A 281,518-nucleotide genomic window follows, 5' to 3' on the forward strand; every position below is an offset into this window, starting at 1 on the left:
GTTTCTCTTGAAGTAGGTATCATGGATTATTTTGTAATATATGCGCTCATTACAGCTTGCTCTACCACTACTCGTAAATAATTTGGGAACAAATAGTTTCTACAGAAATTTTATACAGTATTTAATAAATTGGAGAAATTAATTCCACAAATGTGGAGCTAAAACCTGGAATGCCACCAATGCACATACTACACACTGATGAGGTGCACTACGGAAATGAGAAGATTTGCTGTCTCAATGAGCCAGAAGGTCCTCAGTCCATGGATACGTATACACCAAATGATAAGAAAGCAAGCTTGCAATTTAACGGACTGTTGATACTGTTAGCCACATGACATCATGTTTAATATGGAATCTGTACCATATGAATGTCACGTTTCATTTCCAAAATACCACATGCATTGGTCAGATTTGAAATGCAGGGCGTATGAGCAATACTTTCACACTATGTCACAGGGACAGGCTGCAAAAGGAATGATATTGCTAACATCACTCCTACTTTCATATCATCATTGCCCGGGATGGGAACAATACAGTTAAATGAAAGTAGCAAATTTAAACTTGATCATACCAAAAGATATGGGCATTACCTGCTTCCAATCCTGTTTAAAATAGCCACAGTTTCCAAGTCTAGACTGCCTTGCAACTGAATGTAGGTTGATCAGGTGAAAAATACTAAGGGACAGTGACAAGAGAGATTTCTTTAAAATCTTTCTGCACAGATTATTGTAAAATATTCTATAGGAATAGGAAACGAGAGTACATATCTCGAGAAATTCTCGGCGTGTTGCTGATGAAAAACGTCTCACAAGACTCTTTGAGAAGAGTAATCACATGGTAAACTGAGAGAGATAGACATTGTCACAACTGGAAACAATTAGTCTGCCAATCTTACATAATAGCATAGACATATCTGCAAGATGGGGAAAAAAAAAAAAAACCAACTGGCAGGTGCTCTGATTTATCCCAGTCAATCCATGAGGCAGATGGCAGAATATGTCACTTCACTTAAGCTTTCGATTTATGGTGGATGAAAGAGGTCTACATCCTTCTACTAGTAATTTATTGAATGTAATGTCTTTAGTGCACATTTATGGCTGCCAAGAGACCTGGTAGTATAAGTGCAATGCAATAGCTGTTCCTGGAGTATTAGTTTTGAAAACAAAAATACATCAGGTACAATTCACTATTTGAAGAGCTATGAAACATTTATAAGTAGTCAAGCTTCATGTAGTAGCTCTTCAACTGTGCACGCTACATTTGTTCCCATTTTATATTTGTAGCTTAAACTGTGTTTTGAACTTCTTTGTTCCTTTTTATTTTATTTTCAAATAAGTTGTTAATATTTTACAATTGTGTACAAAGGTTTTTATATTTAAAAGAAAAGACAGCATTATTCAAAGGAATAATATTATACTTTTACTAAACTGCAAGTTATATTTCATTTGCTTTTGAAGGGTTCATAAATTGGATTTTTTCTATTTAATTTCAGTTTGCAAATTAGCAGTCTGTTAATATAAACAAACAAGATCCAATCTACAACACTCTCAAAGTATAAAATTCTAAAAAGATGTCATATATGTGTTACGGCAGGTTATGATCCTTTATCCTTTAAAACAGCTCGAGTCCTGTAATTCAAGAGAAACTTCTCCAACATGTAATTTGCATGAGCACGCTGAGAGCGCAACACTATTCACTTTGACTCAAGAAGTGTTACGAGATTCTCCAGATTCTGACTGCTTGCTCTGAAACTCTCAATTCCCATCCCTTCAGTCCTGCTACTTGGCACAAGAAATGACTAAATACAAAACAGACAGTAAATAGATGGAGAAAGAAAGATTAAATTATAAGCTTTGTAATCAGACAAGCCACATAATGATCAAAAGTGTGGATACACAACATATTAATATCGAAGCAAGCTCGTCTCCTACATCACACCACTAAATAGACAAGGAGAATGCACAATATTTGTATACATTTGTGTTATATATGTACTTAGCAATGTAAAATATCTATGTGTGTATGTATATATATTTTGTTGTTCTAAATACAGAGCACAAAAACAGCTTCAGAAAAATTATTTCTGTCCTACCTTTCCTATGTAAACCAGACACCAATATTATGAGGGTTATTCAGTTGAAACAGACTGGTATTTGGAAACTTTCTCTACATGTAATGCACCCCATACCAAAACAACAACATACTGATGATAAAACGTCTACCAATGATCACCCCGTCTGTTACGGCACCTTCTCCAACACTGATCAAGCTTCTCTAAATGCTCCACAATGAAGGATGCTGATTGCTGGTTCAACTACTTTTCTACAACCTCAGCAACTGCTTGGTCTGTGATGAAATGCTTACACTTCATGTCTTTCTTCAGCAGGCCAAAGATGCAACTGTTGCAATGGGGGCGATCTTGGTTCTAAAGGCAAGTGATCCACAAGACCTCAGCAAAAAATGGGCCTCAAGACCATTATACCACTGGCAGTGCTTCACCATTCAGCACAAGCACACTTCATGACAGTTCTCACAGCCAAAGCACCTTCTTTGTACAAGAATATCGCAATGGCAACGAGTGGTAACACTGTGTGCATGCATATGTGAATAGAGAGATATCTTGAGAAGCACCACGTAGCATTGAACACATGGAGTTGAAGAAATTTTGTCTGCTTCAGTCAGTCAGACGTAGTGCATGTGAAGATTCGTGCCATAATACAATGGAGCAATGCATAAACATGGAAGTTTTGTTACAAATTAGGAAAAATGGTGATGAAGACACACGCGATGTTGATGCAAGCATATGGAACAGAAGTCATAAGCAGAAAATGTATTTACGACTAGTTCAAATGCTTTTGGAATGGACTGGAAACCCTTGACGATATGCCAGATCGATTCTCTTTATGGCTTCTGTTCTGTCCCCTTACACCAACATCGCATGTGTCTCTCCATTGTTTTCCATGATCTGTAATAAAACTTTCTGTTCATTTGTTGCTCCATTGCACTATGATACGAGTCTTCACATGCAATACGTTCAACTAGCCGCAGCAGACTAACCTGCTTCAACTCTGGGCGTTTAACATTACTCAGCGCTTCTTCAGATTTCTCTCTATTCAAATGTGCATGCAAGCAGTGTTACCAATTGCAATATTGGTCCATTCACCATACTTTTGAGACACACCTTGTATGCTGTTTTATTTGTTTGGGCATAACCATTAAACATGAATGTCGCTTCAACTTTTCTGTTTTTTTTGTTTTGTTTTGTTTTTTTTTTGTTGTTGTTTTTTTTACAATTTGCTTTACGTCGCATTGACATTGGCAGTCTTATGACGATGATGGGATAGGAAAGGGCTAAGAGTGAGAAGGAAGCAGCCATGGCCTTAATTAAGGTACAGGTGTAAAAATGGGAAACCATGCAAAACCACCTTCAGGGATGCCAACAGTGGGGTTCGGGCATGCTATCTCCCGAATGCAAGCTCACAGATGTGCAATCCTAACTGCACAGCCATCTCGCTCAGTCCTTTTCATTTACTTAGCAGACAATCTCAGACTGACATTTGTTCTAAGCCATTAATACGTAGGTGGATCAAAAGGTTAGTCGCACTAACATGCCGCAGCAGCGCTCTATGTGTCGCAAGCGTGGGCACAGCGGAGAAAGGGACAGACACTGCCCACACGTCTGTTAGGCAGGTCGCTGTGGTGTCTCATCTAGTATTGTGTGAATAGCAGCCAAATGCAATGCCGCGTCAACTGGACATTCACTCCAAATATGAGGTGCGTGCGACAATCCGATTCCTATGGGCCAAAAGGAAGAATTACACGGACATTCATCGTGAAATTAGTGCTGTGTATGTGGAGCGGGCTATTTCCCGGCAAGGTATCGTAAAGTGGTGTCAGCAATTCGAAGCTGGACGCACGGATATCACAGACAACCATCGCAAAGGCAGGCCCGCAACAGTGTGAATGCAATCATTAGAGAGAACTGCTCATTAAACTGAGAGAAATCGTGACGCAGCTGAACATGTCGTATGGCAGTGTGTTCGCCATTGTTCACGAGAACCTTGGATATAGTAAGCTGTGTCAAAGATGGGTCCCATGTCTTCTCATCGATGAGCACAAGGAACAACATTTCCAATCCTCCCTGGCATTTTTTCAACTCTATGCCGCAGATGGCAACGGGTTTCTGTGGCGAATCATCACAGGCGATGAAACGTGGGTCCACCACTTCACCCCTTAAACGAACAGAACATCAATGGAATGGGTGCCCCCGTCATCACCACAACGAAAGAAGGCCAAGGTTCACCCGGTAAGGTTATGGCGACAGTGTTCTTTGACATGGAGGGTTTGCTACACGTGGAATTCATGCCGAAAGGAACGACGATCAACGTGGCGTCGTATTGTCAAACGTTGCACCGGTTGCATAAAGCGATTAAAGAGAAGCGTCGGGGGAAACTGAGAGCCGGTGTAATTTTGTTGCACGGTAACGCAACACTTCACAAGGTCCGCCAAACGAGAGAACTGCTGCAGCGTTTCAAGTGGGAGGTCTGGCAATATCCACCCTACAGTCCCGACCTAGCGCCATGTGACTTTCATCTGTTCGGTAAGCTCAAAACGGAGCTCGGTGGTCAACGTTTCCAGACCGATGAGGAGGTGAAGGCCGCTGTCTCCGAGTGGTTGCAGAACACTGGAGGAAATTTCTATGCATCCGGCATTGACAAGTTGGTTGTGCGTTCACAGAAATGTTTGGAGAAGTTTCTTTGCTCACTGTCGGAGGCAAAACTTCTCATGCCCTGATGAAGGCCAATGCAATTTGGCTGAAAGCTTGGCTTTATTATTAATAAATATATATATATATATATATAGTGGCTTTAATCCAGTTCATTTATTTCTTTATGTTGACAGCTACAAAACCCAAACCGTGCAGCCACTCACTTGGTAAACCTTGATGTTGAAATAGAATCTATTTATCTATTTCCCTAGTCTTTCATCAATTCCTCTACAGACATCCGGCTTTATAGAAAGTTGCTAGATTGGTTCAATCTAAAGCAGCAATTCAAGGAGTATCCTCAAACAATGAAGATACATACCATTACCATAACCAAGGCTTTTGAACACCTAAGGGTACTTGAAACAAACTGCTGCATTCCAGAGAATATCCTCACACATTCTTCTTCTTTTTTCACCCCCATCTTCCCTTATCTGAGGTAGAATGACATGATTGTTCTCTTCCACCTTGTCCTATCTATAGCTCCCTCTTTGGCCAGTCCTTTAGGCAACATATCATTCTGTAGACTGTCTCGTCATCTGATCCTTCCCCTTTCTCTAACCCTGGAATTCTTAAACTATGCCCTCTTGATTGATGCACTCACCTCACATTGCATTACCTCAGTATGTATTGTCCCAGAATCTCTGTTATTTTCTCCCTTCCTGCCATCCTTCCGATATCGTTTCTTCTCCTTTCCTTCAAAGAGATTCCCATTGCCCATCATAATTCTCATTTTCATCTTATCTAATAGCTCTTCTTCCTCTGCCCCAAATACAATTACGTGATGTAATGTGGTCCAATATACTGTAGATTCAAATTTAATACAGTGAAGAGTATGTAGCTCCGAAAGTATAGAGCCTTAATTTACTAGTGAAACTATTGAAAGTCCGCAAAATAAGCCTGTTTAAAAATGGAATACCACAGGACACCATTTTCCAGATTGCCAACATACAGTTACACAACACTTTTTCCCCAAGTCCAGCTATACATACAGTAGTTCCACACAGTGTGTTAACACCCTGAGCTATGGTGCTTAGTAAGAAATCTTGCTTTACCATTTGGTGGATTGGAATTTCACTCTGACAGTCACACTAACACTGTAATTCAGCAATTCTTTCACCCTTTCCAGGCCCCAGCCAACAGGGATACAACACAGTACAATACCTAATACGGTCTTAGCCTTAGGAATGTACAACTGCATTCCTCGCATAGCACAGAAGGAACCTGAAACAAACAGTTCCTGTGCTATCTATGGCATTTACATTTCTAAGTTCTTGCCAAGGCAAGTAGCAGGGTTCTTGGAACCAGCCAACAAAGTCCTTATTCCAACTCCCCTCCAGTCAACAAGTGCAGGCAATAGTACAGTACTGTCACACACAGTGATGAATTCAGAGTTCACTGCATGTGCATGATGTCATAGAAAGAGAAAGCATATTATGGGAGTAATGAACTCAAAATTACTAATCATGTGAAGAATGGGAAGTCAAAGGCAAGTTTATCACATGAGTACGGCATGCCAGAAGGAACTGTTAAGAGTTTGGATTTAAGAAGAAGATTTAGAAGTTTTGTGGGAACAGTTGAAAGTGAAGTGAGGTTTCAAACAAAAAAATACTAAAGTCAGTAAAAAATAGTAAACTAATTGACTGGCTGTACATGTGGTTTTGAATACAATGAAGTAAAGGTGTATTGCTGAAATGAGACATCATTCGAGCTTAAGCTGTGAAATTACATAATAATTTGCAAGCTACCACAGACTTTAATGCACCCGAAGGGTAGTTTTTCACAGTGGAAATCTCACCATAGTATAAGAGAAGTGAAATAGCGTATGGCTTTTAGTGCCGGGAGTGTCCGAGGACACGTTCGGCTTGCCAAGTGCAGATCTTTCGATTTGACACCCGTAGATAACCTGCACGTCGTAAATAGGCTGAAATTATGATGACAACACACACACCCAGCCCCCGTGCCAGCAGAATTAACCAATGATGATTAAAATTCCTAACCCTGTTGGGAATTGAACCCAGGACCCCTGTGACCAAAGGCCAGCACACTAACCATTTAGCCATGGAGCCAGACAATAAGAGAGTAAGGCATCGAAGAGGTGTGGTCATACGATAATGAAGCTGCAGCGCTTTTTCCTGAGGCATTAAACAAAGAAATGATTGATAGCGATTTAAATGACCATCAAGTATATAACTGATGAAACTGATCTGTATTTATGACTGCTTCCTACAAAATCTTTACTTGTGCATAAATAAGTAAATAAATCTGGGTTAAAAATGAATGAGAGATTTACCCTCCTTTTTTGCCACAAATAAATCAGGCAGCCATGAACTTAAACCTCTCCAAAGAGGGAAAAGCAGAAATCCAAGGTGCTTTAAACATGTTACCACGACATCCTTACCTTTCGTATACAGGCATACAAAGAATGATGATGATGATGATGATGATGATGATGATGATGATGATGATGATGATGATGATGATGATGATGTTTGTTGTTTAAAGAGGCTAAAAGCCAGGTCATCAATCCCTAATGTACGAGGTGCAACGAAATGAAATAATAATTTAAACTTCAAAATGTGATCACTGACTAGAATCTAAAACAAATGATGATGAAAAATTACCGTAAATCCAAAATAATCAGTGGATGCAATGCCTTAAATCCAGGTCACCGGCACCTCATAATGGTACTAATCACCAGTAAAGTAGACCCACGGTGTTTCTCACATAGCGGTACTAATCACAGGTAACTCCTGGTGTTCCTCACATAGTGGTAACTATTCATACGTGATGTGGATCCATAGTGTTTCTCATATAATGGTATTACTCGCATGTAACACAGACCCATGGTGTGCCTCATACAGTGGTACTAATCACTGGCACCGCCAAGACCCGTGGTGTTCCTGACATAGTGGTATTAATTGCAGGTATGGCGTTGCTCATACAGTGGTACTAATAACAGGTAATGTAGACCCATGGTGTTGCTCATACAGTGGTACTAATAACAGGTAATGAAGACCCATGGTGTTGCTCATACAGTGGTACTAATAACAGGTAATGTAGACCCATGGTGTTCCTCATACAGTGGTACTAATAACAGGTAATGTAGACCCATGGTGTTGCTCATATAGTGGTACTAATAACAGGTAATGTAGACCCATGGTGTTACTCATACAGTGGTAGTTTTAGGTCTTATGGCGACTATGGGACAGGGAAGGGCTAGGAGTGGGAAGGAAGTGGCCGTGGCCTTAATTAAGGTACAGCCCCAGCATTTGGAAAACCATTTTCAGGGCTGCTGACAGTGGGGTTCGAACCTACTATCTCCTGAATACTGGATACTGGCCGCACTTAAGCGACTGCAGCTATCAAGCTCGGTACAGTGGTACTAATCACAGATAATGTAGACCCATGGTGTTCTCATATAATGGTACTACTCACAGGTAATGCAGACCCATGGTGTTCCTCACATAATGGTACTACGCACAGGTAGAGCAGACCCACGGTGTTCCTCACATACTGGTACTAATCACAGGCAATGCCGAGACCCGTGGAGCTCCTCACATAGAGGTACTAACATAGGTAACGTACACCGATGTTTCTCATATAGTAGTACTGATCACAGGTAATGTAAATCCATAATGCTCCTCCCCGAGTGATACTAATCACAGACCCATGGTGTTCCTCACATAGTGGTACTAATCGCAGGTAATGTCAACCCATGGTGTTCCTCTAACATCAAGGAAAAACCCGTACTAGCTCTTGACCACCACAGTCAAAAGATGGGAAAATCCAAGTCCTATTCTTGCCAACTTAATTTTTTTTTAAACCCTACAGCACTGATCCAGCCATTAACAGAAGGCAGTCAACAGACCTCTGACGAGGGGTGAAGGGGAGGAAGGAGTGAGAAAATCAGATGTAATCCTGTAGTTTTAAAAGTAGGATGTTTGATTCACTTTATTATTTTACAACATAATTGAATACTATGTTTATTAATATTTAATAATAAAACAATACTGGTCAGCAAAAGTTTTGTTACATGACACTCACTGTCATTCAACTGAGAATTGCCAAATCACAGTTTTCAAGAAATTTCTACAGCACATTTGTAATAAGGATTTTATGCAATTTTCTCATTTCATGAATTTCAAGTACTCTCAAGGTAGAGCCTACACAATGCAAGGCCTGCACACTCTGCTATTTGGAGAGCAGAACAAAGTGAATGGATTTCATATTTCTGCATAATCTTCTATGTTTATACTAAGGAGATGCCAAAGAAATAGAATGCAAGAAATAGGAAATGGCAGATTTTCACACTATGTTGCAGACAAAATGACCACTACAGTACTGTTCATTTAAAAATTCCTGTTATTTTCCTGTTTTTAGCAATTTTAATTAGAGCTGTGTATTTATACTGTATCAAGTGAAATGTGATTTTGAAAATCCAGAATTGGTAATACTTGAACAAGCACTAAATCTAAATTGAAGATGCCAAGCTGCTGGAATTTTGTCCCACACAAATTTTCATGTATATTCTCAAAGAGACATCAGCTTACAAAATTTTAAGTGACCACAGGGGTCCTGAAACAACATAATTTTTCACTTGATAAATTAAAATAACTGATTGCTAACCAGTGAAATGCAAGTGATGGTGAAGCATCACTAAGGAGTCCTTCATAATATTTATATCATAACCATTAACAAGATTTTCTTCTGAAGATGTGAACCACAGTTCTCTGAAAAATGTAAAGAGTTTCACCTTGTTTTCTTCACATGGCATAAGCCCAAAAGCCTATATCATGTCTATCATTAACAAAATTGAAAGATATCCCTAAACGTTTTAAGCTATCCCATGTTAGCTTAGGCACTGTTCCTCTGCTTCCGAGAAGTAGCCCTAAGACTGGTTAGTTGACACGAAATTCCTCCGTTCAGCAGTCCTTCGCAGTCATCTTCATAGCTGCTTAGATGTCTGCTCCATTGCTGTTCATGGCTTATTTGATGAAGTTGTATCTCAAACATCAGCTTCTTCATTGAAACTTTCTGTTACTGTCTGTGTGGCAGAGAAACAGATCTCTTTCGGGTGATCTATATCTGAATTTTAAGTTTGTCAGGTAAACTCCACATGTGATTTTATATTCCCTTATTCAATATTTTTGTTATAAGACCTGCTCCACTCAGTGATCCAAAATTCTTCCCCTTCTTTACTTTCAGGACACCTATTTCCTAGCATCTTTCTGGACTAAAACCAACTTCAAAGTAATCTAGCTGTGTAGTGCAGCCAGTAAGTTGCTCACCTCCTTTTGTATTAAAAGCTCAAATTCCAGAGTAACCGGTTGGCATTTCAGACTTCAAATGTGGGAGGATCCATATCTGATTTACTAGTAAGTTACAGATCCTTTAAAAGGAAACAATTCAGTAAATCGGATGCAATCCTGTAGTTTTATATGTACAATGTTTGATTTACTTTATTATCTAGCAACATAACTGAATACTCACATTTAATAACAAAACAATACTCATCAGCAAAATTTTTGTTACTGACTGTCATTCAACTGAGAATTGCCAAATGACAGTTTTCAAGAAATTTCTACATCTGATGTCTAGCACAGCACATTTGTAATAAGGATTTCATGCAATCTCACTCATTTCATGTATATAAAGATACAATAAATAGAGAGCCATTTTCTTATTCCTGTAAGTCCTATAAAGGAAGACAGGAACACGAACAGAAACACATTAAAGGAAAAACACAATGGCAGGTCAAATCTGACGAAAAGAGGAGCTTAGGATGAACATGAACACGCAACAGGACAAGGACAATCTCCACCTCTTCATACACTCCTTTCTTCTAGGAGATAGGCTTTCTCCTCATCAAACGCAGTTCTTCAGCATCAATTATGCCTCCGTCCCTGATGAGCCTGTTTCCAGCTTCATCAAGAGGGCAGGCCTTCTATCCCCTGCAATCATCTTCATCTTTTTTCTTTTTGTCTCTTCCCATTTCCTGTATTTATCTGGCTTTCTTCTTATTCCACTCTTCCACATCAAGAGTGAAGATCCCACAAGATAGCCCCTCAATGAGAGTGAAGCCAGCCTGAACAGTATACAGACAGTACAAGAGTATTGAGTATGTATAGGGCCTCATCCATGAAGATTTCTACTCAAGAGCTGCCCTTCCAATAAAGGGAATAACATAATTTAGGTCACAATTCCTTAATTACTCGGTCTCTAGTTTGTCCAGAGCACAGAGTAGACTGCCTATGCAATGCTAAAGCATCACAATTACACAGAATATGGAAAGATGGATCTTCCATCTGCATCTGACCCATAACAAATACTGTAAAGGCACTATAAAAGTGAGGCCAGTGAGGAAAACAATGGTCACTCTAATACTCTCTCTATTAAGAGAGAGAGAGAGAGACCAATATCTTCTGGTTTAGCCTACTAGACCCGATAATAAACTCACAAGCTTGTCAGTGAAATCCAGTAAGGTTTTTCCAGCATACCGCATGTTGGCTAGCCATCCTATCACACATAGTTAGCCTAACATGCTGAGTTGTTGTGCCTAGTGCTAGTTCTGGATCCTGAAATGATCTTCCACCTTTCATCACCATGAATACCAGCATGTTCAGGTACCTAAACTAGTAAGACCTGTCCATATATTGATAAATCATCCAACGCCCTCTGACACTGCCAGACAAGCCTGAATTTGACTTTAAGTGCATAATTTGCCTTCAAAGCTGAATGGTTATCAGAGCAGAAATAAATCTTGCTCTTTTGCCAAATAGTCTCCCTAACAGTTTCAACACAGGGGAGGGTAGCAAAAACCTCAGCCTGGAATACTGTAGCGTATAACCCGAGACTGAACAACAGCCTTAAATTGGGCCCGTACATTACGGCACCAGAGCCATAACTGGTTTTGGACCCGCCTATGTACCACACTAGACCTACGAGCTCCAAAGAATGGTATTTAGTAGGAACAGACTGAGTGTGAATGGAGCAGGCTATCTAGACTGAAGTTCAATCAAATTGAAGACTGAGTTGAATCAGATACCCCTTCAGAGAATGAGGTAATTTGAGAGGGAAAGGCTCTGAGGGTAGAGTAGATTCTTTTATCCTGCATGGCATTTTCCACATACAAATGACACAACAAAGTTTATACTATTAGAGATATAAATTAATGTCTATGGATTTGTGAAGGGTGCAGAAAAGTCCATTCAGCCCTCCATGTCTTAAAATATCAGATGTCTCATGACAACTTGGTGTTAACTCGATAAAATTAATTAAAACCTCAGATACAGGTTGCCCAATAAAGTTCTCATTTCTCTGTCATGTGATAGAATAAAATGACACAAATGTAAACAGCACAGCATTAAATAAAAATGCTTGGACATTGCAGAAGAGGCCTTTATATTATATTATTTAACTATGGAAATCAAACTCTTGTAACTGAAACTATAACTATCTATTTAATAGCCAGCTGATTATTACCACTGGTTCTCACTAAGCAAAACACAGATCTATAACATAGGCTAAACTGCCAATTATTGACATTTAAGATGTCAATGATGTACTTTCTTTGGTGTACAAGTCCTATGCTAGTTGATGTATAATGGGAAGAATGATAAAACAGAGCCTCATTTTAAGTTCATAAGAAGTTCAAGTTCTTTAGTATTAGAGAACAACCTTCCATCTAACAGCAATATAATAATGATATGATTGTTTTAAGAGACAACACACTGAAGTCATTAGACCCTAATAGCAATATTACTACTTAAAAACAAATTATATGTTAGACTTAGAACAATGATCCATACATTCCTATAAAACAGTTTACAAAATAGTAGATTACTGTACTTCTTAACAATTTTCTGGATTCTTTCTCCCAGCAGAATATTGTAAAAGCAATCAACTAGCATGTAAACACACTGAAACAGGAAATGTATGCCAAGACTTAACATTGACTCCATGATCTTAATCATGAGAAATTAGAACATTGATATTCCTCCAAGTGTGCAGGCCTTTATACCTCACAGGTACAAAACTTCTCTTATATACAATGCACTTTAAAATTTTCACATTAATACTGATAATATTTTACCACCACTTACGACACTATAGTCAAAAGTTTTTCACATTGTTCAGCTGTCAATGGACTATGCTTATGATACGCATCTATGTGCTTAGGATCTATTATTTTCAATATTTCTTAATCCTTATGTTGAGGTCAACATTTTAACACTGAAGTACTTCCTCTATCTGTAAAAACAGACCTTAAAAACTCACATTTCTTAAAAGTCCAAACCAATCTTCCTTTCTTTCATGTAATCATTAAAACTATTAAGTTTTTATTTTAAATGTAATAGTTCATACAGAAGACAAAATTTCCCTATTTACTGCACTACAAGGAATACTGATGCTTAATGAAAATGATCATTTCCTAATCGTCATTTCACCAATGTAATTTCAAATGCACGCAACTTTTCTATCACGCAACAAATTTGGTGCGTAACGTTTAGACATAGTTCATGTTTTCCCTTGCTGTGCCACTGAGAAACTGGCACAACCGAAGGCAATAATGTTACTGGCTTTACGTCCCACTGGCACAACCGAAGGCAATAATGTTACTGGCTTTACGTCCCACTAACTAATTTTTTTAGTTTTCAGAGATGCCGATGTGCTGGAATTTTGCCCCGCAGGAATTCTTTTACGTGTCAGTAAATTTACCGACACGAGGCTGACATATTTGAGCACCTTCAAATACCACTAGACTGGGCCAGGATCAAACCTGCCAAGTTAGGGTCAGAAGGCCAGCGCCTCAATTGTCCAAGCCACTCAGCCTGGCCATGACCAAAAAACCGATGCATTGAGTGTTTACATTAAATGATATAGATGTTGATTCCCATAGGGAACCTGAAATATTTGTTCCGTATGAGTAATTGGTATTATAAATTTATCAACATCTATATCATCTGATGGCCAGGCAGGCAGGCATCAATCAATTTTTGGTAATGAGACAAAGACTCTCATAGTGCACTTGCACTGCCGGTGGCTCCAAATAGCCTACGCAGTGGCCTCCACGGTATGCACTAGCCATGCGTCTTGGTGGGTGTGCTATTTACCAACTGATGAGCCCAACTCAGCACACTGGGGCGAAACGCCGGCAAGCAGGAATGAGTTAGCTGGAAAATTTATAATGTCCAATAAGGGACCATTTATATTGGTATTGTTTACAATAAGTGAGTTATATGGCTCAATTTTATGCACATGAAACATTTCTGATGAGCTGGTGAGTGCAATTTGCAGAGTGATCATGAAGTGCTATCTACAACTTGATTTTTACTCATTTCACTATGTCAAAGAAGAGAAAGACTCAATAGTGTGAAAAGGAAATGCTGGGTAAGAGAACAGATTTTAAGTCATGATCATAATGGAGTTGTCAATAATTTACTAGGACTGCATATGGAAGACCCAAGCTGCCTATAAAAATGTTCTACAAATTGTCGGAAGTGACTCTGATATTTGTTCTACACCTAACATCTCTTTGGCACTCGACAGACCCTAATCAGCTGAACATTTCTTTCAAGTACAATGCAGTCTTAAAAGATAAATATTTAATTTGCACTTCATATAGGCCTAGTATTTATCTTTTTCTGCTCATATGCGATCTTGATATTCTCATTTTGTTCCTTTCATTCGTGAACTGGGACCTTAATTTGTGAATCCTTTGTTTAATTTCATCTACTGACATGATGAGCTGTTCTAATTTCATTTAAAGCATTATGGCTTTTCTTATTTCTATCCCCCACTGTTTCAAATTTCCATAATTATTATTTTGATTCAATGAATTCAATTCCACCTCAGTTTCTATCTCATGTGTTTCTTGCACAACTCGATGTTGCAAGCAATTTATGCTGCATCGTGGATGAGTACCTAAAGATTCTGACATACAAAATTACATGAATCGCAGTTTGCCAGGAAGTGATCCACTACTATGATTTAGGACTGTTAGGTTATTCAGTCTGCCAAAACTAATTTTGAATTTATCTTTTTAATTCTTTTTTGTTTTGTTTTTACAATTCATTTTACATCACACCGACACATATAGGCCTTAAGGCGACAATGGGATAGGAAAGGCCTAGGAGTGGGAAGGAAGTGGCCGTGGCTTTAATTAAGGTACTGGTGTGAAAATGGGAAACCACAGAAAACCATCTTCAGGACTGCGGACAGTGTGGTTCGAATCCACTATCTCACGGATGCGAGCTCACATGACACAGATGTCGATTCCCACATGCAAGCTCACAGCCGCACCCCCTTAAACACATGGCCACCTCGCCTGGTATATGTATTATTTATTCAAAATTAGGAGCCATTCACCATGATCAATGATGATAAATTTATGTGTTTTTGTAGATGGAAAAAAGAACTGTATTTAATTTATAAATAAGCAGCCCCACATGATATAGTAAGATGTTAATAAGCAGTATATTTCTAAAATGGTTAAATGCTGATGGTTCTGGTAGTTGTTTTAAAGAGCACAAGAACATGATAATCAATCTCGAAAATATTTAGATACTTGAAGCATGCTACGCAAAGTGTTTTCGAGTTGCATATTGTCAAGGAAAGCATAGACAGCAACGTTTTGTTTCAAAGCAACAAGGTATTTTTTCATTAATGAGACAAGCCTACATCAGATTTATATGCTGTATAAATCAGCAATAATAAACATGCAACTATGCTGCAAAAGGTGGTAAATAATTATAATTTTGGGTGGCTATTTCTAGCCGGGTGCAGCCTTTGTAAGACAGACCCTCTGGTGAGGGTGGGCGGCATCTGCCATGTGTAGGTAACTGTGTGTTATTGTGATGGAGGATAGTGTCATGTGTGGTGTGAGAGTTGCAGGGATGTTGAAACAGCACAAATACCCAGCTCCTGAGCCATTGGAATTAACCAATGAAGGTTAAAATCCCCGACCCAGCCGGGAAACGAACCTAGGACCCTCTGAACCGAAGGTCAGTATGCTGACCATTTAGCCAACGAGTCGGACGCAAAAATGTGGTGAAATATGCATTTAAGTATGCACTTATTTTCATGCTATGCAGCACTTGTATAAAATGCAAACGTAGCATTCCTTTACTAGACTCACACGATTCACCCTCACGAATATATAAACTCATAATCATCAATAAACAAGTGAATGAAAGAGAAAAAAATCACACATTATTTGAGTTGCGGCTACTCCACTAGTACAAACAATCCATGCATAGCTTGTGAGACGTATCAGTGTTTACTGTTAAAACAATATGCACACGTCTCCCAGATAAGATACAGTGTGTTAATTAGTACACACGATAAATCAATTTGTAAGTTTCTAAGAAAACCGTGTAAATAAAAACGTGAAGAAACACACTTAAATACACATTCTTCTTACATTTCACTCTTCACTTCCCACTTTTCCAGTCCATAATTTGCTTTGCAGTATAGTACAACAATCTTCTTCATCTTTTCTGGAATAGATATGCGGCGTTTGTCTGTTAAAACTAGCTTTAATGTGGAGAATGATCTCTCTACATCTACGTATATGACAGCACTGCAGTACTTGAATTTAGGAGCAAGTGTAGGTGTTAAAACATTGTGGTGGATCCACATTATCAGTACCAGCCAAATATTTGTTTTTAGCTATGATATCAAAGCCTAGTTTTTGTTTAAGGACATCAAAACTAAGGTTAGGCTGAAGGAAGAATACTACCTTCCAATACTTATTTGTTTTTTACTGCTAGTCAATGTAATTATAAAACATATTCCAGTTTAAAATATAGTTACATTATTTAAAATAGTACGCTTTGTTCCTAATGTGGAACATCTTCAGCTAAAAAAAGAATGCACTTAAATTCGTGCTATTACACACTTGTATGAAATACAAACACAACATTCCTCTACTGGACTCACGCGCACCAATACATAAACTCATGATCATAAATAAACAATTGAATGAAAATGAGTGTTCCAGCTCACCATGACGGAAAATTTTATCTCATCATTATCACCACCACCATCATCACAAGCGTTTTTATTTCGTTTGTGCCAATTTGTGTACCCCCTTTCTTTACCTGAAGATGTTCCGCATTAGGAATGAAACGTACTATTTTAAAAAATGTAACTAGATTTTAAGCTGGAACGTGTTTTATAATTACATAGACTAGCAGTAAAAAACAAATAGGTATTGGAAGGTAGTATTCTTCCTTCAGCCTAACCGTAGTTGAGTTGATGCCAATATGAGACAAAAAAATTAGATTTATAAGTTGTAAGGACATCATGATATTTTATTTGCAGAAGGAGTCCGAGGTTTCCTGGGATGCCTTCCAGTTCACACTTCACATTCTCCATAACGTCCAGCAAATCACCAAGATGCAACCTACGTGTTTCTAGCTTCTTGACTGATTCTGGTATGATTTCGAAGTGCGTCTTGGTAAGTGTCAGTTTTCCCTTTGAACAGTCCGGCTCCATAGCTAAGTGGTTAGCATGCTGGCCTTTGGTCACAGGGGTCCCGGGTTGTATTCCCGGCAGCGTCAGGAATTTTAACCGTAATTGGTTCATTTCGCTGGCATGGAGGCTGGGTGTAGGTGCCGTCTTCATCATCATTTCATCCTCATCATGACGTGCAGGTTGCTTACGAGCGTCAAATCAAAAGAACTGCACCTGGTGAACCAAACATGTCCTCGGACACTCCTGGCACTAAAAGCCATGCATCATTTAATTTCCCTTTGAATAGTTTCGTTGCCAAAAGAGCCCTGCTTTAATCACTTTACATTTTCTTGAAGACTGCTTGTAAAACATGTTAATATATCCATAATAAAAGTTGAAAACACGCATAATAAATCCAAAATTTGAAATGTATGCTCTAATCTCAAAAATATATGCAAATATGATTAATAATTTGTCCAGTGTTGAAACGCACCTCCTTGTCGGTTTTGGAGGTCTACATCTCAGCAAACAAAACATGCATTTACACAGAAAACTGATGTCTACTGATCAGCTGATGAGTGAATTTAATAAACATACGATTAACTCTACAGGTACTCATATTGCCCAATTTAGTTGTTGTAACTAGCATGTTTGAACCAAAGAGAACTTTCATGTTACTAAGCTTTGAAGTCAATATTTGGACAGTGATTGCAAATGATGCAGCGACAACTCATCACCAACAATTGCTTTATAGTCTTGAAGAGTTTCTGCCTGATCTATCAAAAATTATTCCCCTTAAACATCACATAAGCAATGCGCCTTCAACATGATGGGGCACCTGCTCACTTTGGTAACTCACTGATAAACTTGAAGACTTCAATGGACATGTTCTTTCAACACCAAATTGTTTGCATATCCTGTCTGTCCATTTCGTAGATCCTACACCAACAAACATAGCATTGTCTTCATCAACTCAGCCTACAGGATTGTCTTCCAAAAACATTGGACCTACTGAAAACCTAGGCCCAAAGAAACAAACACTTCACACTGAAGAAAGCAAAAATCTGCTACCATTATGGACATTCCAGAAAAGAATAAACTTTGAGAAGCTTGGAAGAAACTTGACCTAATGATGAAAATAACTTTCTAACAAAATCCAATTCGATGCAGTATAATTGAAGTTGTTCCACCAATGACATACATATATTATACTGTTATGCCTTCCAGCATTCAGTGTGCGAGCCTCTTATGAATTAAATACACATCTCCACAATCCTCGATTTAAAATAAACTCTGTGACCTCGTTTAGTTCCTATATCATTAAAAAACAGTATAACCATTGTCGCTTTGGTCTCGCTCTACTCCTCTTGCCATTCGTGGCAGAGTTCATTATTCCCCTTGGTAACTTGTCCTATTCCAATCACTTCACCTAACTCCACCACCAAATCCAGTTTATACATAAAGTCTCATAGAGTTCAATCCCAACTTAGCCTTATCACCTCATCTTGAGTACACTTTTGCCATTGTTCCTACCTGCTTTTAGAAACACTCATTCTCGTTACTTTCATGTCTGTTACTTCAAAATTATGAATAAGATATCCCGAGTTCACCCAGCTTTCACTCCTGTAAGGTCGGTCTGGAAAAAGACCGATGTATAGAGAGTTTTGTTTGGGAGCTGACTACCAAGGATTGCAACTGCAAGCACACTCAATTAGCTTTGTTACACATAGATTCAATTTTGCTCGATACAAAATACACATTCTAAATACTTGAAATGATCCACCTACTCCAGTTTCGTATTTCCTACCAGGTATTCGATACTCATAGGTTTCTTTCCTACTGACATCACTTTAGTTTTGGAAATTCTAATTTTCATATCATACTCAATGCACCTCCTTCCAGGCTCCAAGATATTACATTGTAGTCTTTCAGTACAGTCTGCCATTAAGACCAAGTAACAAAGGTGAAAGATTACAGTCAGTGATGGGCAGAGTACATGAAAAACGTAATTGGGAAGTAATTGGGTTAAATTACAGTTACCTGAGTAATATTTTACTTAATTACAAGTGGACAATGTTATGCATCAAACAGCTATGAGTCAAATCTTAGTTTTGAGCAAAACGCATTCAAAGGTTTTCATATTTAAAACCATCTTCGAAGAGATATTTTCGTCAAAATAAATAAATATTTGGTACAGTTACATAATGTGGTGTGTGTAATGTGATTATTCAGAAGAAAACTCATTCAGTTTAATATTTTCCTTGTTTTCCTCAAAATTAACTTAGCTGTATTTGCAGTTTGTGGCCCAAAGATACACATCAGGTGGCTAAACACCAAAATATGGCGTTTAACTTGTTGATGCTCAGGGCGACGGAACATTTAGTTATACAAAAGTGAAGCGCCACTATGTGAGATTTTGTTGTTAATAACCAAGAACCCGCAACAGAATATTCGGTTTTCAATACCTATTACTATTTTATTATATACGAATTTCACATAAACACACAGGAAAAGAAGTGTAGAACTCATAAAACAAATAGCATAAAAAGATGGAAGCAGTAGTTTCATTCCTAAATTCTGACTACCTGACGAATAATCAAACCGTCATCCATCCAGGTACACCTTTTCTACCATTGCTAGCACACCTACTTCAAGGACTTAGTGTAGCACCCCTCAGGATGCATGCACCAGTGCATTGCGCGGTGCATGGTGCAAAAGACGACTTCGCTTGGCTGACGAGAATGCAGACACCCCACTCCTCGATTTGGAGCAATAGCACTGTCTCTCTTTCCCCACACCTGGCTCGCTCACTCCGCCTGTCTCCCTCTTCCTCGCTTGCTCTGTAGCGCTCCAAATCCGAGCCGAGTTAAGCCGATGCACTGTGCAGAGAACCATTGCGCCTCAGTTTGGACGCGTCAGATTTTGGGTGTTTGACAGGCCCTGCCTTAGTGGATGACTTATAATTAATTATTAACTTTATGAAAGCTTGCTGTATTTATTACTAAACTGCTTGGTGAAATTAAGTTACTTAAATCCAAACAGCCAACTCTACACTTATAGTGTGATACAAAAAAAGCATGCACGAATGATAATGCAGTGTAGGCCCAATAGCAAGAACTCGTTCTACATATCTGTGAAATATGGGAGATGTTACAGAACATTAAATATCACCTGGCGAATCAATTGTTTGAATGAGGCTGATAGACGGTCAATGCATAACTTGTAACCCTGCATTATAGTGGCGCTTACGTTTTCCTTCTGTTATAGCTGTTTAAATTTAAGCAGAGCTCCACAAGTATTCAAGCAGTTAAATTGACTCATTAGGCGATAGATGAGACCAGTATTCCTTTTTTTTGAAAATTGTTGCTTAGCCGGTTGATGCACAACACTGCCCAATTACAAATTACTTTTTCAACAAGAAATACGTACCTTTACTATTTAAATTACTTTATTGAATACTAGTCTTAATAAAATCACTGACTTTCTTATATATGGGGCTGAAATAATACAAAAGTATGCTAGAAAAAGATATTACTTCATTTTTAGGTTTTTATTTTAGCACAGAGACATCAAGTAGCTATCAACACTAGGTGAAACCAAACATGACACTGTGGAACTTTCAAAATTATGTTTTCCCACCATTTTTATTTTAGTTAATGTCTTTTAGATGCCTTTGCTGGTAAGACCTAGTGTTTACAGTAAGCTGTCTTTTCTGATGTGGGCTAGAACAATTTTTTTACTTTCATTGTCCAGTCTCATCCTTGGCTTCTGACAACATGAAAGTGACTGAGGTATGAGTGATGCCATTCCCTATGCAGCCAGTCCCTGCTATGAATGGTGTGAAAATTTCACTCATAGGGTCGGGTGGTGCGGTCATTTCAATGGGCTTGGCAGACTGAGATATAATAGCAACTTCTGGCTCAGTGAGGAAAGTAACAGGAAGCTACCTCACTCCTCATTTCCCTAGTACACCTCTTCAGTGATGACTGGGCCACCTATGGTGGCTGACAGCAGAACTGTTGTGGTACAAACCAGCCTCCGGGCTGAGCACTCAAGATACATACACACACATACGACTTTTAGTATTTCAAATTGTACCTAATTAAGGCCATGGCCGATTCCTTCCCACTCCTAGGCCTATCCAATAATCAGCATAAGACCTATCTGTATCGGTGCAACGTAAAGCAAGTTGTAAAAATAAGTAAACCAAATAATTTGTCATTTTACATTAGATCTGCAGCCGTAAAAGCCATTTTTAAAATTTGTCATTTACTTTTCAAATACATTAATGGGTTCTTAAAAGTTTCATCGCTAAGCCTCAACAGCTTTGTGGGAAAATACATCTTCGCATTTACTAAAACAATGCCCTTCAGGGACACTTGACAAAATAACTGTGTTTAATTTTAGGAACATCACTGGGATAAGTGTGATGTCTGTGGAAGTGCTGGAGACGTAGAAAGTACCTCATCCAGAACGAGTGAAGTTAGTGGTTCTGCAGTAACACTGAACTGAAAAAGTTATTTTCATCATTGTTTATTTTTCACCATTTCTGCTTCCGTGCAAAATATATCAATTACTAGAATGTAACAATTACTCAAATGTAATGATTACAATTTTATTTCAAGAAGTAAAAATTACATTTCGTAAAAAGTAATGATTAAAAGTAAGTAGCCTCCGTGACTAAGGCGACAGCACGCCGGCCTGTCAACGCTGGATACCGTGGTTCAAATTCTCGTCACTCCATGTGAGATTTGTGCTGGACAAAGTGGAGGCAGGACAGGTTTTTCTCCGGGTACTCCAGTTTTCCCTGACACCTTTCATTCCAGCAACACTCTCCATTAACATTCCATTAATCATTGCCCCAGAGGAGTGCGACAGGCTTTGGCAGCCGGCACATTTCCTATAGAAGATAGATGGGGGCTTCATTAATTCCATTCCTGACCCGGTCGAATGACTGGAAACAGGCTGAGGATTCTCCTTTGCAATTATTACAAAGAGCCTCCAAGGCTCAGACGGCAGCACGCCAGCCTCTCACCGCTGGGTTCCGTGGTTCAAATCCCGATCACTCCATGTGAGATTTTGTGCTGGACAAAGTGGAGGCGGGACAGGTTTCTCTCCGGGTACTCCGGTTTTCCCCATCATATTTCATTCCAGTAACACAATCCAATATCATTTCATTTCATCTGTCATTCATAAATCATTGCCCCAGAGGAGTGCGACAGGCTTCGGCAGCCGGCGCAACTCCTATCCTCGCCGCTAGATGGGGCCTTCATTCCATTCCGTTCCATTCCTGACCCGGTCGAATGACTGGAAACGGGCTGTGGAATTTCATTTTCAATTATCACAAGTAGAAATTACTAGGAATGTAATAATTACAAGCACAGTAATTTGATTACTTTTACTCAATTACTTCCCAACTCTGATCACAGCCTTGTCTATCCCCTGTCACCAAGAACTCATTACTTCAATTCTCACTGCAGTCCAAACATCAACACAAATGTCTTTGATTAAGAGATAAATGAACTGTTACTCTCTATAATATCATGGCAGATTGGCAATCACTATTGAAATGTTTCTAGTTAAAGTTCTTAAGTTAGAATTTCCTCATTGGTATCAAACAAAAATTTTACCTGAAAGTGTTTTTTCTCCAAAAAATCACTCCAAATTAAGAGCAATTGCCATACACAAATGAATGTGGTAGATGTTCCACAACTAAAATGTGGGTATGAAATCAATTCTTCTGAAACAGAACAGTCCTAATGAATGATGCATGGCTGAATGTTTGTGGTAATGTTGAGAGAGGATCATGGCATCTAATTCCAATTTTACTAGATATAAATTAACAATTAAAAAACTCCATATCAAGCTCTTTATTACATTTTTAAATCCGTTATCAATTTCCTATGCACAAATATGGGTACCATATTATGTAACAGTCCTCCTTAGGAGCGTATACAATCCTTGATGTAATAGTTATAAAAAGGCATGATGACAGCTTTCAACCACAGGTGGTTGAACATTCCTGACACACAATGATACTAGAGACATTCAGCAGGGGGTTACCTTCACAATAAGAAAAACTTCCAAGCTTTGAAGTCATCTGGGTTCATATTAAAGATCACAGTGTTTCTTTGACTCGAGTGTTCTTCATCTTCTGACGTTTAATAGTCAAAAAGAGTTTTAATGTTGTATCTGACAATTTGATCATTATTGTAAATCATAAAAGCTATTTGACAGCCGACTCATTGGCTGAATGGCCAGCATTGAGGTCTTCGATTCAGAGGTTCTCGAATTCGATTCCAGGCCGGGTCGAGGATTTTAATCACATCTGATTAATTCTTCAGCTTGGGGTCTGGGTGTTTGTGTTTGTCCCAACACTTTCCTCTTCATATTCAGACAACACACCACACCACCATCAGCCACAGAAACACGCAATAGTGATTACATCCCTCCGTAAAGGGTTGGCATCAGGAAGGGAATCTAGTCGTAAAACAGGGACAAATCCATGTGCTACACAGTTCGCACCCACAACCCCATAGGTGTGGGAAAAGCAGTGGAAGAAGATAAAAGCTATTTGACAAAGGCCTATAAGCAATCATTGATGACTGGAACTCCATACATTAAATTCTAGGGTATAATTTAAAATACAGAATTATCATAGCATATTTTTGACAAATTCCAGAATGTAAATGTTACGCAACATCTACAACATGAGGAAGCAGGAACTGAAGCTGAAACCATGACAGAAATCAATGTAGCTGAGTTAATTCGGAATCATGGCCTCCAGATCCCTAGATCATGGGTTCGAACCTGGCAGAGGTAGTTAGATTTTTGCAGGCGAAAAATGTCAATTCAGCACTGCAAGTCCAACAAAGTCAACATGTGAAACATCTCTGGCGACAGGTTCAGCATTTATCCAACAAAGTGAATTATAACTCAGCCATAGGTTACCCAATACATATCTGGTTTCTTTGCCACCTGGTAGAGTAAAACAGAACATCAAAATTGACATGTACGCAGCCTAAATTGTATCAAATCAAAATGTCTACAATACTATCCAATCAATCAATCACTATTGATCTGCATTTAGGGCAGTCGCCCAGGTGGCAGATTCCCTATCTATTGATTTCCTAGCCTTTTCTTAAATGATCGCAAAGAAATTGGAAAATTATTGAACATTTCTCTTGGTAAGTTATTCCAATCCCTAACTACCCTTTCTATAAAAGAATATTTGCCATAATTTGTCCTCTTGAATTCCAACTATACCTTCATATTGTGATCTTTCCTACCTTTAAAGACACCACTCAAACTTATTCATCTACTGATGTCCTCCCACGCCACCTCTCCGCTGATAGCTCGGAACATACCACTTACAAGTAACTATTCTCATTTTGGTTCCGTATTGAAGTTGACGTATGTCTCAAATATTATTACAATATTATAAGTCCACCTGTTCAATACAATACAATATGATCCACTATTTCATATGGTCAAAATGTTTTATACATAATACATAAAAGTCAATTATTAGAAAATTTATAAGATTAGAATGACTCCATATGTATTATTTTTAAGATTGATATAGGCTGATGATGCCCGTAAGGAGGGTGAAACATGTACCATTGACTTTTATGTATTATGTATAAAACATTTTGACCATATGAAATAGTGGATCATATTGTATTGTATTGAACAGGTGGACTTATAATATTGTAATAATATTTGAGACATACCACTTAATCGAGCAGCTCGTTTCCTTTCTCCCAAGTCTTCCCAGCCCAAACTGTGCAACATTTTTGTAACGCTACTCTTTTGTCAGAAATCACCCAGAACATATCGAGCTGCTTTTCTTTGGACTTTTTCCGGTTCTTGAATCAAATAATCCTGGTGAGGGTCCCATACACTGGAACCATACTCTAGTTGGGGTCTTACCAGAGACTTATGTAGTTGAAGCCACACAATTTCATTTTTAATTGTGGAATATGCCTGGAAGCATATAAAAACTGGAAACACGTCTGGTATTAATGGGAATAAAATTAAATTAAATAATAAAAATCGCACGGTCTCAACTATCATGTGAAGGCATTTTGTTCGAATGATCTCTAGTAACAGTCCACCTGGTGGCCGTGATCATTAAGGTGTTGAGTCTTCGTCCGACACTGTGGTTAGCCGGTTCGAGCCCCATTGTTGGAGGGAAAAAAATGTCACCATCAGATCGCTGATCAGCAGGGTAGGGGGGGGCATTATGCCCTGAGCGGACCCCTTGGTGTTATTTGACGCAAGCGGGCTATGTCCCGATATGGAGTTTCACCCTCTTCCTGCTGCATTATCTTCACCATCACATAACCAGTTGTGCAGATTGTCCATAAGAACAAGAATAAATTTAGCATTTAATTGTTTCTGTAATTTTCTGACTTGCCTACTATTTCAATCAAGTTTGCATTTCTTCGAAATTCTTTGTGAAAATTCTTTACCAGGTGCACCTTTTCCGGTTTCACTGAGAGATGGTGAAAGCGACACTACGCAGCATATGAATTTGACAAATACATCAGTTTGTTCGTCTGATATTAACCTACCAACATGCACAAATTAAGTCTGCCAAACACTAGCGTCTGTGTTGCATCGTTCAGTGATCATGTCAATGTTTGTGCCTGAAAAAGAACATTTGCGGCACGTATTGCTTTTCTTATTTAATCAAAAGAAAAAGGTCGTGAAAAGTCATTGTTTGCTGGTAGAAACATATGGTGAACATGCTCCATCGATTAGAACATGTGAGACAATTTAAACGGGGTGATTTCAATGTGAAAGACAGTATGCGCTCTGGTAGACCACAAAAGTGTGAAGATGACCAATTGCAGGCGTTACTGATGCACAATGCTATTGCCAACAAATTATTAATTTAAATCACACATTGATCGAAAGACGACCGGAATGGGCCAGAAGACATGGCAAAGTGATTTTGTTACACGACAATGCGCCATCTCACACAGCAAAACAATTGAAAGACACCTTGAAATTGCTTGGATGAGACATCCTTCCGCACTAACACGACCTGGCGTCATCTGACTATCATCTCTTTGCATCAATGGGGCGCGCACTCGCAGAGCAGCACTTCAGCTATTTCAAGGAAGTTGGATAATGGTTCGACGAAGGGTTTGCCGCAAAAAAACAAGCAGTTTTTCTGGCATGGTATTCATAACTTACGTGAAAGATGGGCGAAGTGTGTAGAAGCCGATGGCCAATATTTTGAATAAACAAAAGATGAATTTCCCTTGAAAATTATGTGTTTTATTTACCACAAAAACCAGCAAGTACTTATACATACACCCAGTACACTTCACAACTAGAAAAGATAAAAATAGCTGCCCGCTTACCTCTAAGATGTACTACTGTTAGCTACAATGAATAAATAAATTCCTCAAACATTCTCCACCGTGTCACTTAATAAACTAAGAACAAAAAACAGTGTCATGGAATGAGACCTCGGAAATCATTTGGTGATGATGATCATCTTCAATCAATCCAATCAATCACTACTGATCTGCATTTAGAGAAGTCGCCCAGGTGGCAGATTCCCTATCTATTGATTTCCTAGCCTTTTCTTAAATGATCGCAAAGAAATTGGAAAATTACTGAACACTTCCCTTGGTAAGTTATTCCAATCCCTAACTCCCCTTTCTATAAAAGAATATTTGCCCCAGTTTGTCCTCTTGAATTCCAACTTTACCTTCATATTGTGATCTTTCCTACCTTTAAAGACACCACTCAAACTTATTCGTCTACTGATGTCCTCCCACACCATCTCTCCTCTGACAGCTCAGAACATACCACTTAATCGAGCAGCTCGTCTCCTTTCTCCCAAGTCTTCCCAGCCCAAACTGTGCAACATTTTTGTAACGCTACTCTTTTGTCAGAAATCACCCAGAACAAATCGAGCTGTTTTTCTTTGGACTTTTTCCGGTTCTTGAATCAAGTAATCCTGGTGAGGGTCACATACACTGGAACCATACTCTAGTTGGGATCTTACCAGAGACTTATATGCCCTCTCCTTTACATCCTTACTACAACCCCTAAATACCCTTATAACCTTGTGCAGAGATCTGTACCCTTTATTAACAATCATATTTATGTGATTACCCCAATGAAGGTCTTTTCTTATATTAACACCTAGGTACTTACAATGTTCCCCAAAAGGAACTTTCACCCTATCAATGCAGTAATTAAAACTGAGAGGACTTTTCCTATTTGTGAAACTCACAACCTGACTTTTAACCCCGTTTATCATCTTACAGCCAACGGCCGTAGCCGTGTTGAAACACCGGATCCCGTGAGATCTCCGAAGTTAAGCAACATTGGGCGTGGTCAGGAGTTGGATGGGTTGCCACGCGCTGTTGGTGGGGGGTAAGGGAATGGAGGAGCGGAAAGGAACTGGCCACCCTACCACACGTAAACTCCAGCTCAGGAAAACCTCTGCGGAGGTTCGGACCTGCCTTCGGGCAGAATAACCCTTACCTTACCTATCATCATACCATCGCCCACCGTCCATCTCACAACACTATCAAGGTCACCCTGCAGACGCTCACGATCTTGTGACTTATTTATTACTCTGTAGAGAATAACATCATCTGCAAACAGCCTTATCTCTGATTCCACTTCTTTACACATATCATTGATATATATAAGAAAACATAAAGGTCCAATAATACTGCCTTGAGGAATTCCCCTCTTAATTATTACAGGGTCAGATAAAGCTTCGCCTACTCTAATTCTTTGAGTTCTATTTTCTAGAAATAGAGCCACCCATTCAGTCACTCTGTTTTTCTAGTCCAATACCACTCATTTTTGCCAGTAGTCTTCCATGATCTACCCTATCAAATGCCTTAGATAGGTCAATCACAATACAGTCCATTTGGCCTCCTGAATCCAGGATATCTGCTATATCTTGCTGAAATTCTACAAGCTGAGCTTCAGTGGAATAACCTTTCCTAAACCCAAACTGCCTTCTGTCAAACCAGTTATTAATTTTGCAAACATGTCTAATAAAATCAGAAAGAATGCTTTCCCAAAGCTTACATGCAATGCATGTCAAACTGACTGGCCTGTAATTTTCAGCTTTATGTCTATCACCCTTTCCTTTATACACAAGGGCTACTATAGCAACTCTCCATACATTTGGTATAGCTCCTTCAAACAAACAAACAATAATCAAGTAAGTATCTCAGATATGGTACTATATCCCAACCCATTGCCTTTTGTATATCCCCAGAAATCTTATCAATTCCAGCTGCTTTTCTAGTTTTCAACTTTTGTATCTTACTGTAAATGTCATTGTCATCATAGGTAAATTTTAATACTTCTTTAGTATTACTCATCTCCCCTATCTGGACATTATCCTTGTAACCAACAATCTTTACATACTGCTGACTGAATACTTCTGCCTTTTGAAGATCCTCGCATACACACTCCCCTTGTTCATTAATAATTCCATTTGATCAACTGCTTTGATATTTTAAACTCATGATACCAGAGATCATTTTAAACATTTCAGTGGCATCAACTTCTACATCAATTAAAACAAGCCATCTTTATCCTAGAATGGATTTACAATTATAATTATCCCAAAAAGTGTGTACATTTTAAAATGTAATTTTAATTCAGTACCTCCGCAATTTAGAAAATTCCTTGGACATCCCAAATGTATAAAAACCTAGGATATGTCCAGGAAAATCCAGATGTTTGGTAACCCTAGGTGAGCAGGGTAATAAAATGTATGTATATCCAAGACTGAGAAATGAAGTCAAATTACTGACTTCAGCAAGAGTTTAGTAACGTTGCTGTCGCTCTATTGTCAACACATTTATTTTGGCACTGTACTTACGGAAGGAATATGCTTGAAAAGGAGTGTTTAGATCCGAACAACATACAGTATTTTCTTTGTGGAGTACTATACAAAGTATTTATCTTTCAAAGGATACTGGTTTAAATTTATTCACACCTTTCCAGGCATCTGTCTTTCAAACAGGAATCTTCATCATCATTGTTTTGAGCCCTTCCAGCATGGCAGGTAGGGTGGCTGTTAAAGAGCTCTCCCCAACATTATGTGTCAAGAATGTTTCACAGTCTATGACAAATTCCCAATTCTATCCTTTACTCTCCACATCTTCCCCTCAGCTGGTCATTCCATGGTCTTCCTACCGATCACCTGCCCGTTAGTCTTCTTTCCAAATAGGAATACAGTACATATTATAGTGAAGTTCTGCACCACCGGGTCCATTTTAACAGAAAGAAAAATAGGACATGAATTTGGTTAACAGAAAAAAAGCTCAATGAACTTCAAAAGAAGCCCCTCTAAGTCTTTTTCACCAATTAGATCCCCAGATTCAACTCTTTCGCTGTAGCAGTAGGCCTTAGTTGATTTGACATTTTCTCACCAGCTTTGTTAACAAAGCAGTAGTTAATAATGCATAATATTTATGTGTCTGTCAAATATGAAATGAAAATAAAGCTGCGAGTATCAGGCCTATATTTATTTGTTATTAACCACCTACCTGCCAGTATTGCTCTCTACTCTCTGACTGGCAGTACCACACTAGGCCGGGCTGAGTGGCTCACGACGGTTGAGGCGCTGGCCTTCTGACCCCAACTTGGCAGGTTTGATCCTGGCTCAGTCCAGTGGTATTTGAAGGTGCTCGAATATGTCAGCCTCGTGTCGGTAGATTTACTGGCACGTAAAAGAACTCCTGCGGGACTAAATTCCAGCACCTCACCGTCTCCAAAAACCGTAAAAGTTAGTGGGACATAAAGCCAATAACATTACTATTATTAGTACCACACTAGTGAGCAGCCATGAGTGAGTGAATAACATTAGTAATGACAGTGAAGAAACCTACTGGCTTTTAAAGGCAGATGTGGGTTTAGAATTGTATGTAAATGTGGACAATGAAAGTGGTGAAGATGTGCTAAGCTACAGGTCAGTGGAAAATAACTGAAATGGCAATTGTTAAGTGATAAAATTAGTAATAAAGAACTTACTAAAAACTAAATTTGTGTGATGGTGCTAATCTTGATTTATAATTGAAAAGTGATTTTTTTTTTAATTTTCAGTTTTCATACAAGACATTATTATTTATTACTTCAATTTATACCACTGTCTGTGTTTGAGTACACAACAATAAGAAAAAAATAGATATTCCAAGCAGTGTTTAGGTAAAACTGCTGACTTCTGGTCACATTCAAGGTATTATAAGTAGATTGGGAGCATATTGGAAGATAATCAGGCAATGGTAGCTGGAAGTAGACACTGGGATGGGCTTGTGCTGAACATCACAATAGTAGGCAAATTTTTCAGGAAAAAAAACTTTGGGAATGTTGAAAAAAATATACATGTTCGTCTTTCAATTGGTTGAGCAAAGAGGTTTCTTGAACCAAGGACTACAGGTTGGGCCACAAGGGCAATAAATGGATGGCTTTCGTTAAGTTTTATGTTTATACAGGGTCTTTCACTCGAGGTGGGGCCAGCCGGCAGAGCGCAGTAGGTAGAAGGGCGAGCTAAGAGTCAGGCGAGCACATGGCAACGCGTAGCTGAGACAGTTAAAGTCAAAGAAAAATTAAAGGTTTATTTATTCCACCTATTCAATACATAAAGTGATTTTAAATTATAGGGACATGTTTTGCCCTTTATTTAACCCGCCATCGGTATCGTTGTTAGGTAGCCCCTAACAAAAACATTCCTTATTAAGAAAATTTTTTTGGTTTGAATCATCGCGTAACGAAGGAAAACATGTGACTCATAAACTCATTTGAGAATACCTGGAGTTTGAAAAGTTTGAGTCTTAAACCAAAAAACTTTTCTTAATAAGGAATGTTTTTGTTAGGGGCCACCTAACAACGATACCGATGGCGGGTTAAGGGCATCTTCAACTAAATCTCAATCTGAAAGATTAAAAAAATCAGGATCCTGATTGTTCTTAACTGTGGTTGATTTTTTAAAAATAAATTACAAATGAATGTGAGGATGATGTAGGAAATAGTTAAGATATTCTTAAAAACAAAGTCTTACAAACAAATAGACATTATTTATACACTTTCTTGAATGTCCTTGTCTATAAATGTGGTAACAAGTTGCATATTGGTAGTTCTTCTACATAGAAAGGTTGTCTTGTCAGCTCATAGGTTAGTCTCAAAGGAGCGTTTTTTATCAGGGAGAGAACTTTTTTAACATACATGACCTTCATTTTTTCTAGTGTAGCAAGATTATCCTTCGATAGATGTTCTGAGGTAATCGTAAGCTATAAATTTCATTTTTGTTCCGTACTGAAGTACAGTTGTATTGAAAAGGTGGACCCTCTTGTCAATTTATTTCTTATATTCGTCTGAGATAATGTCTAAGGCGTATGTCATGATGGAGTCTGTTTGTATGTAGACTTTTTTCTTTTACCAGCATGTAAATTTTTAGGAACACTCCACCATCTGTTGAATATGTTAGGAAGCTAGGAAAGGTTAGAGAATCAAGGAGTATTTAGCATGGAATAGTATTCTTCTGTGATCAGAGGAAGTGTATACACTCTGGCTTGACATGTAGTAATCAAACGTGGCTGCATGCAATAACATTACTAAGGAAGAAAATCACATTTATCAGAATATTAATGAAAGTGTTAGTCACTGCTAAGTATAGAATGTATTGCAGGTTAGGACAAGCCATTGCCTGCAATTATTGTACTGATCATTTAATGACTTCATTTTTATGATTACTCAAATTTGGCTGAATGTAGAGACCTATCAATGTCTCATGATTCACCAGCAGGTAATTGCAGAGAGAATAAAACAAAAATGAAGCTAATCGGTCCAGAAGAAAGGACAGACAGATTTGCCAAAACTGCTTTTAGTAAACTCTTAATATATAGATGTAGAATACGGGTTCATATCTTCATATTTTTTTTCTTTTTTTGTGTGTGTGTTTTTTCTTTCTTTTTTTTAGCTCTCTGAGAATTTTAGTGAAAATTTCAGAAAGATACAAACAAGGACACTACACACATTATGTAGATATATTAAGAGGAATTCAATGAATATCTATTTATTCATATATTAGAAGTAATTATACTAAACATTCACTTAAAAGCTTACATTTTAATGCTCAGCTGCAGAATTAAAAGAAAAATACTGTTAATATCTCCAACTTGAACGTAACAAAATTACTTTTAAAAGTAGTATCAAAGTAATGACGACAAATAGCTTCATACTCTCCTTATCAAAATGGTCAGATACAATACTAAAACTCTTTGCATTACTTCAACTGGAAAACATGGTTCTCAAGCAAATACTGAGAAATCTCCATTTTTAATGCAATTTACTTGCCATAATCCCAAATGACTTTTGTCGTTCAGGGCCAGTGAAAACTTCAAACTATCAAGACACTGTTTTGCAATAAGTTAAAACACGTTATTTGCACAGTAATTACTCTTCATGGGATGGATAAGGAGCAGGGACACATTAAAGAGAAATAACAACAGAACACCACACAGTCTTCAGTTTTTAAGTGATGTCTATATCACAGAAAGTATCCCCATTCCAGGCAACACAAATACAGTAATGCTGGAACAGTTGCACCAGTAACTCCTGTTCATCCAGGAACTCTATGCGTTCAATCCTCTGACGATCGGCAGTAGGAAGAGCATCATATATCTGGACCATGTCCCAGGCACGAGCTCCTTCCCAACCTGAGCCCAGAAATCTACAAAGAATTTACCTTATATGAGAAGTCAGCAATCATCAGAACAGCAATTTGTTGGATAATATAAGAAATGGTCAGGATATGATAGGTGCAAAGAATCAAATAAGTATAAAAAGCCACATGAAAACCACATGAATAAGTTTATATCTGTCTTCATAAACATGCCCGCATTCAATTATTCTTATTATAATTCAAAGAGTAACAAATGTTTGTTTGTCTTTGTCTTCTCCTCCTGTTGTTCGCTCTTCCCTCACAGATCTGTCATTGTAAGTAATGGAAGGAAATACACAAGTGACAAATCAAGTCACATATAGAGAGAGATAAGAACATGAGGGGTAAAACTTAAGAGAATAAATATGATGACAAGTCAGCACTGGAAGAAGGAGAAACAGAAAGAGAAGTTACGGAAAAACATGAAAATACCAAAAGGATGAGGGCAAAATCCATGCCACCATTCACCACTGTCTCTATCGCATTATAGGTCAGTCAGCTTGACATGTGTTGCACGTCAGATCCGGAAAAGCATTCTTTCCGATTACATTAGACATGTGTGCAAAATTACTAACTGGTTTAATAGACAGCAGTTTAAGTGAAACTCAACTTGCAGGCTTCCAGCTAGCAGATATTTTAGATTCAGGAGGTCAACTGGACTGTACCACTACTGATGAATCCAACGCTTTTGAAAGGGTATACCAAGGGAGACTACTCACGAAAATGGGGACTACTGAACTAGACAAAAGAGTAACTGAATGGGTAGCTAACTTTCTAGAAAACAGAACTTGGTGAATTTAGGTATAGTTGGGCCCACGAGAGTTGGAATCTGACATTTGAGCGGTAAAAGCAGCAACTACAAAGTACGCTGCGTTGCCATAGTTACCTCTATCTGTGGCATATCACCCTTCCATACAGGCTGATGTTTAATAAAACATGTAGGACTAATGCAATTCAATAAACTTTGTTCCCATTCCTAAGCTCATGCTAATAATTCCAGCATTTAAGACAGAACACGTCGCTGCCGATAAATATGAGATTGCATAATTACCAAATCATCAGTTTCTGACAATAACCTCAACAAATGCACATGTTAAATACAGAACAGAACTGTACAAGTAGAAACTGATTAACTAACAAGAAAAACAAATTAACAACGAAAATAATATTCAGAAAACAAACACGTAAATACATAAAGCAGCAACAACTACCACAACTAACAAAATACCACTCCGAATAATATCACAAAAGTGACAGAGCAAGCCAACCCACATGGCGATAGCTTCCTTAAATGTGGCATTGCTGTTATCGTTGCCATAGCTACAGAACATTTTCCAGCAGCGTTAGTCAACTTTTTATTGCCAATGGCGTTAAACATCAGACTCCAACTCTCGTGGGCTTTAGTAGAGGTGAAGCATTATCTGTAATAATTAAGAGGGGAGGGTTTGCAAGGCAATATTATTGGGCTTGTGTTTTTTTTTCTTATATCTACATATATTAACTTCCCCTACCAATACTGTTTGATGCAAACCGCAGTTTAATATATGTCCTGAAAACATCTGCCATTCTGATATGCACAGTAAATACAGAAAAATAGAGATCATTTTATTTATGGCCTAACAAAAATAGGAAGCTCTTATGCCATAATATTGAATCATAGAAACTATGAGTGGACTCTCCAATAAAGGGTCCGATATGTAAATGAAACGTCTGTAAAACATAAAATGGACAATGCAACCATGTTAAACATAAGCTGTAATTTACACACACTGTGCCACAGTGCAGAATAACGTAGATGGTAAAAGCAAGCTAAACACTTCAGTACACCAGTCTTGCATGTGATAGGATAATCATTCATTTTTGATTTAGTTTTTAGCATCTCTCAATGTATGTGAAATATCCTTTTTTATGCAGATATGTAATCAGGAGCAAAACATGGATGATAACTAGCTCAGAAAGAAAGAGAATAGAAGCTTTTTGGTGTTACAGAAGAATGCTGAAGGTGAGATGGATAGATCGAACCACGAATTAAGAGATACTGAATCGAACTGGTGAGAGGAGATCAATTTGGCTAAATTTGATGAGAAGAAGAGATAGAATGATAGGACACATCTTAAGACACCCAGAACTTTATCAGTTTGTTTTTGAAGGAAGTGTAGACGGCAAGAACGGTGATTACAGACGGCTAATATTCCATGTTGTGGAGCTCCGAGTGGGAGTTCATGGCACTGAAAGTATAGGTATTGTGCACGTATTAAATGGTTGTCAAAGAAAAATAGTCTAGTACATCCTCCAGAAGTGGGAGTTCATGGCAAAGGAGGTGCAGGTAGCATGCAACTGTTGAATTGCCCTCAGAGAAATGCGGTCCAATAAGGTGATCACTCAAGATTCCAAACCATGCACTCACTCCCCATTGCACTTGACAGGCTGCCTGTTACACCCAGTGGGGATTGTCAGCACTCAAATAATGAATATTGTGGTGGATGTCGGTACTATTATTGCAGTCTAAGAACAGGATTTTTGACAGGAATACTGCATCATTTTCCAAATTTTCTAACAGCCACTGACAGCAATACATTTGAGTTTCAAAATCCTGCCCATGGAGCTCCTTGTTATGCTGTAGATTTATACGCATGCAGTATTCATAGTAGAAGCCTGGCTGATATGCACTCATTGTGCAACTGCCCTTGTACTAATGTATGGGTCACTGCAAGTTGTGGCCAGAACAGCCTCCTCATTCTCACAAATGTTACGATCTTCTCTCAGATAAGTGGCAACATCTGATGTACCTCTGTTGTTCGTAAAAGTCTCTCAACAATGCAGAATATCCTTGCAATCAGATATTGCCTGACCGGATACCTTTTCCAAGACAGACACAGTGTCTGAAACAATTTTTATCTTGCTTTCCCATAGATAAGGAGCATGTCAACATATTCGCCTGTGAAATACATGGTGAATTACTGAAGCAACTTCATTACAACCGTACATAGCAGTGCAGTGTGCGCAGTATGCTAAAACAACAACAGCGGCATTCTACTGCTTGCATGTGGCAAACAATGACCTGTGTTAAAACAGTAAAACTTCAAATCGATGTGATAAGTTTTATATGTTGTAGGATTCAAACTATCAATTCTATGTTCTGATGATTGGTAGGATAGTGTTTGACCACATGCGCTATGCCACAGCCGTGAGTGAGACTTGTATTAACAATGCTTCAGAGTATGTTTTCCATCAGCTGTCAATGTTTCACATGCTCTCTATGTCACAGTTTCATAGTTTTAATTCATACTGTGTTTTGCTATACCCAATCACTGGTATGACATTTTAACATAGTTACACGGTAGACTGACGTATGATAAATGATTGAAAGGATGTCATATTTTTGAACGGTCTATGGTCACATGTTGGAAACTACAATAGTGTTCAGAATCATTTTCAGGATGTGCTTACAGTGAGTTAGCACCATACGGGATGCTAGCAAAGAAATATCAACCTCGCAATCTCACACATTTGTTAGGCTGCAAAACAAAATATTGGTAGAGGCAGCTCATTCAGCTGGTATACAGGCTGTAACTAAATATGTAGGTAAACTCCTGGGATTCAATAGAGGACCTGACAACAAGCAGAACATGTCATCAATCAATCAATCAATACTGATCTGCATTTAGGGCAGTCGCCCAGGTGGCAGATTCCCTATCTGTTGCTTTCCTAGCCTTTTCCTAAATGATTTCAAAGAAATTGGAAATTTATTGAACATCTCCCTTGGTAAGTTATTCCAATCCCTAACTCCCCTTCCTATAAATGAATATTTGCCCCAGTTTGTCCTCTTGAATTCCAACTTTAACTTCATATTGTGATCTTTCCTACTTTTATAAACGCCATTCAAACTTATTCGTCTACTAATGTCATTCCACGCCAACTCTCCGCTGACAGCTCGGAACATACCACTTAGTCGAGCAGCTCTTCTTCTTTCTCTTAATTCTTCCCAACCCAAATATTGCAACATTTTTGTAACGCTACTCTTTTGTCGGAAATCACCCAGAACCAATCGAGCTGCTTTTCTTTGGATTTTTTTCAGTTCTTGAATCAGGTAATCCTGGTGAGGGTCCCATACACTGGAACCATACTCTAGTTGGGGTCTTACCAGAGACTTACATGCCCTCTCCTTTACATCCTTACTACAACCCCTAAACACTCTCATAACCATGTGCAGAGATCTGTACCCTTTATTTACAATCCCATTTATGTGATTACCCCAATGAAGATCTTTCCTTATATTAACACCTAGATACTTACAATGATCCCCAAAAGGAACTTTCACCCCATCAACGCAGTAATTAAAACTGAGAGGACTTTTCCTATTTGTGAAACTCAGAACCTGAGTTTTAACCCCGTTTATCATCATACCATTGCCTGCTGTCCATCTCACAACATTTTCTATGTCACGCTGCAGTTGCTCACAATCTTGTAACTTATTTATCACTCTATAGAGAATAACATCATCCGCAAAAAGCCTTACCTCCGATTCCACTCCTTTACTCATATCATTTATATATATATGAGAAAACAAAGGTCCGATAATACTGCCTTGAGGAATTCCCCTCTTAATTATTACAGGGTCAGATAAAGCTTCACCTACTCTAATTCTCTGAGATCTGTTTTCTAGAAATATAGCAACCCATTCAGTCACTCTTTTGTCTAGTCCAATTGCACTCGTTTTTGCCAGTAGTCTCCCATGATCCACCCTATCAAATGTTTTAGACAGGTCAATCGCGATACAGTGCATCTGACCTCCAGAATCCAAGATATCTGCTATATCTTGCTGGAATCCTACAAGTTGAGCTTCAGTGGAATAACCTTTCCTAAAACCGAATTGCCTTCTATCGAACCAGTTATTAATTTTGCAAACATGTCTAATATAATCAGAAAGAATGCCTTCCCAAAGCTTACATACAATGCATGTCAAACTTACTGGCCTGTCTTATAATCATATGGTTTATTTGCTTTCGTTTCCGTGTTACAGGCATTGTTTGCGGTGTACATAACACAGACCACTTCACTATGCAGGTGGGTCATTTGTGTAGGGCACACATTCCACTTGTGCGTTTCGTCCCTATTGAAGTCTGTGTGCATTTGTTTTGCATTCAAAGCCATGTGTTGTCAGTTGCTTAGCAAAGTAAACACTTTCACACAGATTTGTTGGAAACGTTCTACTGGATTCAATTCAGCGCATGTGGTTCATGCATGGTGGAGCACTGCTTCATTTTGCTCTTGCTGCTAGAGCAATTTTACAAAAGCAATTTCCAAACAAATGGATAGGGCGTCAGGGACCGACAACGTGGCCTGCTCGTTCTCTCGATCTCAATCCATTAGACTTCTACTTATGGGCCATTGTGTATGCCACATCTATTCATAATGTGGAAATGTTGCGTCAGCGAATAGAGCAAGGGTGTCAGCCGATACGACAGATGCCTGGAATATGGGAACGAGCGAGACAGTCAATGATGCGGCACATGGACGCCTGCATTACAGCTCGTGGTAGCCATTCTAAGCACCTTGCATAGAGAACTGTAAGTAGTAAGTTACACTTTATCAACATAAATGACCAACCTGCATAGTGAAGTGGTCTGAGTTATGTACACCACAAACAATGCCTGTAACACAGAAACGAAAGCAAATAAACCATATGTTTACAGGACATATTCTGCTTGTCACGACCCCTATCGAATCCGCAGAACTTTCCCGCATATTTAGTTACACACTGTATATACAGAAAAACTAGCTCAAAGCAGAATCGCAAGGGACCAACATTTTTTTCCAAATAGACAAGTGTCTGTATTACATAAAACATTCTTTTTTTTTTTTTGACATGATATGGGCTTTTGGGCTTATACCGTGTAAAGAAAACAAGGTGAAACTCTCACGTTTCGCAGAGAACTTTGCTCTGCATCTTCAGAAGAAAATCTTGATTGTTGCAGAGGAAGTCTTCTACAATAATTAGGGTTTGAATTTAAGATTGTTTTACCGTTGGAACTGTAGTGGCACACTCGTTCGTCACCAGGTGGCTCGCTGTATGCTGGCACAACGCTGAAGCGGAGCTGACGACAACATTAAGCTCCGATTAAGATGTTCATCACACCGTGTCTGTGAGGAGTAACAGAGAGGACATCAAATGAAATGGTAGAAGAAATAAACAGAAACTAATAAAATAAAATGCAACAAAAGACACCAGAATGGAATCGAACAGAGCTGAAGAATGAAAAGAAATACCAATATAGTTGGTCCGTTATTGGACATTATAAATTTCCCAGCTAACTCACTCCTGGTTGCCAGTGTTTCACCCCAGTGTGCTGAGTTGGGCTCATCAGTTGATAAATAGCACACCTACCAAGACGCATGGCTAGTGCATCCTGTGGAGGCCACTGCGTAGACTACTTGGAGCCACTGGCAGTGCCAATGCACTATGAGAGACTTTGTCTCATTTTCAAAAATTGATGCCTGCCTGGACATCAGATGATACAGATGTCGATTCCCATAGGGAACTCGTTCAGGACAAGTATTTCAGGTTCCCTGTGGGAATCGACATCTATACCATCTGATGGCATCAATTTTTGAAAATGTGAGAAAGTCTCTCATAGTGCATTGGCACTGCCGGTGGCTCCAAGTAGCCTACGCAGTGGCCTCCACGGTTTGCACTAGCCATGCATCTTGGTAGGTCTGCTATTTACCAACTGATGAACCCAATTTAGCACACTGGGGCAAAACGCTGGCAACCAGGAATGAGTTAGCTGGAAAATTGATAATGTCCCGTAACGGACCAACTATACTGGTATTATAAATTTACTCATTCGGGACAAATATTCCAGGCTCCCTATAAGAATCAATGTCTATATCAATGAAAAGAAAGTATGTGGAGAAAACCAGAGGATGATGTGAGACAGAGTGTGTGTGTGTGTGTGTGTGTGTGTGTGTGTGTGTGTGTGTGTGTATGTATGTGTGTGTCGGGGGGAGGGAGCATAACCAGTGTACACACGATATGAAAGTATGACATTAATCCATTACACATAGCTTGGAATAAACCAACTGGTGACAAGGAATGTACAAATTTGGAAAACACCAAAATGAAATAACAATATAGAAAGAACAGGGAAGAGAACTACCTATATAAATCCTTGATGGTTGGCAACCACGCATTACTTCATTGATAGCCAGTGCCCCTGTTGAAATTGTTAGAATTTTTACGTATTTCCACAGCTTGATAAAGATGTTGATTCCCATAGGGAACCTGAAATATTTGTTCCAAATGAATAAATTTATAACACCAATGTAGTTGGTCCGTTACTGGACATCATAAATTTTCCAGCTAACTCGTTCCTGGTTGCCAGCGTTTCATCCCAGTATTATAAATTTACTCATTGGGAACAAATATTTCAGGTTCCCTATGGGAATTAACATCTTTATCATCTGATGGCCAGGCAGGCATCAATTTTTGAAAATGAGACAAAGTCTCTCTTAGTGCATTGGCACTGCCGGTGGCTCCAAGTAGCCTACGGCAATGGCCTCCACGGTATGCACTAGCCATGCGTCTTGGTAGGTGTGCTATTTACCAACTGATGAGCCCAACTTAGCACACTGGGGCGAAACGCTGGCAACCAGCAATGAGTTAGCTCGAAAATTTATAATGTCCAATAACGGACCAACTATATTGGTATTTCCACAGCTTCCCATATAATCCTAGACCTGTAGTGTCTAGTGTGGGTAAGAGCTCGAAGATCTTGGAACATGACATCACCCGACGACAGAGCGTGCTCAGCTATTGCTGACTTGTCTGCCTGGTCGAGACGGATATTTCTTTGGTGTTCCTTGATGCAAGTCCCGAGAGTCCAGCTTGTTTGGCCAATGTATACATTGCCGCAAATACAGGGAATTGTGTACACCCCAGGGTGTAATAGTGGGAATAATTTGTCTTTGCTTTCACCTAAACTGTGAGCAATTTCAGTGACTGTGCCAAACACTTTTTATATTATGCATGCAGAGGACCTTGGCAATTCTGTCTGCGGTATTGTGAATGTAAGGCAGGTAGGCAGTTCCTTTCACTTCTTTCTGTAAGCTTTGCTTAGCTGTCCCTCAGGAACGCAGGGCTCTATGAATCTGTACATTGTTGTAACCATTACCCTTGAACGTGACAGTGTGTCCATCTCCTGGATATTTGATGACACACAAATTGTTTTTTGCGCTGGATGATGGTGAGAACCTGCATGGAGGTAGTGATTTGTGTGAGTAGGCTTACGATAGACAGTATGTCCTAAGGAGCCGTCCGGTTTCTTTCTTACTAGAACATCCAAGAAAGGAGGGCATCTGTCCGACTCCATCTCCATAGTGAATTTAATTGAAGGATGTTGCTGATTTAAGTGGTTTAAAAATACACAAAGTTTCTCAGAACCTTTTGTACATACCACAAATATCTCATCAACATACCTCCACCAAATAATAGGTTTGACGGGCGCCGAAGCAATCATTCTCTGGTTTTCTCCACATACTTTCTTTTCATTCTTCAGCTCTATTCTATTCTATCCTGGTGTCTTTCGTTGCATTATATTTTATTTCTTATACAACATTCGTCCCTGATTCATCCGATGTCCCCTCCGTTACTCCTCACGCACACAGTATGATGAACATCTTAATTCGAGCTTAATGTTGTCTCAGGCTCCCGCTTGGAGCCCTGTGCCAGCATACAGCGAGCCACCTGGTAATGAACAAGCATACCACTACAGTTCCAATGGTAAAACAATCTTAAATCCAAACCCTATTCATTGTAGAAGACTTCCTCGGGAATAGTCAAAATTTTCTTCTGAAGAAGCAGAGCAAAATTCTCTGCAAAACGTAAAGAGTTTCACCCTATTTTCTTGACATGCCATAAGCCCAAAATCTGTCTGCAAGAAAAGGCCGAGAAAGCATCAATTTTTTTTAAATTTATTTATATTTTTTTTTGCTAGTTGCTTTACGTCGCAGTGACACAGATAGGTCTTATGGCGACGATGGGACAGGGAAGGGTTGGGAGTGGGAAGGAAGCAGCCGTGGCCTTAATTAAGGTACAGCCCCAACATTTTCCTGGTGTGAAAATGGGAAACCACGGAAAACCATCTTCAAGGCTGCCGACAGTGGGGTTTGAACCTACTATCTCCCGAATACTGGATACTGGCCGCACATAAGCGACTGCAGCTATCGAGCTCGGTAGCATCAATGTTAACAGTGTCTTTTTGCCTTACATCACCAATCACCACCGCCATTACACAGAACATGATACAGTATGTGGTATTTTTAAATATTATTTAGAGCTTACCTGTATCTGCCTACGCTTGACGCTCGGCTATCCAGATTGATGTACGTAGTATTGTAGTACACTGATTTGTTAATTAATATTATTGTGCTTTATTATTACATACAGCCTGATACCAAGAATATCATTTTGGCACTATCACAACACTATATTACACTATTTCAGAACACTGGATATATGCTCTTTAAACTTATTTCCATCATAAAAATCTATACAGTACTTCACAACACTAAGCCTTCTTCCACAGATCAAACGAAGAAATCTGTTTCCTCTTCTTTCTAATCACGTCTTTCTGAATGCAGTCCTGAGCTGAGTACTTTAATTCAAGAAGAGTGGAAGAGTTAGATGTAATGGCAAATTGCTTTACATCACAAAAGCACTCTGAGCATGTTCATGGCTTCGAATCTTGTTTTTATCTTCATCTTCTTGCTCGTCTCCTCTTTCTTGGCCATTCTCACTGCTAGAAGAGCTGTAGCCGATTTGAAAATGTGGTATGTCATAAAATGTTCATCACTTTGAATGCAGTTAAGTGCCTCGCAGGGAATGATTCTTGCTTAACACAAGCTGAATATTGCCAATGCGTTTTTAAGCACTTCACTCCCTCCAAACACGTGTGTCAGTTTATCCAAACAATGACACTGATCATACCAGCACTGGAAATGCACAAATACTGTATACATCAACTGCTAATATTTTCCACATTGTACAAGTAGATTTTATTCTTTCATTTCCGTGTTGAGGAGATTCTGCATTATACAAAAGTAAGAACATTATAACCCCGTAAGCTTCACCAGGAGCGAGAAAATATTCTGTAGTGGACAAGTTCCTGCTTTATTCAAGTTTTGTTTTAAGCACATTTTACTGTATAAGTGATGTGAGTAAAGAACTGAAATCCCAGATAAGGCATTTTGCAGATGATTTTATATATAGAGCAGGGCCTCTCAAGGTGCATGCACTGTGCAAAAGACGACTTCGCTTGGTTGCCCAGAGTGCAGAACCCCACTTCTCGATTTGGAGCAGGCGCTGTCTCTCTCTTTCCCCACGCCTGTCACACTCGCTCCCCCTGTCTCCCTCTTCCTCACCCACTCCGTAGCGCTCCAAATCCGAGCCAAGTTGAGCCGAGCTTAGCCAAGTAGCCCAGAGACGAAGCGTTGGTCCGAACTGAGTGGAACCGATGCACAGTGCACTGAGCTCTTGCGCCTCGATTTGCACGCGTGAGATTTTGGGCGTTTGAGAGGCCCTGATATAGAGTAACAAATAAGTTACAGGAATATGAGCAATTGCAAAAAAGACCTCAACAAAGTTATGAGATGGACAGCAGAGAATGGTATCATAGTAAACAGGGTGAAAAATCAGGTTGAAAGTTTCACCAGGACGAAAAGTCCTCTCAGCTTTAATTACTGTATTGATGGGGTGAAAGTACTCACGGGACTGTAAGTGCTTATAGTGCCACTTTTGAAAGTACGAACCTGACACATTTGGCCGGAACTTGAAACAGCTGAGTGGGTTGCTGTGTGTCACGTCGGCTGATTCGAATGATGTACATTACCGCATAAGTACCGTGGACCTCAAATCAAACAATCAATCTGCACAACGTTAATATTCGTGCATTAGCAAATATATAAATGCATGACTCTTTTCTTTATACATGAAAACTATGCAAGTACATTAGTATTTGTTCATACTACTGATAACATACTTTAAAAAATTAAAAGGCAGAAAACACTATATACACAGATGCTGTAGCTATGTGTTACACTCATACCACGTACCGGCATTAAATATTACACATAACAACTCATAGGCTACACTGTCGAAAAGAACATATTTCACATGGGAATAGCCTTCCCAAAATTTAACCAGACACGAGAAAATATAATCTAATCTCTGAAATCAGTGACGCACTCTGCCATATCTTAAGGTGTATCACATTCTTATTTAATTTCTGAACATAGCATTAAAATTAAGCAATTGTTTACTTCAGCCTTTATTTCTAACGAGTTGGAGGACGTTAGTATTTCTGAAACTGATTATAGCTGTCACCCAGTGGAGATTTTAATAAGAGTTTAATGCACAATTTGTTATTTTCTTTCTTTTCCTTTACATTTGTGCTTCAGTGGATTGTTCTTTGTTTAAGAATAAAATTGTATGCAACCAAATAAATCTTACGTTCATTTTTTAAAATGAGATGCACATCCATTACTGATTAATTCAATTACAATTTTTCCCAACTGTAGTTTGGATGAGATGAGTGTGGAGACAGCGAGGATAGTTGGAGAGGTGGGGAAACAATAGCTATATCGGGTGAAGAAAGTTGTATGCAAGAGACAAAAAGACTGCAAGAAGGGAACAACTTATACCTATCTTCAAGAAAGAAAAGTAGAAGAGAGTGTAAAATCTATTAGGGAATCATTCTAATGTGTTACTATAGGAAGATTTTTGAAAAGGTTGTGAAGAGACGAATTCAGGCTGAAGTTGGAGGAGGTCTGAGAGAACAGTATGGCTTCAGACCAGGAAAGTCCACAATAGATCTCATATTTGCCATAAGAAAGCTATAAGAACTACATTATGAATATGGAAAAGTTCTACTGATGACCTCCTTGGATACCGAAAAGGCAGGAGATAGTGTTTGCAGAAGTAAGACATGGAAGGCCCTGGAAAGAAAAAGGAGTTGAGGAACAGACTCCATGGAGGGTGAAGTGTGAGTTGTGTGAAAGTGAAATTAGAAAGAGAGAGAACAGACTGGCTAGAACAGAAGAATGGTATGAAACAAAGAAATGTACTCTCGCCATTACTTTTCAGTGTAGTAATGGATGACATATCACAAGATCTAAATTTCATATTTCTGTACTGACAGCTTATCACTTTAATAATGATAAATCACACGATAAATATGAATTTTAAGTTTTAAATTTACATTGTATTGTAATGTATTGAACAGGAGGATAGCATTTTAAAAATCATTATTAACTGATTGGAGAAGAAAGACGGGCTCCTAATTGCCGTAATGACAAAAGACGAGCGCTGCCCGTCCCCCATTTAACTCTCTCATTTCTCATTCATAACTATAGATAGTGCTCATTATTGATATCTGTAGCGTGTATTGAAGTGTTTGGAAGTTCCTTGACCACTAAAGATTATTTTACGTAATTTTATCTTCGGTGGATATCTTTTCAGGTACGCGTGTGGTTTGTTTATATTGTGATTATGGCGGTGCCAATGCCTGAACACAATAAAGTCTATCAAATCTGGTGAAGTTTATGAGTGGGTGAACAAAGTTCTCAATGAAAGGGACTGTGATATAAATGATGATGAATTCCGTAAACGTAATTTTGATGACAATTTGAGCGAAAGCAGTGAGGACAGTGAGGAGTGTGTAAACAAAAGCGATGTATGCGTCGCGAGCCAAATAATCCAGTAAAATTACATTTCAGCAGTCAATGCGGAGTCAACTCGACAACTGTTTGAATCTGGAACAGAGATGTATTTAGTAAATTCTTGGGCGATGATTTCTGGAAGATCATAAACAAAACTAGTAAATATGCCCAGAATACATTTCTGGCTGGTAGGGATTGTGGTAATACACAGAAAGATGTATCCGTACATGAAATGAAGACTTATTTCGCCCTCATCAAAATAATGTCGCAGATTACGAAACCTAACCTAAATGATTACTGGAGCACAAAGAAAGCTTTATATTCCAGTGCAAGAAGTGCCTTGTTCCTCTTCATTTGGAAGACTGTTTCAAAACATACCACACAAAGAAAAACTTTGGATGCCCCTGAAATGATGTATTCAGTTGTCAGTTTGGCCATACCAAACCTACACTTAAGAAAATGGAAATTACAACACCAAGTCATTGGTCGTTTGTGTTGATTTTCAAGATATGGAACGATGCCATGTAGGTATATAAACGATCAAAGTTTCAGACCCATTGGATTGTTGCTACAGGTCTCCCCACGTGATTGGTCGCAGAGGAATCAACTCCAGTACACGGACTCTGGTGTAGCGTAGTTGACTTGCAGTCTGTGCAGTGAAGTGTTCCCCGTCAAACATGCCTCAACGACAGAGAAGAGCACGCTATCAACAACTTTTGCCGTTTTTTGAAGGCCCGGATAATTGGGCTGTGTGAGGCTGGATTATCACTAAGGACTGTCTCTGAACGTGTTGGCCGACAGGCATCTACGGTACAACGTGTATGGCAGCAGTGGTCAAATGAAGGTACCCACACTCGTAGACCTGGCACAGGCCCAGCGCGACAGACAACTGTGAGAGAGGACCGCCGCATCATTCGGATGGCCCGGATGGAACCCCATGCAACAGCAGCGCAAATTCAAGCAGTTGTGGCACCCCACGTTACACAACAAACAGTTCGTAATCGCCTGCGTGCAGCTGGCTTACGAGCCTGTGTCCCTGCAGAAGGTGTTCCATTGACCCACAACAGCGACGTGTAAGGCTGGCCTGGTGTCGAGAAAGATCGACGTGGGTCGACGAATTGCATAGGGTCATCTTTAGTGATGAATCGCGCTTCTCTCTTGCCCGCAGTGATCGCCGGAATCGTGTGCACCGACGTACAGGGGAGAGGGGCCGCCCAGATCTTATTGTCGACAGGCACACAGGACCAACACCAAGCATTATGGTCTGGGGAGCTATTGGCTTTAATGTGAAATCACAATTAGTGCTTGTTGAGGGCACTATGACTGCTCGACAGTACGTTGATAGGGTACTCAATCCAGTGGTTGTCCCTATGATGGCAAACATTGCTAATGGGATGTTTCAGCAGGACAATGCCCAGGTTCACACTGCACGCATATCCAGAGAAGCTCTCCACGACATCACAACCTTAGAATGGCCCGCCAGACCCCCGGACCTCAGTTCTGTTGAGCATGTGTGGGACATGATGGGTCGACAACTGGCCAACCGTCCTCAGCCACCCAGCCACAAGTGACCTGTGCAGTGCAGCAATCATGGGCCACAATTCCTCAGGAAGCGATCCAGGGCCTTATTGACTCCATGCCTCAACGAATTCATCAATGTATTGCAGCTCGTGGTGGGCACATCCTGTATTGATTGTTGTCCAAACTTGCGGTCAGAGGGACCTGAAAGTGTAATCATTGAATCACAACCGAACACTCGTCCTGCATGTTCAATTGCAGCAATGCAGCACCACTCCTTCTGGGTGTTGCAATTTCCATTTTCTTCAGTGTATTTGTAAGTTAGGAAATATAATAAAACGGTAAATATTCCAGTGTTCTGATCCTTCAAGACAGTCATCTCTTACATTAGAATTAAGCTAAGAAATATTCAGTTACAGGGGTCACACAAATTCGGAATAAATTCAGATTCAATCGGTTAAAGGGATGATATGACGAGAATGGCAGAGGAAATTGTGGATAAAAAGATTAAAGCAATGGTGTCTTCATACAATCTGATTGTGTGGGAAGTATGGAGGAGGAAGTTCAGGTGCAACTGCATTCATGGAATAAAATAGTACAAAGATATGGCGTGACATTTCGTATAAGGAGGAGTGAGACAGTGCTTACAACCAGAACAACTGAGGAGGGTGGAGAGCTTCAAGTACCTAGGCAGCCCAATGCAGGAAGATGGTAGAAAGGATAAGGAAATATGTGAGGGGAGGATACGAGCAGAAACAATCCTCAAAAATGTAAGAAGCTCGGAGTGGAGTAAAGATGTCACCCAAAATAGCAAAAGAGTGATTTACCAGGGGTATGATGGGAAAAAAAAAAAAAAAAAAGCTGGATCCAGGTTAGCGACAAGAAATGTTTGAGAAGTAGAAAATAAAAATGGATAAGATAAGCAATCAGGTCAGAAACTAATGGAAGAAGAACCATTATGCAATAGTACAGAGAAGTGAAGGCTTAGATATTATGGTCACATGATGAGTAAGGAGAAGAAGGGAATGCCCAGAAGGTGCATGAGATGGCAGGAGACCAAGAGGAAGACAAGGGACAGACAGCTGAAAGAAGTGGAGAAGCAGGTGAAAAAGATAGGAGAAGACTGGATCAAAGTGATGACAGAGATGGTGGGAAGACAGAAAACAATGGAGAGGCTTATGTTCTAAACAGACATGGCCAGTGGGTGGAAAGTTGATGATGACAATGATACATGCTAAAAAGAGTATATATGATAGTTAACACTCCAATGGTGCCACAGATCACAATAGTGTCACTCATCTCTATTGGTATGAGCTGCTATGAACTGTTGAGCCTGAACCTCTGTTCTTTCCTCATGCCCCGTCCTCCCTCTGCTAACCCTTGGCTGATGGCTGTTGCGCTACAAAGCAACCTATTCTTGTGGATCACCACTGTGCTGCATGCACCAACTGGGTTTGTCCTTACCACCCGCGATCTGTATGTGGCACTTGCTGCAAAAAATATGTCGTGTAAAAATTTTCCTGAACACAGACTGCAAGTGAAGTGTAACATTTCCTCTGAATTTCCTGTAACATAAGACTTTTATAATATGATATTCTTGATGCAATAATGGTTATCTCACCGATTGATGCTTAGTTATTATCATTTACGATGAACACTTTCAGACTGTGATGATATAGACATAATGTTAAGATGCCACCAAATGAACATTATGGAGGGAACATATTAGAAAAATCATTTTTCAGCTATTTCATATAAATGTGTATACAGTATTATATAGAGAATTTTTTCAGAATGCATAATTCAAAGAATAAGTGGCTTAGAATAGCCTCAGTCACAAAATAAGTATGGGTCACACACAGCCGGTGTGACATTTTTGCATTTGATCACCGAGTGTTAAGGACACAAACTTACAAGCGGTGATATAACTAGGGCCCCAAAATTTATGGCTTAAGAAGTTAGATAAACACAAACACTTATGACCTCAAATACTGTGGAAATATGACCATAATTATGATCTAAAAAGCAGATTCTGCTAACACATGTCAACTATTTTTTATTTTTTATATATTATATATATATATATTTTATTTTATTATTTGAAATGTGTAGCTTTGTCTACACGTTGCCCCTTGTTTTTTTTTTTTTCAAGTTACTTTACAGCGCACAGACACAGATAGGTCTTATGGTGATCATGAGACAGGAAAGGCTAGGAGTGGGAAGGCGTTAAGGTACAGCACCAGCATTTGCCTGGTGTGAAAATGGGAAAACCAAGGGAAAACCATCTTCAGGGCTGCTGACAGTGTGATTTGAACTCACTATCTCCTCAATACTGGATACTGGCCACACTTAAGTGACTGCAGCTATCAAGCTCGGTGCTTTTAAAGTTAATCTGGACGTTAAATGTTATCTTATCAAACACTCAATCTAAAAGACAGATAATATTTCACTGCACAGATGAAAGAAATGTCACAGAGAATTACAGTGGCAAATTACATAGATTTTAAAGTATGTTATATTCACACTCAGGTTAGCTTTATAACATGATAAGCTTCCTTATAAGCTATAAATTTCATTTTTGTTCCATAATGAAGTACAATTATAAGAAATAAATTCAATACAATATATCAAGTAAATAATATTACATCAGTCTTGGGACTAGGTTCAGCCACTTAGTGGCCATCTTCAGCCAAATAAAAATTAAATAGATCATGTGATAACTAAAACATAAAAAGTATCCGGACACTTGGCTGAACATGACGTACAAGTTCGTTGCGCCCTCCATCGGTAATGCTGGAATTCAATATGGTGTTGGCCTACCCTTAGGCTTGATGTCGGTCGGTGAGGCCTGGCACGAAGTCGGCGTTCCGAAACATCCCAAAGGTGTTCTATAGGATTCAGGTCGGGACTCTGTGCAGCCCAGTCCATGACAGGGATGTTATTATTAATAAGAAAAGCACACAAACACGCAGAGAGTTAAGATTCATTGTTCTTTGCTATATTCCATTAGTGATTTAGTGCGCTTGTGGCACTTGCTGAAGTGGTAGCGTTTACAGGCCTTCCCGCAGAGGCTGCATACACACTCTGGTGAGGGTTTGTGGAAACTGTTTCTTGTGCATAGCTTGTGGTGGAAACCGTGCATCGCGAGCCTAGTTATGGCGCTTCGTAAATTCTTGTTTGGTCCTGTCCTGTTTCGATCTAGCATCGCATCTGTTGCGTAGAATTTGGGCCAGATGTCCGCTCTCTTGTTTTGTCTGTCCCGAAGTAGGTCCGACTCTTGTTTCGTCGCTGGCAGCTGTTATTCACAATGCTAAAAAGAGAGATGTTCCACCTATTAAATACAACAATAAACTGTTGCACAAATTAATGTCACATGTTTAATATGGTTTGGGACCGGTTTCGACACATATCTATGACATCATTAGCCGACATAAAAAACATGGCAAGAAGTTAACACACAAAAAAACATTAAAGGGTAACTGTAACACTTATGACACTTTCTTGAAGAAATTAATAATCAAAGTTCATGTAGCACTTTTCAATGAAGATAATTTTTGTTGAGATCATAAGCAGTGTGATGTTCTTAAGCTCTCTTGCTGTTGATCTTGAGGTTAAAAAAAAGAATGCAGCATAATTTGCAATTGTTGTTCGGCAAGGAATAAACTTGTTGCTAGGTAACGAATGTATTTTGGTACTTCTAAAGGTGGATAGTGGTATATATAAAAACTCCTAGAATACAGTATATTGTAGGATATGAACCTATCAGTACTGATATGGATTTTATGAGATCTAAAAAAAAAAAAAAAGTTAGAAATAAGAAATAAAAACAGTGAAAAAATAAATAAATAATAATAATAATTGTATGGCTCACCTTGTTCAGCTTGCCATGAAGTATAAGAGGAAGTAAGAACAGAAACTGAACATAGGTAGGGGATGGGAGGAGGGTGGGGGGTGAAGTAAGAGAGTAGTTTAAGGTGGATCAGGGGGGTGTTGTGGTAAGGGCAAGTAGTGCGAGAAGGTGTTGTGTATAACATGGAAGATTGATCGCCTACTTGTCAACTTGAAGCTTTCCAAAATTAAGATAAAGAAGTCAAAAAGGATGTTCAGTTTTTCAGACAAATCATTAAGGTTTTGGTTAGGATTAAAATATTGATCAAGGTGTATAAAACAATTTTCAGTGATATCAAGAAGAGGGCCTTTGTTTAGGGTACTGATAATTGCAATGTCTTGGTCTAACGTAGTGAAATGATGTTTTTCGTCCTGCATGTATTGCCCAATTGCTGAAAATCTATTGTATTTTATCGCGTTAATGTGTTCTGAATATCTAATTCTGAAGCTGCGTCCTGTTTGTCCAATGTAAGAAGAATCACAGGTATTGCATTTAAAACGGTATACGCCAGATCTTGAAAACATATTTGTTCTGTTTAACGATTTGGAGTTATAAATCACTTCTATGTTTCTATTGTTAGTTCGAAAGGAAATTTTTGAATTATGTTTTTTGAAGATATTGGCAATGCAGTAGACGTTTTCATTGAAAGTGAAGGTAGAGTAAGCTGCTGGTTTAGGATTGTCATTTGATAGCGTTGTATTGTTTGGTGTTTAAATTTATTGATTATTCGTTCAATAAAAAATCTGCTGTAACCATTAAATTTAGCGATGGAACATATGATATTAAGTTCTTTATTTAAATTATCTTTAGATAAAGGTATTTTGAAAGCGCGGTTAACCATACTGTTGTAGGTGGCACATTTATGTGATTGTGTGTGTGAGGAATCTTGTCTTATGGTAGTAGCTGTTTATGTAGGTCATATTTCATATGGGACATATGATCTCAACAAAAATTATCTTCACTGAAAAGTGCTACATGAACTTTAATTATTAATTTCTTCAAGAAAGTGTCATAAGTGTTACAGTTACCCTTTAATGGTTTTTTTTGTGTGTTAACTTCTTGCCATGTTTTTTCTATCAGCTGATGATGACATAGATATGTGTCGAAACTGGTCCCAAACCATATTAAACATGTGACATTAATTTGTGCAACAGTTTATTGTTGTATTGAATAGGTGGAACATCTCTCTTTTTAGCATTGTGATTCTCAGTTCAATATGGATCAATGATGAAGTTTTTAACTTTAAAAGGGATGTTATTGTCGTGTAACCACTCCGCCACAGGCCGTGCATTATGAACAGGTGCTTGATCGTGTTGAATGATGCAATCGCCATCCCCAAAGTACTCTTCAACAGTGAGAAGCAAGGAGGTGCTTAAAACATCAATGTAGGCCTGTGCTGTGATAGTGCCACGCAAAACAACAAGGGGTGCAAGCCCCCTCCATGAAAAGCACGACAACACCATAACCGAATTTTACTGTTGGCACTACACAAGCTGGCAGATGACGTTCACCGGGCATTCGCCACACCCACACCCCGCCATCGGATCGCCACGTTGTGTACCGTGATTCGTCACTCCACACAATGTTTTTCGACTGTTCAATCGTCCAATGTTTACGCTCCTTACACCAAGCAAGGTGTCGTTTGGCTTATGGGCAGCCGCTCAACCATGAAATCCAAGTTTTCTCACCTCCTGCCGAACTGTCATAGTACTTGGAGTGGATCCTGATGCAGTTTTGAATTCCTGTGAGATGGTCTGGATAGATGCCTGTCTATTACACTTTACGACCCTCTTCAACTGTCGGCAGTCTCCGTCAGTCAACAGACAAGGTCGGCCTGTACGCTTTCATGCTGTACGTGTCCCTTCTTGTTTCCACTTCACTATCACATCATCAGAAACAGTGGAACTAGAGATGTTTAGGAGTGTGCAAATCTCGTATACAGACTTGTGACACTCAATCACCTGACCATGTTCGAAGTCCGCGAGTTCCGCGGAGCGCCCCATTCTACTCTCTCACAATGTCTAATGACTACTGAGGTCGCTGCTATGGAGTACCTGGCAGTAGGTGAAAGCACAATGCACCTAAGATGGCAAACGTATGTTTTTGGGGTGTCCGGATACTTTTGATCACATAGTGTACGTATACCAGACAAAGACAATATTGCAGGAATAATTATAACATTAAAATACATATTGTTACGGGGTTACCCGTGGACCAGCAGAGGTGAAAGAAGGTGCCGGGGTGAATGGGTCTAACAACAATATCAAAGTTAATTTAAAACTTTAACAAAGGTTATATTTTTTAGAATTTCAAAAAAATCAACAAATAACAGTTACAATTAGCAAATTTGGAACAAGTCAAGGAAAATACAATACAGTAAATTCCACAAGTCCTGGGCTTCAAGCCCCTTGCTTCACATTTCCTGAGCTCTCAGCTCAACTTTACAAAGAGCACAATTTTTATGCAAGGGCAGAACTCCCCTAATACATGGAGCACTTGCTCAGTCAATTTCAATGTCAAGCCACCCAGAGGTATTCATTAATCTTACAAAAACTTTGAAAAAGAGCTAACAGTCTCTCAGTTTTCCAAGCCTATTCAAGGCAGCATTAAATTACAAATTCTGGCCTCTGAAGGCACAACTTACAATAGGAAAAATGATTATACAGGGGTATTTACTACCCAACCTATGGGGCCTTCATGTAAATGGAAAAACGGTTAAATAAATGGCCCGAACACAAAATGAATGGAGGCGAAATCTTTCTCTCCTGGATGTGAATTCTTAAAACCTAAGGGGCAGTAGGCTAATGAAATAGGGGCTATTCCCAAACTGTGGAGGTGACTCGTATAAGAATAAATTAAGACATTACGGAAAGGAAAGAGACCAGTTACAAAACATAGTCACCTCAAACCAATATGAAGGGGAGCTTGAGAGGGTACATCACTCTCTATCCCCGATTTACAGTTGAAGATTTTATGAAGTTTTTACATTATCTGGGAGAAAATTACATTTGTAGGAAAACTAGGTTACATAGTTAATGAGTCGGACCTTTCCCTCAGGTTAAACTGCGGAGCTAGCAAGAAATAAAGATGTTATATGGCCATTACCTTGTCGGTGACCTGCTGCCCGATAAAAGAGGCGCCTCCCGCCTCCTGCTTGACACACACACTAGGCTAGATGACGATCAATTGACCAAGAGCCGTGAAAATCCATAGTTTATAAACCCTTGGGGAAAGTTTGAGATCATTCATGAATAATAAAGACACGCCCACAGGATTTTATTGGTTAAGATCAAAAGTGACACTTAGAATCGGAGAAGATGCCTGTGATTGGCAGAAAATTAATTACAGAAATTAGGGATTGGCTCGATTCAAAACTGGCGAAAGAAAAGATAAATACTGCCAACTCAAAAATAAGGAACATTAATTAGTTTTTTTAAAACTTATGAATACACAACTTCTTTAAATCGAAGTCCATCCACTTCGCACCAGGGTGCATGATCATAGTTTTGTAGTGACATCTGTTGAAGAAAGTCCAAACTTCCTGATGAAGTGCAAACAAAACGAGAAGAAATTCACACAGTACTGGAAACTTCACAATAACAAAATTACGTCATATTACTGTAGTGACATCTTCTGAGTAAAGGTTTAAGTAGGTCTAGTTTCAAGTTCACTGTTTCTCCTGTAGAGGAGTTCTTTTAGGCGCAAGTTTAAATGCACGGCGTTGGGGTGTACCCCTCGGTACATATATAATAACAAAATTATGGTTGTGATCTTGCCATAATATGATGCCTATTAAGTTTACTTACAACCTCAGGCAAAGAAGTAAATCTCTATAGTGAAATGTAGGATGAGAGTTTTCCACCTAATCAATACTTTATTGAGTATTATAAAGTATTGATTAGGTGGAAAACTCTCATCCTTCACACTTGTGTGTTTATCTAATGTCTGATGTAAAACAAGCATTGACATGCTGGAGGAAGCAGGCAGGCCATGGAAACAAAGGAGTGGACAGGGAACAAGCACTAACTTGTTGTAGGAAGCAGGCAATGTATTTGGCTGAAGATGGCCACTGAGTGGCCGAAACTAGTCCCAAGACTGATGTAATACTATTTACTTGATATACTGTATTGAAAAGGTGGAACCTCGTGACAATTTATTTCTTATGATAAACTTCCCCTAACACTGCAGGATGTTATTGGGGCATATTTGAAAAAAGTCAAATCATTGCTGTTGAAATCAAGCTCAATCTGACCGAACGTTACTGGCTTTACGCTCAAAATGTCACCAATCTGGCAGCGTGACGAACACACACGGTAAATTCGAATAAGCATATTCACTAACTTTACCACGTACAGTCTCAAACTCACTTTCCACAAGCTGAAGGCTATCACAGTTTAACATCCATTTTTTCTAATTATTTGACTGTAGCTGTTATTATGCTAAAATTTGACTTGATATAAAATAAGTCCCCCAGACACTGTGGCAGATGAAACCTGCACCTTCGCAGTTCTGACCAAGGGAGGTTTGCCATCAATGCAACTACTGTATTAAAAACTTTTCAATTACACTATAGTTGGTGCAGCAGTACTTTGTAGCTTTATATAAGTTACCCCACATGTGAGGATGGAATGAAGAAGCAAAGGTATCATAGGTGCAATTTCTTTAAATTTTTCCACTTATAGTGGAGCTCAGATAAGTTTTTTTTTTTTTTTTTTTTTTTTTTTTTTTTTTTTTTTTTTTTTTTTTTTTTTTTTTTCTAGTTGCTTTACGTCGCACCGACACAGATAGGTCTTATGGCGACGATGGGACAGGAAAGGGCTAGGAGTGGGAAGGAAGCGGCCGTGGCCTTAATGAAGGTACAGCCCCAGCATTTGCCTGGTGTGAAAATGGGAAACCACGGAAAACCATTTTCAGGGCTGCCGACAGTGGGGTTCGAACCTACTATCTCCCGAATACTGGATACTGACCGCACTTAAGCGACTGCAGCTATCGAGCTCGGTGGATAAGTTATTCTTGAATGTTGGAATTAATGTGTCCATGTCAGGATAACATCCTCAAATTTCTTCAGCAACCCTATTTAATGCATGTTTAATTATCATTTGAGGGTACAGAAGTGGCAAGCCTTTGCCTGCTTTCTCTATGTAGGGACCTCCATCGGTCAGCAGAAGAAGAAAGTTTTCTCTCTTCACTCCGTCAGGCCATGAGTGGTTCATACCATTGTTAAATAAAACAGTAATTGTTAAGTGATTCGACTTCCCCAACTATTCACAAGAAAGGATACATTTTGCTCTTGGTGAGTCTTCCCTTAAAACCCTAACATCATTTGCTACGTTCCTTCTTTGAGAGTTGGTGGTTTCATCCCTATAAACCCAGATCTTGTTATCAGTAACATAGGATCTTATTATATTTAAAATAAATGTCTTTGTAGCAGGTAGCAACATAGTGGCGAAGTGTTGTTGCTGTAGGAATGTGCTGGTTGGTGTATGTATGTAGAAAACTGCTCGAGAGAAGTCTGTTAACTTTCTCCAGAGGTATATAAGAGATATCACTATTTTATACGTGTCCTTATAGAAATCACGAGATTTTCCTTGTAATGGCCAATGATAACATTTTCTCAAACAAGAGTTGTTTGTAGTTCTGCGACACAACATTTCAATTTAAACATAGGAATTTCATTTTTGTCCGTATTGAACTGAGAAAGGATGTTAGGAAAAACTTAAAACGGTCCACCTTTTCAATACAAAAATGTTATATTTATTTATAACATGTATTTGCACTTGGAACTAGTTTCGACGCTGTGTTTGCATCATCATCAGCCAAAATGTGGGAAATAGGCAAGATGTAGGCATTTATATTACACAAGGCGTTACATTAAACAATACACATCTTATAAGGAGATAAAAACAGGGACGAATATAGAAACAAATGAATCGTTGAGAAAACAAAAGTTATACATATTAAAAATAACCTTAACCACATATCTTGCAGTGCGAAAGTGTTCTTCTTGAATGATTCCTGAATATAAAAAAAAAAAACACACGCGCACACATTTCTGGAGAGCCAGCAGGCAGGACAAAGTGAAACCTTAAGAGTTCTTCTGAGAAGAGTTCCTCATTTTTTCTATGTTCCGACTAACTAATGAAGTCTCCCTTGAGTTCCTGATAAACATACACAACAGGAAATTCTTCACTCTCAACAATAGCTCTAAAGACCAACGGTAAAATTTTTATTTTAAATATTGTGCAGAGATGTGAAAGCATGATTTTGAACATGATATAACTCCTTCATATAACCCCGTTTTTAATACAAGGTGTTGCATTAAATAATACACATCTTACGAGGAGATAAAAACAGGGACGAATGTAGAAACAAATGCATCGTTGAGAAGGCAAGTTATACATATTAAAAATAAGCTTAACCACATAACTTGCAGTGCGAAAATGTTTTGCCTTGAATGATTCCTGAATACAAAACGTGCGCGCACACACTTCTAAAGAGCCAGCAGGCAGGAAAAAGTAAGGTGAAACCTTAAGAGTTCTTCTGAGAAGAGATCATCATTCTTTCTATGATCTGACTAACTAATGAAGTCTCCCTTGAGTTCCTGATAAACATACACAACAGGAAATGAAACAATACACATCTTACAAGGAGATGAAAACAGGGAAAGTTATACATATTAAAAATAACCTTAACCACACATCTTGTAGTGCGAAAATATTCGTCTTGAATGATTCATGAATACAAAACACACGCGCATACATTTCTGAAGAGCCAGCAGGCAGGAAAAAGTAATGTGAAACCTTAAGAGTTCTTCTGAGAAGAGTTCATCATTTTTTATGTTCCGACTAACTAATGAAGTCTCCCTTGAGTTCTTGATAAACATGCACAACAGGAAATCCTCCTTCACTTCCAACAATAGCTATAAAGACCACGGTAAATTTAATTTTTAAATATTGTGCAGAGATGTGAAAGCATGATCTTGAATATAATATAACTCCTTCATTTAACCCAATTTTTTACACAAGGTGTTACATTAAACAATGCACATCTTACGAGGAGATAAAAGCAGGGACGAATGTAGAAACAAATGCATCGTTGAGAAAGCCAAAATTATACATATTAAAAATAAGTTTAACCACACAACTTGCAGTGCGAAAATATTTGCCTTGAATGATTCCTGGATACAAGACGCATGCACACATATTGTATTGAAAAGGTGGACCGTTTTAAGTTTTTCCTAACAACATTTCAACGTTACAGAAATAGTTTCCCACAGGGAACCTGAAATATTTGTCCCGAATGAGTAAATATATAATACAAATATAATTGGTCCATCACTGGACATTCTCTATGGGAATCGATTTCTGTAACATCTGATGGCCTGGCAAGCATCAATGTTTGAAAAAGAGAGAAAGTCTCTCATAGTGCCAATAAGCTCTAAGTAACCTAAGCAGTGGCCTCCACTGTATGCACTAGCCATGCGTCTTGGTAGATGTGTTAGTTACCAACTGATGAACCCAACTTAACACCTTGGGGCAAACCGCTGGTAACAGGAATGAGTTAGGTGGAAAAATTATATTGGTATTACTACATTTTGAGCTGAGCTATTTCTGTGCTTTTCCGTACTGCAGTGTTGATGTTCATTAAAGAGCTTTTTAGCTTCTTCCGTAACTTCCCATGGTTTACAGCAAAGAAGGTGCCGTCTGTACTAAAATGTTTATCTCTGAACTTGCACGCAAATTCTCGTAAGTTAGCATTTGAACACTTCGTTTTAGACATGATCTGAGAGTAGACCTACTGTGAACCCTAGCAACCTGCTTGCAGGCACTACACAATACAGTGGAACCACAGTCTAATATAACAGTCGTGAAGCTCTGATGATATTTTTCATCTGAGGCAACTACAGCGCTCCAAGCGGCGAGGTAGAGGCAACTTGCTAGCAGACAGCAGCGAATGAATTACCACTACAGTCTAAAATGGTCATAACTTCTGAACCATTCATGCAAATAATGTCCTGACAAGGTTATTGTAATCCTAATGAAATAGTGGAGGAGGTCAAACAATTTATTTCCATGAGGAGTTTGAGAATAATATCGAAATATTTATTTAATCTTAAGGAGTTATTTTTCTTTACCACGGACTATAACATAAAATCGCTTTTAGAGGGCAACCGGTTAGAAATGAGTCTATATCATCACGGACTTTTTTTGTAGAGATTTCTATGCTCTACAATTCGTACGCTTACACTTGGGGTCTATCGTTGACGGTTCATGCAGCGTAACCCAAGAAAGCAAGTGACCGACCGACAGACATCGAACCTGCCAAGTTGGTCTAAGAAGGCCAGCGCTCTACCATGGTGGGTCACTTGCTTTCTTGGCTTACACTGCATGAACCGTCAACGATAGACCCCAAGTGTAAGCGTATGAATTGTAGAGCATAGAAACCTCTACAAAAAAGTACCTATTTCGAACCGGTTGGTCTCTAGAAGTGATTTTATGTTATAGTCTGCGGTGAAAAAACATAACTCCTTAGGACTAAATAAATACTTCGATATCATCCTCGAACTCCTCATCGAAATAAATTGTTTGACCTCCTCCACTATTTCATAAGGATTACAATAACCTTGTCCGGACATTATTTGCATGAATGGTTCATAAGTTATGACCATTTTAGACTGTGGTGGTAATTAGTTCCCTGTTGTCTGCTAGCAAGTTGCCTCTACCTCGCCGCTAGATGTGTTAGTGTCGATCCAGCTGTCAAGTGGATAAACCTTCCTCATATTAGAGCTTCGTGACTGTATATATTAGACTGTGGTGGAACTTCGATTTTCCATTTTTGGAGGGACCATGAAAAAAATGTACAACATGAAAAAACGGAAAACCCGGGAATGAATGGAAATCATAAACAATTTCGTCAAACATACAAAAATGAAATATGTATAATTGTAATCTTACAAACACTCCTAAACCAAACCAAACTACAGCCCAAATGGGCCTTTGCCTGCCAAGCGACCACTGCTTAGCCCGAAGATTACGAGGTTACGCACGATCAGTGTGGCGAATCCTCTCGGCCGTAATTCCCGGCTCTCTAGACTGGGGTCGCCATCTCACCATTAGATAGCTCCTCAATTAAGGGAAATCACGAAGGATGAGTGGACCTGGAACCTGCCCTCATATCCCGGCAAAAATGCCTGACCAGACCGGGAATCGAACCCGGGCCCTCCGGGTGAGGCAGGCGAGTTAAACTATGGGACCAGCTTCAAACATTAATTACTGGTATGCGAGTTAAAAATATATTCAGTTTTACCGGGCAAACTTTGTCAGTTTTCCGTGAAAACTTCTTTCAGTTCAGGAGCTTTGATCAGCCAAACTTTTCAAAAATGCCAAGCCAAACAACAATCGATCACAAGTAGTTTTTAATTCCCTAATCTAATAAAGTAAAGCACATTAGATACAAAAGCGCTCAACATGATGGTGAAATTCCTTCTTTTCTCAATCTTCCATTGTAATTTGGACACCGGTGTAGGCCTACTGTTCGTAGTCAGTTTCTGAAAATCTTGTACCGTGTAAATTAGGCCTACATTGACATTTACAGGTTATGTTGAACTCGAGAATATGGTTTCGAATTAAGATATAGATTCTCAAAAGTTCGCAAATGCATTATATTCAATTCTGTCTGTCACTAATCACAATCAAATTGGAAGGAGAAACAATATCATCAAAAATTCAAAAATTACAGTTATTCGTGACCTTCAGCTCACTGCACAATTCAGTATGAGTGGGAAATGATACAAACTTTTTAAATGAAACGTGCGCAAATAAAACGACTGCGGTTTTTATGAAATTTTAACACTAAAAACTTAAAAATCCCAGTCTTATATTAGGATCAAAACAGTAATAGGCAATCCCAAGACCTCCCACAGCTTTACGTATGTAAGGTGCACCATCTCTTCTGGTCTTGGTAACATAATCGAATACGATAATATTAAAAAACCCTAGATTTGTGTAAAGAAGGAAAAGTTTTGATTCCTGCCTGAAAGCCCAGTGACTATACAGTACCGTGAAGGAAGTGCCGAAAACCTGTTCAGCGACACAATCGAAAAAATTAAAAATGTACATCTAGCCCTGGACATAATGTGGACGTTTTCCAAGTACGAACATTTGATGAAACTCGTTCCGTCTTCAAGTAGAGCCGTCGAAATGTGCTCTGTCTCCTTCCAGTTGTCGTGGCCACTCTCTGCTTTATGATTTCTGAGGATTCTCTAAACAATACCACCTGAATGCGATGTTAAGATGGGCCCTTATGCAAGTTCATCGCCGATCGTTTTTCCTGTACAGCACTTGCTCTAATTGTCACAATGACGGGGCATTAACACCAAGATCTGTAAGTATGCTGTAGAAGTCCTTTTGTGAGATACAGTTTCTTGATAAAACGCTTGATCGTTAGCGTTGATGGGACTGAAATTTCTGGAAAGTTGATCCGGGAAATTGTTTCTTCGAAGAACAGATAATACGGGATTTTTACGACGTGATGTAATTAGGATGCTCGCGGGACCTTGTAATTTGAACGAATAATCCAGGAAAACGTAGTTTCCAGGAAAGGATAATCAAGATTCCACTGTACACCTTCAAGTCACAGTTGCATTAATTCTTCATCCATCTTCCTTTACACTGTGTTAAGCAGGAGCAGTTGACCTAATTAGCATGAGAAGAAATACCCATCCTACCTTTCGATTCTATGTCCTTCATTCAACTCAAGGACTCAAGCTTCCTTAGCGTCTTGTTTCTATGCACTTACCTCATCTCTGCAAGACCAAATTAACTCTTTGATCACAGAAAGAGGAGCATTGTGAGAGAATTTTAAGAATATGAAGAGACTTATTATACCACCTTGAAGCTCCAGAAATCTTGTTAACTTCTTTCATATAAAGGAAAATTCTGAGAAGCTTCAAGCAACAATTCAGGGATGTGTGATAAGCTGATAAAAACTGGTAAGCAAATGCTTCAGAAATGATTAACATATCACCAAAATATGATCTATTCTAAAGTTACAGAAATATGATCAAAGCCTTCAAAAATGGTCAAAACATGCTATCCTATGACCAATTAATACCCCCTTATTCTAACAGAGTTGACTAAACAGCTGTATTTTAATTTTTCAAATGGAATGAAGAAGAAATAAAAAATATGATATGTCATAAACTTTGGGACCCTACTCATAATCAATGACAGATACACTTGAGAGTGACTCAAATATGTCCATCAAAAACAGCCGAACAGTTACAACATAACACAAAGAACCAGAAGCCTTCTAATATGTGTACCTCTCCCGCTGTGTTTCCAGATTCTTGCAGGCAGCGACACCAGCCAAAGGACATCCTCGAGCTCTTAGGTTGCGCAGCATTACCTCACCGAACTTGTCCACCATATTCACCTACAACAAAAAATATTTTAAGAGACATTCGATGAATAACAAAACAACACTAAGAATCAGGAATCATGGACATACCATGGTCTCCATATCATGTGTAATCTCACCTGCAGGATGGAAAAAACCCGACTTCCAAAACAAACTGTTGGATCACTGCCATCATCCTGGTTGGAAAATTATAAACAGTGCTCCGAATAAATGTAGATCAGCGAAGTAGAAGCAGAGGCCAAGCAGAGAATAACTGAAGAAAGTAGTCCTAAACAGACTGAATTGGAGAAAGACCATCAAGAATGTGCTTGCCATTGCTGCCACAGAAATGGTGGAGACTGCCTACCAGCTTAGTCATGATTTCCTACTGGTTTCAGAGCGAATAACTGACTGACTGATGTGTCTATTAGTATGTGTTCGGGGAGGAAATAGGGCAAGGTGATAGTTACTGTTTAATCGAAAACTGCCTGGGGTTCACTGTTGGCCTTGCTCTCCTCTCCTACAATGTTCAAGAAGCCCGACAACGAGTGAAAATACTACAGGAAGTAGAGCAGAATATAGACCTAAGAATATTCTTCAGAAGGACAGAAATCATGTTAACTGACCCACCACTCATAAAGAAAATCACAACAGAAGAACAAGAAATCAATATAATTCATCATCATCATTTCTTTGCTCCAGCAAGCCGGGTGTTGTTGTGTATGAACCTCCTCCAGTTTGTCCTGTCCATCCACATCATCACCACCACCTGGAGCAGTTTTCAACCACAGGCTGGGTCCGCAGGGAACATTAGCCTCTCCATCGTTTTCTGTCTATCCACCACTTTTCTTCTCTCACTGCCGTCCAATTCCCTCCTCTTGCCTTGATGCTCTTCTTCACACCTTACTGCCATCTTTCCCTCGGTCTTCCTCTAGGTCTCCTTCCCTTCAACTCCATTTCTAACATCTTTCTTGGTATCCTCTCTTCTCCCATTCTCTTTACATGTTCATTACACTGCAGCCTTGATTTTTCTATCTTTTCCTGTGGGGTATCTCATTTACCATTTCCCAAACTCTCTCCTTTCATACTCTATCCATTCTTGTTAAATCTACTCAACACCTTTGAAACTTCATTTCCACTGCTTGTATTCTACTTTACCCCTCTCCATCACCCAAGGTTCTGATACATATGTCAAAACTGACACAAAATTTTTTTTTTGCTATTTCATTTACGTCGCACCGACACAGATAGGTCTTATGGCGACGATGGGATAGGAAAGGCCTAGAAATTGGAAGGAAGCGGCCGTGGCCTTAATATAGGTACAGCCCCGGCATTTGCCTAGTGTGAAAATGGGAAACCACGGAAAACCATCTTCAGGGCTGCCGACAGTGGGGCTCGACCCCACTATCTCTCGATTACTGGATACTGGCCACATCTAAGCGACTGCAGCTATCGAGCTCGGTCTGACACAAAATAAGTCTTGTAGATAATTCCTTTACATCTCTGTGGTACATCCCTGTTCCATATCAATCCTCCCATACTCATAAAGAATCCATTTGCATACCAGATGATGTTCATATATGAGACGCCAATTTATGTGTCTAATTTCGAGGTCCTTGAAAATCTGCTTCTCCCAAACATCATGAAGTCTTCCTTGGTCTCTTCCCAGAACACTGTGGTCGAAGTATGCTCGAGAAGTCCTGTGGGGATCCACTCTTTTCATGTGACCATACCACTGCAATCTCTTCAGTTCTAGGGTCTCCAGTAGTCTCCTTTCCAATCCAAGCTGCTGTCCGATATCCACATTCCTTATTTTTCTTTTTTTTTCTTTTTTTGTAGACAAGAACGGAGGAATTTCAATTCCGTTGCCTCAAGACAACTCTTTATTGATCCAGTAAGCGTTCTTGCTTCCAGACCATACGTCAATACAGGTACCATATATTTTGTACAAGCTGATCTTGGAAAATAAAGGAAATGTTTCATCCTAAAATATTTGACATACAGCATGACAGAATTTGGAAGCTTTCTGTATTCTGTTGCTAGTCTCTTGATGTATGGTATAGTCTGAGAACAGAACACTACCTAAGTACTGGAAGTTGTCAACAATAACTATCTCCTCATCTCCGATTCTTAGATGAACAGTTGGAGAGTTTCTACTGTCTTGGTTTTGCTGATTTTAAGACCTAAGGTTAGCTTCATGCCAAAGATCTAGTCTAGCTTGTACTTCCACTTCCGCCTCACCCCGTACCAGTACATCATCAGTAAAAACCATGGAATTACTTGTTGGATCCTTTTTTCGCCTGCTTTTAAAACTTCATCCATTATGATTATGAAGAGGAATTGTGAAAGACAACTTCCTTGCTGGACTCCAATCTTCATTTCGAACCAACCTCACCTTCCATCCTGGACCTGGACACAACTCTTGGTTTCATCATACCTGTGCTATGATGTCATCAGGGATTTTCTTATGTCTCTAACATTCCCATATATGCCTGCGTGGTACATGGTCATATGCTTTCTCAATGTCCAGAAAAACAGTTATAAGTTTAAATATTTAGAAGAGATAATAACATATAACATCAAAAAAAGCTGATGTGGCATAACAATAAATAAACTGGTCAGAGCACAATATATCGCAAAGAACACATACAATTAAAAAGCCATATGAAAAACCACAAAATTAAAACATTATATAACACTTACAACAACCAGAAATAACATATGCAAATGAAACCATTTTCACAACAGATAGAATACTCAAGATTGAAAGAAGAAGAATCAGAACTAGCATAATCATGAATTACCAAGAAAATGGACACTGGAGACTAGCTTCTAATGAAACAGTCTACAAGAAAATTGAACCAATAATGACCGCAATCAGGAAGAAACGAAGGACATTCCAAGGATCATTAATACTATTGGCTTTTACGTCACACCGACACAGATAGGTCTTATGGCGACAATGGGATAGGAAAGGGCTAGGAGTGGGAAGTGGCCGTGGCCTTAATTAAGGTACAGCCTGGTGTGAAAATGGGAAACCACGGACAACCATCTTCAGGGCTGCCGACAATGAAGCTTGGACCCACTATCTCCCAGATGCAAGCTCACAGCTGCGCGCCCCTAACCGCAAGGCCAACTCGCTCGGTGGATCATTAATGAACAAGGGGAGTGACGACTTACAGAAGGCAGAAGTATTCAGTCAACAGTATGTAAAAAGGTTGTTGGATATAAGGATAATATCCAGATAGAGAAAGCGACTAATACTGGTGAATTACTGAGATTTACCTATGACATTATAGACATTTACAAAAAGATGCAAAAGTTGAAAGCTAGAAAAGCAGTTGGGATTTATAAGTTTTCTAGGAATATATTAAAGGCTATATGGATATAGTGCCATATCTGAAACACTTATTTGATTACTGTTTGCATGAACGAGTGATACCAACTGAATGAAGAATTGTAATAGTAGCCCCAAAGCACAACGGAAAGGGTGATAAACATTCAGTGCATAATTTCAGGCCAGTCAGCTTGACGTGTGTTGTTCGTAAACCCTGGGAATGCATCCGTTCTGATTATATCAGACATGTTTGAAAAATTAGTAAATGGTTTGATAAAAGGCAGTTCGGGTTTATGAAAGGTTATTCCAGTGAGGCTCAACTGGTATTTCAGCAAGATATAGCGGATATTTTAGATTCGGGATGTCAAACAGACTGTAATGCTATTGACCTATCCAACGCTTTTGATAGGGTAGATCATGGGAGATTACTGACAAAAATGAGGGCTATAGGACTAGACAAAAGAGTAACTGAATGAGTGGCTAAATTTCTAGAAAACAGAACTCAGAGAATTAGAGTAGGTGAAGTCTTACCTGATGCTGGAATGATTAAGACGGGGGTCTACAGGCCAGTATTATTGGACCTTTATGTTTTCTTTTATATATAAATGATATTAGTAAAGAACTGTAATCACAGATAAAGCCATTGCAGATGATGTTATACTGTATAGTATAGAATAGTAAAGAAGTCGACTGTAAGAGACTACAGAAAGACCTAGACAATGTTGTAAGATGGACAGCAGAATGAAGGTAAACACATTGAAAAGTCAGGTTGTAAGCTTTACCAAGAGGAAAAGTCCACTCAGTTTTAATTACTGTGTTGATGGGGTGATAGTACCTCATGGGGATCGCTTTTTAGTACCTAGGTATTAATATAGCATAAGGAAAGATCTTCATAGGGGTAATCACATTAACGAGGTTGTAAAGAAAGATTACAGATCTCTTCACATGGTTATGAGGGTACTTTGGAGTTGTAGTAATGATGTAATGGAGGGGCATATAAGTCTCTGGGAAAACTCCAATTAGAGTATGGTTTCAGTCTATGACAACCACACCAGGACTACCTGATATAAGAAGTGGAAAATACCAAAGAAAAGCTGCACACCTTGTTCTGAGTGACTCCCAACAAAGGTACTGAAAACTCTGGGCTGGGAAGACTTGGAAGTAAGGAGACAAGATGCTCAACTATGTGGTGCATTCCGAGCTATCACCCAACAGATGGCATCAAATGACATTAATAGCTTGAGTGGAGCTTTTAAAAGTAGGAAAGAATAACCGATAGGGAATCTGCCACCTGGGTGGCAGCCCTAAATGCAGATTATTGATGATTGATACAATGACCGACTGATTGATGGCTGGCCAGCCTGTTATTTCTGTGCAACTCTCAAAGTACTGTTGCTAGGTAACATTGCACCACACATTTTCTTACACAGCACTATTTCCTTACAGAAATTTTCAGATTAGCGCCCCCCCCCCCCCCCCCCCCAAAAAGCTTTAAGCCATATCTGTGTCATTAAATATATAAATATCAACAAAAGACCGTGTTACCTGTTCGTAGTTGATAAAAACGCAGTTCTTGAAATTACTGGCCAGCCACTGAAGGAGGTGCGTAACTTGTGGAATCTCGATGTAGACCAGCACACATTCAGCGATGAACAATGTTGGATAGTCAAACTTTACCTCAGCCTCAGTCAACTTTGCTTGGACCTCATTCAGGTTACGAAGATCTACTCCAACTATATGATAATTTGCTGCATGAAGATCGGTAGGACTCAAACGGACCTCACCATCTGGAAAAACAAGAGATTCATACATGGTCCCACTGTGTAGCTGTCAAACAGTACGAACAGCTTTCCTTTAGCCTCCCGCAGTAAAATTCCAACTTGCCGAACTCTACTGTAATTTCGCAAGTAGCTTAATACAGAGAGATATGTAAACAGATATTTTTATATATTGCTCCAATTAGTGAGAAGTTTGTAGGCAATACCAACTTTCTTCAGCTTATCCCAGGTATTTCTCAAGTTGCTGGAGCCACATTGGTTCATTTTGGTTTTGGTTGGTTGTTTTAATTCCATGCGGTTTTTCAGGTGAACATTCCAACCGAGCATCAACTACAATTTAAACCTCAGCCATCGATGTATACAAATGGAAATTCTAAGTTCCCATGAAGGGAATTAGATTCTTTTCCACCAATAGAGCATATCAAAAATTAGATGGATGGCTTTTCCGGCGTTTGCTCTATTAACCAGCGTTTCGTCCTAGGTCTGACACTAGACTCTTCAGAGTGGGATGTGTCAGACCCTACCCACTGACGCTGGGGTGTATGCAGGTGAACTTATCAGAAGCTCATTTATGAAGCACAGTCTGACAACTGCATACGGGAGATAAAACTCCACAATGAAATTAATGCCCGCCTAGCAATTCCAAATGGAAATTCTAAGTTCCCATGAAGGGAATTAGATTCTTTTCCACCAATAGAGCATATCAAAAATTAGATGGATGGCTTTTCCGGCGTTTGCTCTATTAACCAGCGTTTCGTCCTAGGTCTGACACTAGACTCTTCAGAGTGGGATGTGTCAGACCCTACCCACTGACGCTGGGGTGTATGCAGGTGAACTTATCAGAAGCTCATTTATGAAGCACAGTCTGACAACTGCATACGGGAGATAAAACTCCACAATGGAATTAATGCCCGCCTAGCAATTCCAAATGGAAATTCTAAGTTCCCCAGTGTCAGACCTAGGACGAAACGCTGGTTAATAGAGCAAACGCCGGAAAAGCCATCCATCTAATTTTTGATATGCTCTATTGGTAGAAAAGAATCTAATTCCCTTCATGGGAACTTAGAATTTCCATTTGGAATTGCTAGGCGGGCATTAATTCCATTGTGGAGTTTTATCTCCCGTATGCAGTTGTCAGACTGTGCTTCATAAATGAGCTTCTGATAAGTTCACCTGCATACACCCCAGCGTCAGTGGGTAGGGTCTGACACATCCCACTCTGAAGAGTCTAGTGTCAGACCTAGGACGAAACGCTGGTTAATAGAGCAAACGCCGGAAAAGCCATCCATCTAATTTTTGATATGCTCTATTGGTGGAAAAGAATCTAATTCCCTTCATGGGAACTTAGAATTTCCATTTGGAATTGCTAGGCGGGCATTAATTCCATTGTGGAGTTTTATCTCCCGTATGCAGTTGTCAGACTGTGCTTCATAAATGAGCTTCTGATAAGTTCACCTGCATACACCCCAGCGTCAGTGGGTAGGGTCTGACACATCCCACTCTGAAGAGTCTAGTGTCAGACCTAGGACGAAACGCTGGTTAATAGAGCAAACGCCGGAAAAGCCATCCATCTAATTTTTGATATGCTCTATTGGTGGAAAAGAATCTAATTCCCTTCATGGGAACTTAGAATTTCCATTTGGAATTGCTAGGCGGGCATTAATTCCATTGTGGAGTTTTATCTCCCGTATGCAGTTGTCAGACTGTGCTTCATAAATGAGCTTCTGATAAGTTCACCTGCATACACCCCAGCGTCAGTGGGTAGGGTCTGACACATCCCACTCTGAAGAGTCTAGTGTCAGACCTAGGACGAAACGCTGGTTAATAGAGCAAACGCCGGAAAAGCCATCCACCTAATTTTTGATATGCTCTATTGGTGGAAAAGAATCTAATTCCCTTCATGGGAACTTAGAATTTCCATTTGGAATTGCTAGGCGGGCATTAATTCCATTGTGGAGTTTTATCTCCCGTATGCAGTTGTCAGACTGTGCTTCATAAATGAGCTTCTGATAAGTTCACCTGCATACACCCCAGCGTCAGTGGGTAGGGTCTGACACATCCCACTCTGAAGAGTCTAGTGTCAGACCTAGGACGAAACGCTGGTTAATAGAGCAAACGCCGGAAAAGCCATCCACCTAATTTTTGATATGCTCTATTGGTGGAAAAGAATCTAATTCCCTTCATGGGAACTTAGAATTTCCATTTGGAATTGCTAGGCGGGCATTAATTCCATTGTGGAGTTTTATCTCCCGTATGCAGTTGTCAGACTGTGCTTCATAAATGAGCTTCTGATAAGTTCACCTGCATACACCCCAGCGTCAGTGGGTAGGGTCTGACACATCCCACTCTGAAGAGTCTAGTGTCAGACCTAGGACGAAACGCTGGTTAATAGAGCAAACGCCGGAAAAGCCATCCATCTAATAACTAATAATCGATGTATACAGTCGACAGCTAAGCCAGTGGACTCAAAGACTACCGTCGTATCAATAGTTTTTTTTTTTTTTTTTTTTGTGGAACCTAAAAACGAGAGTATGATAATGCCGATTAACTGATTTATATTTACTAAGCCACTAAGTGTGTGAGCAAAAAGTTGTGTGTGAAGCTAGGAAAGACAGCCACAGAAACCTGGAACTTTATCCAGCAGGTTTATGGACAGCAGTTGTTATCACAAGCACAAATATTTCGGTGGTACACAAGGTTTTTGACTGACACTTCACACAGAATTTTCTGCTCATATGCTGCTTCATTCTCATATCAATACTATATCCCATGTACCCGAACATCAGTGCCATGGGTCACACTTGTACCGCTCACATCTACATGCAGAATGACCGCCGTTTGTTTACTTCTCGCAGAGGACACGGTCGGGACGTCGACAAGATTGGCAACCTGTCTAGTTAGGAACTAAGATAAGCACTAAGAAAAGGTGAATTCAACTTTATTTCTTCCCATGCCAACTCATCATTCAGGCTAGTGACAAAACCATTGGTCTGGATTGGTTAGGTCCGGCTAGTGACAACATTTGATTGTGATCAAGCTTACGCCCCCAGGTTAGAGCTGCAAAGCGGCTTTTAGGTATCTAGGGGCGATTGTTTCCTTTAATGTTCTCTATTTACTCCTGCTTTTATTCTGCTGGGGTTGGTAACGGAATCTAATTATCATCGTTGATGGAAATGACATCACATCCCATCTGATTTTATGTCAGCCAAAAGCAATGCAAGTAGCTACTTCAGCAATGGAAAAAGCTGTGCGCTGTTCTTCATTATGTTATAAAAGTAAATGTACTTCTGGGGGTGGGCTGGTGGGGTCCTGGACATCGCAATGAACACATCTCTCCTCTAATACCAATCCCAAGTAAAATATTCATAATTTCTACTTCCTTATGATGTTATAAACCTTGAAGTACATGGTGTATATTTTTACCCTCATATCCATGCTGGTTCATGTTTTTTGGGTTTCTGTAGTCACGTCCTAGTTCGTGAACCATGGGCAACGGCTGAGTGGCCTAGTAAGTGGTCCTGAGAGTCGGGATACCAGTTGCTATGGAACGGGAGTGAGCATCTCGGACATACTCTGAGTCATGGCCCTCCTTGTGCTCAAGCGGCTAGGACTATACAATTCACCGGTGGTCCATAATCCGTTAGAGGAGAGATCCTCACTTGGACTATGTGCAAGTAGGGTAGCATCCTGCTTCATGAATTTACCGAGCTCAGAACATTTTAAGCAAGCCTCGGACCTATGGGAGTAATGGAGTCCCAATCCCATATGACAGGCGACTCCTTGAAAACAACTGGGCGAACAAAATGGAATTCGATGGGGAGCTATCAATATTAATGGGGCTTATGGAAGAAAGAAAGTAGAACTGGCTGAGTCAGCAAAGAGGATGCATTTGGATGTGCTAGGAGTAAGTGATATTCGGGTAAGGGGAGATAACGAGGAAGAGATAAGAGATTATAAAGTGTACTTGACGGATGTTAGAAAGGGAAGGGCGGAGTCTGGGGTAGGGCTCTTTATCAGGAATACCACTGCACGCAACATAGTTTCTGTTAGGCACTGTAACGGTTCAAATCCCGTTACAAGATAATATTATTATTATTATTATTATTATTATTATTATTATTATTATTATTATTATTATTATTATTATTATTATGATTATTATTATTATCGTATTATTATTATTATGTCTATTATTATTATTTTATCTATGAGATTACTATTATTTTGTTATAATTATTATTTATAATTGAGTGTATGCATATATACGTATATGTAGATTAACATCAAATACCTGTACAGTGAGAATTTCGATATATCAGATGTTGGATGTGACGTTATATTGTGCTATACTGGCGATTCTGCCAAGTCATCGCCACGTCATGGCTACGTCATCGTGAGCTTTTAGCATTTCGCTCAGAGAGTCGGCCGCCCCAGGGGATTTCACCATTACATGCAACAGTTTGAGGCGTTGTGGGAGTATGTCTTTGTTATTTCTGGAGATTGCGTAGCTGTGTCAACCAATGTCTATAAAAGGTGGATGCATATTGTAGCGTCAGTCATTATTTAAACGGAAGCAGTACAGTGAAGAAGTCTACTAGATGAAGAGGCCTCAGTCGGTCAGTCAACGAGTGTGAACGAGAGATGGAGAAGACTCAGTGAGCCATTAATCATTGGTCATTGAGAGAGTGAGGCCAAAGGTTGGTCGGTCACTTAGTTGAAGACACAGACGCAAGGGCTTACCATGGAGTCAGAGAGGGATACCACCTACTATGAGGTAATACCATATTGACTTACAAAAAAGTCAGATGATATGGAGAAGCAGTCACAAGGATGTATCACCAAGTTAGGCGTGACACATCTACAGTAAACACCAGATCAAAGGAATACGTCGTAATTACACTCAAAGTGTTAAAGGTACAGTTAAGTGAATCAGTGAGGGAAATATTTCGTATAAATTGTTAAATGTCCGGTCAAGAAGAATCCAAATTCATGCCTAGTTTCTTTCAGTTGCAATGTCATAATTGCATATTCTCATCTGTTTTATCGCAACAAGACTCACTATTTTTTGATATATTATTTAAAGAATATATATTGTTCTATCAAATGAATTCATAGTTTTATTTCATTGACAGTAAAATATCTTAACCTCAAAATTAATGGGGAAACCGAACGCCAATCTCCTTTTCCCAGAACTTATATGGTATGTTGTCAAAAGTAAGCTTATTACCCCACACCCTAGAGATAGTCAAGAGTCTCATTCTATTATTGCTGCACTGAGTGGTAGCTGGCGCCCTTCAAATAACGTATGTGTAAGTAAGCAGGTAACAAGTAAGTTGGAGTACAAGGTTCGACGAGTGTGTATTTTATTTAATGAATATTAATTTTCAGATTTTCCATTTTAAATGCAGATATTTCATATTTTTGAAGTTAAATGCAGTTTTATAAAATCTGTACAATTAGTCAGCGACTTAGGAAAGTCACAATTTGGCTCCGCAACGTGGTGCACGAAGAAATTCAGAATTTGCTCTGAATGACAGCATATCATAGGTTCATTTTGGGTAAGAGTATGCATATTTAAGCCAACGGAATTATTACCGGTAAATGTCAGGAGTGTAAGTTTATGATATATATTTGTATTTTGGGGATATGTCAAGGGATTTGAAGAGGGAAATTAATTTGAGATCGCGTACTATCACTAGTGAACCAATGATGGACAAGGAAGACAATAACAAGTCATGTGACGACGAGGTCATTGCTTCTGCGGACATCCAAGGTGAAATTCAGAGTAGGGAACAGGTGAATGCGATGGAGGCTTCTGAGGTAATTCAGGAAAGTGCAGAAATTGAGAAGCACACTGAAACTCAAAAGAAAATCGCGGGGGGGAATGAACCAAGATATTCTAAGTTTGCTGCTGGCCAGATTTACAGTGATGGAAGAAAATAAGAAAGAGATGAAACAATTAATAAGTAGTAGTGAAAATATTCAGAAACGAATGGAGGAAAAGATGGATACTAATAGTGAAAATAATAAGAAAGAGATGAAAGAATTTTTTAGTAGTAGTAGTAGTAGTAGTAGTAGTAGTGAAAATAATAAAGAGATAAAAGAATTAATTAGTACTAATAATGAAAATTGTAATAAACAGATTAACTCTCTAAGTAGTAAAATCGAAGAACTGATTAGTGGTAACAGTGCGATTAATGATGAAATAGATGGGCTAAGTGAATCACTAAATTCTAAAATAGATACTAAGATAGTAGAGGTAACTAGTAAAATATCTAAGTTAGAAAATAAGGTAAATAAAGAGTGTGTTGACCTTAGGGAAGAAATGGAGTCGAGTCAGAGCGAGCTTCATACTCAAATTAAGCATGGTAAAGGAACTAGTACAGAGAATATAGTAGAATTAAGTGATAAAAGTTCTAGTAATCAGGAAGAAATTCATGACGTAGTCGAGAAAAGAATGGACAAGAGTTACAATGTAGTTGGGGAAGAGATGGGGGAACAGATTAGTAGAAATGAGCAAATTGAAAGCAAACTTGTGGAGGTCACTGAACTACGGAATGAACAGGAAATGCTATCAAAACAGGTGAGAGAGAGAGAGAGAGAGAGAGAGAGAGAGGGGGGGGGGAAGAATTGCAGGAAGATGTGAGAATAGTGGAAGAGAATTCTGAGAGAGCAGCAGAAGAAGAAGAGGAAGAAGTTGTGAACTGCCAGGGTGTGATACGGCAAGAAATTAGAGGTGAGTCAGCGGGTGAGGTGATAGTAGCAAGTGGTTTGTTCAGTAGGGATCGTGATTTAACTGGGTTTTCTGGAGAACAGTTCAGTTCTATAGAATTTGTAAAAGTAGTTGAGAAAAGATTTGCTAGTAAGTTGAGAAATACTTTCACTGAATGGGAATACATACTGGAAATCTTGTCGAATGTTTTTATCGGTGAAAGTAGAATATGGTTTCGAGTATACTGGAATAATATGTCTAACTTAGGAGAGTTTAAGGTGTTCATTGATAGGCTTTGGAAGGAATGTGTGCAAGGGCGCGCACGAGAGAGAGAGAGAGCGCATGATGGTTGGGGAAAGTAGTATAGTAGAGAGAGGGGGGAAAATGTTAGCCGTGTATCAGAGAAGAGGTAGTGATCATGATCCGCAGAGGATTAATAGTTGTGTTGATGGTGATAGTGGTCGGAAGAGTAATCAGAGAGAATCGGGAGATGGGAGGCGTAGGCCTATGGATTTGAGTTATGAGAGAGAGGGTCAGAAGAGTAACAAGAGAGAATCTGAAGATGGGAGGCGTACGGATTTGAGTTATCAGAGAGACTATGATAGTCTTAATATGAATGTTATCAAGGTGTCGTTATCGAGCCAGAGTATTTCTGATTCACAGGGAATCGGGTAAGTAAAGTAGACAGGCTGAAGGTAGTAGATGAACAGGTATGTAGTATAAGTACTCATGTAGTGAAAGTAGATTTAAGTATAGTGTGATTGTGACCTAAGTAATGTTAAGTGAGATATTTAAGTAATGACGTAGTCATAGGTAATGAAGTAATTAATGGTAGCAGTAAGTTCGACGTAAGAAGTGTTCTGTTAAGTGATGTAAGTACTTATAATACTGAGAATATGATGTAAGTAGTGAGGTAGTCGGTGATGGAAATTGTGACATGAAGAAGGTAAGAGAAGGTACTATTTGATAACAGCTGTTGGGTAAGTCACAGTGTGTAAATAAGATGATAGCGGTACCTATCACGATTGAATATAATTGTAAGTTTCAGCCATGCCTTTTTGTACAAAAAAAATGGTGTATTCAGTTATTTTAGGATGTGACTTGGTTGCAAATCATGGAAGTAGAGTAGACTTTGATTTAGGTAGTGTGTGTTTGTTCTATGAGGAAACTAGCAAAGAAGTACGTGTTAATTATGATGGTCCGAGGTAAGTGTGTTGGTGATGTGTGTTCTTTAAAGATATATGAAGTAAGTGAAGGTGTTCCTAGTGAGAGGAAATGTGTTGAAGTGTGTCAGGTGTCTATAACGAACAGGATCTGAGGGATTGTCGGTATGAGGCAGTGACGTGAGGTAATTTGAGTGAATTACAGGAGGTGTAATTGTGTTCGATGTTAGGTAAGCATCGAGATGTATTTAGTGGTAAGTGAGGAAGAACACGTATATGAACATAAATTTGTAGTACATGACCATTCATCATTTGTGGGAGATAAGTACCCCATTCAACTTAAAAATGCTAGTGACGTCTAAGAACAAATAAACATTATGCTGGATTACAGAATAATTGAACCATCTTGTAGCCATAGTATTGATTCTTTAATTATTGTTGCCAAGTAGGATGTGATTTATTGAGATATGTAAGTTAACAAGGGCAAAATTGATTCAGTTTGAGTTACAGAGTGCTACTCAGATTTCCATTTCATCATCTGCAGAGGCGGGAAATATGTCAAAGTTATTCTTTTGTATCAGGGGTATTTCACTATTGTGAACCGTATCGGGAAGTGTGCATGTTCCTTAAAAGATCAAGAAGGGAAGATTGTCGGTACTTACAACATTAAGAATTTAAAGAAGTACTTCACGTGAGATTTGTTGAGATAAGATTAAGATGATTGATTTTTGTGAGAAACTAGCAAAATAAAATTAACATATATGAATTTGCGTGTGAACCAAGTGTCGTATTGGTGTATTGGAAGAATAAGTGCTACATTGTCATGTTCTGTGTGACAAAACGGAGAACAGGACATTGGACAGTTATCTGCGATAACAATATGCGAGAAAAGTTCTCATATAAGTGAATTTTCACAAAATGTTTTGATAAAAAACAGAAGAATGTAGTATAATCAAGTAAAATTATTTGTATGTATTTAATCAAGTGCTATACTCTTGTGATTTGTATGAGAGAGACAGAATGGGACACTGAACAGTTATCTACGATGGCAATGTGTGAGAAAAATTCTCATATTTGTGATATTTTATAAAATGTATGGATGTTGAAAAAGAAAATTATTGTTGTATACTCATTTAAAGTGTTTATCTGTGTCAGTGTTATATATATATATACAGTATATATAATTTTGTTCATAAATCAATCGATTCTTTGTTCTTCGATTTATTTATGAGGGAGGCGAATTGTAACGGTTCAAATCCTGTTACAAGATAATATGTATATTATTATTACTATTGTATCATTATTATTATTATTATTATTATTATTATTATTATTATTATTATTATTATTATGTCCGTATTATTATTATTATTATTTTATCGATGAGATTACTATTATTTTGTTATAATTATTATTTATAATTGAGTGTATGCATATATATGTATATGTAGATTAATATTAAATACCTATACAGTGAGAGTTTCGATGTATCAGATGTTGGATGTGACGTTGTTATATTGTGCTATACTGGCGATTCTGCCAAGTCATCGCCACGTCATGGCTACGTCATCGTGAGCTTTTAGCATTTCGCTCAGAGAGTCGGCTGCCCCAGGGGATTTCACCATTACATGCAACAGTTTGAGGCGTTGTGGGAGTATGTCATTGTTATTTCTGGAGATTGCGTAGCTGTGTCAACCAACGTCTATAAAAGGTGGATGCATATTGTAGCGTCAGTCATTATTTAAACGGAAGCAGTACAGTGAAGAAGTCTACTGATGAAGAGGCCTCAGTCGGTCAGTGAACGAGTGATGGAGAAGACTCAGTGAGCCATTAATCATTGGTCATTGAGAGAGTGAGGCCAAGGTTGGTCGGTCACTTAGTTGAAGACACGGACGCAAGGGCTTAACATGGAGTCAGAGAGGGATACCACCTACTATGAGGTAATACCATATTGACTAACAAAGAAGTCAGATGATATGGAGAAGCAGTCACAAGGATGTATCACCAAGTTAAGCGTGACACATCTACAGTAAACACCAGATCAAAGGATTACGTTGTAATTACACTAAAAGTGTTGAAGGTACAGTCAAGTGAATCAGTGACGGAAATATTTCGTATAAATTGTTAAATGTCCGGTCAAGAAGAATTCAAATTCATGCCTAGTTTCTTTCAGTTGCAATGTCATAATTGCATATTCTCATCTGTTTTATTGCAACAAGACTCACTATTTTTTTGATATATTATTTAAAGAATATATTTTGTTCTATCAAACGAATTCATAGTTTTATTTCAATGACAGTAAAATATCTTAACCTCAAAATTAATGGGAAAACCGAACGCCAATCTCCTTTTCCCAGAACTTATATGGTATGTTGTCAAAAGTAAGCTTATTACCCCACACCCTAGAGATAGTCAAGAGTCTCATTCTATTATTGCTGCACTGAGTGGCAGCTGGCGCCCTTCAAATAACGTATGTGTAAGTAAGCAGGTAACAAGTAAGTGCGAGTACAAGGTTCGACGAGTGTGTAGTTTATTTAATGAATATTAATTTTCAGATTTTCCATTTTAAATGCAGATATTTCATATTTTTCAAGTTAAATGCAGTTTTATAATATTTGTAAAATTAGTCAGCGACTTAGGAAAGTCTCAGCACGTAAATGAGCGAACGATGTGGGTAGATTTGTCAGTTGGAGGAATTAGGACTAGAATTATGTCCGTGTATTCACCATGTGAGGGTGCAGATGAGGATGAAGTTGACAAGTTTTATGAAGCATTGAGTGACATCGTGGTCAGGGTCAACAGCAAGGATAGAATGGTACTAACGGGCGATATCAATGCGAGAGTTGGGAATAGAACTGAAGGATACGAAAGGGTGATTGGTAAATGTGGGAAAGATATGGAAGCTAATGGGAATGGGAAGCGTTTGCTGGACTTCTGTGCTAGTATGGGTTTAGCTGTTAGGAATACATTCTTCAAGCATAAGGCTATTCACCGCTACACATGGGAGGCTAGGGGTACCAGATCCATAATAGACTATATCTTAACAGACTTCGAATTCAGGAAATCTGTTAGGAATGTACGAGTTTTCCGTGGATTTTTCAATGATACAGACCACTATCTGATCTGTAGTGAACTATGTATCTCTAGGCCTTGGGTAGAGAAAGTGAAATCTGTCTGCAAACGAATAAGGGTAGAAAATCTCCAGGACGAGGAAATTAGACAGAAGTACATGGATATGATTAGTGAGAAGTTTTGAACAGTGGACAGTAAGCAGTTTCGGGATATAGAAAGTGAATGGGTGGCATACAGGGATGCTGTAGTAGAAACAGCAAGGGAATGCCTAGGAACAACTGTGTGTAAAGATGGGAAAAGGCGAACATCATGGTGGAATGATGAAATGAGAGCAGCTTGTAAACGTAAAAAGAAGGCTTATCAGAAATGGCTCCAAAAAGGGCCGAGGCAGACAGGGATTTGTACGTAGAAACAAATAGTAGTTGAATCCAAAAAGAAGTCATGGGAAGATTTTGCTAACAACCTGGAAAGGCTAGGTCAAGCAGCAGGGAAACCTTTCTGGACAGTAATAAAGAATCTTAGGAAGGGAGAGAAAAAAGGAAATGAACAGTGTTTTGAGTAATTCAGGTGAACTCATAATACATCCCAGGGAATCACTGGAGAGGTGGAGGGAATATTTTGAACATCTTCTCAATGTAAAAGGAAATCATCATGGTGGTATTGCAAACAGCCAAGCTCATGGGGAGGAGGAAAATGATGTTGGTGAAATTATGCTTGAGGAAGTGGAAAGGATAGTAAATAAACTCAATTGTCATAAAGCAGCAGGAATAGATGAAATTAGACCTGAAATGGTGAAGCATAGTGGGAAGGCAGGGATGAAATGGCTTCATAGAGTAGTAAAATTAGCATGGAGTGTTGGTAAGGTACCTTCACATTGGACAAAAGCAGTAATTGCACCTATCTATAAGCAAGGGAACAGGAAGGATTGCAACAACTATCAAGGTATCTCATTGATTAGTATACCAAGCAAAGTATTCACTGGCATCTTGGAAGGGAGTGTGCGATCAGTCGTCGTTGAGAGGAAGTTGGATGAAAACCAGTGTGGTTTCAGACCACAGAGAGGCTATCAGGATCAGATTTTCAGTATACACCAGGTAATTGAAAAATGCTACGAGAGGAATGGGCAGTTGTGTTTATGTTTCGTAGATCTAGAGAAAGCATATGACAGGGTACTGAGGGAAAAGTGTTCTCCATACTGGGGGACTATGGAATTAAAGGTAGATTATTAAAATCAATCAAAGGTATTTATGCTAACAATTGGACTTCAGTGAGAATTGATGGTAGAATGAGTTCTTGGTTCAGGGTACTTACAGGGGTTATACAAGGCTGTAATCTTTCACCTTTGCTGTTCGTAGTTTACATGGATCATCTGCTGAAAGGTATAAAATGGCAGAAAGGGATTGAGTTAGGTGGAAAATGTAATAAGCAGTCTGGCCTATGCTGACGACTTGGTCTTAATGGCACACAGTGCCGAAAGCCTGCAGTGTAATATCTTGGAACTTGAAAACCAGTGCAATGAGTATGGTATGAAAATTAGCCTCTCGAAGACTAAACTGATGTCAGAAGGTAAGAAATTCAACAGAATTGAATGTCAGATTGGTGATACAAAGCTAGAACAGGTCGATAATTTCAAGTATTAAGGTTGTGTGTTCTCCCAGGATGGTAATATAGTGAGTTTGAATCAAGGTGTAGTAAAGCTAATTCAGTGAGCTCGCAGTTGCGATCAACAGTATTCTGTAAGAAGGAAGTAAGCTCCCAGATGAAACTATCTTTACATCAGTCTGTTTTCAGACCAATTTTCCTTTACGGTAGCAAAAGCTGGGTGGACTCAGGTTATCTTATTCATAAGTTAGAAGTAACAGACATGAAAGTAGCGAGAATGATTGCTGGTACAAACAGGTGGGATCAATGTCAGGAGGGTACTCGGAATGAGGAGATAAAGGCTAATTTAGGAATGAACTCGATGGATGAAGCTGTACTCATAAACCGGCTTCGGTGGTGGGGTCATGTGAGGCGAATGGAGGAGGATAGGTTACCTAGGTGAATAATGGACTCTGCTATGGAGGGTAAGAGAAGTAGAGGTAGACCAAAACGACGATGGTTAGACTCGGTTTCTAACGATTTTAAGATAAGATGATATGTAGAGAAGAAAATCCAGTAATAATAATAATAGATTGTTGAACTTACACTCTTGAAGGTCTTGTAGGAATACCAGAACATGTTTTACCACATGCCATTACTTACGACCATGAGGCTTGAAGGTAGGCATATTAAATTAATGCAAAATTGTCTGAGAACGAGGATGTATGCAGTAGTACTTAACAAGAAAAAATAAACTTCTGAGGTATTAACCCCGTAGGATTAATGGATCTACCCAGGATCCATGAATTCAGTTGAAGCTACAGCGTGGCGTGGATGCCAAACATAACTGGTCTCCATGCTTGCTGCTAGGACGGCTACAGAAGAGGGCAGCAGTAGACAGAGGCCACAAGCCTCAGATATTCATGTTCAAATGAGTAGAAGTTCATATTCAGCTGTAGATAATATTAATAGTATGTGACTTGGAATCACAAATAAAATAATAGTAGTAAACACCTTGGCAAAAAAATTAAATTTCAACTACCTTCTGGACCGTAAACCTGTGTGTGAGCAATGTGGAGTTTTAAAATCACGTTCGTTATATTCTAGGAACTTGCGTTTTCTGCCTATTTATGCTTATGGGTTTCTAAAGCATAATGTAAATCGGTGTTTCCAAAAGTGCTTGTATTTATTGTGAAGCTAAATTGTTTACTAACTCATGTTCGAGATTGTATTTTTAATACCTTATTATTAGTATTATTAATTTTGGAGTGGCATTTCGCCCCGTTAAGTATGACTTAAACTAGTATTATGGAGGGTTATTAAACTAGGTAGTTTTCACAAGGATTTTGACACGTGGGCTCTTCCCCCCCCCCCCCCCTTATTTTGCTTTCATTTAATTTTCTATTTATCTTAATTTTGAGACTTTGACTACTGATTCTCTTTTGTCCTTATCATGACCTTCTATTGTTGTACTTCAGCCTTGCGATTGGCCCCTCCCCTTAACATATTGGCATGTGTTCTTTGCCATACTGATGCTTATTGTTTTTGGGTGGAGATTGAATTGTTGTTGACTGGAGATCGAAGTAATTGATTTTTCTGACCTAGATTTGATCTTGGTTGTTATTACACGTCTAGTTTCCTTAATCTACACTTAAGAAAATGGAATTTGCAACACCATGAAGTCATTGGTCGTTTGTGTTGATTTTCAAGATATGGAACAATTCCATGTAGGTATATAAACGATCAAAGTTTCAGACCCATTGGATTGTTGCAACAGGTTTTCCCATGTGATTGGTCGCGGAGGAATCAACTCCAGTATACGGACTCTGGTGTAGCGTAGTTGACTTGCAGTCTGTGCAGTGAAGTGTTCCCCGTCAAACATGCCTCGACGACAGAGAAGAGCATGCTATCAACAACTCACCGCTTGAGAGGGCTCGGATAATTGGGCTGTGTGAGGCTGAATTATCGCTGAGGACTGTCGCTGCACGTGTTGGCCGACAGGCATCTACGGTACAATGTGTATGGCAGCAGTGGTCAAATGAAGGTACCCCACACTCGTAGACCTGGCACAGGCCCAGCGCGACAGACAACTGTGAGAGAGGACCGCCGCATCATTCGGATGGCCAGGATGGAACCCCATGCAACAGCAGCGCAAATTCGAGCAGCTGTGGCACCCCACGTTACACAACAAACAGTTGGTAATCGCCTGCGTGCAGCTGGCTTACGAGGCCGTGTCGCTGCAAAAGGTGTTCCATTGACCCCACAACAGCGACGTGTAAAGCTGGCCTGGTGTCGAGAAAGATTGACGTGGGTCGACGAATGGCATAGGGTCATCTTTAGTGATGAATCGCGTTTCTCTCTTGCCCCCAGTGATCGCCGAAATCGTGTAGGCCGACGTACCGGGGAGAGGGGCCGCCCAGATCTTATTGTCGAGAGGCACACAGGGCCAACACCAAGCATTATGGTCTGGGGAGCTATTGGCTTCAATGTGAAATTACAATTAGTGCTTGTTGAGGGCACTATGACTGCTCGACAGTACATTGATAGGGTACTCAATCCAGTGGTTGTCCCTATGATGGCGAACATTGCTAATGGGATGTTTCAGCAAGACAATGCCCCGGGTTCACACTGCATGCATCTCCAGAGAAGCTCTCCACGACATCACAACCTTAGAATGGCCCGCCAGATCCCCGGACCTCAGTTCTATTGAGCATGTTTGGGACATGATGGTTTAGTTTAGTTTATTGCCCTTCTTATATGGCGGGGCTCAGGCTATGAAGCCTGCTATTATGCCAAACCATATTATACAACAGCTTTATACAATTTACAGAATAATGTACATAAAATCGTTTTACATATACTGTATTTCTAAAAATCACTAAAAGTAATTTACTTAACCTCTATAATTTTGTATCCTTATTGATAATTAAGAGCTAATTATTAAATTTTTACGTTGGTGAAATCTACTTTTTACATATTTGAGTACCACATTAAACATTTCCTTTTAAATAGCCTCGGATTGCCTATGCCTCTAATTTCAGCTGGGATTGAGTTCCAGGAACGTATGGTAGCAGGTATGAATGAGTTGTACGAGTTACTGTGGTGAATGGGAATGGACAAGAGGGAACGTGTAGATGACCTTGAGGGAGCTCTATCGGAAGGGGAGAGGTATTTAAAGTCTGTTCTAAGATAGCCTGGTTTGCTTGTTTGCAGAATATTGTGGAGAAGGAAAACAGCGTGGTATTTACGTCGTTCAGTCAATCTTAGCCATGACAGCTGAGAGAGGAAAGGGCTAATATGAGTTTGTATTGGGATATTTAATACGAATCGAGCACAAGCATTGTAGGCTCGCTGTAGTCGACATGAAAGTGTTTTGCTCATACTATTATAAACTACATCTCCGTAGTCAAATATTGGAAATATCAGACTCTGTACTAATAATTTTCTTGTGTTTCTTGGAAGGAAGTCCCTCATCCTTTTTGCAGAATGTAATGAGTAGAATACTCTTTGACAAATTTTTGTGACGTGTTCCGACCAACTTAAATATTTATCGAATACTACTCCAAGGTTCTTTACATGATCGCTAAATGTTACTGGTATTCCACTGAGCATAACACTGGGTATATACGTGTTTTGTATTTTAGCATGAGATTTATATGTGCCAATTATGATGGCCTGTGATTTTGATGGGTTCACTTTCAGGCCATGTCTGCTAGTCCAGTCATTAACATTTGCTAGGTCTTCGTTTAACTTAGTGATTGAATTGTTTAAGTCATTAGGCTTTGTGTGAATATGTAACTAAATATCATCTGCATACAGGTGATATTTACAACTGGTCAGCGTCTCAGATAAGTCGTTCATGTACAATGAGAACAAAAGTGGTGACAATACTCCTCCCTGAGCACGCTCATCTTAGTGGTTTGCCACGAAGATGTATCGTTTCCCACTGATACGTGCTGCTGACGATCACTAAGATAGGAGTGTACCCAGGTTAAAGTGCTGTAAGAAAATTTCAGCGCCTTAAGTTTAGCGAGTAATATGTCTTTATCTACACAATCGAAGGCTTTGCTTAAGTCCAAGAGAACAAGTATAGTCATCTGTCCTTTATCTATCACTAGTTGCATGTTATATGTCACTTTAACTAATGCAGTGGCAGTACTGTGGTTTTGTCTGAATCCCAATTGATATTTGTCAAGTAAGTTGTACTGTATAAGATATTCAGTCATTTGTTTATGTACTATTTTCTCCAACAATTTTCCTAATATAGGAAGGATACTTACAGAACGATAATCTTCGGGACTGTTGGGGTTGTTGTTTTTAGGGAAAAGTCGGATGATTGCATGTTTCCAATTCGAAGGAAATACTCCAGTCATGAGTGAGTTATTAATGATATGCGTGATCGCTGGAAGTATGATGTCTATGATTCTTTTTAAAAGAGACAGGTTGATTCCATCATGGCCAGCGGACCCTGACTTTATTTCACTCAAGACTTCCCTAACGTCACTGGGGGTCACATGAGAAAAGTAGAACTGCTCGCCATTATGTCTTGTTTTTGAGGATATTCTGTTAATTACTGCTGCTTTGGTCTGTTCGTCAATCTGAGAGGATCGTGAGCTAAAGTATGAGTTTAGGTCAGCTAGTGGTACATTACAGTTGTTGTCATTTGTCTTGTTTTTGCATAATCCCATTTCGCGAAGAGATTTCCAAATCTGACTAGAATTTCGAGTGTTCAAAATATCATAAGAGTGACGTATTTTAGCATTTCTAATTAACTGCGTTGTTCTGTTTCGGAGTTTTTTATACTTTCTGAAATTGTCAGATGTAGGATATTTCACGTAATAATTATAGGCTGCGTCTCTTATTTTCATCTGGTCGCATATTTCTTGGGACAGCCATGGGTTTGAAGGTCTCTTTACCCTAACAGTGCGTAGTGGTGCATGTCTGTCATACAGAGTCAGAAGTAGTTCGTTAAAATGATTTACTTTTCTGTCAATGTCATTTATGAATTGAATGTTGTGCCATGGTGTGTTAAGAGCATCTTCAAAAAATGCAACTTCATTAAAGTGTTTAAAATCTCTGTATGTAATTAATTTTGGCTTGAATTTAGAGCACTTCAAGGAATATGCAGCGTAAACCATGTCATGTCGGGAGAGACCGGGAACAGGCATTTGTCCATGAGTTAGGATTCGGTTGGTATTATTAGTAATTATTAGATCGAGGAGCGTATGTGAGTTGGCAACATGGTGTGTAGGGTTTAGGGGTAGTATTGTCAAATTAATGGATGAAAACATCTCAGTCAATTGTTTTGTTTCGGTAGATTTGTTTGTCAAGTCTGTATTAAAATCTCCCATTAAAATCAAATGCTCATACCTGGGTGTTCGATCATGTAGGGCTTCCTCTAGATTTGTGATGTTACCAGTCTTCGGTGGACGATACAAAAAGCACTTCGTACTGCAAACTATGAGCTCAACGAACAAGAATTCAGGGCTACTGGAGAACTCACTGGGGGATTTTAATATCACCTTATACTTCACATCATCCCGTATGTACATACCGACTCCTCCACCGAGCTTACCGCTCCTGTCATTCCTAACTAATGAATAACCATTCATACTAACAAGAGATGAAGGGATAGACTGACGCAACCACGACTCGGAGAATAGTATGGCATGCAGGTTGCAGGTTGAGAATATTTCAGAGAATTCCGGGAAATGCGGGAGAATGCTCTGACTGTTTACATGAGCTATTTGTAAGGAGGTAGGGTAAGGCGAAAGAATGTCTTGAAGGTGATTAGCGGTACTTAGGGTGGGGGCTGGGAGATATAGGTAGTGACTTGCTTGGGACTGTGGGTTGGAGATGCTGAAACTAGAGACATTTGTTTCCTGGTTACTGATGGGTCGACAACTGGCCAACCGTCCTCAGCCACCCACAACTCTGGAACAACTGACCTGTGCAGTGCAGCAAGCATGGGCCACAATTCCTCAGGAAACGATCCGGGGCCTTATTTACTCCATGCCTCGACGAATTCATCAATGTATCGCAGCTCGTGGTGGGCACATCCTGTATTGATTGTTGTTCAAACTTGCGGTCAGAGGGACCTGAAAGTGTAATCATCGAATCACAACCGAACATTCGTCCTACATGTTCAATTGCAGCAATGCAGCACCACTCCTGCTGGGTGTTGCAATTTCCATTTTCTTCAGTGTATTTTGGTGTATTCCTCACCTCTTCTGCATTCTTTTTTTCCTTTTCTTTTGCATGGCCTGGTAACTTAATTTATTCTAACTGGGAAACATGAGTTTATACTTTCCTTGTGGGAACTCCTTGAATAATAATTTCCCCAAACATTTAAGTTGTTTTTTCAGCTGTTTCATAAGTATGAAGATATAATATCTCATTGAATTCCAAGTAAAATGAAATGTCAAGTTAGAAATATCAAAGACTGAATTTAGATGAAAATGTAATACTGAGGTCTATGGAAATTAATTTATTTTTGTAAGAGAAGTTGTAAGCTATTTGTTCTTTATTTATCATTTAAATCTAAGAATTTCATTTTTGTCCGTATTGAACTGAGAATGGAAGATAGGAAACTTAAAAGGGTCCACCTTTTCAATACAAAAATGTTATAGATTATTTACAACATATATTTACAATTGGAACTAGTTTCGACGCTGTTTGGCGTCATCTTCAGCCAAAATGTGGGAAATAGGCTAGCATGTAGACATTTATATTATACAAGGCGTTACATTGAACAATACACATCTTACGAGGAGATAAAAACAGGGACGAATATAGAAACAAATGAAGCGTTGGGAAAGCAAAAGTTATACATATTAAAAATAACCTTAACCACACATCTTGCAGTGCGAAAATATTTCCCTTGAATGATTCCTGAATACATAACGCACGCGCACACATTTCTGAAAAGCCAGCAGGCAGGAAAAAGTAAAGTGAAACCTTAAGAGTTCTTCTGAGAAGAGTTCATAATTTCTTCTATGTTCTGACTAAACTAATGAAGTCTCCCTTGAGTTCCTGATAAACATACACACAGGAAATTCTCCTTCACTCTCAACAATAGCTATAAAGACCAACGGTAAATTGCATTTTAAATATTGTGCAGAGACGTGAAAAAATGATCTTGAACATGATATAACTTCTTCATTTAACCCAATTTTTTACACAAGGTGTTACATTAAACAATACACATCTTACGAGGAGATAAAAACAGGGACGAAACAAATGTATCGTTGAGAAAGCAAAAGTTATACATATTAAAAATAACCTTAGCCATACATCTTGCAGAGCGAAAATATTTGCCTTTAATGATTCCTGAATACAAAACGCACGCGCACACACTTCTGAAGAGCCAGCAGGCAGGAAAAAGTAAGGTGAAATCTTAAGAGTTCTTCTGAGAAGAGTTCATCATTTTTCTATGTTCCGACTAACTAATGAAGTCTCCCTTGAGTTCCTGATAACATACACAACAGGAAATTCTCCTTCACTCTCAATAATAGCTATAAAGACTAACGGTAAATTGTAGTTTAATACTGTGCAGAGATGTGAAAGTATGATTTTGAAAATGATATAACTTTTTCATTTAACCACCTTTGAAAGTCTCTCTATATATTACATAGCTTCATTAACACCACCATTCTGTAGATGCACAAAATAATCTTGTAATCTTCACAGCTTTTCTGAGAGAAAACGTATTCCTTAATACCAATTTTATATTCTTGTCGAGCTGAATACCGAACCTTCACAGGTTTTCTGAGAGAAAACGTATTCCTTAATACCAATTTTATATTCTTGTCGAGCTGAATACCGAACCTGTGAAGATTACAAGATTATTTTGTGCATCTACAGAATGGTGGTGTTAATGAAGCTATGTAATATAGAGAGAGACTTTCAAAGGTGGTTAAATGAAAAAGTTATATCATTTTCAAAATCATACTTTCACGTCTCTGCACAGTATTAAACTACAATTTACCGTTAGTCTTTATAGCTATTGTTGAGAGTGAAGGAGATTTTCCTGTTGTGTATGTTATCAGGAACTCAAGGGAGACTTCATTAGTTAGTCGGAACATAGAAGAAATGATGAACTCTTCTCAGAAGAACTCTTAAGATTTTACCTTACTTTTTCCTGCCTGCTGGCTCTTCAGAAGTGTGTGCGCGTGCGTTTTGTATTCAGGAATCATTCAAGGCAAATATTTTCGCACTGCAAGATGTATGGCTAAGGTTATTTTTAATATGTATAACTTTTGCTTTCTCAACGATACATTTGTTTCGTCCCTGTTTTTATCTCCTCGTAAGATGTGTATTGTTTAATGTAACACCTTGTGTAAAAAATTGGGTTAAATGAAGAAGTTATATCATGTTCAAGATCATGCTTTCACGTCTCTGCACAATATTTAAAATGCAATTTACCGTTGGTCTTTATAGCTATTGTTGAGAGTGAAGGAGAATTTCCTGTGTGTATGTTTATCAGGAACTCAAGGGAGACTTCATTAGTTTAGTCAGAACACAGAAGAAATGATGAACTCTTCTCAGAAGAACTCTTAAAGTTTCACTTTACTTTTTCCTGCCTGCTGGCTCTTCAGAAATGTGTGCGTGAGTGTTATGTATTCAGGAATCATTCAAGGCAAATATTTTCGCACTGCAAGATGTGTGGTTAAGGTTATTTTTAATATGTATAACTTTTGCTTTCCCAACGCTTCATTTGTTTCTATATTCGTCCCTGTTTTTATCTCCTCGTAAGATGTGTATTGTTTAATGTAACGCCTTGTATAATATAAATGTCTACATGCTAGCCTATTTCCCACATTTTGGCTGAAGATGACGCCAAACAGCGTAGAAACTAGTTCCAATTGTAAATATATGTTGTAAATAAACTATAACATTTTTGTATTGAAAAGGTGGACCCTTTTAAGTTTCCTATCTTCCTTTATTTATCAATCGCGATCGGCTGGTCATTTTAAAGGTATTTGTTTACTGATTTCAAATTAGTATAGTTTTCCTTTTCTTAACGAGGATGATCAGTGTTAATTCATTATGCAAATCTTCTTGATTAAAATTACCATATTATTTAAAGAAACACTATGTTGTCTTTCTTGATTTAAGTCTCAAAATTCAATACAGCGACTGGCTTTAAATTTTAATCCACGCGTTTATTGTCTCCTGCACAGCTTGTGGTAAGTAAGTTGTTCCCTTCTCTTAATTTGTTGTGCATTTATGGTGATGTACACTTCCACTGTCTTTTCTTGCACTGCCTTATTGCTCATAAGGTCAGTGTAATTAAGGCTGGCAGTCAGGGCGATATTGGGTAATATTGCGCGGCTGTTGCAACCTGAAGTGTTTGCAGTTTTTTTTTACGTACTAAGTTTATCAGCACTTCTACGACTTCCTTCTTCCTTATGTTATGGATCAATCAGAATTTTTTTTAGCTAATTAAAACTGGGGGTGTGTACAGGCATTCTGCCTAGGTCGAGAGAGTTCGGCAACCTTCCCCCTTAGTTGCTATATAAGCTGGACCCTTTTTGGCCATTTTGTCATCTCTGTTGCTCCAGTCTAAGAGTGTATACAGCATAGTAGGGAGCAGGGGCAGCCTTGCCCATCGTTGGAAGGCTCACCAGCTCAAGGTAATGGCAGACATCTTTTAAATATGTGATAGCTCCAGAAAGTTAACTTGAAGGAAAGGTGTCAAAATTCTTATGTAAATTTCTAAAGTTTAATATCACCTTTTAAATGTAAATTTTCAGGCAAATCTAAGGACTCTCTTCAAATCCCTGCTGGGAAATATGTAACTTAAGGAATAGAATGTTCACCCTCTATTAACCCCCATTCAACTTGGTATGGGGGTGACTATGATTTTCTAAAACTCTAAATTCTTCAAACCATTTTGGAACTTAATATTTCACCATCTAGTCACCCTCTGTAGTATAGGCTAGCCTCTGCAACCTAGGACCATAAGCCCATATAGGATTTTAAGTTGTTTTTCAAAAGGCTTCAAAAGGAGTGCAAGTGTTGTTTCACCTCCTAGCATTTTTTTCATGGCCGATTCTCTTAAACCTGTTCTTTTGTACAATTAGGCCATTTAGCATGGGCATTCATTGGCCCTGTTTAAATTCTAGTTATTTATAGACAAGTATGGATCAGACTGTGGAGTAGAAATGACAGTAAACACTGTTTTCGAAGTTTATCTAGTGTAAAATTTGGGTAAGAAACTTGTGCCTTTGTGAGGTGGTGGTGATTATTGTTTTAAGAGGAAGAATAATCACCACCACCACCTCACAAAAGCACGGGCTAGCCTGTAGAAAAGTTTGGAGCTCAGTCTCCTAAAGTGTAATTGAGTGGAGCAATTATGTTCTTTGAAACAGTGTACCTTTAGAGCTACAAAGCTCATTCCTTGTAAATTGTTGCGCCAATAATTTTCCCTGTTGTACCTAATTTTAGACGTATAGTCCAACCTTGTTATACGAGCTGACAAACTCTTGAACTTAATCAGTTTATCTATCAAATTTTAAAAAGAAAGAAAATTTCAAACTTTAGTGTTTTAAATTATGCTCTCATCTTTTCTCTGTCCACCCATTCACTTACACCTCTGCGTTCCACAAAATCTCCGGAACAGTTATCACAGGCAAATTTTAGTACTTTGCTTGTGATAGTCACCTCCTCTACCTGGACAATATCCTTATATCCAACAACTTTTACATACTGCTTTCAGTAAACCCTCACATATATACCCGCTTGTTCATTAATGATTCCTGGAATGTTCTTCCTGAAACTAGAGTCTGTCTTAAAGTACATATATTCAGTAGGCCTACATACCCTTCCAATTTTTGCTAAAATTTGTCTGAATACCAATTATACTTGTTATCCATAGCCGACTTCAATTCAATTAAATTCAATTTCCTAGTAAGTTCCTTCAATTCCTGCTCGCTTCCACAATCGATAAAACTTTACTAATGGGGACATAAAAGAGAGGTTAGAAAACTAACATGGCACAGCTCACAGGACGTCACAGCATGCTAAGCAAGGCCGCCAAGTGGCTAGTGACGAGACCATTGTCTGCACTCGTTAGGTCTGGCTAGCGACAAGACCATTAGTCTGAATGGGTAAGCTCCAGCTAGTGACAAGACCATTAGGCTGGATTAGTTAGATCCAGCTAGTGACAAAACCATTGGGCCGTGGCCAAGCAAAGGGGGTCTGGAGGCATTAGCCCATACGTTAGAGCTGCATAGCGGCCAACAGGCTAGCGACAAGAACATGAGAGAATATATGTTGGGTACATAATATAGTAACACCGTGAATACACAATTATATTTGGCACACGACATATCACTTTCAAATTCTGCTGTTTCATTATGTTCACGGAATGCGGGACCAGTGGGCCACATCATTGTTAAATCGGGCCAGCATGTCCAGACTGAGGTGGTTTGGGCATGTAATGAGGATGGAACCAACAATGACAGCATATGTTAACTTGGAGAGACAGGTGGCAGGGAAACGGATGGTGGGATGCTCTATCGGAGACAACAGAAATTACTCTCCAGTCAAGAAGAACAAAAGGTCCATATTGACTATAATGATCAAAAGAAGGCTTATCTGTGTGTCCACCTATTCACTACACACAATTTAAGATCAGTAGTGATAGCAATAAACAGAGAGGGACGACCAGCGAATATCATGATAGGAAACCATCAACTAGAAAGCAGTGTAATATCTCGAGATACACTAGCCACAAAGGAGGTGGCAAATAGAGTGCAGAAGAGCTCTCACTTTTACCACCAAGTACGGACACTCCTCTGGGATTCCAAAGTACCAACAAAATCAAAGCTGTTGATGTTCAATCAGTACTTCATACCAATCTTAACCTATGCTATTGAAACCTGCACTCTCACTAAGAAGGTTGCAGACATCCAAAATGAAGTTCCTTAGGTACACAATTCAAAAAAACCAAACTGGACAAGTTAAGGAATGATGTGGCTAGGAAGGAAGCTGGAATTGAGACATCATTGTTAGATCGGGTTAGCACGTCCAGACTAGGATTGCCACTCTTTGATATAAGAAATAAGGGGCATTTACTTAAAAATATGGGACTTTTCACAAAAAATAAGGGACAGTTCATGAATACTTGAAAATCAAACGTTAGATACCAATTTCAATTAGATTATAATTATTTAAAGTTAAAAACTTCATGAGTGTTCCATATTGAATAAAGAAATAAGAAGATGTACAATATTATAGGGAAGGATCCACCTTTCAATACTCCGTAGTAAGTTGAACTAAAAAGTAGTTACAACCTGTTTATTGGGACCGGTTTCAACACATTTCAAGTGTCATCATAAGGCCTAAATAGTTATAGGCTTTAGATTTTGCTTGGTAAACGTTATCATTTAAAGTTAAAAACTTTATGATTGTTCCGTATTGAATAGAGAAATAAGAAGATGTACAATATTATAGGGAAGGACCCACCTTTCAATACTCCGTAGTAAGTTGAACTAAAAAGTAGTTACAACCTGTTTATTGGGACCGGTTTCAATGACAGAATAAGATAATTATAGAAATTCATAACAGAAACTAACTTACACCCTCTTAACAGTAAATACAGTACAATGCATCAGGCATGACAAAACATGCAGAAAAAAACATCATTAGAACTACCTTATTTTCTCCATCTGTACTACACATTTGACTTTGCTGACTTTAAAATTGCAATGTCTAACTGCATCATGCCATGCAACTCTCTACAAGACATGTTCATGTTTACAGTTATTAGTAGTTCACTTTTAATCAGATCTACTGAACACCTGTTGCTACTGTCTGACCACTTGTCAGACGTTAAGGCAAAAATGTGTTCAAAAATGCATTTGGCCCAGGAACACTCATTACAAAAGACACAAATTTTTCTAATTCTATTAGTTTCTATTGTTCTTTATGACCAGTAAACGTTGACAACCACTTGTTTGAAGCACCTTCTGTATTCTCCAAAATACTGTCAGGAATATTACCAATAAGATAAAACTCTTCATACATTTCCTCCATATCAATTATTTGAGTTAAATTGGAGGGATTGACAACTTCACAGTTTACATAGACTTAGACTCAAACAGCATGAAAAATAAAGTTGGATATTGAATGGAAGCCCTATGGAAGTACGCGGTGGAAGACGAGGTAAATAACCCAGAATGCTCAGCTTTACCAACAAATGGAGAGAAATCACAAGTTTTCCTTCTTCTGAGGCTCCAAGGAGAAAAGATAATGAAGCTACTTTGAATCAAATATGGATTTAAAAATATTTAGAGAAAAAAAAAAAAAAAGACAAACGCTCGTTTTTATGGGACAGCAGTTCATAATACGGGACGCAAAAATTTCACCTCAAATACGGGACAGGTGGCAACCCTAGCCCAGACTGAGGTGGTTTGGGCATGTAATAAGGATGGAACCAAAAAGGACAGCATATTTTAACTTGGAGAGACATGTGGCAGGGAAACGGATGGTAGGAAGACCAACAAGCCACTGGATGGACATAATTTTTTCTGGCTAGTTGCTTTACGTTGCACCGACACAGATAGGTCTTATGGCGACGATGGGATAGGAAAGGGCTAGGAATGGGAAGGAAGCAGCCGTGGCCTTAATTAAGGTACAATCCCAGCATTTGCCTGGTGTGAAAATGGGGAAACCACGGAAAACCATCTTCAGGGCTGCCGACAGTAGGGTTCGAACCCACTATCTCCTGGATGCAAGTTCACAGCTGCGCACTCCTAACCGCACGGCCAACTCGCCTAGTGCATGGACATTGTAGATCAGGGAAGGACATTGAAGGACGTCATTAATTAGAGAACGTAACTCAATAAGACAGAATGGAAGAGGCTCGCCAACAGTACCCGGGAAACTGGAACTGTAAAATGATGATGATGATAATCACTTAGATTATTTTACACCGGTGTGGTACGTTTTTGCTCCATGAGGCCCCCACCATCAGCCATGAAATTTGTACAATTAACCAAAACACAAAACAGAATGAAGAATTCGTAGTTCACCTATGTTATCATCATCATCATCATCATCATCATCATCATCATAGACCAACAACAGTTTCCCAGGTGTGGTATACAAGTCCCTTCCATTTTGTTCGGTCCATGAACCATTCTTTGTTCACAATCCACTCCCAGTCCTGACCTCTCTCCTCTACATCCTTCTTCACTAAATCTGTCCATTTTTCTCTAGGTCTACCCACTGGTCTTTTTCCCCTTATTTCTCTTTCATACTCCTTTCTTGCAGACCTACTGGCACTGATTCTTTTCACATGACCACTTCAGTCTTGCCTTTTGGATCTTCTGGAGTAAGTAGTCTTCTAGTCATATGTCTTCTATAATTTTCATTCCTGATTTTATCCCTCCTGGTCTTCTGGATCATTGTGTGTAGGAACTTCATTTCTGCTGCTTGGAGTTTCGAGTCAGATTGTATGTGAGGACAGGGGTGTAGTATGATTTATACAGTGTCATCTTGCTTTTGAGTGGTACTTGTTTATCCCATAGTAGCTGTCTTACTTGGAGGTAAAAATGTATTGCTTTGCTGATTTGACTGTTAACTTCATATTTAGCTAAGTTATCCTTGGACATTATACTACCCAAGTACTTAAAATCTGTGACACTGTCCAGTTTAGCGCCATTTAGCATGACTTCTGGCTGGTTGTCACCCTTCTGTACCTTCAACACCACCGTTTTAGCCTTGTTGATGTTTAATCCACACCTCTCAAACTCCTGAGCGAAGTGAGTGGAGAGGCCAGTAGAGATGCCAAGGAATCGATGGATAGACACAGTGAAATCGGAGGTCAGCAAGAGGAATGTCAAGTGGGAGGACACAGAGGAAAAGAAACTATCCGCTGACACGAAGAAGTGGTGAGTGCTTGTACACCACACCTGGGAAACTGCAGCTGGAAAATGATGATGATAATGATACGACCTCACTCCATAGGAGCACTGCGGAGAGGTGTGGAATTGAATCAAGGCTTTTGAGTAATTATAAATTGTATACCACCACCACTTCCCCTACCCTGCCAGCCAACATTCTGATGGTGAACTCGAACTGGCTAACCACAGTATCAGACTATAAAATTATTATATGAACAATTAAAACACATAATGAGTGGAGACCAATTAAAAGAATGTTGTACAAACTAATGTTCACATTATTAAAATTTCTTCTTCAGGTCCCTTGACTTAACCAATGGTTGAAATAAATTTACAGTGCTGTGCTATGCAAAGATGATATGTGCTCTCCTTTCTGCAGTGGATATTACATAAATACGGAACTTGAATTATGAATACACAAGGTTCTGCAGCATTTGTAGTTTCATATTCAAGAGAATCTGACTAATAAGAAAGAATTTAAAACTACAAATGCATAATACTGCATAATGGTTGGCGCATTGTGCACTTCCTGCCAAGCAAAAGTGGGCATGGTATGCCATGTGCTCTGAACGCATGGTATACTACAGGAAGGTGAGCAAATACTGGAGAATAGTGACTGTGGATGAAGTTTGGGCCAGGACGTATGAAACACAGCTGAAGTGCCAGTTTGCAGAACGCCACCCACCACAAAGACAGAAGTTCCAGCAAAACCCTTCCTCCATGAACCTGGTCATTGTGGTTTACGTCGTCAGAGGCATGATTGCATGTCACTTCATTTCACATGGCACAACAGTGACAGCAATGTACTACAGAACCTTCCTGCAGTTGCATTGTGTCATTAGCGACAAACCCCCACATCTTCTCGACAAATCATCCTTCACTATGACAATGCCAGACTGTGTGCAGCAGAAGCTGCAAGGAGGCAACTTCAGCGCTGGACCTGTCCATGTGATTTTAACCTCATCATCAAAACGATAGAACCCTAGCATGGGAGACGGTTTGAGACACAAGAGGACATTGCCAATGCTGTGTAACATGACACTGCAAACTTCACACACAGTGAGGCAACTGGTATACAATGTCTCCCGCATCATTGGCAACGTGTTGTGGACAATCTAGGGGACTACTTTCGAGTGTTTAACATAAAGGTTACCATACTCTCTGAGAATAAACATTATGCATTACAAGGATTTCGTGGCTGACAGTCTTCTTGCTTTATATCTTACACCTGATAAACCTATTTGGCATTATTCACACATTCCACACCTCCTTACACTCCCCGGTCCCATCTGTATATTTCTAGTTGTCTGGTAGATCCCACATTCATGTGGAAAAGAATAGTTGCCATGACTTATGCTGTAACCTTTGTTTAGGCCTATATAAAATGACATGCAGCCTCCGGACAGGCCCAGTGCAGGTCTTTCGTATTTACGCACTGCAGGTGACCTGTGATGATGTAGCCCCGAGATGAATTATAATGTTGAAAACAGCACAATGCACAGCACAACGCTCAGCACCCAAGCTAGAGAAATTAACTAATTAAAGTTAAAATCCCTAACCCGACTGGGAATCAAACCCAACGACAATGAACCAATGGCCAGCGTGCTAATCATTTAACTACACAGCCAGACAATAGAGAAGTAAATACCTCACTAGCAATCTCACATCAAAACGGCATACAGTGATGAAACAGTATATTGTCTCTGACAAAAAGGAAAGTCCCATGCTTTTAAAACATTTACTATAATCACAAATTCTTAAATAATACTTCCACGAAATTCCGATCTGTGGATCATGTATTTAGAGTAGCCGAGATACTAGACTGCTACATAGATATTTTAATTCCCATCTGTATTACTTCAAGTAACTCTATTCCCGTTTCTTCAATATTATTCCCATTAACAAACATCCAATTAAGATGAATGTTAAGACATGTATAGGAAAGAACTACCAACCTTCTACGTGTATTTTATCGAGTAAAATCTTATTACGCTTAATGAAGTAGCACTTCCTTGATGTAACAGTTGGGAAATCCATTTCCACAAAGTTGGAAACTTCTTGGCCAGCATCCTTAAGGCGCCAGTAGAGGGTGTCAAACCCTGAACCTAAATTTATTATCTGGCAGCGGTTGCCACCTTTCTGAAACACATCATAACCAAAGGCTACATTAAATGAGAAAGCCAACATTTAGTAAAAATATGAAAAGTAATGTTTTCTTCACATTAGCCTACTGGACTTTGTGCTGTTACAATTAGGAAATAATAATATCAAAAGCCACAAAGTTAGTTTAGCAATTGAAGGAAGAATGCATAAATACTATTTTAATTCAATAAATATAATAAATTCACTTAAGAACAGTCATGAGAATCCTGAGGTGCTATGAACCAGAGGGAAATAGGTAGGCCTACAGGTGTTTCATTAGATTTTGTACAGGTAATTATACATTAAAAAGGCAAAAGGCTATTAGTCACTCATTGGGTTTACTCATTTTTCATCTTTACACTACTGGTATGCTTTACCTGCAAGAATTTGTCAATAAATAAACCAACCCCTTTCGTTCTCGCGTAATAACCACGATTAATTTCGGGAGTTTTCCTATCACTTTTTGGGACAAAAAGAGAAATATAATTGTCTGTCCAATAACCTAACTGAACAGCACACCGTTTGCAATGACTCGCGTCATCATTAGTTGCTTGAACAGCTTCGTTACAATCCATTTAATATACTTGATCGAAGTAGTCGGCAGAAAATCACATCTTCTATTTGCATTCTACAAAGTAGTGCTCGTAGTGCTGCTACCTATAAAATTCATTTAGAACAAATGAAGATGACTGACGGCGTATGTCAGGGTCACAAACTGTACGATATGCCACGCTCAACGTAAAAGTTTCCTACACGGGCTAGATTGCAAAACAAGCTGTTCTTTAATGAACTTCATAATAAATTTATCGTATTTATGCGGTATTGACATATACTGTAGAATATTTCACAAACTAATACTAACAAATTCCCGGACGAGAAAGAGTACGGATGTTGGCACAGGACAGCTGAGCACAATGATTAATTTCGGGCATGTGTACGATTAACTTAGAATAGAGGCGGGAATAAATTGTCAAAAAACAAAATGAATGAAGAATTAGAGAAACTTTACCTGCAGAACATAGAAGAATACATCTTTGATGAAGACAAAATAGTATGATATAACTATTGCTATTTTACTTAGCGGTTAATCATGCGTAGTTAGTGTTGTGCATCCTGGAAGATGGTGTTTGCGATTTCTTGTACTTGTTATTTGTGTATTTATTTTGTTCTGTCTAATTTTAGGTAACATATAAATGGCTGAGTAAAACACTAAACGTTCATGTCAATACAGCCAAACAGTAAGTTGAACTCTACTAAATGTTTAATACTCATTTTTAAGGTTAAACATGTTCTCTGTTATGGCTCTTTTCCTGTTGGTTGTGTACAAGGTTATTGTTGATTTTTGATACCGTAACTGTTTCATTGATCTTATTTTTCAGGTTATTATACACGTTTTCCACTGAGATTGAATCCAATAGAAAGCCTGAGCTTCAGTTAACGTACCTTGTTGGTGGCTTATTGCATGATGGTAAAGGCTGCAGATTTCAAGTTGTAAGAGAAGATGATCTGCTAAAAGTTAAGAATCAGTTCAAAGTAGTCACTTCAGAACACATCTATAGTATTCACAAATCAAAGCGACTTTCTGATCTTAATATTCTGTATGGCATCGACTGCATCAGAGAATCAGAAGATGGTGGTACAATGTAAGTTGTTTCCTTATTTTTTTTAATTTCCTCTAAACATGCATGCATGTTATGGACTGTTACATCTTTCAGCGTTCAGTCTGCAAGCCTCTGTGAATTATAATAATTAAGGAGCACTCAAATGACTATTAATTTTGTTGTGTTAATTTACATTTTGCTGTATTCTGTTAGAGTTTTTTTGTTTATTTACGCATTTTAGCAGATGGTAGCAGTCTCACTCTTCCTTACACAGTGTACAAACACATCTGTTGGATTGTGGAATTTTGTCTTTGCGCATATTTTGTGGTGGAAGCCATGAATCACATATCTTGTCTTTGTTCTTGAAGTTGTTTGGGCCAGTTACAATCAATCATGGCATCACTGCCATAGAATTCGGGGTATATTTCCGTGCGTTTCTTAAGAAGTTTTTCTGAAGCTCTTGGAATGGACCGATAGATGGCAATGGTAAATTGAGTCGCAGATCTTCAATGAAGTAGGTTTCCCGTGCCAGTACATAAACAAGTCTGGAGGGTGCCAGTTTACATACTCCTAGGGCCTACTTGAGGAATCTTGCTTCGACTCTTTCTATCCTCTCCAAATCACCGATAGTCAGGTTGTCCCATATTATTTCAATTCCGTATGTGACAATTGGGATTATTGCAGTCTTGAATAAAGTCATCGCTGTGTTAAGGGATATCGTAAATATTGTAAATGGCTCTGATTGCTACTGTCATTCTGTCGATAACGTGGCTATTGAAGGATGTCATGCTTGTTTGGAACATGATGCCTAAGTATTTGAATTTCTTGACTATTTCTAGTGTTTTATTTTTTAATGTTATTTTATGGAGATATCCGTGGAGCAGAAAGAGGTGAAAGAAGGTGTGGGTGTTGAATGGGTCTAACTACAATATCAGAAATTGAATTAAAACTTTAACAAAGGATATAGGCCTATTTCTCTTTAAATCACAAACTTAATAAATCTTTCACTCAGTGAAATAATGAGGTTATGGGTACAAATAAGAATCTTGAAACAATACTTGGAAAATCCAAGATTAGTGAATTTTTACAGATTTGGGGCTTCAAGCCCTTAGTTTACAAATTCTGACATACCGGATCCAGTTTACAAACTTGCGAAATCTCAATGCTTAGACAAGGACGGAAATGTCCCCATTTAAGAGCACTTGCTCCAATATTTACAATACAGTTGAACCTGCTTTATACGTAACTCTGTTCTACGTAATTCGTATTTGTACGTAATTTCCTTTAGGTCCCGGCAAAATATAATTTAAAAGCGTGTTAATTAAACCTTATTTATACGTAATCCGTTTATACCTAATTCGCTTTTATACGTATCGTCAGTGAAATATAACTGAGTTTTGCGTAATTGTAAAGAGAACGTGCTGTTTTTTTTTTTTTTTATATATATATATAAAGAAACTACTGTATTTACGAAGTTTCCTCTTTGCCGGCGTAGGCGGAAGTAGAGCGATCGGGTTTTGGTGCTGAAACAAAACACACAGAGTTTCGCCAAATGACATTGTTGACCCTTACTTACTGGCGGCTTAACAAAGGCAAGTCCTCTTTGCTCCTCCTCTACCTTCGTCGTTTTTGACACGCCACCAAAGATTAAGATACATTATAAACAAAGTGGGCGGTTTTGGTGCGGAAACAAAGAAAATACAGTAAATTTGTTTGAATATGAGAATTTTTTTCATGGGAACAACGGTGAAGTAAAATGTCCACGGCGCCGGTCTCTGGTGTTCACTGTTGAACAGTAGTTTTGTCATTCAGTTGCTTTTGATTAGCCATGGACAACAGAAAAAGGAAAAGTTATACGAGAAGTGGACGCTAATCCACCCGAAACAAAAACGGAAATTGCTTAGACCGCACTATGTACAGTCATCAGTAAAAGAAACGCTATTTTGGATGAGTTTCTAAAACTGGGTTCAAAATCAGCAAAGCGCAGCCATCAGCAAGAAGGATGGTACGCAGATTTTGAGAAATCACTTTTCACATGGTTCCGGCAAAAGCGGGCTGCAGCTCTACCAATTAGTGGCAACATGCTGAAGGCAAAGGCGATAGATTAAGCTAAAATGATGAGTATCACTGATGATTTCAAGGCTTCATCAGGATGGTTGCAAGGATTTAAAGATCATCAAGGAATCACAGGGAGAACAATTTGCGGACGACCTCACTGTGCAACACTGGAAAGAAGAGGTTCTGCCGGGTATCGTAAGCGAGTATCAGCCTCCAAACATCTACAACTGTGATGAGACCGGCCTATTCTACAACCTCTTTCCTAATAAAACAGCTGAAAAAATGACTCATGCCATGGAGGGAAGAAAAAAGTAAAATTCGTGTAACAGTACTTCTCGCCACCAATGCACATGGATCTGACAAACTTCCTCCACTTGTGAAAGGAAAATCGAAGAATCCGAGGCGTTTTAAGGGTGCGAAAACAAAACCTACGGAATATGAATCCAATGGCACAGTGGTTGAAAAAACTGGACATTAAAATGAAAAAGAAACAGTAGAAGATCCTTCTTCTTATGGATCGATGTGCAGCACATCCACCTCAAATCATTCTGGAGAATGTCGGAGTTGAATTTTTCCCTTCTAACTGTACCAGTGTTCTACAACCGCTTGATTTGGGCATCATTGCAAATTTCAAAGTGCATATTAGAAAAATGCTGGTTCAACATTTGATAACACTGAGTGATGCAGGAAATGAACCTCTCTCCATTAATTTGCTACAAGCCATGGACTTTATTTCGGCTGCCTGGAAGCAGGAGTCATCCTCCACAACCTGCAACTGTTTCCGCAAAGCTGGTGTCTTACTAGAAGAGGCTGCCTCTCATGATGATTATGGGGACGAAGTTTTGTCTGGCAATGAGCTAACGCTACCGGAAGGCGTAAAAGTCGATACTTTTGTACATTTCGATGACAATCTGGCTGTATGTGGAGAACTACCGGATGAAGAGATTATTGCTGATGTATGCCAACAACGCGGCGGTGATGGACCAGCTACAAGCGATAGTGACATTGGAGATGGAGATAACAACTTGAATTTTGAAACACCTGAACTGAGTGAAGTGTTAAGGCCAATCGATGTGCGTAGGAGTTACATCAATGCGAAAATTTGTAGTGAAAATGTTTTGAATTCATTACTAAGTTTGCAAAAGGAGGTTTATGCTCTTAATGCAAGAAAAGTGAAACAAGCCAAACTATCTGATTTCTTTAAGGCTGGACTAAGTTCAAAATAATATTTTCTGTCTTAATGTGTTTATTATTTGCAACGATTTACACATGTAGGTCTATTCTATTGGTTTTTGAGTAAATATGTGATGTATTGCGTAAGTCTGATTTCTAAGTAATTCTGAGTTACAAGTAGTTTTTTCTCTTCCCCTTGATATACGTATAAGTCAGGTTCAACTGTATTTAGCCTTCCAGAGGCACTCCTCAATATAACAAGAAAGAAAAGAGCTTACATGATCTTTATTCAAACAGCCTACTCAAGGCAACCTTATATCAAAAGGTTACAATCTCTAGTCTCTCAAAGCACGATTAACAAGGGAAATAGTTTTACACAGGGGTATCTCGTACCCAACCTACTGGGCCATCATGGAAAAAGAACAGGTTAGACTGCTGGCCCAAACACAAAATGAATGGAGGCGTATACTTGCAGTCCTAAATGAAGAATAAAATCCTAATGGGGCTCTCGACCCAGTGATACAGGGGCTAATTCCAAGCTACTGAGGTGACTCGAATGAAAGATACGAGGGAAATGCCCCCCTAATGGGGCCTCGTGATAGTATTTGAAGATCATAGGCACAAGCACAGCTGGAACCACTACTTTCATTTTTTGATCATGCCTCGACGGGCAACACAAAACCCCGTTTCTCAATACATAAGGGACGACATGTTCCCCAGAAGAAAGGGTTGCAATAATATGAGCCAGCACAGGATCTTCATGTTGATATTTTTCAGTATCCCTGAACAACATGGGGGCATCATTTAGAATGGCATTAATGCCCGAAGGTATGGGCGTGGGAAGAGAAGAACTATCTTTCAATTCGGAGGTCTCCACATCATTAGCAAACATGCGGCTTAGTCCATCCGCAACAACATTTTCAGATCCTCGAATATGGCTCACATCAAATTGGAAGGCAAAAATCCGGATGGCCCAGCGGGCTATACGACCAGTACAACGTGGCCTAGCTAATACCCAACTTAAGGCTTGGTTATCTGTTTCTAAGTCGAATTTGACATGTTCCAGATAGAGGCGGAACTTCTCTAGAGCAAACAAAACTTCCTAACCCTCGAGTTCATAGATGGAATATTTGGCCTCTTGAGCCGATAAGGTCCTAGAAGCGTAGGCGACGGGTCGCCTTCCGAGTTCCGTTTCCTGAAGAAGGACAGCAGCGACCGTCGATGACGAGGCGTAAGTTTGGACAATGAATTTCTTTGAAAAATCTGGCATGGCTACTACAGGGGCTTTATAAAGAGCTAATTTCAGATCTTCAAAAGCGGCTTGTTGAGGCGGCCCCCATTCAAATTTGACGCCTTTCCTACGGAGTAAGTTCAAGGGCGCCGCTCTGTTAGCGAAGTTAGTAATAAATTTCCTGAAGAAATTCACCATGCCTATGAACCTGACAATACCTTTGATATCCTTAGGAGGTTTAAAATCACGGATGACCTGTGTTCGGGAATGATCAATGGAAACAGCATCAGGCAACACAATATGCTCTCGGAATGACATGGAAAGCTTAGCAAAAGCTACCTCGGATAATTTGACAGTCAACCCAGCCTTACGAAGGCGATTGAGTACTTCCTTTAGATGGTCTAGGTGTTCTTCAAAGCTCGCAGAAAATACGACATCGAGATAGTGACACAAATATTCGAATTTGATGTCCGAGAAGACCCTATCTAATAATAAGAAGAAATAGCGCACAAATGTGCGTTACATTTTAGAGTAATCCAATAAGGAAGCTGTTCTTTTGCTGCATACACTAAAATGGTATCGTTCACATCGTTTGTTACATAACACGCACACGCACTGCACAGATGGGTCATGAAAACCCGGTCGTACGCACAGTTTGTGATGGAAACCATGTATGGCCAGTCTATTCAGAGCACTCCTCAGTTCGTTGTTCGGCCCAGTCCAGCTTCGATTAATCATTGCGTCCGTCCCGTAGAATTCCAAGTCAATTTCCGCTCGTTTTCTTAGTCTAATATGAAGTAGTTCCTGTTCTTGTCGTGTGGAGGGTAATTGTAGTCTCATTCTTATGTCTTCCATAAGGAAGGTTTCTCTGGCTAGCTCATAAGCAAGCCTTGACTGTGACATTTTGGAAATACCCAAAATTCTTTTCAAGAATCTAGCCTTGACATTCTCAATAACTCTAAGGTCAGATAGAGTTAGATGTTCCCAAATTAGCTCCAAACCGTATGTCAGGGCAGGTAGAACCTTTGCATAGAACAGCGTCATGGCTGTATTTAGAGACAGTTTAGTGGGTTCCTTCAAATCATACATATTTCTTATGGCTGCCAATGACCTTTCTCTTATATGAATTCTGAAAGAAGTAGAAGAGGGCTGGAGCGTAATTCCCAAGTATTTGAATGAATTCACAACTTCCAGGGCTGTTTCACTGCTTGTTATCTTGTCATTTGCTGCTATTCTCCCTCCTTTCCGGAAAACCATTTGCACTGTTTTATTTCTGTTGATTATGAGACTATTCATGTCGGCATACTTATCGAGTTTATCCATTACAGCTTGTAGGTCATCTCTGTTGTTCGATCCTATTGCTATGTCATCTGCATACTGGTACATCACAACCGATGTTTTGTGGATGATATTTGAGATATCTGCTAAGGCTATGTTAAATAGTATCGGACTAAGGGGGTCCCCTTGAAGTACCCCGTTGCTTTGTATAATGGCTGCTGAGGACGCTTTGCCATCTTGTATCGTGACCCTGTTGTAAGCAAGGATGTTGTTTATGGCTATGGTTAGTGGGTTGTCTGCTCCAATCATATTCGCTAGTTTTCTAAGGAGTATTTCTCTGTTTAAGAGGTCAAAAGCCTTTTTAAAGTCTACAAAGATTACATAAAATTTCCCCTTTGACCACCTCATTGATTCACGTATATTGTCCAAGAGATTCTTGACTGCATGTAATGTCCCTCTTCCTTTCATGAAACCAAATTGGAGTTCGGGGATCATAGTTGCTGTTTCTGCAATTAGTCTGTTCTCTAGGATCTTGACATAGGTCTTATAAATGTTGTTTTCGAGGGCAATGCCTCTATACGAATCAGGGTCATCCCTGTCTCCTTTGCCTTTGAAGAGCATTTTGATATGCGACTGTCTCCAACCTTCGGGTATTTTCCCTGTCGTCAAACACGCGTTGAACAGAGTGGTCCATGTCTGAAGCAGAATGTCACAGGTATCTTTCAGATTTTCATTGAAAACTCCATCTGGGCCAACTGCCTTCTTATTTTTCATGGACTGGATAGCAGTTTTGACTTCCTCCTGATCAATAGGTCTTGTTGTACAATGTAGATTTTCTCGAAGTGGGAGGGCTATGTCGAGATTTTGCTGATTAAGGATCTCCGAGAAATGTTTCTCCCATGTAGCTATTGGAAATTCTGGAGAAGGGCACGTAGCTCGTTGTTTGAGAGCAATGTAAGGGTCTTTCATAGCATCTTGAGCTTGCAATTTAGCCTTTTCTTCTAGGTAGTGCGCCTTCTTTTGTTTGAGTAGTTCCTTATATGTTTTCCTTTTCACTGCATACTCAGCATATGTGGATTCCCCACCTGTTTTCCGTGCCTTGAGTAAAAGGTTCAGAGTATCTTGTCTGGCCGTGTAGCACTCCTTGTCGAACCATGGTTTGGCGATCCTCGGAGTCTTCCTGATTTGTGCTTTCTTTATGAGGTTCAGAACACTATCCAGTGCAGCGTCAATCATTCCTTCATTTATCATCTGTGGTACTCTTTTCAAGTCTTCTTTTCCACCCTCTATGACAGGCATACACACTTTCCTTGTAATGCATAGATTAGGACTCTTCTTGGTTACTGGATTTTGATTTCCTAGCTCAACTTTAATGGCGACAGGTATATGCTTCCTAAGAACTGCTGTCGGATGTGAGGCCATGACCTCTCGATCAAGAATTGTTAGGCAACGTCCTTTGACAAAAAAAAGATCAACAGTACTTTTACCATTTGGAGCCATATAGGTTACTTCTTCTGCTTTATTTATCAGTTTATAGCCTTCATCTTGTAAGTAATCAAGAATAATGTTAGTTTTATGATCAGGTTTGTCTAAACGACAGTTAATGTCGCCCCCCAGAATCACATTTCTGTTATCTTTTACCGCTGTTATTGCCTTAACTATATGTTCCATTGCATCGTCTGCTGTTCTAGCTGGGCTAATGTAGATACCGATTATGGTTATTTTGTCCGTCTCAATTATTAGCATATTTTCGTCTTTATGAACTTCCCTTGGTGAGCCGATGCCTTCTCCATACAGTATACTAACTCCTCCTTCGGGCCTTCCTCGCTCCTTTGGTGTGGCAAGAGCGTGTCTGCTGTAAAGCTGTGGAAAACTTATGTCTTCCAGTAGAAAAGTCTCAGTAAGTATGGCTATATCAAACTGTTGCCAGAAATTATCAGGAAGGGAAGAACAAAGAGATTTTAAACCTTCCACATTCCAAAGAACAATGTCCAAATTTAGTGCCTTAGTCTTGTCGTGTGATCTTATTTTACGCGTGCAACTGTACACCGGTTCTTCCTCTTGAGAAACGAAAAGGCCGCACTAAGATTCCCTGAGCCCGAAAGGCAAGCAGTTGTACTCATACAAGTTCCAATCCGTGGCAAAAGCTGTTAGATGTTTCGATTCTTCAGCTAGAGGGATCTGGTTGTACGCCTGATTAAGGTCTAGGATGGTAAAGAACTTGGCCTTCCGAAACCATGAAAAACAAGAATGAAGATCAGGAAACGGCACAGACTGTAACACCACCTTACGATTTAAAGCCCTATAATCAATCACAGGCCTGAAGCCACCTTGGGGTTTCGACACAAGAAAAATGGGCGAAGAATACATCGACTTTGAAGGTAGAATAATACCTTCTTTTAACATTTGATCGATGATTTCTTTAAGAGCCTTCATTTTGGGCGGAGATAGCCTATAAGGTGAAAACCTAACTGGGATCGAATCCGTAACCTCAATCTTGTATTCGTTCGGGTCAGTAACACCAAGAGTATCAGAAAATACATCCGGAAAAGACTGACATAATGCACCCTGGTGGGGGTGTGATAAGCGTCATGCAATTGTAATTATGATGAATTATTGAGGAATATATATTTCATTTTCAGAATAAATAGTATCTTACTGTACATACAGTAAGAACAGGCCAGGCCGAGATGGCAGGTTTCACCATACCACAGACTGTTGTCTCCATTGAGATTAACAAACACAATGAGTGACAGAATTAGGTTTCTCAGAAATTGTGACAACGAGGAAAGAGAGAGGATAACTTGTTGCCAAAGTTTTCATAGCCCCGGGCAGTCTTGGTAGTAGCAACAGCGCAGAGAGCCGAGTGCAAATTTCTGAGAAATGACGTAGGGGTATCTCCATGTAACTAGCGGGAATTGAACGCGGGGTTGGCACTGGAAGAAATAAATATGAGCCTTCCCGGTCACGTGGTTTAGGTGGACCAATGGAAAAATTCACTTGACCAAAGCAAGGCGACAACTTCGTATTGTAAGAAGCACTAGCGAGGCTAACTCCGTGGATTAAACTGATAGAAAGAAGTGAAGTATCGATTCGGAATAAAGTGGAATTTAGGAGCCTTACTATACCATAAAACTCATATAAAGTTAATAATTGCGGGAGATTGCATGGTGTAATTCTGAGAATTCATGGACGCTATTCGTTCATTGGCTGAAGGCAAAGGAAGCCACAAAAGAGCGCGAAACCCCGAGCCGGGATACGGCAGCTAAATTCGCGAATATATCCATAACCAGCGAACGATAATAGTTGAGAATTGGTATAGAGCATTTGAGAACATAATTACATCATTGGATCATATATTAAAGCCACGGGCCAAACCGCAAAGTGTCGTATGAAGATATCGGGACTGTGCGTCCCAAGATGAACTCCGTTGAACTCGGAAGAGAGGGGATACAAGTATAAATATGAGGTCGTAGACAAGGACTGGCAAGTACTTCTGACAAAGTGTTCGGGCGGATACCACGCCAGTGGTGCGTAACTACTTTTGACAGTGTGTTTGGGCGGTCACCATGCCAGTGGTGCGTAACTACTTTTGACAAAGCGTTCGAGCCGTGACTACGCCAGGGGTGCGAGTGTGTACTTACTCGTGGAGTAGGGTTCGAAGTATTATATTGTTACATAGTACAGTGATTCATGACGTGATGTAGCTCATATTACAGTCTTGAGCAGTATATTAGTATGAAGTGTTTCAAATAGACAGGACTCAGTAAAGCATAACTTACGGAGTGTGAGATTCTACCAACCGATTAGGAAGTGCGTTACATGAGAACGGTCACGAGTGTTTATGTCACCTAGTAAACAGTCGATTCTAAACTGATACCTGGTCAGCTACACGAACGTGAGACGGGAAATTCAAGTGCGCGCACGGGCCGTTGTAAAGGGGATCCCGAGGTATCCCATGTTCCTAGTGTCCGGGAAAGGAATGAAGAATGTATATGTACATTAAGTGGGCTAGATACAAGGCCGAGAGTGTAAAATTTGTGAATAGAATTTAGGGTGGAAATTATTCCAAAGTGCAACAGTTAATTTATTTGTTTTTATTCAAAATGTGTAAAGTTGAAAAGGGTCAAGGATTAATTCTTCAAGCAGGCATGAATACCAGTGGAATGCATTGCTAAAAACCGGAGGGGCTATGGCTTCTCGTCCGGTTTTAGCAGACTACAGTGGCAGAGATGAGTAGCCTTTTAACATATTTGTAGATTGCTATCGTTAGGGGGAGGAAATCATATTAATTTATCATGGTAACTTGATTGTGAAACGAGCCGTGATGAATTCAAAGATAGATAGACAAAGGGACAAATTAATATGTAGATTAGATCGAGCACTCATCATAATTTTGATTATTAAATAGAGTATAGTAGGGTTGAGTTGTTCATTCAAGTGCTTGAGTTGTTTATATGATATGGAGCACGTTTCACGTAAAGATAATGTTAATATTCATTTAGAAGTGCTTCCAAAGTGTTTTTCCGATATCGGAACTTTTATAGATATTAAGGCATGTTGTTAAGATAATCCAGAGGTAGGATTGCCAAGTGATTTAAATTGTTGTGGGACGGAATGAAGTCCATTGATTTGTTTGTAAATATCGCGAAGTTCGCCAGTGGACAAAATAATAATAATCCGTACAAGTGTCGAAGTAGTAGGTCTACATTAAAATTTGGTAAAGTGTAAAGGCGTGTTGAATAATAATCTTTGAGAATAAAGGCACGGGCCTAGTTTGATAGAATGATTGCAAATTAAAGTAATTTAAATGTGGAGATCGCATGTGCCGTGAATAATTATAATTTGTGCAGTGAATCCAGTTTTAACACTAATTGTTGATTTAACGTTTTTGGACTCCATAATAATCATAAATATTTGGTAGAAACGAGATAGGCACTTTTATAATATGGTCACGCTATGTTTGAGATCCAGAGGGATTTGAGCCAAAAGTTGAGATTTGGAGTTTTGTGGGACAGAAATCCGGCCCGAAATGAAAGTGAATTGTACTGATGTTGATGAAGAAATAGATGGATCTTAAGGCCCACATAGAGGTTGTATTTATATACCGGTGTATTGAGTGGCAGAATAGAGTCCACACACCGAGGGTTAATTTGTGAAAATGTTTTGAAGAGTTCCAATGGATAAATGGACTTCAAAATGGAAAAGGAAGGAATAATTTAACACTTGCAGAGATTGGAGGTATTTGCCCAACTGCGAGGTGTTAGGGGATTTGAGAATTGTCTTAGGAGCATATGGTCTCCATGAATTGACGACAGTACGAAAATAAGGTTGCGGGTTCGAACACTATTATGTCCCGACCAATGTGAATTCGGATCTTGGTGATTTCTGTTTGGAGAGAACGCATGTGACTAAATTATAAAGATGGGGAATAAAAATAAAGATTCTCGAAAGAATAATAATACTATTAATCATAATAATAATATTCCAAGTAAATCATATCTGGATTGATTAGTGCCAAAATAAATCGGAATTGTAAAAGGGGTTATGCGTTAAACATATTAAGAGTGGACTACCATGTAACAGGCGAAATTAAAAATTTTTAAAATTAATAAAAATAATAAATATTTTAAAAAACTACTTTTTTTGAAGAAGAATTTACTTTTTTTATATTTTGGACATAATAATGATGTTGGGAGTTGAAATGAAAAATTTGATATTTTTAACTAATAATAATAATAATAATAATAATGAGAATATTTGAAGGAGGAGAAGAAGAATAATCAAAGAAGCTACTTTTATTTATTTCAGATGAAAATAAAAACATCGCGAAAAGTTGAAATATTAGTCCGAGGATGATTACGGGTTACGATAATTATGATCTCCACAAAACATTAATAAAATATTTTTTATTTTATTTATTTTTCTTATTATTTCGGATGATGATGATGGATGATACTAGGGAAGTCAGCTGGCGAATTAATGTAATAATGTCAAGTGGTTGTAAATAATAAGTTAAGTTAATATGTGTAAAATGAAGGCAAATTCCTACATCTGGACCATTAGGTTAGAGTCCCTTTGTCGTATTCCTTCAACTAACGATTAGCATATCTTGGTTAGGAACCCGGGGAGAGTTTGTAGTTTCCCGGTTTGGTCTCATCTCAATCAAAGTGGAGGTGATAACATGGTCCATGTGATCGCGCCTACTTAGCCAACAGGTAATTGGTAATTTGCCAAATTACCGGCAAATCAAGGGTCAACAGATTTTGATTGTGTGTAAAATTTCATTTGTTTACTTAAATAAAATGCTCCTTTAGCATTTGCAAGGAAACAGTTCCAGGTTCTTGTTCTTGTAGAATAGTAAACCCTTGGCGACCGTTTAAATATCCGTCCCCATTCCTAGGACGGAGCCTTCATAATTTCCCTTTGATCTGAATATATAAAATTTGTGTGTTTTATGATGAGCCTTAAAGTTAAGGATTAGAGTGTCCCGTTCAACCCTGTAGTACTGATTGGATGGCGTCCTTACATTTAGTTTGAGATCTTATATCTCAAAATATTTTTTTATTGTTTATGAGTTGCGATAGATTCGGACCGTAACACTCCCTGAGATAAATGCTGGTTGGGACTCAGGCTTTGAGCGGGTACAATAATTTATGAATACTTTCAGCCTGCTCCTCAGGTAGATGTCAGGTCTAACAACATCTCATCCTGGGTAGGCGAAACAGATGAACATGATGCAGAATTACACTTTAACAAAGGAATCTTACAATTGTTAGCAAATTTGAAGGTGCACAACTTACTCTGAATGTCGAGCACAAGACCAGTAGAAGACATGAAATCCGCCCCCAAAATTACAGGGCAAGACAAGTGTTTATCCACAAACAATTTTATTTTCCTGGTGCATTTAGAAATACGAATTTTTGCAAAGATGAAACCCAAAATTTCTAATGGAGACGTGTTAGCCAAAATGCATTTGACAGAAGTCGAATAAAGGTCAGGAATCTTACAAACAGTTTTTAATGTAGAATGCTAAAGGGTTTATTGTGTCACGCCTATAGAACTTCATTTGACATTCTTGAAAAAACGGTGGAATATTATACCCAGCCCCCAATGGTTATGAACTGAGGTTAGACCACTCTGCATATTACTGTATAGTGTTAATGCTGCAATCGTCAACCAACGGCTGAAACGAGGCGCACTTGGTGCCAGATATTTTGTATCTTTTCTCCCCAAGCTGCTGTTTTGTAAACATGTATTATAAGCCTGTAATTTCCCATCTGTTCAATGGAATATTGTAAAATTACTGTACAATTACCCCTTCAAACTGTGATCGTTCAACCAACGGCAGTAATTAGTGTTATGAACATTGACGTCAGACCCTTTCTCCCCAAACTGCTTTTGTGTAAATATATATATATAAACTTTATAATTTCCTATGATTAGCGTCAATTATTCTTCGGACCACCACTGCTGGACACTGCTAAAATACCCTGTGATTTTACGCTTTGGTGCTGACTACTGTGTGTATAAACATATATTGTTTATCTTTATCATCACTGAACATTGCTTTGTTTTTTTTCCATTGTAATATGTTTAGTTTGTATCTTAGCATTTACATTTTAATTACTAATCAGGCACCTGATTTATGCCTTGAGGTGGTACTATGACTGACAGTGCCCTCAAAGAAGGACGAAACATGTCTCAAATGGAAATGGTAATAAATTCCTAAATTTAAAAAAAAATTTAAATGTGTGGAATAAGTGACACAATAAATCCTCTAGCATTCTACATACTGTATCTTCAATACGGATAACAATGATATTTATCACTTGCAATGGAATACCATTCAGCCAAAATCATGGAAGTCACACTCCCTGAGTCTAACAGAGCCATGACGGGTTCATTATTCACTTCGATTTTGAGAAATGGCACAAGCGCAGGGGTCTCCGCCGCAATTCTGAGGCATTATTTAGGACCTTCAAACGATAGATTAGAGGAACCTTTACGCTCACCCGAGCTTTCGCTAGGTTCAACCGGGGCTTAGCCTTGGGAAGATGAACATACTGACTGAGCCGATGACACTAGTCACTTCCTATTATTGGTGTTCGCGGAGGTTGCACCAGAAGTTGAGCAGGAGGGGGTGCTATTGGCATTAATGCAATTCTTAGCGAGGTGAGTGAACGAGCCACATTTGAAACATCCTTGAGATGACCCTGCTCCATTCTTTGTCCCACTCGATTTTATCAATGGGCACCTGTTGCGCAAATGTTCCATAGACCCACAAGCATAGCATTGCGGGTCGTGAAGGTTCGGCGAGATGGAGGCAGAAAACTATTAGAAGATGTAGGGGGCTCCTTTGCAACTCATAAGGTGTCAGCATACCTTACTCCTTCTGCTGACACCGCCATAGCCTTTAACTCTGCAAAGGTTTGGGGACGTGACATAAAACATACAAGACCTATAAGGCAGAGAGTTACCTTCCACAATAGTTTGCGTAATTTGGTCTTCCGAAAAGTGGAGTGCGAACACCCTGGTGTAAAATTTAATGTCTTGGATGAAATCGGCAAGATTTTCATCCAATCGCTGTACTCTGAAATAAAACTTATATATTAAAGATGACATTGTCCTAGCCGGAATGAAATTCGCCAGAAGGTGGGCGTGGAAGTCTTCTATGGATGATCTATCGGCTATGGCCTTAACTGTTTTGTCCAAAAGGACGCCTACGGAATATGGGTACATGATTTGAAGAATTTCAGAATAGTGGGAAAACACTAGAGCATGATCTTGAAATTCAACAAGGAACCTGAGAATAATTCGTTGGTGGAATTTACTGAAAATTTAGAAATGCCCTTCAGCAACATAGCCAATGGATGAAGGAGACTACTGAAACCAGGTGACATAATAGGTGACGGCATAGAGGGCTGGGAGGTCTCAAACACAGCATTGTTCAAAATGAAAGGCGGAATTTGTCTAGGATGACCAGACTCAGTTTCCAATGGGGCTGAAGCTTGTTGAGTCGCCCCAGATTTTCTACTTTATACCATTTTGGAAGACTTCTCCTCTCTCGCTATGTTTATCACAGGAACTTGATTGGTTTTGGGAACAGCTGCCCCAGTCAACAACTGACTAACCCTATTTGACATTTCTGAAAGATGTTCAACAAGATTACTAGTCTCCTTAACATGATGATCTTTTAATTTGAGAGACAATAGGTCCCTAGCCCTGTTGTAAAAATGAACCAGTCTACCCTGTACTCTTTTAAGTTGGTTAGCAGATGGATCGCTTACCTGAAAAACACTTGCTACAGATCCTAGTTCAGTGGTGTTGTCAGTGATGGTGGATAGAACCTCATCAATTTCCTTTTCCACAAAGACTGGGATACAAATAGACAACTTCAGGGATTCTTTACGTTTGGCAATATCTGCCACAACCGTGCCTCCAGATTGGACCTTCCTAATGAGTAACTCGTAGATCAGTTCCTCCTTGCACAAGTACCCAGGAGCGAGGACTTCGCGAGGGCCAGATATGATGGTAGAAAACTACAACTTAGGGGAATAAAAATTCCCAGCAACCGAAAAATTCTTAGAGTACGGCGCAGATTCAATGTTTACCCATCAAAAGGGGTGTAATTTAGACCTGTTCAACCATGCTCTGCTACCACTTGTTACGGAGATATCCGTGGAGCAGAAGGAGGTGAAAGAAGGTGCGGGTGTTGAATGGGTCTAACTACGATATCAGAAATTGAATTAAAACTTTAACAAAGGTTATATTTATCTTTAAATCACAAACTTAACAAATCTTTCACTCAGTGAAATAATGAGGTTACAGGTGCAAATAACAATCTTGAAACAAGACTTGGAAAATCCAAGATTAGTGAATTTTTTACAGATTTGGGGCTTCAAGCCCTTAGGTTACAAATTCTAACATACCGGATCCAGTTTACAAACTTGCGAAATCTCAATGCTTAGACAAGGACGGAAATGTCCCCATTTAAGAGCACTTGCCCCAATATTTACAATATTTAGCTTTCCAGAGGCACTCCTCAATATAACAAAAAAAAAAATTAGAAAAGCGCTTACATGCTCTTTATTTCAAACAGCCTACTAAAGGCAACATTACATCAAAAGGTTACAATCTCTAGTCTCTCAAGGCACGATTAACAAGGGAAATAGTTTTACACAGGGGTATCTTGTACCCAACCTACTGGGCCTACATGGAAAAAGAACAGGTTAAATTACTGGCCCGAACACAAAATGAATGAAGGCGTATATTTGCACTCCTAAATGAAGAATAAAATCCTGACGGGGCTCTCGACCCAGTGATACAGGGGCTGATCCTAAGCTACTGAGGTGACGCGAATGAAAGATGCTTTAAGGCATTACAGAAAAGAAGGAAAACAGTCAGATAATCGTAGTCACCTCGAACCAAGTTGTAGGGGAACTCGAGATACAGTTAAAGATTTTATGAAATGTTTATATTAGCTGAACGAAAAGTTACATTTTAGAAAAGGCTGGTTACATAGTTAGAAATTCAGACCTTACCCTCGGATAAATTTGCGGAGACAGCAAGAAAGATAGAATTTATGTGGCCATTACCTGGCTGATGTTCTGCCTGTCGAAGAATGAGGCGTCCCGCCTCCTGCCTTAACACACACACTCAGAAAGATGACGATCAATGAGACGAGATAGCCAGAAAAGCCGCAGCTTATATAGCTGAAGGGGAGGTTCGAGAGGATTCTGGACTAGTCCGGACACACCCTCTCAATTTTATTGGACAATTCAAACAGCGACAGGAAGCCTGTGATAGGCTGAAAAATAATTACAGAAATTTTTAATTGGCCAGATTCAAAACTGGCGGAAAGAAAATGAAGGTTTGCCAACCTGAAAATAAATGAACATTGAGTCAGTTATGAAAACCTAGAAACACAAAACTTATTTAAATTATAAGTTCTTCCACCTTGCACCAGAGTGCATGACCATAGTTTTTGAAATGATATCTATGGAGGAAGGTTTAAACTTCTTGAAATAAACAAACACAAAGCAATAAAATCCAGTCAGTTTAGGCAACTTCACAATAACACAATTACTTAATGCTTCAGTAGTGACATCTTCTGATTAAAGTTCCAACTTCGTGTAGTAGCAGTTTCACGTTTGGTTAGATAGAGTTCTTTAAGGTGCATTTTTGAATGTGTGGATTCGAGGTTTACCTCCCGGTACAGTTATAGCGTCGTCCTTGGCCGTCTTGCCACCTTTTCTGAACACCATCTTTACTGTCTTTTCCTGGGTAATCTCAAATTTATCTGAAGCCCAAGCTTCTAACTTCATCATTGTCACCTGTAGTTCTGCCTTTGAAGTCGATCCCAGTGCCATATCATCAGTGTATATAAAGTGGTCTCAGGAGAGTCGGTCATTATTTGTGTGATATCTGCCGTTGCTACGTTGAATAGTAGCAGACTTACAGGGGGTCTCCTTGAGGTACCCCATTTGTTTGAATTACTTTCCAGGAAAAGGATGCTCCACCTTCAGTTTTGATTAGGTGGTCTCAACAATTCTCACGAGCGAGTTGTCACCAATCATTTGTTTTAATTTTCCTATCAGGATATCTCTGTCGATGAGATCAAAAGCCTTCTTATAGTCAACAAAGACAACATATAACTTTCCCTTTGGGTGCCTCAGTGCCTCTTCTACTTTTTCTTTTAGGTATGCTGCGGCTTGTATCGTGCGTTTTCCTTTGCCGAAGCCTAGTTGGCATTCTGGTATAAATGGGTCTATTTCGTTATTCAGGTGATTCGCTACAATATTTGCAAATGTTTTGTATAGATTGCGTTATAGAGCTATACCTCTATATGAGTCGGGGTCGTCAGTTTCTCCTTTCCCTTTGTAGAGTATCTTCAGCGTTGCCGTTCTCCAAGCTTCCGGTATTTTGCCTAAATTTAGACATTTATTGAATAGTTCTCTCCAAAGCTGTAGTAAATAGTCTTGTGTTCTTTTTAAGTGTTCTATATTTATGTTGGCCTCTAGTTTCGTGTGGAAACACGATTGGTCTAGACTGGTTGTTGCCGTGCGGACGGTTAGGATATGACCTGGACAAGACCATTGGTCTGGACTGGTTCTTGCCATGCGGACGGTTAGGATATGATCTGGACAAGATCATTGGTCTGGACGGTTAGAAGCCGCGAAGCGGCCCTAGGCCTCTTGGTGTTTTTTGTTTGTGCTCTTATTCAGCCGGGGTTGGTAACGCAATGTATTTATCAGCATTGATGGTATTGATGTCACATTCTGTTCATGTTGACCAATGAAAATGCAAGTAGCTACTTTAGCCATGGCTGGTGGCGGGTGCTGCTCTTTATTAAGTTATAAAAGTAAATTTACTTCTAAGGTTGGGATGGTGGGTTCCTAGACATTGCAACGAACAAATCTCTCCTCTAAAAGGAATTCCAAGGAAGATTTGCACTATTTTCTCTTCCTTATAATGTTATAAACTCTGGGCTGTGGAAGGTAAAATTATTACGTTGGAAATGTTTTAGAATAAATGCATGTTCATATATTTGGTCTACTGTGTTTGTACAATAAGAAATCAAGTGAATCTGACAGTTGCATTGGTGGATGGCTGCAACAAAATCTGGTAAAGAGTTCCTTTCACTCAAGTAAATTTTATGCTGTCTTTGTTGACTGTAGGAAAGCTTATGACCTTCTATATAGAGAAATACTCCTTGGTAAACTAGAAAGCATAATTGGATCAGACAGTCCGTTGACTATAACGATAAACAACATCCTGGCACACAACATAGTCACATTTCAAGACGGCAAGACATCTTCGGTCCCCATATTGCAAACAAAAGGAGTGTTGCAAGGTGATCCACTCAGCCCCCTGCTATTCAATATAGCCGTTGCTGATATCATAAACATCACTCACAACACTTCGCGGTTGCACTATATATGTAGGCAGACGACATAGTTATAGATTCAAGTAACGGAGACGAACTCCAAGATGTAATCGTTAAACTTGAAGATTAAAAATAGGAAAGAATTTCCACCAATCAATACTTGTTTATTGCTTATATTAAGCTACAGACCGGTTTCGACCCCATATACAAGGTCATCTTCAGCTGAACCATGAATACATATTTATATGATGAAGCTTTGATTAAATTGCATTGTCAAAGGAATGTCATTTGATGATGTGCATTTAGTCACATACAAATGGGGCATGTCTTAACGTGAATTGGCATATATGTCAGTATGTACAATATTGCAACTGTATGTTTAAAATATTATGTTGAGGTCCTAAAGTTAGTGTATAAAACATATCTTCACTTAAACTAACTTATATATATATACAGCATTTTTTTTTAAATTGGAAAGTGTTTTATCCCACATGAAGACTAAATCTTTTACTCATGCAATTTTACAATCATATCTTTTAAACTCCAAGAACAGCAGCTGAGTGTACAACTGTAAATGGGACTTAAATACGAGAGTTGATGAATTGACCAACAAGCAAGATACGAATGTTCATGTGCACGAAATGTTTTTTATATATTGTATTTCATCCTGTACATATATATATAAGTTAGTTTAAGTGAAGATATGTTTTATACACTAATTTTAGGACCTCAACATAATATTTTAAACATACAGTTGCAATATTGTACATACTGACATATATGCCAATTCACGTTAAGACATGCCCCATTTGTATGTGACTATAAATGCACATCATCATATGACATTCCTTTGACAATGCAATTTAATCAAAGCTTCATCATATAAATATGTATTCATGGTTCAGCTGAAGATGACCTTGTATATGGGGTCGAAACCGGTCCTGTAGCTTAATATAAGCAATAAACAAGTATTGATTGGTGGAAATTCTTTCCTATTTTTAATTGTGTAATTCGTCAATACAGAAATGAAGATTATAGATTACGAAACTTGAAGATTACGCCGCAAACAACAACCTAGTAATCAACACTAGCAAGACGGTGCTGATGGTTTTCCGAAAGGGAGGAAGAATCTCATATAATGACAGAATACAATGCGGCAGGAAAGACATCGTAAAATCATTTAAATACCTTGGAATAACACGTCAACCTTCGGCCACCTCATTTAGAAACCACATAAGAGAGAGATCGATGGCAGCAATAAGAAGTATATATATCAGTGAACCCACTAGATTGTCTATATCCACAGCCATGACTCTGTTCTACACCAAGGTGTTTCCAGTACTAACATGTGGGGTAAGACTAATCTGGAAGAATCTGACGGTAAGCGACTTAAAGACCATAGAAAATATTAAGGCTAGATTCCTTGAAAGGATCCTAAGAATCTCCAAGATGTCGCACTCAAGACTGGCATACGATGTAGCCAAAGAAACATTTCTGATAGAAGATTTTAGAATCAGACTACCACTCCCATCCACACAGCAGGAACTGGAATTGCTTCTAACCAGGCGAAGGAAAAGAGCAGAGATTGACCCAGACTTCTACTCAACAGACGCCATGTTGGATCGAAGTTGGACAGGACCAAGCAACGACCTAAGAAGCGCCTTGAACAGACTAGCGGTACATGGATTTCACCACCAACTTTGTGCGCGCCGAGGTTTTCACGACCCGTTTCCTCAGAGAGAGAGAGAGAGAGTGTGTGTGTGTGTGTGTGTGTGCGTGCGCGTGCGTGCTCGCGCGCCTGCAGCTTCAGGATGTATACGTGAGATGGTTTAGACATATTAAATGCAGTGTTCTCCCTAAGACCTTTTTAATGGGCTGTTTTTACAGACTGCCTGGCTAATATAACCTACATATACACTGACTGACAGTGACAATGCAACACCAAGGAGGAGTGGTTCGAAAGGGATGAAAGTTGGGGAAAAAACAGAGACGGCACGGATGAATAATTGATGTTTATTTCAAACCGATATGCAGGTTACACAATGCGCACGGCATCGACTCAGTAAGATGTAGGACCGCCGCGAGCGGCGATGCACGCAGAAACACGTCGAGGTACAGAGTCAATAAGAGTGCGGATGGTGTCCTGAGGGATGGTTCTCCATTCTCTGTCAACCATTTGCCACAGTTGGTCGTCCGTACGAGGCTGGGGCAGAGTTTACAAACAGCGTCCAATGAGATCCCACACGTGTTCGATTGGTGAGAGATCCGGAGAGTACGCTGGCCACGGAAGCATCTGTACACCTCGTAGAGCCTGTTGGGAGATGCGAGCAGTGTGTGGGCGGGCATTATCCTGCTGAAACAGAGCATTGGGCAGCCCCTGAAGGTACGGGAGTGCCACCGGCCGCAGCACATGCTGCACGTAGCGGTGGGCATTTAACGTGCCTTGAATACGCACTAGAGGTGACGTGGAATCATACGCAATAGCGCCCCAAACCATGATGCTGCGTTGTCTAGCAGTAGGGCGTTCCACAGTTACTGCCGGATTTGACCTTTCTCCACGCCGACGCCACACTCGTCTGCGGTGACTATCACTGACAGAACAGAAGCGTGACTCATCGGAGAACACGACGTTCCGCCATTCCCTCATCCAAGTCGCTCTAGCCCGGCACCATGCCAGGCGTGCACGTCTATGCTGTGGAGTCAATGGTAGTCTTCTGAGCGGACGCCGGGAGTGCAGGCCTCCTTCAGCCAATCGACGGGAAATTGTTCTGGTCGATATTGGAACAGCCAGGGTGTCTTGCACATGCTGAAGAATGGCGGTTGACGTGGCGTGCGGGGCTGCCACCGCTTGGCGGCGGATGCGCTGATCCTCGCGTGCTGACGTCACTCGGGCTGCGCCTGAACCCCTCGCACGTGCCACATGTCCCTGCGCCAACCATCTTCGCCACAGGCGCTGCACCGTGGACACATCCCTATGGGTATCGGCTGCGATTTGACGAAGCGACCAACCTGCCCTTCTCAGCCCGATCACCATACCCCTCGTAAAGTCATCTGTCTGCTGGAAATGCCTCCGTTGACGGCGGCCTGGCATTCTTAGCTATACACGTGTCCTGTGGCACACGACAACACGTTCTACAATGACTGTCGGCTGAGAAATCACGGTACGAAGTGGGCCATTCGCCAACGCCGTGTCCCATTTAGCGTTCGCTACGTGCGCAGCACAGCGGCGCATTTCACATCATGAGCATACCTCAGTGACGTCAGTCTACCCTGCAATTGGCATAAACTTCTGACCACTCCTTCTTGGTGTTGCATTTGCTCTGTCAGTCAGTGTATGTTAGTTACATAATGTTAATACATACAGTATTTGAGTCATTGGGTGCTCCAGATTAACATGTAAATACTGTAAAACTATTAATTTAAATAATAAATCATTATTGTCAGCATAATTGCATCAATTACTTGGGAGATCAAAAGTTTAGCTTCACCACCACTTAGTGTCGAGCATGAGCGGGGTCTGGATTAGCGTGGAATTGCATGCGAGCTCTCTGTTCCGCATGACATCACGAATCCGTATGACAGTCCACATGCCCACAGCAATCGAGTGGTAGGCGTAAGTCCACTGTTACATGATTTGGAACGAGTAATAAATACTCTGTTATGTCTTGTTCGTGATAATAATACTAAAATCTATTTTGCAGTTAATGTTTACCTGTATGAAATTATTGTTCAAGCCCTGAGCGAAGTGAAGTGAACTGATTTTTTTTTCATATTGAAGTTTTACATAGTATTCCCCATCTAGCCACTCATTACTGCCACCCGGCTGACAAAAATTTCTAGGGATGACACTGAAATTGATGGATGAATGTTGAAACAAGCTTTAATTACAGATGAATAGAAATAGCACCATGGAAGACTCGGGCTGTAATGGGTGGTCCTGGTTGACAACACATGACTACAGGACCTGAAGTGGACCACAGTATTGAATGAGATATGAGGGAGAGAAAACATACAGTAGGCCCTACACAGCTGCATATGGATTAGGGATGATGATGATGATTTACTTGTACTTTATTTTCTTACATTAAAAAAATGTTTTTTGTGCAGCGGTGTCTCTGTGTTTGAATGCCTTGATAAAGCTAGGAAATGTATAAAACGAGTCATTTATCTGAATTACGAGCCTTTTATTTCATGAAAGCACACCAGTATTACCATTTCTGAGCACTATTGATCTATGTTCCAGGCAGGGTAGTATCCACTGTAAAAAGTCAGTGCGAAGGTTGGAGGAGCAACTTGCCGAACTGCGACTTCAGTCCCGTGCTGCATCTCTCTGCGGAAATGGGAAGCTCATACCACAGGTCACAAAGAACAATTCTGTTAAGCAGGTACTCTTCACTCTTTTAATGACACTATACATTGATGTACTGTTTACTCTTTCCTGTTATATTTTCACGTGGTTGTATATAACACTGAGTGGATATTTCACAGACTAGAGATGCACCATGTAAAACATTATTGAATTGCTTCAAGAATGAAATTTCAACTACTTCTTTAAATGTTCTATAATTTTCTGGGTAATACATTGAAATGTTATGGATGAGTACACAGATTACATATAGTTTTGCTATTTGTTTTACGTCTCATTGACACAGATAGGTCTTACGGCGACGATAGGATAGGAAAGGCCTAGGAATGAGAAGGAAGCGGCCGTGGCCTTAATTAAGGTACAGCCCCAGCATTTGCCTGGTGTGAAAATGGAAAACCATCTTCAGGGCTGCCGACAGTGGTGTTCGAACCCACTATCTCCCGGATGCAAGCTCACGGCTGCGCGCTCCTAACCGCACGGCCAACTCGCCCGGTATTCCATATAGTGTAAATTCTTTTATATATCACCTGTCCTCTCTCTCATACGCAGATTGTTAAGTTGTGCAGTAAAACTCTGTTAAGAAGTTTTTCAAGGGACAAAAAAAAAAAAAAAAAAAAAAAAAAAAAAACCCTTTTCTTAAGCAGGAAACTTCTTGAAAGGGGTATGTATGTTGGGTAATCAGCCCGAAGGCTGGTTTGATCCTCTACAGTTCCGCCAACAGCTGTCACAGATAGCCTAGGTGTCACTGAAGAGGAATACTAGGGAAGTGAGGAGTGAGGTAGTTTCCCGTTGCTTTCCTCACCGTGCCAGAAGTTGCTACTGCATATCAGTCTGCCAAGCCCACTGAAATGCATGCACCAGCCGACCCTATGAGCAATATTTTCACACCATTCATAACAGGGACTGGCTGCATAAGGAATGGCATTACTGGCATCGCTCATACCTCAGTCACTTTCATATCGTCAAAACCAAGGATGAAACTGAGACAGGTCAATGAAAGTAACAAATTTATTCTAGCCCATACCACAAGACATAGTGCACTGTAAACACTACATCCTGCCCAAAATCTTATTCTGTACTTTGAAATACATGTGAAACAGACAGCCAACAGATTTCTTTTGTGAACAATACCGAAATAGGCCAACATATAAGAGCTGCTAAAAGAAAGCCACAATATAAAAATTTGATTATCATGACGTATTTTTAGAGATAAAGTAAAATAATTGAACATACTGTATTATAAAAGTACTTTATAAGAGAATGGAACATATTATATAAAATCTTGCACAAGAGATAAGAAGAAATACTAAGCACATTAAAAAACTAGATGGTAACTATACATTATGTAAATTCTATACTGCATTAGACATTAAATACATTTCCAAACATGAAAGTCTAGGCTCCTACTTGGAAATGAAATTGTCCAGGCTTGACTCTTTCAGGTTTTTGCTGCTTTCTTGAAGTATAAACCTCTCCATTTCCCACATTGCCTTCCATGTGTTCTGAGGCACACTGGCTGAATCTTCCATAAAGTGCCTCAGTTTTTCAAGGCAGATGCTTGCCTCACTGCAAGATGGTTTTGGGGGATTCTCTTCCTCCACCTCTTCTTCTTCTTCATTCTCCTGCCTGAATTTCCTTGCAGATCTCATCGATGGTCTGCTCCTTGCAAGTGATTACCATATCATCAATCGCAGTGAAGTCGTTGAAACTACTCGTAATCTCCATCTTCTCTTGTATAGCCTACTTTTCTAGCACCCTGGCTCTTCATCACCAACTTCCATAACAATGCGGTTGGTACCACCACCGAAGCCTGTTTCCTTGAAGCAATTTGCTATTATTACAGCTTCCACTGAATCCCATGATGAGGCAATGAAATGCATTTTGTCCAAAAAGATGGTTTGTAGATGGCTTTGCCAGCTTCCGTACGTAGCAACATATGGCTCACAACTGATTTTCGGTACCTCTGCTTCAATACCTTAATGATTCCTTGGTCCATGGGCTGTAGTACCGATGTAGTATTCGGTGGAAAAAATTCTACCTTGATGTCCCTTAACTTCAATACCTTAATGATTCCTTGGTCCATGGGCTGTAGTACCGATGTAGTATTCGGTGGAAAAAATTCTACCTTGATGTCCCTTAAATGGGGCACACTCCTTGGGATGAGCAGGACAATGGTTCATAAACTAAACACCACAATCTTCCTGTTCTCGCTCCCCATTTTGGCATCTAATGCCTGCATGTACTCTTCAAACAGGGAACCTGTCATCCAAGCTGACTTGTTCTGGTGTACTTGCATGATAAAGTCCTGACATTTTTGAAACAATGTGGCTTCCTAGACTTCCTACCATCAGTAGAGGTAGTTTTTCAGTTCCTTCCATATTAGCACCAACCAATACTGTAACTCGCACTTTACTTAATTTTCACCAGTGGCAAGATTCTCCCTTCAAAACTAGAGACTTATCCGTGATAAGATGGTAAAAAGAAGTGCGAATTCATCGATATTGAAAATGTCGCAGGGTTTGCAACTGCTTATTTTAGCAGGCAGAACGGTTTTCCTCCAAGCTCCCCTTTCCTCCACACTTACACTCTCTGCTTCACCACAAATGAGGATGGTTGCCCAGTTGTACTTCCTCTTAAAACAATAATCACCACCACCACATCACCACAAATTGTTTTAGAAACGATGCCGGCTGCATTTTTTTAAGCAGTCCAGCCACCCGTTTGACGCGGTAAAAGGCTCCTTTAATTTGTATGCAATTTCTTTGATTTTCTCCTTCACAATAGTCCTGCTGTAAGGTATGTTTAAACTTCGCTGCTGTTTAAACCATATTAGCAGAGCTTGTTCTACTTCATCGTACTTTCCAGATTTAACTTTCTTGCAATTTTCTGAAGTATTCCCTGCAGAAGCCAAGATCTCTTCTTTCTTTGCTATAATGTCATTCAAAGTAGACTGCGGCATTCCCAGCTCCTTTGCCAAAGCAACACAGGGGAAAGTGTAGATGATTCCACTTTCCTTATAATCTCCAGTTTGTCTTTAATTGCTAGTGCCTTTCGCTTGATCTCTTTCCTCCGAGTTCCGCTCATTTTCACTTAAAATGTTCATACATTGACATTGCAAGTACAGTTAACATCACTAACTCCTATTCACCCTAATTACGATGCTACGCTACACTTGGCAATCCGTAGCTTAGGCTTTCAAGGCGCAAAGACAAGACGTGCGCTACAGTTCATTAACGTGTGCTTTCTATCTTCCTCACACCCGTCGACACCTGCTTCAAGGTTAACGGCAGCAAATGGTAAAGCTGTCAACTTATTCTTAGAGATTCTTAGAACCTAGGCATATATCGCCCATGCATTCCTACTAGTTGTCACGGCAACGGGCGTAGTTTCTGCCTGTTTCGCAAGTACTGCATGGCCAAGCCGGCATTGAGTTTATTTTCCTGCTTTAATCCTCTTCATGCTATAGGTAATGAAGAACAGAAACGCAGGTTCGAAGTTGCAGAAATGAGTGCATGGGCAAGTATCTCTGGTATTACGTGCTAGTGATAAAGGCACAGTAGCAGCACTAGCACATCTAAACGTAAACAGTTTCTTTCCCCTCGAGAATTTTATTTCATGTCTCCTCATCCTTGTGCTACATGCTAATAATGCAATGTGATAATTACGAGTGACACAATAATGCAATGTTAAGCTCGTATAAAGGTAAAAATTTAAAATAACTTTCAATTTTATGCTAACGTGGTATGTGTGTATGTCAGGTCCCCTCCCACCAACACCCTGTTGGTTATCAACATTCGTTCAACTTATACGATCGGGATCTTTCGGCCAGCTGTTTGGCGGCATGTGTATCAAATGGCAAGTTGGCTGTTACCTGCATAGAGTCCGGAAGTTTTTGTTTCGTAATAGTTTATTCACCTCTCTAATAATGGACGTGGAAAATCTTATCAGTTTAGTTCAAAAACATAATTTCCTCTACGACAAGACCCATAAGTATTATTGCAACAACAATGTAAAGAGAGGATGCCTGGAAGGAAATGAGCAAGGGAATGAAAAATCAAACAGGTTAGAATATTCAATTTCGTGGTAGATTAGGCCTATACGCTACTTAGTTTATTTTGCAATTATTGTTGACCTTATTTCAGAATCATATTACAGTATCATGTTGGAGTCCATATACAGTACGGTATGTCAGTACGATAATTGACATTACTTGGAATGTACGATCCTTAAGTGTTTATTATACAGTATTCACCGTGAACAGTTTTATAAGTGGCATTCCCTACATTTGTTGTACATGTATTCCTAACAAACAGTAATGCATAAGAAGCTGCTCTGTTGTGGACAAATACATTTTACGGTTTTTAATTAATGTTGAGGCCACCTCGATTAATGACTTCACCCTGTCGCAGCACGCAACATACTGCATTACAGTTTTATCAGACCGTCCATTGCGTGCTTTGTGTTTCCCACATAGAATCCCGTACAATTCCATTCCACTAGATGTGAATGATGGAGTGGAAATTTCAACTGATTGATTCGATTCGATTCCACAAGGTGAGAGTGAGCATCTGGTGTTCGTGTTGTCACAGCGTGACGTCGTATGGCCTTGGCAAGCCCAGACAGGCTCCGTGACACCAGATACACACCGCAAGCACGCGAACGGTCTAACACAGGGTGCAACTTGCGTGGAGACTAGAGGGTTCTAACCATGAGCTGCTTTGAGCAGACGTTTTCTATCTCAGGGGGTTCTAAAATCTGAACTATTTAACTGGGAAATATATTTACAACAGAACATTTTAGATGGGAAAAATATACATATATCTTAATTCAACCGATCAAGGGACCAAGAATGTCACACTTCTTAGGCGGGAAAACTTCTTATGAGGAAACCTCTTAACTGAGTTTCACTGTATTTTGTTTCAGTATTTAAGATAAAAGTCAATTTTGTATCTGAAGGAATTTTTGTTTGTTTGCAAGAACTATATTTCCAGTTTTTTATATGCTTTACTTATCCTTTATTACATTTTACAGCACTCCTCTTTCATGCTTGAGTTAATGTATCGTTTATAATAGGACTGAGAAGTTGAATCATTTAGGGATCCATTGTTCAAATTCCAGCTGAAAGGGATTTTTCCCCTGTCCCAGAGCACTACTCCAATCCAAGTGTAAATGATTGTGATTATATGAACACAAAAACCACAGCAGCACCGTTTATCTGATGGTGTACACCTGCACATGAGGTTGAGGCATGATATTTGATAAAAGAATGCCTGTGTAAATCAAAGGCATGGTTTATGGATCTGTGATCAGGCCAGCGAAGACATGAGGGCTAGGGAGCTAAAGCATAATCAAAAAGAGCCAAGGACCTAGATCTTAGGCCCCTTTAAACACCAAGTAAGCATAAACAGAAGCTGTGCTTAGCCTAAATGAAGAGTTCTACGTTGGTCAGTGGATGTGACACGGTAAGATCGGATCAAAAATGATCACATTCATGGCTTGATGGGAGTCTCTGTGATAACTGATAAAATGGACAAAGAACTGTTGATGGTTTGGACATGTCGAATGCAGAGATGAAAATCGCCGTCTTCAGAGAGCCCCAATTATTGAAGAACCACCTGCATGAGGAGAAAGACCCAAAGATGCTTGGAGGAAATCCTCTAAAAGGCTTTTGAAAAACAGAAACATACCTCTGGATTTGCTGCAACAAAGAAATGATTATTCCCTTTGTATCCACTGACCCAAAAATCAAAAAGAAAATCACTGCGAGGGTAGCATAGAAATTTATCAGAGTAGGGACTTGAAGAGAAAGCTATATCACCAAAGCATTGGTCTTTCATGACTTTTTTTACAATTTGCTGTAAGATTAGGTCTCATGGTAACGATGGGACTGGAAAGGGCAAGAAGTGAGAAGGAAACGGAAGGTACAAAAATGGAAACCACAGAAAACTATCGACATGGCTGCCAACAGTGGGGTTCGAACCGACGCTCTCCCGCATGCCTTTTATGTCTTAGGCTTTATCTTATTTACATGCTAAAGACCTGTGGTGATACACGCTGCATCCACCTGACTAAGTGAGCAGCAGTAGAATTCTCCTCATTACTTGAATGCAGAATGCAGTGCAGTTACATTATTGAAATTGGTATACAGGCTATCTAAATTGCATCACTGCTTATGGTCTATAACTATATAACAATCATACAGGCCAATGACCTAGATATTAGACCCCTTTAACCAACAGCAATCATCAGAAGTCATACAGTATTGTCTTTTCAGTGTAATGACACAGGAAACAGGCTTGTCAAGAACAGAAACTTTGACAAACCCAGTCGTGTCCTCCTCCTGTAATTAGATTTGACCTGTGTGACCACATGTTACATTGACAAGGAATTAATAAATTACAAGCAGGAACTGCAGGCAAGAAAATTGCACTCAGACACAATGAACATTATTGGTGTCATTTTCACCTTTGCACTAAAGAATATTCACTCTTTATCATTCCCGAAACTGATACCTTAAAGGTTCAACCTCTACCCATCAAACTGAAGAGCTAAGCCATCAAGAAAGGTCTATCATAGCATGTGGATGGCAACTCTGGTTTACAATTCAAACTAAGTGCTCTGAGGTTACTGGACCATATTTTCTACATCAATTTTACAGACTTCTAATTATCTGTTATGTCCAGATATTTCAGGATAGTCTAGCCCACACATGCCCATATGTTGGTGATCTCCTGTGGAGAGATTGGTCCTATTTAGAAATGATAGCTTTTCATGTGTGTTGTTCACAGTTTTGTTCTAGAAAAAAGCAGCACCTCCCTCTTATGTCAAGTCCAGTATGCAGGGCTGACGATGGGAACCTCGAGGAAAAGCTCTGATTTCAAATCTGAACTCAGTATCATAAGAAAATAGACATATCTTTTAGATTTTTTCCCGTATGAAAGAGAGGAAGTGTAGAAAATCTTTGTTTCATGAAGACTTTGCGCCACTTGTCTGATGGCAGGTTGCAGACCTTCTTGTTCGGATGAGTCTTCATGAAATGTACAGATTTCCTACAGTTTACCTCTTTCGCATGGCAAAAGCCCAGAAAATATCATGTCTCTTAATACGGACTGTCATCATCATCTTCATTTCCCGTTTCCAGCTTCCCGGGTCGGGTTGTGAATCAAGGACCTCCATCGCTGCCTGTCTCTCCACCACTCTTCTCCTTTTTTTAAGTACATCTTCTGGTTTTCCTCCCCTCTTCTCTATGCACTCCCACACTGAATCTGTCCACCTCTTTCGGGGTCTTCCTCGTGGTCTCTTTCCTGTTAATTTCTCTGAAAAAGCTTTTTATGGCACTCTTTCTTCTCCCAGTTTCGTCATATGCCCATACCACTTTAGCTTTGTTGTTTCTATCCTGTCCTGAAGTTTCATGATTCCTGTCCTTTTCCTTATCTCTTCATTTCTAATTCTATCCTTTCTAGTCTTGCCCTTGATACCTCTTAGGAATTTCATCTCCGCTGCCTGTATTCTACTGTCCTCTCGTTTTGTTGTAGTTCACGATCCAGGTGCGTAGGTTAATATAGGTTCATAATAGGTTGAATATAATACTTTCTTACATTTCTTCAGGACATCTTGGTTCCACAAAATACACCTTACACTGGTAGAAGATGTTTGCTTGTTTTCTTTTCCCAATTTCCTCGGGTTAACTTTCCATCCTCTGTGATCACACTTCCCAAGTACTTGAAACTTTTAACCACTTCCAGAATTTTACCATTCAGTTTTATCTTTCCTCTTCCTTCCTTCCTTCCTTCCTTCCTTCCTTCCTTCCTTCCTTCCTTCCTTCCTTCCTTCCTTCCTTCCTTCCTTCCTTCCTTCCTTCCCCTTGTCATCACTATTGTTTTACTTCTCTGTGTGCTTACTTTCATCCCAAATTTTTCTATCTCTTGATTCCTTATCTACTTGTTTTTGCACTTCCGTTTCATCCTCACCCCACCGTAGCCTTGCTGAAACACCAGATCCTGTGAGATCTCCAAAATTAAGCAACATTGGGCATGGGGAAGATTTGGATGGGTTGCCACGTGCTGTTGGTTGGACGGTAAGGGAATGGAGGAGCGGAAAGGAGCTGGCCATCCTACCGTACGTAAACTTCAGCTCGGGCGCACCTCTGCGGAGGTTCGAACCTGGCTTCGGGCATTATACACCTTTACCATATCACTATATCATCCGCAAACAGTATGGCTTTTGTTGCCTGTCTTCCCAATCTCTGTTTAATGTTCTTATGAATTTCATCCATGACTATGATGAATAGTATGGGGGATAGTACACTTCCCTGTCGGAGACCAGTTTCATCTAAACCATTTTGTTTTTCCTATACTAGTATTCACACTACTAACACAATTTTTGTACATAGCTTTTATCATTTGCACTTCCATTCTTTTAACTTGTTTTTTCCTTAATGTTTCTCATACCAGCTGTCTGGGCACACTGTCATAAGCTTTCTCAATGTCAATAAATGGCATCATTATGTCTTTTCCAAACTCTTTTTTCCTCCATCATATGTCTTAATGTAAAGATCAGGTCAAACGTTGATCTGTCTTTCCTAAAACCATACTGTTCTTCTATTTCTCCTTCTAGCTTCCCCCTCAGTCGTCCTTCCAATACTTTCTCAAATATCTTAGTTACATGGGCAACAAGGGTGATCCCTCTGTAGTAATTACATTCCTTTTTTATCACCTTTTTTAAATATCAGGATAATTAAATGCTTTCCCCACTCTTCTGGGATCTCTTTCTTCCTCCAGATTATTCTAAACAATCTACACAACCACTGTAGCCCTATTGGTCCTGCAGCTTTTATCATTTCCATAGTTACCTCATCCACTCCTGCTGCTTTACCGCTCTTCATCTTTTGTATGGCTTCCTATATTTCTAACCTTTTCTTGTTTTCTTCTTTCCTCATTATTTCTTCTTGCTCCTTCTCATCTACCAGTTCACTGTATTTAATATTTAGCAATCCTGAGAAGTATTCTTCCCATCTTTTTAGTATGCCATCTCATTGTGTCAATATCTGTCCTGTTTCAGTTTTTACAAATTTTGTATCTTCCCTATTTCATAAACTATTCTTCACCAAACCAAACAAAACCTTTTTACTTCCCTTTATATCTCTTGTAAAGTTTCTGTGAAACTTTCCCAGCTCTTCCATTTCTCTTGTACTATTTTCTTACATATCTTTTTGGCTTCTTTACATTTCTGCCAAGATCAATCATTGTCTTTGTCTTTCTATCTCCCCAACCATATCTAGTTATTTTTTGTGAGTTCTTTTTTCTAAACCATGTATTGCCAACCATTAATCCATTCCTTCTACAAAAATTTATTACCAAATCTCCTTCTTCATCTTGGTTTCCATAACTATAGGGGCCAATTATCTCTTCTTTTCCCTGTCTGTCTGTTCCAACATGTGCATTCATGTCTCCCATTATACAACCTCTTTGTTTTCAATACAACTTTCCAGTTCTTTTAGAAACACTTCTAAACATTCATCTGCATTCCCTGATTGGGGTGCATATAGCTGTATAAAATCCTTGATTCCACTCTCAAGTCCAAGTCTAACTCTAAATATCCTATGTCTGAACGTAGTTTAAAATTATTGTAGTGTATTGTAGTATCTGTACTTAGTCTGAACGTAGTTTAAAATTTTTGTAGTGTATTATAGCATCTTATTAGAAAGTACCGGTAGTGTGTTTATTCTATTACTATGAAATATTTGTATAGTATAGTATCGTTTCTGTGGTACCGGTATCTGTAGTAACTCTCTTACAAAAATTCTGTTGTAATTAGGGTAGACTTAAAAATTGTGTAATTCTTGTGTATTATTCTCTGTTTCCAGTAATTAACAGCAATTTTCATCATGTTAACATGTTGTAGGAATAAAAATAGTACAATTAAGTAGTATTGTAGTGTAGTAGTAGCCTTCTTCTTCTTCTTCTTCTTCTTCTTTTATGACCACATAGGATCACTTTAGTCAGTCCGTCGTTCAAGTCTCTTTGAAGGGATTGTTAGTAGTAGCCTATATTAAATAAAACGTCGTTTGTTCTTTGTGAACTAACCTAGACAATATTTCTTTCCTTTCATTTTTATTTTGCACAGAATAATTTATCTTATTTTTCCTTTTCTTATTTAATAAAAATGGCTAAGCAGTGTGAGTGTAGGAACTGTGGGTGTGACCAGGCATTAAGGAGTTTGAGGGAGGAGTTGGAGAGCTTGAGAGGGATAATTAGGATACTCTCAGAGGACAGGAAGGAAAGTAGACCTCCAAACAATGTACAGGATACAGTAGGTGTAATAGAGGGATTGGAAGGAAATGGGGGAATTGTGGAAGACAGGTGGTCTAATGTTTTAAGGGGAAGGAGATTGCAGGCTAAGGGCTCCATTCAGGATCAAAATTCAGGACAGGTGTCGGTGAGAAATCGGTACATGTCACTGCAGGTAGAACAACCGAGGGAAGATGAGGAACAGGGAACTGTTGCCGAGAAGTTTGGAAGTAGAAGAAAGGGAAGAGGTAGGAAAGGGAAATGTGGAGTAGTGAATAGGAAAAGACAGGTGGAACACGGTCATGGGATGGAGAAAAGGGAGGACCAAGTAGCTTCTGCAGCTGTCAGGAAAGATAGGACTGACCAGGAGGGGAGGGGATCAAATGAGGTGGGTAGGGTTGAGGCTCTGGTCATGGGGGATTCTATGGTTAGACATATCGGGAAAGTGTGTGGAGGAAAGGGTACCAGGGCAGAGTGTTATCCAGGAATTAGGTTAAGGCAGATGTTGAGGAAAGTAGAAGAGAAGGAGGAGGGAAAGGAGAAGTTGGTAGTGTTTCATGTTGGTACTAACAACGTAAGACAAGCAGGTATAAGTACCAACATAGTCGGGGATGTGTGGGATCTGGTAAATGCAGCACAGGTGAAGTTTAAGGAAGCAGACATTGTTATCAGTGGAATACTGTGTAGGAGGGATACTGACTGGAAGGTGATTGGGGATTTAAATGAGGCTATGGAGTGGGTATGTGGGGAAACTGGGAGTGAAATTTCTAGATCCTAATGGGTGGGTAGGAGATAGGGATCTGCGCTCAGATGGCCTTCACTTAAACCGCAGTGGTACATATAAGTTAGGAAATTTGTTTAGAAGGGTTATAGGGAGGTACATTCAGGGAAACAGGGTGAGCTAGGGAGCAGTGTTAAAGGAACAGGGAACTGGAAATCAAGTAGGGATGACATAAAACTGTTAGTGCTCAACTGTAGAAGTATTGTAAAGAAAGGAATAGAATTGAGTAATTTAATAGATATATACTTACCAGATATTGTAATAGGAATTGAATCATGGCTGAGAAATGATATAATGGATGCAGAAATTTTCTCACGGAACTGGAGGGTGTATTGTAGAGATAGGATAGGAATGGTAGGAGGGGGAGTATTCATTCTCGTGAATGAAGAATTTGTAAGCTACGAAAAAGTTAAAGACGACAAGCACGAAATTCTAGGGGTAAGGCTCATTTCTAAAGATAATAGGTAACTAGATGTCTTTGGGGTGTACAGACCAGGAAAGGGTAGCGCAGATGCTGATTCAGAATGATTTGATAAGATAATCAGCTATATTGGAAACGATAAGGAAAGGAGCGTTATCGTAGCGGGTGATATCAATTTACCAAATGTCAATTGGGAAGGTAATGAGAATGACAGGAAGCATGACCAACAAATGGCAAATAAGTTAATATGGGAAGGGCACCTGATTCAGAAAGTGATCGAACCATCTAGAGGGTAGAATATTCTGGATGTGGTGCTGGTAAAACCCAGTGAGCTCTATAGAGAAACCGAAGTAATAGATGGTATTAGTGATCACGAAGCTGTTTTTGTGGTAATTAAAAATAAATGTGAAAGAAAGGGATTAAAATTAGGACTGTTAGGCAGTACCATATGGCTGATAAAGCAGGCATGAGAGAGTTTTTAATAAGTAACTATGATCGGTGGAAAACGGTAAATAAAAATGTAAACAGACATGAGATGGGTTTATAGCAGTTGTTGAGGAATGTGAAAATAGGTTTGTACCTACAAAGGTGGTACGGAATGGTAAAGATCCACTATATTAAAACAGGGAAATAAAGAGACTAAGAAGGAGGTGCAGGTTGGAAAGAAATAGAGTTAGAAATGGCTGTGGAAGTAAGGAGAAATTGAAGGAACTTACTAGGAAATTGAATCTAGCATAGAAGTCAGCTAAGGATAACATGATGGCAAGCATAATTGGTGGCCACACTAATTTTAGTGAAAAATGGAAGAGTATGTATAGGTACTTTAAGGCAGAAACAGGTTCCAAGAAGGACATTCCAGGAATAATTAATGAACAAGGAGAGTGTGTATGCGAGGATCTTCAAAAGGCAGAAGTATTCAGTCAGCAGTATGTAAAGATTGTTGGTTACAAGGATAATGTCCAGATAGAGGAGGTGACTAATACTAAAGAAGTATTAAAATTTACCTATGACAGCAATGACATTTACAGTAAGATGCAAAAGTTGAAAACTAGAAAAGCAGCTGGAATTGATAAGGTTTCGGGGGATATACTAAAGACAATGGGTTGGAATATAGTACCATATCTGAAGTACTTGTTTGATTTTAGTTTACATGAAGGAACTTTACAAAATGAATGGAGAGTTGCAATAGTAGCCCCTGTATATAAAGGAAAGGGTGATAAACAGAAAGCTGAAAATTACAGGCCACTCAGTCTGACATGCGTTGTATGTAAGCTTTGGGAAAGCATTCTTTCTGATTATATAAGACATGTTTGCAAAATTAATAAATGGTTTGATAGAAGGCAGTTTGGGTTTAGGAAAGGTTATTCCACTGAAGCCCAGCTTGTAGGATCCCAGCAAGATATAGCAGATATCCTTGATTTAGGAGGTCAGTTGGACTGTATTGCGATTGACTTATCTAAGGCATTTGATAGGGTAGATCATGGGAGACTACTGGCAAAAATGAGTGCAATTGGACTTGACAAAAGAGTGACTGAATGGGTGGCTCTGTTTCTAGAAAATAGAACTCAGAGAATTAGAGTAGGTGAGGCTTTATCTGTCCCTGTAAAAATTAAGAGGGGAATTCCTCAAGGCAGTATTATTGGACCTTCATGTTTTCTTATATATATCAATGATATGTGTAAAGAAGTAGAATCAGAGATAAGGCTTTTCGCAGATGATGTTATTCTGTACAGAGTAATAAATAAGTTACAAGATTGTGAGCAACTGCAAAATGACCTCGATAATGTTGTAAGATGGACCGTAGGCAATGGTATGATGATAAACGTGGATAAAACTCAGGTTGTTTCACAAATAGGAAAAGTCCTCTCAGTTTTAATTACTGCGTTGATGGGGTGAAAGTTCCCTTTAGGGATCATTGTAAATACCTAGGTATTAATATAAGGAAAGATCTTCATTGGGGTAATCTCATAAATGGGATTGTAAATAAAGGGTACAGATCTCTGCACATGGTTATGAGAGTATTTAGGGGTTGTAGTAAGGATGTAAAGGAGAGAGCATATTTGTCTCTGGTGAGACCCCAACTACAGTATGGTTCCAGTGTATGGGACCCTTACCAGGATTACTTGATTCAGGAACTGGAAAAAATCCAAAGAAAAGCAGCTTGATTTGTTCTGGGCGATTTCCGACAAAAGAGTAGCATTACAAAAATGTTGCAAAGTTTGGGCTGGGAAGACTTAGGAGAAAGGAGACGAACTGCTCAACTAAGTGGTATGTTCCGAGCTGTCAGTGGAGAGATGGCGTGGGAGGACATCAGCAGACGAATAAGTTTGAATGGTGTCTTTAAAAGTAGGAAAGATCACAATATGAAGATAAAGTTGGAATTCAAGAGGACAAATTGGGGCAAATATTCGTTTTTAGGAAGGGGAGTTAGGGATTGGAAAAACTTACCGAGGGAGATGTTCAATAAATTTCCAATTTCTTTGCAATCATTTTAGAAAAGGCTAGGAAAACAATAGATAGGGAATCTGCCACCTGAGCGACTGCCGTAATTGCAGATCAGTATTCATTGATTGAATCCTGTCACTGATCTGGTCAATTTTGTCCACATAATACGCTAGGTCTTCTCTCAATATAAAACCACCATTTGTTGCCAACTTTCCTCTATTCCAATATAATCTATACCCTTTCTTCAATTCTTTTTGACCTTTCCCATTCCATTTTGTCTCAGTTATTCCCATCATTGCTTTGTCTTTCTTCTCCTTATACTCAATCAGTTCTTCTACCTTGCCATTTAAAGTCATGACATTGATGATACCGATTCTTGTGATGTCTGGTAGCCCACTTCTCACAGTTCCCCCAGAGCACCGGGAACTGTGCCTCACTTCAGCGTGACACCCTAGCATTTTCCAAGGCCTCGATTCACTCGCACTCATTTTATAGACTGTTTGTACGATGGGTTCGCCACTCCCAAAGGCATTTTATTACCTTCTGCTGGACCATGCAAGTGTTAATCTAAATACCCTAGGATCATGTGGATTGGTGGTGAAGTACTTATGGGCGCACAGCTTTGAGCTTGCATTCGGGAAATAGTGGGTTCGAACCCCAATGTCGGCAACCCTGAAGATGGTTTTCCGTGATATCCCACTTTCACACCAGGCAAATGCTGGGGCTGTACCTTAAATAAGGCCATGTCCATTTCTTTCCAACTCCTAGACCTTTCCTATACCGTCATTGCCATAAGACCTACAGTATCTGTATCAGTGCGACATAAAGCCAATTGAAAAATATGGTGGAGTGCCTCCAGATCGTAAGATCCGATTTTGAAGGGTGAAAGAGTGTCCATTCAGCGCTCATATCTCTTGAACCGAGCTTGATAGCTGCAGTCGCTTAATTGCGGCCAGTATCCAGTAATCAGGAGATAGTGGGTTCGAGCCCCACTGTCGGCAGCCCTGAAGATGGTTTTCCATGGTTTCCCATTTTCACACCAGGCAAATGCCGGGGCTGTATCTTAATTAAGGCCACGGCCGCTTCCAATTCCTAGGCCTTTCCTATCCCATCGTCACCGTAAGACATATCTGTGTCGGTGCGACGTGAACCAAATAGCAATATAACAACTTATCTCTTGATGTTAATGAACATTACCTCCAAAGAGTCCTTCCTAAAACTTGCAACTCATGACGACGTAAAAAGTGAAAAATTTTGTGAGTGATGAAAATGAAAATCCACAGCCTGTTTCCAGTCACTCGAATGGGTCAGGAATGGAATTATGTGTAGACATTATTCATTCTTACAATAATAAAATTGTATTGATAAGGTGAAACCTTTTCTTGTCTATACATAAGTAAACTATCAATACGGAAATGAAACTAGTAAATCAAGACAGGAATGGAATGAATGAAGCCCCCATCTTGCGGCTAGGATAGCAATTGTGCCGGCTGTCGAAGCCTGCTGCACTCCTCTGGGGCAATGATTAATCACTGAAAGATGAAATGAAATGTTGCTGAATGAAAGATGATGAGAAAACCAGAGTACCCAGAGAAAATCCTGTCCCATCTCTGCTTTGTCCAGCACAAATCTCGCACGGAGTGACCAGGATTTGAACCATGGAACCCAGTGGTGAGAGGCCGGCGTGCTGCTGCCTGAGCCACGAAGCATTATGATACGTTATGGTAAAAAATTCCACCTCTTCAAAACACTTCTTTGTATTTGTTTCAGAATAACAATTTCCTAATAAAATGGAACAAGTGTTTCATCCTCTTGAGGACATCTTCAGCCATAATTATAAGACAAAATGTACAACAAATAGAACAAGGATACGTTAAAAGAAACTAATTGGTTCTAATGAGTGTTCTGTCCAGTGCTGATTAAATATTAACTGTTGTCTACTCGCTATGCATATGATTAGAGTTTAAACTATGTAGAAATGGTCGCGAAGCATTCATTTTTCTTGCAACTTTATTTTGGAAAATTTAGACCTACAAATAAATATACTGGTAAAGTTGGATTGTAGAAATGTTTTAGCTTAATAGTGATTAAAATCTTGATGTAATGGTTGCCAATGTCTTTTAAAGTGTTTTTTTTTTTAACGTATCCTTGTTTTATTTATTGTATATTTTGTCTTATGATTATGGCTGAAGATGTTCCCATTGGGATTAAATATGCCCCATTTTATTAGGAAATTGTTATTCTGAAAAAATAAAAAGAAGTGTATTATAAGGTGGAATTTTTCACCATAAAGTACCATAATGCTGTTCCGATGACAGTATGAGCTTAAATATGAAATGTATTTCTTGCAATGAGCCACTGAGATTGTGAGTAATAATGATGTATAATTTTTAAATGCATTTTATTTTACTAAGAAGGAAGCCATTCTTTTCATTGTCAGCTCAGGTATTCTAACCTTTAATTAATGTATTCTCTTACAGATGTGTCATAGTGTTGAAAAAAAATTGTATATCATACTTCGATAGACTGAAAAGCTTTAATATCTCAGTAATTAAAAGTGTAAATTAATTTGGATTGTGTGGTTTTGTTTTGATCTTTTAGTGTGATAAGAAACCAAAATCTGAGGAGACAGCGCAGAAGAAGGAAAAACCATCACTCTTCACCACGGTGAGCAGCAAGCCGTCTAAACCAGACAAGGATGTTGGCAACAAGGTATTGTAAAATAATTTAATGTTTTTGTTTTTAGGAAAAATTTGTTTGAAACAAAGAAAACCATTATCACAGTTCTGTTTGAATTAACTTCAGGGAGCAGCTCAGACTTAAAGAATCTATTTTACATGTGTTTTGCTAATAAGCACGAAATGGAGTAGGTTTGGTACTCCACAAAAATATCACACCTGTCACAGATGTTACCTTTGTAAATGATAGAATACCGGGTGAGGTGGCTGTGCGGTTAGGGATGCACAGCTGTGAGCTTGCATCTGGAAAAGAATGGGTTCGAACCCCACTGTATGCAATCCTGAAGATGGTTTTCCATGGTTTCCCATTTTCACACCAGGCAAATGCTGGGCCTGTATGTTAATTAACACCATGGCCACATCCTTCCCACTCCTAGGCCTTTCCTATCCCGTTGTCGCCATAAGACCTATCTGTATCGGTGCGTACAGCAGATTGTAAATAAAAAGAACAAATTGATAGAATAATGAAAGCCAGAGTAAACTTAGGGAAAAATGGTTTTACAATAGTCCAAGTGTATGCCCCTCAGCAAGGATGCAGTGATGGTGAAAAAACAGAGTTCCTGGATGATTTGTAGGATCAAATATAAGAAGACAATGCTATGATAATAGGGGATCTGAATGCTTATAGATCTGGGTACGAGGGAGAACATATTCTAAATTTGTGTGTAAGAGAGAATCTTTTAATCATTTCTTCAAAAAAATAGAATAGCCGATTACTAGACATGGCTGGGATGGAAAATCAAAGACAGTTATTGATTATGTTTTAACTGATAAGTTAATTGGAGAAAAAGTGATGGATACAAAAGTTATCCCAAATGAAAGCTTGGATAGCGACCACAGACTTCTAGTTGTGGATAGAAATTGCGTAGTTAAAGCTACACCTGCAGTAAAAGGATTGCCAAGGATTAAAGAATGGAAACTGAAAAATGAAGAAATCAAGAAGGATTTTCAAAATTTTATAGCAACAAATTGCTGAAAAATGAGACGTAGTGTTGATCAAGAGTGGAATGCATTTGGAACAATAGTTAATTCTGCTATAGAGGTATGTAGTAAAATGAAAGGTAAAGTCAAGGAAAAAGAAACAAGTTGCTGGAATAGTAGACATACAGTTAAAAAAAGAAACAAGGCAAAGAAAAACAAAGATGTTGGAAAACATAATCAGGCTTAGGGATTTGTACCAAAGGTCGATAAAAAAAATAGCAAGACTGGAACAGGAATAAGAAACTCCAGGCAACAAGAGTAGTGCGGGAAGAAAAGGGGAAGAGCTGAGAACTGTTCACCCAAAGAATTGAGGAAGATAGTAAAGGAAATAAGAAAATGGTATGCAGGTTGATAAGTAAAAAATCACATAGGGAAGAAATTAAAACTGTTGAAACAGGGGACAGGATCATTATCAAAGAAGAGATGAAGAGTTATTTTGAAAAATTATTGAATGGGGAGTGTGAACAAGAACTGGTTACCAAAGTTACTAATTAATTACAGGGGGAACAATCTCTAGTTACTTGGAAAGAGACAGAAAATGACCTGAAGAAAATGGAATGTGAAAAATCAGCGGGAGCAGATGAACTAACAGCAGACATGATTAAGGCAGCTGGAATCCCTGGATTACAGTGGCTACATCATACACTGGGAGTTATATGGAAAGAGAACAAGTTGCCAGATGACTGGAAAAAAAGAATTATAATACTTTTTTTTTTTTTAAACATAGAAGGAAGTGCACCAATTACAGAGACATCACCATTTTGTCACATTGCCTTAAGATAATGAAGATTATAGAAAAGAAATTGAGATAAATAATAGAAGACCAATTTGAAGAGGAACAACATGGATTTAGAAGAAATAGAGGAACCACAGACCTAATTTTATCACTCAGATAGTTCTTGGAAAAGTTTTGAGAAAAGGGGAAGGACTTGATAATAGTGTTTTTGGATTTGGAAAAAACTTATGACAGGGTAGAGAGAGAAAAAATATGGGAATGTTTAGAGAAAACATAACATCCCAGAACCACTAATTTAAAAAGTTCAGTGTTGTATGATGGGTGTGAAGGTAGTGTGCAAGTAGGAGATGGAAGATCTCAGTGGTTTAAAACAAGGGAATTCTCTTTTCCCATTGCTCTCCATTTCGTTCATGGAGTTCTCAAGAATAGCTAAAGAAGATCTTAATGTGTTTGTTTTTGCTGATGATGTTGCCATTTGGGAAGAAACTGAGAGGAACGTTCAGAGGAGATTGTATCTTTGGAACAAAGTTAACTGTGAACAAGAGCAAAACAGTGGTAATGAATGTTAGCAGTATAAATACACCTTGTAACCTCACCCTCGAGGGAGAGAAGATTGAATGTGCGAATACCCGTAAACATGTGAGGAGTACAATATCAAATGATAGAAGTGCCTAGAACATAGTGTTGAACAGGGTGCAAAAAGGATCCAACTTCTTCAATCAAATTCAGAACATAGCATGGGACAAAGGAGTTCTTCAGACTGCTAAACAGACCATGTTTAAGACTTATCTCCTGCCCATCATGACATATAGTCTGGAGAGTTGTGCCACACATACAGTAAAGTAGAAGTAAGTCAATTGCAAGCTTGTGAAATGAAGTTCCTTAGGTCAGCTGTACAGAAAACAAGGAAGACAGAAATAGGAATGATCAGATACGAAGAGACCAGCAGGTCAGCCTGACCATGGAAGAAAGGCTGAGTATTGCATAGTTGAAGTGGCTAGAACTCGTTAAGCAAATGCAGGCGACTCGAACTCCAGGGTAGTATTTTGAAAAGATCGTTTCAGAACGAAGCCCGATTGGATGCCCTAGAAAAGGGTGATTAGATTGGTTAAGAGAAGACCTAGAGAAGAGGGGAGAAACATGGGATGCAATAGAGAGAGAAGAAGCAGACTAAGACTGTAGCAAATGGTGGCACATTGTTCTAAAACATCCAGCCTGGCTCGCTCTAAGGAATTCATGATGATGATGATGAAGCCTAATAATGAAAGTGTATACATCCTATTTTTCTGAACTTGTTTATAAATTATTTCTTGAAATTGTTTGCATTTTGTATCATAATTCAAAATTCATGTACCATTGTTATGAAAATTTGAAATACAGTAATAGTTATACTTCATAGAGTTGTATGAATTAGTGATGGGTCGAACTAGCTCTTTTGAGGGAGCTAGCTCATTCGCTCCCGCTCCTAACTGAGAGTCGTTCAAAAGAGTCGACTCTTGGGAGCGGAAAGGTAGGAGCGAGCCAGGAAGTCAGAGGCCGCTCTCCGCTCCAGGTTCGTTCGTTCATTCGTTCATCCGGTTTAGGGCAGACGGCTCTTTATGACTTCCGGTCGCTCTTCATGACTTCCGGTCGCTCTGTATGACTTCCGGGAACGAACGATATAGCGCAAATAGTTTATATTTTCCACAACAGATGGCAGCACAACGTCTAGTTCAGAAAGCTTCTCTTGAAATAAAACAAATAAACAAATGCACTCCTGGCAACATTGGCAAATAATCTAACTATAAAGCTTTATATACAGTAACGAAGAAATGATTAACAAATATGCAGTATTAATGGATAACATCTAATATTTCTTTGCCCATGTTCCTTTCTTCTTAAAATGATGCTTTTCAAGACTGAATGCACCGTGACGAGACGTATGTTCATGATATTGGCAATACTTACACGTTAATAAATAATTGTTTAAGAATGTAATGGGATGTAAGTTACTATAGTATACACTAAGCCATGAGTTTTTTATTCAGAAACGCCCAAAATAGCGTGATTTTACATCTTCTAGATTAATCATGACTCCCGTTTTTATTTGAAGGAGCGAGATGGTGCGAGATAGTTCACCTTTTACACAACAGATGGCAACACAATGTACAGTTTGGTACGCTACTCTTGGAATAAAACAAATGTACATCGCTGCCAACATTCGCAATTAATCCAATGATAAAGTTTTATACACAGTAACGGAGAAACGTGTCGCAAATATACAGTGTTGATTGATAACATCTAATATTACTTTGCCTAAGTTCCATTCTCCTTAAAATGATGTCTTTCAAGATTGAATGCACCGTACGGGACGTATGTTCGAGATATTGGCAATACTTCCGTTCGACCCCGGCAATCCAGATAAGCATAAGAAGAATATTCCTGTGCACGTAGTTTACATTTCACTCAAAAGATGTCATCAGAATATCCTCTTTCGACTGGAGCTGCAGAAAGTTTCTCACTTAAAACACTCCGCGTTGGGACAACAGATTCTTTCATTCATTCATGCAGCGTAGGAAACATAACTAATTAAACGCGATCTTTAACGAAAATAATGGAAACTACTATCAGCACAAATGTACATATAATCAAGTATACTACAGTACGCATAGCATTTTGCCTATTTTTCGTGTACAGTATGGTCACACTCTCTTCTATTTTTTTTTTTTTTTTTCAAGAACGATTAAACCGTATGACTCGTATATGTTCGATATATTGGCATTCCTTACACTATCTAAACTTACTTCTTCTTCTTCTTCTTCTTCCGCTTCGACCACTTTTCCCACACTTGTGGGTTCGCGGGTGCGAACTGTTCCGCAAATGTGGATTTGGCCCTGTTTTTTAATAAGTAATAATGTTACTGGCTTTACGTCCCACCAACTACATTTACGGTTTTCGGAGACGCCGAGGTGCCAGAATTTAGCCCCGCAGGGGTTCTTTTACGTGACAGTAAATCTACCGACACAAGGCTGACGTATTGGAGCACCTTCAAATACCACCGGACTGAGCCAGGATCGAACCTGCCAAGTTGGTGTCAGTAGGCCAGCGCCTCAACCGTTTGAGTCACTCAGCCCGGCTGGCCCTGTTTTATGACCGGATGTCCTTCCTGACGCTAACCTTATGCGGGGGGATGTAATCAATATTGCGTGTTTCTATGGTGGTTGGTATTGTGGTGTGTTGTCTGAATATGAAGAGGAAAGTGTTGGGACAAACACAAACACCCAGTTCCCGAGCCAGAAGAATTACATTCCCGACTTGGCCGAGAATCGAATCCGGGACCCTCTGCAGCGAGGGTCTCAATGCTGACCATCCAGCTAAGGAGTCGGACTTCTTACACGTCAATAAATAATTATTTGAAAATGTACTGCGGTATACACGTTGGTATGAGTTATTTAGCCTATATTTTAAAGCCAAAACTAGTGTTATTTTCTATTTGCCTTAATTCGATTTAAAACTACGGTATATTATTTTATCCACTGTACCGTAAAACCGAAAGATTTTGGCAATTAATTCATAACTACGAACTCATTTAAGAAACAGATGAGGATTTGTCAGCGTATTTCTTAATTATTTCAGACAGAATAAAACTAATAAAACTACGCCGTTTCCACTTGTCGAGTGGTATATTCAGTATTCTGGATAGCGACTGTTTGTTCGTGCTTAGTTGAGGTTAGTTAACCCGAACTTCGTGTCGTTTATTTGCTCCTAACCTACTGGATCTATACTAGGCCCTACATCCTTCATAGATTATGAGTGCATACAGGAAGTGAACAGGTAAGTATTGCTCAATAACATGTTGTTTATTTCATTTCATTGTTTCGTTACGTTGCAAGTTGCCAGAACTATGGCACAAAAACGTACCTAACAAACAGACCAGAACCACTGCACTCAGAGCACTGACTGAATGCGGGAAGAGGCTAGACTGGGCAGCCTATAAAAAAGAAAGCGGCTTCAGTACGTCACGTGATTATCTGAGGCATGGCATTGGCTAGAAATGAACGAGAGTCGATGTGACGAGCTAGCTCTTTCTTGGAGTCGCTGCTGATAAAAGAGTCGGCTCGTGCTAGCTCTCAGGGAGCAAGGAGGGAGCTAGCTCATGCAAGAGCCGACTCGTAATTGAACGACTAGCTGTTGATAAAAGAGTCGGCTCGTGCTAGCTCTCAAGGAGCAAGGAGGGAGCTAGCTCTTACAAGAGTCGACTCTCATTGAGAGAGCTAGCTCTCTCCAATGAGTCGTTCAAAAGAGTCAGTTCGTTCATGAACGACCCATCACTAGTATGAATATTACTTATTTTCTTTACGTAATGTAGAATTTTTATTTCACCCAGTTTATTTTGTAACATTCGTACAAAAAATTAATGCCTCACAAATCTAGCAGATAATCCAATTTCATGGGACCAGTAGGTCTGGAACTGTAAATGCAAAATATAAGGAATTAACTGAATAAAATTTATTGATCCTTTTTATTTGATTTTCAAGAGTGCAGATCCTGTGGAATCCACTTCAAATAATAAGAAAACTAAGCCATCTGGAACGATAGCATCAATGTTTTCAGCCCAGAGTAGCAAACCTAAGAAGACAGATAGTTCAGTCCAAAAGGTAAGATCTCATTGTGTCCCTTTTAATGATACTTTAGTGATTCTTCTCAGAATTTTATTTAGAGAAAAACAGGAGAGTAATACAGTAGAACCTCAATAATTCGAAATCGATTAATTCAAAATCCCACCTAATTCGAAGAAGCTCTCGTTTCCGGAAACATGAGGTATGGTTTTGCGTGTTATTTAAATTGTTTAATTTGAAAATACGGGTTATTCGTAATTCAAAGAACAATGTCGCTCCCATTACTAAAATTGACTTTTTATTCAAAACTGCCTTTACATTTTAAAACAATAGTATTTTACAGAGTAATTTACATTCAAAATTTATCCGCGTCATGATGCGTCTTCTGGCGTGTGCAGGAGTAGCATTCCGCACTTTCACTCGCTTCGGTGTGTATGCAGTGTGCTTTGTAATTGCTAAGTTCGAGTAAAATCGTAATTCTTTTGTATTCAACGATTTAAGGAACGCCGCAATATCACATAGCAGACAGTGCAGAGAAGCATAATCCGCAAACATTGGCAATGCCGACAGTTGGCGGAAAAGCGAGACTCATAATCAGTTCGTACGCACCTATTGTTAATGCCAATGAAACTGCGTTTTTTTTTTTTTTTTATGCCAAGCCCAAACAGTCTTACGGTTTTAAAGGAGAGAAATGCCAGCTGGGAAATCATACAAGGGTAGAGGTCATTGTACTGTGTTGCACTGCACACGGAAGCAACTGGCTTCTTCCCTTCGTCATAGCAAAGTTCGATAGGCCAGGATGTTTTAAGGGCGTCGGGCACTTTCCATGCAAGTACAAGACATCTAAAAAATGCAAACAGTACAGTTATCCAAGAAAATAAAGCATTTGCACAGGGGAGCCAGCCTAATGTGTCCTCGTCTTTGAATCTTGTGTTTTTCCTTTCGTTTCATGAGGTTGTGTTTGTCAGTATTTTATCCAGGTGCATATAACTAGCATGGACACGGTGAGGTCAACTAAAAGCTATAAATAAAGTAAGGTGAAGCATGATGTCAGTTTTGGAGGAAAAATCTGTTTATTAAAATAAACAAGAAAAATATGAAAAATAGCAAAAAGTGTCAAATGCTCTAAATTTTTACATGACTCAGAATTTTTCTTCCAGCTTGATAAAGTCCATCTTGAGAATCAAGAAATATATTTCAAATATACAATGTATGCCAACACACACACTTAACATATCAAATCAAATCTTGGAGTTTCATTAATTTTACACCTTGAGCTTGTGTGCTCGCACTGCGTTCCTAGCTTTACTTTTTGTCAACGCTTTGAACAGTAGATAAGTACATTATCCTTTCCTGCACACTTGACATTGCAGTAGGGGACCCTAACCTTATGAAAAGACGTGATTTAATGCGCAAAGGGAAGACGAAAAACTAATCTAACTGTACAATATAAACACGCTGAGTAGTTAAAGATCCTACGCACAAATATATACACCCTGAATCATGAGCAATCTCGTGATCGCAACAAAATACAGTGGATCGGACCCACACACTACAAAATCACATAAATGGCAAATATACACAATCAAAGACACAAAAACATGATGTCATATTTTCCAGGGCTCACCAAGAAAGCATGCAGCATTCATGCAACTCTCATTCACTCAAAGCATCGATGGAAAAAATATGGAAACATAATTTTACACTTTAACCAACACATCCTATTCAATGTAGGGGTAAGTAAGTAAATTCGTGTCCTCATCCCGAGGTGGTGCAGCTCTTTTTAGGCACACCCCCAATGGAGGTGAGCTGCATGTACCATTTCAGCCACATACCAGCCCTCCTGCCAATCTTAAATTTCTCGCAGTACTGGGAATCGAACCCGGGCCTCCGAGGATGGCAGCTAATAACACTAACTGTTAACGCTACGGAGGCGAGCAGTCAACGTAGGTGCCTGAAATAAATTACATGACACAAAATCAATCAACTGGTGGATTTTATAACAACACGCACAAATCAACGTGGATTCCTGAAATAAATTACGACACAAATTCATGAAAATAACAAAGTAGGCTTTAACTTTCAACACATAATCAACGTTGGTTCCTGAAATAGATTACAGTAGAACCTCGATAATTCGAAATCGGTTAATTCAAAATCCCGCCTAATTCGAAGAAGCTCTCGTTCCCGGAAATATGAGATGTAGTTTTGCATGTTATTTCAATTGTTTAATTCGAAATACGGATAATTCGTAATTCGAAGTACAATGTCGGCCCCATTACCGAAATTCAGACTTTTAATTCGAAACTTCCTTTACATTTAAAAACAATAGTATGTTAGAGTAATTTCAACTCGAAATTTATCCGTTCCGCGTCAAAATAGAACGCACGTTCCGGAACGTGGAGGGGTAGCTTTCCGCACTTACACTCACTTCGGTGGGTCTACAGTGCGCTTCATGATTGCTAAGTTGAATGAAATCGGAATTCTTTTGTATTCAACCTTTTAAGGAACGCCGTAATATCACACAACAGGCAGTGTGCGGGAAAACAGAATCCGCGAACACTGGCGATGCCGACAGTTGACGAAAAAACGTGGCTCATATAATAAATTCGTAGGCACCAAACAATATTGTCATTGCCGGTGAAACTGCATTGCTTTATTTTTATGCGAGCGCAAACGGTCTTATGGTTTTCAAGGAGAAATTGCCAGCCGGGAAATCGTACAAGGGTGAGGGATGGGGGTCATAGTAGTGCGTTGCAATGCACATGAAAGCGAAATACTTTATCCCCTCGTCATAGGAAAGTTCGATAAGCTACAATGTTTTAAGGGCGTCGGGCACTTTCCATGCCAGTACAAAGCATCTAAAAATGCAAACAGTACAGAAATACAAAAAATAATGCATTTGCACAGGGGAACCGGAATAATTTATCCTCGTCTTTGAATTGTGCTATTTTTTTTTTCTTTCGTTGCGTGAGGTTATGTTTGTCAGTGATTCATCGAAGTGCATTATTTGAACATTGTAAATGCACTTTGTTGGATACGGTACATTTCGGAAATAGTTTTTTCCATGGCATGTATTAATGGGTCTTAGAATACTTTGTGACGCGGCAAGTGTTTACATTTCTGAAGTACGAGAGAAGTGCCATGGCGGGAAATCGTACAAGGATAGAGTCATAGGAAAGTTCAATTTTAAGGGTATCAGGTACTTTCTGTGTAAATACAAGGCATCTAAAATGCATACAGTATAGTAATCCAATTAATAAAGCACTTGCACATGGGAGCCAGCATAGATTTCTCCTTGTCTTCGAATCGTGCTTTTTTTTCTTTCTTTCGTTGCGTGAGGTTATGTTTACCAGTGAGATATCCGAGTGGATTATTTGAATACTGTAAATGCACCTTCTTGGATACATTTTGGAAATAGTTCTTTTTTTCATGGCATTCGAAAGGCATAAACTGTGAAGCAAGGTTAACTGCATGCAGTAACGGGCCTTAGAATATTTTGTAACGCAGCAAGGGTTGGTACTTCTGAATTGCGAATTGGCGGTTAAGTCGAAATCACGTAATTCGAAGTCCGAGTTTTGAGTCCCAACGACTTCGAATTAATGAGGTTTTACTGTACATGACACAAAAATATTCCTCAGCGCAGTTATATTTTAAAAAATCTAAACTAAACATCACGATATAAAAATCTTGTCTACTGCAACAACCGTACTGACATGGTTTTTTACCAATAGAATCATCATGAAGCATTGGCCGCTCAAATAAAACTCTCCCCAGTAGACAAACATATCACCCTCACCAACACACGGCGGAATGACTCAAAGTGGAGATTCAGTCTCCTAAAATAAAGCAGCAAATATCAAACACACATAGGGTCCAACCCTTAACACACGCTGCTCAACAGTCTACCCGAGGCAAGTCGCACAAACAAGAAAATGCAGACCTTTCCAAATAAGGAATGCGTCCTCTTACACAAAATCACATGTCCTAAAGTTGCCGAAACTGAATCTTAAAGTTAAACCTGAATAATACAGAGGCCAACTCTTTTATAATATCATAATCTGAAACTAAGAAATTGCCACATAGACAATCGATCATGTTTGAACATCTGAAAGTTACTGAAATATCTTATCCTTGCAACATAAGAAACTCGCATGAATAATAATAATATTTTACAGAAAAATTGATTCTAATATTTGAAACTTGGAATACAAAACTGCTTTCAAGGAACTCATGAATCAAACACTAATGTACACTCATCTTGATATTCAAATAGTTATGAGGATGACGCTATCAAAGTTTATGGATCCAAACTCCACCATCTCACACATGCTCATTCACACATCTTGCAAGAAATCCCAGAAAACGTGACGGCATGTTCTCACTAATAATACTTTAATCTAGTCCTTCCTGACTTTAAATTGAATCCTTATTTACGTTCACATTTAAGCCTCGAGACATTCACTGCGTCTCAAACATCAATGCAAAACAAATCAAAATAAATGAGGCTAAAATAAGAAACAGACTCATAAAAAGATGTTAACCACTCAGCCAATAAATCTGAATAAACGTGTAAGAAAGCAAGCTGCGACCTTATGCAATCGGTCCACATTTACGTTACAATCATATTTACATTAACAAGCTTCCCAACCTGTACTTTAAATAGGACATAGTCCCTCCAAACAAAAGCTAAATGTACTGAAATTAAATATCAAACTAACCTATCTCCTTCTGCAACATTAAAACACGTTCTCACTCACATAATTACACTGAAAATTTTGTACTCATCTATTTCATTGATTTATCGCCGCCAGCCATCGGGACAGCTGGCACCCCATCATTTTAGCCAGCCATATCGAAAATGGTGCTTTCAGTAAAGAACCGGATCAGTCCTTAGTTCTCCATTCTCCTGGCATTGAAGTGGTAATCTTGTAGTCTTCATCGCTGCTCCTGGATGTGATTCTTAAAACATCCCTCAAGATAAAACCAGCCAGTTACTAGAATACTATGGCCGGGTACTTTCCACTGGCCGTGGAAAAAAACCAGTTCCATTCAGGCGGTACAACTCCTCTCTTATCTACCCCGTAACTAGGTCAGTTAATATTTCCCATTTAAATGCAGGACTGGAAGTTACTGAATTTGATATCCTCATGAAATCTGTTTACACCGGCAAGCTACTAAACATTAAATGACTATCTGGAAACTCCGGAAATCGAAAAATAAAAGCCATTCTCAAAAGTTTAACATCTTGAATAAATGAAATGCAGACTGAGCATCTTAAACCGAAGTTCAAGTCCCCACATGATCAAGAAACATAAGTTCTGACCCGCACTCGCGTAAATAATACTTCTCTCGATGTTACCTGCACACAATCTCGCCGAATAATAGGGTAGCTAGCCCACGCTTTTGTTAATTCCTCCTCTCGTACGCTGTTGTATCGCATAGACCAATTCCTAGCCAAAATGACGCTGACGCTATCATATCATTGGTCCAGTACATCGCGCTCATGATGGTTACTTCAAATGTATATTTCCAGCTCCTCTAGCCTCTCACTGGGCCTCCGAAATGTTTTCCGTTGGTCTGGCCATTGGAGTTCCATTGTTTCCTAGTTCTGCTTTGTGTACGTTATGTCGAAATTCCTCTTTCTAAACTTACCTGGTGAGCAAATAGACCTGGGCTCCAAGCTTTCTGTAGAAATTGCGACATGTGCTGGTGAATGTAAATGTTCCCTGCCATAACTGAGACTTAAATAAAATCTTCGTATTGATGACTGACTAATTAAATGAGCACTTCACTAAGGGCTCAGTATGATGAGGGGAGAAAGTCTCTCGCTTCCATCTGCATTACAACACAGTACATTGACTCTGTCCTTGTACGATTTCCCGCCATTGCACTTCCTCTCGTAATTCAGAAATGCCAACACTTGCCTCGACACAAAGTATTCTAAGACCCATGAATGCATGCAGTCACCTTTATTCTCACTTTAAACCTTTCAAATGCCTTGGAAAACACTATTACGGAAATGTATCCAACAAGGTGCATTTACATTATTCAAATAATCACTTGGGTAAAACACTGGCAAACATAACCTCACACAACGAAGGAAAAAAAACATGATTCAAAGACAAATTATGCTGGTTCCCCTGTGCAGATGCTTTTTTTCTCTTGGATTACTGTACTGTTTGCATTTTTAGATGCCTTGTACTTGCACGGAAAGTGCCGGACGCCCTTAAAACATCGTGACTTATCAAACTTTCATATGACGAGGGAAGGAAGTGTCTCACTTCCGTGTGCATTGCAACACAGTACATGGACCCCCACCCTTGTTCGATTTCCCGGCTGGCACTTTCTGCTAAGCCACGCTTTTGCGCCAACTGTCTGCATTGCCAGTGTTTGCGGATTCTGCTTCTCTGCACTTCGCCTACTACATGATATTGTGGCGTTCCTTAAAACTCTGAATACAAAAGAATTATGATTTCACTTGAACTTAGCAAATATGAAGCACACTGTAGACACGTCAAAGTGAGTGAAAGTGCAGGAAGTACCCCTGCACATTCTGGAAGATGTGTTCTTTCATGACGTGGTGAAATTTTGAATTTAATTTTTTTTTTTAATGTAAGGGCAGTTTTGAATTAAAAGTCTGAATTTCGGTAATGGGACCGACATTGTTCTTTGAATTATTAATTATCCATATTTTGAATTAAACAATTTAAATAATATGCAAAACCATACCTCATCTTTTCGGGAACAAGAGCTTCTTTGAATTAGGCAAGATTTTGAATTATCTAGGTTCTACTATATTCTCTCTAAGGTATGGAAAGGAACAACCATCAAAAATCAGGTCGTACATAGAAACACAGAAGCATTGAAAGGAATACTTACATTGACTCATTGTGTTCTTTATCTCCTCTGTTGCTAGTCTTTCACCACTTGTATTCATCTTTTTGCCCCTTCCCTTTGCCTGTGTTCATGCAGCTTTATTCCTGTCTTACATTTCCCACATCAAAGCTGAAGATTTGTCAATATGGCCACTCAGTGAGTGTTGCAGCCCACCTCTTGATGAAGCTGGGAAGCAGAAACAATCTACAGTCAAAACTGATTAGGACGTTTTTGTGGGGACCGAAAAAAATGTCATAAAGAGGGAATGTGCTAAAAAATGAAAAGCAATTTTGCTGTTAAATTTAAGGTTAGATTTGAACGTAAAAATAATTACGATGAAAAAAAAATACATTTTAAGAACACCAGTACAGTAAAACATCAAGAAAAAATGTTCCTAGAAACACAAACTATACATGTCGTGCTTATGTTTACAGTTTACAGTTGTCATGGGAAAGTCTAACATCTGAGCTATTTGCACACGTTTCATGTGTGGATTAGCATCCACTTTCTCAGTAAACTATTAATTTTTCATCATATATAAACTTTCTATGCCTTTGCTGACAGGACCTAGTGTTTACAGTGCACTATGTCTTCTGGTATAGGCTAGAGCAATTTTGTTACTTTCATAGATCTGTCTCTGTCTTATCCTGGGCTTTGACAATATGAAAGTGACTGCAGTATGAGCGATGCTAGTAATGCCAATCCTTATGCAGCCAGTCCCTGCTACGAATGGTGTGAAAATGTTGCTCATAGGGTCGGTTGGTGTATGCATTTCAGTGGGCTTGGCAGACGGATATGTAATAGCAACTCTGGCTCGGTGAGGAAAGCAACGGGAAACTACCTTACTCCTCATTTCCCCAGTATGCCTCTTCAGTGATGCTTAGGCCATTTATTACAGCTGATGACAGAGCTGTTGAGGATCCCACCAGCGTTAGCATTGACAGACTGAATATACATGAACTTTCTAGCTTTCTTCTTCATAACTGAATGACCTGCAAACCACTATGCGTAAGTATGAAAGGCCTAATTTATTATGTTGTTCACTTACGAACGTAAAATTAAGCCCCAACATGTCAGCTGTATACGTAAGTACAGTACGCCTAATTTACGTATGTTGTTACACACGTAAGTACAGTAGGCCTAATTTATGTATATTGTTACACAAGTCACTCAGGCCTCTTTTAGGCGGTGTGGAATTAAACTGCGCCCGTCTGCATGCACGGGTGCACCCGCTTCCACTGACTCTTACACACTCAGCGATTCGAGTGGTGCAAAACTCCCCGCGCTTTCCAGCGGATCCTTTTCAACACTCTTTTCAGTGTAGGTAATAAATATGGAATATCATCGGCTTCGTCTACCTTCTACACTGAAGAAAATATAAAAATAGTTCAAACATGCTGTGTCTTTCACATTTCGTTTCAGAAGGAGGTGGGTACAGTTTTTATGATACTCTCTCAACAACAGGTCTAAAAGATACCACACTTTCCCCAAACACCTGGTGTTTCCGACATTAAAGTTATTAAGTTCTCAATCGGGTTCCATAACACCGCTATAAATTACACAGGAAAAGAAAAATGCACACAAATAACTTTTAAATTGAAAATGAGAAATAAATATGCCAAATGGGTGAGAGCGGGCCTACATTTTTTTTTAAACGTCTAAATCCGTTTCTATTCTTTATACGTACACTATCAGGTTCTGATACAGGTCAGTACAGTACAGTACTGATGTCACGAGCACAATCGACCCGCTCTGTATGATGACATGCATACAAACTAATGACCAATAACAAGTAGGCCTAACTGCGGGCGCAAGACCGCGGCTCACTACAGACTGCCCACTCAAACATTTCTCCCGCACGCGGTTCCTCCCTGCCTCCATGTCATCTGAAAGATTCTGTTTGAACAATCAGTTCTTAGTTTAGGCCTAGGCAGTTAAGCGCGGAAGTGAGTCGAACCCGCGCCATCTGAAAAAGGCCTCACAAACATAAAGTTAAGCACCAACATGTCAGACACAAAGAGAATAAAACTGGCTTGGGACTGACGCTCCCTGCAGCTGTAGGCCGACATTCAACCGCACTCCGGGGCCGTGAAGTTAAGTTCTCTACCAAATCCTTACCCAGACCAGTTGTCGCTGGCCCGTCCTGCGTGCTACGTGGCCGGGAACGCTAATTTAAATTTCTTATGGTGGAAGTTATGAACGTGCTAAAATGACGTAAATGTGCTGTCCAGGTTTCTTTAGCACGTACTTAATAGGACACGTCCTGGGACTTCGGAATAATAACGTAATAACCAGGAAACACGCTAGAGAGGGACGTTTTAACCAGTTTCGGCTGTAGTCAGGTTCTGAGAAGAAATGGATGTATAAGAACTGTGATTGATGAGGAGAGAGCCTATCTGTTTCTACGACAGCAGAGTAAGTTGTGGGGGATTGTCTTTGACCTTTGTTTTCTTTCTGTTTCTCCTTCTTCCCATGCTAATCTCTCATTGTGTTTCCTTTCAATGTTGGTATCATTCTGTATATGACTCCAGTAATTAAAATTACTTTAAATAGGGGTTGTACAGCGAGAGTTATAGTTTATAGTAGTGTTATATTTACTAAATTTAACCCTTTTATGTCCAGAACTTTTTTTTTTTTTTTTAAGTAATATGTTTTATATTATAATTTTAACAGTTCATCCATCTTCATGTTTTCAGTTTTCTTTGATGCCATTATTCCTTCATTTTCTTGCTTACAGTTTCTTTCTTTTCAACCATCCAATGTTGTTTCTTCTTTGTTGCTATTTCTGGTTCTAGGAACCCCTCAAATGTGTGTATCTTGTTTCTGAAAGTGGTTCTGTTATGGATATCTTGATCCATGATGTTCATTTCTTGCAGATCCTTCTTGGTGTTTACAAACCATTTGTTATAAGAGTTGCCTTTCCTATTGGGCTTGTTGAAATGGTTAAAAAATGACAGTGATTCTGTCGTCGGGCATTCTTGAAATATGTCCAAAGACCCTCGTTTGTGTATGGTGTCTGAAATCCTGCTGCATGTTTTATATATTTCTTTGTTGCTTTGTAATCGGTATGTATCAGCACATTTTTCTGGTCCCAGAATTTTTCTTAAAATCTATCTTTCCTTCTTGATTTCTTCAATGTCTTTTCTGGTTGTTAATCCTAGGCTCTCTGAAGCATACAGGCACTCTGGTTGGATTACTGTCTGATGTTGTCTTAGTTTAGTCCTGATAGAAATTGCTTTCTTGTTGTGTGTGTTTTTCATAAGATGGAATGCAAGCTCAATTTGCTGACTCTCTCGCGGTTTCCTTCTTTATCGAGCCCATTAGGCTGAAGTATCTCACCAAGGTACTTGAATTTAACAACTTTATTTATCTTATTCTCCTTTGTTGGCATTACGTATCTCAGGGCTTCTTTAACGTTGGTCATAAAATGGGTCTTTCCAAACGACATCTGCAGGCCGGTTTTCAATGCTATCTCTTCCAGTATGTGAACATGCATTATAGCTGATTCAGTGGTGTCTGACAGCAGCACAAGATCATTAGTGAATGCGAAGCAGTTGATAGGGATGTTTTCTTTCTTGTACCCTTTCCTTACTTGGTCCTTGATGCATTTTTCTGCGAGTACTTATTATGTGAGTATATTTATATTTTTTCTTTGGTTACAGCATTCCTTGTTGTGCAAATCCGTAGTCTGTGAAATAAAAAATTACTTGGTCATAAATGACATTTATTAGTTATCAGTCCTGTACAGATGACATTAAAAATTCTTCAACTGCTTCAGGAGTGACACTGATAAAGTCTTTCCCGTTGTGTTGATAACACCTGATATGAAATTAAAAGGTGATGTGGTGAATAGTCTGCTTACTGTTTCCACAGCCACAGGCAGCTGACTTGTTTCCAGTCCCACAGAACTGTCGAGGGAATACAGCATCCATTGTCCATTCGCATTCAATTTAGACTAGCCCATAATGGTCAGGGTAGATCAAACCCTAGAGGTTTGAATTAATCATGCTTACAAACATCAGGCCTAGAAATTGCCCCATTTCTTCCACAGTCGTAGAAGCCCAAGTTTGATATAATTATGAAATACTCTGTAAAGGGGCATGGTGCTGCATTTATCACCTAATTTGCAGGTGACTGGTAAAGATGTCCAACCAATATACCTAGAGAAATTTGCAGTCAAACATTGTGGATTGCAAAGCTTGTTGGCCCTAAGTCCTCTTTTATACTTCTTGAAATATATGAATTGGTTTTTGTTTACTTTAGAAAACTACTACATCAGAGGAAGCCGCACGTACTGTTGCGAGTAAATCCAAGGAAGCAGGATCGATCAGTACCATGTTTGCCAATCAGACCAGCAAGTCAAAACTGAAAATAGAGACAAAGGTAAAGTTAATGTCTGAATTGTTTAATGTAAGCTATGTTACTGGTTCATTTTATAAGATACCATGCACTTAAACATTCAATTGTACAGTGCATGTTGATGAGTTGACTTACCCCACTGCCATTGCCCTCACCTGTTTGTACCATTGATCATTCTTGCTACCTTCCTATCTCTTCTTCTTCATCCATTCCCTTTTCCAGATTCTCTCTGGGTAGGATAGAGTACCAAAGCCCTTCACCTTACTCGATCTTTCCACCACTCCCCTTCTAGTATTTTATTGCTATCGACTCCTCTATTTGCAATACAGTCCACAACAGAGCTGCTCCATCTCATTCTAGGCTGTCCCCTAGGCCTCTTTCCAGTCTCTATATCCATGAGTGTTCTCTTTGGTATTCTCTCTCCTGGCATTCTCATCATGTGTCCAGACCATTTTAGCTTTGCTATATCAATCTCTTCTTGAAGTTATACACTCCTACGCTTCTCCTAATTTCCTCATTTCGTATTCTGTCTCGTCTTTCCCTTTATGCTCCTCAAGAACCTCATTTCTGCTGCTTGTATCTTACTTTGGTTCCGCTTAGTCAATAGGTCGAGAATAAAACCTTCTTGCACTTCATTGGCACATCTTTGTTCCATACAATGTCTCTCACACACTGGTAGAAACTTGCAGACTGCCGTATTCTTAAATCAATTTCTCCATCCAAATTTCCATCTTGACATCATGCTGCCAAAATATTAAAAAAAATTCACTACATCAAGAGGTTAATTTCCTACTTTTATCACTCCCCTGGATTTTCTGTTACCTTTCGTCATGATCAAAGTCTTGCTTTTCGCAGCACTAATCTTCATTCCAAAATTTCTTATCTCCTCATTCCATAAATCAACTTATGTCTGTACTTCCTCTTCATTAACTCCCCAAACTACAATGTCATCAGCAAAGAGCATAGACTTTACTTGCTCGCCCATCATCTTCTCCTTGATATTATGTAGAATTCTATCCATGATAATAATGAAGAGTAAGGGAGACAATACACTTCCCTGTCTTAAGCCTGTCTCAACTCTGAACATTCAGTTTGACCCCCTATTGTTCTAACACAACTTTTGCAATTTTGATACAATGCTATCACCATCTGCATTGTTTCATTCCCAGTCTGTGCCTCTGTCAATGTTTTCCATACCAAATTCTTTGGGACACTGTCGTATGTCTTTTCAATATCTAGAAATGTTACTACAATGCCCTTTCCATATTCCCAATACCTTTCCATCATTTGATGCAATGTAAATATTGGGTCAAATGTGGACCTGCATCTTCTGAATCCATACTGGTGTTCTGCCAATTTTCCCTCTACTCTGTCTTATATTCGTTTATCTAAGATTATTTCAAGGATCTTAGCTGTATGAGGTATCAGTGTCACTCCTCTGTAATTTTCACATTGCTTCCTGTCTCCTTTCTTGAAAATTTGTATGACCCCTTTCGTTCACTCTTTTGGAACAGTCTTTTCTCTCCATATAACTCTGAAGAGTCTATACAACCACTGTAGACCAACTGCTCCTGCTGCTATTATAATTTCTATGGTGACCTCGTCAATTCCAGCTGCCTTGCCTCATTTCATTATTTTAGTAGTGTAACCCGTTGGGGGTTATATGCATACATAATAGTGCCGAGGGGAGATCTCAATGTATCGATGACACCAAATAGTTTCAAATCAGTATTTTGTAATATTCACGCCGTGAAGTAAATGCCGAATTGAGAATAGAGGCCATGGTAATCAAAATCTCCAATAGGCATTCCAGAGTAACAACACATAGCGCAGTGGAAACAGTGCTTAATAACATTAGAAAATTAAAGGAGAGTGTGAGGAGAAATAAGGGACATGATGGGTAAAAATAGATGAGAAACCATGATAAAATTTGGAAACAGATATATTGAAATAATTAAATCGAAACTCTAGAAATTTATACATGAAAAGAAGAATATACAAATATGGAATTTTCCCAACCACATCTACAAAATACAAATCTATTACACAAAAATAAGATATCCAAGAGAAAGAAAGCAAATGAGAGAGAATAAAGCAGGAATGGAAAGGGACAAACAAGGAAAGGATAAATACGGGTATAAGAAGAGAAACCCAGAATAACAACAAGAATAAAAAAAGATGTTCACAGTTACAAAATCAGAGTCTACCAGCAGGAAATCTTCGAAATAAAGTCCAAAAGTAATATGCAAGTTATAACTACTACAGTTACCGTATCACCCGAATTGACACTAAGTAACGTTGTTATGCATGCGGAAATCACTATATAGTTCAAATGAACCAGTTTCGAGACATTCAGAAACATAAATGGCGAAGCACTGATTAGATTCGAGTGTGTGTGTAGAAGTCGCGGAGTTGCAAATATACCACACGCTCAGTTAGAAACAAAGTAGTCACTAGGTTCGTCAATAGAGGCTTTAAATATTGAAAAGACGAGTGAAATCTCGGCCTGGAAATGCCATGCTCCCTGTCAGAATTTCAAAGGAAAGTAGCTCCCGATGCAACTAGAAGTATTTACAGAAAAGAAATTAACAGTTTGTCATACCTCATCATGAAACAGGTAGTAATGCCCGAAAATGGAGACTCCTGGGCACATGTCCCTAAGGACGGAGACGACGTTAGATGTTCCTCCCTCCACACAAATATCTAGAGAAAGGCCAGGTATTTATACGGTAGAGTAGAGGGGAAATAAGAAATATGTCTGGAAGATTCCAGAGGTTACTGAAGCATGCGCAACAAACCAGGCGATGTCGTATGACATCAGCAGGCGAGAAGGAAGTCAGTTTATAGCTGATCGTAGAGGTGGATAGAGCGGAGTTCATGTAAAGTATGTGATGTCCAAATTCACTGAAGTATGTAAGTCCCAGTTGCAGAAAAAGTACGGTTTATATCACGATGAGGGTAAATTCATATTAATAGTAGGAAAAAAAGGTTATGTGCATGGCGATTTTCATAGCAGTAGGTGCCAGTAAAGTGAGGAGTCCGTTACACTATCCGCCGAGCACCAGAATTTTTTTTTGATGTAGTTGAAGTAGTTGGTGTCATTGAAGAATGAAGACTGCTGGCAGAAGACGAAAAACAGGAAATATGGGGTAAAAGACATAGTTAAACGGAAGAAAACAGCTTGGAAAAGATGGCTGAGAAACAGAACAGAATGCAAAACAGAGTACAGGCACTGCAGGGAGGAGTGCTCCAAGGTGGTTCAAGAAGAGAAAAAGAAATGCTGGCAAAAATTCACTGAATCACTGCAAGAAGATACAACCAGAAGCAAAAAGATCTTACTCCAGTGGGTAAAAAGGAAGAAAAACCCAGGTGAAGGTGCTAACTTCATTAAAAATGAACAGGAGGAAGTGATGACATAGAAGCAGGATATATTGTACAGGTGGGGAAAATACTTTGAACAGCTTTACAACGTGTAAAATACCCTGGTACAAGGAAAAATCGAAGAACCAGATTTATTGCAGATGAAAGATAAGGAAAATGGGGTGTCCATGGCAGAGATTGAGTGGGCTACTCTAACCACCAGGGCATTTCTTGATCTTTCTTTCTTCCTTCCTGATACTCTTCCACAGGTCTTTTCTGCAGATTTCACCATGACTGTTTTAAAGTACGCCCATTCTTCTTCGACCCTTCCGATGTCTTCCTTAGGTATACTTGTTTTAATGAGTGTATGGAACTCTTCATTTATTTCCTTCTGCTATTTTCACTCTCTCAGCTTTCTCTGCCTTATCTCAGTCTTTTGTATCTTTCCTGTCTTTAACTTAGTTAACACAACTCTGTGATCTCCTTCAAAAGATTCACTTGGGAGGGCTGTTACATTTACCAACATTTTCCTGTTACCTTTCTCGACCAAAATGTAATCTATTAGAGTTTTGATTTTGTTATCCCAGCTATATCTTGTTATCTTCCTATCTACTGCTTCCAGACTCCACCCATCCTTCACTCCCATACATTAAACACACACAGTGTAAGCAAAATTTTGTCTGAAAGCTCAATTCTTTCTCACTGAGCACTACTGATTGGAACTGCATTAGCCTTGTTACACTTTAATTTTAATTTGATTTCACTTATGCCATCCTGGGAGAATACACATCCTAAGTACTGTCCTCTCTTTGTGATTATCATGTTCTTATCTTTTTGCACATTGCTGGATTTGTCACTTGTCTGTGCTTTTCCTTATCCAGTCTTATTGACATAAATATGACTTCAAGCTTGCGGTGGTCTACTAATTGTTTTCCTTATCCAGTCTTATTGACATAAATATGACTTCAAGCTTGCGGTCAGTGGCACTGATGACCATGACCGACAGACATGTAAGATATATTTATGATCATTTGATTTTCTGTTACCTATATTTATGCGTCCCAGCGATAATGTTGCATGCGACCGGTCACCTTCGGTATCGTTTTCTCACACTGTCCCCCAATGTTATACCTATTTTCTGTCTTTGATGATCATTATACTTTCTAATTGTTTAGTATAATTACTTACAAGGTCCACTAACCTATATGATAAGAGATAGTTTGCAATGTATAGCAATTGTCATTTCTCTATAAATTGAAAAAAATTGGATTTGTGTGACTACTGTATTTTCTCGCATAATTTACACACTTTTTTTTGGACGAAAAATACTGGTGAAAACTTCAGATGCGTAAATTACTCAGGGAATTCAAATACAGTATATAAAAAGTTATTTACAATTTATTTAGATTTAAATATAATATACACACAATTGGTTCAACTCATTCGCGGTTATCGTCATTTGGCGTAAAATTACAATGTGCGTGTCTTTCTGAAAAGTCAGATGGTGCCGTACATCAGGTAAGTTGGATACACGGGTTTGAAGTACCGACCCTGGAAAATTATCTTCCCGTTACAAGCTGACAACACGACCTGAAGTGAAATAAATATGAACTAATAAAAGTACTATTCACATAAGTACAGTAGAAGTCCGTTATAATGATAATTCATAACGGCGAAAAATTTACTCGCTATAACGGATTGTCATTATATCCGATTTTTTGTAAAAGTCGGGAAAACCCCTATACGCATTAAAATCAGTATGAAACGGCAATCGGTTTGTTCAAAACTTGCATTTTCGCGGATAATATCCACACAAGTGATTATTTTCATTTTGACCGTATTGAAATTCAATTATTAAATGTTAAACAATTAATTTATTGAAACCACCTATTCAATACTAGTTAAGTCTTTATAACTATAACAATGTCATTACATTAAGTTTGAGTATGGTACATGTTTCGCCTGGTGTTGCAGGCATCATCAGCCATGAATTCTAAATTCTAGACCTTCCCAAAAAAAAAAAACCAAAAAAGAAAAAAAAAACATATAAGCTGAACGTGTTTAATTATTATTATTATTATTGATTTAAGCCCACTAAGGAGCGCTGATGACTAGTTCTTCCTCGATGCTCTTCTTCGTTCCCAATATCTCTTGAGCCCTGCTGATAATTTATCCCTTCTCTCCTGTGAAAGGGGCTTCTGACTTCTAGGAACTCTAGGTGATGGGGTCCAAGACTGTACCATAGCACAAAATTTGGAACGATCTTCTATATCAATATCTGAAATCCCAGCCGAATCCAAGTCCCTCTGTACTTCATTAAGCCACAAGCTTCCAGTCTTGTAGCTTTTAACCAAAGAAAAGATCTTCTTGGTAAGCCTGTTGCTGTCCATTCGTTGTAGGTGTCCGTAGAACTTAAGCCTCCTACGTCGCATGCTGGTATTGGCTGATTCTAATTGTCGATACAGCTCAGAGTTCGATTCAAGTCTGTAGGTTCCATCTGGGAGCAATCTCGGTCCATGAATTTTCCTAGGATACGTCTTTCGGCTTTCTCTAGATCATCCATGGTGCCTTTTTTGTTCATCAGGAGGGTCTCTGAGGCGTACAAAAACTGTGGTCTGACAACAGTTTTGTAATGACAGATCTTAGCATTTTTCGAAACGCACCTCTTATTATAATGGTTGTGGGATAGTTGGTACGCTGCATTGAGTTTGTTACACCTTTCTAGGATGGATGTACCATCTCTACCATTGGGGTGGACCCATTCACCAAGATAGCGGAAGCGATTGACTTTCCCAATCGTTCCATGTATGGTCGTCAAAGGGGGGGTTTCCAGGATGCCGAGTCTCAAAGTACTTTGTTTTTTCTTATGATATGTGTAAATCTGCCCTCAACGTTATCTCGTGCAGGGCTTCAATAGCAATGACAGCATCCTTAGAGTTGTTGGTTAGGATTGCAATGTCATCTGCGAATGCTAGGCACCTGATCTCAATCTTTCGGGTCCCGGCTCCAATGGTAACTGGTTTGATTTCTAGATTCCTCAGTGTACATTCCCAGTTCTTGATGACTTTATCAAGCACTAGATTAAACAGAATGGGTGAGAGGCCATCACCCTGTCGTACTCCAGTTTTTATCTTGAAACTCCGAGATAGTTCTCCCCTGAACTTCACCTTAGATGTTGTATCCGTAAGAGTCTGTTGGATGAGGGTGCATGTGTTGTAATCAACACCTCGTTCTTGCAGTACGGAGAAGAGTGTCTGGCGGTCGATGGAATCATAAGCTTTTTTAAAGTGGATGAAAACCACAGCGATGTTCATACTCCTTACTTGTTTTAGTTGGAGAATGGTTTTTAGGTTGAAGATCTGCTCGGTACAGGACCGTCCCCGCCGAAATCCTCCTTGATATTCACCAATCGTTCGATCACATTGGCTTTCTACATTGTCCAGTAAAATCCTCGACAGCACTTTGTATGCTACTGACAGCAGAGATATCCCTCGGTAGTTGTTGACATCACTGCGGTCACCTTTTTTATGTAATGGGTGTATGATAGCTGATTTCCAGTCATCAGGGATCCTGCCAGTCTCCCAGCAGTCGATCAAGATCCGGTGTATGGCCTCTGTGATCGTATTTCTACCTGCTTTTAGAGCTTCCGCAATGATGCCATCTTCCCCGGGTGCCTTGCAGTTCTTAAGATGTCCGATGGCATTAGCAACTTGCTGCTTTGTTGGTGGGTTAGATGGGAGGTGTATCTCTGGAGGGTCTTCAACAGGTAATCTTTCTGTGGGCTCTTCGCAATTGAGCAGCTGCTCAAAGTAGTTTGCCAAAAGTTCCACGTTCCGGCGGTTACAGGTGACCAACTCCCCGTCCATATTCTTAAAGTGAAGACATTGTGGTTTATAACCCGAGAGTTCCTCTTTGAAGGCCCGATAAAAGTTTCTGGTGTTGTACATTTTGAATTCTTCATCTAACTTCTCCAGTCTTGGCTACAATACCATCTCAGTATCAGCATTATCTCCATTCGACAGGTCATGAGTAAGACATCCCATTGAAACTTCAAGACAAGATCGACCAGTTCAGTTCCAAAACGTAACATAAGTTTGTATACATTAGTGTAAATTGTGTAAAAAATTGTTTTTAAGAATAGTTCTAGCACAAGTTAATCTCCAATAAGTTGTAAAAATGTACAGATGGTTTAAACCCATGTATCATGCCGTTCTCATTACTAACTCATGAATGTTGACAGTTAATATTATCTCCATTAAATGTGAACAAGATTTGGACGTCACATTAGTACTTTAAAACATGGATGGCTTGATCACTCCATTGCAGTTGTTATGAAAGTAATATTTACTATGATTTTAATCCTAATATAGCATCCACTCAGAGCTCTGACTTGGAGATAGAATTCATGGCTGATGATACCTGCAATGCCAGGCGAAACATGTACCATACTCAAACTTAATGTAATGACATTCTTATAGTCATAAAGACTTAACTAGTATTGAATAGGTGGTTTCAATAAATTAATTGTTTAACATTTAATAATATCCACACTATGGCTTACTTGTTTGTTATTTTTCTAAATCCGATACTACGTGAGAGTGAATGTATAATTTCATTCTGAAAAACTTATAGTACCATATTACTCCGAATTCAGGACGACCACCACTTTTTCCTTCAAAAAATTTAAATGTCTAAAAAAGTGCTTTGTAAAATCATATGAATTCCTTTCTTATACTTTTTAGACGCCAAACATTGGCTTTAGTTATGGCATATTCCTTTGCGGCTGCACAGTCATTCTTTATTTCAGCGGTTTCAATAACCATTAACTTAAAATTGACATCAAAATATCGAATAGAACCAGTTGAAAATTTGCCGGCAATACCTGTTCCATGCGTCTCTACAATACAACGATCCGTCAGGAAAATATTCTTGCTTACTATAAAAACTGTTACTTTCAATCAGCGTCAGATATAACTGGCTGCGTTTTAAGTGCACATACCTCACAATTTCATCTTTGACTTCTTTAAATCGTCCATGTTGTGGACCACTGAATGCATTTTTTTTGCAGTACGCATTTTTAAGCTATCTTTGTCTTCACGCTAACGCCGAATATTGGCTTTAGTTAGGCCTATATTTCCGAGTGTTTAATAACCACTTACTTAAAATTGGCATCATAATATTGATGAGAACTCGTTGAAAATTTGCCGGCAATACCTTTTACGTATCTTTACAATAGGACGATCCATCGTGAAAATATTCCTGCTATCTATAAAACTTAATTTTACTAAGCGTCAGGTACAGTAGACGCGTTATAACTCTGCTACTGAGTAACCCTGGCCTTTCTAATAATTCAAAGGCTCGCATTGTTCACTCTTCAATATTTCCCGAGATCCAGTGGCGTTACACATAGGCACTGTGACAGCCGGTCACCACGGCTAGCCATGTATAATAGAGAGACGATCATTTACTGTCAACGAGTTTTGTGTGCGTGCGCGCGGGGGTGAAAAGAAGTAGCATGGTTACTGCAGTAGTTGCCAGTGGTGTTCATTACTGTTAGGCCCCGAATGCAAGACGACCCTTGATTTTTCACATGAGATCCTGAGAAAAAAATTGTCATCTTGGATTCAGATAAAATAAGGTATCACTCCAGAGGTGTCTGTGGCAAACATTTCAGTTTTCTTCTTCAAACTGCGTCTCCTAACCTACCCGTATATGTATCATGAAAAACTTTTCAAACGCATGTAGAGGAATGACAACTTCCTCACTAAAATTTACATGGGATTAGCCTTTCCGAAATTTAACTAGACACGAGAAAATATAAACTATCCTCCAAAATCAGTGATGTACTGTGTCCTATCTTGAGGTGTATCCCATTCTTTCTTAATTTCAGTATATAACATTACAATTAAGAGATCGTTTATTTCAGCCTTTATTTTAAACGAGTTAATAACTGCTATTGGCCACATTATTTGCGCATTGATTACGATAACGTGTTATCCTCTTTAATTTTGAATTTTCTTTAGAGAACAGCAGTCGACGGGTATTACTAATTGACTCCAACATTGCCTTCGAATGTCGATGAGAGAGCTCGCAAATGCACATAACGAGAAAACTATACCGTACCGAAGATGATCGATCACATTTTGTGGCGAACATTTCAGTTTTCTTATTCAAACAGTGTCACCTAAAGGCTTGGTTTCTCAGAACTGACGCATGCGAGGTGCGAGGCCGACGTTGCGTACTTTCGTCCCAATGACGCTGCGAGGCTCGTGGTTTCCCAGGCTGCAAAGCGGATCCGTTGCCGAGCACATGTCTTGTTCATTGGATCTCGCAGCCTGTGCGCTACTGTTGGAAGAGGAAGCGGATTATGTGTCAGTACTGGAGGGTTTTCTCCACCTCTATAGCAGTATCAATGAAAACTGTTGATGATCATGTGATGTCAGCCTGTATCGTCCACAACTTTCTCCGGAATGAGCAAATTCCTTGCCCAAATGAACACTTTATTGGCAATTTGGAATTAACAGAAGAAAACATGATTCCTCTGGCAGCTGACAACGGAGGTAATTCTACACATGATGCTTTCATGATAAGAGACAGCTTCAAGAAATATTTTTGTAACAGGGAGAGAGAATCGGTATGACAAAGAGAATATGCTAGCAGGGTGGAGTGAAAGTTTTTTTCTAACGGACAAACATGTATTTGTTTACTTATAGTTTACTTTTTCTGTTCCCAATTAGCATAATAACGGAATGAACACCGTTATTAAAATAAAACACGTGATTTTATTAAATGAACAATACTGAACTCAAATTTTGTAAAATAATATATATTGGCATATTTGATATGAAAGTAATGGATTTATTGGTTGATATATCATTTCTTAGGCCTTTGCTGGCAGGATGTGGTGTTTACAGTGCACTATGTCTTCTGGTATGGGCTAGAATAAAATTGTTACTTTCACTGACCTGTCTCAGTCTTATACTTGGCTTTGACAATATGAAAGTGGCTGAGGTATGAGTGACGCTAGTAATGCCATTCCTTATACAGCCAGTCCCTGCTATGAATGGTGTGAAAATGTCGCTCATAGGGTCGGTTGGTGCACGCATTTCAGTGGGCTTGGCAGACTGATGTGCAATAGCAACTTCTGGTTCAGTGAGGAAAGCAACGGGAAACTACCTCACTCCTCAAATCCCCTAGTACGCCTCTTCAGTGACACCCAGGCCATCTATGACAGCTAATGGTGAACCTGTTGAGGATCCAACCAGCCTTCGGGCTGAATACCCAACAAACATACATACATACATACATACATACATATCATTTCTAAATCTGTTAATTATTTAATCCTTTGAAACTGAACTCATTATATTTGTTATAAGTAACATCAATAATAATAATAATAATAATAATAATAATAATAATAATAATAATAGACACCGTACCACCGATCCACAGAGGCAGCTACCACATAAATGAAAAAACAAAGAATCCCAAGAACGGAGGTTCCAAATGACAGTAAATTAACATTCATCGTCTGGTACCTCCGTTTTTGGAGTTTCTATTTTTACGAACTCTTTACTTCTCAAGACCATCGTATAATACATAAAACTAGCTACATTTATTAGCTGTTCTATCCAACTTCAGTGATATCATTTTCCATAAGTTGTCTTTCACAACGTTGTTTTTGTAGCTCTTGTGTTAACTTACAACACTGGGTGCATTCGAACTTCTTCAATCAGTTCCTCGTCCACTTCGTCCATAAAGCTCATCGTGTTGCTTAAAACAGTAAAAACAAGAACAGAAACAATGTCGCCTCGCACTGCTGTCGCCTCGCACAAATCTGGCCGGACGAATCAGTGCGCGGTGACGCTGCGAGGTTGCGCACACTGCGCACCGCGCAGCTTGAGAAACCACTTGCATAAGCTCGTGTAGTCTGGATTTGTGCGAGGCGGGCCTCGCACCTCGCATGCGTCGGTTCTGAGAAACCAAGCCTTAACCTAACTTAACCATACTATATCATGAATACAAATTTCTAGCACCAGTAGAAAAATACCCTTCTCGCTATAAATTTATATGATAATAGCCTTTATGAAATTTAACAAACGCAAGAAAATATAACTCTCTTTTTTTTCTAGGGGCTTTACGTCGCACCGACACAGATAGGTCTTATGGCGACGATGGGATAGGAAAGGTTTAGGAGTTGGAAGGAAGCGGCTGTGGCCTTAATTAAGGTACAGCCCCAGCATTTGCCTGGTATGAAAATGGGAAACCACGGAAAACCATCTTCAGGGCTGTCGATAGTGGGATTCGAACCTACCATCTCCCGGATGCAAGCTCACAGCTGCGCGCCTCTACGCGCACAGCCAACTTGCCCGGTAATATATAAACTAACATCTGAAATCAATGATGCACACTGCCATATCTTGAGGTGTATTCCACCCTTACGTAATTGCAGTATTTAGCATTAAAATTAAGCAATCGTTTACTCAGCCTTTATTTTTAACGAGTTAACAACTGTTAACCGACACGTTATTTACGCATTTATAACGCAAAACAGTTCTCTTTCATTTTGAATTTTCTTTACGGAACAACAGTTGACGCGTATTACTAATCGCCTTCAAATGTCGATGAGAGAACTCACTAGGGGACAGTGTGAGGAAACGATACCGAGGGTGACCGGTCGCATGCAACATAATTGCTGGGGCGCATAAATATCGGTAACAGAAAAATCGCTCGTAAGAACGGATGAGTCAGTGATAGGGCTCTCGCTGTAACCGAAGGATAATACACAGGAATTTCGAAGGGACAAACAAAACTTGGCGTTATAGCGGGATTCTCGTTATATGCCGTACTCACTATAGCGGACTTCTACTGTACATAATAATGGTATACCGCCAAAAAAAGAAAAGTCTTACCTTTTTATAGGCTACTGTCTTTGAGATGGCTACTAGCACTGGAGGAAGAATTACTGCTACTGCTGTCACTGCTCGCATCTCCATAAGAAGTCATCTTCACTCCCGTCTAACGAATTCGAGATTTCTGTTTTCTTGAAGCTCTTTTGGATCACCTTCAAAGAAATCATGTCCCTAACACACAATAAATATCCACTCACAAAAGAGTTTTGCAGGTGTTGTCCGAATCTTGCCTGTTGGAATAAGTTCATGCACACTTTTGCCGTCCAGCACTGATAAATTTTTCGCACGTTGTCCTTGAATGGTTTATTTATCGAAACATCCAAGGGTTGAAGTACCGATGTCAGTCCACCAGGAATCGCTGCCAAATCGGTTTTCATGGTTTCCAATAATTTTTGAGTGTCTTCCGCCAGGTAGCCACGAAAACTGTCCAACACGAGAAGGGCCGGACATCGACGGAGAGACCCTGCTCGATTTCCCCAAACCGTTTGTATTCAATCTTGTTTGAGTAACGTGTTCATCCACCCTTTTTCTTCGAAACGAAGGTGGGTCCCGTGCAGAAATTTGACTTTAGGCATTGTTGTTCGTTTTAGAGCCGGCCCCATGGTGTAGGTGTAGCATACCTGCCTCTTGCCCGGAGGCCCCGGTTCGATTCCCGGCCAGGTCAGGGATTTTTCTCTTGACCTGAGGGCTGGTTGAAGGTCCACTCAGCCTAGGTGATTAGAATTGAGGAGCTTTCTGGCGGTGAGATGGCGGCCCCAGTCTCGAAAGCCCAGAATAACGGCCGAGAGGATGCGTCGTGCTGACTACACTACCCCTCATAATCTGCAGGACTTCGGGCTGAGCACCGGTCGCTGGGCAGGCCAAGACCCTTTCAAGAGCATTAAGTGCCATGGGGTTTGGTTTTTTTGGTTCATTTTAGAATAACGTAAGGTGCTAGCTTTCTGCCATCAGCTGTTACAGCAAGCATTATATTACATCGTTATTTTTCACCTCCCGTAGTACGTATGATAACATTCGATGTCCTTTTCTTATCAATTGTTCGACTTTGTGGCATGTCGAAACTTATTGACGTCTTATCTGCGTTTCCTATTTGGTAGGCCAAATATTCCTCACTTTACGCTTCTCAATCACAAAGTGGTGGAAATCAATTATATTTTGGTTGAAATCATTCAGAATTCTTTGGCATAATGTTATTCTTCGTCAAAGAGAGAGACCATTTCTCTTCATAAAATTAATCCTCCAACCTCGGCTAACCTTAAAATCTGAGACACTGATTCCATGTGCAGCAGCTATTTTTCGTCTTTTAAAATACAGCATTTCGTGAGAAATAGCATATGCCTTGTTGCATAACGAAATCACATATTTAAGCAGATTCTCCTCTACTTGTGGAAACGTACCACTTTTTGGACCGCAAAATGCTTTGTGAGACTTGTTGGTCGCTTGAAGTGCACTTTTCTGTTTCCTCCAGTAGCGCATGTTGCATTCGGACCTGAATACTTGCAGCGTGCTGGTCTATTCACATGCATTTCTGCGTAACTAATCACTTCGAGTTTATATTATTCATACTTGCATACTTGCTCGGTGTGGATTAACAAACAATTTTGAGAAAACACATATACCGCACCTGGAACACACTTAAAATATGTTTGTACCAGACTAGAATAAAGCATCACTAGCCACTTCTGCGCTGATGTACTCACTGAACTAGTGCAGTGGTACTTCCTACTGGCTGATAACAGCATGTTGTGCAGTATTTGGAATTTGTGGTTTTGCAATATGAAGGCTGCTAGTTGAGTAGTTGACATTTTATTTCGAAACGCATCTGGAACCATGTGATGGATGATCAAAGAAGTGGGTGTGTCAAATACGGGAACATTTCTTTTTTTCTCCACTTTGGACCCAAAAATGTTGGAATGCATTATTTGCAAGGGCATTAATTATGTGAAAAAATATAGTATTTCAGGAAATAGTTTTGTAGGGTTGACTGATCTAGGTACTTTTCTTTCTCAGCAGCAGGCTGAAGAACAGGGATCAGGTATCAGTTCAGATGCAGACTTGAAAGCAGCTGTTGAAGAAAAGGTAAGTCCTTATTCTTAATTGTGGATCCTGTGATAATGTACAGGATGATATAGAAATAAGGCATGGGTTTGAAATTTATAACTTTGCTTGTTTTGAAAGAAATATCATTGTATCTGCTAAAAACATCCCGTACATACTCTGAAAGTATGTGCACACGACTTGTGAAGAATTATGTCTATCAAAGGACCACCATTCACTTCCTCAGAATGACATTATTTATAGAGCATTTTTCATTTCTTCATCAGAGTTGTAGACTGTATTGCATCAATTTCTGATTTATCATTTTTGAGCTATGCCTTCTTTGAGATGTCCCAAAAGACATGTTCAGGGCTACTGAATCTGGGGATAAGTCAGAATAAGGGACTGCTGATTTGTAAAGAACTGTTCAATAGGTTTAATCCGCTGTTGGGTGTTCAACTTCTCTATGGTTACTGTTACTTTACCAAGAGTCTTTAAGAAGTAAAAGAGAATGTCATTGTAAAGACAAAAGTTACGAGTTATTTCAATCCATGCATGACTTCGCACCACTGTGCGATCAGCTTTCTTTGATAAACCTACATTTCCAAGTTTAACCTGCTGCCAATGGGGACCGCAGATAAAGAATACACCTACAGTATCCCCTGCCTGTTGTAAGGGGCAGCTTAGGCACGAAAATTGATTGTGGCTTTAGAACCATGAATTGTACCCTCTGAGGATGGGAGGGTTTGAATACATTCACAGGTAATCCCTGCCTGTCGTAGAATTCTGCTAAAAGGGTCATCGGTCCCCACTCGAGGGTTAGTTGTAGACCAATCAAAGTTTATGTGCGTGCTTGTTGGGGAAGGGCCTCTTGCGTATGCGAGTATGCTTGAAAGCCCAGACAATATCCACAACCCGTCAGGTGGATGTGCCATGTACCCGGCAGTAGTATCCACCTGACAACCCAGTTTCCCACACAGCCAAATGCCAAAGCATATTACTTTATCAATTTATTTGTATTTCCTTTTTTTTTTTTTAATTATTGTGCTCTGTGTATGCTATTTTGGATGATATGAGGAAGGGAGCCCTGGTATTCATTGCCTCAGTCAGCCCATATTAGGTTTTGTTCTCGTCGCCATAAGACCTATCTATGTCGGTGCGATGTAAAGCAAATAGCAAAATATATATATATATATTGTTCAGCATTGGACCCCGGTCAGTACCTGCTGTGACTAGATGGGTGCCTTGGCTGCTTAGTTTAGCTGAAGAGGCCCCTGATCGGAGTGGGTGGCATTCAGGGAGGATATTTTTGGACATGGCCTATAAAGGTTAAGAAGGCTGTCCGTGTTTGGCACCCAAGTCTTTAACCTTTGATTCTCTCAGAGGGACAACCCCCTGGGAACAAGTGCAGCATGAAACCATGGGATCCAGCTTCCGTATGTCATTGGTTGCTACCAGTACCGTTGGACAAGATTTCAAGCTGGTGATTTTATTCAATACACACATAGAAGGCATATACGGTGAACTTGAAGACATAAAGTAAAATACCGAGCTCGATAGCTGCAGTCGCTTAAGTGCGGCCAGTATCCAGTATTCGGGAGATAGTAGGTTCGAACCCCACTGTCGGCAGCCCTGAAAATGGTTTTCCATGGTTTCCCATTTTCACACCAGGCAAATGCTGGGGCTGTACCTTAATTAAGGCCATGGCCGCTTCCTTCCCACTCCTAGCCCTTCCCTGTCCTATTGTCGCCATAAGACCTATCTGTGTCGGTGCGACGTAAAGCAACTAGCATAAAGTAAATGGGCAGCAGTAGTTTGGTGTTGAAGATGCACACTGCAATTCAGGCTGATCAGTTGCTCAGGTGCTAACCCCTTTGGCAGAATCCCCATCAAAGTGGAAGAGCACAAATTCTTGAATCTGGTTCGCAGAGTCTTCTTCCGCCATGACCCTCTTGAACACTGACAACGAGTGGATGGAAAACATGAAAAACCATAGCATGACACACGTCCGGCACATTATGCGCAAACTCAATGTGAAGACATTGCTAACCGTGCCTTCGTTGTCTCCTTCAAGTTGTCATTGTCATCAGAAAAAAGTCCAGGTAATAACCTATTGCTGCGATGTGAGGCCGTACATCCCATCTTCCACGCGGTGATGTCATTGCCAAAGGTTCGGATGGATGGTACCTCATTGTCCTAATCAGTCTGTGTGTGGAAGAAAAGCTCATGGCACAGAACAGTGCTCACCTCTGAACAGGTGTACTAACTGTCCTGGTCTTCATTCTCCTTGCGTTAGAAACTCTTGTGTCTATCTCACTGAGAAGAAGATCCAGGAGATCAAGACACTGGATAGCCTTTCATGCCAGGAAGTGCACCATAAGTTTAGTTCCTTGAATGCACCTGCCAGGCCACTAGCATAATAGCACACAGTCTGCCAGATTCATCATTTATTCCAGCAACGCCTTCCAAGACCACTGTGCCCAAGGCAGCAGTTACTCCTGTGAGCAATGCCGCAAAGACTAAAATCTCGAAGATGGGGACTACACAGCCTTCGACCACAAACCGGCACAGCAGGGGAGGAAGAGAAATTCTCATTCCCTCAAAGAGGTCGGCAAAAACTGCGTCCAAGCCGGCAGGGGCAGCATCGTCGACTGGGGCTGGGATCCCTCCTCCTAGACCATCTAAACAACTAAAAAGGCAGTGAAGAAAGGAGACCTTACCAGGTTCTCGCTCACTTCTATGAAGAGGAAAGCCTGCCCTCCATCAAAAGGGTGTATATCAGCACCACCTGCTGGAAAACCTGTACACTCCCCCGCCACTGAAAAGCATCGACGAAACACTCGGCTCCCTTAACCTATTACAAGTAACTAATCTCATTTTGTTCCGTATTGAAGGTACAATAAGTAAAATTCTTTCTTGAATAATGACATGTTTCGCCCTAGTTTTGGGCATCTTCAGCCTAATACTAATCTTAAGGTCAAGTCTTAAATCTGTTAACATTGGAACTTAATACTAAACTTAAATTAATATCAGATACTAAATACAATGGTCTTATGCTTATTACAAAATTGTGTTTTAGGTGATATTTACATAGTTTACAATATGTACATTAATAAAATGCCAGAATTCGTGAACAAGGAAGCAATAAAATATTTTATTTTACAATGACTAGAAAACGTCTGAAACGTCTGGATGAAAGTTTATGTAAATGTGTACGTATTGACTAGAGATTGATCACAGCGTGAATTGGAGTTTCTCCAACTCTTTGACTAGAGATTGAATTGTATTGAATAGGTGGACACAGTAATTTTATTCAAGAAAGAATTTTACTTATCCCTTAACCTATTCCGGTGACAACATGATGCGGAGGTCGAGGGTTTGTCTCCTTCCTCAGATGGAGATTTTTTGTGTTTAGGTTACTAAGCATCTTGCCGTTTATAACCTAAACAACAGCAATAATCAATTTCCAGGTTATGCACTGGTTATTGCTGCCCCAAAATGCATCCAACAATGTAGTCTGGAGCAAAGGCAAAGAAAATTACTTTGAAATATTTTTCTGTGATTTTCCATTTCTACTCCAGGCAAAAATGGTGCGATGAAACTTTTCACAATGTCATAGCTATTTCCATTCAAAGTGTAGCACTGATTAATTCAAAATACCCATCACAGCATAGATTTACATAAATTGGCTCTCTCTCTCTCTCTCTCTCTCTCTCTCTCTGTCTCTCTTGCTTGTGTGTTTGTGTTCAAGGGATGCTCGACACATTGTGCAAGAGCATAGTTACAAGGATTTGGCAAATAGTCCTTACTTTAGAAAATGTAGAAACCTTTCTTTCGGTTCTTAGGATTAAAATGAATGATAAGGGAGATAGCAAGTACAGACTGTGAGATTTCTGTCCAAGATGCCAGTTACATAGACAGAACAGTAGCATTAACAGGCAGTGTTATAACCAGTATATTGTTTCACCAAAGCCTTGTTTTTTGACTGCTAGTCCACCAGTATTGAGAACCTACTGCTGAGCGATGAATATAATTGTGCTTCTTTCATTGAATGTGCAGGACATTACTGAGAAACCCACCACTGCAAAGCGAAAACATCAAACCAGTGAGAAGGCTAAATCTGCCTCCAAAGCGAAGGGTAAAAAACCGAAGAAATCAAGTAATGATAGCAACTCACAACCAGCAAAGAAAAGAAAACGAATCATGATTGCATCAGATACTGACAGCAGCGATGATGGTGAGTGGATGAATCTTATATGTAATCCATATGATTTTTTCAGATTTTTTAAATAATTGTTATATTGGTGCAATTCAGCCAGTTGCCTGACATAAAAGTAGATGGTTTGTCCATTAATGGCTGCATGTTGGCTGCCACCAGTTGCAGTTTGTTGTTACAAGAACAAGCCAGGAGAATGGTTGATTATGTTGACTTACTCTGAAATCAGAAATATCTTCCTCCTTTTACTAATAGATGACCTTCTGGAAGAAAAAAAAAAAAATATATATATATATACACACCATATTTGTCTGAATCCACAATGACCCTGAATGCAAGACAACCCCCACTTTTCCTTCAAAATTATTGAATCAGGCTTAAAAAATTCTTTATGAAATCATATGACTGCCTTTCTTGTACAGTACGCATTTTTAGACTATCTTTGTCTTCATGCCAACGCCAAACATTGGCTTTAGTTATGCCCTATTTTCTTGCGACTGCACACTTATTCTTTATTTCCGTGAGTTTCATAACCATTAAATTAAAATTGGCATCATAATATCAAAGAGAACCCGTTGAAAATTTGCCGGCAATACCTGTTCCGTGTCTTTACAATACAACAATCCATCAGGAAAATATTCCTGCTGTCTATAACACTGTTACTTTTACTTTTACCTTGTGTTTTTCATGCACGTACCTCACAATTTAATCTACAACTTCTCTAAAGTGTCCTTTTTGCAGGCCACTGAATGCATTTTTGGTACATTATGTATTTTAACCCATTCACATGCTTTTATTTTTACTAAGCGTCTGGTACTACCAGCTGCTGCTAGACGCACGTCTCACTTGCCGGCTTTGGTCGACTTCAGCGGCTAGCGGTGTATAATGAAGGCGCAGACATTGAAGGTCAACGAGTTTATTGCGCCGTGATATGGCCATTCTGCCCTTGTGCTTTTCATGCACGTATCTCACAATTTAATCTACAACTTCTTTAAAGCGTCCTTTTTGCGAGCCACTGAATGCATTTTTGGTACATTACGTATTTTAACCCATTCACATACCATTTAATTGAACTTATTTATGCCTTGGTGTACCATTTATTTTCATTATTTTACATGATATTATCACTGACACTGAAAAAGCATGTTTTGCAGAAACCTAATGAGAGGAAATACTGTCAGTTGTACTTTGTAAAGACTTTATGTGAATGGTAGATCATAAAACAGTCATCTACATGCAGCGTCACCTTGCTGCATCGGTGGCATTCGAATGAAGATTCCTTCCTTAGACCCTGTGTCACACAGGCTTTGCATCTACCCATTTCACAGCCAAAACCCCATTACTGGAAACAAAGGTGAGTTCCCCCTTTTTCAGCTTTATGCTGCCGAGTTCCTTGGATATGAACTTCCTGTTTGGTCCCACTGTACCAACAGCATAAGTCTTATTATTTAGTAGATTTCTGAATAATGTTGGTGAACTGTACCGGTTGTCCATGTACAGCATTCTCCAGCAACCCAAAAGCCCTCCACACATTTCCATAAGTACTCTTGTACTTGAAAATAATCCCACTGTAGGTACTTCGCTGCCATTCTTGTTTCCAGTATAAATTCTGAAGTTTGAACTGAGTCCGGCTCCATGGCTAAATGGTTAGCATGCTGGCCTTTGGTCACAGGGGTCCCGGGTTCGATTCCCGGCAGGGTCGGGAATTTTAACCATTATTGGTTAATTTCGCTGGCACGGGGACTGGGTGTATGTGTCGTCTTCATCATCATTTCATCCTCATCACGACGCGCAAGTCGCCTACGGGAGTCGAATCAAAAGACCTGCACCTGGCAAGCCGAACATGTCCTCGGACACTCCCGGCACTAAAAGCCATACACCATTTCATTTCAGTTCCAGCAGTACCCATTATCAGATGCACACCTCTTGTATATTTTTAAGCCTACCCTTGAACTTCATCAGACTTTCATCTGTAGACACTTTTTCTCCAAGCACACAGACCTTTTGAAATCTTTATAAAAGTAAATCAAGCACAGGCCTTACTTTCCTAAGTTTATCTATCACCAGCAGTTTCAGGGGCATCACTAGATAAGTGGAGGAATTTATTTATAGATTTGAACCTCTTGAAGAGAAGTCCCCATTACCCTGCACTTAGACCAGTTGTCTTGAAGTAAGGGCTTCTTATTTTGTGATGTTGGGATACACAGAGCAAAATGGGCCTTCATTTCATCCACAGATACAGGAAACCAGTGTTCCTTTTCATATGACATTACCCTATTTATATCCTCGGCAGCTGATTCAAGACATTTACTTGCATAAGCATTCGTCTCTTTGGTTAGATGTTCCCAAAAGTCTGCTGTTAGAAATTCATTCACAACTTGCAGTTCGTTAGGGCATTGTCCTAGGCGCCTTTGAACAATACTATTTATTTCACCAGTTGCGATGCATGAATGATACTGTGGTGTATTACGTGCTACCAGTTCCATTCCCTATCGTGAAAAAGATGATTAGAAGCTGTTGGTAGCATCAGATGTAGGCCTAAAATTCAGTAATACATTTGATGGCAAAACAGCACTTTGTTCACCCCTACCAGCGCTGACGTCACTGTCACACAAGCTGCTTTCACTACTTTCACCTCCACTAAATTCTTCATCGCTTATTTCTAGATAAATGTCACTCTCTTCTAAAAATTCCCTTAAAATTGCTTCATCGCTCGACTTGGAGGCAGCCACGATTTCTCTAACGATGAGGTTGCTAAAATACAGGTTATTCTTTCCACAGATTAACTGCACGGAAGTGTTTATCGAATGCATCAATAGAATAAAACAGTGCTTCCATCTGTCAAGATGTTACCTTACTAATATCAAATCCTTTCACAAAGGAAACTGGCTTGGAGTGGGTCAGAAATAAACACTATGCGCGGACAGAAAGATTCGTCTTTGTACCGGAGTGTGGTTGAGAGCCAGGATGGAGAGATCCATCGAAAGTACGTCAAATGGTTAAAGCTATCTTTGTCTTCACGCTAACGTGGAACGTTGGCTTTAATTATGCTGTATATTCTTGCAGCTGCATAATTATTCTTCATTTCCATATGTTATTAACTTAAAATCGGTATCATAACATCCACAAGAACGTGTTGAAAATTTGCTGGCAATACTTGTTCTACGTGTCTTTACAATATGATGATCAATCACAGCGCATGATGGGTGCGTCTGGAGGAGTTGTTGTGTATAAGACTCGACTGAAAGTTAGCAGAATGGAGTCTGATTCTCCGGGCTAATAGCCATTGAAATAGGCCGCTGGCCTTAGTTATAGTGTAATTAAATTTCTACTGTAGTTTCTATTCATCGTTCTTTCATATTTGTGTTGTGGAATGAATATCTGAGTGAGTGTACCTTTGGCAATATGGCCTAGAACGTAAGCTATTGGATTAACGTATATTAAATTGGACATCCAAAAATGTAAGTACAAGTATCATCTTAATTATTTCAAAACGGTTCTACTGCCGGATTATTTGGAGAAGAAGAATGTGTACAACATGCTATCTGTGACATCTATAATATTTAAAAAATTTCGGCAAGATTATTTCGTGTCTTCTCTGCGACCATAATTGAAATTAGGCCTATAGGTTATGGACATGTCGGCCACCGTTTATTCTTTAAATTAGGCTGGAATTTCTCCCGCATCAGACATTTTAATGATATAAATTTTATCTCCAAAAGAAATTAAAATGTAACTTAACGTGACTTTGTAAAGTTCAATATCTAAATTATTATAGTGAAGTAATTCTGGAACATGGTACATGGGCAGATGAGAGGCAAATTATTCCATTCGTTTTATTTAACTGAGATTATCGTTGTGCTGCCTTCTTCTGTTTCTTAAAATTATTATTATTATTATTATTATTATTATTATTATTATTATTATTATTATTATTATTATTATTATTATTATTAATTTAGTTGGTGGATTTCCTTCTACTTTTCTTGGTTCATATTTGTGGTATCCCTTTGCTCTGTTATCAATGTTTTGAAAGACGTTATGTGCTAGTATTGTTTTCGTAATGGGTCAGTGTTTAATTACTTAATGGGATGGTTTATTTCCAGTCTTATTCGGCCATTGCCGTTTTCCAGAGCCTCCTAAAATTAAAATTTTATAACCAGCATTTAAATATTTTATTAATATTAATATTTTGGTTGAAGGAAATGTTAAATTCAAAATATTATAATTATATTGTAATATTGTGGTCCCAGGAAGCTGAAATTTGTTTTAACCATTCCTTAAAGATACTTTTGGTTACCCTCCTCAGATTATCTGCGTCCGTGTTTTCTTTCCTTCTTTCATTATTGCGTATCTTATTTTTATCTTATCTCTGGTACGCTAATTTTGTGTGGGCCTTGCCTATTGTCTTAAGTGGGATGTTGGCTTGGTTTTGTGAAGCTGCATGCTTTGTGTGTACCATTGTTCGTTTTCTGTGAAATTTTAATTGTGTTTTCCTTCGTAATTTGTATATTATTTGAGACATATTTTTATTCGGGTTCGTGCGATTTTCTCTTGTGTTCTCTTAATTATTTACGTGTGGAATATTTGGTCGGCTATCGTTGCCTTTAATATTCTGTGTGATTCCGTGTTTCTGGGATGATTGAAATCCTTGTGTACTGGGTCTGGAAGCAAATTTCAGTTTAATGAGATTAATTGTAGTATACCTACTTACAAGGAATAGTTGGCCAGTTGTGTAAATAATATTTAACGCACGGATCCGTTTTAACATTTGTCATTCATTGATTCTAAGGCAAGCTGTAGTTTGTAATCTGAGTGTGTTTTCACGATTTTAATTATTGTCTCCTATTTTAATGAATTGAATTATTATTTTTAAAAAATTCCATTTACTCTTTTATTACTACATAAAAATTATTTCACGTTGTTATCCGAGTGCGCACTCATAATATATATTGCTTTAAAAATTGATTTTTATCCATAATTCAAAGAGGTTATTTACAAATTTATTATTTGTTCTTTAGTTTTCATTCATCAATTCTGTTTAAATTTTTCCTAATTTTTAAGTAAAGTTCAAGTTATTTAAACATTAATCTTGCTTTCATTTAATAGTTAGTAATGTTGACCTGGCAACAGCTCAAGTAGCTAGTTCAATCCTGCCCTTTTCCCCTTATGTTCTGTGCCCTCCACGCTGGTTTTGTTAATGCTGCTGCTGCTCGATGGTAAGTATTTTGCTTCTTGTGCTCATTTGGTGATATTTATGGGTTTTATTATCATTCCTGTTTTTATCTTCGTCGGGTTGCAGTAGTGTTGTGGTAGCATCACTGTGGTTGTGGTTGTTCTAACAACTTGATAAGTTGCCCAGGTCAACGTTGCTAGCTGCCAAAAGAGACCAACCTTTTAAACTTAAAAATGGCATCACCTCAATGCCCAATTCGGTTACTGTGTCTTGTGTCTTGATTGCCCGATGCGCAGGTGCGTTATCCTGGTGCAGGATCCATCCCGTTTGAGCAAAGTTTGGTCTTTTATCTGCAATTTTTATTTTCAGTGGTCCCTCTAACACATCTCAGTAGTAATCAGCAGGAACAGTTCGTTGATTTTTCACTTTATGATCGTACATAATACCCTGCTTATCAAAAAACACAAGCTGCATGACTTTCCCTGTACTCACCTGAACTTTGACTCTTTTTGGGTCTTTGACTGGAAGGATGTTTCCATTGGGAACTTAGTTGTTTAGTCTCCGGGTCATAATAATGGAACCAGAACGTGTCACATGTTGTAATCCTGTCCAAAAATTCTGGTTCCTGCTGAAGTCTCCCTTTCCATTCTTGACATGCAATCACACGGTGAGCCTTCTGTTCATCAATCATCATACCACTTGACTGGAACATCTCTGTGTCCTAGAACATTGTGTATAATGTCTTCAGCTGATCGTAGGAGATGTTTTATCATTCCAGCAATCTATTCAATGGTTAAATGGCAGTCTTCCCACAATAACGCATCACTTGTGTTCACATTGATGTCGGTTTTCGTAGTTGAGGGTCTTCCAGGGCGTGGAGCCTCCTCAAGATCAGTATTACCCTCCTTACAAGCGTTTGTCCTTCTCAAAAACTTGCGTCTTTCCCATAGCTTCCTCTCTATAAGCTGGCTGCAATATTTCCGCTGTTTGTGTTGAGGAGAACACAAAATCTAAGTGAAGCACGCTGCTGCAATTTGAGATCCGTGTTGGGTATGGCCTCCTTCCTTAGCTGCTCTCCTGCAACTGAGAAGCCTGCACTGTATCACTCAAGCTCAGACTTTCCAGTACTACCACCTGCAAACTCCAGCGCAGGATTATTAAAATACAAAAAAGTCATTCCGGTTATTTTCTGACACCCCTTCATAAGGACATTACAAGTGATTTAATCACAGTGCATGCATTTTGTGTACTAGTGAAGTTGTATGGATATATTTTCCTTTTTAAATGAAATCTAAAAAAAAATTATTAAGTAAATACAGAAACTAGTTATTACGGATGTGTAAAATCAGTATTCTCCTGAGTGTACAAATCATATTCCAAATGAAACCTTATTTGTGGATATATTAAGGCCCTGTTGTTTGTTTTACCTGCAGACATTTTTGGGAAAGAAGAAGACGACGGTGAGGAGGAAGAAGACAGACGAGACCTAGAGCCTGAACCCGATGACAGTGATGTCATACCATCCACACCTCAGCAGGAGCCGAACAGGGGACGCAAGCGTAAGAAGAAAATGGTGGATCGCACCTTCACGGATGAAGAGGGTTATATCAGTAAGTTCTTTTGCCCTGCTTTTGTGAAACAACCACTTGCTTTAACCCTCAAATGTGCAATTTATTATTTCTTTCAAATATTATGGTTTTTCATTCAAAAATAATACATTATTATCAGAAAAAAATAGTTTAAAAATTATTTATGTCAAAATAAATATTTTATTTATTTGAATAAGTCAAAATGTAGGACAGAAAACAATGTAGGGAGATATCCCAATTACATGGACAGAAGTAGAGCAAGCTCTACATAGGATGAGAAGTGGTAAGTCAGCAGGAGCTGATGAAATTACAGCTGACATGATTAAAGCTGCTGTTTCACCAGGAATATAGTGGCTGTATAGAGTTCTCAGAACAATATGGAAGGATAACGAAATACCTGAAGATTGGACAAAAGGTGTGATAGTTCCTATCTTTAAGAAATGGAGTAGAAGGAAAAGTGAAAATTACAGAGGAATTACCCTCTTATCACACAGCCTTAAAATTATGGAGAAGATCATTGAAGCCAGAGTAAGGTATATACTAGAGCCTATCTTAGAAGAGGAACAACATGGCTTTAGGACTGGAAGAAGCACAACAGATCTGATATTTGCTTTGAGGAAGTTGCCAGAGAAACACTGGGAAAGAGGAAAGGACCTAATTATTGTGTTTATGGACCTTGAGAAGGCGTATGATAATGTTCCTAGATCAACTATTTAGAAAAGTCTTAGAAAACTTGGTGTAACGGAGTACCTTATTAGGAAGATCCAAATGCTATATACTAATTTAAAAGCTTTGTCAGAATTGGAGATGGTCACTCTAAATGGTTCAATACAACCAAAGGAGTACAACAGGGAAGTGCCTTATCACCTCTTCTATTCATAGCAGTTATGGATACCATTTTAAAGGAACTAAAAGGAAAAGGTAATAAAGATACTCAGGCTATGGTGTTTGCAGACGATTTGGCAATATGGGATGAAACAGAGAAGGGAGTGCAAAATAATCTAAATGCGTGGTGTAAGAAGTTTGATGATTATGGAATGAAATTGAACCCATCAAAAACAGTAGCATTGAAAGTCAGCAGACATAATACAGAATGCAACATAAAAATACAGGACCACCAAGTTGAAGTAGTACACCAGTTCAGTTATTTAGGAAGCGTAATGGCTAGTAATAACAGAGCTGAGATAGAAATAACAAACAGAGTAACCTAAGGCTCTAACTTTTACAGTATCATTAGACACCTACTATCGGATGAGAAGGTTCCACAAAGAACAAAAATGACCCTGTACAAGTCATATTTCATTCCCATCCTTACATATTCTCTGGAAACCTGTGTACTAACATCAAAGGATTGTAGTAGGATTCAAGCCTGTGAAATGAAATTTCTTAGAACTGCCCTCCAAAAGACCTGACTTGATCCTGTGAAAAATGATGAGATCCGATCTAACCTAGGTCTAAATGAATCGATGGAGGAAAGGTCATCTAGACTTAAATGGTTTGGGCATGTTAAACGAATGAATAGCACAACGTTACCATCTGCTTATTTGGAAAAGAGAATAACAGGTAGAAGATCAGCTGGAAGACCAAGAAGATGATGGATGGACCAACTGAGGGAAGACGTGGAGATAAGAGGATGGAATTGGGAATCTGTCTTGGACAACGAAATGTTTTTGAATAGGCAACTTTGGAAGACACTCGTTTTCAAACACCCTACCTGGCTCGCTGGAAGGGCAAACCAATGATGATGATGAAGTCAAAATGTTAAGAGTTTTGAATGTTTTACATACGTATATGCAAATCTGAACAATTACTGTAGCTACTGCCACATTTCAGTCTTAGGGATGTCCTTGCTCACAATTTTTTTTTTTTTTTTTTTTTTTTTTTTTTTTCCTAGTGGCTTTACGTCACACCACGAATCTCTGAAGTAAACAATGTTATAACTGTTTCACTCCAGCTGATCAGCAAGAAAATTCATAAAGTCAAAGTTTTTTTGCTACACTGGTGACACCTAGTGAGTTTGTCTGCAAGGTACATTTGTAAACTCGTAAGGCAGATATAAGAAGCAAGTATATTCTCCTTTGCACATATGCAGTGCTGTGCATTGAAGGGATAATCCGTGAGGATCACACTTGTGATCATTTTATTGCGTACAGATACAGTAGAACCTTGATTATACATTCTTGGAAACTACGTTTTCCCGTATTATTCGTTCAAATTACGTGGTCCGCGAGCATCCTTATTAAATCACATTGTAAAAATCCTGCATTATCCGTTCCTCGAAGAAACTATTTCCCGGATCAACCGTTCAGAAATTTCAGTCCCATCAACGCTAAATCCTCGATTACGCATTTTTCAAGAAACTGTATCTTACAAAAGGATGGCTACGGCATACTTACGGATCTTGGTGTTGACGTCCCGTCATTGCGATAATTTGAGGAAGTACTGCAGCACTGAAAAAGCGATTGGCGGTGAACTTGCATAAGGGATCATCTTAGCATCGCATCGGTCTAGAGAGCCAGGAATAACTGCCGAGAGGATTCGTCACATTGACCATGCGTCACCGCTCAATCTGCAGGCCTTCGGGCGGTCGATTGGTGGACGGAAGGCCCATTGGGGCTGCAGTCTGGTTTGGTTTTGGGGCGTTTTTAAGATTATAAGTATACATATTTCATTTTTTGTGATGTTTAGCCAAATTGTTGATGGTTCATTCGTTCCCGGATTTTCCGTTTTCCCATGTTGTACATTTTTTTATTCGTGGTCCCTCCAAAAACGGAGAATCGAGGTTTCACTGTACTGATTTTCATGCCAGACTTCTCAATTTTTTCGTTCAGTACATCTAGTTGTTGTTGCCCTTTGCTTTTCTTTCCCCAGATCGCAACATCATCTGCAAATAGCAGTATCTTCATCTCTTTATCTCCATAGGCTTCCTTTGTTTCCTTTACAATTTCCTCCATGACCTTAATAAACAAAAAAAGGTGGCAGCACTCTCCACTGTCTTAGTCCAGTCTTATTCCTAAACCATTCTGTCTTTCCAACTGGGGTCAGTACAGTGGAAGCTGGATTATTCGTTCCGGGAAACTACGTTTTCTCGGATTATGCGTTCAAATTACGTGGTCCCGCAAACATAGTAATTAAATCACATTGTAAAATTCCTGCATTATCTGTTCCTCAAAGAAATGATTTCCCGGATCAACCGTTCAGAAATTTCAGTCCCATCAACGCTGAATCCTCAATCAAGCGTTTTTAAATAAACTGTATCTCACGAAAGGACGGCTATGGCATACTTATGGATCTTGGTGTTGATGCCCCGTTATTGCGATAATTAGCGCAAGTACCGGTACTGTACTGGAAAAGCGATCGGCGGTGAACTTGCATAAGGGACCATCTTAGCATCGCATTCAGGTGATATTGTTCAGAGAAACTCGGAAATCATAAAGCAGAGAGTGGCCACAAAAAGTCATTTTATTTGCGCTCGTTACATTTAGTTGGTCTGTATCATTTCCGACATCTCTACTTGAGTTAAAATTGAAATAATTTATAAATAGATTCAACCTATTCAATACAAAAGAATAAGAAATGTAGTAAATTACATTCCCATTTAATAATAAGTAGAAATGGTACCGGTTTCGACCCTAGTCCAGGTCATTGTCAGCCGATTAAAACATGAAAAACAATGCATAGGAAAAGGAAAAGATTAAGTACACTCCGGATCAGTAGAAGAGGCGATATAAATGAACGGGGGTAAACACTGTAAAACTCAGAAGAAGTAAAATTAAAGTCAGTCAAAAGAAAACAGTGCGCAATTCTCTGAGCGGCACACGCAGCGCTAGGCAAAGTCCCACAATGTTTACAAATAGCGTAGAACAGTTAAAAGAGCAAGTTTTTAAACACTGTCAGGCACAGTTACATCACAATCGAACACATACAAAGATCCAAGATCGTGCAGGAGTTGAAGACGAGTAGATCCATTGAAGCCACTTGCCAGCTCCCGGTAATCAACGCGACACATTCAATATCAGGCACTGTGGTTTCAAATGCCAAAGTAAAATGGAGAATAGCTTGAAGATCCAGTAATTTTCCTCGGTCGCGGGAAAGTAAGTATATAGATAAATATAATACAGTTCAATATAATTGGATAAGTAATTGTGTTCCTATAGAATACTTAGAACAGTTGACGTGAACGTGATTGCCTATTACTGTTTTGGTCCTAATATAAGACTGGCAATTTTACATTTTCGTGTTAAAATGTAAAAAAAACGCAGTCATTTTATTTGCGCTCATTACATTTAGATGGTCTGTATCATTTCCAACTCCTACTGACATGTGCACCGAGCGTGCTTTCCAGCTGAGCTCAAGGTCACAAATAACCGTAATTTCTGAAGTTTTGATGTTTTTTATCTCTTTCCAATTTGACTGGATTAGTCACGGGCAGAATTGAATATAGTTCATTCGAGAACTTTTGAGAATCGATACTTGCATTCAAAACCATGTTCTCGAGTTCAATGTAACCTTTAAAATTCGATGTAGGCCTAATGTACACAGTACAAGATTTTTAGCAGAAACTGGCTACGAACAGTGTACCGGAGACCAAATTGCAATGGAAGATTAAGAAAAGAAGGGATTTTGCCATCATGTTGCACGCTTTTGTATCTAATGTGCTTTATTTTAGTAGATGAGAGAATTAAAAACGACTTGTGTTCATTTGGCTTGGTGTTGTTAGATTTTTCGAAGAGTTTGGCTAATCAAAGTTGCTAAACTGAAAGAAGTTTTCATGGGAAACTGTCAAAGTTTTCCCATGTAAAATTGAATATAAAGTATCAAGATTTTGAACTTGCGTACCGGTAATTAATGTTTGATGCTGGTTTCGCCGTCTAACTTGCCAGCCTCTCATCCAGAGGGCTGAGGTTTGATTCCCGGCCAGGTCATGCATTTTTACCTGGATATAAGGGCTGGTTCCAGGTCCACTGAGCCTACGTGATTACCTTTAACTGAGGAGCTGTCTAATGGTGAGATGGCAACCATGTCTAGAGAGCCAGGAATAACGGCCGAGAGAATTTGTCACACTGACCATGCGTCACCTCGTGATCTGCAGGCCTATGGACTGAGCAGCGGTCGCTTGATAGTCAAAGGCTCATTGCGGCTATAGTTTGGTTTAATTTAGGAGTGTTTGTAAGATTATAATTACTGGTATACATATTTCATTTTTGTAATGTTTAGCCTAATTGTTGATGGTTTTCATTCATTCCCAGATTTTCCATTTTCCCGTGTTGTACATTATATTTTCATCGTCCCTCCAGAAACGGAGAATCGAGGTTCCACTGTACTATGCTAACACAGTTGTTGTACATTGCTTGCACCGTTTCTAACATTTCTCTTCCGAGTGTCTTTTTAACCATGGTTTCCCAAACCTTCTCTCTGGGGACACTATCATATGCCTTTTCTATATCTATGAAAGTCATGACCAGATCCTTTCCATACTCCCAGTTCTTTTCCATCAGCTGTCTCATACTAAAGATTGGGTCCACTGTAGATCTTCCACTCCTGAACCCATATTGTTCCTGTTGTAACTCTCCTTCAGTCTTTCTTCTCATTCTTCTTTCTAATGAACTTTCCAATGCTGTGTAAGTGATAAACACATGGGGCTATTAATTGTTTCCCCGTTCATGATCCTTCTCTTCTCTAATATCCACTTTTTGAGGGGACTGAAGTCAGTCTTATAGAGACAGTGTTTTGATGTTAACCATTTAAGCCCATATATTGGTCATCAGTTTTTAAAGATTACATGCTGTTTTTCTTTCATGTTTTCATTTCCTGATCTATTGATACCAGACATAACATCTCTTTGCATCTTTCCAGTTACTAAGAAGGAGTATGTGTACGAGAGCTGTAGCGGGAGTGAAGCCGAAGAAGAAAAGAAGGAAGACACTAAAGTTCCGCCAAAGGGTGCCAGCGAGACTGTGAAAACTGAAGTGAGTGTGAAACCTTCTAAAGGAGCTCCCAGCAAGAAAAACAGCTCACCTAAAAAGAAGCAATCTCCTCCGCAAAAAGCTAAACAAATGACACTTACAAGCTTCTTCAAGAAAAATTAATTATTTTCGCATTGTGAATGCACTGTTGCATGTAATCTCTTTAAAAAGTATTCCCAGACATTGACTTGGTGGCCTAAAGGAAGTATGAAACTGGATAGGTATACAAGTATCTTTTTAAAGTTGTGAATCCTGAAGGAAAAAAAACAACACATTTCTCTGTTAATGCAGAGAAAAATGTGTGTGGCTCTCTTTGTATTTATTTTGAAAGATTTGCAGCATTGTTATTATTTTTTAATTATTTTGGATAACTTTTGCTGCATTTGCAACATACTGAGATTTTATCTCAGTCTTTTGGAATGTATGTTTTGTGCATGCAATACGGAGGATTTCTTCGAAGTTAGAAAATATTGGTGTGCGTAGCACTGTTGAAAGTTGTCCGAACGTTAAACTAGGGAATAGCTGAACAGAATGTTACTTAGTTAATATTTTCGATATTTTGTTACTTGATTTGATTGATGCTACACGACCGAACTGCATTATGAATTTCATACTTGTTTGTTGATAATAACATGTCAGTATTGCTTTTGTAATATAACTAAATAGAATAAATATTTTTCAGTCAGTGTGTTGGTTTTAATTTTGAATTCAAACACCCTATCACATAATAGTGCTCTTGGACTAATTTAAATGGCCGGGCTGAGAGACTCAGATAGTTGAGGCACTTGCCTTCTGACTCCAACTTTGCAGGTGCGATCCTGGCTCAGTCTGGTGGTATTTAGAGGTGCTTCAATACGTTAGCCTTGTGTCTTTAGATTTACTGGCACGTAAACGAACTCCTGCGGGACTAAATTCTGGCACCTTGGCGTCTCCGAAAACCGTAAATGTAGTTAGTGGGACGTAGAGCCAATAACATTATTATTAAGTTAAATGTTATGCTTGGTTTCATCCCACTCAAAACTCTCATAATTGGTGATATGAGTTTGAATACTGTGTACCTCTAAGCTGACTTTGGCATTGCTTTCACTTGTTCCTAAATCTTCCATCTATCATGTTGTTGTGTTCTTGCCTTTTGACTTAGAATACATCTATCGTTTCATTCCAATACTGGTTCTCTCAGTAAGAATCTGTACGTTTCATAAGCGTGCACACCAAAACTCCGTCAGTAATTTCAGAACTATAAAAGCTAGCAAAAATATAATAATCTACTTTAAGGCAATGCATCTGTGAAAATCCTAAAATCTACAGTTTTCATCCTATCACCTTAGAATTTTGATCATTTAATATTAGTATCAGCATGATACAACAAACAAAGTTTCAAGTTTCTATCAATAACAGTTTTTGAGATATTCATAAATTTATCAATATTTTTAACAATTTTCGATGTATTTATAAAATGCTCCTCATGCCAAACGGCTCAACAGATCTGGCGTAAAATTTAATATTGGTTTTAAAAGACCAATATAAAAGAAGTGATGTGTGGGTTTTGACAAATTTTAATTACACTGAAAGGAACAAATTATTTCACATGGGCTTAACTTTTTATATATATTTTATGATGATCATGATGAGAAAAAACTAGATTGCCACTGAACTACTGCATGTATTTTAAAATTTGCACATCAGTTTGTTATTATGTTGTATCTGAAACTATCCTAAACGTTTCAAGTAGATTGATTGAAAGCTGTGGCATGAGGAGCATTTTGAATCTCGAAAAGTGCTGGAAAATAAATTCTGAGGAAAAAGAGATTGAAATTTTAGAGATGAACAATAGTCCAGTACCTGAATCTAGTTGACTTAAAACTCCCCAGCACCATATGTTGGACCCTCTGCTGCTTTCTTCCTGGCCTCATTAGCAGTTTAGAGAGTTTTAGTTTCCTTCGGGCTGTTTTGAACCCTTGTCGCCCAGACACTCCACTGTGGTCAATTCTACGCTTGTCCCTCATTACACTAATTTTCTGTCCTGAGCTGCTAACGGTACACCCCTAACATTAGCTTTTAGTTTCTCACTTTCTTCACAACCCATGTTGAATTCAGCAATTGCTGATGTTACAGCAATCTCCAGTTCTTTATTTGACATAAACACTTCCTTCGGATACTTAGCCCAAATTACATTATGCATTCCCTGGGCACAATATTTGGTGTGGGGATTTTAACTTCCCCTACTTGATCTTGTAAAATAGTACTTACATTCTTATTCCTGTTAAAAATTTCATTGTTTCACTTTATCCAACACTTTACTAGGTCTTTTCTTCCGGCGACGACAAGTCTCAATTCTTCTGCCCATTATGTACACTGATAATTACACAACTTCACAAATCCCAACCTCAAAAACTAAGCTGCGTGCACTAAGTAGATACTGTTATTGTTTATGGATCATTTATAATACACTTATTACAAATGTAACATTTAAGAAATACAGAAAAGCAGTGTAGGCCTAAAACACGAATGATAAACACAAAATGTGAGATCACAACTCTTTGTTTACATTCAACACATGGACAAGCTCCATCCTTGAAATAAGCGCCAATTCCACTCGATATATCGATAGTCCATCAGAATAGCCAACATAAAGACCCACAGCAACAAAATTTCTTACATCCAACCCGCACGCTCAATTCAAAATCTTCGAAAAACGAAAGATATTCATAAGAATAGTGTCGATGGGCGGCAACGCCCACTTGCACCGGGTCATTTAAATGGCCACTAACGGCTTTAAATGGCTGATATTTAAATAAAACAAAGCTCAAAAATAAAGTACAAGGTATAAACATTATGAGAACGTAAAAAACTAAAAATGGATTTTTTTCACAATTTTAACCAAATTTTACCGATACATTGCCTTAAAAGAGCCTACCCAAATACAGTAGAAGTCCGTTATAGCGAGAATTCATAGCAGTGAAAAATTTACTCGCTATAACGGATTGTCGTTATATCCGATTTTTGCATAAAAGTCGGAAAACCCTTCATGCACTTTAAAATCTGTATGAAACGGCAATCAGTTTGTTCAAAACTTGCGTTTCCGCAGATGATATCCACACTACAGCTTGTTTGTTATTTTTCGTAATCCGATACTACGTAAAAGTGTATGTTTAATTTCATTCTGAAAAAAATATAGTTCCGTATTTCTCCGAATCCAAGATGAACCCCACTTTTTCCTTCAAAAAATTTTAATCAGGCTCAAAAAGAAGTTTGTAAAATCATACAGGCCTACGCATTTTTAGACTATTTTTAGACACCGAACATTTACTTTCGTCACGCCGTATTTCATTTTTTTATGCGGCTGCACAATTATTCTTTATTTCCGCGGGTTAAGGGACCATTACCTTAACATTGGCATCATAATACCGAAGAGAACTCGTTGAAAATTTGCCGGCAATACCTATTCCATGCGTCTCTACAATACAACGATCCATCAGGAAATTATTCTTGCTGTCTATAAAACTGTTATTTTAACGCAGCGTCAGATATAACCGGCTACCGCTACACGCACGTCTCGCTTGTCGGGTGCGATCAAATTCAACAGCTAGCGATGTATAGGCCTAATCGCGAACGTTGAAAGTCAACGAACGAGTTTATTGCGCCACGGTATGGCCAACCACCCTTGCGTTTTTCGTGCACATACCTCACAATTTCATCATCGACTTCTTTAAAGCGTCCTTGTTGCGGACCACTGAATGCATTTTTTTGTACAGTACGCATTCTTTTTAGCTCTTTGTCTTCAAGCTAACGCCAAATATTGGCTTTAGTTAGGCCTATGCCGTATTTTCTTGCGGCTCCACAATTATTCTACATTTCAGAGTGTTTAATAAACATTAACTTAAAATTGGCATCAAAATATCAACTAGAACCCGTTGAAAATTTGCTGGCAATACCTTTTCCTCGTATCTTTACAATACAACTATCCATCACGAAAATATTCCTGCTGTCTATAAACCTTAATTTTGCTAAGCGTCAAGTACAATAGACGCGTTATGACTCTGCCACTGAGTAGCCATGGCTTTTCTAAGAATTCGAAGGGTCGCATGTTTTGATGCCATTCTGCAGATTTGAGAAACACACAGGTACTGTACACTGTACAACCGGTAGCGATGTGTAGTAAAGAGGCGGTCGTTTATTGTCAATGAGTTCTGTGTGCGTGTGAAAAGAAGCAGCGTGGTTACCGCGGTAGTTACCAGTGATATCCATTAACTCACTGTTAGGGCGCGAATGCAACAACCCTTGAGTTTTCGCATTAGATTCTGCGGGGAAAAAAAGTTTTGGATTCGGAGAAATACCGTATCACTCCAGAGATTTCTGTGGCAAACACCTCAGATTTCTTCTTCAAACAGCGTCACCTAACCTAACCGTATATGTAGCCTACCATGAAAACATATTTGAAACGCATGTAGAGAAATAACCTCCTCGCGAAAAATTTACATGTAAATATCCGTAACTAGACGCGAGAAGATATGAAATATCCTCTGAAATCAGTGATGTACTCTGCCATATCTTACGTAATTTCCGTATATAACACTAAAATTAAGATATCGTTTATTCATTCTTTATTTTTACGAGTTAACAACTGCTATCGGCCACGTTATTTACGCATTTATTACGAAAACGTGTTATACTCTTTCATTTCGAATTTTCTTTACGGAACAGCTGTCGACGGATATTATTAATCGACTCCAACATCGCCTTCGAATGCCGACGAGAGAAATCGCTAGTGCACATAGCGAGGAAACGATGCCGAAGGTAATCGATCGCATGCAATATCATCGCTGGGGTGCATAAATATTGGTAACGGAAAAAATCATGCGCGCTTAATCACTCGTAATAACGGATGCGCCAGTGATAGGGTTCTCGCTGTAACCGAAGGACGATACACAGTTTAATATAGGAATTTTGAAGGGACCGGAATAAAGTCGTCGCTATAACGGAGTTCTCGTTATATGCCGTACTCGCTATAGCGGACTTCTACTGTAGTTTTCAAAGTCTGATGACACAATAGTGAGCAGTGTGCATATCTGACATTTTGTGGTGAATTAAAATATCTTTGGTACTGACCCCAGTTTAATGATTGGTAGTTAATTTATGACAGACTAGTGGAATTAAAAGAACTTTAAAAGAAATTAACTGAAGTAGTGCAATAAGATTGTATTAATGAATTGTATCTTTGATATAACAGAACTAGTGACAAAGATTACCCATTGAAGGTACGTATGTTTGGTTATATTTTCCAATTTTTGGGTCTTATTTAGCCATTTTTAAGAGCAAATTTTCCTGCATAGGTGGGTGATTTTTAATTGCTAAACATCCAAAACTTACTCATCAGTATAGAAAAATAAAATGGGGATGGCAGGAAGGAAATCAGAATGGAGGAAAACATATTATTTGGGCACGTTAAGAGGACGGAAGGAAGGATACCAAAGCATACGATGGAGACCCAGATAAAAAGAAAGCGTACAAAAGGGAGACCCAAACTAAGATTGGTGAAAATGTTCAAGTATAGTATAACTAGAAGAAACCTGGACTGGAACTCGGTTAACGAAGGAAAATGATGATTGGGTAGAGGAAGATGGAAAGATCCCATAAAGACCTAAACCTGATGTTTGCTGGGCAAGGGAAATTGAAAATTATGTAGAAAGTTGGAAACATTAAAAGAAACACATAACAGGTTAAACAGTTACAGACCAGTCTGGGAAGAAGGAGAAATAAAAAGAAAGAAAATACCAAAGTACAAGCACAATCTCCAGGGACTGATGAGGAGAGAGCCAATCTACGAAGGTCGATCAAATATAAATGGGATTTTTGTTCCTGAACATCAACAGTTGGTAGGACTGGCCCCACGCTTCTGCTATACTTAGGCGGGACCATTAGGAGTGGGGGGTGCATGCTGTTAAATATTTCCCGCCGTTTCATCAGTAACACTCACGACGTTGGAGCGAAAGGTGCACCCTCGACTGCGCAACGCATAATTATAAAATTTCTTGCTCGTGAAGGAGTTACAGTGGCAAAAATTTGCCAGAGATTGACCGCACAGTTCGGTGATCAAACATAGTCAAGGATGCGTGTGTTTGCCTGGCAATTAAAAGTTCAATGAAAGACAAGAACGTGTGGAAAATGAGCAACATGATTGCCATCTTCGGACCAGCATTACAAACCAAAACATTCATGCAGTTAAAGACATTGTTGATGACGATCGACGGGCTAGTGTATCAGAAATTGTAGAACAAGTCGGAATCAGTTATAGAAGCTATCAAGCAATCATCACAAACGACCTACAATTCCGTAAAGTGTGTTCCAGATGGGTTCCTCGCCTATTGACCGAAAATCTGAAGTTGAGACATTTGGAGGTCTGTCAGGGGCACTGGACTACACTTGATCATCCTCCTTACAACCCGGACTTATCACCCTGCGATTTCCATTTGTTTGGATCACTTAAAGAAGCTCTAGGAGGGCAACGATTTGAAGATGACGAGAGTGTGGAAGACTTTGTGTGCAACTGGCTGGTGACACGACCCTGTTCTTTTTACGATGAGGGCATCAAAGAGCTGCCCATACTCTGGGACAAATGCATTTCTAAACCAGGAAACTATGCGGAAAAATAAATTGTAATTGCCTTGTGTTTTATAAAAAATGAATTTAAATAAAAAATAAAATCCTGTATATATTTGATCATCCCTCGTATTTGAAGATGTTGAAATTGTGTTATTCTTCTCTGCTTTCTTTCTATTTCAATCTCTTTTCACACTCGCCTGTCCTTGTTAAGTGTTCCTTTTAGTGTGATTTCACAACATAGGCTAGATGAGAGCCCACTCAGGGAAAAAACCTCTCTCTGAATCATAACTATTCCTTTTTTTCTAACACCCATGCAACACATTCTGCTCCCAAAAACCTGCAGCCATGGATTTGTAAATTGTCTATTAATTACAGTGTTAGCCGCTTGGAGAAAGAAGTGTCCTAACTCATCGATCCTACCAAGTTTTGATTTGTACATTCTGAAATGTGTTATGATTTCAGATTATTTTAAATGATGAATGCTATAGTAATATTCTATACATTTACCGTATTTACGCAAATAATCCCCGCACCCTAACTTTTGGAAGGTTCATTTAGGAAAAAAAATTGCCAACATTGACGCAAATAAAACCCGCACCCCTATTTCGTGCGTCAAATTTTTAGAAAAATATGCGGGGATTATTCGCGTAAATACGGTATATTCCTTGAATTATCTTATGCTGTTCTACCTGGCATCTTATATCACTATAACCAATATCTGTTGTATACTCCCTGCCACGTAAGCCTATACACTAAATTATAATTACCGTAATACTGAAGGTAGTGATTTGTCGCTTAAGTGCAGCCAGTATCCAGTATTCGGGAGATAGTAGGTCCGAACCCCACTGTCGGCAGCCCTGAGAATGGTTTTCCGTGGTTTCCCATTTTCACACCAGGCAAATGCTGGGGCTGTACCTTAATTAAGGCCACGGCCGCTTCCTTCCCACTCCTAGCCCTTTCCTGTCCCATTGTCGCCATAAGACCTATTTGTGTCGGTGCGATGTAAAGCATATAGCAAAAAAAAAAGAAGGTAGTGATTTTTAGTTATTTTCTAATTGTTGGGTTTGATTCAGTGTCTAACCATACAGTTAGGGTCCCTACTTGACGATACGAGACTTACAGTTGCCGTTAATCTGCCACGTTGGCACTATACAGTCATCGTGATTTGCGAGAATTATGTATTGCCACTGCCATATTGTTAAAATCACTAGTGTTGCATTTGCAGGTATAATTAAAGCATATTTCATTTTTCTGTGGGATGTAAATCTGTTTGGGTAATACCAGGCAAGTAGAATATTGTGACATGTTCGAATAATGCATTTAATAAGATAGTTGGTGTGAAATGACTAATGCAGCATTTTATTAATTATGGTCGTATTTCGTCCAATAATTACGTATAGAATTCAATAAGTTACAAGATTGTGAGCAACTGCAACGTGACCTCGAAAATGTTGTGAGATGGACAGCAGGCAATGGTATGTTGATAAACAGGGTTAAAAGTCAGGTTGTGAGTTTCACAAATAGGAAAAGTCCTCTCAGTTTTAATTACTGCATTGATGGGGTGAAAGTTCCTTTTGGGGATCATTGTAAGTATCTAGGTGTTAATATAAGGAAAGATCTTCATTGGGGTTATCACATAAATATGATTGTAAATAAAGGGTACAGATCTCTGCACATGGTTATGAGGGTGTTTAGGGGTTGTAGTAAGGATGTAAAGGAGAGTGCATATAAGTCTCTGGTAAGACCCCAACTAGAGTATGGTTCCAGTGTATGGGACCCTCACCAGGATTACCTGATTCAAGAACTGGAAAAAATCCAAAGAAAAGCAGCTCGATTTGTTCTGGGTGATTTCCGACAAAAGAGTAGCATTACAAAAATGTTGCAATGTTTGGGTTGGGAAGAATTCAGAGAAAGAAGAAGAGCTGCTCGACTAAGTGGTATGTTACATAAAATCAGCTTCATGGTCCGTATCGCACTTCAATAGATTCACAATGAAGTATTTATTTATTTTCCACCTAGTCGATACACTAGGTGGAAAATAAATAAATACTTCATTGTGAATCTAAGTGGTATGTGTTATACTAACAATTTGTTGGTTATTTTGATCCACCTCTTCAATATACAAATTACAGTTTGTGTTGCTAAGTTGTAATGTTACAACACTAATTTACCGGGACATGTTTCGTTTTTATTCACAAGCATCATCAGCCTATACAATTGCCTCAAGGTTTGTCATATTTGGGTTGTTGTTACAAATTTCATTACATTGAATGTAAATCTAATTTCAGTGATAACAATATTTAAAACAAGAATAATATACACATTAAAAATTATGACAATATGATTTGCAATGTTAAAATGGATAAACTCTTAATTCTGTAACACATTGACATCCAAAACACAGTTTTTACAATTTGAAAATTTGGCTAAAAATTGTTTGCAATGTTAAAATAAAATTGATTCAACTATAATTTAGCATTAAAATTTGAGTCGTAAATATAAATATAAATATAAATATTGGATGTTAATATATAGGAGCCATAGTTTCTGAAGTGCGCTGGTTTCTAGAATACAGTAACATTTCAGTATTGAGAATTTTAGTTAAGAATTGTGCTCTCAAAATAATGTTATTTAAAAAGACTGTAATTTTGCATTATGCGTGATTAGTCATGATGATAATCTAGAATTGAAGTCTTGAGTTCGTTGGAAAATGGCTTCTAGATTTGATGAGGCTTGCTGCTGCAGTTTGGCAATTTGATCAGAGGAAGTAATGACATATTTAATTCTTGTTTGTAGCAACCAGACTCTCTGTTGGAAGTTGATTGTTTTGATGTAAGTTATGGTTAAAAGGGGCTTCAATCCAAATTTTGAGTATCTGATTATGTTTCTTTCGATTTATGGAATGGAAGAAGCATCTGGATCAAATGAAAATGAACTTAAGTAATATATTGTGTGTGTGTGTGTGTGTGTGTGTGTGTGTGTGTGTGTGTGTGTGTGTGTGTGTGTGTGTGTGTGTGTGTGTGTGTGTGTGTGTGTGTGTGTGTGTGTGTGTGTGTGTGTGTGTGTGTGTGTGTGTGTGTGTGTGTGTGTGTGTGTGTGTGTGTGTGTGTGTGTGTGTGTGTGTGTGTGTGTGTGTGTGTGTGTGTGTGTGTGTGTGTGTGTGTGTGTGTGTGTGTGTGTGTGTGTGTGTGTGTGTGTGTGTGTGTGTGTGTGTGTGTGTGTGTGTGTGTGTGTGTGTGTGTGTGTGTGTGTGTGTGTGTTTTTTTTGTGTTGTGTTGTGTTTTTGTGCTTGTAATGTGAGTGTTGATGTTGCATTATCACTAACCCCTTTGTCTGCTGCTACAGAATCTTGTGGGCATTATTGCATTACTGTGACTATTGTCTGTTGTGGCTCTACTCCTTGTGTTGTACGTATGAAAGAGCTGTTGTGAAGGGCGGGTAGGGGGTTGAGGGGAAGAGATGTTGGGCGGGGCGTTTGCTATTGACGTGCTACGTGGTAGGGAATTCTTATCTGTTGTCGAGGTGGGGGTAGAGGACGATCCTGCAGGCGGGGCGTTAAGCTTTGGCGTGTTATGTGGAGGGGGACTTTTTTGCGTTGCCGAAATGGTTTCAGTTGTGAGTGTATTTAGATTGAATATTTTAAAGAATTTGCTTTTATCTGATTTGAGATTTCGTAATAATGTTGGCAACTGCTCTATTAACGGACTTTTTATTTCGACTGCGTCATTCAATATATAAGTAATAATAATGACAACGTAAACGTTTCCACCTTTTCAATACTAAAATATATTCACAAAATTATAAATTACACGGTACTAGTTTCGACCCATCTAGGGGTCATCATCAGCCGTATTGAAGCAAAGATCACTTTTGTTAAAAACCTCTTAGTATGTATATTCCTTGTATTATTAACTATTACCATAATAACATCTCATTTCATCTAGCACATTCACTTGTTATTCTTTAAAATAACATTTTCTTAGGATTTCGCCAAAAGTGATCTTTGCTTCAATACGGCTGATGATGACCCCTAGATGGGTCGAAACTAGTAACGTGTAATTTATAATTTTGTGAATATATTTTAGTATTGAAAAGGTGGAAACGTTTACATTGTTATTATTATTACTTATATATTATTCTCAGTTCAATACGGACCAAAAACATGAAATTCATAACCATTAATGCGTCATTCAAGTTTTTTCCTTTATTAAAGTATTGATCCAAATAAATATATATGTTTTCGAATTCTGTCATTAGCTTCCCCTTTTTGATTCTTTTGATTATTGTAAGGTCTTTGTCTATTGAGGTGTAATGATGGCCGGTTTCTTTCATATGATTACTCATTGCGGAGTATTTATTGTGTTTTAAGGCATTAAAATGTTCCATGTATCTGGTTAGGAAACTGCGTCCAGTTTGGCCAACATATGAAGATTTACACTGTTCGCATGTTAGTCTGTATATTCCGGAGCCTTGAAATTTGTTATTGTAGGCATTTACTGTGTTATGGTTAAAAAATAAGTTTTTGTTAGTGTTATATGTTTTAAAGGCTATTTGCATATCTCGTTTTTTGAGTGGGTTTGCTATTTGGTGAATCTTTGAACTGGTGTAAGTGAAGGTTGCGTATTTGGATTTTTTAGTCTTTTCCGGTGTGAGGTTTGTGGCTATTTTGAGCTTTACTTTGTTGATGATTCGATTTACTATGTCTGCTTTATATCCATTGGCTAGTGCTAGTTCTTTTATAAAATTTATTTCTTTTGTAAAATTTGCGGGTGGTAAGGGTATTTTGTAGGCTCTGTAGACCATACTGAAAAAGGTTGCTTGTTTGTGGGATTTGGGGTGGAGTGAGTCATTTCTTATTGTTATTGGCGTGTGTGTTGGTTTTCTGTATATCTGATAATCAAATTTGGATTTTAAGTGTGTTACAGTAACATCTAGATAATTCAATGAGTTGTTTTTTTCATCTTCTTTGGTAAATTTTACGTATCTATCGATGTTGTTTAAAAATTCAAGGATTTTTTCGCTGTTATTTTTTCGGTTGTCTGTTATTACAAATGTATCATCAACAAATCTCAGCCAAAGACAGATTCCTTCTATGTTTGGTTTTATAATGCTATGTTCTATGTTATCCATATAAATATCTGCTTTTTTTTTTTTTTTTTTGGATGAGGCTTGCTGCTGCAGTTTGGCAATTTGATCAGAGGAAGTATTGACATATTTAATTCTTGTTTGTAGCAACCAGACTCTCCGTTGGAAGTTGATTGTTTTGATGTAAGTTATGGTTAAAAGGGGCTTCAATCCAAATTTTGAGTATCTGATTATGTTTCTTTCGATTTATGGAATGGAAGAAGCATCTGGAACAAATGGAAATGAACTTAAGTAATATTGTGTGTGTGTGTTGTGCTTGTAATGTGAGTGTTGATGTTGCATTATCACTTACCCCTTTGTCTGCTGCTACAGAATCTTGTGGGCCTTATACCATAACTTACATCAAAACAATCAACTTCCAACGGAAAGTCTGGTTGCTACAAACAAGAATTAAATATGTCATTACTTCCTCTGATCAAATTGCCAAACTGTAGCAGCAAGCCTCATCAAATCTAGAAGCCATTTCCCAATGAACTCAAGACTTCAATTCTAGATTATCATCATGACTAATCACGCATAATGCAAAATTACAGTCTTTTTTAAATAACATTATTTTGAGAGCACAATTCTTAACTAAAATTCTCAATACTGAAATGTTACTGTATTCTAGAAACCAACGCACTTCAGAAACTATGGCTCCTATATATTAACATCCAATATTTATATTTATATTTATATTTACGACTCAAATTTTAATGCCAAATTATAGTTGAATCAATTTTATTTTAACATTGCAAACAATTTTTAGCCAAATTTTCAAATTGTAAAAACTGTGTTTTGGATGTCAATGTGTTACAGAATTAAGAGTTTATCCATTTTAACATTGCAAATCATATTGTCATAACTTTTAATGTGTATATTATTCTTGTTTTAAATATTGTTATCACTGAAATTAGATTTACATTCAATGTAATGAAATTTGTAACAACAACCCAAATATGACAAACCTTGAGGCAATTGTATAGGCTGATGATGCTTGTGAATAAAAGCGAAACATGTCCCGGTAAATTAGTGTTGTAACATTACAACTTAGCAACACAAACTGTAATTTGTATTGAAAAGGTGGATCAAAATAACCAACAAATTGTTAGTATATCATAGCATAGTTCAATACGGGTCTATTAATGAGATTAGTTACATGTAATAAGTGGTATGTTCCGAGCTGTCAGCGGAGAGATGGCGTGGAATGACATTAGTAGACGAATAAGTTTGAATGGCGTTTATAAAAGTAGGAAAGATCACAATATGAAGATAAAGTTGGAATTCAAGAGAACAAACTGGGGCAAATATTCATTTATAGGAAGGGGAGTTAGGGATTGGAATAACTTACCAAGGGAGATGTTCAATAAATTTCCAATTTCTTTGAAATCATTTAGGAAAAGGCTAGGAAAACAACAGATAGGGAATCTGCCACCTGGGCGACTGCCCTAAATGCAGAGCAGTATTGATCGATTGATCGATTGATTGATTGATTGATTGATTGATTAATTGATTGATTGAAGAAAAATCTGCAAGAACTCCTCCGAAAAGGCAAGCAACATTACCTCCTCTATAAAGATCAGTTCAGTTCAAACGGAAGGAAATTTCGTTATCAACCTAACTTAACCTGACCTTGTCTTGTCACGACTTTGGTACGGTCTGCAGATTTAGCCTTTGTGTATTCTTTGATTTACGGCATAAGTACTTGCAATATATTTGCTTGTGTGTATTATTACAGTGTGGTTTCTCTTCAATCCAACAAATAATAGCAAATTTCAAGAAAGAAGCAGAATTATTTACACAAGACAAACACCAAAGAATATGGTTATAGTACTTTCGTCACAGGGGTCCTGGGTTCGATTCCTGGCAGGGTTGGGAATTTTAATCATCAGTGGTTAATTTTGCTGACACGGGGGCTGGGGGTGTGTGTTGTCTTCATTTAAATGCAAAACTGTACCTCATGTTACCGGGAACGAGAGCTTCTTCGAATTAGGCAAGATTTTTAATTAACCGATTTTGACGTCCCGAACAAAATCTCGCCTAATTCGAAGAAGCTCTCGTTCCTGGAAACATGAGGTACAGTTTTGCATGTTATTTAAATTGTTCAGTTTGAAATACGGATAATTCATAATTCAGAGAACAATGTCAGTCCCATTACCAAAATTCAGACTTTTAATTCAAAACTGCCTTTACATTTTACCAAAATTGTATTTTACAGAGTATTTTAAATTCAAAATTTCTACGCATCATTGAATGAATGCATCTTCCAGAAACTCTGTAATTTCACTCACTTCGGTGTGTCTACAGTGTGCTTCATATGTGCTAAGTTCAAGTGAAATCGTAGTTCTTTTGTATTCAGCGTTTGAAGGAATGCCACAATATCACGTAGCAGGCAGTGTGCGGAGAAATATAATCCATGAACACTGACAATACTTGTAGGATGCTAATTAATTTAGTATTTAACCTCCTATTCAATACAATAAATTTTTTTATACAATTAGGAATTGACTATTGTTACCTTATGAATGTGAGACATGTTTTGCCTTTCATAGAAGGCATCATCAGTCACTGTACCTCCTCAAGGTTAAATCAGGCACCTGATTTAAAATTAAAGTATAATTACCAACCCCCTCCCCCATGGCGCTACAGCCCTTGAAGGGCCTTGGCCTACTATGCGACCGCTGCTCAACCCGAAGGTCTGCAGATATTACGAGGTGTCGTATGGTCAGCACAACGAATCCTCTCTGCCGTTATTGGCATTCTAGTCTGGGGCCGCTATCTCACCGTTAGATAGCTTCTCAATTCTAATCACGTAGGCTGAGTGGACCTCGAACCAGCCCTCAGTTTCAGGTAAAAATCCCTGACCTGGCCGGGAATCAAACCCGGGGCTTCCGGATAAGAGGCAGGCATGCTACCCCTACAGCACAGAGCCGGCATAATTGCTAAGATCTATTATTAAGATTTTTACAATAGGAGCAGTCTAAGGAAAATAATTCAATTTGGTATTAATGTGTACAACAACAATATCAGCTGTTAGCTGTTGATTACTAGTTGTGTGAGGAACATATACAGTGCTTAGTAGCAGTGGTCTGATTTGAAAATTTAAATATTACGTTATTTGGAATGTTAGGAAATATAATTACTAAGTTTAATTTTAACATACTGTATTTACAATAGGAGCAGTTAAGGAAAAAGAATACAATATTCAGTATTAATGGGTATAACAACAATATCAGCCACTGGCTGTTGATTACTAGTTGTGACAAAGGTACATATACAGTGCTTGGTAGCAGTGGTCTTATTTAAAAATTTAAATATTACATTATTTGGAATGTTAGGAAAAATATTCCAGTAATTTGAGAGAATGTTAAATGAGACCTTATTCAGAAGGAAAGTCATAAAAATTGGAACAAATTATCAGGTTGAAGTCTTAGGTTCGAGAATTTTGGCTTCCAATAAGTAATTGGTTATTTAACTTAGGCTAAAAGGAAAAGGAAATCAATATTCGGTAATAATGAGTATAACAACAATATCAGCCATTGGCTGTTGATTACTAGTTGTGTCAAAGATACATATGCAATGCTTTGTAGCAGTGGTCTGATTTGAAAATTGTGTGAGGTTATGTTTGCCGATGAGTTATCCAAGTGCATTATATGAATACTGTAAATTTACCTTATTACCGGTAGATGAATATATTTTGAATTTTTTTTTTCATGGCATTTGAAAGGTTTAAACTGTGAATCAAGGTTAATTGCATGCAGTAACGGGTCTTAGAATACTTGGTGACGCCGCAGGGGTTGGCATTTCTGAGTTACGATTTGACGGTTAATCCGAAATCACGTAATTCGAAGTTGATTTTTGCATCCCAACGACTTCGAATTAATGAGATTTTTTTGTACTGTGCTCGCTGTCACTGTTTCTCTGCACTGTTATAAAGTGTTAAATTATACATTTGGCACCTTTTGTAATAAACTACTGAGTTATGGAATGATAGCATTCTAACTGAAGTCTTGTTCTCTCTTTTTGCTTTAAAGAATTATCCACTTATAATCTGATACGAGTAAAGAACTGGAATCAGAACGTTATCAGATGATGAGACAGTAGACAATAGTATGATGATGAACGGAATGAAAAGTCAGGTTCTGAGTTTCACCGTGAAGAAAAGTCCTCTCACTTTTAAATAATGCATTGATGGGGTGAAAGTTCCTTATGGGGATCAATGTAAGTACTTAGGTGTTTATATAAGGAAAGATCTTCATTGGAGTAATCCCATAAATGGGATTGTAAATAAAGGATACAGATCTCTGCACATACTTATGAGGGTTTTAGGGGTTGTAGAAAGGATGTAAAGGAGAGGGCATATAAGTCTCTGGTAAGACCACACTTAAAGTATGGTTCCAATGTATGGGACCCTCAGCAAGGTTACTTGATTTAAAGTTAAGAACTTCATTTTGGTCCGTATTGAATTTAGATTTACACTATAAATTGAGGATAGTTATGTCCACCTTTTCAATACAAAAACAATGTGAGGTCATTAGCACATCACATATTTATTACCTTTCAAACATTGGGACCGGTTTCGGCATTATTTGTATGCCATCATCAGCCATAGGAAACTTAGTGACAAGGCCTAAGTACAATATTAACATAACTTACAACATACATATATATATATAATGAACATATTCTTACAATGACTATTAAAATTTTTTTGGTGTACACCATAAAACCTTAGATTAAAATTGGTAGCATATTTTATGCGACATATTATGACTTTATACAATTATTTGACTAAAGTTAAAGCTTTTTGTCAGTTTTTCTAAATATTACAAAATGTTAAAATAGCATCCAGATAACAATTTTCAATCTTTAAAAACTTTTATAACTACTAGGCGTTAAAGATAATAGTGCATTTGTTTGGTCGATAGTACTAAATTGACATGCATTAAAATGAAATCGCCTACTGTCAGATGGGAAACAGTGACCTATTTGTACTAGGTATGGAGATAAATTACATTATAAGTCTGTAGTAATTCTATAACTTGCATTAATATAGTTTGGTTATTTAATAACAAGTCGAATAAAATGATAAATTCGGCTGATATTTTAAACTTTAAAACATTAATTGTCCATTGTAGAGGTCCCTTTTTCAGTGAAGATATATAGTGAGCAAAGCAGTTCCTCTTAGAATCGATTGCAGGTTCACTCTATTTTAGGTGGATTTTGGATTGAATAAATTTCTTATTTCGTAATGTAATGTCGTTGAGCAATGTTCGTAATGTAATATTCCGTCATTTATGTTCATAAAATGTAGATCGACTTGATAGAAGTGGACTGGTGAACCAAAATTTCTTGGACCATTACATTCAAGGTCTTTGAGGTTCTAGAAATATTTCGATCCAAGACGGACCTAAGAAGAAAGAATATATATAATGTATTAGCGTAAGAATAACTAAGTTTAATAGGCATTATTTTCGTTTAAGTAGAAACTCACCCTAAGCACTGTGTTATCGAGAATGAAGCTGATGAGGAACTGACTACCGGAAAGGCAGAAAGCACACTACGAGTATTAGAAGAGGGGCGGAGCATGTTATGTAGGGGAAGGGGGATCGCGATAATGCGAGGTTATTGGTCGGGAGGGCGTGGATTACGGAGGGGATGGTATATGAGCATATTGCGCACCATTTTGTGTACTGGTTGATTTATTGGTCTTTTTAGATTGTTGATCACTGAAATGAGCGTATCAAACAATATCGTGGGTTTTTCGGATACCTCATTCAGATTATAATTCGGGTTAAAATACTGATCTAATGATATGAAACATTGTTTCGTTATGTCAAGTAAGGGCCCTTTTTCCATTATTTCTACGACGTCAATATCATGGTTGATGTCATGAAAACTGTGTTTATAGTCATTGATGTGTTGTCCTATAGCTGAAAATCTCCTGTATTTAATGGCGTTGACGTGCTCATTGTACCTAACCTTAAAGGATCTCCCTGTTTGTCCAATGTATGTACTATTACAGCTGTTACAGTGAAATCTGTATACGCCCGATTTATCATATGGTTTTGGTGCGTTGACTAGTTTAGCGTTATGAAATATGTCAAGATTTCTGTTGTTGGTTTTAAAAGAGATGCTGATCTTATTCTTCAAAATGTTTGTGATTCTATAGACATTAGGGTTAAATGTGAATGTTGAGTAGACTTTTGGTCTAATTATTTCTTTTTGTAGGTTTGATTTCGGTCTGTGCTTGAACTTATAAATTATTCGTTCTATGAAACTACGATTATAGCCGTTATGGGCTGCAATACTACGTATTGTTTTTAGTTCTCTATTTAAGTCTGATTTTGACATGGGAATGCTAAAAGCCCAGTGTATCATACTATTATAGGTTGAAGAATAAGATCAGCATCTCTTTTAAAACCAACAACAGAAATCTTGACATATTTCATAACGCTAAACTAGTCAACGCACCAAACCCATATGATAAATCGGGCGTATACAGATTTCACTGTAACAGCTGTAATAGTACATACATTGGACAAACAGGGAGATCCTTTAAGGTTAGGTACAATGAGCACGTCAACGCCATTAAATACAGGAGATTTTCAGCTATAGGACAACACATCAATGACTATAAACACAGTTTTCATGACATCAACCATGATATTGATGTCGTAGAAATAATGGAAAAAGGGCCCTTACTTGACATAACGGAACAATGTTTCATATCATTAGATCAGTATTTTAACCCGAATTATAATCTGAATGAGGTATCCGAAAAACCCACGATATTGTTTGATACGCTCATTTCAGTGATCAACAATCTAAAAAGACCAATAAATCAACCAGTACACAAAATGGTGCGCAATATGCTCATATACCATCCCCTCCGTAATCCACGCCCTCCCGACCAATAACCTCGCATTATCGCGATCCCCCTTCCCCTACATAACATGCTCCGCCCCTCTTCTAATACTCGTAGTGTGCTTTCTGCCTTTCCGGTAGTCAGTTCCTCATCAGCTTCATTCTCGACAACACAGTGCTTAGGGTGAGTTTCTACTTAAACGAAAATAATGCCTATTAAACTTAGTTATTCTTACGCTAATACATTATATATATTCTTTCTTCTTAGGTCCGTCTTGGATCGAAATATTTCTAGAACCTCAAAGACCTTGAATGTAATGGTCCAAGAAATTTTGGTTCACCAGTCCACTTCTATCAAGTCGATCTACATTTTATGAACATAAATGACGGAATATTACATTACGAACATTGCTCAACGACATTACATTACGAAATAAGAAATTTATTCAATCCAAAATCCACCTAAAATAGAGTGAACCTGCAATCGATTCTAAGAGGAACTGCTTTGCTCACTATATATCTTCACTGAAAAAGGGACCTCTACAATGGACAATTAATGTTTTAAAGTTTAAAATATCAGCCGAATTTATCATTTTATTCGACTTGTTATTAAGTAACCAAACTATATTAACGCAAGTTATAGAATTACTACAGACTTATAATGTAATTTATCTCCATACCTAGTACAAATAGGTCACTGTTTCCCATCTGACAGTAGGCGATTTCATTTTAATGCATGTCAATTTAGTACTATCGACCAAACAAATGCACTATTATCTTTAACGCCTAGTAGTTATAAAAGTTTTTAAAGATTGAAAATTGTTATCTGGATGCTATTTTAACATTTTGTAATATTTAGAAAAACTGACAAAAAGCTTTAACTTTAGTCAAATAATTGTATAAAGTCATAATATGTCGCATAAAATATGCTACCAATTTTAATCTAAGGTTTTATGGTGTACACCAAAAAAAATTTAATAGTCATTGTAAGAATATGTTCATTTTATATATATGTATGTTGTAAGTTATGTTAATATTGTACTTAGGCCTTGTCACTAAGTTTCCTATGGCTGATGATGGCATACAAATAATGCCGAAACCGGTCCCAATGTTTGAAAGGTAATAAATATGTGATGTGCTAATGACCTCACATTGTTTTTGTATTGAAAAGGTGGACATAACTATCCTCAATTTATAGTGTAAAGGTTACTTGATTCGAGAACTGGGAAAAATCGAAGGAAAAGCAGCTTGATTTGTTCTGGATTATCTCCAATAAAAGAATAGCGTTAAGAAAATGTTGCAAAGTGTGGACAGGGAAGACTTGGGAGTAAAGAGGCAAGCTGCTTGACTAAGGGGTACGTTCCAAGCTGTCAATCAATCAATACTGATCTGCATTTAGGGCAGTCGCCCAGGTGGCAGATTCCCTATCTGTTGTTTTCCTAGCCTTTCCCTAAATGATTTCAAAGAAATTGCAAATTTTTTGAACATGTCCCTTGGTAAGTTATTCCAATCCCTAACTCCCCTTAATGAATATTTGCCCCAGTTTGTCCTCTTGAATTCCAACTTTATCTTCATATTGTGATCTTTCCTACTTTTATAAACGCCACTCAAACTTATTCATCTACTAATGTCATTCCACGCCATCTCTCCGCTGACAGCTCGGAACATACCACTTACATGTAAAGTAAGATAAGAACCTAAATGACACTATTGATAAAAAAAAGCCCCTTGTATGAACAGTTTCTTATTCTATTATGAGAATCAACTCCCCTCACCAACATATTCTTAAAAATCTTCAACCTCACATCAATTAGCATTCCCACCTCCTCTACAGCTAATACACTCCCCTCCCTTCCCCTCACCGCTAGTACCTCTAATTCAAATGCAACCAATATACCCATAGCCACACCCACTGTAACATCGCTCCCTCCAATGGCCTTACACCGACACAACACGCGCAGTAATACACTCTCCTCCTTCCCTCCCACTAATAGCAGCCCCCCTTCAAGTACTACAAACAAGCCAATAGTTACGTCACTGCAAACAGATCCCCCTCCAACACAAACCTTCAGCTATAACACATGTAGTAAGAAGTCTACTGTTGCAAATACTTCTAACTCATAACATTACAAGTTATCTTCGTCATCGTCAAATGGTAAGTGTACACGATTCTACTTGAATATTTTTTAAACATCTTTTCACACAATTAACTCTACATTTCTTGTTTCCTTTTACAGATTCCACTATTATATGCCTTTTCAACTAGAATATCAACAAACTCACATCTTTGCAACATTTGAGCATTGCTTCAAATTTGAGACGGTCCATAGTGATCCAATTTAAAACTGTTCTTCAACTTCTGTTCTACAACTTCATATCCTCAATGTGTTCTACAACTTCACCATATGCCTCTGACTTTCATCTTTTATCTTCAAGATTATGATTAACTTCGGATCTCTCGACCAACCTCTACTTTTATTCTCTCTTCTTTATTTTGAATATATACGATTTTTCGCCATCGTCTAATTGTAACCGCCAGACAGTCAACTTTATTTTTATAGCAATCTTACTACTTGTTGTATAACAGTCTGTTGTTTTATCCATTGTACTTATTATAGCAGCCTCCTAACGTTAATTTTGTTAATACTTCCATCATTTTAACGTATCACATTGTATATTTTTAAACCAACATTGTTATTTTTAATGTTACTTTACTTTAAATCTCTTCAAGATTTTTAAAATTCATTTCATTATTACCTGTTAATTAGACACTTATTTTCAATCTAAGGTTAACACAGTGGCTGATAATGCCTTCATACAAGGCAAAACATGTACCACTATTAGTTAACAAATCTATGTAAATCATCCAAGACTAGACTTTGTATTGATTAGGTGGTCTATTTAATAAATAACTTTCTGTTATTATTCCAATCACATACCACTTAGTCGAGCAGCTCTCCTTCTTTCTCTCAATTCTACCCAGCCCAAATTTTGCTACATTTTTGTAACACTACTCTTTTGTTGGAAATCACCCAGAGCAAATCGAGCTGCTTTTCTTTGGATTTTTTCCAGTTCTTGAATCAGGTAATCCTGGTGAGGGTCCCATACACTGGAACCATACTCTAGTTGGGGTCTTACCAGAGACTTATATGCCCTCTCCTTTACATCCTTACTACAACCCCTAAACACCCTCATAACCATGTGCAGAGATCTGTACCCTTTATTTACAATCCCATTTATGTGATTACCCCAATGAAGATCTTTCCTTATTGTTACCGAGTTTTTGCGGTAGTTAGAGGTGAAAGAAGGTGCGGGTGTGAACGGATCTCAAGCTACGAAATTAGAGTTCATGTAAAATTAACAAGGTTATATTTTCTTTTCAAAATAAAGAAATAACAAGCATGGCAGGTACAGAGTAGCAAGTCAACAAAATGTAGTTACAATATTTACCGGATTTGGGCTTCGCGCCCCTACTTCACAATTCTTGGGCAATCAGCCCAACCTTACTTCAAAATAAGTTTTAACAGAGGGGCAGAAAACCCCAATCATGCTCAGGAGCACTTGCTCCAAATTACACAGAAAAGCCTCCTCGAGGCATACAACACTCAATTTTCAAGAAAGAGCCGCTCGCTCTCAAACTTTAAGCCTCTCAAAGGCCACACCAAACTCCACCTTCAAGTTGTCCTCTCTGGACATAGACACAGGGGTAAAATACCCAACCTACTGAGGTCTATTAAGTGAGAAAAAGATTAATTACATGACCTCTAAAATAACAATTTGAGAGGAGGCGAACTTGCGCTCCTAATACGCTTTGTTTAAAACCTACTTGGCACTAGGCCGTTAATACAAGGGCTAATCCCATACTAAAGAGGTGACTTAAGAAAGAAACAATTTACATTACGTTAAAGAAGAATAGGTTGAGAAAAATAAGTTCACCTCAAAACAATATGAGTGGGAGCTCGAGAGGGTTAAGCACTCTCTATGCAGTTTAAAGATAGAATAGATACCAAGGGTCTTTACATTTTAAGGAAGGTTACATTATGGAAAAGCTTCGGACCCGCCCCGAGAGTTAAACTGCTGAGCTAGCAAAGAAAGAAGTTATTAATCGGCCATTACCTTGTTGTTGACCGCTGCCGAAGAAAGAGGCGCTTCCCGCCCCCTGCTATGTACTTTACACACTGAAAGATGGTACAGAAGTGGCCCAGAGACCCAAAAATCAGCAGTTTATATACTCTCGCGGAAAGTTCGAGGCGTTTTAGGGAAGAGAACACCCGCCCACAATCACTTTATTGGCTAGGGTACAGCAACATATTCAAGTTGGGGGAAGATACATCAGATTGGTCAGAAATTAATTAAAGAAATTCGGGATTGGCTAAATACAAAACAAGGGGAAAGAGAGGGGTATACAGCCAACTTAAACAATAACAGAAAGAAATTTAACAAGAAACAAACTTTTGAAATAAAAATTTCTCCAAAAAACAGTTCTTTCACATCGCACTAGGGTGCACCATTGTAGTTTTTCAGTAGTGTCCTCTAGAAGAGAAAGTTCACACTTCTTACTACCGGTAAAACAAAAATACATCAAAAGTGGCACAGTTCAAAAACTCCACACTTTCCAAGTAGTGACATCTTCTGAGAAACTTGAAAATTAATACCGTCGATAAAGTTCAGACTTCCTCCAGCAGAGGAGTTTCAACTGGCGCACATTTTAAATGAGCGGCGTGGAGGTGTACCGCCCGGTACAGACCTCCCCCCCCAAAAGTTCCTCCAAGGGGTAACACAGAAGGACATAAACTTTTGTTTGAAAATAGGGTCCAAGTTTTGATGTTGATATGGAGATTAATTGCAGAAGTATTTATAAGATTTTCTTAATTTGGTTTGATTCAGTTTCAAAATTTTTGTTGTAACTGGTGAAGTAAAGTCTTTATGTTTGTAGAAGTTGAATTCAGAAGGAAAACTTTAGCTTTTAAAGTTGAAGAAAATTTTCTAAGTCCACCAAATATTGCAGTAGAATACCCAAGAAAAGGTAGTAAAGTTGAACTGGAATGTCCATATAGCTGGATATGTACTTCAAACGTTGATGATTTTAACAGCCAGACCAGCCGCCACTGCTTGCGTTCAGAGGAGGCCGCCCGGGCCCCTCAAGTACCCTGAGATACCGCTCGCCCGCACTATGAGGGGAGCAGAGGTGTAGAAGCACGCCGTGCCCGCGGTGAACATATACAGGCTGCGGGCCAGTAGCAGGTCGTGCGCCGCACATCAGCCTTGGCCGGAAGGAGAGCTCCGGCTCGCCGTGCACATGTCGTCCTCGCTGGGGTCGAGGGGGCCCTTCCTCTATCCCAGTCGCCGCACGGCGCCGCGCGGCTGCGGGGGCACTGAAACATTAAAGCTAGGCGGCAGAATTTGTTGGACCATCATCTTTTTTTTGAGGGCACAGGCTTGTGGAGAGGTTGAGGGGCCAGCGGCGTGCAGATATCCATGGCATTAAATAAGCCACTGTGTAGAGTGGAGCAGGAGACGGGAGCATGGTAATGGCCGTGGGAAGGACAGGATGGCAGTTTAACGGTTCGGGGCAGGTTTTACAAAAATGCTTACATATAAAACAAAATATTATAGAAGGGGCAGAGAGCCTTAAAAGAGAAACTCAAAAAAAAAATATAACCTTCATATTCCTTTCAAATTATATGAAGCAAGTTAACACAAAATTTACACTGGTTTCACCTGTGACAGGTGAACCCTAAATATCCTCTCGGTGGCTGGATTACTCAATAACAACGTAACCGGCGTAAGGAAATCGAGAATGACACACGGCCCATGAAATCTGGGGGCAAGCTTGCCCGCGGGAACAAAATTCTTGACCATTACCTGGTCACCTACCTTCAAATGGGTGGGTCTCCGTCCACGATCATACCTTTCCCTAACCTTTTCATGAGACACCTTAAGATTGGCTTTAGCCTTCTTCCAAAGATCTTTAATGTTGTCCGGATCTATTGTCTCAGGTAGAATGTCACTCAGAGACCAGAGGTTAGAGAGCGGCGTGTTGGGAACAAACTTGAACATCAAAGAGGCTGGAGTAAATTTATGTGATTCATGAACCGCCGAATTCAAAGCAAAAGCTAACCAATGCAGGGACGTGTCCCACCTGGAATGATCTTCATGATGATAGGCAATAAGCGCGGACCTGAGATTACGGTTAACCCGTTCAGCCAGAGATGGTTGAGGGTAATAAGCAGAAGTAGTTACATGAGAGATGGACAAGTCAAAACAGAATTTACGAAAAAGATTTGATGTGAACGCCTTAGCATTATCAGACACAATATATTGGCACGGACCAAAAGAAGCGAAAATAGAATTTAGGCAAGTAATGGTGGACTGAGCGGTAGCCAGCTTAGTCGGAAATAACCAGGAAAATCTTGTAAAACCATCTACGCATACAAAGATGAACTTGTTGGCATTTCCCTTTGACTGGGGGAAGGGTCCTACATAATCAATATACAGGCGTTCCATGGGGCGCGACGCTTGATGCGAAGACAAAAGGCCTACCTTGGTGGACATGGTGGGTTTACTGAGCAAACAAGATTTACAAGCTTTTACTAGTTCACGGATTTCACCGTCCATACCCTTCCAGATGAACCTTTCACGAATCTTTTCACGAGTTTTAAAGATTCCAAGATGCCCCCCTAATGGGGTCTCATGATAGTACTTGAAGATCATAGGCACAAGAACAGCTGGAACGACAACCTTCATCATTTTATCATGCCTCGAAGGGCAACATAGAACACCATTCCTCAGAACATAAGGGACAACATGTTCCCCAGAAGAAAGGATTTCCATTATCGGAGCCAGCGTCGGATCTTCACGTTGGTATTTCTCGATATCCCTAAAGAGCATGGGAGCATCAGTTAAGATGGCATTAACACCAGATAGTATGGACTCGGGAGGTGATGAACTGTCGACCGGTTCGTGGGTCTCGACGTCGTTGGAAAACATACGGCTGAGTCCATCAGCAACAACATTTTCGGTACCTCTAATGTGCCTGACATCGAATTGGAAGGCAGAAATTCGGATGGCCCAACGGGCTATACGACCAGCACGACGCGGCCTACCTAAGACCCAGCTTAAGGCTTGATTATCTGTCTCCAGGTTGAATTTGACATGTTCCAGATAGAGACGGAACTTTTCTAAGGCGAATAAGACTGCCAAACCTTCGAGCTCATAGATGGAATACTTGGCTTCTTGAGCCGACAAGGTCCTAGATGCATAGGCGATGGGTCGCCTCCCTAGTTCAGTCTCTTGAAGAAGGACTGCAGCTACTGCTGACGACGACGCGTCGGTTTGGACGATGAATTTCTTCGAGAAATCAGGCATAGCAAGTACATGGGCATTACAGAGAGCTAATTTAAGATCTTCAAAAGCGGCTTGTTGAGAAGGTCCCCACTCGAATTTGATGCCTTTCCTACGAAGAAGGTTCAAGGGCGCCGCTCTATTAGCGAAGTTAGGAATGAACTTCCTGAAGAAATTCACCATACCAATGAACCTGGCGATACCTTTGATGTCCTTGGGAGGTTTAAATTCACGGATGGCCTGTGTTCTAGAATGATCGACTGCAACACCATCAGGTGACACAATATGCCCTAGGAATGACATAGAGGGCTTAGCAAAGGCAACCTTGGACAACTTGACAGTTAACCCAGCCTTACGAAGGCGATTGAGAACTTCTCGCAGATGATCTAGATGTTCTTCAAAGGTCTCCGAAAATACGACGACATCATCCAAGTAGTGATACAAGTACTCAAATTTGATGTCGGAGAAGACCCTATCTAGCAGCCTAGTGAGTACAGCTGCTCCCATGGGGAGCACGAAAGGCACGCGGTTGTATTCGTATAAATTCCAGTCCGTGGCAAACACTGTAAGATGTTTAGACTCTTCCGCAAGGGGAAATTGATTGTAGGCTTGATTAAAATCCAAGATGGTGAAGAACTTGGCCTTACGGAACCATGAAAAACAAGAATGAAGGTCGGGAAGGGGCACAGATTGTAACACCACCTTCCGATTAAGAGCCCTATAATCAATGACAGGCCTGAAGCCCCCTTGGGGTTTAGGGACTAGAAAAATAGGTGACGAATACGCCGACTTAGAGGGCCTAATAATACCATCCTTCAACATCTGATCGATGATTTCTTTCAGAGCCTTCATTTTAGGTGGAGATAGCCTATAAGGTGGAAAACGGACAGGAATTGAATCCGTGACCTCAATTTTGTATTCAATAAGGTCAGTAACACCAAGAGTATCAGAGAACACCTCTGGAAATGACTGACATAATTTACGAATACTATCAGCCTGCTCCTCAGGTAGATGTCTAAGGTCTAACAACATCTCATCCTGGGTAGGCGAAATAGATGAACATGATACAGAATTACACTTTAACAAGGGAATTTTACAATTGGACGCAAATTTGAATGTGCACGACTTACTCTGAAGATCGAGCACAAGACCAGTGTGAGAAATAAAGTCAGCTCCCAATATGATGGGGCAAGACAGGTGCTTAGCCACAAACAATTTGATTTTCCATGTAAATTTAAAAATACGAATTTTGACATTTACAGAACCTAGGATTTCCAATGGAGATGAATTAGCCGAAACATATTGAACAGGAGATGAGACATAGTCAGGTAGTTTACAAACAGATTTCAATTTAGAATACCATTCAGCCGAAATAATCGAACAAACACTGCCTGAATCTAAAAGAGCTGTTACAGGTTCATTATTTAGCTCAAGTTTGAGAAAAGGGACCGGTGCGGGGGTATCCGCCGCAATCCTAAGACACTCTTTGGGGCATTCGAAAGATGAATTTGAAGATAGAACATTCCCTGAATTTTCGACCTGTTTACCAGGGGCTGAGCCTCGGGAAGAGGGATTAGTCGACTCAGCCGAAGCCACTAGTCATTTTTTATTATTGTTGGAAGTTGCACCTGAAGTTGAGCAGGAGGGGGTGCTATTCGAATTGGGACAATTCTTGGCGATATGTGAGAAAGCCCCACATTTAAAACAGCCTTGTGATGAACCAGTTCCATTCCTTGTCCCACTAGACTTGAGCAATGGGCACTTGTTCCGAAGATGGTCGGGTGACCCGCAAGCATAGCATTTACGAGGTGTGACTGGTCGGCGAGGAGGAGGAGGCCGAGGATTACCAAAAGAAGGAGGGGGTTCTTTCGCGACACGCAAAGAATCGGCGTATCTAACTCCTTCCGCTGAGACGGCCAATGCTTCAAGTTCAGAGAAGGTTTGCGGGCACGCCGCGAAACACAAATATGACCTATAGGATGGTGAAATTCCTTCTACAATAGCCTGTACAATCTGATCTTGAGGAAAATGAAGGGCAAACACCCTAGTATAGAATTTAATATCTTGGATGAAGTCTGCTAAGTTTTCATCCAAACGCTGTACACGATAATAGTACTTCTGAATAAGGGAGGACCTGGCCCTAGCCGGGATGAAGTTAGCTAGCAAGTGGGCGTGGAAATCCTCAATAGATGATTGCTCGGCAATGGCTCTTACTATTTTGTCTGAGAGAATACCAATTGCATAGGGATAGATGATTTGCAAAATCTGACATGGGGAAAGAGAAAACACAAGGGCATGATCCTGAAATTCAACTAAAAATCTTAAAAATGAAATTACGTCACTGGTGGTATTAACGGAAAACTTAGAGATACCTCTGAGCAACATTGCCAATGGATGAGGCAAGCTGCTAAACCCGGGTGACATAGTAGGTAAAGGTTTCAATGGCAAGGAAGTTAATTCAGAACGTATATTATTCAACGATGCACGGCGTTCCGACTCGTTGTCCAATGGGGCAGAGATAGTTTGAGCAGCAACGGTTATCCTATTGGCTTCTCCCTTAGGAGGTTCTTCCTCGCTACCTACATTCATCGTGGTGGGTTGATCAATTTTGGGAGGAACCTCCCCAGTTAACAATTGAGTGACCTTGCTAGATAATTCATAGATACTTTCAAGCAACGTACTAGCTTCCTTCCTCTGAACGTCATTCAACTTCAGAGACAACAGATCGTTAACTCTATTTGAAAAATGATATAGCCTGGCTTGCACACGCTTAATTTGATTAGGAGAAGGATCATTTTCGTCAAAGAAACTAACTACCGATGCTAGCCCAGTAGTATTCTCGGTGATCGTGGAAAGAGAGTCGTCAATTTCTTTCTCTCCCAAATTGGGGATGGAAATGGGCAAATCAAGGGACTCTCTAAGCTTGTTGGTGTCTATCGCAACCGTGCCTCCAGATTGCACATTTCTGATAGTTAACTCATAGATCAACTCCTCCTTGCGCAAATAGTTAAGATGGAGAACATCGCGAGGGCCGGGCATGATGACAGAACAATTTTGAAAAAATCAGAAAATTCCAGCAACTGAGAAAATTGTTAGAGTTCGGAACAAACTATGTTTAGCCGTCAAAAGGGGCTAAATTGAGACCCATTCAACCACGCTCTGCTACCACTTGTTACCGAGTTTTTGCGGTAGTTAGAGGTGAAAGAAGGTGCGGATGTGAACGGGTCTCAAGCTACGAAATTAGAGTTCATGTAAAATTAACAAGGTTATATTTTCTTTTCAAAATAAAGAAATAACAAGCATGGCAGGTACAGAGTAGCAAGTCAACAAAATGTAGTTACAATATTTACCGGATTTGGGCTTCGCGCCCCTACTTCACAATTCTTGGGCAATCAGCCCAACCTTACTTCAAAATAAGTTTTAACAGAGGGGCAGAAAACCCCAATCATGCTCAGGAGCACTTGCTCCAAATTACACAGAAAAGCCTCCTCGAGGCATACAACACTCAATTTTCAAGAAAGAGCCGCTCGCTCTCAAACTTTAAGCCTCTCAAAGGCCACACCAAACTCCACCTTCAAGTTGTCCTCTCTGGACATAGACACAGGGGTAAAATACCCAACCTACTGAGGTCTATTAAGTGAGAAAAAGATTAATTACATGACCTCTAAAATAACAATTTGAGAGGAGGCGAACTTGCGCTCCTAATACGCTTTGTTTAAAACCTACTTGGCACTAGGCCGTTAATACAAGGGCTAATCCCATACTAAAGAGGTGACTTAAGAAAGAAACAATTTACATTACGTTAAAGAAGAATAGGTTGAGAAAAATAAGTTCACCTCAAAACAATATGAGTGGGAGCTCGAGAGGGTTAAGCACTCTCTATGCAGTTTAAAGATAGAATAGATACCAAGGGTCTTTACATTTTAAGGAAGGTTACATTATGGAAAAGCTTCGGACCCGCCCCGAGAGTTAAACTGCTGAGCTAGCAAAGAAAGAAGTTATTAATCGGCCATTACCTTGTTGTTGACCGCTGCCGAAGAAAGAGGCGCTTCCCGCCCCCTGCTATGTACTTTACACACTGAAAGATGGTACAGAAGTGGCCCAGAGACCCAAAAATCAGCAGTTTATATACTCTCGCGGAAAGTTCGAGGCGTTTTAGGGAAGAGAACACCCGCCCACAATCACTTTATTGGCTAGGGTACAGCAACATATTCAAGTTGGGGGAAGATACATCAGATTGGTCAGAAATTAATTAAAGAAATTCGGGATTGGCTAAATACAAAACAAGGGGAAAGAGAGGGGTATACAGCCAACTTAAACAATAACAGAAAGAAATTTAACAAGAAACAAACTTTTGAAATAAAAATTTCTCCAAAAAACAGTTCTTTCACATCGCACTAGGGTGCACCATTGTAGTTTTTCAGTAGTGTCCTCTAGAAGAGAAAGTTCACACTTCTTACTACTGGTAAAACAAAAATACATCAAAAGTGGCACAGTTCAAAAACTCCAAACTTTCCAAGTAGTGACATCTTCTGAGAAACTTGAAAATTAATACCGTCGATAAAGTTCAGACTTCCTCCAGCAGAGGAGTTTCAACTGGCGCACTTTTTAAATGAGCGGCGTGGAGGTGTACCGCCCGGTACACTTATATTAACACCTAGGTACTTACAATGATCCCCTAAAGGAACTTTCACCCCAACAATGCAGTAATTAAAATTGAGAGGACTTTTCCTATTTGTGAAACTCACAACCTGGCTTTTAACCCCGTTTATCAACATACCATTGCCTGCTGTCCATCTCACAACATTTTCGAGGTCACGTTGCAGTTGCTCACAATCTTGTAACTTATTTATTACTCTATAGAGAATAACATCATCTGCAAAAAACCTTACCTCTGATTCCACTCCTTTATGCATATCATTTAGATATATAACAAAACATAAAGGTCCAATAATACTGTCTTGAGGAATTCCCCTCTTAATTATTACAGGGTCAGATAAAGCTTCACCTACTCTAATTCTCTGAGATCTATTTTCTAGAAATATAGCAACCCATTCAGTCACTCTTTTGTCTAGGAAGATAGGACTCCCTCAAACAATGTACAGGTTACAGTAGGTGTACAAGAGGGAGGGGAAGGAAAGGGAGGAGTTGTAGAAGACAGGTGGTCTAATGTTCTAAGGGAAAGGAGATTGTAGGCCAAGGGCTCTATTCAGGATCAGAATTCAGGACAGGTGTCTGTGCGAAATCGGTACGAGTCACTCCAGGTAGAACAACAGAGGAAAGATGAGGGACAGGGAACTGTTGCTGAGATGCGTGGAAGTAGGAGGAAGGGAAAAGGTAGGAAAGGGAAATGTAGAGTAGAGGATAGGAAAAGACAGGTGGAACAGGGTCATGGGAAAGAGAAAAGGGAGGAGGAAGTAGCTTCTGCAGCTATCAGGAAAGATAGGGCTGACCAGGAGGGCAGGGGATCAAATGAGGTGGGTAGGGTTGAGGCTCTGGTCATGGGGGATTCCATCGTTAGACTCGTGGGGAAAGTGTGTGGAGGAAAGGGAACCAGGGTAGAATGTTATCCAGGAATTAGGTTGAGGCAGATGTTGAGGAAAGTAGAAGAGAGGGAGGAGGGGAAGGAGAAGGTGGTAGTGTTTCACGTTGGTACCAACAACGTAAGGCAAGCTGATATAAGTACCAACATAGTTGGAGATGTGTGGGATCTGGTAAATGCAGCACGGGTGAAGTTTAAGAAAGCGGAGATCGTTATTAGTGGAATACTGTGTAGGAGGGATACTGACTGGAGGGTGATTGGGGATTTAAATGAGACTATGGAGTGGGTATGTGGGAAACTGGGAGTGAAATTTCTAGATCCTAATGGGTGGGTAGGAGATAGGGATCTGCGCTCGGATGGCCTTCATTTAAACCGCAGTGGTACGTATAAGTTAGAAATTTGTTTAGAAGGGTAATAGGGAGGTACATTCAGGGAAACGGGATGGCCTAGGGAGCGGTGATAAGGGTACAGGGAACTGGAAATCAAGTAGGGATGACATAAAATTGTTAGTGTTGAACTGTAGAAGTATTGTAAATAAAGGAATAGAATTAAGTAATTTAATAGATATATATTTACCAGATATTGTAATAGGAGTTGAATCATGGCTGAGAAATGATATAATGGATGCAGAAATTTTCTCACGGCACTGGAGTGTGTATCGTAGAGATAGGATAGGAAAGGTGGGAGGGGGAGTTTTCATTCTGGTGAAAGAAGAATTTGTAAGCTACGAAAAAGTTAAAGATGAGACACATGAAATTCTAGGTGTAAGGCTCATTTCTAAAGATAATAGGCAACTTGATATATTTGGAGTGCACAGATCGGGAAAGGGTAGCACTGATGCGGATTCAGAATTATTTGATAGGATAGTCAGCTATGTAGGAAACGACATGGAAAGAAATGTGATTGTAGCGGGAGATCTGAATTTGCCAGATGTGAATTGGGAAGGAAATGCGAACGACAGGAAGCATGACCAACAAATGGCAAATAAGTTAATATGGGAAGGACAGCTGATTCAGAAAGTGATGGAACCAACCAGAGGGAAAAATATCCTGGATGTGGTGCTGATAAAACCAGATGAGCTCTATAGGGAAACTGAAGTAATAGATGGTATTAGTGATCATGAAGCTGTTTTTGTGGTAGTTAAAAATAATTGTAATAGAAAGGAAGGTCTTAAAAGTAGGACTGTTAGGCAGTACCATATGGCTGACAAAGCAGGTATGAGGCAGTTTCTAAAAAGTAACTATGATCGGTGGAAAACGGTAAATAAAAATGTAAACAGACTCTGGGATGGGTTTAAAGAAATTGTTGAGGAATGCGAAAACAGGTTTGTACCTTTAAGGGTGGTAAGGAATGGTAAAGACCCACCTTATTATAATAGAGAAATAAAGAGACTAAGAAGGAGGTGCAGACTGGAAAGAAATAGAGTTAGAAATGGCTGTGGAAGTAAGGTGAAATTGAAGGAACTTACTAGAAAATTGAATCTAGCAAAGAAGGCAGCTAAAGATAACATGATGGCAAGCATAATTGGCAGTCATACAAATTTTAGTGAAAAATGGAAGGGTATGTATAGGTATTTTAAGGCAGAAACAGGTTCCAAGAAGGGCATTCCAGGAATAATTAATGAACAAGGGGAGTGTATATGTGAGGATCTTCAAAAGGCAGAAGTATTCAGTCAGCAGTATGTAAAGATTGTTGGTTACAAGGATAATGTCGAGATAGAGGAAGAGACTAAGGCCAAAGAAGTAATAAAATTTACATATGATAACAATGACATTTACAATAAGATACAAAAGTTGAAAACTAGAAAAGCGGCTGGAATTGATAAGATTTCTGGGGATATACTAAAGACAGTGGGTTGGGATATAGTACCATATCTGAAGTACTTATTTGATTATTGTTTGGTCGAAGGAGCTATACCAGATGAATGGAGAGTTGCTATAGTAGCCCCTGTGTATAAAGGAAAGGGTGATAGACATAAAGCTGAAAATTACAGGCCAGTAAGTTTGACATGCATTGTATGTAAGCTTTGGGAAGGTATTCTTTCTGATTATATTAGACATGTTTGTGAAATTAATAACTGGTTCGATAGAAGGCAATTCGGTTTTAGGAAAGGTTATTCCACTGAAGCTTAACTTGTAGGATTCCAGCAAGATATAGCAGATATCTTGGATTCTGGAGGTCAAATGGACTGTATCGCGATTGACATGTCTAAAGCATTTGATAGGGTGGATCATGGGAGACTACTGGCAAAAATGAGTGCAATTGGACTAGACAAAAGAGTGACTGAATGGGTTGCTATATTTCTAGAAAATAGATCTCAGAGAGTTAGAGTAGGTGAAGCTTTGTCTGACCCTGTAACAGTTGAGAGGGGAGTTCCTCAGGGCAGTGTTATCGGACCTTTATGTTTTCTTATATATATAAATGATATGAGTAAAGGAGTGGAATCGGAGGTAAGGCTTTTTGCGGATGATGTTATTCTCTATAGAGTGATAAATAAGTTACAAGATTGTGAGCAACTGCAACGTGACCTCGAAAATGTTGTGAGATGGACAGCAGGCAATGGTATGTTGATAAACGGGGCTAAAAGTCAGGTTGTGAGTTTCACAAATAGGAAAAGTCCTCTCAGTTTTAATTACTGCGTTGATGGGGTGAAAGTTCCTTTTGGGGATCATTGTAAGTATCTAGGTGTTAATATAAGGAAAGATCTTCACTGGGGTAATCACATAAATGGGATTGTAAATAAAGGGTACAGATCTCTGTACATGGTTATGAGGGTGTTTAGGGGTTGTAGTAAGGATGTAAAGGAGAGTGCATATAAGTCTCTGGTAAGACCCCAACTAGATTATGGTTCCAGTGTATGGGACCCTCACCAGGATTACCTGATTCAAGAACTGGAAAAAATCCAAAGAAAAGCAGCTCGATTTGTTCTGGGTGATTTCCGACAAAAGAGTAGCGTTACAAAAATGTTGCAATGTTTGGGTTGGGAAGAATTGAGAGAAAGAAGAAGAGCTGCTCGACTAAGTGTTATGTTCCGAGCTGTCAGCGGAGAGATGTCGTGGAATGACATTAGTAGACGAATAGGTTTGAATGGCGTCTATAAAAGTAGGAAAGATCACAATATGAAGATAAAGTTGGAATTCAAGAGGACAAACTGGGGCAAATATTCATTTATAGGAAGGGGAGCTAGGGATTGGAATAACTTACCAAGGGAGATGTTCAATAAATTTCCAATTTCTTTGAAATCATTTAGGAAAAGGCTAGGGTGCAACAGATAGGGAATCTGCCACCTGGGCGACTGCCCTAAATGCAGATCAGTATGATTGATTGATTGATCAGTATGATTGATATACTCATTTTTGCCAGTAGTCTCCCATGATCCACCCTATCAAATGCTTTAGACAGGTCAATCGCGATACAGTCCATTTGACCTCCCTGAATCCAAGATATCTGCTATATCTTGCTGGAATCCTACAAGTTGAGCTTCAGTGGAATAACCTTTCCTAAAACGGAACTGCCTTCTATCGAACCAGTTATTCATTCCACAAACATGTCTAATATAATCAGAAAGAATGCCTTCCCAAAGCTTACATACAATGCATGTCAAACTTACTGGCCTGTAATTTTCAGCTTTATGTCTATCACCCTTTCCTTTATATACAGGGGCTACTATTGCAACTCTCCATTCATCTGGTATAGCTCCTCCAACCAAACAATAATCAAATAAGTACTTCAGATATGGTACTATATCCCAACCCATTGCCTTTAGTATATCCCCAGAAATCTTATCAATTCCAGCCGCTTTTCTAGTTTTCAACTTTTGTATCTTATTATAAATGTCATTGTTATCATATGTAAATTTTAATACTTGTTTAGCCTTAGTCTCCTCCTCTATCTGGACATTATCCTTGTAACCACCCAGTATGAATAAGACAGAATCTGCTTGCTTCCATCTCCACAACAAGTTGGCTAATACAAAATTCCAAGTACGCTTCAATGGCTCAGTGCTAAAGCACAATCCTAACCCAAAGTACCTCGGGGTAACGCTTGACCGAACCCTATCTTATAGAAAGCATCTTGAAAACCTCGGATCTAAGTTGAGATCACGTAATAATATTCTGTTTAAATTGTGTGGAACTTCATGGGGTGCTTCAGTGGACACATTACGACGTACTGTGCTTGGCCTCGTGTATTCTGCAGCTGAATACTGCTCTTCAGTATGGCTTAACAGTTGCCACGTGAAGAAAGTCGATGTACAACTTAACACCACCATGCGTATCATCTCTGGTACTCTGAAGCCTACTGCAACGCACTGGCTGCCAGTCCTGTCCCACATTGCTCCACCAAGCCTGCGACGTTCAAGAGCCCTTGTTCAAGAATATAATAAGATCATGTCCAATCCAACTCTACCTATCCATAGAGATGTTGCAGATCTCTGGAGACAAAGGCTGAAATCCCGTAAGCCACCGATGAAAACAGCTAAGAATCTAATGGATGCTGGTTTCAATTTAAAAGAGGAATGGAAAGAGCAATGGATTCATACAGCTCCGGAGTGGCCAAGCCTCTTTAATCCAAACCACGCCCCAGCTGGTTTCAGCTTGCCAAGAAGAACGTGGGCATCACTAAACAGGTTCCGCACAAATTGTGGAAGATCTGCATTCTCCCTTCACCAGTGGGGCTTCAGGGACTCTCCAGAATGTGATTGTGGTGCTTTAGTCCAGACCATGCATCATATAATGGACGAATGCCCTCTGCGTGCTTATGGTGGAGACCGAAAAGACTTTGCTGATGTCTCAGTATCCCTAGTGCAGTGGATAAACAATTTAGATATTCATGTGTAATTGTTCCCTACTTACCTTGTATTCTTTGCAGGTTTTTCTTTTGTATAATATTGTATATACTTGTCCATTCTGTAAATTCCATACGCTTAATAATAATAATAACAATCCTTGTAACCAACAATCTTTACATACTGCTGACTGAATACTTCTGCCTTTTGAAGGTCCTCACATACACACTCCCCTTGTTCATTAATTATTCCTGGAATGTCCTTCTTGGAACCTGTTTCTGCCTTAAAATACCTATATATACCCTTCCATTTTTCATTAAATTTATATGACTGCCAATTATGCTTGCCATCATGTTATCCTTAACTGCCTTCTTTGCTAGATTCAATTTTCTAGTAAGTTCCTTCAATTTCTCCTTACTTCCACAGCCATTTCTAAGTCTATTTCTTTCCAGTCTGCACCTCCTGCAGATCAGTGATTGATTGATTGATTGATTCATTCATTCATTCATTGATTCATTCATTCATTCATTCATTCTATAGCAGTATTGATGCATACTCATCATCTGTAGATCCTTCCAGAAGACGAGGTAGGACTTGTGTGAATTATATGCCACCCTCTGTTTCTGTCTTTGTGACTTCTTGTCTCATTACATTCTCCAAAGTCTCTCCCTTTTCTTTTTTTTTTTTTTTTTTTAGGTCTTCTATAATTTGGTCCGACTCCCTCCCTCCCTCCCTCCCTCCCTCCCTCCTTCTGAGACATCTGACTTTTCTTTTTTCAGACACCATCCTCCTCAAGTATTCCACGTCTTCAGCATACCCTTTATTTGGCTATACCATTTCGTCAATGCAGCTGCCAGTCTTTCAAGTGTTGCATTCACCCAAATGTCTATTCTGATGTTATTCCAGATTCTGTCTTCCCATTTTCTGCATAACTGATCTTAGAAATTTAATTTCACATGCTTGTCATAATCAGTCGCTGAAATCAAATCATCGCTGATTTGCATTTAGGGCTGTTGCTCAGGTGGCAGATTCCCTTTTGTTATTTACCTAGACTTTTCTTACATGATTTCAAAGACCTTGGAAATTTATCAAACATATCCCTTGATAAATAATTCTGATCCCTAATTTCTCTTCCTATAAATGAATATTTGCCCCAATTTTTCCTCTTGAATTCCAACTTCATCTTCATAGTATGATGTTTTCATACCTTTAAAAGCTCCACTCAAGCTTATTTGTCTACTAATATCATTCCACTGACAGCGTGGAACATACCGCTTAGTTGAGTAGCTCATCTCCTTCTTTGCAAGTCTTCCCATCTTTATAAATTACTCATAAGGATTCATGTACAGTATTTATGGTAATGTACAAACAATTCTCCAATCTTGTGTGTCATAATTGGCAGACAGTATGATACATTGTCTATTTTGCTCTTTAATTAACTGTCTTCTCTCAGACTGGAACTACACCAAGGAGGATCCTTTGGACATACTATTTTATACTTCTCATTTAACACTCCCATCACTGGAGATGGTACTTCCACGATAGCTAAAGCCTTCCACATACACAATTCTCTCCTCCTCAAGTGAGAGATTTCACTGAGAGAATATGTTACTTATTCTCATGCCATTGTGTTTTGCTTGTTCACAGTTAAATTATATTATCTAAACTTGCTTCTCCAAAAATACAACCTCCTCATTACCTCCTGCTCTGTCTCCCCACATGGCAGCATCATCAGCAGAAACAAATGCATTCAAATCTCCAGCATCCACTGCTTTAATTTGCTTGATAATTATATTCATGAGTGTGATAAAGACTAATGGAGACAGTCAACTGCCTTGTACTCCTCTCTTTGTTTGAAACTTTTCTGATCTGCCATTTTCCACTTGCACACTGCTCTCACAATCTTCAAACAACATTTGGATCTTCTGAACTAGAAATTTTGGAACCTTTAATGTGTCTAGGCTTTTGCATAGTTTACTCCTCGGCACTCTTTCATAAGTTTTTTTTAAATTCAAAATATTTACAGTTATGTCTTTCCCAGTACTTTTCCATTATCTGGTTAATGGCAGACATAAGATGGATTTACATCTGAAACCATGTTCCTCTTCAAATTGGTATTTCGTTATTGCTCTTAGTCTCTCTGTGATTATTTTTTCATTGTCTTAAGGCAATGTGTAGCAGGGTAATCCCTTGCTAGTTGGTACACTTCCTCCTACTTGCTTTGTTAAATAATGGTATAATCAGCCCTTTCTTCCAATCATCTGGTACTTTATTCTGTTTCCATATTGCTCCTAGTATTAGGTGTAGCCACTGTATACCCTGTATTTCTGCTGCTTTTATTATATCTGCTCCTGGAGACTTTCCTCCTAACATCAGTTTCAGGGGACCATTGTAACATTGATCTATGCTATTGACCAAGGGAATGAGGGATGAATCAAAGAATGAACCACAGTCTATAACATTTTATTACATAATATAATCATTTACATGCCCTTGTAGGCCATGAATTTGTGATACAAATTAACAAATAGTAAGTTAACAAAGAAACAAAAACATAAAAATTTGTACTCTCTAATACAAACCATTAATAGTCCTCTGTTACGTTTCTGTGATGTTTAAAAGTGAAGCAAGCTTACCATTTCCATTACTTTAAAACTCATTATCATTTTATTTGAGGGCCGATGACCTTAGATGTTAGACCCCTTTAAACAACAAGCATCATCATTTTATTTGAAATGTGAAGGTTTGGAAAGTGACTTTCCAATTCAGAAATTTATATGCAATTCCTTTGCCTTTTCAGCAGTGTAAATGTGTCTTTGCAGTTACAAGATGCAATAAATTTTGTATATCAGGAATGGAGTGTAGCTGTCTAATGTTAATAATTAGATGTATGGCTCTTCAGGCGTTAGACCTAAGACGAAACGCTGGTTAATAGAGCAAACGCCTGAAGAGCCATACATCTAATTTTTTATATGCTCTATTGGTGGAAAAATATCTAATTCCCTCCATGGGAATTTAGAATTTCCATTTGGAATTGCTAGGCGGGCATTAATTCCATTGTGGAGTTTTATCTCCCGTATGCAGTTATCAGACTGTGCCTCTTAAATAGGCTTCTGATAAGTTCACCTGCATACACCCAGCATCAGTGGGTAGGGTCCGACACATCCCACTCTGAAGAGTCTAGTGTCAGACCTAAGAGGAAACGCTGCTTAATAGAGCAAATGCCTGAAGAGCCATACATCTACTTTTTGATATGCTCTATTGGTGGAAAAATATCTAATTCCCTCCATGGGAATTTAGAATTTCCACTTGTCTAATGTTAATCTAATTACCTTCTGAGTGAAAGACCAGGTTTCATCTGCCAGTTTTCACTTTGACCTCAAGATCCTCAGTTGAACTCAACCTCCTGTCAGATTATGGAGACTGCTAGAGAAGTTTGTTTCCTGAAGTCCAATAGTACTAAAAAGTGTCCACTCTTATTTTCAAAATAAAATAGTTTACCTAATCTAAACTTCTAAATCCCATACAGAGCTATATCAAACTACAGTTCATATGGTTGTGGACTGGTTCTGTTCCATTCCTGGAACTTCATAATCACAAAATCATATAACCACTTTCCATTACTGAGCTAGTTGGCTGTGTGGTTAGGGGCACACAGCCTTCAGCTTGCATTTGTGAGATAGTGGATTTGAACCCCACTGTCATCAACCCTGAAGATGGTTTTCCATCGTTTCCCACTTTCACACCAGGCAAATGCTGGGGCTGTACCTTAATTAAGGCCATGGCCGCTTTCTTCCCACTCCTAGTACTTTCCTATCCCATCATTGCCATAAGACCTATCTGTGTCGGTGCAACATAAAACAATTTGTTAGAAACCTTTCTATTTTGTCCCTGTGTCAAATACAGCTAAGTGATGCCATACATTCTTGTTATTTCTGTTCAAAGTGCTAATCTTCAGGTACAAAGAATGTAAAGCTTGGTTTATTTCCACATTTATTTATAGGTATGGTTCGGCTCCTTTGCTGAATGTTCAGAGTAGTCACCTTCAGTTCAGGGGGCCCTGGGTTTGATTCCTGGCGAGGTTATTTTCCCTGGCTTGGGGACTGGGTGTTTGTACTATCCCCACCATTCTTGGAACTCACACACCACTATCCTCCACCACAAAAGCATGCGGTTAACACACATGGCAGATGTTGCCCATCCCCATTGAAGGGTCTTTCTTACAAGGGCTGCAGCAGGCAAGCTGAACATGTTCTTGGACACTCCCGGCACTAAAAGCCATATGATAAATAAAAATATGGAGAAAAATAGAGGAACATGTCAGTGAAACTCCATTTGGGTAATGTATTTGATCACAAAGGCCAGTTCACTGCATGAGGTTTGCTTCACCTTGTTTGTGGGAGAATACACGTCCTTAATTCTTGAAATGATTTGCCTGTTCTAGTTTTATTTTTCCTACCTGGCATTCAGTTCTCTTAGATTTCTTCCTAACTGACATCTCTTTAGTCTTTGAAATGTTAATTTTCATATTATAATAACTGCAACTCTTTCCAAACTACAAGATATTAGTTTGCAGGCTTTCAGCATAATCTGCCATTAGGACCAAATTGTTGCCTACGCCTAACTGCGTACTATATTTCCTCCCTGCCGTTCATATCTATCAGTAAATGATCTACAAACGGAATAAAATTCCTTCTCCATAGTGTGAATGAGGGGGCATAAAACTCAAACTGGTCATTGTCTGTATGTCTACCCTATAGTACCATTTCCTGACATGGGGTCAGGGATGGGACAAGATGAAATTATATGGCAAGTATTTACAGCCTGACCTCCCGAAGGTATCACCACCTTGACGAAGGCAAAATATATTTTGCCGGGTGTTTATTGGAGGCTTGTGTGGTCAAATGATCCTTAGAGCTATGCTGGCGGGAGCATCTGCTCCTGGTAGGGCCACCCAAGCTGGGCAGGTCTAAGGTGATGATCCAGACTAAGAGTGATACCCTGGTCCTCTAGGTTTGGGGTTGAGCGTAGGGTTAACTCCCCTACCTCTTAAAAAGCAACTGTTATGGATACCTTAAGAATGAATGAAGCAGGACTGGAAAACTTGGTGACGAATCAGCGAGAAAAACGGCTAAAGAGAAGGAAAAAGGATATTATATTAACAACGTGGAATGTTAAGAATGGCAGAAACCTGCACCGTTAAAAAGGTGTTTATAGGAAAACTTGATGGAAGGAGGAGGAGAGGAAGACCCAGGAAAAGATGGATTGATGATGTTGAGGATGACCTTAGAAAGTTAGGAGTTAAACGTTGGTGAAGAAAAGCTGAAGACCGAGATGAATGGAGGCAGATGATAAAGGAGGCCAAGGACCTACAAGGACTGTAGCGCCGACCAGTAAGTAAGTAAGTAAGTAAGTATTTACAGCCTGATGCCCTTGAGAAGCTAATGAAGATCAAATGAATGATGGTGAATGATTTAGGTAAGCAGGTGGAAGGAATCAGCTGAGGCCTATGAATAGGAACTGTTCTGGCATTTGCCTGGGGGTGAAAATGGGAAACCATAGAAAACCATTCTCAGGACAGCAGAAAGTGGGGTTCGAACCCATTCACCTCCAGAATGCAGAGTTTCACTCCATAGCCATAGCATGTTAACACACATAGCCACTCCGCTCATCAAAGTGGTGAATTATCTAATCCTTCCTCTGGTGTGATCCTTGTCAATTTATTTTGCGTTAGAAACAAGTGAATGGGTAGATTTTAGGTTTAGAAAGATTCTTTTTTGCCTGAACTCACCTTTTGTGAACGTTGTCAAATCATATTTCCCATTATAGTTGATTCAATTACATCTTCTTGAGTATCTTTGGGCATATCTGTCTCCATAGGCTACTCGGGAACAGTAGTTGTACTCGGTTGTGACTTGCAGTGCTCGACCTTCTCAGTATTATTACCTTGTATGTAAGCTGTTTATTCTCAGCCAGCTTCATCTGTGGATCAGTGGTAGAGGGTCAGCCTCCGGATCTGAAGATCACAGGTTCCAACCCGGCTGAGGTAGGATTTTTGAAGGGCAGACAAAAGTCCATTCAACACTGCAACTCCATGTCATATGATGTCAGCATGTAAAAGATCTCTGCACATTTGGTTTTCACCCAATACAATTGATTAAAAGTCAGCCATAGACTCCCAAGACAGATTTGGTTTACTGTGCCATGTAGTGGGCTGGAGTAAATTGATGAGCAGGCAGCTGGATGACATCAAATTTAAATGTGCACACACAGTAGCTGGTGCCATATGATTATTAGTATTATTATTCTCAACCTCGAATATTTTTTGCTTGTTGGGTTCCTTTTCACTAATTTTCTCTCTCTTTTTTTTTTGCCTTAAACCTTCCTTAAATTATGATATTGTGGGATACTGAGTCATTTAGGAAATGTTCACAAAAAGTTCATAAATATTTCATAACTTTTCGTGTATGTAATCAAGTTTTCTCACAAACATTTTTACAGATATCAATGTCTTTCACTCTTTTGGTCACCTTCTTACACAAACTGCTGTCTTTCCCTTGATAATAAAACTGTTTTCCAAAAGAGTAGGTGCCCCATGTCTATGGCATCTAGTTTCTCGATCTTGTCCACATAGTAAATCTCATTTTTATGTTTAATTTGGTCCTTGTGTTTAGTCTCAACTATTTGGTTAACAATATCTACCTATATACTGTACTCATCATTGTCACTACACAGTTTGCAGTACCACCTGGCTATTATTATTTTATTATTTTGGCAAATATCCAATGTTACAATTCCATTGTCTAATCTTCACATTTCTGCTCCACATCATAACTTTGCTTTAACTACTATATTAACCCTCTTAGTTCCACGATGAGAATATGCCAAGGAAACCAGACTGATTTTTAGCATTTTGCAAGTCCGTTATTTTAAGAACTACATAATTTACAATTTTGAATATTTTGGCTTTAAACTTGGAGGAAATGTTGATGATGGTATGTACTTTCTACCGATAATAATTACAATACTTTTAAGTTTCAAAATATATTTTTTAACAAATTATTTTCTGCATACTTTGAAAACAAAAAATTCAAATTTGAAAAATAACAATAAAATAATGTGGTAATCCCTCTTTAATGCAGCCATCCAAGTGAAGAAACACAGAAAATTTGAAAAGTATCTGTTCTGTAGTTCAGTAGGTAATTACCGTTAAGTAACTGCTAATCATCACACGACCAGAGAAACACATGAAATTCAGAAATCCAATGAGCGGAAATAAGTGCACAAATGAGCAGCGTAGTGCTAAAATTAGAAAATACCTTCCTTACTCTATGGAAGCAAAATGTAAGATAATGCCATCTGCTATTCATAATCGTGCTAAATGCAGACAGTAAGGTGTGCTGTTTAAACAATGATATATCATTGTCTGGCATTCCAAAGGTTAAATATGTTGCTCTGAACTTGTATTCTATGTGTAACTTATTATCCAATATTTCTTATAGCAGTCAAAACACTTACTCCCCTTACTTTTGCTCTGTTTGTCTGCTCTAACCATTTGCCTTTGATGGTTATTATTGCCACTACATATTCATTTCTTTTTTTTTAACAACTTCTAGCTTTGTCTTTTTTTTTTTCCTTTACATCGCACTGACAAAAATAGGTCTTATGGCGAGGATGGGATAGGAAATGCCTAGGAGAGGGAAGGAAGGAGCCATGTTGTGAAAATGGGAAACCACAAAAAACAACATTCAGGGCTGCCGACAGTGGGGTTCGAACCCACTATTTCCCAGATGCAAGCTCACAGCTGCGTGCCCCTAACCACATGGCCAACTCGCCTGATAGCTTTGTCTTGTTCATGCACCACTGTCCATTCTTTGAAATTTTCTTCACCCATTTGTACACCATAACTACCTTTACTACTATGGATAGTGTTCCTAATTGCAAATCTATGAGCTGTGCATAGATGGTTGAGAATACTGAGGGATATAATTTTGCTGAGTGAACACCTAATGTGCACAATAGGATTCTTTTACGTTCAAATGTATGTGACACGGTGTTCTAAGAATCCACAGGCTTCAGCTGGATCAAGTTTACAAGAAGCCAACTCACCACAGCCATCAACAACAGGAGCAATTGTGGTGGATTGTCCATCGTCCTTTCAGTAAAGGAGAACCCGACATTTTAAGTTGAGTTCTCTTCTTCCAAGGGGAATGTTTATAACATTACCAACATTGTACTAGAGGTACTGTATTTATTATAATGCTTCACTGAATTTGACATACTATTTCAAGTACACAACTTTGGTATGTCCAGTCAGTAACAGAGAACCTCACATTGGTAACACCATTCCATTAGATGAGTGCTATTCCTCTAAATGAAAATGTTAGTAACATAACCTACATTTTATACAAGAGTTATTTGTTTGTAATATATTACTAAGTGTTACATTATTTCAAATAAATTTCTCCCACATTGTCTCATGAGTAACAAAGAATTTCAAATGTTGTGGTATTCCTCTAAAGGGTAATGTTTGGAACAAAACCACATGAGAGTCATTTATGTAACAGCCTATGGACTAAGCAAGTGTTACAACATTTACACATACACACTTCCCCCCACAAAGTCTCATCAGTAACAGAGAGCCTCACATAATACTTTTCCTTGTACTGAATGTTTTTCTTTCAAATGGGAATGTTTGTAACATAACCCACATTGTACATAAGAGTTACTTTTTATAATATCTACTTTTTTTTTTTTTTTGCTGGTTGCTTTACGTCACACCAACACAGATAGGTCTTATGGCGATGATAATACTTATTAAGTGTTATCTCCAAGTCCAGTCATCCCACCATGAGATTGGTCATAGACAGGATTAGACAAAGTCACACATAAAACTATGTTTGGTCAGATAACTATTCATCTTTCACAGTCATGTAGCCTTATGAAGAATAAAAGTAAACAGTAGCATGGCATTAAAATCTTGTAGCTTTACTAATCCTGTCATGGTTCCTGTGTAAACACGAGCATAAGTTCTTTGTAATACATTAAAATATGTTCTTTCTTTCTCTCTTTCTTTCTTTTTTCTTTGTCTGTTTGTAGGTTACCATACCAGTATTTATTTTTCATTATGTACACACATGCATGGAAATGGTATTCCAATATAAACAAAGTATGGCCCCCCACCACCTCCTCACTTAACACACTGCTGCAGGTAGACAGCCCGCTACAAGACTGTTGTGATTGAAATGAGCACAGTGGTGGATGTATAGCAATACACACACTGTGCCTTCAGTACTACCTGTTCACTCGTTTCCCTTCCTTTTTGGTACTGGAGTGGCCTTCAACACTACCCCTTCATTCCTTCCCCTCCTTTTCGGTACTGGAGTAGGGCAGTGTTTATTGTTTATGTTGGGACACCATTTCTGTGCATGTGTGTACATGATATAAATTCCTCAAACACTGACATCGAAGATTCTGAACAAATAAAACCGAACACTTTTTGGCAGGCATTTTCAGCTATCTGCAAGTAAATGCCTAGAAATTTAATGTGTTGGTTAGGCATTGACAAGAGAAGAGTTACTTTGATAAAACTGTTTGTTATTTATTTCCTTGTTGCAGTAAGACCCTGTTCTTTTCTTTTAAGAACATCTGTAAGTCAGACCTCTGGATGACCTGAACGGATGTAGAGGAACAAACAAAAACAAAAAAAGACATGAAGGTTAAGAAGCCATGCATGATAATCAGAGAGCTAAAACTTACAAATAAATATTTCAAAAAATGAAAGCACATTTTGTGCAAGAAGGTAGAGTTATCGCTTTAATTGAATCGCACAATCATGCAATGGCGGAGATTCTCAAGTCATTCAATGTTAAGACTGTTATTTGTATGGTTGCCAAATCTTAGGAACTTGTGACTAGAAGCACCATGATAAAATCATGACTTATAGATCATTCCATGTTAAGAAAACAGCATTACTCTTATGGACCTACTCTATGATAGTCTAGCTAAACATTTAAACTCCGATGTAATTGATGCACTTTGCTGACAATAATGAAGATTATTAAATAACGAGTTTTGCATTTTAATTTTGATCACCCAACGACTCAAATATATATTAATATTATGTGAAATGAAATGGCATATGGCTTTTAGTGCCGCAAGTGTCCGAGGCTCGCCAGGTGCAGGTCTTTCGATTTGACACCCATAGGCGACCTGCACGTTGTGATGATGAAATTATGATGAAGTCGACACATATAGCCAGCCACCGTGCCAGCGAAATTAACCAATGATGGTTAAAATTCCCGACCCTGCCGGGAATCAAACCCGGAATCCCTGTGACCAAAGGCCAGCATGCTAACCACTTAGCCATGGAGCTGGACTTAATATTATGTAACCAGCATATATCTAGGTTATGTTAGCAAGCAGTCTGTAAAAACGGCAGATCCCATTGAAAAGATCCCAGGGAGAACACTGAAGATGTAAATTTGAAAATAAAAATTAATTACAAACATATTTTGAAATAAATTTAAAAAAATAATGAAGCTCAAAAACTTGATAAATATATATTGGGACCCTTTCATATTTCACTGTCAAAAATCAATATGAGTTCAGTGCTTAATCAGATAATTATAATGTCAGATACAATAAGAATAATTTATTTGTATCAAAATGTGTAGAAATTATAAAGCCTCAAAATATGGCTAAAATGCTTAGTATACAGCAGTTAACATGGTACAAATATGCCAGTGTTTAGTGTGTTAATAGCACAACAAAATAACATTCAAACAGATTAATTTTGTAATTGCACATTGTTTTGATTACCAATTCATTTGTCCAATTCACATTCAACTTTGAAAGTCTCTTTTGCATAATTTTATTTTGTTTCTGAATAGAACGTATGCCTATTGTCCATCTGAAGCAACTAATATCCACATTTACTTATTGAACAGATTAAGAAGCACAAAGAAGAGAAAATACAAGCTTCAACAATACAGACAAAGTAAAAAACAGGAAACTGGTAGTGGATTTAGATATCTAAATCAAGCATACAGAAAGAAAGAATACAGCTTTAGCTGCTTCAACTGAAAAAGAAAACAGAGAAAAGCTTTAATTTTTCCTTTTGCCAGTTATGGTGAAAATTTAGGACATTTGCAGGAAATTAAAAATTCAGGCGGGACATCTTCTTTGAAACTAAAATTTAGGACAATCCTACTTCAGTATGTACGCAATCCTAGACCTATGTCGTGGTGGGAAAACTGTACACTGACAGCACGTATTGTTGGAATAGTGCAGTTATTAAAAGATTTTCTCTCAAAATTGTTTTCAAAAGTGACTTAATAATAATAATAATATTACATACAAAATAAATATTAAAACATGTGTAATGACTTTCAAAACTTGAGCATCATTTATAAATTCATTATAAAATTCAGTACATTATTTGCAGCACTTAAGCATTTGTCGAAGTAACATACGATGACTAGAGAACGACTCTGACCTTATCACCCTTCGTGAGAAATAATGACAGGCATATGGACAGAAACTTCTTTCATACCATGCACATCACAGATAAAGTAAGAATAAAGACAATAAATTCTTACTTAACCCTTAATTACAAAACTTATCAAAAGATTGATGTTGTTACCAAACATTCGTCTGAGAGACTGCTCTTGTTGTTAGCTCAATAATTCTTTATTATGCAATCCAATCTTAACATAATATTTACAAGTGAAACAGTTGAACATTTTTCAAGAGATTTTCAGTCAAGTTTGAACACTTTCATGCTTTTTTGCATTCTTGGCAGACTATTTCTTAGTACACAACACCTATCATTCACAAACTGTGACCGGAAAACATTTGAGTTGTGCAATGTTTTCTGGAAGGAGAAAAGGCAAAAATTGAGGCTTTCACGGCAGATGTTCCATGACATACAGTACAGCGACACCAAAGTACCGTCAACTACTGTGTCTTATCACGCCCAGCTACAAAGGGAAGCAATTGAAATGCTGAAGCACACCAACACCTTCAACTGTAAGGAGGAATCTGAAGGGATAAACAAAGCCTTGTTTCCAGTCCTGAAAGTCTTAAATCCTGAAGGGCATGTTAGCGAGGTAGAACAGAAAAAGCAACGGGTGATCAGTTGTCTGTCTCCGCCAAGGCAGATCGATGTACATCGGGCTTCTTAATGCTTCAACCATTGGCCAAAGAACAGCCAATCAGCGACCGCCCCTCCAGCATGGCGGACCAATAGGCGAGCAGCGCTCCGTAGCCTGCACTATATAATGAGGTGGAATTGCAACATCACTTCATTCCACTGGGAGCTTTGCTGCTATCGAAGTCAGTCAGAACCCTCGATAATGCGGAACGCAGTCTTCAAGAAACGTTGGGACCATCAGACAAGCCTACAAGCCTGGAAAATATTGACAAAAATCTTTCTGTGGCCCTCTGGTACAGGGTCCAAAGTTTTTAAGTAGATAGTATCCCATTCAAAACAATGCTTATCACCATTCACAGGGATTGCATCAAGATTGGGGTATTTAGGAATCTTGTGAGCTAGTGTTTCCCTAATTCTTCTGATAACATCTTTGTGAAGTGTCTTCTGGACAATAACTATTCTTTGTTGTAAAGACTGTTGTGCAATGGATGATGAGTGTATTTATCCAGAAGACAATAGAAAATACACATGGGCCAACAAGATGTTTTGCGTCTAGTAGACATGCAATGTAAAACAAAATCTAAAGGTTTCCACTTATTGAATACTATTTATTGTAACCTTAAAAAGTGACATATATTTCATGAAAATAGTTTCAGCCTTGCTAGAGGTCATCATCAGACAAAATCAAGTTAAGGCAAGACATGAATTACAGATAAAATTTATGAAGCAAGTGTGTGTTGTTGAAATTCAGTGCAAGTCAAGATTTGGATGTTAAAACATTCATCACAATCACACATCTCGTGTAAGTTCTCACTTTTATCCAATTTGAAGAATGCACTTCACAGAAGACTAGGTGAAACCCATTAGCTTACCTTTTCATATGGGGTATTGATATATCTAGGTGTATGAAGCATGAAAGTTTTGGATACTTTAGGGAGTAGTTTAAATCTATTAGATATAATGAAGGCAAATAATTACATGATTTACTCTATCACAGTAATCCTTTTTATCAGACATTACATTGTTAAAAACTTGAAGAATCTTCACACTTGTTTTGGCTGAACTGAATTCTGGAAGATTCTTCAAGTGCTAGTATTTTAAGTGTTTCACCTAGTCTTCTGTGAAGTGCATTCTTCTAATTGGGTAAAACTGAGAACTTACACAAGATGTGTGATTTTGATGAGTGTTTTAACATCCAAATCTTTACTTGACTTGCACTGAATTTCAACAACACACACTTGCTTCATAAATTTTATCTGTAATTCATGTCTTGCCTTAACTGGATTTTGATTGATAATGGTCTCCAGCAAGGCTGAAACTATATTCATTAAATATATGTAACTTTTTAAGGTTACAATAAATAGTATTCAATAAGTGGAAACCTTTAGATTTTGTTTTACATTATACTGCTCTTCAATACAGAATAATATGACATTTATTACCTATGATAGTAGACATGCCAATAGGCAGATAAACTGGCCAGGAAAGGGGCAGAAACACATTTCGTAGGCCCAGAACCTGTATGCGGGATTTCCTATAGACAAGCCCGACACTACCTAGGAAAATGGGTACAAAAGAAACAAATGGAGAACTGGAAAAATACTCCAGGATGCAGGCTTGCAAAGGAACTGATAAAAGGACCAAACAAGAAGCATACTAAAGAACTGTTGAAATTCAGCAGAGAAAATATTGGGTAATAGGACTGTTGACAGGACACTGCCATCTGTAAAAACAGCCCCAGGGGCTCTGAACTATGGAGCGTGGGTTGGCGACCACGGGGCCCTCAGCTGAGTCCTGGCATTGCTTCCACTTACTTGTGCCAGGCTCCTCACTTTCAGCTATCCTATCGGACCTCACTTGGTCAACTCTTGTTCTTTTTCCGACCCCGACGCTATTAGGTTTGCGAGGGCTAGGGAGTCTTTCATTTTCACGCCCTTCGTGGCCCTTGTCTTCCTTTGGCCGATATCTTCATTTTTCGAAGTGTCGGATCCCTTCCATTTTTCCCTCTGATTAGTGTTATATAGAGGATGGTTGCCTAGTTGTACTTCCTCTTAAAACAATAATCACCACCACCACCTCTGTAAAAACACCTACATATAATTGGAGTAATAAGATACAATATTTGTAGGAAATGCAATGAAGCAGAGGAATCAGCTGTACACATATTTTTCGAATGTGAGGCGCTGGGTAGAATCAGACTCTCCACTCTAGGACTACCAGGTGAAGAGGGAGAAAAATCCAAGAAGACACAATAAGAACAACCTGAAGCTTTGTACAGGGAGCAGGTATATCTAGGTGAGAATGAAAAAGAAACATGGTAATAAAAGATCTTAGAGGTCAACGGTAATTAGGAACTAATATTTAGAGGCCCCATGAAGAAAATAAGAAGAAGACATGCCACTACTCATTTGATCCAAGGTGTGTATAGTCCGCGCACCTTTTAGCGATATTTCTTTTTACGGGGATGAGGTGTAAGGAGGGAGCTCTCCCGGTTCCGGTAATACTGCCAACTGAGTGGAAATGAAATCTGAATTGAATCGATAATATGATCGATCGATATGAATTTTCTAAACCTTTATTATCTTAAGCCATCAACCGTGTCATACACACATTATATAACATTATATAACATTATATAACATTTGTCGATGCAAATCTTGTTCCTAGCATGAATTTTATAGTTTGGATTTGCTGTGTAAACAACAACAGTACTAGTACGTAAAGTGTACGCCAGATGTCACACAGCGATGCATAAGCGATTCATAGTTTGTGTTTCAAAGGTTGCCAATACGAATCTCAAAAATACCCGAGGTCGACCGATTCAGCTCTAGGGTGTCCATGTGTTGCTAAAAGGTGCGCGTACTATACTGCTCCTTTAGATGAGTTACAGAACACAATCATTGTAGGATTATGACTGGTTTCATCTACAGCTGATTCTTAATGTGTTTTAGAAAAGGAGGAGAACTGTAGTTTAATGTCTTCCTTGTCCAGCTCCTGCCAGGTCGGGGCATTTATGGCACTTCTCCACCTTCATCTCTCTTTCCACCATTCCTCTTCTATCATTTTGTCCCAGTCCAGGTTTCTTCTTTTTTCCATTCTCCTTTATTGAATCGATTGACCTTGTTCTAGGTCTCCCCCCCTCTCTCTCCTTCCCTTGAATTTCATCTCCATCATCTGGTTTGGTGTTCTTTCCTCCTCCATCCTCTTTACATGTACAAAGCATCAGTTCTCTCATTTAGGTTTTCCATTCCAACCTCCTTTCTCACATCTTCGTTTCTCACTCTGTCTTTCTTATCATATTTCATAGGTACAGTATTTCATTTTGCTGGCTTGAATTCTACTCTCCTCCATAATTATCACTGTCCAGGTCACGTTGTTTGCTTGCTTGTTGTTTAAAGGGGCCTAACATCTAAGGTCATCGGCCCTGTCCAAGTCTCAGCAGCATAAGTCAATATGGGCGCATAACATACAAGGGCTGGTTCTTTTTTCAACCTCAGATGGACTATTAAAAAAAATGGCTCATTGACATAACAAAATTATTTTATTACTGAAAGTTTAGTAGTTTCATACTTATTTTTCCACATTATCGCCAAAACGATTTAGGCATTTGTAGCACCGTGACACCAGCTTTCCGATGCCCTCTGCAAAGAAGTCTGCCGCCAGTGAGGTAATGTGTGTCTGGACAGCCTTCTGCTCCATAAAGTCCCACCAACAAGACACCTTCAAGGTCCCAAACAATGGAAGCCATTTTTTTTTCCTATTGTTCAGTGTCAGTTTAAACTTTTTTTAACTTGTTTGGAGAAGAAGGATGCATCCTCAGCTTAGAATATTCTTTGCTTTCTGGAGTGTCATACAGGACCAAAGTTTCATCGCCAGTAACAATAGACTTTAAAAACTCTTCCCCCTCACTATGGTAACACGTGAGAAACATTCGCTGAGTTTTGTAATTGTCAGTCAACATTGTTGGGACCAAACATGAACAAAGTTTCTGGTATCCTGAGTGTTAATTCACAATAGGGAACATGCATGATCCGGGGTTTTAATTAAAAATATGCTAATCTGATTCAAAATTTCATGCAGAATTCAAAAATGTGATCAGAATGTACAAATAATAACTCCAAACATGATAAAAATCTACAAAAATGTCACGTCACGCAAGTACGCGATCTCATTGGTCTGACGTCATCGTACAGGTTGACTGAATTAGCAGACGAAATAACACAGTGTGCTGTGAGAAGCAGGATACACTTCGCATATTTCTACTTTATGTTAGTGTCTGGTATGGTTAAATTCGAGGTCTATACATTGGATAATAATCTGAGTGGTATATTTTAGACTTAAAATGAATCCTGCACAGACAGTGAGGCTGAAAACTTATAAATGGTGTATAGTTGCGATGTGCTATTGCACCATCCCAAACAAATTGTTTATAAATGTTCCAAAGACGCTAAAACTAGGGAGAAATGGATTTTGGCGAGCCGGAGAAATGCTGGTGATATATCGGAAAGGTCTACAGTTTTTTTTTTTTTTTTTTTTTTTTTTTTTTTTTTTTTTTGAAGATTTTAACGTAAGATGAATTTGTTTGAATTTTCAAATCACTTTTCCATGTCAGCTGTTCTAGTGGTAAAACTTTAAATTTTAATGTATGATGCTTTATTTAAATGCTTCAATTACATCTTGGAATATGAAAGTAATAAACAGTGCATTAAATAATGCTGATTATTAAAGTATTCTCCAAACCTAACCTATGTTTTGGGTGATCCATGTCAAGATAATAAATCAAAGGGGTTATGAACCATTTTGACAGCTCTAATTCTACCAATATATCTTGGCATGGGACAGTTATGTATGTCTTTATTGAAGAGCTTAATTGGTAAAGAAATTTAGGCTATATCTAAATACTCTATAATGTAACAAAGAATAGGCGTGTACATCATGAAAGGAAACAACGTGAATTTAACAAATGTATAACTCTACACAAAAGCAATGCTTGTCTGTTGGGGTCTTATAAGTTAACAATGCTCAATTATAATAATTATCATAATATTAATGAAATAAATAACATAATTGCACACAGGTGAAAATAGTGATGTAGGTGTTTAAAATATTATCCAACTTAGCCTAAGTTTTAGGTTATACAAGCCAAGTCAATAAACCGAAGGGTAAAAATACCGCGCGAGTTGGCCGTGCGGTTAGAAGCGCGCAGCTGTGAGCTCGCATCCGGGAGATAGTGGGTTTCGAACCCCACTGCCAGCAGCCCTGAAGATGGTTTTCCGTGGTTTCCCATTTTCACACCAGGCAAATGCTGAGGCTGTACCTAAGGCCACGGCCGCTTTGTTCCCATTCCTAGGCCTTTCCTGTCCCATCGTCGCCATAAGACCTATATGTGACGGTGTAAAAAAAAAAAAAAAAAAAAAAAAAAAAGGAAAAGTCACAGCACCTAAAGACATTCCTGTATTGAGCGACTAAAATGTCCCCAGGACACTTTTCTTTCCTGATATGCTCAGCTTGTTAAAAGCCAAATGTAATTAATGTTATTGGCTTCACGCCCCGCTAACTACTTCTACGATTTTTGGGAGACGCCGATGTGCAGGAATTTAGTCCTGCAGGAGTTCTTTTACGTGCCAGTAAATCTACCGACACGAGGCTGACGTATTTGAGCACCTTCATCTACCACCGGACTGAACCAGGATCGAACCAGCCAAGTTGGGGTCAGAAGGCCAGCACCTCAACCGTCTGAACCACTCAGCCCGACTTGTGAAAACTAGATGAAGTCATATTTATCCATGGGCGCCCGCAAGGGGGGGGGGCAAGGGGGGGCACTTGCCCCCCCCCTGGAATTCTAAAGATGTTGATGTTCAATTGTTTAATATCATACCAGATTATTTCATAAACTGAAATTACTGACAGTCATCTAGCATATGTTATAACTGGAAGTTTCTGTAAACAATTTAATGTTGCTGACGTTATATTGGTTTTTATATTCAAGAAAATTATTAATGTGCCCCCCCCCCCCCGGAAAAGATCCTGCGGGCGCCCATGTATTTATCTTTATCATGTTTAATTTTTTCCCTCCACAAAGATATTTAATTCTCTTTCATGGGCCCCGGAAGTGGGGAGGCCAGTTGTCCCAACCATATATATTTTTTTTTTTTGGGGAATGATAGACTATAGCCCTATAGTACTATGATCTTTCTTTCTTTCTTTCTTAATCAGTTTATCCTTCAGGGTTGGTTTTCTCTCGGACTCAGCGAGGGATTTCACCTCTTCCACTTCAAGGGCAGTGTCCTGGAACGTGAGACTTTGAGTATGGTGATGAAACTGATGAGGAGGGCCATTACCTCGCCCAGGCGGCCTCACCTGTTATGCTCAACAGGGGCCTTGTTGGAGGATGGGAGGATCGGAAGGGATAGACAAGGAAGAGGGAAGGAAACGTCCGTGGCCTTAGGTGCCTGGAGGAGAAGTAGGAAAATACGAAAAACCACTTCGAGGATGGCTGAGGTGGGATTCGAAACCGTTCTACTCAGTTGACCTCCCGAGGCTGAGTAGAGCCTGTTCCAGCCCTCGTACTATTTGTTTTCAACTTTCATGGCAGAGCCTGGAATCGAAACCGGGCCTCCGGGAGTGGCACACATTAACCACTACACCACAGAAGCGGACTAGTACTATAATGCTACCTATATGTTTATGTTAGTGCTGAAATCCGATTTCTTACTTTACTAATGCTGAAAGCCCGAAAATGTAATGTTATTCTTTAATAGGGGAATCTGTCTAGAAGGAAATGTTGAAAGTGATGTGATATCTATCCAGGTTCGTTGTTATCCTAATATTATGGGTTACAGTACATTGCACGTATATAAAAGACGCCACTTACAAACTTGCTTGTTATCCGCGAATTTCTGCGGCCACAAAAGTCACATTTTTCAAGAATGATGACATCTACATATGGTAGATTGTCTGACTGTGCTGTTTTGAACGTTTCTTCTGTCATTTCGAAGTTATTCGCGATCATGAATAATAAACAATCGGCTTTTAGCAACGGCTGATGCACAACGGCTGGTAGAGCTCCATGCGGTACTGGATCGTGACGTCACAGCACACCGCTTACGTCAGAGGCCATTTCACTCGCCTTGCGGAAAGGCACTATTAAATATTTTTTTAATGGTAGAAAACAAGGCAACATACCACAATGTAATACGTTTACGTACTATTTCATTGGTGTACTTTTCAAAAAAAATATTTTTGAAAATGATGCATGTTCCCAATTGTATACAGAGAAGACCTTGAAATAGTTGGGATTGCTTTAGAACGTTCACTGATCGTAAACCTCCACTTGTGGCGGACAAATGAAGAACTTCAGGAGACTGTCCAGATGCACATTACTTCACTGGCAGCAGACTTCTTTGCAGAGGGCATCAGAAAGCTGGTATCACCATACAATAAATGCCTAAATCGTTTTAGCAATTATTTGGAAATATAAGTGTGAAACTACTAAACTTTTAGTAATGAAATAATTTTGTTAAGACAATGTGTTTTTTATAGCCAATCAGAGGTTGAAAAAATCAGCCTTCGTATTTTGTACATTATCTATTTACATTTCCTTGGTACTACCTTATTCCAGACAAGATTTTTTACACTCTGGTAGAATGCATTCCCCTGTTGCACCCTCCTGCTAATCTCCATGTCCAGGCTTGTATTCTACTTAACATTAGTACCTCCCCCGATGGTACCGTACTCCTCTACTAGAAAAACAATCCAAATGAGGAATGCCTCATGCAATATTGTTGTTTTGAAGGTTGATGAGAACACTGAGCATGCAATGAGTATTGTGCTAATGGAAATTAATAAAAATAAAAATGCTGAAAATGTGTGCAGTCTCTCAGATGAATGTTAGTAATTAAGGATTAAATAACAATAAGGTGGTCTCCTCAGGGTAGAGGTCTTTATGGACCTGGATTAGGTTTAGACTTGTGGGGAGACACCTAAAGGAGACAACAAATATTTTTTCATTCTTCCTCATACAGAACAACATCAACACTAAAATATAGCTTTTCTTTGTTTCCTCAAAATGATCAACATTATGACGTACTGCATGATCTGAAACCACAATAGGTATTTACATCGGACAAGTTCTGCTTTAACAAAATTATACTATACCTTAACAAACAATTAACAACAGTACATAAATATGATCACCATGAAGCTGTTATGAGTGAGAAGCTCAATCAAGTGGTACCTTCACATTTTTTTATACACTAAAAGAACTCCAGCTTAACTGTTGGTGAATAGGGAGGTGATAAAAAACAGAAAGTGGATATTTGTTTAGAACAAGTGTAAATTAGAAATGAGATAAACATTTACTATTATGATAGTAAGAATTACTGCATGGCATCAGCTTACAGTTGCTACCTTCTGCCAAACAAAATAAGGGCCGTGTCTCTGAAAATACAGGACATTATATGGAAATAATGGACACTGCTTATTTGCCAAGAGGAGTAAGAGCAGTAACCCTTTCAGACCACGTACGCACAATTGTACGGGTTCGTATTTTATTTATGGCTGAGCTAATTTGACGTTATCTTGGTGCTAGACTGGACTGCAGTGCTTGTGCAGGACACGTAGCATGTACTTCAGTTGTTTTTATTTAGCACTTGACCACCAGGGGGCAGGAAGAAGAGTTTAAAAATACATTCTATTAAGCAAGAAGCTTTAGTGAATATCAGAATATAATCAATGAAGTGTGTATATTGTTTAACAAACGTAACTTGTGAACTTACAACATCGTACATAATGCCATGAGGTTTTGAATGTTGATACGCACAGATGTGTGGGCTAGGTTTACCTACAGGCAATGCATGCGGGAGTGCTGGGTGCTGCCAATCAAAAGGACTGTGAAAACAGAACTCTTACTCTACGTGAGAAATGTAATGTATAAGATTTTAATTGTTTAAAATCGTTCCACACTGTAAAACAGAACATTTGATCATGTACATGTGTATATTCACATGTACTGAGCTGAATTTTTTAATTTTTTGTAAGTAGTGAATTAAGTCCTGACACGCTTGTGTGGGTGCTTTTTTAATATGTTTATTTTTATTTTGTAGAATAAACTAAAAATATATGTATTTAAGAGCACTTTAGTCAGTTTTTGACGTACAAACAAAAATTCACACCGCCAGGTTTTTTTTCAGGTCTGAAAGGGGTAATCACATTAATGAGGTTGTAAATAAAGGCTACAGATCTCTTCATATGGTTATGTGGGTATTTAGGGGTTGTAGTAAAGATGTAAAACAGAAAGAAGGTGAAGAGAGAGGCCGTAAGAAGGAGATGAATATGGTACAAATTAAGAAGAAAATCACCGAGAAGTAGGAACAAGGTATGTTTGTGCCCGATGTTTCATGATTTTACACCAAGTCTAGATCAACTATTTGCACAATATTAAATAAGAAGGAAGAAAAATTCCTTTGTTATACCAGTGGATGTTTCAGTTGTTAGACACCGACTAGGCAGCTCCCCTATTCACTTCCCTATCATCTGCTTTTCGAGAGTCAGAGTCGCTCTTTATATGGCCTGAGTATAGTGACCTGTATGACTAGAGAACGAATGAGAACTGAATGCACAACACTCCTCGTGTTGCTTTAAACTGTACAAAAATTCAGTACTTGGACTATATGATGCAACTTACGTTACCAAAAACTTAATACGAAAAAGTTTGATGACCTAAACTTATTCTATTAAAACTACAGGAGTATGGTCTTCATACAGATGTGAGTTGGATCTCAGATGAAAGGCAAGTCTTTCGATGCTCCACTCTGATCAGGTTAAGGCTGTCTTCAAGACGTTGTACTTTGGTGCTGCAGGTCTCAAGACATCTCTTCTTTAACTTCCTCTCTCGTCGAGTGAACTTGCTCAGGTGTTCTGTAAAGATAGGGACATCCATTACTTAAGTAAACAATGGTCTGGTCCAAATGCTTTGAAAAAAGAAAAAATAAATACCATCATACAATTTGATTCTTGAATGCAAGAGACCTATTTTTGCTATATGATTTACGTCGCACCAACACAGATACTGCTTATGGCGATGATGGGACAGGAAAGGCCTAGGAATGGGAAGGAAGCGGCCGTGGCCTTAATTAAGGTACAGACCCAGCATTTGCATGGTGTGAAAATGGGAAACCATGGAAAACCATCTTCAGGGCTGCCGACAGTGGGGTTGGAACCCACTATCTCCTTAATGTGAGCTCACAGCTGCACGCTCCTAACCGCATGGCCAACTCACCTGGTGCAAGAAGCCTATGAGTGGTACTGGTGGTGATTATTGTTTTAAGAGAAAATACAACTAGGCAACCGTCCTCTATTAACACTAACAATAGGAAGTCTGGCTCCATGGCTAAATGGTTAGCGTACTGGCCTTTGGTCACAGGGGTCCCGGGTTCGATTCCTGGCAGGGGATAAAGAGAGACAAGGGCCTCGAAAGGCGTAAAAATGAAAGACCACGACAGCTAATACCATCAGGGTCAGAAGAGTACAAGAGTTGACCAAGAGTAGTCGCATAGGATAGAGGAAAGTACAAGTAAGTGGAAACAATGCCAGGACTCAGCTAGGCCAACCCACACTCCCAGGTTAAGAGTGTCTGAGACACCTTTTAGTTGCCTCTTAAGGCAGGCGAGAAACACCCCCCACAGGGGGAAGAAGGCTATAATTGCCACCTGAATAAATCAGAGAATATGTGTTAAACACACTCACCTTATGTCAATACCACTAACATCTGTTTCCCTTGATATCTGCAACAGGTACTTGATTGCCAATTACAGTAGCTAGGTTGGGTAGCTCAGATGGTAGAACAATGGCCTTCTGAGCCCCAGCTGACATGTTCAATTCCAGGTCAGTCCAGTTAGGGTTACCAAATGTCACGGATTTCATGGATAATCCACAATTTTACAGAGTAAAAAGCCCCACACCATGTGCAGACTTCTGTAATACAGATTTTTCTCTGAGAGGTGACTCGGAAGTATGCAGCTGTGGATGACTTCATGATATGCTGAGAAGTTGTTAATGGTACCTGGATACATACTCAGCAGTTCTATTTAAACTATGAACACTTAGTAAAGTTATACAAATTTGAAATTAAATAGGTGATCAGTATCAATGATGAGGCATTACATAATGTTCTTGTTACATTTTGCACATAAAAAAGTAGGAGTAAAAGACAGAAATGGAGCAAGAATTGGTTTCTCAGTAGAAGAAACCATTCATACGTTATCTTGCAATTTGAGATATGATTAAAACCCAAAGATTAGAGTAGCATTTTAAGGAATGGATGAGGAAACATACCACGAGTTCCTTCAGATAGTGAAACTGAACATCATGAAGGAAAACTGAGTCAGGATAGAATCAGTACCATACCATGAACAATTATCTGCTACTTTATTCTCACCACAGGCCGAAATTGCAAAAATCTGAAATTCACTATTTCCATATCTGTAGTTTTTCTTTCAATTTCCTAAAGACCTGGAAATGATTTTAACAATTATTATTCTTTATTCTTCCTCAAATAATTGAGGTTGCCAAACCGACAAAGAATAGCATACAGTATAAATTTTGAACCTAATCTAATTAAAATATGGAATAAAAGATGAACAATCATTCTAATGATAATATAGAGAAAACAATCCTTAGTGACAAAGAAGAAGCAGGTATAATACTTCAATTTATTGATTTATTTATGTGGGTGGGGCATATAGGTGATGCCTTAAGATGGATGTTGAGGCTTTCAATGTATGTCCCAGCTTACAATGGTCCCATTCGGCACACCAAAGTGTCATAAGCAGGTGACCAGTTCAGGAATGGTCCCCTTGCACCCAGCATGAGCCCTATGACCTCGATGTCCTCAAGGTTGTACTTATTGAGGTAATATGGAATGGTTAGTGAAGTATCCTCTTTCTTCCTTCCTCGACTTCAGTGGGCTGTTGCGCATGTGATTCAAATCTGATTGTTGGATCGAGAATGAAACCTTTGTTGCTCCCGATCATGTTGATTTGCCCTGTTCCACCATCAACTGCGAGGCCTTGGACCTCTTCATGTACTAGATATGCTTTTCCACATAATGTATAGGCCAAGAAAGACCGGATGTGATGATGTCTGGGTTTTTGTAGGCATTCACAGAATGGGCAAGATCCTAAGACGTGTGCCAAAGTGTCAATCTCACTGGGTCGTCTGCATTGGTTACCGTCTTTGGATCTGCCTGGTATGGCATGAACAGGGCTACATTCCCTGTCATTTTGAGAGCATAGTTCCACTCAGTACTTGTGAGTCCGTATTCTTTTCTTATCTACCATTTACTGTAGCTGGAGTAAACTCTTGATATATGCATAAGGAATTCACGAGAAGAATCCTTCACATCAGTGGAACAAGAAACGTTTGCCTTCATAATTTATTTTTTTTGCTAGGGGCTTTACATTGCACCGACACAGATAGGTCTTATGGCGACGATGGGATAGGAAAGGCTTAGGAGTTGGAAGGAAGCGGCCGTGGCCTTAATTAAGGTACAGCCCCAGCATTTGCCTGGTGTGAAAATGGGAAACCACGGAAAACCATTTTCAGGGCTGCCGATAGTGGGATTCGAACCTACTATCTCCCGGATGCAAGCTCACAGCCGCGCGCCTCTACGCGCACGGCCAACTCGCCCGGTCCTTCATAATTTGATCTGTTAAGACCATAAACAGACAAATCAAATATAATCTCTAAGGCACTGATAGGGAACATCAGAAGGGTGTGTAGATGATGTCTGAAAATTACTGTAAATGATTACATTCATTTTTCATATTTGTGTGTTACATTTTTATTTTTTGCTGCCATTTTGAGAGGGCAGTTTCATCACAATGCCCCTTACTCAATTAAAGCAGTATCCGACTCATTGGCTGAATGGTCAGCGTACTGGCCTTCAGTTCAGAGGGTCCTGGGTTTGATTCCCGGCCGGGTCTGGGATTTTAACCTCCATTGGTTAATTCCAGTGGCCTGGGGGCTGGGTGTTTGTGCTGTCTCCAACATCTCTGCAACTCACACACCACACATAACACTATCCTCCACCACAATAACACGCAGTTACCTACGCATGGCAGATGCCGCCCACCCTCATCGGAGGGTCTGCCTTACAAGGGCTGCACTCGGCTAGAAAGAGCCACACGAAATTAAAATTAAATTAAAGCAGCGCTAGAATGTTGGAGACCTGTTTTCAGACTTCTTGTCAGCAGACTTGATGGCCATACATGCAGAGAAAAGACAGAAGTCTGCGATTGATGTATTATTTTAGTTATTTAGAAGTTCTAAAAATTAAATGAGGGTAATTTAAATTTATTTATTTATATATTTTACACATACAATTTTCTTTATGTTGCACTGACATGGATATGTCTTATGGCAACGATGGAGTAGGAAATGGCTAGGATCAGGAAGGAAGCAACCGTGACCTTAATTAAGTTACAGCCCCAGCATTTGCCTGGTGTGAAAATGGGAAACTACAAGAAAAGATCTTCAGGGCTGCCAACAGTGGGGTTCAAACCCACTGTCTCCTAAATAGAAGCTGACAGCTACGGGAGGTAGAATCCTTCACGTAGAATCCTTTGCCATCACTGAAACTATATTGCAGTGTTTCTAATTCTGCGTAAGTAAGTATTAGTACAAAGTACGTGCTGAAAATAATTTTCCTTTCTTTGGCTTCTTACTTTCCCATAGAAAGTTCCTCACTGAGCTGGATAAATGTCATACTTTTTAGGCCTTACTGAGCATTCCTTTCTGTTAAGTTGTTGTTCTTTCAGATGACACTACCAAGGTATTTGAAACTGTAGTAGCTGTGAAAATAAAATGCTGACTGGAGACCACAAAGTACAATACATAGAATATTTATTCTCTAAAGCCTCCCATGCTAATTTATATTAGAAACAGTAGAAGAATCACCACTAGATCTAAGAGTAGGAACTCACACAACAGTTACTTACTGTTGCCAGAGATGCCCAGCAAGGAGAATCTGAACTTGTGCCTGAGCTGTGTGAAGTCTTCACTCGTGATCTTCTGAATCTGGAATGTCTCTACTGCTCCTTTGCGCATCACCCACGAGTGAAGTTGAACCTCTCCAGGACTCTTCCCAGGCTCCTGAAATGCGTACTGGAAACGTAGATAGAAATTACAATTTTAGCATTAATGTTCTCGTATAAGTTTGTAAAATAAGAGATTAGTTTGTGTATGTGCTGTATGATGAGAATTTCAAAGGGTTCACTGAATATGGTGGCTGACAGTTTGAACAACTTTTGTAAACAACACCCAGTGTCTAGTGCCAAAACTTCAGTGTGTGCACAATTTACTGACTGACAGTTCTATGTTGTTTGGGAGTGTAGAAAATTTTGGAAAAATTAATAAAATAAATCATTCATTACATCATTCCTGACATTTCCAGGCTTAAACTGACATAGATTTTCATGGATGAAAATGGATGATACTGTCACAGATGTTTTTCATTACTGTTATTTTCAAAAAATTGTATAACTAGAAATTATCTCTGAATTATTCTCTGAGATTCAAAGACGCTCACAGACACCGGAAGTACGCCTGCACATGTACAGTGTTATCTTATTGGTCTGTTATTTTCTGTTTCGACATTGGTTGTCCCCCCTCCTCTTCCTTCCCCTCTCCTTCTCAAGTGTAGTCTTGGTGGCTGGTTGTGCTCAGTGGTTGGTTTTTTTGCTTGGTCAGACATTAACTCAGGGATTTCTTTCGAACCCAAGGTTGCTGGGCTACGATCATCAGGGTGTAAGTCTTGAGTGTATGTTGTATGTTGAGTGAAAGATTAATGACTGTGGCAGCGAATAGGCATGTAATTGAGTAAGTGTTGTGCTTCCTGTGTGTGTATGTGCTCATAACTCAGCAACCGAGCTTGATAGCTGCAGTTGCTTAAGTGCGGCCAGTATCCAGTAATCGGGAGATAGTGGGTTCGAGCCCCACTGTCGGCAGCCCTGAAGATGGTTTTCCGTGGGTCCCCATTTTCACACCAGGCAAATGCCGGGGCTGTACCTTAATTAAGGCCACGGCCGCTTCCTTCCACTTCCTATGCTTTTCCTGTCCCATCGTCACCATAAGACATATCTGTGTCGGTGCGACGTGAAGCAAATAGCAAAATAGCATAGCTCAGCAAGCTCCTTGCCTGTATGGCTTTCTTATTTGTTTGCCTTGTAGGCCTTTCCTTGTTTGTATTTCTGTACATTTGACTGAATTCATATGGTACTTACTGTTGGTGAAATACATTCCATTGGGAGAATATCATGGAATATTGTAAATCATGAATCATACGAGGCCAATAGAGGTATATTGGTGTAATTGCTGTAAGGTGTTTGAGTAGTTTTGTTTATTCTGTAAATATGTTGCTACCTTGTTATGTTTTGTTTGTTGAAACGACCAAGGTCCTACACAACCTTCACCAGGTACAACCCTTCCATATTTCAACATCTCCATCCCAGATACTCCACTGGAGTAGGTAGATCACTTTTCGTGCCTGTGTAATATCCTGTCTGTGTGCTGTAACTGTGAGCAAAATGTGGAGAAGAGAATTGGTGCTGCCCATGCAGCATCTGGATGACTATCACAGTGGGTGTTGATGAATTAAGACCGGACCATGAAGACGAAACTCATGGTGTACCACGCTGTTGTCATCACAACATTGCTGTATGGTTATTAAACTTGGAGCCTTTACCGACGTGACTTGAAAAAGCTTGAGTGCTTCCACCAACAAAAACTTCGATCCACCCTTAGGATCAAAAGGGAAGACTATGTCTCCAACATTGTTGCTCTTGAGAAAGCGCATGCCAAGAGCATAGAATTGTCCATCATTTGTCATTAGATTAGATGGATTGGCCATGTTCGTTGGATAAGTGATACCAGATTTCCACGCCAAATCCTTTAAATAATAATAATGTTATTTGCTTTATGTCCCACTAACTACATTTACGGTCTTCAGAGATGCTGAGGTGCCGGAATTTAGTCCCGCAGGAGTTCTTTTACGTGCCAGTAAATCTACCGACACGAGGCTGTCGTATTTGAGCACCTTCAAATATCACCGGACTGAGCCAGGATCAAACCTGCCAAGTTGGGGTTAGAAGGCCAGCGCTTTAACCGTCTGAGCCACTCAGCCTGGTGTCAAATCCTTCATGGTGAACTTTGTTCTGGGACCAGAGCTCATGGAACCCCAATAAGGTGTTACAAGGACCAGCTTAAGCACACTATGAAGATGACAGGTCTCAATCCACAAACCTGGGACACACTTGCTCAAGACCTTTCAGTTTGTTGCCGGACCATCCCTGCTACTGGCAATCTGTTTGAAAGAGAACACAGTTGTGAAGAGGCCAGGAGAGAAGCACAAAAACTCCGTGCAGCACAACCATGCCCTCCTCCACCAATTCTGTGCAGTCTACGTGGATACTTATTTCATGCTAGAATTGGTCCTTTCAACCATCAAAAGTACATCCACAGACAGAAGTGAATTTATTGGAAGAAGTTAATGAGAATAGTCACTTGTAACATAAGAAGTTAATTTCTCGGAAAAGAGTTAAGCCACTGCCGACGACATTTTGTTGATGAGTTAGAATAAATGGCTGATAAATTTACAGATTATAAACTCCCCTAACCATCGATCCATCTTGCTTCCTCTCTGGGTATGTTCCTTTTCCTGGGTCCTAATGCTGATACCTTCTCAGTACAAAGAAAGGAAGGAATCTTCCAGATTTACTTGATTGTTGATCAGTGACAGCACATGGATAAAACATCTGAGGGTTCACTGCTTTGGAAAATAACGTGTTCACATTTATGTTATTTGATGTACATAGATACAAATTGTGACATTGCTTGATTAGCAATGTGACTTTCCTTTTAAGACAGATGGCTGCAACATGAAGAAGTTACCAAAAGAGAGAAAAAATATGAGGTGCAATTACTTTAAGCTGATCCAGTTTCCTCTGATTTTTAAGACTTCACTTGCATAGGAATATTTGCTTCAAGAACATGTTAGGCAGACTACTGCTGTGTGTGTCTTGACTTATTTTGCTGTTTACTCTTCAAAAAACATGTATTACTACTTAAAAGTTTCATTAATTGCATAAACTTATGCTTCATACACCTATTGATGCTCTACAAACTGTAGTTACCAAAATATTCTGGTTCATTGTGGTTAATTACATAAGCCACCTGATGGCCATAATCGTTAAGGCGTTGAAGTGTAAACGGTCTGACACCATGGTTAGCTGGTTCAAGTTCCGTTGGTTGAAAAATTTCACCATCAGAATGTTGGCTGTCAGTGTAAAGGAGGTGGTTGTAGACAATTTCTAATCACTAGATTGCGTGCCAAAAGTCTAAATTAAATTCCAAACCTCTCCACGGTGCTCATATGGGATGAGGGCATATGACGCTGTTAGTAGTGTTTCGTCCATTGGATGGAGACGTTAAGCCTTGAGCAGACCCCTTGGTGCTATTTGATAGTAGTAGGCTATGAGCTGGCAATGGGCTTCACCCTTTCCCTTCCTACTATCATATATCACTCCATTCATTTCATCTCATTAACTCCTCTGATGAGGTTGACATCAGGAAGACCATCTAGTCATAAAAACCTGCCACGACAGGTTCATTTCATCTCACACCCGACTCCATAGAGAAATGGGTCAAGGGATGGACAAACAAACAATATTGTGATTAATTACACCAGGGCTACAAAACCATGAAATTAAAATTCCTTCAAAACCTACCATGTACGGCAAATTTTAACCGCACTCTCTGAGACAGTGCTTCGGCTAATTTCTGGGCTGCTCATGTCTATAGCTGGTCCACTAACCAGTGATACCTGAGCTATGTTCTCCTTGTTCATCATAACCCCTCCCTTTGTACACCCTCCTTACGTCTCACAGCCCAGTGCCATCACTCCTGAAACTGAACATCTTCATTGGTTCCAGAGAGGAACCGAGTGTTGAAGTCAAATTATCACTACGTGTGTAAATATACAGAGCTAACTAAATGAATAGGCTCTCGGTAAACCATTTTACTAAGACTTATCTATTTCTATTATGTTTACTATTACACCCTCGGGTGTACAAAATTATCTGTAATTGCGCCAAGGTATACTGTACATTAGCCAAACATGCTGGCCCATTGGTACTCGTATTAAGGAACACCAATGAAATATACACCTCAAACAGCCAGTCAAGTCGGCTATAGCTGAGCACACCCTATCATTGGTACATGATGTCATGTTCCAAGACGTTCAAGCTCTTACCCACACTGAACACTACAGGTCCAGAATTATATGCGAAGCTGTGGAAATATGTAAAAAATCCTTACAATCTCAACAGGAACACTCGCTAGCAATTAAGTAACATGTGGTTGCCAGCCATTAAGAATTTACATAGGTAGTTCTCTTCCCTGTCCTTTCTATATTGTTATTTTGTTTCAGTGCCTTCCAAAATTCATTCGTTCCTCATCACGAGATCATGCATTCCATGCTACGTGCTCAGTGTCATACTTTCATAATGTATGTACACCCCTCCCAGACTATCTCACATTATTATCATCCTCTGTTTTTCCACACACTTTCTTTCCATCGTTCAGCTCTGTTTTAGTCTATCATGCGTGTGTTTCATTGCACTTTATTTTATTATTTTCTATTTATTTCTTGTACCACATTTGTCCCTATTCATGTGATGTCATGTTACTTCTCACACACACGGTGTAATAGGAACATCTTAATTGGAGCTTATATGGCATCATCAGCTGCTGCTTGGAATGCTAATGCTGTGCCAGCCATCTGGTGACAAATGAGCGTACCACTTAAAGTGACTTAAACCCTTATTATTGAATAAGTCTTAGCCGTGAACAGTCGAGATTTTCTCCTGAAGATGTGGAGCAAAATTCTCTGGGAAACATAGAGAGTTTCACCCTGTTTTCTCGACACAGCATAAGCCCAAAAGCCCATATCATGTCTATTTCTAGGGGCTTCCCTGAATCACTGCCTGTTGTTGATATAATGATCATAGCCATCAGCTTCTATTTTTACATGTGATCCAAACCACATGGACACGACATTTCATTTGAAAAATTCCAAATGGATTGGCTGGGGTATGGACTACAGCTACCTTGACGAAAAGCAAGTGGCGATGTTACTCGGCCATCACACCCTGTCTGGACTGTGTTTATATTCACCTGTATGAACTCAGAGAGGTTCCCCGCACCCTGAGCTCTGTATACGACCAGCTCAGTGTTCTGCGGCACACACTGTAGAGGTCCCATTTCCATCACGCTACTGCTGGGGATGACCGACATCACTGAAACAGTACACTTTACACATATATCTCCTCCTCCTGCTCAGACAAAACAGAATATACAAACTATAAAAAATACATTACAGCGGATGCCCTCTTAACCAGCCTGCTTGTGACCAGACCCTCGGTTGCATATCAAAATGGATCATTAATCCTATAAATAATATTAATATAATATAAATAATCTACAGTTCTATAATTTAAGATGTTTTAAAATATAATTTGCATCATAACACGCTTATAAACTGGTTAAAAATGGCATCTGCTATTGTAAGCAACAAGCAATGTGAAAACCAAAAATCAAACTACAATGGTTAAAGTTAATAAACTAAGCAATGTGAAACACGTTGCATCTTGTCTGTGAGTGATGTGGGGCGGGAGGCAGCGTGGGCATTCTCGACTGTGGAAACCAGAAGCATAAAACAAACCATATAACTTATTTCTTTAGACTTCATTTATATATGTATTTGTTGCATAGAAGATTATGAATTCGAAGGTATAAAACACTTCTAAGATCCATTCTTCAGCTGACTTCCATTTTCAGTATTTAAATCCTTACACCTTCCATCTTTCGTGCAGATTGAATTAAGATTGAGAGGGCCACGGAGTCCATGTACATGCACTACGTGTATCTTTACAAAGTTGTACAATGTGGCATTGGAAGGATCTGGTATTTCTACAGATATTGTTTTATCAATATCAGACATTTCTCGCAATTTGTAACTATTTCAAACTCACTCCAATAAGTGTGTATGAGATACCGAGAAACAAGAATTATCTACAATCTGAACGAAAATCAGTCTGCAGCAATAAAAATCAAGGGCTTTTTAAAAAACAATCAGCAATCCAGAAAGGAGTGAGGCAAGGCTGCAGTTTGTCCCCCATCCTTTCCAATATTTACATAGAACAGTCAGTAAAGGAAATCAAAGAGGACTGTAGAAAGTTAATCACAATCCAAGGAGAGAAAATCAAAACCCTGAGATTTGTCAATGTTATTGTTATTTTATCTGAGTCTGCAGAAGATCTGGAGAAATTGCTGAATATCACAGACACAGTCTTGGAGAAGGAGTACAAGATGAAATTAAGTAAATCCTAAACAAAAGTTATGGAGTGCAGTAGAATGATACAGGAAATATTAGATTAGAAAATGAAGTCTTGAAGGAAGTGGATGAATATTGTTACTTGGGTAGTAAAATAACTAATGGCAGCAAAAGTAAGGAGGACGTAAAATTCAGACTAACACAAGCAAGGAAGGCCTTTCTTAAGAAAAGAAATTTTCACACTTTGAGCATTGATATGAGAATTAGAAAACAGGTTTTTGAAGACTTTTGTCTGGAGCACGGCATTGTATAGCATAGCTCAGAAAGAAAGAAAAAGAATACAGTAGAAGATTTTGAAAGGTGTTGTTACGGAAGTATGCTGAAGGTGAGATGAGCAGATCGAATCATGAATGAAGTGATGCTGAATTAAATTCATGACAGGAGATTGATTGATTTGGCTAAATTTAATGATAAGAAGACATAGAATGATAGAAAACATACTAAGACACCCAGGACTTATTCAGTTGGTTTTTGAGAGAAGTGTAGCTGATTAGAACCAAGGTATGAATATGACAAGCAGATTAGAGCAGATGTAGGATGCAGTAGCTACATAGAACTGAAAAGGTTAACACAGGATAGGGTGGCATGGACAGCTGCATCAAACCTGTCTATGGACTGATGTCTCAAACAACAACAACAATAATGTAAACTTCACTTCTGGAACTCATCTGCATATAAGAAACTTTGTACCTCACCAAAAATTAGTTTTGGATTACTTAAACATAGGAGTCCATTTACATTTGCATCAAAAATGCAAAAGACAATATTATGTTTATTGTTTGAAGTTTTGTAAGGGTGAAGACTAGTAGTAATTCAGGCCATGATGGGTTGCAATTGAAAATAATGAAGAGGTCTGGCTTACCAAACTTTTTCACTGTTGCCATTGCATCCTGACAATTTTGCAACATATTTTGGGGGCTGCCAGTGAAAGTAGAAGGCAAAATAACAATTCAGCTGACTCTTAATCTTTAATTTTCAGCTCTAACTTGTAAAGCATCAGCAAGACCAACATAAGTATCAACATGCAGTTTGAATTTTGAATGCCAATAAATTTCACTCAATCTCCTTCTATATGATGACAATACTCAACTATTATTGTTGATTAAGTTTACCAGCATTAAGTAAAGGGCTGAAATTTCCTGCAGAACAACCTCAAATTGACAGTCTGTACAAAAATATATTAGCATATTGTCATATTTTGAAGGTAAGTTCAAGATGGCGGATGAGTTGGAAAGTCATGTAGATTCAGCTCTCAAAAGTATTGAAAATATTGCAGATTCCAGTAGATATCTCAAGAAGGAATCCAAGGATGACTTATATAAAGCGGTAAGGATTATACGAGAATGTTTTATTGAACTGAAATCTAAACTATGTAGAAATGTGGAACATGTAAATGAGATTGGTTTAAGCAAGGTTATGCAACTTGACAATGACATCGTGCTACAGGAAGACAGTAGATGGTTGGGACAGGTGGTGCCATCTGTTGGCCAAGAGCTGCAAAAGATGGTACTGGTTCCCGTGGCTCAGTCGAGAGAGACAAAACAAAATAAAGGGGAAGCAGGAATCATGATGGCCCAATTACTAGTGTCACCTAGCGCTCACAGGGACAATTCGCTAATGGCAACCAAAGTTCTCGTAGATGAAGCAAGCCATCGAAGAGAAGGCGGTGGAATTGCGCATCGACCTGAGTCTTTTGACATTCATCATAGAGAGTCACCTAGCGCTCATAGTTCTCATAGATGAAGCAAGCCATCGCAGAGAAGTCATCAACAATGGTGGAAAACTCAAATCCGCACCAAGACTATACTGGATGTACATTGGACACCCAGATGAAGAGTCCACGGAAGAAGACATCATCTCTTATATGGCAGAAAAAGGTATTAATAGCGTCAAAGCTTGCTTCACTATTCGAACAAGAGGTAGGAACAAAGCGTTGAAAATAGCACTCCTGGAGAAAGACAAAGAAATAGTTGACAATGAAAATTTCTGGCCTAAGGGGGTTACTTTTCGCCCCTTTGAGTTTTAACTCTGAAATCAGGTTATCATCAATATCTACCGCTACAAGAGGTCAACAACAGCAATATCTCTAAATGCATCAGATTAATGACTTGGAATGTAGAAGGGTTGAAGAATGTATTGGCCTTGACCCCCCGGCTCACACTTCTAGAGAATGACATACTGCTCTTCATAGAAACTTTCAGCATGGAAGAAATAGACATTAATGGCTTTTATGGTATTCACTCTCTAGCCCAGAAAGGCGACAGAGGTTGCCCATCAGGCGGATTAAGCTGCTACATAAAGCCGCACCTACAGCCTATCAGTCAAATTATCTGCACATTCAACACTTTAACAGTAATCGTTGGTAGGATGAACATAATAGGAGTGTACGTCACGCCCAATACAGATCCTGAGGTCATAATAGATGAGCTGAGGAAGACACTGGAGAACACAGACAATAACAAACCAACCCTGTTACTTGGTGATCTGAACTGCCGTGTAGACAAATGGGATACAAAGTCTCAAGCGATCAAATACTTTCTTCTAGACTACCAGCTAAGACTTCTAAACAGGAAGAATGATTACACATATATTGCCCCAAATGGTAGGAGCACAATTAACTTAATCTTCTCAAATGTAGAAGGACACGCGCAGGTGAAGACCGAAAAAGAAGCAATTAGGAAACACCTTCCAGTAACAGCGGAAATACAATTAAGTAATGGAACACTACGTCAGTCAGGAGATCCCCCTAAGCAGAGAGTCTCTAGACATATAGAGGTGGAAAGATGGCAAAAGAGCAAAGAAGTGATTCCGACAATCATGCATATGATAGGGCTAGGGAACCTGGATGGAGCGACAGAAGCATTGAATGACACAATTCGGCATGCTTCCACTATATTACCTTCATTTGATCGCACTGCAAAGCCATGGTTTGATAAGGAATGTTACATCATGAGACAATCAACGTTACATTTACTTCACTCTGCTAGGGTATGTGGTATGGACGCGCTAGCGAAATATGCTGAGGAACGTCGGAAATATAGAACTCTACTAAAGGAAAAGAAAACAAATTATGATTTATATATAGAACAGAAGTTATTATCTGAGGCAGAAGTGAAGCCTTATAAAATCTTAAAGTACTAAAGAAACAGGCATCAACTCCTCTTGTAAACATGTTGCAATGGGAGTCACATTTTCATCATCTTCTTGGAGAATCGAACATAAGAACAAACGGCTTCACTCTGCAACTGACAAACATCCAGGACACGCGCCCAATCACAACAGAGGAGGTCAGCCAACTTATCAGCAATGGGAAAAATAACAAAGCAGCTGGACCAGATGGGATTTACATAGAACATTTAAAAGAGACACTCCATGACCTGCTAGAACTGCTAACATGCCTATTCAATGAATGCCTAAAACGTAAGACAGTTCCAGATCAGTGGAGGAAGACACTCATAACTGTGATCTACAAAGGAAAAGGGAAGAAGGAGGATCCAAACTCTTACAGGGGAATTGCCCTGGAAAATGTTATGTTCAAAATCTTCTCCAAACTCCTTCTAAGACGGATGGAACAAAGTCTACATGCTAACATACCATCGAATCAATACGGCTTTACCCCGGGAAAATCAACTCTCCAGGCTGTGCAGGATCTTGTGCAAGAAATAATAACGACCTTAGCGCAACCTGGTAGACTGCTGTATGCAATCTATATAGACTATTCTAAGGCATTTGACAGTATTAACAGAAGGATACTTATCCATAAGTTGGAAAACATATTAGGCACTTCCAATAGTGAATTAGAAACATTGAAATCCATTTTAAACGTGAATTATGTAACAATCTATGATGGAATCACCACGTTGAGGATTATCACTCAAACAAAGGGTCTTCTACAAGGGGATCCGATGAGTCCAGTTCTCTTCAACGTGATGACCTCAGATATTGAGCAATCTATAGACTCAAGATCAGTCAAACTGCTTATGTATGCGGATGACATGGTCATCCTTTCAAGATACCGTGAAGACCTACAAACAGCCATGGAGAACATTAGGGTATGGGCGAAAGATAATTCTATGGAAATAAATAGTTCCAAAACAAAGGCTATGAAATTTAGAAGGTGAGGAAGGATATCTAATATGGACCAACTAAAATACGGAGAAGAACCTTTAGAATTCGTATCCAACTTCAAATACCTGGGTGTCGTATTACAAACTACTGGAACTGCTTTCTCCCTACATGTACAGGAGCGAGCTACAGAAGCAACGAAAGTCTCATACGACATCCCAAAACTCCAAAACCTATCCCTATCAACAGCAATGAAACTATTCAAAATTAAAGTTATGCCAACTGCCACATATGGTATTCAATTAATTTGGCCTTATTTGTTGGTGAACAACCTTAGGAAGCTAGAAAGTGTCAAAGCGAGATTTATTAAGAGAGCTCTCTCAATATAAAAATTCTCAAGAAATAGCTACACCTATAAAATAGCGCAGGAAACCTTCTTCATGGAAGACATAAAGCACATTTTTGGTCTACCGGAAACGCATGCATAAAGAACTATCATTGAGGAGAGACGGAAAAAAGCTGACGAGATACCCCAAGAAATAATGGAGACTGATGCAATGAAGTCAGAAATTTGGAAGGGACCAAATTTCAAGCTTCGACATCTATATACACGATTTGTTGTCCACGGGTTTCATGGAAGGATCTGCCAGAATGAGGCATTCCATGAACCCAAGGAGGATTGCGTCTGCAAGAAATGTAATAATCCATGCTCTAAATACCATTTAGTGGAATGTGTAAACAGACCTCAATCTCTAATCACAGAAATGACAGAGTGGTAAAAAACTTGATTGTACACATTGTGTTTAATAAATTAATTAAAAGGGCACGAAGATCGGAGCGTCTGAAGAAGTACTGGGAGGACCGCAAAGCCCGAACAATCCCTTCAGAGAGACCTGAACGACGGACTGACTAAAGTGATCCTATGTGGTCATAAAAGAAGAAGAAGAAGAAGAAGAAGAAATTAATTAAAACATATATTTTGCCTAATAATTATCTCGTGATACCCTCCTGCTGGCAGTGAAATATGCCACCCTGTTTCTCCGCAAGATCAGATATGTTTTAAGAGATCATACTGCATACTGTCAATATCAGTTTCTTTTAAAATTCTGTGATTAGAAAATACTGCTATGGTGCCAGAGCACAGTCAATTGTTTAAAAAACAGTGGCAATCTCTGAGGAGATTGGGTTATTGTATTGAATAGGATCTGATTGAGGTTCATGGTAGAAATGCATTAAAAAATATAATGACCTTAGAGAACTGCAAAGATGTAGTAAAACTGAAAAATTAAATAAGGTATGCCAGTTTTTGTGTTATTGTTGCAATGCAGTGAGAAATGTGAGGTTCTTAGAAGTGAAGCATCCATGGTCTGTCGAATTATTTAGTTCTTTGAGGTTGTTTCCTGTACCTTTCCTATTTGAAACATCAGTAAACTGTATGGAAGGTGCAGAAAACACAGCACGGTTCAACCCAGAAGAAGAACTAAATGTAAAGTTGCTCACTTTTGCACAATTGTTCAATACGAGGAAGTATTGCAGACAAACACTTCTGTAATTCTTAATTTACAGACATAAATGTCTTCTGTTCCTTATTTTAATGTTGGTCAGTACCAAAAATTCCTCCTTGCTCAGATACATCACTGAAAACTGTAGGAGAATAGATAGATACATTTCTTGAATGTTGAGGAGGTTTATATTTTTTTTTCTAGGATTCATGATCTATCAAGACTAATATCTAGCATTTGAAATCTTTCTAAAGCTGGTCAGACGTGCTGCAATATTCTACAAGGTAAAATAGAGTGCTGAGAACCAAAAAAGGTTAGAGAACCCCTGCTCCAATGACTGGCAACCTTTTGAAACCAATTTTTGTTCAAATCCAGGCGGTAGGATTCACAGTTGTGGGCCTAGTCTGAGACCTGGACAGGAAGAACATAAAAGTATATAAAGATCTAGGAGTACACTATAAAATAACACTTGTTTTGATAATCTGTCAGATAACAGCAAATATATTTGGATGTTTTGCTAATACCACATATGATAAAACTCTTGAGAAACTATTTCTTAAAAGATAACATTACAGTTCCAGGAGCGAAGGTTGTTAATAAACATATAGTGGAACTGCTCTTGACACTTGTTTGTGGTGAAATTAATTTGTGCCCTAAACTTCTACCTCATTGTTTGTTTGTTTGTTTGTTTGTTTCTGACAGAAACTGTTAGCATACCAGCTGTTCTCTAATCATCTTGTGTACTATCAGACGAAGAATTCAAGAATTCTGATTTTAAGAGACTGTCCACTTGAAAGTGCCTGTGAGTTGCATACAGAGGTTCTGGAAGAATTGCTACATAAATATTACTCTGTGTGTGAAGAAATGAAAGTAGGTAACCATAAGAATGTACTTCTGTACTCCATTCAATCTGTGCTGTGTTGATTTTTAGACTCTGAAAATGGTATATAAGCTGAAGTATTTACTGACATCTAGATTTATTCAAGGCTGACTGGAATATCATGTTTTTCTTGTTAGAGCAATTGGCTGTATTGGTTTATGGCAGTTCTTTATAGATAGAATTCAAGAATTTTTGTGTGTTATGATCATGAACAGAAACTTGCAGATATGTCCTTAATCAGTTCCTTTTCTGAAGCAATAGAAAACTGCATAAGGTTTACATTTTAATGTGGAAGATGATTGAATGGCAGAGATAAGAAAACTTGCTTTGGCAGATTTACCTTCAACGTCTGCAATACCAAAAACTGAATATTCTTTTTCAAGGTCTATGCTACTTGGCTGATTATATTACTTGTAAGTTGTCTATTTTCTCAGCGTAACTACGAGCATCATTTCAAAACATATTAAAAGTACTCAAAGCGAGAATACAACCACTGGTTTTCATCCAACTTACTCTCAACCACTGATAGCTCCCTTCATTTCCAAATGCCAGTGAACACTTTGCATGGTATACAGACTAATGAAATACTGCAACAGTTGTTGCAACCTTTCCTGTTCCCTTACTTATAGATAGGATCGATCGCAATCGACCGACCAACCAATCAATCACCGCTGATCTGCATTTAGGGAAGTCGCTCAGGTGGCAGATTTCCTTTCTGTTGTTTACCTAGACTTTCCTTAAATAATTTTTAAAAAATTTGAAATGTATCGAACATTTCCCTTGTTAATTTATTCCACTCCCTAACTCACCTTCCTATAAATGAATATTTGCCCTAATTTGTCTTCTTGAATTCCAAATTTATCTTCATATTGTGCTCTTTTCTACTTTTAAAGACACCACTCAAACTTATTTGTCTACTAATGTCATCCTACGTCATCTCTCTAAAGACAGCTCGGAACATATCACTTATGATATAGATGTTGATTCCCATAGGGAAACTGAAATATTTGTCCTGAATGAGTAAATTTATAATACCAATAAAAATGGTCCGTTATTGGACATTATAAATTTTCCAGCTAACTCATTCTTGCTTGCCAGCGTTTCGCCCTCGTGTGCTAGGGTGGGCTCATCAGTTGGTACCTAACACACCTACCAATACGCTGGCTAGTGCATAACGTGGAGGCCACTGCGTAGGCTAACTGGAGCCACCGGCAGTGCCAATGCACTAAGAGACCTTGTCTCATTACCAAAAATTGATGCCTGCTTGGCTATCAGATGATATAGATGTTGATTCCCATAGGGAAACTGAAATATTTGTCCTGAATGAGTAAATTTATAATACCAATATAAATGGTCCGTTATTGGACATTATAAATTTTCCAGCTAACTCATTCTTGCTTGCCAGCGTTTCGCCCTCGTGTGCTAGGGTGGGCTCATCAGTTGGTACCTAACACACCTACTAATACGCTGGCTAGTGCATAACGTGGAGGCCACTGCGTAGGCTAACTGGAGCCACCGGCAGTGCCAATGCACTAAGAGACCTTGTCTCATTACCAAAAATTGATGCCTGCTTGGCCATCAGATGATATAGATGTTGATTCCCATAGGGAAACTGAAATATTTGTCCTGAATGAGTAAATTTATAATACCAATATAAATGGTCCGTTATTGGACATTATAAATTTTCCAGCTAACTCATTCTTGCTTGCCAGCGTTTCGCCCTCATGTGCTAGGGTGGGCTCATCAGTTGGTACCTAACACACCTACCAATACGCTGGCTAGTGCATAACGTGGAGGCCACTGCGTAGGCTAACTGGAGCCACCGGCAGTGCCAATGCACTAAGAGACCTTGTCTCATTACCAAAAATTGATGCCTGCTTGGCCATCAGATGATAAGAGACAAGGTCTCTTAGTGCATTGGCACTGCCGGTGGCTCCAGTTAGCCTACGCAGTGGCCTCCACGTTATGCACTAGCCAGCGTATTGGTAGGTGTGTTAGGTACCAACTGATGAGCCCACCCTAGCACACGAGGGCGAAACGCTGGCAAGCAAGAATGAGTTAGCTGGAAAATTTATAATGTCCAATAACGGACCATTTATATTGGTATTATAAATTTACTCATTCAGGACAAATATTTCAGTTTCCCTATGGGAATCAACATCTATATCATCTGATGGCCAAGCAGGCATCAATTTTTGGTAGTGAGACAAGGTCTCTTAGTGCATTGGCAGTGCCGGTGGCTCCAGTTAGCCTACGCAGTGGCCTCCACGTTATGCACTAGCCAGCGTATTGGTAGGTGTGTTAGGTACCAACTGATGAGCCCACCCTAGCACACGAGGGCGAAACGCTGGCAAGCAAGAATGAGTTAGCTGGAAAATTTATAATGTCCAATAACGGACCATTTATATTGGTATTATAAATTTACTCATTCAGGACAAATATTTCAGTTTCCCTATGGGAATCAACATCTATATCATCTGATGGCCAAGCAGGCATCAATTTTTGGTAATGAGACAAGGTCTCTTAGTGCATTGGCACTGCCGGTGGCTCCAGTTAGCCTATGCAGCTGCCTCCACGTTATGCACTAGCCAGCGTATTGGTAGGTGTGTTAGGTACCAACTGATGAGCCCACCCTAGCACACGAGGGCGAAACGCTGGCAAGCAAGAATGAGTTAGCTGGAAAATTTATAATGTCCAATAACGGACCATTACCGGGCGAGTTGGCCGTGTGTGTAGAGGCGCGCGGCTGTGAGCTTGCATCCGGGAGATAGTAGGTTCGAATCCCACTATCGGCAGCCCTGAAGATGGTTTTCCGTGGTTTCCCATTTTCACACCAGGCAAATGCTGGGGATGTACCTTAATTAAGGCCACGGCCCGCTTCCTTCCAACTCCTAGGCCTTTCCTATCCCATCGTCGCCATAAGACCTATCTGTGTCGGTGCGACGTAAAGCCCCTAGCAAAAAAATAATTTAAAAAAAATAACGGACCATTTATATTGGTATTATAAATTTACTCATTCAGGACAAATATTTCAGTTTCCCTATGGGAATCAACATCTATATCATCTGATGGCCAAGCAGGCATCAATTTTTGGTAATGAGACAAGGTCTTTTAGTGCATTGGCACTGCCGGTGGCTCCAGTTAGCCTACGCAGTGGCCTCCACGTTATGCACTAGCCAGCGTATTGGTAGGTGTGTTAGGTACCAACTGATGAGTCCACCCTAGCACACGAGGGCGAAACGCTGGCAAGCAAGAATGAGTTAGCTGGAAAATTTATAATGTCCAATAACGGACCATTTATATTGGTATTACATATCACTTAGTCAAGCAGCTCGTCTCCTTTCTCCCAAGTCTTCCCAGCGCAAACTTTGCAACATTTTCGTAACGGTACTATTTTGTCGGAAATCATCCAGAACAAATCAAGCTGCTTTTCTTTGGGTTTTTTCTAGTTTTCGAATCAAGTAATCCTGATGAGGGTGCCATACAGTGGAACCATACTCTAGTTGAGGTCTTACCAGAGTCTTATATGCCCTCTCTTTCCACCCTTACTACAACCCCTAAATACCCTCATAACCATGTGCAACTGCTTGTCCAGAACAGTGTATTTATTGCTGCAGTCAAGAGCTTTGCATCTGTGATGATGTCATGTGCACAATGTGCTTTCTTCTGCTAGAAAGTGGCTCTGCCCTTTTACGCTTCTACATATGTTGCTAAGACTTATTCATTATTATTATTATTAGAAAAGCGCACGAATGTGCATTACAAAGATTATTGACCGTTTTAGTCTTTGCTATAATTGCATAGAGATTTGTTGTTGTTTTTACATTTTGTGGTGTGATATATTTCACAGAACTGATCACACAGCGAACACTCACATTTTTCATTTGGGTCGTGATAAGACATATTTTTAAATATTTAATGGTGGTAACCATGTACTGCTAGTTTTACTATCACATGTCTTAGCTTCTGGTTGGCATTCGTCCAATTTTGATCCAACATGGCATCTGTGCTGTAGAACTCTAGCGGAATTTCTTCTCTCTTCTTCCGCCTCTCTGCTAGGTGTGCTTCTACATTCTTTGTGGATGGCAGTGGTAGTTTTATCCTCAGTTCTTCAATAAGGAAGGGTTCCCGTGCTAGTTCGTATGTTAGGCGGGAACGCGTGTATTTTGAGATGCCCATTATGGTCTTTAGGAATTTTGCCTTAACTCCTTCTATGGTGGCCAGGTCTCTCTTTGTTAATCTTTCCCATATCAATTGGATTCCATAGGTGAGTATTGGTAGTATCTTTGTTTCAAATAGGCACACAGCTGTTTTTAAGGATAACTGCTGTAGATTGTTCATGTCGTACATGGCTTTCATGGCTGCAACTGCTTTGTCTTTTATGTGTAGTCTGAACGTCCCAGTAGTATGCAAGGTTATTCCCAGGTATTTGAATGAAATTACTATTTCCACTTTGCCGTCTTCGTATCCTGCATTGTCGTTTGCTGCATTTTGTCCGCCTTTCCGAAAGACCATCTGTTGAGTTTTTGTTCAGTTTATTTTCAGACTGTTATTTCCTGCTCATTCAGCTAGTGCTGAGAAGGCGTGTTGGAGCTCTTCCTTCTTTGTTGACCCTAGGACCATGTTGTCTGCATATGTGTAGATCACTGCATCCTTTGCTCTTTCACTGATTGCTGTTGTTACATCCGCGGTGGCAATATTGAATAGTATGGGGCTGAGTGGATCACCTTGCACCACTCCATTAGTTTGGGTGATTTCCTTTGTTTTGTGGGTCGCATCGTCTATGGTGATCTGGTTGTATGCCGGAATATTTCTTATTAGAGCTGTAAGGGGAGTATTTCCAATCATAGTCTGGAGTTTTGACATTAGTTTCTTCCTGTCTATTATGTCAAAGGCTTTTGTATAGTCTATGAAGACTGTATAAAATTTTCCTTTGTGAAGCCGTTGTGCTTCTTCTATGTCATTGAGTAGGTTTTGAATTGCATGCAAGGTTCCTCTTTCTCTACTAAATCCAAATTGCTCCTCTGGTATTTTGGGGTCTACTTCTTCAACTATCCTGTTGGTTAGGATTCTTGTTAACAGCTTGAAGATATTGCTTTCTAGAGCGATTCCTCTGTATGAGTTCAGACCTAATCATTTATAACAGCAAATATACCAAGATTTTAGTATAAACAGTTAAGAAATCACAAGATAATGCACCCAAAAATATTTCAATATAAATGAAATATTACAGATAACAGTGAATAAAAACACGAAAGTAATTGGTAGATGCTTAATAGGTTAAGCAGCTTTAAAATAGTAACTAAGTTCAAAAGAATGCAAGCCAGACAGAAGGTATGCAGGAAGCGGAAGTCAGAAAAGGCAGTGAAAATGAGTGGAAGGTGAGAAAAAGCAAGAATATTGGTTTTTTAACTCACCTGCCAATTTATTCAGATCTCCTACCTACTGGCTGACAGATGTCTTCATTTCAGCACCACTACCCCATACGAGAGATGTGGTGCTGATGCTCATTCAGTCCAACATCTCATCACAGATTGCAATGACTACTTCAGAAGAATGAATCCACAGACATTACGAGTGAAGAAGGTGCGTACTCGTCAGTCAGCCAAAACAAACTGGCAGAAGAAAGTTTTAAATGAAAGGCAAAGAGCATAGCATGTTACTCTTTGAACTGATATGAGGGGATGAATTGCATGCGCTCTTTCTTCAAAACAGGATTGTTTTCTTGCCATTCTTCTTTTGCTGATATAAGATAGGGACTGGTAACCAGTCAATCATGAGAACAGATTTAGTAGAATTTAATGAGAGAAAAAAAGAGTTCCAGAAAAGATTCACTTCCCTCGCTCGAAATTCTCACACAAGAACTAGAAGGAGCTCGTTTTGCATTTTGATTTCACTTGTTCACATTTGAACAGATTCTACAACAGCTGAAAATATTATCTCTCTTGCACGAGTATGATACAGTGAGGCTGGCTGCATCCCAGTTGTCAAATTTATCCATTCTCTGTCTGAAAAATGATAATGATGATTTCAAAACCTGCTTACAGTTAAAAAAGGGAGCCAAACATCGGTCTCGTAATATTTCTACTTTGTCTTTATAGCACGCATTCAGTTCCCATGACCTGTGCTACATTGCAGCACTCCTTTGATATCTGCAACTAAAGTCCTGCCACTAATAATGCCTACTAATGTATCATATTTCTAATTCACCTGTATTTAGGTAACAACAGGAAATTCATACCTCTACAGTAACCATTCCCAAACTGTGGTCTGCAGTAATAATGTAAGTTGTAACGATTTGAAGAGTGAAATTTTATTGTACGCACACAATTCATAGACCATTATACTAAATTTAGGAACTACAGTATGTGTCTTCATACAGTATATAACTTGGCCAATAGATGGAACAAGTCAGCAGCTGAAAAGGAAAAAAATTACTGCGTTTAATGCCTTTCATGTTAAAATACCTGTGTGAGCGTACACACATGAAGACGAAGTACAGAAAGAGAGCTAATGTAGAGGCTGATCATCGGTTTGAGCGACTACGCTTGTAAAACAGCACTATCCATCCCATTCATCCAACAACCTCAACAAGTGAATTTTTTCAAATAAGTTTCCATATCCAGACTGTTGTAATTTTTAGCCAAGTATCACATTGTTTTATAATATCTGTGCATTTATTAAGCATCTTTATGTAAATGAAGTTAAATTAAGCTTTCAAAGAAAATAAATGTTAGTCCTAAATTATGCAAATAAAATCAAACATTGTATCATTACAAAATTCTGCTCTTTTTCTTTCGTTTTGTTTGCTGAATACAGTATTATGTTCTGTGGCTAACAGGTCCTTGGACATGGATGTGATATGCTGAGAGAACCTCAGACACAAAAAGTTTGGGAATCCCTGCTCTACAGTATTAGTTCAACTCTGTTGCATGAAAATCAACTGTCTCGTAATCATTCTATTTTAATTAAATGCCATGTGGTCCCTTCCCATGACCCTCATTACACTACAGCACCCCTCCAAGATCTGTGGCTAAAGGTCTGTCACCAATAATGTCACCTCTAATGTATCATATTTCTAACTCGCCTGTATTCTGATCTGAGAAAATATATATGTCTGCGACATTATTTTAACTTTGTTGTAAACATACAAACTGAATTTCATGAAAATGAATATGTTTAACACTGAATTACATACGAATGAGGTTTAATTAATAAGTTTTTAAAGTGTTTTGTCAGAACCTATAGAAATTTATGTATAACACAGAATTACGCAGAACTGAGTTACATATAAACCAGTTGGTCTCGACAGTAGTAAGAAGTTTAGTTAGAATTTGTGTGACATTTTTCTTGTTATGAGAAGCCAGAGAGACATCAACTATGGTATAATTTCAACAATTTTATTTACATCAATTTACAAGGAGATACAAGATACTGTACAAGGAGAAATCGAAGAACCAGATTTAGTGCAGATGGAAGATAAAGAAAACGAGGTGCCCATGGCAGAGATCGAGTGGACCACTAAAAGAATGAAACGAGGCAAGGCAGCTGGAATTGACGAGGTCACCATAGAAATTATAATAGCAGCAGGAGTAGTTGGTCTACAGTGGTTGTATAGACTCTTCAGAGTGATATGGAGAGAAAAGACAGTTCCAAAAGAGTGGACAAAAGGGGGTCATTATACCAATTTTCAAGAAAGGAGACAGGAAGCAATGTGAAAATTACAGAGGAGTGACACTGATACCTCATACAGTTAATATCCTTGAACGAATCTTAGATAAACGAATATGAGACAGAGTAGAGGGAAAATTGGCAGAACACCAGTATGGATTCAGAAGAGGCAGGTCCACATTTGACCCAATATTTACATTGCATCAAATGATGGAAAAGTATTGGGAATATTGAAAGGACATGGTAGTAACATTTCTAGATATTGAAAAGGCATAGGACAGTGTACCAAGGAATTTGGTATGGAAAACATTGACAGAGGCATAAACTGAGAATGAAACAAAGCAGATGGTAATAGCATTGTATCAAAATTGCAAAAGTTGTGTTAGAACAAAAGGGGGTCAAACTGAATGTTCAGAGTTGAGACAGGCTTAAGACAGGGAAGTGTATTGTCTTCCTTACTCTTCATTATCATCATGGATAGAATTCTACATAATTTCAAGGAGAAGATGATGGGCAAGCAAGTATAGTCTATGCTCTTTGCTGATGACATTGTAGTTTGGGGAAATAATGAAGAGGAAGTACAGGCACAAGTTGATTTATGGAATGAGGAGATAAGTAATTTTGGAATGAAGATTGTCTGTCTGTTAGGTCATCGGCCCAGAGGCTGGTTGGATCCTCAAACAGCACCACCAAAGGCTATGCAGTTATAGGGAAACTGCAAAAACCAACAGCAGCACCAAAATGAGGCATACTAGGCAAGATGAGGAGTGAGGTAGTTTGCCATTCCTTTCCTCACTGGATCAGAAGGTGCTATTGCAGCACGACTGATCCTATGAGCAACACCTTTCATAACACTCAGACACTAGTTGTGCTCCAAATGTCATTACTCAGCACCACCCATACCCCAGCAGTTTCCATACTGTCACAGCTATGGATGAGACTGGGACTTTGGTGGAAGCTACATTTTGCTCTGGCCTGTGCCAAGACATGGATACAGATATATTAGTACTGTGAAAAGTAAGACTTTGATCATGACAAGAGGTAACAGAAAATCCAGGGGAGGGATAAAAATAGGAAATGAACCTCTTTAAGTAGTGAAAATTTTTTAATATTTGGGCAGCGTGATATCACAAGATGGTAATTTGGATGGAGAAATTGATTTAGGAATACAGCAGTCTGCAAGTTTCTACCAGTGTGTGAAAGACATTGTATGGAACAAAGATGTGTCAATAAAGTGCAAGGTTTTATACTCGTCCTATTATAAACCTATACTGACCTATGCTTCAGCAGCCTGGACGTTAACTAAGTGGAACTAAAGTAAGATACAAGCAGCTGAAATGAGGTTCTTGAGGAGCATACGGGGAAAGACAAGACGAGATAGAATACAAAATTAGGAAATAAGGAGAAGCGTGGGAGTGTGTAAACTTCAAGAAGAGATTGGTATAGCAAAGCTAAAATGGTTTGGACACATGATGAGAATGCCAGGAGAGAGAATACCAAAGAGAACATTCATGGATACAAAGACTGCAAAGAGGCCTAGGGGACGTCCTAGAATGAGATGGAGGAGCTCTGTAGTGGACTGTATTGCAAATAGAGGAGTCGATAGCAATAAAGTACTAGAAGAGGAGTGGTGGGAAGTTCGAGTTAGGTGGAGGGCTTTGATACACTACCCTACCCAGAGAGAATCTGGAAAAGGGAATGGGTGAAGAAGAGTAATAAATCATTTTGATTTCTGTCTTTAACTTCTAAATTAATTCAGCTGTCAATCCAATTAGATGTCATAAATGAGGAGGGTCAATGGTTAGCATTTTGTTCTTGAGGGATTTATGGAGGCCAAGTCTTTCTTCTGGTAATACTCAAGAAATGTCTAGTTGTTACCTTTCTGTTAGAATTTTCAGTAATAATTAACCCTGAACAGCGAAGGACAAGGGTAAGTTCTTGGCACCTTAAAATGGGGATATTTTAGAAACTCTAATAGGAAGCTCTCTGGTCCTCCAAGTTGGGTATTAAGCATGTGGCTAGTTCCCTCTCCCCATAAAGTAAGGTGCATTTGGTAGATCTAATAGAGTGCGCCAGAGTTTATTATTCCAGTATGGTGTCTGGGTTGAATGTGGTGGGCGACAGTTCGAACAACTTTTGTAAACAACATTCAGTATCCAGTATCTAACTAAGCGCAAAGGTGTCACTTCAATGATTGTTAGTTCTAAATTGTTTAGGAATATAGAGCATTTGAGAAAATATGCAATCTATTATGTCGTTTGTGACATTCCTAGGAATTCCTTTGAATTCATCTTGAGTATATGCACACCTTTGTCTTCTTCTTCTTCTTCTTCTTCTTCTTCTTCCTCTTCTTCTTCTTCTTCTTCTTCTTCTTCTTCTTCTTCATTTCCCATTTCCAGTCTTCTGAGTCAGGTTTTGAACCAAAGACTTCCACAGTTGTTTATCTCTCCACCACTCCCTTCCTCCAATATTTCTTCTACTTTTACTCCTCTTCTCTATACTCTCCTTCACCACATCCGTCCACCTTTCTCTGGGCCTTTCCTGTTCTCTTCTTCCTATTATTTTCTCCATAAATACTCACTCTAGAACTCTATCCTCTTCCATTTTCATCACGTGTCCATACCATTTCAGTTTACTGGTCTCTATATTGCCTTGCAGTTTAGGGAATCCAATTCTCTCTCTCTCTCATTTCTATGTTTCTGATTTTATCCCTTCATGTCTTCCCAATTATTCCTCTAAGAAATTTCATCTTGTCTGCTTGGATTCTGCTTTCTTCATGTTTTTTAGTTGTCAATGTCCCCACATATGTCAAAATTAGTGTGTAATACATTGAGTACAGAATTTTCTTGCATTTCTCTGGATGTCCCAGTTCCACACTATATCTCTTACACACTGGTAAAACCCATTGGCTTGTTGGATTCTCTTTCCAATTTCTTTGTTTATTTTCCCATCTTCTGAAAGTATATTCCCCAAATTATTTTTATTTAATGTGTGGGGTGTGGTGGGGGGGAGAAGAGCTGGGGCTTGAGAAGAAATGGATGCACAAGAACTGGGATTGATGAGCTGAGATTCTATCTATTTGAAGATCACAGGGAACAAAGATATGAGTCTTTTCCTTGTCTCTTCTCCTTCCGTCCCTCCTTCTTTCCATACTAATCTTTCATTGCATTTATCTTATTATGAGTTCCATTTCATGTTCCCATCTTTCTATTTATAACTTGATTTTTCCTCATGACAGTGACTTATTTTAGTGGATAATTTACTGAATATTAGATCAGAACAATTTTCAAGTATTATGCTATCTATTTTTGTTATATGTATGGCCAATTAGTGTTTTAAGTAGAAGCCTCCATGGCTCAGACAGCAGCGCATCGTCCTCTCACTGCTGGGTTCAGTGATTCCAATCGCAGTCACTCCATGTAAGATTTGTGCTGGGAAAAGCAGAGGCGGGACAGATTTTTCTCCAGGTACTCCGGTTTTCCCTGTCATACTTCATTCCAGCAACACTCTCCAATATCATTTTGTTTCATCCATTAGTCATTAATCATTGCCCCAGAGGAGTGTGAAAGGCTTCGGCAGCTGGGACAATTCCTATCCTCACTGCAAGATAGAGGCTTCATTCATTCCATCCCTGACCCGGTCATTGACTGGAAAACAGGTTGTAGATTTTCAAATTAGTTTTTTAAGTGTTTTAAGACCTTATGGCTGATGATGGCCTAATATCAATAGGCCAAAACTAGTACCATGATTAAAATTGAAGTACTAATTTTATATTGTATTGATTAGGTGGATTACCTCATTTATCTGCAATAATTATTATGTCATCTATACGGTACGTGAAAATAATAAACTTTGACACAGCCCTTTTGTCGGAAATAAACCAGAACAAATCGTGCTGTTTTCCTTTGTATCATTTCCATGCACCCATACAAGTTCCGAGTGTGCTGGATGATTTTCACCTGTTTCTGAATCTGAAAGGGTTGCTTTTGTTGGTTTTTTACAATCTACTTCACGTCGCACCAACACCGATAGGTCTTATGGTGATGATGGGATACGAAAGGGCTAGGAGTGAGAAGGAAGTATCCATGGCATTAATTAAGGTACAGCCGCAGCATTTGCCAAGTGTGAAAACGGGAAACCATGGAAAACCACTTTCAAGGCTGCCGACAGTGGTGTTCAAACCCACTATCCCCTGGATGCAAGCTGATAGCTATGTGACCCAGACCACACAGCCACTTGCTCGGTAAAAATAAAATAAAATAAGGCTTCCTTAGTTCCATAGAAATTATCATAGGTATCAAAGAAGCTAGGCCTATGGTATATATTTTTCCTTTAATTAGTATAATGGAATTTATTCTAGTTCTAGTTTGTACAAACATTTTCCCTGTAATCTTTCTGTTGTGTAAAAAGATTAAAAGTGTTTCTAGGTCAGTAAAATAGATTTTTCCAGGAACACTTCACAGTTTATGATCTCACTAAACTGGCTAAAAATGGTGGTACTTTGTTTAAAAAATTTTTTTCTTTTTGGTTGGGAAAGGAGTTCTGTGTTTGATAAACATCACAAATATTCCAGAAAGGTGTTCTTATGTTCCAGAGAAGAGCAGTCATTGCAAGCACGTTTAATTATTGTTAAGGTGGTCAGATTTTTAAAAGTGGAAAATTCAACTGCACTCCATGTCATAAATGTCAGTACGGTATGTAAAAAGAAGCTTAGCAGCATTTTTAATCAGCATTTAATCTCAGCAACACCTTCTTAAACTTTTACTTGCCCCCAAAGGGTTGGTATTAGTGAAAAACAACAAACATAACTTCAATAACATTTCTCCTTTTATTTTAGGTAACAGGTCTTTAGATTTTACATTTTTAAAGTAGTGTTACAAAATGAAGATATTGTGCTTTACGTACTGAATATTTTTACAGTTTAATCTCAGTAGAAATACCATACAGGTATTTTAAATTCTGCTGTACAAACAAATAATTATACTACAAGGTAAGCAAGGCAGAACTCCAGTTATCTTGAACCATTCTAGCACAATGTCTTCCTAGTTTTACACCTTACACTTATTTATTGTTTGAAATGTTTTTGACCTCACTATACCATAACCTATAACTAGGGTATTCTTTCAGAAACATTTCCAAACCAGATTCAAACTAACGTGCATTAAAAGCTTATTTCTTTAACAGTGTAAATGACATAACCCCTATTGTACAAAATGAACTTACAATTAGCTTACATTATTTAACTCACTGACTTGCTGCCTGGAGATCTAGAGCCAACCCAAGGTCCTCAAATGTTCATATTTGATTATAATCAATAATTATTGTTAAAGTGGTCAGATTTTTAAAAGTGGAAAAAATCAACTGCACTCCATGCCATAAAAAATAAAATAAAAAGAAGCTTAGCAGCATGTTTAATCACCGTTTAATCTCAGCAACACCTTTCTCAATTAGATTTCTCAGCTTCATTGCTATGAGGCAACAAACATAGAGTACAATAGTAACATCTAACTGTGATATGGGAGGTGGAAGACCCTTGTGGTCAACTGTAATACAATCTCTGATTAGAGGGTGGTTGTAGACAGAAAGGCACATACCTTACTGTGCTTGATAAAAGGGTTGTTACAAAGGAAACAGTTTTCAACTATCCAAGAAAGCGTGAATAAGCATTAGAACTGGATGTTGAAGTGCCGATGTGCTCCTGAGGGTGCTCTGCCACTCTCTGTTTATATCTATTACTGCCAGTTGCTGACTATTATGATACTAAATCATTGCTTTCAAGTTACAGCAACCTCCACACACTCTGTGAATTACCAGGATCCATGAAGAACCAACCAGACACCCAGCCCAACAGTGCTTGGAACATGTGCTTTAACACATAAAAGAGTAGTTTTCCTGGAAAACTATTAGTGTTACAAAGAAAATCCAGATGTTATTTTTTGTAGAAAAATGAATTTTAAGAACGTATGCTACACTTTATTTTGCAATAGGACTAGCCGTTTGCCCACCTCCATGGCTCAGGCAGCAGCACACTGGCCTCTCACTGCTGGATTTCCTGGTTCAAATCACGGTCACTCCATGTGAGATTTGTCCTGGACAAAGCGGAGGCGGGACAGGTTTTTCTCCAAATACTCTGGTTTTCCCTATCATCTTTCATTCCAGCGATACTCTCCAATATCATTTCATCTGTCAGCCATTAATCATTGCCTCAAAGGAGTGCGGCAGGCTTCGACAGCCGGCACAATTCCTATCCTCACCTCTAGATGGAGGCTTCATTCATTCCATTCCTGAGTTGGTCGAATGACTGAAAACACGCTGAAGATTTTCACTAGTCATTTACACATTGTTTTGTTTTTTTGGCAATAAAACATTTATAAGTCCAATAAACAGCTATGTATTAACGGCTGCTGCTTTGAAACAATACATCACCGCATAACGTAGGCTTCCATTTAACAGTGGCTAGCTTTGGCTAGCCTTGTAGCTCTACGTTCAGGAGGTGGTCCCACCATCAACTGTCCTGAGAATGGTTTACCGTGGTTCCCCATTTTCCTGGACTAAGGCAAGTGACATGGCTACTACCCCCTCACCTTCTCTGCACCTCAAATCACCTCTACAAATCTCCTTGGCCTGTGAGAGAATGTTACCCTGTAGAAGTCTGGCTCCATGTCTAACTAGAGGTCGCGAGTTTGATTTCTGTCAGGTTCGGGAATTTTAACCATAATTGGTTAATTATACCAGCATGGGGGCTGGTAGTACGTGTCATCTTCCATCATCATTTCATCCTCATCGTGATGTGCAAGTGGCCTGAAGGCATCAAATCAAAAGACCTGCATATGGTGAGCCAAACTTTTCTTTGGACACTCCGGCACTAAAAGCTATACGCCATTTCATTTACCCTATAGGAGACTTGTTGAAGTTGAAAGCTTGCCGAAAAATATTTTTTTTGAAAGAAAAAACAACAAATTCATTATTGACATATCAGAATAGGCCTATACAGGATGTACTCAAAAAAATTCCAATACGTGCAGAAGAGGCAGCATGCAACAAACAAAGGAAAAAAAGGTCCTACATTTATTGGTCGTAAACACAATATTTTTGGAGTTATGGTCCACTACTACTACTATCAATGATCATGATGTTCCAATAATTAACGGAGCCGTAAATACCTTCCTACCTAAACATCATTTATCGTAAGCCTACTAGTGTGTTGTATTATGTTGTGTACTGCCTCTTCTGCAAATATTGGATCTTTTCTTTTTTTTTTTTCAAGGAAATCCTGTGGTTGAACTGAATATCTGACATATTGTACCAACTTTCAGTTCAATTGTCTTGCAGTTTAGCCATGACTGAGTGAGGGACCAACAGACACTTAATAAGCTATTAAATAATTTTTTACAAATACTAGTAATATAGTTTCAGATCAATATTTTAAAATAAAACATAGTCAGTTATGTGACACTTTCTTCTGAGAGTGTTTGTGCAAAATCTAACAAAATTCTACCCAGTGGTTTAGACGTGATATCACTATGGAAGGCAGACTTATGTCATTTCAATTTTAATAATAATGATTTAATCTAGCACTAACATTTTCTTGCCATGAGATATAGATTAATACACAAGTGATTTACATGCATTTGTAACACAGTTTCAAGTCATAGATTCTTAGTGAAATTTCTAATGCTGTGTCATCCATACAGATGATTTCTGACAATTGCTGCGGAAAATTATGGTTGTTACAATCTGATCTTGAAGTTGGTTTTATTTTTCCAATTTCTATGTTTCTCTCCACTTCCCAAATCATTTAGAAATGGATCCTCTGGCTCCAAAGAATAGGCTTTTAACGGTAATTCATTTGACTATATGATCTTTGAGATTGAGGAATTTCATTTTGGAGACATATTCCATCAATGTGATGCCTCGAAAAACCATTAGAAGTTATGGGAGTGTTCAATAAATAATCCTAAATTGGCACAGTAATTAAGTGAACCGTGGCAGAGAAAAGTTACTGGTGCTGCTATAGCAATGTCAGGATAAGTGGAGTTCTACTCTACTAGCACACCATTCCATCTACCGGATGCTGGTTCTACGAATACCTACCTGGCTGTGGGCACACGGGACAGCATTGTCCAAACTGCTTGATGGGCTTTGCGCAAGGCAACTCGCTTCTACTTGGACACTTAAACCTGTGACACTCTATGCTTCCGCTGTTGCACTGGCACATGACGCAGTCCATGGGGCCGAATGGACCAATGACGGGATGCCATGTCGAGCCGTCTAGATAATACCTGAAAATAACATCATCATTAGGGGGCAGATGTTGTTGACCTAAAAAAATCATTGAAAATGATCATTAAAATGTTGTTAAATGTGTGGGAAAATGCTACAAAATAAGGAAAAAAACGACTTTAAAATATTTGATCAAACAGAATTCTGGTGGCTGTGTAACAAAGATATTAAAAAATATATATCCCTATTATATGCACTGCATGGCTCTTATTTCTACAGAAATAATTCTCTCCTAATTTACTGAAAGTGTATATAAATATGGATATAATGGCTTACCGTACTTTCCTTTTTATTTTACAATTAGCTTTATGTCACACTGACACAAGCTTGTCTTATAGTGATGATGGGTGAGGAAAGGACTAGGAGTGGGAAGGAAGTGGCTGTGGCCTTAATTAAAGTACAGCCCCAGCATTTGCCTGGTGGAAAAATGGGAAACCACAAAAAACCATCTTCAGGGCTGCTGACAGATCCAGGTAATAAAAACCTGGGGCCTCTGGGCAAGAGGCAGGCATGCTACCCCTACACCGCAGAGACGGCTCGATGATTTAATGAGAAGAGGTGTGAAACTTAACAATCTCATAGAGCTAGTTGCAAATAGGATTTAGTGAGGCACTTAGTAAATTAACAGAGGCTTGCAGACTGATTGCTGAAAGGCACTATAGTCTACGATGGAGATATGTGTACAGTATGTATTTATTTATTGTCTCTCTTTTTGGGGGCACACAGATGGCAATGGTATGTGATAAACGGGTTAAAATCAGGTTGCGAGTTTCACAAATAGGAAAAGTCCTCTCAGTTTTAATTACTGCGTTGATCAGATGAAAGTTCCTTTTGGGAATCATTGTAAGTATCTAGGTGTTAATATAAGGAACGATCTTCACATCACATCAATGGAATTGTAAATAAAGGGTTCAGATCTCTGCACATGGTTATGAGGGTATTTAGGGGTGTAGTAAGGATATAAAGGAGAGGGCATATAAGTCTCTGGTAAGACCCCAACTAGAATATGGTCCCAGTGTATGGGATCCTCACCAGGATTACTTGATTCAAGAACTGGAAATAATCCAAAGAAAAGCAGCTTGATTTGTTCTGGGTGATTTCCGACAAAAGAGTAGCATTACAAAAATGTTGCAAAGTTTGGGCTGGGAAGACTTGGAAGAAAGGAGGTGAGCTGTTTGACTAAGTGGTATGTTACATGTGACCACCATGTCAACAAAACCTGCAATTTGTAGTAACGCCAAAATATCACATCAAATGAGATGGTCCCAAGGAGTCCAATATCAATTTTGAATATCAACTAAGAGCTACCAGCTTTCACACCATCATTAAAGTGAAAATATTATACCATTTGCTAATGACATTTAGCTTACGCATACAACTGATTATACATCAGTCATAAGACTACCATTCAAAGACATTTAGAATTGTTAATGTTTATCAACACGTTTTAACAAGACGACATTTGATTTGATAATTGGAATGTTTCTCCGGTATCAACCACTTGCTAGTTAAATATTGCTATATATCAACTTCCTATCACAAGTTCACAATCAACTGTTGCACTATTTACTTTACTCATATTTACAAGTCATGTAAAGCTATCAATTTAATAGTTTTTTTACTACATGTTACTTCTTATTCATGATCTTTTAAGATTCCTTCTGTATAGTCCTATTTTGACAGTAGTTCATAAGTCAATCAGGTGCCTGATTTTATTTTAAGGTCAAATAATGGCTGATGATGCCTGCAAAATTAAGGCGAAGCATGTACTATCTTTTAAATAACATGTCAACGAATAATTTAATAAGCACAAGATCCTAATTGTCTGTGTTTAATGTATTGATTAGGTGGATAAAATAAAAAAAATGACTATTGTTATTATATACGGTAAAGTTAAGTGATATGTTCCGAGCTGTCAGTGGAGAGATGGCGTGGAATAACATCAGTAGACGAATAAGTTTTGAGTGGTGTCTTTAAAAGAAGGAAAGATCACAAAATGATGATAAAGTTGGAATTCAAGAGGACGAATCGGGCAAATATTTGTTTACAGGAAGCGGAGTTAGGGACTGGAATAACTTACCAAGGGAGAAGTTCAATAAATTTCCAATCTCTTTGCAATCATTTAAGAAATGCTCGCCTGGGTGACTGCTCTAAGTGCAGATCATGATTTGTTGATTGATAGATTGGTTGGTTGGTTGGTTGGTTGGTTGGTTGGTTGGTTGGTTGGTTGGTTGGTTGGTTGGTTGGTTGGTTGGTTGGTTGGTTGGTTGGTTGGTTGGTTGGTTGGTTGGTTGGTTGGTTGGTTGGTTGGTTGGTTGGTTGGTTGGTTGGTTGGTTGGTTGGTTGGTTGGTTGGTTGGTTGGTTGGTTGGTTGGTTGGTTGGTTGGTTGGTTGGTTGGTTGGTTGGTTGGTTGGTTGGTTGGTTGGTTGGTTGGTTGGTTGGTTGGTTGGTTGGTTGGTTGGTTGGTTGGTTGGTTGGTTGGTTGGTTGGTTGGTTGGTTGGTTGGTTGGTTGGTTGGTTGGTTGGTTGGTTGGTTGGTTGGTTGGTTGGTTGGTTGGTTGGTTGGTTGGTTGGTTGGTTGGTTGGTTGGTTGGTTGGTTGGTTGGTTGGTTGGTTGGTTGGTTGGTTGGTTGGTTGGTTGGTTGGTTGGTTGGTTGGTTGGTTGGTTGGTTGGTTGGTTGGTTGGTTGGTTGGTTGGTTGGTTGGTTGGTTGGTTGGTTGGTTGGTTGGTTGGTTGGTTGGTTGGTTGGTTGGTTGGTTGGTTGGTTGGTTGGTTGGTTGGTTGGTTGGTTGGTTGGTTGGTTGGTTGGTTGGTTGGTTGGTTGGTTGGTTGGTTGGTTGGTTGGTTGGTTGGTTGGTTGGTTGGTTGGTTGGTTGGTTGGTTGGTTGGTTGGTTGGTTGGTTGGTTGGTTGGTTGGTTGGTTGGTTGGTTGGTTGGTTGGTTGGTTGGTTGGTTGGTTGGTTGGTTGGTTGGTTGGTTGGTTGGTTGGTTGGTTGGTTGG

The 281,518-nt window shown here is 39.1% G+C and overlaps 3 protein-coding genes across 6 annotated transcripts in view; 1 reads left to right on the forward strand and 2 right to left on the reverse strand.

The window, feature by feature from the left end:
• Nucleotides 1–32,193: 32,193 nt before the first annotated feature.
• On the reverse strand, nucleotides 32,194–97,793 carry LOC136879004 (leucine carboxyl methyltransferase 1). Of its 3 annotated transcripts, XR_010860878.2 has the most exons (6): nucleotides 97,541–97,793; nucleotides 96,977–97,160; nucleotides 67,349–67,590; nucleotides 62,393–62,502; nucleotides 38,971–39,089; nucleotides 32,817–32,954 (listed from the first exon to the last, which is right to left on the reverse strand). XR_010860878.2 is itself a non-coding variant. In XM_067152689.2 (5 exons), the coding sequence occupies exons 1-5, from the start codon at nucleotides 97,736–97,738 to the stop codon at nucleotides 32,756–32,758; spliced, it is 897 nt and encodes a 298-aa protein (XP_067008790.1). In that variant the 5' UTR covers nucleotides 97,739–97,793; the 3' UTR covers nucleotides 32,194–32,755. The 3 variants fall into 3 exon arrangements, 2 of the variants coding, with proteins under 2 accessions (XP_067008790.1, XP_067008789.1); XM_067152689.2 differs by lacking the exon at nucleotides 38,971–39,089 and having other exon boundaries at nucleotides 32,194–32,954; nucleotides 97,013–97,160; XM_067152688.2 differs by lacking the exon at nucleotides 38,971–39,089 and having other exon boundaries at nucleotides 32,198–32,954.
• A 128-nt stretch (nucleotides 97,794–97,921) lies between these two features.
• Nucleotides 97,922–187,931, forward strand: LOC136879006 (DNA polymerase delta subunit 3). Of its 2 annotated transcripts, none has more exons than XM_067152692.2 (11): nucleotides 97,922–98,214; nucleotides 98,346–98,401; nucleotides 98,543–98,806; nucleotides 121,637–121,778; nucleotides 138,297–138,407; nucleotides 144,668–144,787; nucleotides 155,891–156,010; nucleotides 170,275–170,340; nucleotides 174,358–174,535; nucleotides 181,124–181,300; nucleotides 187,136–187,931. In XM_067152692.2, exons 1-11 carry the CDS (start codon nucleotides 98,146–98,148, stop codon nucleotides 187,366–187,368), a joined length of 1,536 nt encoding a protein of 511 aa, XP_067008793.2. In that variant the 5' UTR covers nucleotides 97,922–98,145; the 3' UTR covers nucleotides 187,369–187,931. The 2 variants fall into 2 exon arrangements, with proteins under 2 accessions (XP_067008793.2, XP_067008792.2); XM_067152691.2 differs by having other exon boundaries at nucleotides 97,923–98,214; nucleotides 170,272–170,340.
• A 57,491-nt stretch (nucleotides 187,932–245,422) lies between these two features.
• The window catches only part of LOC136879377 (chordin-like protein 1), a 209,255-nt gene continuing 173,159 nt past the window's right edge, over nucleotides 245,423–281,518 (reverse strand). Inside the window, exons 7-10 of the mRNA XM_068229025.1 lie at nucleotides 278,327–278,514; nucleotides 254,896–255,017; nucleotides 249,663–249,828; nucleotides 245,423–245,583 (exon numbers count right to left, since the gene is read on the reverse strand). Of these exons, the coding sequence (XP_068085126.1) occupies nucleotides 245,423–245,583; nucleotides 249,663–249,828; nucleotides 254,896–255,017; nucleotides 278,327–278,514 (637 nt within the window). The remainder of the gene's footprint in view (nucleotides 245,584–249,662; nucleotides 249,829–254,895; nucleotides 255,018–278,326; nucleotides 278,515–281,518) is intronic.

Source organism: Anabrus simplex, chromosome 8, assembly GCF_040414725.1.
Source record: "Anabrus simplex isolate iqAnaSimp1 chromosome 8, ASM4041472v1, whole genome shotgun sequence".
NCBI classification, from domain to species: domain Eukaryota; kingdom Metazoa; phylum Arthropoda; class Insecta; order Orthoptera; family Tettigoniidae; genus Anabrus; species Anabrus simplex.

Coding starts and splice junctions, on each gene's coding strand:
- LOC136879004 (XM_067152688.2), bottom strand. CDS start 97,738: ATGGATTGTAACGAAGCTGTTCAAGCAACTAATGATGACGCGAGTCAT. Junction 62,503..67,348: donor TTTTTATCAACTACGAACAG/GTAACACGGTCT, acceptor TTTTTGTTGTAG/GTGAATATGGTGGACAAGTT. Junction 32,955..62,392: donor CTGGAAACACAGCGGGAGAG/GTACACATATTA, acceptor AATTCTTTGTAG/ATTTCTGGGCTCAGGTTGGG.
- LOC136879006 (XM_067152691.2), top strand. CDS start 98,146: ATGAATGAAGAATTAGAGAAACTTTACCTGCAGAACATAGAAGAATAC. Junction 98,215..98,345: donor TCTTTGATGAAGACAAAATA/GTATGATATAAC, acceptor GTCTAATTTTAG/GTAACATATAAATGGCTGAG. Junction 144,788..155,890: donor CAGATAGTTCAGTCCAAAAG/GTAAGATCTCAT, acceptor TGTTTACTTTAG/AAAACTACTACATCAGAGGA.